The sequence below is a fragment of the Rhinatrema bivittatum genome, chromosome 4 (assembly GCF_901001135.1).
Source record: "Rhinatrema bivittatum chromosome 4, aRhiBiv1.1, whole genome shotgun sequence".
NCBI classification, from domain to species: Eukaryota; Metazoa; Chordata; class Amphibia; order Gymnophiona; family Rhinatrematidae; genus Rhinatrema; species Rhinatrema bivittatum.
This window is the reverse complement of record NC_042618.1, coordinates 58,424,128-58,712,485: the sequence shown is the minus strand read 5'-3', so window position 1 is coordinate 58,712,485 and position 288,358 is coordinate 58,424,128. Positions and strand designations below refer to the sequence as shown.

General features: G+C 43.6%; 1 protein-coding gene and 1 long non-coding RNA gene across 3 annotated transcripts; one reads left to right on the top strand and one right to left on the bottom strand.

Annotated features, from left to right (window-relative positions):
* Positions 1-31,123: 31,123 nt before the first annotated feature.
* On the bottom strand, positions 31,124-34,197 carry LOC115089840. Its single transcript, XR_003856250.1, has 3 exons — positions 32,229-34,197; positions 32,033-32,104; positions 31,124-31,848 (listed from the first exon to the last, which is right to left on the bottom strand). It is a non-coding gene; the product is annotated as an uncharacterized LOC115089840 (long non-coding RNA).
* Positions 34,198-53,064: 18,867 nt separating this feature from the next.
* Positions 53,065-257,733, top strand: PPM1A (protein phosphatase, Mg2+/Mn2+ dependent 1A). Of its 2 annotated transcripts, XM_029598180.1 has the most exons (7): positions 53,065-53,681; positions 65,873-65,952; positions 173,431-174,284; positions 180,408-180,525; positions 219,266-219,377; positions 222,851-222,908; positions 254,701-257,733. In XM_029598180.1, exons 3-7 carry the CDS (start codon positions 173,451-173,453, stop codon positions 254,728-254,730), a joined length of 1,152 nt encoding a protein of 383 aa, XP_029454040.1. In that variant the 5' UTR covers positions 53,065-53,681; positions 65,873-65,952; positions 173,431-173,450; the 3' UTR covers positions 254,731-257,733. The 2 variants fall into 2 exon arrangements, with proteins under 2 accessions (XP_029454040.1, XP_029454038.1); XM_029598178.1 differs by lacking the exon at positions 65,873-65,952 and having other exon boundaries at positions 53,066-53,681.
* Positions 257,734-288,358: the final 30,625 nt, after the last annotated feature.

Here is a 288,358-nt window from a genome sequence, read left to right as displayed (position 1 = left end):
AGGATACTGAGGGAGCTCAGAGATGTGCTGGCGGGACCGCTGTGCGACCTGTTCAATAGATCCCTAGAAACAGGAGTGGTGCCGAGTGATTGGAGAAGAGCGGTGGTGGTCCCTCTTCACAAGAGTGGGAACAGAGAGGAGGCTGGTAACTACAGACCAGTTAGCCTCACTTCAGTGGTGGGAAAAGTAATGGAGTCACTGTTGAAAGAGAGAATAGTGAACTATCTACAGTCCGGAGAATTGATGGACCAGAGGCAGCATGGATTCACCAGAGGAAGATCCTGTCAGACAAATCTGATTGACTTTTTTGACTGGGTAACCAAGGAATTGGATAGAGGAAGAGCACTCGATATCATATACTTGGATTTCAGCAAAGCTTTTGATACGGTTCCGCACAGGAGACTGGTGAATAAAACGAGAAGCTTGGGAGTGAGTGCCGAGGTGGTGACCTGGATTGCAAATTGGTTGACGGACAGAAGACAATGTGTGATGGTAAATGGAACCTTCTCTGAAGAGAGAGCGGTTTTAAGTGGTGTACCACAAGGATCGGTGTTGGGACCGGTCCTGTTCAATATCTTCGTGAGCGACATTGCGGACGGGATAGAAGGTAAGGTTTGTCTTTTTGCGGATGACACTAAGATCTGCAACAGAGTGGACACGCCAGAGGAGTGGAGAGAATGAGACGGGATCTAAGGAAACTGGAAGAGTGGTCGAAGATATGGCAGCTGAGATTCAATGCCAAGAAGTGCAAAGTCATGCATATGGGGAGTGGAAATCCGAATGAACTGTATTCAATGGGGGGGGAAATGCTGATGTGCACGGAGCAGGAGAGGGACCTTGGGGTGATGGTGTCTAATGATCTGAAGTCGGCGAAACAATGCGACAAGGCGATAGCTAAAGCCAGAAGAATGCTGGGCTGCATAGAGAGAGGAATATCGAGTAAGAAAAGGGAAGTGATTATTCCCTTGTACAGGTCCTTGGTGAGGCCTCACCTGGAAGTACTGTGTTCAGTTCTGGAGGACCGTACCTTCAAAAAGACAAAAACAAGATGGAGGCGGTACAGAGAAGGGCGACCAGGAAGGTGGAGGATCTTCATCGGATGACGTACGAGGAGAGATTGAAGAATCTAAATATGTACACCCTGGAGGAAAGGAGGAGCAGAGGTGATATGATACAGACTTTCAGATACTTGAAAGGTGTTAATGATCAAAAGACAACGACAAACCTTTTCCGAAGGAAAAAAATCAGCAGAACCAGGGGTCACGATTTGAAGCTCCAGGGAGGAAGATTCAGAACCAATGTCAGGAAGTATTTCTTCACGGAGAGGGTGGTGGATGCCTGGAATGCCCTTCCGGAGGATGTGGTGAAGACCAGAACTGTGAAGGACTTCAAAGGGGCGTGGGATAAACACTGTGGATCCATAAAGTCAAGAGGCTGCCAATGAAGAGTGGGTGACTCGCCAGAATGATGGCTACTGCCTGGAGTCAATACCCTTATTAAATAAACATACACAGGCTTACTGTGACTCCAACATCGCTCTAAGCTTCAACAGCAAGAGGAAATGTGGAAAAAAGGATTCACACTCACAAAGAGGGGAGTAGCTGGCTTGTTACGGCGGTTACTACCCCAAATCAAATAAGCCTGATACTTCACTTTCAATGCATATACAGCAAAGTTCTCTGATTCAACGGCAGGGGAGAAGAAAAACTGATACTTCACACATCCAGCAGAGCTCTCTGCTTCAACAGCAGGGGAGAAGAAAAGAGGGTTCGCACTCACAAAGCGGGGAGTAGCTGGCTTATTACGGCGGTTACTACCCCAAACCAAATGTGCCTGATACTTCACTTTCGATGCACATCCAGCATGGCTCTCTGCTTTCAACGCCATGGGAGAAGACTTATACGTCACGCATATCCAGCATAGCTCCCTGCTTCAACGGCAGGGAGAAGAAAAACAACCAATAAGGGCTAATAACATAGTCTGGGTAAAACAAATAAGCATGGGTGCAGCTTGCTTATTGCGGCGGCTACTACCCCTAACGAATCAAGCTAGATATTTCACTTGGATGCAGCTCCATCACTGCTCTCTACATTAAAGGTGGGGGTGGAAGGGAAATAGAACCAAGAGCTAAGAGAAACAGATAAGTATGAGAGAAAATATGTGTGAAGCTTGCTGGGCAGACTAGATGGGCCATTTGGTCTTCTTCTGCCGTCATTTCTATGTTTCTATCTAGGTGACTCATGAGGTCCACCACCTTCACATCAGGCAGGCAAATTACCAGGCAGTCCTCATGGCCACCAACCACTCAGCTATCTCAATTTCAAATAATCGAATCACCAGTTATGACGTTTGACCTAACCTTTCATTCCTGGGCAGTAGCCCTAGGAGACTCGTCCTTGGTGCAAGAGGACATTGCATGGTCCTTGCTACAGAATCACTTTCTGCTGCACCAAGATGATGCTCTCCAACCAGGAGATCTTCCTCCTCCAAGGCAGCACAAGGGCTGCAAGACTGGAATTGAGACTTGGCTACTATGTCCCGGAAGGTCTCATCTATATACTTTTGTCTGCCTCAGTTCTTCCAGGTCTGCCACTCTAGCCTCCAGAGATTGGACTCATTCTCCGAGAGCCAGAAGCTCTTTGCACTGCACACACACATACAACCACTCACTGAAAGAAATACTGTCCAAGGTTTTATTCTCACAGTGTGAGGCAGCACACGGGTAAAAATTTCATACACTCTATGCAAAGACTGGAAGGCCCCTCATCTTGCTTTTGTACTGCTGCCTTCATCTTAATTTTGTTGAGTTCCTAGTTAAGTTTAGGTTGCTACAGAAGTAGTCATGCATACAATTAGAGTCCTTTAAATTTATTGGTGTATTCAGTATTAAGCTGGTAGTGACCTACAAGGGGATGATTAAACTCTCAATAAGGGCTGGTGTAATAATTTGCTTTAGATAAGATCCTGACTGATATTTTTTTTTTTTAAATAAGAAAGTGTTTCTTGCCTACAAATCAAAGGATAAGCTAGGGATGGGAGGGAGGGAAAGAGATACTAGAATCAAAACTTCCTCTAGCTTGCTTATTTCAGACACACACACACACAAACTCTAAAGAATATACCCCACTATTTTGCCTCTTCCTAAAATTTTTAAAGTCCTAAGATTTTCCAAAGCGATACTTACCAATCCTCTTCAGCCACCAGCTGATAATCTTCCCCTCTTACTGGTCCCACTGGATTGAGAGGTTTGAGTTTCACGTATCACTTCTGCTGCAAGGGGTGAGCTCAGGAAGCTGAGGCTGTGGAGTCTGAAGCGAGCATTCCAGGATGTGATCTCTGGATTCCTATTCCAAGGGCTGCTGGGTAGGATATGTAGATGAGCCTTCTAGTCCTCTTGTGCTGCCTCACACTCGGGCCGATACAGTAAAGTCTGCGGGAGAGCGGGCAAATGCCCGCTCTCCCGGCGCGCGCACCGGCCACTTGCCGGTGTGCGCGATTCAGTATTTAAATTAGGTCCAGCGGTAGATCCGGGTAAAAGGAGGCACTAGGGACACTAGCGCGTCCCTAGCGCCTCCTTTTTGACAGGAGCGGCGGTTGTCAGCGGGTTTGACAGCAGACGCTCAATTTTGCCGGCGTTGGTTCTCGAGCCCGCTGATAGCCATAGGCTCGGAAACCGGACCCTGGAAAAATTGAGCGTCCGGTTTTCGGCCCGACAGCTGCGGGCCGAATTCAAATTTATTTATTTATTTTATTTACTTTTTTTACTCTTCGGGATCTCCGACTTAATATCGCTATGATATTAGGTCGGAGGGTGCACAGAAAAGCAGTTTTTACTGCTTTTCTGTGCACTTTCCTGGTGCTGGAAGAAATTAGCGCCGACCCAAAGGTCGGCGCTAATTTCTGAAAGTAAAATATGCGGCTTGGCTGCACATTTTACTTTCTGTATCCCGCGCGCATACCTAATAGGGCCATCAACAAGCATTTGCATGTTGAGGGCGCTATTAGGTGCCGCAGGTTCGACATGCGTTTTCCTCCCCTTACTGAATAAGGGGTAAGGGAAAACGCGCGTCCAATAGCAGGCTAACAGTGCGCTCCTTTGGAGCGCACTGTACTGTATCAGTCTGACTGTGAGGATAAAACCTTGGACAGACTATGATGTCCTTGGTAAAAACTTTGTATCCAGCCATGAAATGGGTATTGTTCTACTGATGAGCTTTATGAACTTGCAATGAGAATATTCATATCCGGAAAATCAGGCCAATTGTGGACAAGGACACTTGTAAGCTACTGGCAAATCAAAGCAAGGCTGGATGAGGCAAGACTGGAAAATCAAAAATCGCAGGACATTGGCATCAGGAACTCAACGGCAACACGCTGGAGACTCATTGCTAATGTAAAATAGCACTGCGAGGCCCTAGCTTAAGTAGGCTGACAGCCTGATATCGGAGGGTGCCATTCAGTGTTTCCTGCCATGGGGCCTATATAATGTGTGAATGTGCACCTAAGGGATGGCAGCTGGTGGCATTTCTGGCTGCGCTGGGCAGCGTTTGAAGCAGGAAGCTGATCCCAGGTCAAGTCCGGCCATGTTGGGGATGAGGTGGTTCATGGGATCCTCTCATGAGCCGCTGAATATAACATTCAAAAATACCGACTTTGTTAAAATAGGGAGATACATTGAGGAGCTAGAAGACTGGGTGAAGTGGAACAATAGTGAGACAAATTAAAAAGAGCTATAATGATGGCAACAAAACTATGTAAAAAGCATACATAACAGTAAGAGGAAAAGGAAAACAATATGGTTCTCCAAAGAGGTGTCTGAAAAATAAAGGCAAAAAGACCAGCATGCTAAAGTACAAAGAAACTCAAAAAGCGGAATACTATCTGATGACAGGATTGTTGGGAAAGGTTTGTCCTTTTGCCAATACCAAAATATTTAACAGAGTGGATAGACAGGAAGGTGTGGAAACCATGAGGAGGGGGTCTAGCGAAGTTGAAGGAATGGTCCTCAGTAGGGATGTGAATCGTTTTTCAACGATTAAAATTATCGTCCGATAATGTTAATATCGTCTTAAATCGTTATAGAACACAATACAATAGAAATTCTAACGATTTATCGTTAAAAATCGTTAAATCGTGTTAGTGCGCACTAACTCCCGTTAGTGCGCACTAACAGAAAATGATACAAATTGACACTTTCCAGGTCAGTAAAGGTCAGTTAGGAATGAATATGTGTTCCTATTGGCTGGCTGTGCTCTTATCTATAGAAATGACGGCAGAAGAAGACCAAACGGCCCATCCAGTCTGCCCAGCAAGCTTCACATTTTTTTCTCATACTTATCTGTTTCTCTTAGCTCTTTAGTTCTATTTCCCTTCCACCCCCACCATTAATGTAGAGAGCAGTGATGGAGCTGCAACCAAGTGAAATATCAAGCTTGATTAGTTAGGGGTAGTAGGGGTAGTAACCGCCGCAATAAGCAAGCTACACCCATGTTTATTTGTTTTACCCAGACTGTGTTATTCAGCCCTTATTGGTTGTTTTTCTTCTCCCCTGCCGTTGAAGCAGAGAGCTATGCTGGATATGCGTGAAGTATCAGTTTTTCTTCTCCCCTGCCGTTGAAGCAGAGAGCTATGCGTGAAGTATCAGTTTTTCTTCTCCCCTGCCGTTGAAGCAGAGAGCTATGCTGGATATGTATTGAAAGTGAAGTATCAGGCTTATTTGGTTTGGGGTAGTAACCGCCGTAACAGCCAGCTACTCCCCGCTTGTGAGTGCGAATCCTTTTTTCTTCTCCCCTGCCGTTGAAGCAGAGAGCTATGCTGGATATGCGTGAAGTATCAGTTTTTCTTCTCCCCTGCCGTTGAAGCAGAGAGCTATGCGTGAAGTATCAGTTTTTCTTCTCCCCTGCCGTTGAAGCAGAGAGCTATGCTGGATATGTATTGAAAGTGAAGTATCAGGCTTATTTGGTTTGGGGTAGTAACCGCCGTAACAAGCCAGCTACTCCCCACTTTGTGAGTGCGAATCCTTTTTTCCACATTTCCTCTTGCTGTTGTAGCTTAGAGTGATGTTGGAGTCACAGTAACCATGTGTATGTTTATTGAATAAGGGTATTATCTCCAGGCAGTAGCCGTCATTCTGGCGAGCCACCCACTCTTTATTGACGGCCTCTTGATTTTATGGATCCACAGTGTTTATCCCACGCCCCTTTGAAGTCCTTCACAGTTCTGGTCTTCACCACTTCCTTCGGAAGGGCATTCCAGGCATCCACCACCCTCTCCGTGAAGAAATACTTCCTGACATTGGTTCTGAATCTTCCTCCCTGGAGCTTCAAATCGTGACCCCTGGTTCTGCTGATTTTTTTCCTATGGAAAAGGTTTGTCGTTGTCATTGGATCATTAAAACCTTTCAAGTATCTGAAAGTCTGTATCATATCACCTCTGCTCCTCCTTTCCTCCAGGGTGTACATATTTAGATTCTTCAATCTCTCCTCATAAGTCATTTGATGAAGACCTTCCACCTTTTTGGTCACCCTTCTCTGGACCGCCTCCATCTTGTCTCTGTCTCTTCGGAGATACGGTCTCCAGAACTGAACACAATACTCCAGGTGAGGTCTCACCAAGGACCTGTACAAGGGGATAATCACTTCCCTTTTCTTACTCGATATTCCTCTCTCTATGCAGCCCAGCATTCTTCTGGCTTTAGCTATCGCCTTGTCACATTGTTTCGCCGACTTCAGATCATTAGACACCATCACCCCAAGGTCTCTCTCCTGCTCCGTGCACATCAGCCTTTCTCCCCCCATCGAATACAGTTCATTCGGATTTCCACTCCCCATATGCATGACTTTGCACTTCTTGGCATTGAATGTCAGCTGCCATGTCTTCGACCACTCTTCCATCTTCCTTAAATCCCGTCTCATTCTCTCCACTCCTTCCGACGTGTCCACTCTGTTGCAGATCTTAGTGTCATCCGCAAAAAGACATACCTTACCTTCTATCCCTTCCGCAATGTCGCTCACAAAGATATTGAAAAGGACCGGTCCCAACACCGATCCCTGCGGTACACCGCTTAAAACCGCTCTCTCTTCAGAGAGAGTTCCATTTACCATCACACATTGTCTTCTGTCCGTCAACCAGTTTGCAATCCAGGCCACCACCTCGGCACTCACTCCTAAGCTTCTCATTTTATTCACCAGTCTCCTGTGCGGGACAGTGTCAAAAGCTTTGCTGAAATCCAATTGATTTCTATTGATTATCTATTGATTATCTATTGATGTTACCAAGGTTCCCACTGAGGAAATGGTTGGGGGGATGTGAAATGGAAACAGTTGGAAGCTTGACAAAAAAAGTAACGTGATGATCATCACTCATGTGACTAGAACTTGTTTGTTTATTATTTTTGTTATTTTTGTCAGGAAGCTCCCCCCTGTCTGTGAAGCCAGCCTCTCACTAGTAATGCAGGGAAGGAGCTGTCTCACCCTTCACCATCCTCCCCCCCCTCACCCACACACCATTCACTGGCTGGGACATGGGGAGGGGAGGAGTGAGGGTCAGGAAGCTCCCCCCTGTCTGTGAAGCCAGCCTCTCACTAGTAATGCAGGCGGGATAGGGCACTGCATGCAGAAAGATCACAACACTCCTGGTATTAATAGGGATAGGGCACTGTGTGCAGGAAGATCACAACACCCCTGGTGTCAGGGTTAGGGCACTGTGTCCAGGAAGATCACAACACCCCTGGTGTCAGGGTTAGGGCACTGTGTCCAGGAAGATCACAACACTCCTGGTATAGGATAGGGCACTGTGTGCAGGAAGATCACAACACCCCTGGTGCCAGGGTTAGGGCACTGTGTGCAGGAAGATCACAACACCCCTGGTATTAATAGGGATAGGGCACTGTGTGTACATGAAGATCACAACACCCCTGGTGCCAGGGTTAGGGCACTGTGTACAGGAAGATCACAACACTCCTGGTATTAATAGGGATAGGGCACTGTGTGCATGAAGATCACAACACCCCTGGTGCCAGGGTTAGGGCACTGTGTGCAGGAAGATCACAACACTCCTGGTATTAATAGGAATAGGGCACTGTGTGTACATGAAGATCACAACACCCCTGGTGCCAGGGTTAGGGCACTGTGTGCGAGAAGATCACAACACCCCTGGTATCAGGGTTAGGGCACAAGTTCTAGTCACATTGACTGATCACATTACTTTTTTTGTCAAGCTACCAACTGTTTCCATTTCCCATCACCATATACTGTCAGTGGGAACCTTGGTAACATGAATAAATAAGAGGAAAGCCAATAGGAATACATATTCATTCCTAAACTGACCTTCACTGACCTGAAAAGTGTCAAATTGTATCAATTTCTGTTAGTGCGCACTAACTCCCGTTAGTGCGCACTAACTCCCGTTAGTGGGCACTAATCGGAAAAAACGATTTTTAACGATTTTTCAATGAAATAATCGTGCCTAACACGATTTTCTTCTCCTGCCACACGATTTCAATCGTTAAGACGATATGGCACACGATTCACATCCCTAGTCCTCAGTCTGGCAGCTAAGATTTCATACTATAAAATGCAGAGAAATGCATTTAGGATGTAAAAACCTGGAGGAAGAGGTACAGTTTTGGTGGTGAAATTCTTCTAAGCACAAAGGAAGAGCAGAATCTGGGAGTGATTGTATCTGATGATCTTAAGGTGGCCGAACAGGTGGATAAAGTGATGGCAAAAGCCAGAAAGATGCTTGGCTGCACAGGGAGAGGAATAGTCAGCAGAAAAAGGAAGGTGATATTGCTCCTGTATAGGTCCTTGGTGAGACCTCATTTAGAATATTCTGTACAATTCTGGAGACTGCACCTTCAGAAGGATATAAACAGGCTGGAGTTAGTCTAGAAGGTGGCTACTAAAATTATCAGTAGTCTTTGTCCTAAAGCATATGGAGACAGACAAAGATCTAAACATGCACACCCTAGAGGGAAAGCCAAATAGGGGAGATATAATAGAAATATTTAAATATCTCAAAGGCTTCCATACACAGGAGGTGAGCCTCTTTCAACAGAAAGGAGGTTCTAGAATGAGGGGTCATGGGATGAGGTTGAAAGAGGGTAGACTCAGGAGTAATCATAGGAAATATTTCTTTACAGAGAGGGTGGTGGGTGCATAAATTGTATAAATTTAATTGTATAACGCTTATATAACTCTGTTAAATGTTAAACGCTCCGGCGTAAGTTCCTGTTCACTGTACACCAACGTGATATCTTTGATGAGCGGCGGTATATAAAAAACTTTTAAATAAATAAATAAAAATAAATAAAAATAGCCTCCCATTGGAGGTGGCAGAAACAAAATCAATATCTGAATTCCAGAAAGTATGAGAAATATAGGGGATTTCTAAGGAAGTGATGAGAATTACAATGCTAAATTAATTCGGTAGAAGGGTAGACTAGATGGGCCAAATGGTCTTTTTTTTTTTTTTGCCATGTTTCTACACAGCCGAAAGAGATGAGTAAAGAAATCAGGATAAAAGCAGCTCAAGTGGAAGAAAGGATTGCCAAAGAGGAAAAGTGAGGTGAAAACATTTTTGAGATATTTCAAGGAAATGAGGAAGGCCATTGGTTGTACTGTAAGATTTAAAGGAGACAAGGGTCATTCCGTGGAGAAAGATGAGAAACCCACCCCTCCCCCCAAACACCCCAGAAATATTAGATACTTCAGTTCAGTGTTCACTTAAGATCCTTGAGGAAAACCTTTAATGGTTGGCAGTGGTGGAGATACAGCCCCATTTACAGAAGAGAGAGTATTTGGGTGGAATTAGCATAACTGAAAGTGGACAAGGCCATGGGGCCTGATAAGAAAAATCCCAGGATACTAAAGTAGCTCAGAAAGGTGCTAGTGGGTCTGCTTAAAGACTTAATAGATCTCTGGAAACTGGCAGTGGTGGTGCTGCTCCCCAAAAATGGGAGCAAAGAAGAGGTTGGAAACTACAGGCTGGTTAGCCTTACTTTGGTGGTGGGAAAATTTAATGGAGAGGCTGCTGAAAGAAAGGATAATCAACTATTTTCAATCCAATGGATGGCAGAATCCAAGGTAACATGGTTTTACGAGAGGTAAAACGAATTTGATTTTTTTTGATTGAGCAACTAGAGAATTAGATAAAGGATGAGCACTTGCTGTGATTTATCTGGATTTTAGCAAAGCTTTTGACATTGCATCGCATAGGGGGCTCATGAACAAAATGAGAAGCCTGGGAGTGGGTCTCAAGATAGTGAATGAATTACAAATTGGTTGACTGACAGATGACCGCAAGTGTGGTAAATGGAACCTACTCTAAGAAGAGAAGAGTGATGAGAAGAGTGCCTCAAGGATCACTTCTATTCATTATCTTTGTGAGCAACATAGCATAAAAAAAGTTTTTTTTGGAGATGACACTGGCATCACCACCTTGCCTCTCCCCCACCACCACCATCATCATCATCATACTCTAAGCTAAGTTCATGTTTAATGTAAACCGATGTGATACAGTGAATGTCGGTATATAAAAACATTTAAATCAACACTCTTCCATCTCCCCCACCCTCTGTTGTCACCTTCTGTTCCCTTTCCTTCCACCCCTTGGCATCACCTTCCCTCAACCTCACTCCCTGGCAACATTGTCTTCCCTCTCATTCCACTTCTCTTCTTTGAAGCATCTTCCCTCTCCCCCATTTCCTAGCATCATCTTCCCTTCTCTCTCCACCCATACCCAGTGGCACATTCAGCTATCCCTTTCCCCACTCCTTGAACATAAGAATTCTGGGAGCAGGCTTACCCAGTGCTGTTTCTTCCACCTTAGTCAGCTTCCCTCCGCAATCTGAACTGCACAAGGCCAGCAGGTCTTATAAACCTACAGAGTCTCATGCAGTTTCCATTGCAGAGAGCCAGCAGAGGAAAAGCAGGCATAGCTGCTGACAAACGCTACTCTCTGATGCCACTGCTGTTTGGAGGACATTTGCAGGCCCGGAGGGAAAGGCAAAATAAAGACTGCAGCTGTGGCACACCAATTGGGAAATGTTGGTGGTAACCTGTGATAACTGGAATAACCTGCACAGAGTGGTGGTTACTACCCTTCACAAAAAGCACAGGGGTGGGGTAACCTGCATGGAGCGCCATTTACCATCTTTAATAGAAGGCATGGGGATAGCCTGTATGGAGGGCAGTTGCTACACTTAATTGCTGTTTGCTGTGTCCATCAGTGCCCGACGCCCTCTCTCCGACCTCCTTACCTCTCTGGTGCCTCCCTCTCTGTCCGCGGGAAGATTGGCTGTCGCGGCGTTCTCCTGCCACTTGTCCTGGGGCGTTCCCGGACCAGCTCGATGCTGCAACCGCCATGTTTCCTGGAGACCTAGGGGCACGTGTACAGCCCCGATTGAAGTACCGGCATTGGCACGAACCTCGGGGGCGTCCCCTGAAGATGACGTCACCCGCAACAGATATTTAAGGTCTCAGAATTTGCTAACACATTGAGTTAGCAAGGATTGACAACGGACTCTCTTGTCTGTCTAAGCTACTCTGCCTCCTCGGACTTACCAGAGGTACCCGCTCCTCGGGGGCCTCGCTCTCTCTTTGTTTTTTCAGGCGACAGTCTGGAACCGGTACTCGCTCCTCGAGGGCCCTGACCCCAGACTTGCTTTGTATACTCTTCTGCCTGGAAGTCATCACTACCAACTATATCAGCTACATCAGTGAGTTACCATCATTCTCTTTGAGCTTTCCCTGGAACCAGTTACTCGCTCCTCAAGGGCCTATACTTTCCAGCTCCTGGGCTTCATTGGGACGTTGTGTGAGTGTTACCATCTGCATACCCTGCCTACTCACTATATTCTCAGTCTCTCTTCAGCTCAGCATCCAGGGATCGCTGTTCCAGTTTTTGAGGGACTACAGCCCAGCCGGGCTTACCAGCTCACTACAGCCATCTCTGGTGGTTCAGTATACTCTCTAATAAAGAACTAGTGTGTGTTTGTCTCCTAACTCTGAGCCTGACCGGTGGTCCCTCTCGGGATCTTCCCCCGGGGGCGTGGTCATCTGCCACCGGTCCAAGGATCCACCCACTACTCTCCTAAATAAATAACAGAAATTAACAGATTGCTAACTCCTAGCATCAGATCCTGAACACTGTTCCATGCTTATTGTTATCTTTAAAAAAACAAAACAAAAAAAACTTGCACAGATTGGATAGACCATTGGGTTTTTTTTTCCTGCCATCATTTACTATGTTTCCATCTGAAGAAATCACTCTGAATTTGATATTCAGAAAAACTAGGATTTCTCCTAGGACTCTTCCATAGAAACCCTTTCCAATCCTAGAAGCCTGGAGGTAGGCAGTCCTGCCCCTTTGGAGGTGGGGGAAAGAAACCCCAGTATCAGCACCTCTCTGTGAGAAGAAGTATCCCTAAGAACAACCTCTTCCATAGAGAGATAGAGAATACCCTATACTCAAGTGGGCACAGGAATTTTGTTAAATTGCTGACACTTCTCACTGGGGAGTGCAAACCACATACCACTTCTACTCTGACATCCATCTCCATGCAGTGTCTCTTTAGACACTGATTCTACATTCCAGTAAGAGGAAAATTAGGGTCTCTCTTACACATGGTTTAAATCTTTAAGTCTGTCCCCTGTGTATTATGATGAAGATCACCTATTTTAGTAACCGCCCTCTGGACCAAATTCATCTTTTTGAAGGTGTGGTCTCCAGAATTGTACACAGTACATCAAATGAGGTCCCACCAGAGATTATACAGAGGTAATCACCTTTTTTTCTCCTTGTTATTCTTTTCCTCTGCATCCAAGCATCCTTTTGCCATTACCTTATCTACCTGTTTGGCCACCTTAAGATCATCAGATGTGATCATGCCCAGATCCTGCTCTTGTTTTGTGTATAGAAGCACTCCACTTCCTACTGTATTATTTCCTTGATTTTTTTTTTTTTTTACAATCCAAAATGCATGACCTTGCATTTTTTTTTTTTTTTTAGCATCATAGCTGCCAAACTTTAGATCATTCCTGAAGTTTCACTAGATCCCTCATGTTTTTCACACCTTTCAGAAGAATTTCCAATTATAATTTTAACAGCTACTAACAAGTTATCTCTCAAAAACTCTTGATTTGGCTTTTGTGTTTGTGGGAATAGACAAGAGGGTAGAGTTTTTTGGGTTGGTTTTTTTTTTTTTTTTTTTTTTTTTTTTTTTAAGATCCAGAGCTGCAGCTCTGAAGTTATTCTGTTTCACCAGTCTCAGCAGGCAAAATTTGCATTAACTGACAACCAAGCAAGATATCTGTCCTTAGAAAAACAATGAATATTTTTAGCTTGCTTCTAGTTCTCATTTTCTTCCAGTGGAGATTCTTCAACTGATGGCAAAATGCCATTTACCAACATTTTTTGTTGTCAGAAACTGGAGATAAAGTACTGTTTGCTTACATGATCAGTTCAAAGGGTTTTATATTGTATTTATAGCTGTACAGTATTGCATGAAACTATGTTTGTAAAGTGAGGAAATATCTTATTGGGTGATTTATGGAAAAATTCTGTCTTGTTTGGGATACATAAATGTGATAGAAACCAGAAGGACTGAAATCATACTTTGCATTTTCTTTTCATAACATTCCATGTATCCAATTTATATTACAACTGATGATAAATCATTCATGTTTATTCCAAAGCTGCCAAATGACCGAGTTGCTGGAGGGAGACTAAGCCATTTTTGGCTTTTGAGCCTATCTCCCAGTGGATTAAGGTATTTACAGATCCTCTTCGTCCATTTGAAATCAGCACCACAGGTATCAAAATACAATAAGTCGTTTGGAGTGGTATCAAAAAGCCAGGACTGACCTGAAGTCTCCCTTGGTTGTTCTTAACCGAATGAATTAGATAAAATTAAAAAACAAACAAACAAAAAAACATATCTATTCAAAGTTCTTGTATCTGGTTTCCTGTTTAAACTGAATATGAGAACATTGCAACTAGAGCGGTACAGTCAGTTATGCTGTTAGTATTGTATCTCCCTAACCATCCCTAGGGCTGACCTGCATAAATGGCATATAGAGTTGTTTCTTACATCACTCAGGATCAGACTTAAAATTTTCCCACACTCATAAACATGAGTGGGTGTGGGGAGTAGATACAGGGTATCCTGCTGAGAGAGGGCATGGTGGGGTCCCTCTGGAGTGCCCCTACCCTGTTCCCCATGCCCTCTCACCTGAAGGAGGAGATCTTGATTTGGTTGTGGCAGAATGCACTGTAAAAACCCTCAGAACACCTTAAGAGACCGGTGCCAGCAGTCTGGGCCCAGCCCACCTTATCACAGGGCATTCTGGGTACAGGGGTGTCTCCTCTGAGCAGGAATAAAGCTTAGGCTCAGAAGAGAGCAAAAGTAGACTCTTGGAAAGAGGAGGAGATGGCTGCTCTATTTGAGTAATGTTTGGTTGATGTGTTTGGTAAGAAGTGCTGAGGTAAGCTGTTTCTAAGAACCATCTGAGTGTAAAGAATAAAAAAAAAGTTATGCAAGAGAAAACTAGAGTCCATACTGTAATCTGTCCTCCTGCCAGCCATAGACCACTCATGCTATGTGACATATGGTGTCAGAGATGTTCTGCACTAAGCGACTGCACAGGCAGAAGTCCAAGCCTCCTAAAAGTGTTTGAAAAAGGATGAGTTTGTAGAATGTGTCTGCACTGGCAGGAACTCTGTTTCAAAGTGAAGGAAGAGGGATTTTTTTTTTTTTTAAAGTGTTTTGCTCTAAGCAGCACACAGAGGAACATTAGTGCAAAAAAACGCACACAAGAGGAAAAAACCCTGCAGAGGTTTCCGCCCCCCCCCCTTCCCCTCTTTTCCTGGGGCCTCCCACATCCACCCTTGTCACAACAGGCCAAGGGGGCTATCTATCCCTACCTGGAGAGTCAGGGGTCAAGCAGTTAGGCCAGCAAGTTGGGTTTTTTTTGGTTTTGTTTTTCTCTCTCTTTTATCCCTGGAAAGATAGGTGTAGAAGTTGAATTTCCTGTGGAACAAAAGAAGCGCTTAGTAATGTATTTCAGTAATCATGGGAATTCCTTAGTCTCAAGAACCAGGTGAAGAAGAGAACCGGAGGCTTGAGGTTTGGCAGCTGAAGAAGTCAGCCAGTCTAATAGAGATAATACTCCCAAGAGTCCAGATCAGGTAGTGGACCGAATGCCTAGAGTGGCTGGATAAGGGAGGGCCAACAATTTCTGGAGGAGCTAAATGAGTTGCTGGCAGAGTGCTCCCATGAGCTGAGCAAATTGGGGCAACGTGCTGAGAAGACTCTGGATGGGCTGAAAGCAGAGGAAGCGCAGCAACCCTGTGAGATATCTGGTTGGAACTGTACCCTCCCAAAACACAAAGGCTGGGAGTTACAAAAAGGAGAGAAGATCGCCTTGGTCATAGCTGACCTGGGTCATCTCAGAGGCTGGCCTGAAAAATGATACTGCCACAAAGTCTGGCAAAATGATAGTGGAGCCTGTGATAACCAATGCTGACCAAAAGCATATCTGAAAGTGGCCTAAAAGGAGACGCTACAGTGAAGCTAGGGAAGACCAAGCCTAACCAGGATAATCCCAGAGAGTGGTCTAAGGAAGGCACTATAGGGTGCCCTGACAATGGGCCAGAGAACCCAGAAACTACTCTGCTCTACTATCTGTTCCAACGATCCCGGAGGGTGGGGAGGGACAGATCCAGATCCACGACAAGAGAAGAATATAAGACCTGTGAATAGACTCATAAGTGTGGTACACTTATAAGAGAACTTGTGATGGGACCTGGTGGTATGGATTTCCATGCGCTGTTGTGAACAAGTGAACAGCAGCCCTCTAGCATGGCTAACCCACTCACTGAGGGCAGTGTGGCACACGAAGCCAAGCAGATAAAGCCAGAACAAGGAGGACAACATTGAGGCGGTGATAGAAGTTGGAAGAGCGGAGGTCCATCAGATAGAGAAACCAGACCGGTTTTGGAAAAATTGGGCTGCTACCTGTCAACAAGAGAAAAGCAAGTTTACGGTAAGCAAAGTGTGTTTTCCACAGATAGCAGGATGAATTGGCCTTGTTGTCTTGGGTGACATCATTCAACAGCACATGATGCAGAGCTCTAAGTGGCAGAGCTTTGCTGCTCTGCTCATGTGTGGACTTCCCGCATGATCGACTGAAGTAGAGTCTCTTTGTTATTAACTGAGGACTACGGATTATGTCCCATGGAGGGTAGAAACTAACCAGGGAGGGTACACATGGCTAATTCATCCTGCTATTTATGGAAAACACACCATTTACAGTAAGCAACTTGCTTTTTTCTATTGATAAGCAGACTGAATTAGCTATGCTAGCTTGGGACTCCCCAAGACAAGGGTCACAACCACTTTGCTCCTTGCTATGAGTTTGTTTTTTTTTGCAACCCATCTTCTTGGGTGGTAGTCTCTACCCCTTGTGGATAGAACTCAAAACCACTCTTTCCACGGAACTATCCGAGGCTGAGAATTGGTCCAGGCAGTAGGTCGGCTGTAAAAATGTGTACAGATGACCACATTGCAGCTTTGCAAATATCCACAATAAGTACATTTTTAAAGTGCGCTATAGAGGAGGCAGCAGATCTTACTTGATGTGCCTTGACCCTAGTAAACAAAAGGAAGGAAGGCTGAAATATAGCAGAATTGAATCTGTGATCCAGTTTGATAAAGTCCTCTTTGTAATTGCCACTCCTAGGTTTATTAGGGTTGAAAGAAATGAACAGCTCTAAGGCCCTGCGTTCTTTGCTTGTAATAAACTAAAGCCTGTTTACAATCCAATGATTGCAAGGTCTTTCTGCTGGTTTTGGTGCAGCTTGGGGAAGAAAGTTGGCAGTACAATTGACTCATTTATATGAAAGACCAAGACCACAGTTGGGAGGAACTTTGGGTGTGGTCAGAGAACCACTTTGTCATAAAAAAAAACAAAAAACAAAAAACAAAACTGTAGGTAAGGTGACTTGAGTACCAAGGCTTGAAGCTCACTCGTTCATTGTGTGGAAGTGACTGCCACCAAGAATATGACTTTCCATGTTAGGAACTTTTAGCGGGGCTGTCTCTAGTAGTTAAAAGGGCAACTTCATAAAGGGTGCTGAGAGCAATGTTAATATCCTAAGGAACAGGAGATTTTCGAACAGGGGGTGTACTTGAAGTCCCCTCATGAATATTGATATGAGCGGGTGTAATGAAATGGGATAAGCAGCTTGGAATCTGTCTACCCCGTGGGATCCTGCCAGGTACTTATGACCTGGCTTACCCACTGCTGGAAACAGGATACTAGGCTTGATGGACCTTTGGTCTGACCCAGAATGACGAGTCTTATATTCTTTCTCTTGAGAAGGACATGCTGTGATAGCACTTAGATGAACACTGACTGAACATGTCTTTAGACCCCTCTGGTAAAGATGGTATAAGTAGTTGAGTAACTCTTTTGGAGGGCAAGTGAAAGGGTCAAGAGTGCGTGGCACACCAATCGGAGTAGCGTTTCCATTTTGAAAGAATAGTGCCTGGTGGAAAGCAGGATGTCTTGTATAGGTAGTGGCAACAGTAATGGTTCTAAGACCTCACACTCACATCCCTGCCATGAGGTGCAGAGAGGAGTGGATGGAGCAGGGTTCCTTCCTCCTGTGTCGGAAAGTTTGGGTAAATCTCTAGGAGTCTTGGAGGTTGTACTGACAATTGAACTAGATAGGCATACCAAAATTGTCTAGGCCAGGCTGGGGCTAGCTGAATAATCTCTGCCTTGTCCTGGATACATTTCTGTATTGTATGTGTGATGAGGGGAATCTGAGGAAAAGCCTATAGAAGACATGCATCTTGCGAGACTGTTGTGGCATGGTAGCAATGAGCAAAAACGCTCCAGTTTCTTATTGTGTTCTGTCATGAAGAGGTCTAAGGTGTGCTCCAGTGGTAGAAGATGTCATTTGTTAGTCCAGAGACCATTCGTGTGGATGAAAAATTCTGCTGTCAGCCTGCTTGGACATTTGCCACACTGGGCAATTTCATTGCCTGAAGGTTGATGGTGCGACTGACTGCCCAGTCCCATATCAGAACTGCCTCTTTTCACAGCATTAGAGAACAGGACCCTTCTTGCTTATTTATGCAAAACATAGCTGCTTGGTTATCTGAGTGTATCATTACAGTTTTGACTTTGAGTAAGTGCTTGAACGCCACAAGGGCATAGTGAATTGCTCAGAGTTCTACAAGTTGATTTGCAACATTGTCTCCTGCCTTGACCACTGGCCTTGAGTCTTCTATTGGAGGAGGTGAGCCCCTCAACTCTGAGAGGATACATCAGTCATGAGGATCAGTTGATGTGAGGGCAGCCGCAGAGGTGCTCTGATCTGCAAGACTTCAGGACTCATCCACCGAGAAAGGTTTCATTTCATTGAAGCAGTGAGGAGGATTCTGACAAAGTGGCTGTCTGAACTGCGACCATTGAGCTTTCAGGCCCCACTGCAGTTGAAGCATATGTAGTCAAGTATGGGAGTCTACTTGGATGGCTGCTGTCATATGGCCCAGGTGACCAATAGCTTGTAAACTGTAGGTGAGACTTGAGCATTCTGTTGTGAGTCAAGATAGTGGAGATGTTCTCCTCTGTCTCAAGGGAGGAATACTTTTGACTGGATGGCATCTATTGTTGCTCCTATAAACTGCAAGACCTGTATCGGGTTTAGAATTGACTTTTCACAATTTATTAGGAAGCCCAAGTCCTCCAGGCATTGTATTGTGCTTTGAAGGTATGTTTGTAGAGCTATGAGCCAGCCATCCAGGTAGGGAAGTATGTCAATTCTGGCTCGTCGGAGGTGAGCCACTCCGTTGCTAAACATTTCATGAAGATTCTCAGGGCAAATGAGAGCCCAAAGGGGAGCACCTTGTATTGGTAGTGAATATCTTTTATAGTATTTCCAATAAGAAGGATGGATGAGAATGTGTGTGTATGCGCCCTTCAGATAGAGTGTTATGGCTGCAGCAAGCTGTGACCGGGGCCAACCGTCATGGCCGCAGCAGTCAGCGGCCGGGACCAGATACTCACCCGCGACATCGGGTGGGCCCGGAGGCTCCTGCAGGAGCAGGAAGCCTCCTCCGGCGTTCTTCCCGCGGCCTTGGCCGCTGCCCAGGCCGGCCACGGAGCCCAGCGGGGCCGAGCTGACTCCTCCCTCTTCCTGGCTGCATAGAGCCACACACGCGGCTGAAGAATAGATTTAAAGGGGCCATGACAGGAAGTGTCGTGGCTCTCTCTTTCCAGATATTTAAGGCAAGGTCTGCTCCTCAGACCTTGCCTTGGTATTGAGGTTCTGGTCCTGGATCCTGTGCTGGCGTTCCTGATCTTCGTCCCGCTTCTGTTCTCCTTCCTCGTTGGACTGATTCTTGGCTCCTGACCTTTGGACCGGCTTTCGTTCTTCTCTCAGCTTGACCTTGGACTGGCTGCGGACCCTTCTCCTGGTTTACTTCTAGACTGGCTGCGGACCCTTCTTATGGCTTCGACCCTCGGAACAGTCTTAGACTACTCTTCACCTTTTACTCCTGGACTGGCTCGACCTGCTGGAGGCGCCAGCCATCTGGAATCTACGACTTGCAGGAGGCGCCTACATCCAGACCAATCTTCAGTCTTGAGGGAGTCTCCTAAGTCCCAGCGGCCGGGTTCCTACGGGCTTCTCCTGGGGGAACCGCGAGCTTCCAGGGCAAAGTCTTTACTTGATGGGTGAACGTTCAAGCCATGCCCTCCGACGGTAGGGACTAGAGAGGGTTAACTCCCTCTTTGGCAGTGCTAACCTTACCTCGGAACAGGGGTCCACCTCCGGATCCATAACATAGAGGACAATATGGATTTGAGAGATGTTATTTTGAATTCTCTTTGAATAGCTCTGTTGAGAAATTGGAGATCTAAGATGGGATGAAGACTCCCTGAACATTTTAGGATGAGGAAAGACTGGGAGTAGAAGCCCATATTGATATGTTTTGGTAGAAGCTGAATGGCCTTCTGTGCTAGCAGCTTCCAGTTGTAAGATGGGAATCTGGGAACGGTCTCTTGTCAATTAGGTGAGATGTGGAAGGGTGGGGCATCTGATGAAATCTAGGCGGAAACCCCTCTTTTTAAATCTGAAGGACTCATTGGTCTGTCATAATCCGGGACCCGGGCAAGTAGAACCCTGCCCTCTACTGGAGTGGTTGGCTGTGGCTTGTTCCAATTAAAAGAATGCTGCTGCCTGTTGCTGTTTTTGTGGCCTGTGGTCGTGCTGACGGCCCCTTGGTTGTGCCAGTGGAGCTTGCGACCAAGGTTGTTGGTAAAATGGCATGAGGTACTGTGAATTTTGCCTGTAGGGTTTTCTTTGAAAGTATGGTTTCTTGTACTGAGAGAAGAACCATTTGGTCAGATGCTGTACTGCAACAATCTGCTCCATAATCTGGGCAACTGTTTCTTTGAGTTTGTCCCCAAATAGGTTGTCTCCCAGGCATGGAAGGTCAGCAAGCTTATCATACAAATCTCATTTTGCGCTCGCTCTGAGCCATGCTATCTGATGAGCTGCAATTGAGGACCCCGACATACGAGCTGTCTCGAAAGCTTCATGCCCAGAGCACAATAAGTGTTTCAGGCTCTCCTCTAAATCTTGAAGAGGTTGTGGTGTTATGTACTCCTCAGTTTCAGTCCGCACGAATGGCTTCAATTGTTGAAGGCACTCATAAGTATTGTGCCATGTAAAATTGGTGCTGCTCAATACGGGAGGTGAGTATGGAGTACTGGAAGACCTTCCGACTGAAATCATCCAAAATTTTATCTTTCCCAGATGGAGTATTGGAGTGGAGCTTTGACTTTTGCTTTTTTCATAGATTCCACCATTAACGAAGCGCGAGGTAAGTGGACGACTCCATAACCCTGGTCCTTCTGCAAGCCGAATGTTAGATCTAGTTTCCTGGAAACTGGAAGATTTGAGTGTAGGGACTTCCAGGACTTGAGTAAAACTGAGTCCAAGATGACATGAAATAGCAATGCTGTTCTTTAAGATACCAAAAACCTCAGAACGGGGGCCTGGAATATTTTGGACCTCTACCTGTAAGGTGTTGCCCATTTCCTCCACAAATCTGGAGTAAGTGAGATCCTCTGGGGGGAGATGAGGGTTCTGGCAGTTCCTCCAGAAAGTCTGATGGTAGACCTGTGTATAATGCTGGAGATGGAATGGGAGATCCTTCCAATCACGGAGATGCTAGGGAAATGAGTTCTTCTCTTGGAGCAGGTTTCACGTGATGGCTTCATGGAGAAGAGTGTGCAGGACTGACTTCCCTAAGCGATGCTTAATTCCCTTCTCACCCTTCCACAGGGTGAGAAGGGAATTAAGGAGGTTGTGTATCTGGATGCAGAGACACAAACAGGCCTGTAATGATGGAGGTGATCTGTTGCATAGTCTGCTATGATCAAGACCCTGGAGATAGAGGAGGGTCTTGCTGTATCCCTGGGAGGCTATAGAGGTAGAGAAAATAAAGGACGCCTGTGGCCCCTGGTTGTAACGGCCGCTAAGGTAATGTCAGAGGCTGGGGAATAACTGATGCGAGAACAAATGGGCTCCTCCCAGCAAGACTTGTTGTGTGGGAGCAGCTCTGCCTGAAGAGGAGGTTGATGCTGCCTCCTGAGCGACTCCATGGAAAGATCTGAATAGACTATCATTCAGATGAGAAGAGACCAAAGAACTTACTGAGAGTGGTCTGTGGGGGGTCACTCATGGCTTTTCATAGAAGGTATGTACAATAGGCTCCACTTAGTGTTCTATGCAAGATGGCCCTGCACCTTCTGATTTCTTTTTCTTCAAAGAGTACTGATGTGTTGCATCTCCTGTTAGTCATGAATGCTTTTGGAAACCTCGTGTGTCACACTCTTCAGCTTGGGAGCCGGCGTAGCAGGGTGTTGCGCCGTATGCTTTGACTTGGTATGCACGGATCATGTATCCTGCGACAGATGATGTGCCATGTGTCAATTGCTTCAGACGTGTGTGTGCATAGATTGTGAAGGTGAATTTGATAGATGTGTGTCGCAAGAGATCACTGCTTGTGAAGGCAACACTATGATACGGTTCTTGCATCGTACGAGGGTTTTGATGCACCTCTGTGATGTGTCAACATGGGACATGGTGTTGATGATGCAGTTTGTTCTTCCATGCACCTTAGAGCCAGACACTGAAGTCTTCCCCATTGTAGACAGGGGTAGTGCTTCAGCAAGTTCCTAGGTTTTCTTTTAAACTCCCGAGGGCTTGTTTCATGGCTCTATAGATGCCGCACGTCATTGCTTTCGGTGGTGCCGCGATTTTGGGCCCCAGAGACAAATATGTTGAGAGTCAGGGCAATGGGGCACAACTGCCCTTTGCTGAAGGAACACATTCTTCCTCCCGGAGCAAGGCAATCTTTTGATCCCATTGGCATCTGGCACGAGGAGACAAGTGGCTGCAATCCCTGCAGTTGGCCTGGTTGTGGTCCAGGCCCAAGCAGATGTAGCTGTAATTATGCCTGTCTAGGGTATGTTTTATGTGCCTGTACCGGCAGTATTTAAACCCCAATTGTCTTAGACATGTTTAGCACTGAAAATTGCTGTTGTGTGGATTGCAGATGCGAAAAAATCTCAGAAAAGTTTAGAGTAAGAGCGAGAGGCTCCTTCCATCCATGCAAAAAAAAAAAAACCAACTGTGGAGACTTAATTTTAGTCGATTGCGCAGGAACTGCCGTGCAGGAGCAGGGTTGAAAAGCTCTGCATTGTGCGCAGTCAGATGATGTCACCCAAAACAGCATGGCTAATTCAGCCTACTTATCAACGGAAAGAGACTGAGAAAGCCAGGACTGGAGAGAAAATGGAGTTTTTGGAGATCCAGCCCAGAGAGGACAAGCTGCACTTAGACTTGTGAACTGGACATTCTGGGGAACTGGACTCTGGGGCTAACCAGGGTGGGTCATCCAGAGAACCAAGAGGGCTTGAAGTGGTATAAGGGAGCATCATCTAAAAATCCAAAACATTGGAGGAAGGATACTTCGGTAGAGGAGGAAGCTACCCTAGATAAAACAGAATCCTCGGTGGGTAAAGGGCCAGGCATTCCCTGTACCTTAAGGCAGGTGGGGATCAAGATGGGAGAGGTTGTCTCAAGTTGATTCAGGACCCAAGGGCAAGCATCGCGGGGTCCTACTGTGGGACATTGGTAGGGGCATCCACTCAATTGGGTAAGATTGAGCAGAGGGGGGGAGAGTATGTTGTAGACTGCACTGTAAAAACCCTCAGAACACCTTAAAAAAAACTGGTCCCAGCAATCTGGGCTCAGTCCATCTTAAAACACATTTTGGCTGAAGGGTGTCTGCTCTAAGCAGGAATGAAGTTTAGGTTAAGAGGAAAGCAAAGCAGGCCCTGGGGAAGAAGAGGAGATGGTAGCTCCATTTGAATACTGCTTGGTTGATGTGTTTGGGAAAAAGTATTGCTGAGGTAAGCCGCTTCTATGTACCATTTGAGTGTATAGAATAGAGTGTTGCAAGAGAAACTGGAGTCCAGACTAATCTGTCCTGCAGCCAACCATAGACTGCTCGTGCTCTGTGACATTGGTTCCACAGCAGCAACAAAATAAAAAGCATGGGGCCTGTAAGCCTGCCTGTTCTCACAGGCCTTGCAGCAGCCATATTCCCTCTTTCTATGTGGGCTTCCTAATACGAAGGAAATCCATAAGAGAGGAGGGGCTACCACCGAGCCCAAGCTTTTTAGTTTTTTTTGTTGCTACTGAGGTGCCTGTTCAAGAGTACAGCCTGCTGTTTTTATTCCTGCATTATGTCAGTAGCAGGCTGGGATGTTGGAATAGCATCTTCAAAATTGTTGTAGGTAACTACCTAGGCCAAAATTTGGTTTGATATCAGTTGGCTCTTTATCATCTACATCAGACTCATTTATCCCAGATGTATCTGAAATACATATCTATTTTAGACTGTGAAGAGGTAACCCTATGGCCACTTTTGGGAGCATCTTCAGACTCCGTTCTTCCAGGCTTGTCTCTATGCTTGGATAGCCTGTGTCTGTTTGGTATCTTCCTGCTGGGTCAGTGGTTTCCAAATTTTAGTCCATTGACTTCCAGCTGCACTGCTTGGGCCTTCATCTGATCTAGCTCCCTTTAGTCTGTCAGACAGCATTCTGCTGCTTCATAGCTTCCTATCCTTCTCAGCAAGCCCATCTCTCTCTTTCATTCACTGGCCTTCTCTTTCACCATCCTGGCATTTCTAGGCCATGGACTCTCCTCCATGCGCCCGATTCTCTTATTTTCTCTCTGCCAAGGTTTATTGATAAGCTTTATTTTTGTATTTAGCTTGCTTATTTTCCCTGTTCTGTGTCTGCCTAGACCAAAAGGTTAAACGTCCAGATCCTTAAGTACCGCCAGTCTGGTTTTCAGGATATCCACAATGATATGCATTTGCATACAAAGGAGGCAGTGCATGAAATCTGTCATACATATTTGTTTTGGATATTGTGAAACATTGACTGGTTATGGAATACTTGAGGACTGGATTGAAAACTCCTGGCCTATGTATATTACCTCATCACATTTGTTTTTGTTTTTTGCAAATATCTGATATTCCACCTTTTTCCTAAAGTAGTCTCAAGTTGTATTGCAATCAAAGTTAAAATCCAAATCACATCAATTAAGTCAAACAACATTAAACCTGAGGTTACAGCATTTATACAGAAATGGTTAAGGACATAAGGTAGGTTATAACAGATCCAGAAGAAAATAAGACACTACCCTCTTTGTACTCCTTTTTTGCAGGCTGTTAATTGTACGTGTTCTGGGTCAGGCAGACATCTGAGTCTGCCATCCAGGCAGCTAAACTTTCTTTTCAATCAGTCTTCAAGACAAAGATTCTTTAAGTTTGAAATTATTTATTGTACAGGTAAATTCTACTTACAATTGTTGCATCTCAAACGTAAGCCCCAAGGCAAAGATCTTTGGTAACTGGAGACAGGGTAGCAGGAGGGAGGAGATCTCTTGTGTTGCAGGAGTTAGTTTATGGTAGAGGTAGGAAGCTTGAGGGATATGAGGCTGATTTAGTCTTCAGAAGGCGGCAGTAAGAAAGAATGTACAAACCCGATCATTTCACAGGGTTTTACAGAGCGCTGCTGGCTCAGAAGCAAGCATGGGCAAGACTGAACTCTCGTCGAGAGCTGCTAAAGGAAACGCCTCCACAAGCTGGGGGGGGCAGGGGGGCAAGGTCCAATGGCAGCGAGCCTAAGAACCATGTTATACAGGGGGAGCACGAAGGGCAGTCCCTTGAGCCTGTAAGGCACCTTGGAAAACTCAAGTTAGATTGAGGGGCATTCAAGCTCTTCCGATAGTGAGAGAAAGTGGAGGGGGGAGGGAGCTTCTCTTAAGGGCAAAGGCTCACAGACTTTTATCATGGGTTACAAATAATGTTTCAGTATTAAGAATCCTCAGAAGGGAGGACTGCACTAAACACAGTTAAACTACAGCATATACAGATACAAACATGTACCCACTGCTGGGGACAGAACAGTACGAGATGGACAGGGAATGCATTTCAGCTATGGTTAAATGACCAACCCCTTCTCTACAAACATAGCGATACTGTCCCTTTAAAAAAAAAAAAAGTGACAAGAAATTACTCCAGAATAGGACTTTTTGTAACTTTCTTGAGACTTGTTTTCTCACTTCCCTTTGTTTTTGATTTACCAGTATAAAAAATTAAAGAAACATCAAAACAAAACATGATACATGTCCACTTCAACACAGTATTTTACAGGCAACTACCTCCCCTACTATGTACAATCATAGAAATGTTGTCCCAAAACAATTTTGTAATGTTTTCTTCCACCCACTCCCCTCCTAACATTCTTACAAGAAACTCATGAAAAAAACAAACAAAAGGTTTACGGGCCAATCCAAAATTGTACAGACACCCAATAACTTGCAGCACAGAACCACAACACATTCACACAGAGACATGACTGACTACTTATAGTATACAATAACCCTATTCACAACACCAGTTCCAAATCCCCTTCTATTATCCTAAGTCTCAGTTCTTTTTAATGGAAATGGACAGAGCAAAACAGGATATCTCAGGTTGTTTCCCCATGATTTTCCATGGGAGAATTAGAGCTTAATCCTGCTTTAAGCCAGAGTACATCTATTTGGGGGTAAAGGCCTCAGGAAGGTCAATAAAAACAAACAAACAAACCCCCCCCCCCCCCCCCCCCCAAAACACACATCTAGATGGTTGAATAACCCTTTAAGGCAGAGAGGAACATGATAATAGAAAAATATAAGCTACCTGTTCCTCCTAGTCATTCCAAATATCTTTCAGTAACTGAACATCCCCCTTTAGCGACAGTTGATAATCAAGGAAATCTGATATTCATTAGCTATTTGGTTTCTGGAGGCCCAACCCTCGTCTTTATTTGTGGTCTGTTCAGGTGTAGTAGACTGGAGCTGTCACCCCGCCTCACTGGTCTCCTGCACTGGGCGGTGCCACCCTGTGTTGGCCCGGGCTGGAGTGCCTGCAGGGAGTATCTTCAAGAAACAGCCTTTATTCTCTATGTACCTCCTGCCTTCACGGGGTGCTAGCCTTTCAATCCGATCAGCAGCAGTTTAAACCCCTTCAGGAGCAGTGCTTGCAGTTTGAAATATACTGTCCCAGGGCAGCTGCTTAACCCCAGCTTTACCAGCTCTGCTTGGGGACCCTCCCCCTCCCAGCCTGGAAGGGAAAAACCGAGGGACCGTTGCAGCTCTAATTAGCAACCTTGCAGCTCCAGTTAGCAAAGCTCTGCTTGTTACAGCTTTCAGTCCAAAGGCAGACAGGAAATAAGAACAAAAAAAAAACCCCAAACCTGCCAGTAGCCAGGTCACTGCACACTCACCACAGCTGCAATTAGCAACCCCCAGGTAATTGTTGTCCCTCTCTGTCTCTGGGGTAAAAACAACAGAGTCCAAGTCAAGCAACCCCAAAATAAAGTGCCTGTTAAGGCCTTCCCAACACGTTGTGAGGTTGCCAGCAGTTTTCTCTTTTTTTTTTTTTTTTTCAGTTTCTCTGTAATCACCACCAACTTCTCTCCAGTAGAAGAACTCATTCACCAGTCTCAGACACTGCCCATCAGCAGTATAATGCTAGTGGAGATTTCAACCTCCCTCTCCTCCCACTGAAATCCGCTGGGTGACCAGTCCTCAGCAATTACCTGTACATTCTCTGCACCCAAAAAGGAAATCTTTTTATCCTGACTCCCCACCTAGGAGTCTAGCTCTTCTGGGCTAATCTGATGTATCCATGAGCTCGGCATTGTCTTGGGACGCCTCTGCTTCTTGAAACTTCATGAACTCTGGGACCAGGTCAGCTGTTTCCTCCTCCCAAGAGAGTTTTCCTTCTGGTATTTGAGAGGAAGCCCCACCCTCTTCCTGCAACGTGCACTCCCAATCAAACCGAGCTTCGCACCTCCCCCCTGGTTTTTCCAGATCCCAGGGCCTTTGGGCTTGACCCCCCAGCACTGGAGAACCTGGGACTTGTAGTATGAGAGGCCTGTTCCAGATTCCTAGGTTTTCTCTGTCTGTCTGTGCCTAGCTTTGTCTTTGCGCCCATGGCGGAGTAGGGACTGCCAGACTTCCACCACATCAGGATAGTGGTCTTCACTATTTGGTAAGGGGGAGGGGTCACTTTGGATCCAATGGGGCTCAAGCAAAGCTGGTTGGGGAGGGGACTATTTTAAGACCAGTGGACCGCCTCCTTAAAGCAAAAAAGAGAGGGAAAAAAAAGCAACAATAAAGAATCTCCTTTCTCCTGCGCCTCCTAGTGAGGGCGAGGAGACTAATTAGAAATAAAGGGGGGGGGGGGGGCCTTAAACCATTGGCCACAGGAATCCTGTGACCAACCATCCTCTCATGCCACTTACCTACTGCCTTGGCGCTCACGGTTGGGGAGGCTGACCTGTAGCACCCAGTGCAAACTCCGGGCCCACAGTCAGCACACGAACCTCCTAGAGAGGGGGGGGGGGGGGTGGTTCACTCCAGCTGTGTCCAGAACACCGACCTGGGCTACGGCTGCAACGGGAAAGGGAGGGACGAATCCACAGTCCCGTCTTCTCACCTGCTACTGTGGAACCTATTCCTGGTGTGGTTAACCTGAAACACCAGGTGTGCACTGTCATCTGCTGTACCACACTGCTGGGGAGGGAGCTCCTTTCCCGCTGGAACTAGGACCACCGATGTGGACCACAGCCGCAACGAGAAAAAACAGGGGGGGGGGGGGGGTCCGACAACCTCAGGGTTAGGGGGCCCGCAGTATGCCGCCATAGGGGCGGGGAGTTGCCGACCAAAATCAGGGGAGGGAAGATCCCTGTTGGGACCTGGGGGGGACGGAACCCCTCCCATGTCACCGCTGATCAGGAAGGATCCCCTTCATAACCCTGCATTGGTCATTAGCAACTTCTTTGTCTCTCTCTTCCTGCTGCTCTTTCAGCCAGCACTGATATGTATGTATGTATGGATGCGTATGAGAGTAGTTTATACTGCTGTTGCCATGATGTACCTTTTTTAAATGTATTTATTTATTAATGTTTAAAGTCTGCTACATGCATAATATTGTTCAGAACAGATTCCAGTATTCACATACATACATAAAATTCTGGCTTAATTATAAAATATTAATACACAAACATGCAAAACATTCAGTAAACCAAATAAAATCTACTTAAGCAATGATGAACATTTCAGCAACTGTTTCATTACCGCTCCACTTCCAGCACTCCTCCTTGGTTTCCCCCTGTCTCTCCTTGCCACCAGCTAAGATTCTGAAAAAGTGGGAACTTCAGGCGCTGATGTCATTCTGAGCAGAAGTCCATAAGGTCTGCTCCCTTGGAGCCCATGGAGTATCAGTATTAAATTTACATTCCGAGATGCTGAAAGCTCTAAAATCGTGTGCAAATGCGATCGCAGAATTCTTTGGGTATCTTTGCGATTAAGAAAAATACTGATAACCATGAGCAGAGCTAAAAGCAAGGTGCTGCAAAAACTTCAACAGCAGAGGACAAAATGGTGGCGGAGATGACTGCCATGATGCAGAGCCCACTGAGCCTATGATTAGAAAACTACCTCGTGCAGTATCTGCAGCCATAACTGACCGACTACAAAAGCTTCAGTCCTCAGTAGACGAACTGTGGAATAAGGCTGATAATTTTAACACTACAGTAACCACTGTCTCAATCAGTATCTGTTCACAAGGAGCTTTTCGAATCGCTAACCACCAGGGTGGACCAGCTGCATACCAAAAATGAGAACCTGGTAAGTAAACTTAATGAACTGGAAAACAAGAGTCTGCGCAACAGCCTTCGAATTGTGGGGGTGCCAGAGGTGATTCAGGGAGAACTGCTAAAATGTATGGCTTCCTGAGGCTTTAAGAGACAGCTCTAAAGGATCAACCTATCCTGGTAGAAAGAGCACACCAACTTGGGGCGGGTAAGTTACAGTAAAGTATTTGAACTTTGACAAAACTAAAATTATCACCACATTCCGTAGCACTCAATTGAAATATGAAAGTTGCTGTTTTTTGCTGATTTTTCTACCAAAGTAGTGGTGTCTCATAAAGAGATGATGCCATATTGTACCAAGATACATAATAAAGGTATCAAGTTTTCATTACAGTTTCCGGCAAAGCTCAAGGTGTTTCACAACGGAGAAACAAGAGTTTTCACAGAGAGCAAGGAAGCCAAAGCTTATATTGCTCAACTCTGATTTTTTCTGGGTTCCCTTTGTTTACAGCCCATTTCATGTCAGTGCAGACTGCAAACTGTGTAGCCAGCTTCTGGAGACTATCAGGAAAGGGCAACGAGACTCGATTTAACACTGATGCAGAAATTTCACACTCTATCGCTGCATGGTTGGTTATTTGCTGGCTGCCATATCTTGCAGGCATCAAGAAAGCAGGACACACCAGTTTGATCAAGAACAGTGTGCCAACCTTTATGCTTGGCCTTATTTAATAAGGCAAAGTTTTTCATGCTGGGAAAAGGATCTATGCAACAATATACATAGCCGTTTTACACAAAGTTCTAACTCTTGATTTTCCAGGGTTATGGATTTTACTTCATTTGCTGCTTTTCTCTGTGGGCTCTGGGAGACCCTCATCGGTGAAGGGATCCGCCGGTATTTCATATGATGAGGATGGAAGCAAAGAAAATACCTCTTTGTGACAACAGGGAATCTCTTCATTGTAAGGGGAAAGACTTTTTCAGAGATGTTGGGGTTCAGGTTGGCATTAATGTGGGTTGTGAGTGCTGGGATGAATAGTGGGTTGTAGCAAAACTGGGAGGGAAAGATATGCTGTGCAAAGTGTGGTGTGCATTGATTGGAAAGATAATGCCGGATGGATATATTTCTCAGACATGGATTTGTATGAGCCTATTAATTAGTGGAGGGTGGGTCCTGGTTGGGACCCCCTCCCCCCCTCATTATCTCAACTTGTAAGATCTGTGAGATTATTTGTTGTAAAATTAGATGGTGGATATATGATGGCCTTCATTTCCCTATAAAAAGAAAAAAATGCTTATATTTCTTCGCAAGAGTTAAAAAACCCCTGTATAAGCAGAAACTTTGAAAAAATCAATAAATAAGAAATTCTGCTACTTATGGCTCATGTGATATCATATATAGAAGGTGTGGATGACCATCATATGTGTCTTGTCACTGGCTGTATTAATAAAACCTATATTGACACTAAGACCTGGTATTTATGGTGCAACGGGCTAGAAACGATATAGCCTTAAAGCACAATATCCAGATTAATCATCGGTCATTCCTCACCACTGTCTTTGTACAGGCTCTAAAACGCTTTGGCTGTGGTCAACATGAGATAGTGCACAGAACAACATTTAATGTGCACTTATCTGAGTCCTGAAGTTAATCCTCCGACTCTGCAGGGTTTTGGAGTGAGTTACACTCCTTCTTCAGGGAGCGAAGGAGTGTAACTCTCTTCTCCTCCAAGATGTGGGCTGGAATACAATTATATTTTCTTTAAAAGTTGTGATGTATGAAAATATGTAATACCTGATTATATCATTTCATTGTAAATGTTATAATTTGAAAAATATAAAAAAAAAAAAAAAGTCGCATGCAATCGATTGTGAAAAGGAAACGAATCAACTTTTTCAATTCCAAAAAATATATGTACTTGAAAATAAAATTTAACTGTTTACAAAAATATATTTACCTGGGTGGGCGTTGGGGAAAAAAGGGGACGGAGCATGCCATGGGGGAGGAGGAGGAGCATCGTCATTGACGGTCCTCAGGCGGTGCCGGTCCTGCAGGAGCCCGCACCAAGACGAGAAGGGACTGAGCTCCTGCGATTGCTCGCAGGAGCTCAATCATCTCCAGCTGGCCAAGGCGCAGGTCGTGCAGGATCGTCACTGCCTGCACTGCCATTCCCTCCAGGGTGTCCAGGCGGCTAGTGATCTGCGCCAGGAAGTACAGCATCGAGTCCAGGCGCCCCTCAATACTGCCCTCCGGCGGAACACCAGCCCCGGACAGCCCTGGAGAGGCAGGGCCGACAACGTCAACGACGCTGCCCTCCTCATCTCCCCATGGCAGGCGGGGCGGGTGGGGCAGGAGAGAATTGGACCGGAAAATTAGGGGGGGGGGGGGGCATGATATATGGGGACTGGCAAAATTACGGAGAGGCGATCCAAAATGGGGGTGGGTGTGAAAAACTGGGACGGGAAGGATCACAGGGGGGACGCTCCATAATGGGGGGGGGCAGGATTAAAGGGTGGGGCTCCATCTCTCCGTCTGATGTATCTGAAAAGAGAAAAAAATTAAAGCGTTAACCCCTTCCCACATGAATTCATGCACAACAGCGTAAGAAACAGAACCTAGCAACATTTTAACCGGGAACATAACCTGTACCATTACAAACATCTACATGTGCAAATTTCATCGGCGCGACAAATGGCAAAGTATGCTGATGCTATTAAAGGCTCACCGTGGCGTTGTTCCGGCGGAGCATATTCTTCATCACTGCCACCATCACTGCCGCCATCATTCGTGCTGCTCTCTGAAAACAGAAATATTTAAATTGTCACAGCTGCGCATGCAAAGATCGAGAATAGTACAATAGTACTATTCTCGATCACTTTATCGCTTTCAGGTCAACCGTTAAATCTATTAACTGCACCTACTGTCCTCTCCTCTGTGGGCCCGCAGGGCCCTCTGGTATTCTGGCTCCTTCTTCCGGATCCTGCGCGCCCGTTTCTTCAATGCCTCAACCTGTCAGTTATACAATAGCAAAAGGAAACGGAAGTTGAACTACAACTTTTAGAGTAAAAAATAAATTCAAACCCAACAAGTCTAACAAGTGAAGTGTCATTTTTACATTTGTCATCCCCATCCCAATACAAAAGTAGTACCCAAATACTTCAACCACCCAAATACTTCAACCACCCAAATAAATGTTAATTGCTTGGTTCTAACAAGTCAAGTGTCAGTTTCCAACTGTCACACACAGCAATACAAACAAACCCACAAATCTAAGATGTTTAACTTGTAGTTTCCCATGTGCGTTACAACAGAACAAGAAACAGAGGCCTATGAACTTACCTCCCTCGGAAACTAAGCTTGGGCGTTGAATCGTGCCCTGAGCGCCCGCCAGGACTCGTCGGCCCTGTCCTGGTCCCACGGGCGCCCAGGGCGGAAGAAGAGGTGCTACTCATCTGCGGCCACCAGTTCGGCCAGCAGCTTTACATCCCTGTCACAAAAATTTGGCAACCGCCCTCTTGGCATTCTGAAAACCTTTTAGAAAATGGCCGTCTGGACGTGTCATTGCACGTGCGAGCGCCGTGCCACCTGCTTCCGGCCCCTTTGCTCCGCCATGTTACTAAAGCAGAACTTTACAGACGTTCCTACGGCGGAACTTATGAGACGCTGAAGCCTAGACTTAGGCGTCCCTTTAGTTCCGCCACGGGAATATTGCTACGAACTGTTCAGGCGCCGAAATTGGGCGTGCATTCGGTTCGCCATGTTCCTACGGCCTGCATGGAATACAACAGAGGAAAACACACAAATTCAAATTAATAGATGAACACATATAAATCCTTTAACAACTCATACATGCTTACATCTGCCACACTGTAGGCTCTCTGGTGCACAGCTGGAATGGCAGCACACAAAAATTATGTTACAGATCAATGTGGCGAGAGAGAAAGGGAAAGATAAACCTCCATGACTGTTCAGAGTAAACTACAGCAAAGTATTTTTTAAATTGTTTTCAATGCAGATATAGCTGACACACAATCTGTCACATTAAGAAAAACAGGAAATATATACAGATTGAAAAAAGAAGCATGGACATGGGTTAGGGGGAGATGAACATACATGGATCAGCAACACTGTTTGTATTCCTTTGTGCGTTCTGATCTCAGCGTCTAATACAGCCTTATTCCAGACGCAGGAGGAAGCCTCCGTATAGCCAATCATATAGGCGCCCGTAGAGGAACCGGAGCCTCAGGATCCCTAGCGGATGCCCATCTTTCCGGCGTTCGTAGAGACGTTCCTGTCTCTGCCTTTACGGACGCCTATGTTTATGGGCGCCCATCTTTCTGGCGTCCATAGAGGCGTTCCTGTCTCGGCCTTTATGGACGCCTATGTTCATGGGTGCACATCTCTTTGGGCGCCCATCTCTCTGGGCGCCCATCTCTCTGGGCGCCCGTAGAGGCGGTCCTGTCTCCGCCTTTACGGACGCCTATGTTTACGGGCGCACATCTCTTTGGGCACCCATCTTTCTGGGCGCCCATCTTTCCGGCGTCCGTAGAGGCGGTACTGTCTCCGCCTTTACGGACGCCTATGTTTAAGGGTGCACATCTCTTTGGGTGCCCATCTTTCCGGCGTCCGTAGAGGCGTTCCTGTCTCCGCCTTTACGGACGCCTATGTTTACGGGCGCACATCTCTTTGGGCGCCCATATCTCTGGGTGCCCATCTTTCCGGCGTCAGTAGAGGCGGTCCTGTCTCCGGAGCTGCAGAGAGGCCCAGGCATGGACGTATGGATGGTACAGTTAAACCGAAACATATACATACCTCCTCCGGTCTTGCTGCTGGGTTCTCCGGTCGGATGGGTTCTCCTTGCTGCCGGCCCCCCCCCTGTTCACCTCTCCAATCTGCCGAGCATTTCCAGCGTTTCTCAGCCGGCGGTAAATTTGCAGGATAAAGACGCGGCAAAATATCAGGTTAAAAAGGAGATAATCGGAGTGCACGTTACTGTATCGGAGGGAATAGCTAATCCGAACATTAACATATCATATACATGCCGCGGGCGGAAAGGCATTCGCGCCGATTTCAAGAAGCGGTAAGGACGCGTAAAACCGGATACTGAATCGCGGGTTCGCCTTACGCATCCAAATTGTGCGCCCAAAGCGGGTTAGAAACGGGGTAACTGCGGCCGCGCTTTACTGTATCGGCCTGATTGTGAGGTAACAATTAGGATACCTAGCCAGTGATTTAAGGGAGTTTTACAATAATATACTACATAATAAGAAAACTGGCTTAACGCTTGTGTCTATTTATATTCTCATGATTGTCTTATTAGCCTTCTTCGATGGTATTAGTCACACACCTGGCATACAAAAAGGACTTAAGTTGTTCTACAATTGTGAATACAAAGCTCTCATATTTATGGCCAACAAGGCATCGTCAGGGATATCTAAGTACAAAAGTATAACCTAAAGCCAATACTTGTGGCCTCATACTTAAAATCTCCCTTCTTCTAACTTGTGTTGATCTGGATAAATCCGGAAAGATTTTTACAACCTGTCATAAAATTCTACACCCATATTTAGAAAATAATTTTGCATTACTTTACTAACGTCTCTTTCTATGACGAAAGAGGCTAGCAGAGTTCCTCTATCTAAAATTTCTACCGCAGAGCTTTCAATAAACTGAGTTAAGTTTTCCATGGCTTCCAAACGATTTCCTCCTGTTCTTTTCATCGATCTATTCAGGAAATAAGCTTTGTTAATCATAGGTATTTGAGAATCTTCAAACTTCAAACATTCACAAAGAAACTTTTTCAATGTGCTTTGGATATTCTCACCCAAAGCTCTGGGAAAATTAAGGAACCTCAAATTCAAATGTAACTTTATCAGGTTCACATTTACAGTTTGGACTTGAGAAACTTTCTGTTGAATATCTGATATCTTATTTCCCATTTCATTTATTTGTCCTCCCAGGTTCTGATTAAGGGATTGCATCTCTATTTCCATCTTGGAGTATTTGCTTTCACAAACGTTGACTAATTTCCCCAAACTGGCCATTAAGTCCCATAAAGTGTCCAGGGTGACTAATGCCGGTTTTGGGGGTATTTCAAATAACTCATCCCCTGCCTGGGCAGTTGATAATCCTCCTGGTTCCAATGTTTGGACTTCCCGCATCCTGCGTTCCTCTTCTACTGGATCAACTGGGGATAATGATGAATCCAATCCCACCAGTCCTCCAGGCCACGTTGTTTCCATCAGACTAGAGAAGAGCCGCAATGCAGGCACTGTTTCACTCTCTCGGCGTCCCCCTCCCTTCGGGCAGGTGACCTCATCTCCCTGCGCCGCTTCGAGAGGCTTCGCCAAAGTCGCTGGAGCCGGAGGCGGCCTGCAATCAGGGGAACTGAGCGTAGTCTCCCCAGGCGGTAAAGGAGCTCCCTCTCCACTCACTGCAGTGGGGCTATTGTCCCCCTTCATATCCAACATCGGAGCTGCATAGGATATGATCGTCTTTTTGCCGCTAGGTGAAACGGGTTCAGGGGGGTACACCCGTAGTTTACCTTTCCGTTTTGCAGACATTTTGAAAAGAAAAGTTTTGTTCAGAAAGGAGCAGCTTCACCATGCAACCTCTCACGTCGCCATCTTGGCTAGGTCTAAATATATTTTTAAATAAAATACCTTTCCCTCTGTTAACTGATAAACAGAAAAGGGGTCCTGAGGTTCCAATACACGAGGAGGAAATACAGTTGACACTGGCTAAGTCATCTGACCCAGATGGGTTTGGAGGGGAGTTTTACAAAATTATTGGTAGTGAAATCCTGATGCTGTTGAAAGAAATGTTCCATTTAGCACAATCCATGGGTAGGTTTGAAAAGGGACAAAATTTAATGACAATTGTGTTGCTATTAAAACCTCACAAGGATAATTCCCTTCAGGAATCATATAAACCAATATTGCTCCTGAATCAAGATATAAAAATTCTTCCATCTATCTTGCCATCTAAATTAAATAATATAATACAAGCACTAATGAATACTGATCAGTCTGGTTTTATAAATTGTTGCTCTAATCTATTGAAGGTATTACTGGCTCTTCAAGGAAATAAGGGAAGGAGGGATGAGAGTTTGTTAGTCTAGATTCCAAAAAGGTTTTGACAGAATGGAGTGGCCTTATCTATAGAAAGATTTAAAGTGATATCATTTTGGGGATAACTTTAAAAAATGGGTAAAAGCTTTTCATAACAATCCTATAGCCCAAATTCTGGAATATGGTTCTTTGCCTGATCAACATATTTTAGGTAGGGGTACTCGTCAGGGATATTCTATGTCACCTTTACAATACATTATAGTGCTGGAACCACTAGCTATTTGCCTGTGAAGTTTGGATTTATTTCAAGGTATTAACACAGGCAGAAAATGAGTCTCTTCGCTGATGACATGCTGTTTTTTGTTAGTAATCCAAGTGTCAGTCTAAAAGAAATAGTCACAGAAATTGAAGATTTTGGATCTTTTTTGGTTTTAAAGATTAATTACACCAAATCTGAGGCCTTCCCTTTAGATGCGTCATTAAAGGAGAGGTGGAAGGGAACCATTTTGCTGGAGTGGACACTAAATAACTTTCATTATTTGGGTATTCAAGTGCCAAGGACCATGAAGGAAATATATCAATTTCATGGCTGTTTTGGACAAGATTAAGTGTATGCTGACCAACTGGATGTCTTTTTCACTTTCACTGACGGGCAGTTGTCAACATGTTAATTTTGACGAAGTTGTTATACAGCATGCAAATGCTTCCAATCTGGATTAGAAGTACAGATATTAAATTACTTAATTCCTTTATTTCTAATTTTATTTGGCATACTAAAAGGGCAAGGATAAAACTGATAGTGCTGGAATACAAGAAAGGAAACCTGACTCTCCAAAAATATCAGATACTAAAACCGTAGGCCTGCCTCCTTTGCTATATTCAAGATTGGGTTTCCCTACAAACTAAATTTGATATTGAAGATCTACTGCCAGCACACATATATCCCTATCTACCCATTAATTTACTTCATCTCACTGGAAGACAGTTGACGTCTTTAAGGCTGTCCAATTTTTGGGTAAGGGCTTTTCATAAAGGCTGGAGATGGTGGAGGAAGCATTCCCATAGAATGATCTCAACATCTCATTTCTGGCTTTTATTGGGAATATTAATTTTTCACATTTGCTTGGTAGTTCTGTTTTCGGTGTTGGTCTCAAAAGGGTTTATCTAGTGTGGAATAACTGGTTGATCCTGAATCACAAAATATTTATTTGTTTCAGCAGATCAAGGAGCTATATTCTATCCCAGATTCTTAATTTTGTGCTTTTCTTCAGGCAAGACATTATTGTACAAATCTCGCAAAATGTAAATCTCACTAATATTTCATTTACTTGAAGAGGAGGAAGGTTTTCAGGAAAATATTCCCACATTTAACCAGATTGGCATTTTGTATCTACTGCTCAAGAAAAGCTAATCAAAGAGGCATTTGCTGAGGTTGACTGAATTGTGGAATCGTGATCTGGGTGAAGAAGAAATAAATAGTGCTTGTGCCTCAATATATTGACTTTTGCTTCCAGCAAACCTAAGGGAGATTCAGTTTAATTATATTTGTTGTACATATATTGCTAGGGACAAAGGTGTCAAAATGAAGCTTTGGGAGTCTGATTTGTGTATTAAAAGCAATTGCCGGAGAGGCTGGTGACGACATCAGTAGAGATGGAAGCCTAACTGGAGAGCTCCCGCTCCTCATCCACTGAATCCATTGTCCAGCCTAGCCATCAGTGCATTTTTCTGAGCACTTCAGCTGTTATATGCTTCACTTTTTTTTTTTTTTAATCAATGGCTGCAAAACAGAAAACAGAAGATCTGAGGCAATTTTTGTCATGGACCCTGCCCGCGGAGTTGTTCCCCGTGAGCAGGCACTCTCTTACCCTTGCTGCCTCTCCCCGATGTGGCCAGAGCCGCGGACTGTGCTTCTCCTTGCTGCCTGGAGGCCGCCCCTAGTGTCCAGCCTTGCCGCGGCACGGTGCCGCCGAAGTCGGGCCTTCACCACGGCTGGAGCCACGGACTTTCCCACACTGCCTACCTTCTTTGCGGCTCGAAGCCGCCACCGATGTCGCTGACATCTTCGCGGCACGGAGGCCGCATCCCCGGGTTTGATTAGTGGCTGGAGCCATCCTGGGGCCTCCTGCAGCGGCTGGAGCCGCTGCCATCATTGGGGCCTGTGTTCAGGCCCAGCCCTGCTGCTACGCTTCAGACGTCGGTGCAGGAGCGCTATCCATGGTCCTGCACAGCCTTGCTTCCTTCCTAGGTGCGCGGCCGCGCCTCTCTCTAGGATTTAAAGGGCCAGATATAGGAGGTGTGCTGGCCCCACCTAAGGACTGATTTCCTGCCTAGCCCTATTAAAGGGCTGTCTTCGCATTATGTCTTGGCCTTGCATTGGAGTTACTTTGTCTCTGGAAGCTCCTGCTGTCCAGCGCTCCGACAGGTCCTTTTGTCTTCTCCGTGGAGCTCCTTGTCTCGTCACGTCTGTGTCTTGCCAAGTCTTCGTGCCTGAGGTCCCCGTCCAGGTGTCCTGGTGTCTCGTCTTCGGACGTCCTGCTTCCTCATGTTCCTGGTTCCTTGGTGTCCTGCTCCTGTGTCTTCAGCGCTCCTGAGCCTTCTGGTCCTGTCAGGCCTTGGCCCCTCGAATGATGTCTTTCCCGAGCGGGGAGTGGCCTGAAGGTGGAATTCGTTCCTGTGCTCCTGAGCCGTCTTGTCCTGCCAGCCTTTGTGGAGCTATGGACAACTCATGGCTCCGTCGTCAAAGTTCTGCCTCAGCTGGATTCTTCCCTGCGCTCGTCCCGTTCTCAGCGTGGTCCGTGACCAGCCTTCTCGGGCTGAGTAGGGCGCGCAGTGGGACAGGGTAGTCCGAGACCAGCCCATTGGGTCCGCCTGTGAAGGTGGGCTGAGTAGGGCGCCCTGAGAGATAGTGCCAATGTCCCCTTGCCCAGCTTCTCATCTCGTCTGGACTTCCTTCCAAGTTATTCGTCTTGTCTCTGATGCCATCGCATCAGCCTTGGTGTCACGCCTTCTCTTCAGCCTTGGTGTCACGTCTTTATGTCAAGGCCTCCGTCTGCCCTCATCCTCAGGCCAGGCCTGCTGCTCCATGCAGTTCCAAGCAGCAGGACCGAAAGGGCTCGGAATGGTCGGAGGACCATTCACATTCCAACATCTTCCTGTTGGCCTTGGGAGCTTGCAGGCCTGGCAGAGGGTAAGACCATCTGCCATGCTGGAACACGCCGTCAACCCTCGGTTCGGCTCTGGATTTGTCTGGGGTCGGGCTGAGGCCCAAGGGCACACTAACCACCCCTTACATAGCAATTTTCCTTTACAAAACATGCCTCCGAGGACGGGGGAGAAGATGGTGTGCAGGCCGTGGCCAGTAAAGAACTGGATACAGAACCATGCTCCTTACCTTGTGGACCGGGGTCTTCTGAGCTTCCCACGAGAGAAGAAATGCGTAGCTGGTTTACGGAACTGCGTGCTGACATGAAGTAGCACAAAAATTATTTTCTGGCATCCATTTCTGAAGTGCGGGACGACATGGCTGCACTCGGCACCTGTGTGGATAACATAAAACTCGCCTGGATGGCCAGAGCGATTCCTTGAAAAATCTATTGGAGCAACAGAGAGCCCTACAAAACTGAGCATGATTCCCTGGAAGACCTGGAGAATCGCTCCAGTTGGAATTTGCGTATAAGAGATGTACCTGAACTGCTGGTGTTTGCAAACGCTAGATCAGTGGCAGTGAAGATTTGTGAATTTCTACTGGCTACAGCCAATGGTGGTGCAGAGGCAGAACTTATCCAATCCTTTTTTAAACACAGCTATACTAACTGCACTAACCACATCTTCTGGCAACAAATTCCAGAGTTTAATTGTGCGTTGAGTGAAGAAGAACTTTTTCCGATTAGTTTTAAATGTGCCACATGCTAACTTCATGGAGTACCCCTAGTCTTTCTATTATCCGAAAGAGTAAAAAACCGATTCACATCTACCTGTTCTGGACCTCTCATGATTTTAAACACCTCTATCATATCCCCCCTCAGCCGTCTCTTCTCCAAGCTGAAAAGTCCTAACCTCTTTACTCTTTCCTCATAGGGGAGCTGTTCCATTCCCTTTATCATTTTGGTCGCCCTTCTCTGTACCTTCTCCATCGCAATTATATCTTTTTCATTTATTTATTTGTTCAATTTTATATACAGTCATTCGGTGCAGCCATCATAACGATTTACAAAAATCAAACAGAAAAAAAACATCTTTTTTGAGATGCGGCGACCAGAATTGTACAAAGTATTCAAGGTGCGGTCTCACCATGGAGCGATACAGAGGCATTATGACATTTTCCATTTCCTTTCTAATAATTCCCAACATTCTGTTTGCTTTTTTGACTGCTGCAGCACACTGAACTGACGATTTCAATGTGTTATCCACTATGACGCCTAGATCTCTTTCTTGGGTAGTAGCACCTAATATGGAACCTAACATTGTGTAACTATAGCATGGGTTATTTTTCCCTATATGCATCACCTTGCACTTGTCCACATTAAATTTCATCTGCCATTTTGATGCCCAATTTTCCAGTCTCACAAGGTCTTCCTGCAATTTATCACAATCTGCTTGTGATTTAACTACTCTGAACAATTTTATATTATCTGCAAATTTGATTACCTCACTTGTCGTATTTCTTTCCAGATCATTTATAAATATATTGAAAAGTAAGGGTCCCAATACAGATCCCTGAGGCACTCCACTGCCCACACCCTTCCACTTAGAAAATTGTCCATTTAATCCTACTCTGTTTCCTGTCTTTTAGCCAGTTTGTAATCCACGAAAGGACATCGCCACCTATCCCATGACTTTTTATTTTTCCAAGAAGCCTCTCATGAGGAACTTTGTCAAACGCCTTCTGAAAATCCAAGTACACTACATCTACAGGTTCACCTTTATCCACATGTTTATTAACTCCTTCAAAAAAGTGAAGCAGATTTGTGAGGCAAGACTTGCCTTGGGTAAAGCCATACTGACTTTGTTCCATTAAACCATGTCTTTCTATATGTTCTGTGATTTTGATGTTTAGAATACTTTCCACTATTTTTCCTGGCACTGAAGTCAGGCTAACTGATCTGTAGTTTCCCGGATCGCCCCTGGAGCCCTTTTTAAGTATGGGGGTTACATTAGCTATCCTCCAGTCTTCAGGTACAATGGATGATTTTAATGACAGGTTACAAATTTTTACTAATAGGTCTGAAATTTCATTTTTTTAGTTCCTTCAGAACTCTGGGGTGTATACCATCTGGTCCAGGTGATTTACTACTCTTAAGTTTGTCAATCAGGTCTACCACCTCTTCTAGGTTCACCGTGATTTGGTTCAGTCTATCTGAATCATTACCCATGAAAACCTTCTCCAGTATGGGTACCTCCCCAACATCCTCTTCAGTAAACACCGAAGAAAAGAAATCATTTATTCCTCACCTCACAACTCTTACTCTCACATTGATTATTTTTTAGTTGACAAGCTTTTTCAGAATAGAGTGATGTGCGCTGACACAGGCAATATTACATGGTTCGATCCACGGCCCTGTCTGGGTTGATATTTATCTCCAAGACATAGACACTGGTCATAAATTTTGGCATCTGAATGCATCCTTGCTGAAAGACAAATCTTTTTGTAGCTTTTTACAAGAGCAGTTGCAAGAATATTTTTATCTCAATTCATCTGAGTCCACACCAGTGGGTATGATCTGGGATTGTTCCAAAGCTGTTATGCAGGGTTTATTTATGTCTCGTCCTGCCTTTTGCAAATGGGAGAGAGAGAAACAGTGGAATTGTCTACTGGTTAAAATTACTGAATTATCTTGCCAGCATATGCAAACTCAGTCCACCTCTATTTTTAGGCAACTGACATTGGTGAGATCAGAGCATCAGTCCCTGGAGGATGATAATATTGTTCACCAACTACAGCTTTCCAAACAAGCTTATTTTGAAGGAGGCTTTAAAGCTGGGCAATATTTAGCTAAGAGATTGAAGGCCCTGCGTGCTCAAGGCTCCATAGTTAAAATCAAGAATTCTCAAAATGAAATCTGTACCTCGGCAATGGATATTAGACAGTGTTTCTCTCAGTTTTATTCCTCTCTACACGAAAAGGATATGAGCATAGATGAAGTGACTATAGACTTATTTATCTGTGGTTCCTTTGCCATCTCTTTCCTGTGAGCAAAGGCATCTTTTGGACAGCTTGATTAGTGCTCCAGAGGACTTACAGGTTATAAAAACCCTGAAATCGGGCAAATCACCAGGCCTTGCTGGTTTTTCCAGTGCCTATTATAAGAAGTATGCCCATATCTTACTAGCTCCTCTAACGGAGCTGTTTAACTATATAAGACATGGGGGATCCATTTTGAATGCTTCCAATGTTGCTGGCATATCAGTCATTGCGAAACATGGCTGGGATCCAACTTTGTGTGGCTCTTATCGGCCAATTTCGCTAATTAATCTTGATCTCAAAATCTTGGCTAGGGTTCTGGCTGAGAGTTGAATCAGGTTATGCCTTACTTGGTTCACACAGACCAGGCTGGATTTATTCCAAACCGTATGGCAGCTGACAACGTCTGCAAAATTGTTGAATTTTGGTGGGTCCATAGAGAGCATGTTCCTTCCCTGCTGCTATATCTCGACGCTGAAAAAGCGATAGGGTGCATTGGTCATTCCTTTCTAAACTATTGGCGAAGGTATGTTTTGGGCCCTTCTTTCTACACTGGATGATGAGTCTTTATGACACACCACAGGCATGTGTGAAAGTAAATGGGGGATATGGTGAATGTTTTGAGGTCGGGAGAGGTACGAGGCAAGGTTTCCCTCTGTCCCTATTACTCTTTGCTTTGTTACTCAAACCTTTTGCTGTTAAAGTGTGCCTATTCTTCCAGATTGAAGGGGTGAGAGTAGGGGGATCTACAATATAAGCTATCCTTATTCACTGATGATATCATGGGCACCCTAACCAATCCAGGACATGCACTAGCTGACATAGTTGCCGAATTAGATCAATTTAGTGCAGTTTCTGACTTCAAGATTAATTATGTCAGAAATTTGAAATGTTAATTTTCCAGTTCCACAAGCCCGTTTTGTTGAGGAAAAATTCCCCTTTAAGCAGGCCAAGACTTCCCATAAATATTTAGGAGTTCATATTGGCCCCTGCATATCGGACTTATTTTCTTAATATCCCCTTATTAAAGGAAATTGACAGAGATTTAGATAGATGGCATAGAGAGAGATTCTCCTGGTTGGGGTGTAGTGCAATCATAAAAATGAATATACTACCTCGTTTTATTACATTTTTTCACAACACTGCCAATTTATATCTCGGCGGCTATCCTGCACACCTGGCAGAAAAAGGTGTATGATTTTATTTGGAAACGTCAACCTCCGAGAGTGTCGAGATTGGTGTGCGGGGGATTGGGGGTCCCTTATATACACTGGTATTTTGATGCTTCCCAAATTAGAGCTGCACTACATATTTCCAGGAAGAACTCTATAAAACAATGGGTGACAATTGAGCAATCGATGGTTGGCCTAATGCCCTTTCTGCTCTGCCGTGGCAACCTAGATTTACTTGGAGGCCACTACAGTGTTTCCCCTTTACTTTATTTAACACCATGAGGGACTGGGCTCAATGGAATTCCAAATTGGTGGGTGCAGAGAGTTATTTCCACTTGTCTCATCTTTTTCGTGTTACTTTCCCTGCAGATTTAGTAGGTGGTCCTTTCAAGCCGTGGAAGTTACGTGGTGTTACTTGTTTCAGAACAACTTCTTTTTAAGAGAAGCATTATATCACAGGGCATTTTTGATGATAAATATAATCTAAACTCTAGGAACTTCTTAGCTTTTGCCCAAGCGCAACACTTTGTATCCTCCCAGTTTCTGACTTCTGCACTAGGGAAGAGTAAATCTCTGTCTGAACATTATTGTGATACTGTGGACAAATTGCAGGGTTTGGTTTCTAAAATTTATAACTTGCTCAATAAGGAACCTACCCTTTAAACATATTCTTGCCTGGGAGACAGATTTAGGGGCAGCTTTAAGTATAGATGAATGTGATTTAGCTTTTTTTATATGCAAGTAAATGCTCTCTCTCAGCCTCATTACAGGAGAACTGTTATAAGCTACTGTTTCGCTGGTATTTTGACTCCAGCTAAATTGCATGCTATGTACCCCTTTGCGAAGGATAGATGTTGGAGAAAGTGTGGGCAAGCTGGTAATTTCTCTTTCACATTTGGTGGAAATGCACATCTGTCTTTGATTTTTGGAAACAAGTCACAGACTGGATTACAAAGATTGTGAGTGAGAAAGTTGCACTAGATACCTGCCATGTTTTGTTTAATATCCCAATTAGGGAACTGGATAAATATCAGCAAAGATTTTGCACCAAGTATATAGAGTCTCCTCTGTTTTGGATGTTATTCATAGATTAAGCACCCATTATCGAATGGCGTTCCTTACGGCTTCTCGTCACAATCAAATGTCTTCTTTTTGGAATTTGGAAGCCTTATGGAAACTGGCGGGCATCCCAGTCTCCAACCTGGTCAACTCTTTCATAACCTATCCTGGCTTTAGTAAAAATTTTTTCTTCTTCTGTAAATTTTAGCTCACCTAAGGTTTTCTGATCCTGAATGGGTGTTGAAGCTATTGCTTTGTACTTTGGATCATTGCATTCTTTGTTCCTTTGCTTGTAGTATTCCACTACCTGTTTTTTTTAAATTTGGGATGCGGAGGGGGTCGCAGTTGGACATGTTATGCTTGTCTTATTCCTGTGTATGTCTGGGTTTATTATAATTGGGGGGGGGGGGGGAATTCTTTTCTTTTTGAAAATCATAGTTGAATGTATGATAAGCTTTTATTGTACTTGTATTTTGCTGTACCATTCAATAAAATTTTATTTTAGAAAAAAATAAAATGTAATAGTAAAACCATACATTAAAAAAACCCCAAATATTTAAAAGCAACTGATGAATAGAATATCCAATAAATAAAAACTCTAATTTAAAAACAATTGCCAATCAGGTACATTTTGCTATGTTTATTGGATGCAATAAATTATGGTCATACTGGAGGCAAATTATGTGGTCTGAAATAATAATCCATTTACTCTTATTTGAAAGGTTAAGATTACCTAGTAGAGGGAAAAAAATTTGTAAGCATTGCTGTTTAGCAAAGAAGCTGTTTTGATGCACTGGAATAGTGATAATGCACCAACTTTTTCACTATTGGAAGAAATTAATGAAGGACTATGCTGCTGTACAGTTATTAAGGTGAAAAGTCTTTATTACACAAAAACAAATCTTGACATTAGGGGGCTACTTTAATTTATGGGAAAAGGTTGCTAAATCTGGTTTAAGATCCAATGTACAAGGGAATGTTTAATTACAATTTTTGTATGGTCTTTTGCAAAAAAGTAACATTCAAATGATAGCATCTGGAATATGAATGTTGTGAATGTGGCATGCATGAGATTTTGGGGGAGGGTTCCTTTGGAAAATAGTGAGTATCATGGATTGTATAAATATACTTGCTGAAAACATTACTAGAATGTTGATTTCTATACTATTAATGTATATGTTATTACATGCTGTTCACTAATAAACATTATTAAAAAAAAAAAGATACTGAAGAAGTGTACTCAGTCTGCAGTTCTATGCCTCTACTCATCCCTCTGCTGTGCTCTTCCTGCTGCTGGCTATGCTGGGGCTTACTCTCTCCCCCAGAAATGTGCTCTTCCTTCTGCTGGCTACATGGGATGGATCTCCCAGTCTGCAAATCTGTGCTTCCACTCCTCTTTCTGGTGCTATGTGTGACGAGGTGAATGCCTTGGGGCCACACCGGTACAGTGGTTTTAGGCTGCTAGCTGCCTCACTATTAGATGCAGGCCATGCTGTAGCCAGGCAAACTGACAATCCAAAGACGTTGCAGGGCTATTGCGGCCTTAACTGACTCTCCCTCAAAGGAACATGCATACCTCCCAATGCCCTGCCGAATCCCTGCAGTGCTCCCCTTTGGTTAGGAGTTGCCCCTACAGCTTCTTTCACCAGATCCTTTCCCTTATGTCAGCCCCCCTAAGAATTCCCTAGCAACTTCTCAGTACCCCCTAATCAATGTTTTGAAACAAATAGGCTCCAATGGCTCTGACTTCCCTGGCATTAGTCAGGATATCAGCCTTCGTCTCTGCTCTCTGTACCCTGACTAGATTTAGTAGCCAAGATGGTGATTCTTCCACTGTAAGTGGCTGCCATTTAACCTGCAGACGCTTTACAAGCATGGACAGCTGAAAACCTCCAGACTCCTTTAATTGGTTTTATTTCCAAGTTCCACATGTATACCCTCACTGTGCATTTATTACAGTTTGAATCTTCAGGGTAACAACAATCTTTCATGAAACAAAGTCCATACTCCAATTCGAAAGACAAAACACAAAGGGGCTGATGCAATAAATATGCGCAGAAAGCGGGCGCTGAACAGTCAGCGCCCTCTTTCTTAACAGGCGCCATGCAATATTTAAATTAGGGGGTCGCGTTAGCAAGGAGGCACATGGATCACTTGCGCGCCCCTAGTGCCTCCTTGCTAACAAGAACCCGATCGGCATCGGCCGTCCGCCGGTTAGGAAAACAGACGTCAAGTTTATCGGCGTCTGTTTCCCTAAATGCCGCACAACCAGGGGGTTCAGGAAAGGGACGCTTGTCAGTTGAACATCCATTTTCCTGCACCCGACTGCTGGTGTTTTTTCTTTTTTTTTTTACTATTTTGTTTTGTTTTTCCTCCTACTTAATATCACAACAATTTTAAGTAGGAGGCAGTACAGAAAAGCAGTTTTTTCTGCTTTTCTGTACTAGTTTTAAGAGCGCACAGCTATTAACGCACATTTTTTTTGGCATAGGGAGTGAATGACTAATAGCCTCAATCACATGCATTTGCAAGTGATGAGGGCTATTAGATTACAACGTGCCTCCAACGCGGGTGAGAGGCGCTAATCCCCTAATTGCATAAGGGGATTAATTAGCGCCTATACAACCCGCGTCCAACTGTGGGTTATACAGTGCGCTCGGCTGAGCGCACTGTATTGCATTGGCCCCAAGGACTGTTGCAGTTTCCCGGATTGGTTCCGTTCCACACACATAATACTTCTGTTTCTTTGCAACATTGCTTCCAGGGAACTTCCCTCTATTCCGACACAGCTCTAATTTGGGCCCGCCTCTTCTGGGTGATTACAGCCTCCCAAATCCTATTACCATTGAAGGGCCCCCTCTCCTATCTTTTCATCCCTCCTCCAGAAACTTCACAGCTTCTTCCCAGCCAGTTAAATTTTTCCCTCTGTCAATGTGCTAATTAAGGAAAGTCATTCCTCCTGCGCACTGGATGAATGTAGCTGGCTAACCATAAGTAAATTCAAGAGGATACAGTCAAATGTCTTCCTCCCATTTCTTCCTGGTTAACACAAAAGTTCTTATTACAAAAAAATCCTTCCAAACTTCTTCCCTGAGAATTTTCCTAAACACCTCTGCAAACTTTCCTTTCTACTTACTCAAAAACCAGCAGTTTAGTATGACCTTTTCTACTCTGAGCTTGAAAGGAAAAATACATTTATCTTAGTGACTGAGTCCAGTAAATACTGCTTCTGATTCATCCTCCTCCTCCTCATCTGTCTCCGTAGCCACCTGTCCCGCTGTTTTCTGGCCCCGTGTCTCTCGGCTCCCTTTTTCTTTGTCTGACCTCCCTTCCTTCCCCTGCTCAGCTCCTTCACACACCTCTTATACCCCTCCCCCACATCTGAGAGGTGGTGATAATCATTCCACCCAATCCTGAGGCAGGTGTGCTGACCACTGGCCCACAGACTAGGCAGAGGCACTATGGGAAACGTAGTTCCCCCACACAATTCCTTTTGCTTTTTTTCTTTTACCCAATCTAGTACTGCTTTCAAAGATTCAACCAAAGATTCCTGCGCAGGGACTTAACCAACTGGTGTATCACCACAGCATGCCAGGTTTCCTACTCATCTAGTATTGGAAGGAGGGGGCACAGTGGTCTGCCTCTCCTGCTCCTCTTTAATTCACTGCCGACCAGGCTGAGCTGAAGGTGGTGCTCTTTGTTGCCACGGTCTGCCTCTTCTTTTCCGCTACAGTGGACTGCTGGGCCAGAAGCAGCGGCTGGGCTCTTCTCGGTCCCCCTGCTTTCTCCAGCGATGCAGAGAATGGAGAGTCTTTCAACTGTGTATGGATTATGCAGAGGGTGTATTCTTTTTTCCCAGTGACAGTGGACGAATTGGGGGCCATGGGAGCCACCACTGGGCCCTGGGCCTTATCTTGAAACATACTGGTTTAGGATAACATGATCTACTTAATATGGACTTCGTGTATTTTCCCTAGTATATCTGAGCTTGAGCAGAAGGTAAGTTTGTTATGATCTGTATGCAGACTGCATAATAAAGCTCCCAAAACAATATCACATCACATTTTTGCTTCAGCAACATTTAAAAAGAGCACCATTGAGATTGGTGTAATGAAAAGGAGAAAATGCGAAAATATGGATCTTAGCTAATATTTTACTGATCTTGTGTATTTTTTTTTATATCTTGCATTCTATAGCTTCTTCCTGTTACATTGAGCTTCCAGTTTAATCAGAGCCTTTCCCAAATGAGATTATGGTTCTAGGAGCCTTCACTCATAACTACCTAGAGATTTTTTCCATTTTTATTCTTTCTTCTCTCTCTTTCTCGGCTAGAAATTACAATAGACTTTTAAGCTGAGAAATAAAAAACACAGGTCCCTTAAAATTTCATCCAAGTCTGCTCTTCGACCAGCCCATATGTGCCATCCTTGAATGATGACTGAATACTGTCTCTATAGCAAGAGTACCCAAACTTTTCAAGGGAAGGGCCACATAGGAAATTTAAAATTGCCAGGAGGGCTGAGCAGGATCCCTTGGAGCTTGCAGAGTGGGAGGGAGGGGAGTGGGGTTGGGGATGACAGTGTCTGGACCTTGGGATGATTTGAGATGCTGGGAAAAGCAGGGAACAGGGTTCCCTGGGGTGTAGCAGATAAACGTGCCAGTAATATTTTTAGATTTCTTAGACGTTGGCAACTCTGCCAAACCACCAGCACTCTGCTCCTTGGCTTCCCCTTCCCCTGCATCTGCCCCCCTAAGGTGCATGCATAATGCATGTTGTGCATCCTTCCTCTCCATCTCTATTTACCTCTCTTCACTCTCACCTCTCTCATTCTCTCCCTCTCCCACTCTTTCCCCTCCTTTCACTCCACTCCCTTCCATCCCAATTCCCCCTCCATCTCATTCACACCCTTCACCTCACTCACTATTTACTCCTTTAACCCTCCATTCTTACTCGCCTGCACCCCTCATTTGTCTTCTCTCATTCCCTCTCCTCCTTTTACATGACTTGCCCCCTTCCTTTCCCCCTCCTGCTCCTACCCTTCCTCTCATTACACTCTTTCCCTTCCCATTCTTCTCACCCCCTCCCTACTCACCCAGCCCAACAGTATCCTTCAGCAGCAGGACCTGGCTGCATCTTCTCCCACTGGTGGGGTCCGGCCTCCCGCCACCGGCTCTCATCAGCACTGCGGGTCCCACCTCTTCATCTTTTGCTGATGGGGCCTGGCCTCCCTGTCAGCGGTGACTCAAAAAACATTTTGTCGGCAGGCTGGATCTGGCCTCACCAAAGCATAGTAGGCTAGCAAAATTAGCTTGGAGGACTAGATTTGGCCTGTGAGTCTAGTTTGGGGACTCCTGCTCTATCATGTCCTCATCCTCTGTTGGCACCAGGCACAGAAGTTGGGTTCAGGCATCCCACACAGCAGTGCACAGGTCCAAGCCCTTTTCTTTGCTTTTTGATATATTTGAAGAGTTAAGAGCCTTAACAATGGCTGATATTTATTTATCTATACAGATGTATCAAGGCCAAAGAGAAAAGTAAACCAAAACATCTCGCAAAAGTGAACCAAACACTAAAATTCTGAATTACAAATAAGTGTTAAATATATTTATATGCAAATTAAACTTCTGTGTATCTTGAGAGTAAAACATACTGCTTTATGCCCCTGATTCACATATATTCAAGCTGACACTGTGGTGCAGCAGCAAAATAACAGTAGTATTTTACTGATATTAAACGGAATTTTACTGATATTAAACGGAAACCCTCCTTATTTCACTTACAGACCATATTATTATGGGGTTAGACAAAGGACACTCCTTTTTATTAGTCCTGTTAGAACATCTCGGCGGCATTTGACACGTCAACCATTCCATCCTGCTGGATCACCTAGCAGATATCGGCATCTCTGGATCTGCCCACAACTGGTTCAAGTCCTTCCTCAGCAATAGGACTTTTAAAGTCAAAATCAACAATAAAGAGTCACCCCTAACAAAATCAACCCTTGGTGTTCCACAAGGATCCTCCTTATCTCCAACCCTCTTTAACATATACCTTCTCCCCCTCTGCCAACTGTTAACAGATCTCAACCTAATTCATTATCTGTACGCTGACGACGTGCAGATTCTAATCCCTATAACAGAATCAATCTCAAAAGCGCTCAAACATTGGAATAACTGCCTTTTATCCATCACTAATCTACTCAACAGTTTAAACTTGGTACTCAACACCTCCAAGACAGAGCTTCTCTACATCTCCTCAAATGATAACAATATCTCCCCACCATCACCTCACAATTCTCTCATTACCTGTAAGCAGGTTAGAGACCTTGGGGTAATTCTAGACAATCGACTAAACCTAAAGAAAATGGTCAATACAACCTCCAAAGACTGCTTCTACAGACTACAGGTTCTAAAACGACTTAAACCACTATTATTCTTCCATGACTTCAGGACAGTCCTCCAAGCGCTTCTGTTCGCCAAAATAGACTACTGCAGTGCCCTTTTCCTAGGCCTCCCCAATCCACTACCAAACCTCTGCAGATGATTCAAAATGCGGCAGCGAGATTGCTGACCAGTACCAGCCGCGGCGAACACATCTCACCCATCCTCAGGAACCTACATTGGTTACCAGTGAACTTCAGAATTCTATACAAATCAATCACCTTAATTCACAAAACCATACATCATCAACTCCCAACTCGACCTGGATATCCCATTCAAACTCCACTCCTCTAACAGACCAACTAGAGATATTCACAAAGGGCACTCTGAAATACCCCCCCACTAAAGCCTCACGCCTCGCTACAACCAAAGACAGAGCTTTTTCGATAGCAGGCCCATCTATCTGGAATAGCATCCCATCAAATCTCAGACTGGAGCCATGCCTTTTAACTTTCAGAAAAAGACTTAAAACCTGGCTCTTTCACCAAGCCTTCACTGAACCACCAGACAATCATTAGTTGTCCTTCACTCCAACCCGGTCTAGCATTTATACCCTCGAACAATGGACTCTGACACTTCCAGGTTAAAGCACCTTTAACCTTTAACCCGTACGCTCTACGGTAACACATTATTTATTTCCTGCCTTATCTTCTTTCCAGCTTGTCGCAAGCTTCCAAGTTCTCTTTCCCTGTTGATTGTAACTTTTTCGACCTTTTTCCTACCTACTGTTATCTTTCGTTTTTTACTTAAATTGTTACTCCAGTTTTACCCTTGTTAAATGTAAACCGATCCGATATGGTTACTTACTATGAAGGTCGGTATAAAAAAACTGTTAAATAAATAAATAAATAGTATTTATCTTGCTGTTGGATTCATCTTGTCTATTGATTTTAGTTTGTGTAATTCTGCTCCTGCACCACCATTGTAAAGAAATATTAGTCATTTCCATTATACCAAAACCAACAATTTTCTATAGTAACATAGTAAATGATAGTATATAAAGACCACAATAGTCCATCCAATCTGCCTAGTAAGTTACTTAGAGTAGTAACTGCCTCTCTGTGCAGGTTATGCTAACTCTCTTAACAGAAGGCAATGGGCGTATCTCTCTCCCCCCCCCCCCAAAGTGTTAAATGATCCCTGATCATATATCCACTCTAAGCTATTCTACCTTGCTTCCTGATGGTCTTAATTTTTCCCTATTGTCTATTTAGCTATGGCTAGCACAGATGGTGTGGAGCCACTTTCCTATCATAACTAGCTTGCTAATGTAAAGCATGCACAACAAATTTAAACAAAAAAGAAATTAAGGAAAAGGATTTAAAAAGGCAATAAAATGGCCAGCCCTATAAAGAAGATGTCATGTCAAAATGAAAAAAAAAATGAATTGCAACTAAAAATAAAGCCTATAGAACCTAAAAGTCTGACTTAAACTTAAATTTTTACAGGACATATGGTACAATATTTAGTTTCAAATATGAGACACTGCAAAAAGTTAAAACTGAAAACAATGGAAACACCAACGGTATTTACAGCACTTTACTTCAGGCTACCAGAACATGTTAGACCAGAAACAAGAAATACCCACATCAGGCATGTAGCTAACTACAGCATCCGAAAAACACAAAACTCGAAAGAGACAATCAAAACAACAGAGGTTCTGTTTGCATACATAGGTAAATATGAGTCTACTCGTTTCCACTGAAAAGTTTTAATAATAAAAATGTATTTATGTGTTTCCATAAAATGCTGATGGCAGCTACGTCAAAGCTTACCATTAAACAACAGCTCTCCCTCCTCCCCCCACAAATAGGAAGAGATCTTGTAACCTCCATTTCTTTGGGCAGCACAGTGCAGGCCGCGCACCCTGTGCCGAGGACAGAGAGTGATGTAATACTTTTAACCTGCCTGCTTTTCCTCACTGCAGTCCCTACGCACATCCGGGGCCTTGGCGCTCTCTACAGCTTGCTCTCTACTGCCGGGGTGGCTGCCGGCGAGGGCCTGCACGGTGGAGTTTGGGGGCAGGGGGAGGGAAGGTCAGCGGTGGATGGGGGGAAGAAGGAAAAGAAGAAGCAGCAGCGTCGTCGTCGTCGGAGCTAGTGGACGGCGGCAGCAGCGCGTGCCCTCCCTTCAGCCCCCTGTGCGCGCGTGAGGAGCAGTCGAGTGAACGCGCGAGCCCGACCAGCGAGAGAGAGACGAGCGAGTGGGGGTCTCGGTTTTTTTTTTCCCCTCTGCGTGGAGCGAGCTCTCACGGACTCGGCTGATTTTTTTTTTTTTTCTTGTTGTTGTTGAACCAAAGTGGGGGAGGGGGAAGTGATGAATTCTTGGTCCCCCCTCGACCCAGAGCCGCTCTCCACCGCCGCCTGAATGAACTGAAACAGCCGCGGGTCCGACGTTCGTGCTCTGACGGCGTGTTTCGGAGCAGCTGCTCGAGTTGTTGTTCACTTGGTAAGTTGTCAGTGATGCTGCGCATTGCGGGCTGGAGTTGAAAGGCGGGCGGATGGGGTGCGCCGACGGGCGGGCAGAGCCGCGTACTGGAGGCCGCCGAGGGCCGCGCAGGGCCCAAGGCCTGGTCGGGAGTGCGCTGGAAACAGTAAACAGCAGAGACGGACGGGCGGGAGAGCTGGAAAAGGAGCAGCGTCGGAGGGCTGGAGCTTTTGAAAAATAGAAACGCGGCCACCAGTTACCTTTCTAAATTATCCCTGGAGGGAATTTTGAGAGCTGTTGAAATTACACTGTGAATCATGTAGTAAAGATGCTAAACTTGACAGGGCGTATGCGAATTTACAAATAATGTTAAAAATGTAACACTAATCCTACTATAGAGTCTTGCGACTTTTTTTGTTCACAATAAATAACAGAGGTCATTTTATTTTCTATTGCTTTTTAACATTTTAATCAGATAAATTGGCGTTAGATTTAGAAGGGTGTTGATTTTGTGTGTGTGCAGAAAATAAATGTGGAGAGCATTTCGTCAGTTGGTTATGTTTACAGCTCTATCATGATGTTTTTAAATCTGCCTTCTTATTGATCTGGGGTAAAACTTTAGACGGAAAAATAGAACACCCAAACATGAGTAGCGCTGTTTTAAAGTGAGTAAGGTTGGGTTGAACCATTTATGGTATCATTAGTAAAAAAAAAATGTTGCTCGAATGAAATGCTTCATGAAGCCAGATACGACTGAATGACAGCTGCTCTAAAGTTTGGATAGCATGGTTATAAATTGGTTTGACAGAAATAATATCTAGGTGTTGAGCAAAGTCTTTCATATCAGGATATAAAATCTATGTGGTTAAGAGCAACTTAATTTTATTAAAATTAGTTCAATACCCATTTCGAGTTGTAGATCAGCAGTCATAGGATAATGTGACTTTAGAGGGACAGAATGTTCGTTGTGACATTTGTTGGAAAATATGCTATTTATTGAGTTTTAAAACTCAATGTCATACAGAGGATTCATTCTGCAGGTCACACGTATCTGAAGGGAGAGATCGACTTCTATTTTACTCTTGTACTTGTATACTTGGAAGACAGAATCAAAAGCTCTTTTGAGATGGTGGGATTATGGAAATGCTGAAGAAGTCGGGCTGTACTGTGAAATTGCTGTGAGAAACTTGAGGAAGGGTAGGTGTTGAAGCTATTGAAAAGGAAGAGTTGGCCCACACTAAATTGTGACTACTAGAAATGTGAAAGGACATTTAATTTTACCAAATTTAGGTGAGTCTCTGCTTATAGTTGTCTTTAACTTTTAAAATAATAGTTTTGTCTGAAGCTTTCTATAGTTGATCATTTTTTGGAGTAGTAGATTGATCTTTTTCCCTCTATAGTGTTAGTTTCTTCTCCTTGCTATCTATCATGCTTCCTTGTTTCTCCTTTTCCATCTGTGTATCATTCCATGTCTGTGGGGCCTGCCAGGCATTGTTAGTACGGTTTTTTGTTTACATTGCTAGAAATAACATGCTAAAGTTTGATGTAAAAAGATTTTTGCTTATGAGAAGAAAGTTCTTGTATTCGTACATGAGATCTCTTCCTGCTGACACCCAAAAAAAAAAAAAGAGGCATGGTTATGGGAGTAAGAAGTAAAGTGAACTTTTTTTTTTTACAGTAGCCCGTCTGCATGATCATCTTAATATCAGAACTAAAGGTTTCATGTGCTGTTGTCTATTGCACATGCTGAGAGTTGCCTACCCCTGAACGAACAGGTCTACACATGTAATACACATTGGATAACTTAATGACATTACAGTAGCTTCTTGTACATTTTTTTTCTATCACATCAAGCTGAATCTTGCTGAACTATGTTCAAGTTTGAACAACTTTTAGAATTACTTTTGTGTAAAATTATTTGCTGTGAACCTATCATTTTATCTTAAAAAAAAATTACAAAGCAATCTTTTTACTTATATTCAAATGAAATATGACTTCCCTAAAGTATTTTTAAGGCTATATTTTATTGACATGAGTGTTCTATTATAAGATGTTTTATAGTAGCATAGTAAATGACAGCAGAAAAAGGCCAATTGACCCATCTGTTTTGCCCATTTATTCTGGTCTATATTGCTAAGCGCATCCCAGCAGCCAGTCACAAAAACTTGACTGCTTGCTCCTTATCCAAATCAGTTTTTGGTTCTCTACCTTTCCAGGCAGTTGAGTATACAACTCAGGCATTTGCATTTATAGTAATAATGTAAAAGAGTATCTTAGGTGATTTTATAGCTTATGTTTTTATGTTTAATTTTTTTGTTTAAATGTTTTGTCTTAGGAAAGAGTATTGGATGTTCATTTTATTTGAATTTTAAGTAAGTAATTTTTGTATATTCATCGCTTTATCTATTAGGTATTTATTAATTAATAAACTAAACTAAATGTAACTAAATTTCAAGTTTCCATACCCAATCTAGAATCCCTTCAGCCCCTTTTTAACACCCCCTCCCAAACCCTGCAACAATAAAAACTTCCATCAAAACTGATGAGGCAACTTCCCAAATACCAGGCTGACTAGGTCCCCTTGGCCAGTTGATTTCAGGGAATTTGTGATCTGCTAGTACCAGCCTGGCTCTCCCATGGCCTGTTGTCATTAAGGTCACTCATAATTTCAACCCTATTCCTGCCACTGCCTTCCAATTCTGATCCAGATGCCATTACTAATGCTGGCCTTCACTAGTTGGCTTTTTTAGGCTTTATCATTTCATCTTTGATTCTTATATACTTAATTCAACAATCAGACCCTCTTTCATTTCTTCCCATCATTTTGTCATATTCATTCGACTAGCAAGGCCACTGTTCAAAAATATCATCTCCACCTACTCATTGATATTTGGGTTTTAACCATGGTCTGTCCTTGAAGATTACCCCCAGCTTTCTTGGAAGCCTGATGCAGTTGTACTGATACTGTTAGGGTTGTAACTGCCATTTCGTATAGGTTACACCCTGACAGCCCAATGCAGCCCTACCACTGTTGTTGGATTTTAATCAAGCCTGATGCAGTTGTATCTCCACTTTGACAACTGACCTCTATTTTTCTGTCTTTGATCCTCCAAATTTCATATGCTTGATCATATATTCAAGCATTCTCCTTCATTTTTCCGCCCGTCACCCCTCACCCATGTGAGATGATATCTGCCCTTTGCACTGTATTCTGTTTCAAACATATTTAAAGTATGTCAAGGTTTTGGTTGCTACTTCCTCTCCCTGTAGGCTATTCCAGGCATCCAACACCTGCTTGACAAAGAAGTATTTTCCTGTATTTCCTTTGTACTTTCCTTCCTGCAACCTTCCTATTATGACCCCTTGGTCCTTGAATTTCCATTTTTATGGAAGATTTCCACTTCCTGAATTTTATTAAAAGCCTTTCAGGTGAAGCCCCAAGATGGCATCGTGAGAGGACACTCTAAATTTTGCTCTGTATTTGCCTCTGTTATGTTGTCTCTCTCTTTTTTTTTTTTTGGTGGTTTTTTTTGTTACCTGTATGGTGAAATGCAAAGGGAAAACTACTAGGGCTTCCCCCTAGGGCTTCCCCCTACTCAGCCCCAGCCACTTCTGATGCATCAAGTGGCAATATGCAAGGTTTTTTAGCTTTCTACATTTTTGAGGGCAGGCCCCATTGTCACTGAGGATGAGGAAGCAGTGCGGCAACTAGGGGTGGATGCGGAGGTGTCCTGGAATTCTCAGAATTGTCACTGGCTAGCATCAAGGTTCTTGTTAACAGTGCCCCGGATTATGATGCAGGTGAGTCAGTTTAGACCGATGGAATGGCTTCAGAGGCTGCCAATTTGATAGGCTCCAGGAACAGGCAGCAAGAAGCTTGTGGAGGCAAGGTTCTGGAGAGTACAGGAGCAGGACTTCTATCTGGGGCTGTTGTTTCTCAGCCCTTGGTGACTATGGCCTTTGTATTGCCTCAAGATATGACTGCTGCAGTTCCTGTGATAAGATCATGTATACCCAAGCCCCCTCCTATCACTTTGGATAGCATATGGACTGTCCTATCTTTTGTGAAACAAAAATTCTCTTCTTTAACAGTTATTGCTAATAATATTTATGGCCAAATTCAACCTTGGGAGGCTTCTTTGTTGTCTCACTCTGAACGGATTCAAATTTTGCAACTGACAAAATTTATCTTCTGTTCAGATTTCTTTTGTTCAGGATAAGAATGTTCATTGTAGATTAGAAAACCTGGAAAACTTTGTTAGAATGTTGAATTTGTGTATATGTTTCAGTGGTATCTATGGTATCTTCTGAGTTTTATTTAAAATTTATATGCGGGATGTACTTGGTTTTTCTCAGGGGGTTTTGCCTACTGTTCAAAAGGCTTTTATCTCTGGTAGCCATGGAACTGAGACAAGATACCAGTCATTTTGTGGTTAACCAAAAAGTAGTTTCCTTGGATATTTCAGGAATATTGGAGTCAACTGTAGTGGATGAGCACGTATTAGTGTTCTTTAATTGTTTGCAAGATCATGATCTTTTTCTTAGATTGTATTTCTGTTGTGCTTGTATATTGTTCATGAGGTTCAAAGTTTGGATTTTTCCAGATTTTTGTAGAGCAACTCAAGAGAAGGAAAATAAATTCTTGTTATGCGGAATGAGGTTGTGGTTATGGAAGCTCTTTATCTTTTATGTTTTCATACAATTGTTTGATTATATTGCCTACAGAGAAGTTTTGACTTTTTTTTGAACCCTCTCAACTTTGTTCTTTTATTGATTGAAGGGTCTTAAGAACATAAGAAATTGCCATGCTGGGTCAGACCAAGGGTCCATTAAGCCCAGCATCCTGTTTCCAACAGAGGCCAAACCAGGCCACAAGAACCTGATGCAATTAATAGCAGTGGCTATTCCCTAAGTATAATTGATTAATAGCCATTAATGGACTTTTCCTCCAAGAACTTACCAAACCTTTTTTGAACCCATCTACACTAACTGCATTAACCACATCCTTTGGCAACAAATTCCAGAGCTTTATTGTACGTTGAGTGAAAAAGAATTTTCTCCGACTAGTCTTAAATGTGTTACTTGCTAACTTCATGGAATGCCCCCTAGTCCTTCTATTATTCGAAAGTGTAAATAACCGATTCACATCTACTCGTTCAAGACCTCTCATGATCTTAAAGACCTCTATCATATCCCCCCTCAGCCGTCTCTTCTCCAAGCTGAACAGCCCTAACCTCTTCAGCCTTTCCTCATAGGGGAGCTGTTCCATCCCCTTTATCATTTCGGTTGCCCTTCTCTGTACCTTCTCCATCGCAACTATATCTTTTTTTGAGATGCGGCGACCAGAATTGTACACATTATTCAAGGTACAGTCTCACCATGGAGCGATATAGAGGCATTATGACATTTTCTGTTTTATTGACCATTCCCTTCCTAATAATTCCTAACAAGCGGATTGTGATACATTACAGAGGACCTTGCAAGACTGGAAGATTGGGCGTCCAAATGGCAGATGAAATTTAATGTGGACAAGTGCAAGGTGTTGCATATAGGGAAAAATAACCCTTGCTGTAGTTACACAATGTTAGGTTCCATATTAGGAACTACCACCCAGGAAAAAGATCTAGGCATCATAGTGGATAATACTATAAAATCGTCGGCTCAATGTGCTGCAGCAGTCAAAAAAGCAAACAGAATGATTTAACTACTCTGAATAATTTTGTATCATCCGCAAATTTGATGACCTCACTCGTCGAATTCCATTCCAGATCATTTATATATATATATATATATATATATATATTGAAAAGCACCGGTCCAAGTACAGATCCCTGAGGCACTCCACTGTTTACCCTTTTCTACTGAGAAAATTGACCATTTAATCCTACTCTCTGTTTCCTGTCTTTTAACCAGTTTGTAATCCACGAAAGGACATCGCCTCCTATCCCATGACTTTTTAGTTTTCGTAGAAGCCTCTCATGAGGGACTTTGTCAAACGCCTTCTGAAAATCCAAATATACTATTATCTACCGGTTCACCTTTATCCACATGTTTATTAACCCCTTCAAAAAAAGAAGCAGATTTGTTAGGGAAGACTTCCCTTGGGTAAATCCATGTTGACTGTGTTCCATTAAACCATGTCTTTCTATATGCTCTACGATTTTGATCTTGAGAATAGTTTCCACTATTTTTCCCAGCACTGAAGTCAGGCTCACTGGTCTATAGTTACCCGGATCGCCCCTGGTGCCTTTTTTAAATATTGGGGTTACATTGGCTCCCCTCCAATTTTCAGGTACAATGGATGATTTTAATGATAGGTTACAAATTTTAACTAATAGATCAGAAATTTCATTTTTGAGTTCCTTCAGTACTCTAGGATGCATACCATCCCGTCCAGGTGATTTACCACTCTTTAGTTTGTCAATCTGGCCTACTACATCTTCCAGGTTCACAGTGATTTCATTCAGTTTGTCTGACTCATCACCCCTGAAAACCATCTCCAGAACTAGTATCTCCCCAACATCCTCATTAGTAAACACGGAAGCAAAGAATTCATTTAGTCTTTCTGAAATGGCCTTATCTTCCCTAAGAGCCCCTTTAAACCCTCGGTCATCTAATAGTCCAACCGACTCCCTCATAGGTTTCTTGCTTCGGATATATTTAAAAAAGTTTTTTTATTATGAGTTTTTGCCTCTATGGCCAACTTCATTTCAAATTCTCTCTTCGCCTGTCTTATCAATGTTTTACACTTAACTTGGCAATGCTTATGTTTTATCCTATTTTCTTCCTGATGATTGATGTGTAGGGTTGAAATGGGTTTTGGGGTTATATTCTGGTTATTAATATTATGATGTTATGTCCTCTTGGAAGAAGTTTCCTATTTTTTAATTTCCTTTTTCATCTACTTGTGTTTCTGGGCCACATAAGTTGCCATACTGGGTTAGAGCAAGTGTCCATCAAGCTCAATATCCTGCTTCCAGCAGTAGCTAATCCAGGTCACAAGTACTTGGCAAGATTGCAAACAGTAAACAACTAATGCGCAGTGATGAGTAGTGGCTATTCCCCAAGTCTGCTTGGTTAGTAACATTTTATAAACATCTCCTCCAGGAACTTGTTTAAACCCAGCTTCACTAATGACCTTAACCACATCCTCCAACAATAAATTCCAGTGCGTAATTATGCGCAGAGTGAAGGAGAATTGTTTACGATTTGTTGTAAATGTGCTAATTAATTACATCAGGGAGTGTCCCCAAGTCTGTATTTTTTGAAAGAGTAAATTTACAGATTTACATTTATTCATTCTTTTCCACTCATGATTTTATAGACATCTATCATATCGTCTCAGATTTGTTCACCTCATTCATTCCCCTTTCCAAATCATTTATAAATATATTAAAAAGCACCGGACCCAGCACACTCCACTGAGGCACTCCACTCATATATGTATTCATTTAACTGTAGCAATAAGCTCAATTGTGATCGTTTATTTTTTCCTCTGAATTTTGATACCTATTGATAAAAATTGATACCTATTTGATACCTTTACAAGTGTATACTTAATTATGATAAATGTATAAAAAAAAGTAAAAAAAAAAAAAAAGCCTTTCCAATATTTAAAATTTTCGATTATGTCACCCCATCCCTATTTTCCTCTAGCAAGTACATTTTAAACATCTTAAGTCTTTGTAGGTTTGTGTTACAGGCCCCATATCATTTTAGTATCTCTTCTCTGAACCATCTCTGTCCTCTCAGTGTTCTTATGAAGGTACAGCATCCAGAACTGAAAGCAAGATGAGGCTTACAATTGACCTCTACAAAGGCAGGATTACCTACTTTTTCTTGATGTTAATGTTCTACTTGTGCAACTAATCATACTGTTAGCTTTTCCAGTTGTTTTATTACATTGATTACCTTGAGGTCATCTGAAATGATTATTCCATGAGCTTTCATTTTTGACAGTCTCCAATTTTTGTTGTTCTAACTGATATGTTGTTTGGAGTTTTGTGCCCCAAATGCATGATCTTCCACATTTTTTTTTTTTTGCAGTAAAGCTCATTTTCCAAACTGTTGTCCATACTTCTAGTTCTTTTTAATTTTTTCCCTTCTTTGCTTGGATGTGTACTCTTACAGATTTTAGTATCATCTGCAAATATATTTTCCCCTCAGGTTCCTCAGCAATCTTAATTGAAATTAACTGGCCCTAGTATCAAGTCCTAGGGACCTCCACTGGTCACTTTGCTTTCTCAAAAGTGAACTTCATTTACCACCACTCTCTGCTGTGGTGCTCAACTAGTTACTCCTGGGGGAATTCTGCGCAAAAAAATTTAAAATTCTGCGCACAAACACTTAAAATTCTGCAAACTTTATATTGGTCAAAATAACACAATTTACATGACAGTCTTTAAGTAATTACATTTTAAATTAATACAGAAAAAATTATTACTTAAAGATGCAGAATTTTAAATATTTTGAGTAGAATTTCCCTAGAAATTCACTGTAAGAGTGTCCCTTCCACGCGCTCTCCCTACTCCCCTGGCCACTTTTCCCTCTCAGGCCCCAACTCCTCCACCTGCCAGTATCTCTCCCTTCTACTTCTAGGCTCAATCCCTTCCACTCTATTGCCAGTCCCAGAGTTTGACCCCGTTCTCTATACTGCCCCTCACCCAGGCTCCCTCTGTCCCTCTCTCACACATATGCTCCCTCTCTCTAATACACATACACACACCCTCATACAGGCTCTCTCACCCTCTCGCACACACACACACATCCCCTCATACAGGGCCCTCTTTCTTGCATACACAACCACATAAGCTCTCTTTCTCTCTCACATATACATCCTCACACAGGCTACCTATGTCTCTTTCTCACGCACCCCTTCACACAGGCTTTGTCTCACACACACACAATCCCTTCACACGGGCTAGCACCCTCACATACACACGATCCCTTTTTCATACACACGAGCTCCCAATCTCTCACACACATACACACTCCTTCACAATCTCCTCATATAGGCTCCCTCTCTCTGAAACCCACACTCAAGCATCCCCCCCGCTCTCTTACCTCCCATGCTCTGTCTCACACCCTCCTGCTCTCTCACCCTCCCCTCTCCCTTACCCCCTCCCTTCATATAGGCTCCCTCTCTGAAACCCATATTCAAGATCCCGCCCCTCTCTTACCTCCCATGCTCTCTCTCTCCCTTCCGTCCTCCACACCTCCTCCCCTCATATAGGCTCCCTCTCTCTGAAACCCACACTCAAGCATTCCCCACCCCCTGCTCTCTTATCTCTCATGCTCTCTCACACTCTTCCCGCTCTCTCCCCCTCTCCTCTCTCTCTCTCTCACACACACACACTCTGTTTGCGGCACACAGGGGCCTTCCATTTTCACCGTGAGTGGACCGCCAGAACTTTCATCTTCGCCGTGAACGGAGCGCGTCACGCCAGGGTCTCCTCTGCTATTTTCTGTGCAGCATTTGCCAATTCTGCGCAGGGGGGGAATTCTGCGCAAATTCTGCGCCCCGCAGTAGCGCAGAATTCCCCCAGGATTAACTAGTTCCTCACCCAATTTACACCTTTCTAGTTTACTCCCATGCTATCCGGATCGCTTGCCAGTCTTCTGTACAAAACTGTGTCAAAAGCCTTACTGAAGTCCAGGTAGGCAACATTTTACCACACCTCCCTAATCTACCATGTTTTTCATTCCATTGAAGAAAGCAATCAAGTTTGCCTGACAGGATCTCTCCTTTATGAAATCTGGTTATTCAAGGTGCTGCACTACTTTTTTTTCTTTAGTAATGTTTCTGTGGCTTTGCCTACTACTGTTGCCATTTTTGCAGAGTGAGGCTACATCTGTTACCCTCCTGTCTCTTCCAATCTCCCTGTCTGTAAAGACAAGTTGCACAGAGTTATTAGGGGTGCAGTCAGCACTTTCAGTATAAACTATAAAAGTACAAATAGCTTATTTTAAACACTTCCTACGAACAACAATATTCAAACTAATATGGGGTATTAGCGTCTATTAGACTCTGTTGTCCTGCACCAACAAGCTAGATATTCACTATACTTTAGGCAGTAATCATGGGTTTATGTGCTGTTTTAATATGAAGTTTCCTTTAATCCCTTGAATTTTGTTTTTATGTTTTTATATGCAACATTGTGTAACTACAGTACGGGTTATTTTTCCCTATGTGCATCACTTGTATTTGTCCATATTAATTGTCATCTGCCATTTGACTGCCCAGTCTTCTGGTCTTGCAAAGTCCTCCTGCAATTTTTCATAGTCTCCTTGTGAGTTAACAACTCAGAATAATTTTGTATCGCCTCAGATTTGATCATTTCAAAAAGATGGCAGCTACATAAATGAGGGAAAGGCAATGTAATGACCCAAGTAAGAGAGCGAGCTCTGTCTCTAGCAGGTCCCATATTATGGAACTCCATGCCCCTTGACCTTAGACTCCAGAGCAATCATAAACTTTTCAAAACACAGCTCAAAACCTGGCTTTACATACAAGCCTTCAAGAAAGAAAACCGATGCGGGCAGTGAAGTAAAAAGTTATGCGACATAAAGCACCGAATGCTTAATTTCATAAACCCTTACTGAATTATTTCAACATTTTTTTAACTGTAGGCAACCTTCAGGACATATTGCTATGAAACACTTAATCCCCCTAATAAACGCCTTATTGTTACCGAATACTACTAGCACCACCTATGTAAAGTATAACCCATATTTTTTACTGGTGCCCTATTGTAAACCGTTATGATGGTGAATAACTTAATGACGGTATATAAAAACTCTTAAATAAATGTAAATTCACAACTGTGTGCCAAACCAATTGCATTCACTTTTTATATGTTTATTTTTTATTAATTATTTTAGATCTAGAGAACTATAATATAGTTTATCAAGTACCGCATCAGCAAGCCTGTCGGCGTGTCACTGTATGTATTTAAGAGTCCGCCCAGTCTATTCAATCTCTCTCCCCCTCCCCTCTCTCTCTCTCTCACACACCCTCCAGCTCTCTCTTACCCCCTTACCCTCCTCTCCCCCTCTCCTCTATCTCAGTATGAGAGTGAAAAAGTCTTTTTGGACATTTTCATGAATTATCCTTGTGGAGTTTGATAAAAAATACTTTCTAAATGATTTTTTGAGTTCAAGATATGGTTACAAGGAGGCAAGTCTAATTTTGAAAACAGACCGCAAATGATTGAATAGACCGGGCGGTCTCTTAAATACATACAGAGACACGCTGACAGGCTTGCTGATGCGGTACTTGATAAACTATATTATAGTTCTCTAGATCTAAATAAAATAATCAAAAAATAAATAACATATAGAAAGTGAATGCAATTGGTTTGGCACACATTTGTGAATTTACATTGCCTTTCCCTTTTTTTGTGACAATTTGTATAACGTGGGAATTTTCTGGTTCTTTTTGCGATTTTGGCTACATAAATGAAGCATGTTGATACATACTCTCTGTCTCTAGCCCCTGACACAGACAATCCGTCGAAATGCTGGCGGTGTCGGGCATTGGGAACGGAGCAGAACATTATTAATAAAGAAGAATACGCAGAAGCATCTCTTTTAGTCGTATATAAGTGGTTATTAATTTTGTCCTGCCAAGAGTTTCTCAACATTATGAGAGAGTATCACATGATTGGACAGTGATCAGTTTGAGTTTTTCAAGTGTCATTTGCATCAAAAAAAATACCAAAAAAAGTAGTTTTACTTGCATATAAAAACACAAAAGCAAAATTCAAGGGGTAAATGGAAACTTAATATTAAAACAGCACACAAGTAAACCCATGATTACAGCCTAATGTATGGTGAATATCTTATCTAGCTGTTTTTGGTACTGGTCATCAGAGAGAACCTAATAAGCACTTTCAGTATTCCAGGGTGAACACCATCAGGCTTGTGGCCTCAATTAGTCTCATTTGTGTAGGCACTTCAGGTACTTCCTCCTCCTCTGTAAATAGGTTTGTTATCATTTCATATTTTAGGTATATTGCTTTATCCTTCTAAATACTAAACAAGTTTATTTGGCATGTTCTTCCATTTGTGAAACCATGTTGTCTGGAATCCCATGCTGTTCTAAGGATCTGCATTATCTTTTTCTTTAATAGCATTTTCATAGTTTTGCCCGCTACTGACAGACTGATGGGCTTGTATCTTTCCACCTTCTCCTCTCTCTCATTTCTATGTAGTATGATCACAGCCACTCTCTTCATGTCCTCCAGAATCTCCCGTCTTCAAGGACAAGTTAAATAGCGCCACAAGGTGTGCTGTAAGTATATTCTTGAGTTTCCATATTGTAGGACAATATGTCTCATGCTGAGCCTGGAGTACCCCCTAGCCATTTGCTTTTCAGGATTTTCACAATGAATATGCATGAGAGAGATCTGCATGCACTACCTTCTTTGTATACCAGTCTGTCTCATGCATATTAATAGTGAATATTCTGAAGACTAGACTTGCTAGACTAGAGTTACTCCAGGACTGACTTTAGAAATATTGTTCTTTGCTGTATGCCATTGGGTCCTATGGCCTTATTCATTCTCATTTTTGTAAGTATTTTATGTACCGCCTCCTAAGTAATTTGATTTATAATTATTTCACATTTATCAGTGCTATTCTTCATCTTAGATCCATAGCTTTCCCTTTCTGTAATCACCAAGCAAAATTACATATTTAAGAGATCTGCCTTTTGCTGGCCTTTTTCTTCATGAATCCCACTTTCTCCTTTAGATATTTTACCTTTTTCCTAAGGATTACTCCTCTTTTTTTTTTTTGTTAGTTGAACACAGGCCCAAATGAAGGAGAATATTGCCTCCTTTTGTTTTTCTTGAGAATTCAACCTGTCCTTTTCTGCCTGGGTGTGTGTTTTTTTTTTAAAGGTAGCCTCTTTGCTTTTACCCTTTTTCATGTAGATAAGCAGCTGAATTAGCCATGGTGTATGGGTACGTCCTCCGTGCCACTGGGTGGCAAAGCTCTCAAAGTCTATTAAAGACTTTTAGCTAGGTACTCCCTCCTTCCTGATTCCTGACAGGATTACCTCAGGCTCCTCAGTCTGAATTTTTCCACGCAACAGTGTGTGCGGAGCTTTTTTCTTCTCCTCTCTTCACATTACAAAACTATAAAAATCTATTTATTTACTCTATTCATCAAAGAAGAAAGGAAACATGGAAAAGAAGTTAAAAAAAAAAAATCTATCTCAGCAGCCTGCCCATACAAGATAGTTTCCAACATCTCAGGGCATTCCCTCCCCTCCCGGATGATGATCTCCTCAGTTGACCCCCCGATTCATAGGGCTGGCACTGAGTAGAGGCAGGGGGAGGGCTACAAACAATCTATTTCTATAAGCTGCTAACGGAGACTGGGGGCATGTCCTTACCACTCTCCCGACTGCAAGGCCGCAGTATCCGGCGCTCTGTGACTCCAGACTGTTTCAGAAGCAAGCCTCAATTAAAAAATAAAAAATGAATTCCACACTCTGGCGCCGATGCACGGCCACGAGTGCTGGCACACCACGATGCCAAAACGGGCGCCAATGTGTAGACGCTAGTACCAGCGCGCCATTATGTCGACACAGATACAAAGCATCCACTCAAGCGCCGGTGCACCGAGACAAGCGGTCGCCGACGCATCGATGCGTCGATTGGCTGCCAGCATGCTGATGCACCGATGTGGCCACTGGTGCACGCGGCCACGGGTACATTGATGCAGCCGCTGGGTGTGGTTTCCCTTTAAGGGCATAGAGCATGCTCAGTGGGATGCTGTGGCTTTCAAGCAGTCATGCTTAAGGGCAGTTCCTCTACCCAGTAGTTCAAGTAGCTACGCCGGGAAATAGCTGCCCAGAGCCACCAGGAGATTGAGGTAAGGTTTTTCCTCATTTCTGCTCAGACCTAACAAACTCAGCAGACCTGTGCTACCAAAAAAAAAAATGTAGCTGTGCACCAAAGGCCAATGAACTCTGAACAGGATGCAGTCCTCGAGCAGTGAATTTTTTTATTACATTACAAAAGGACAGAGGTGCGCAGGACTCGACAAGCACAATGGTGCATTGCCACACACGCTAACAAGGCCAAGTCGGTGCGGCTGCAACCTGTCAGCACACTATTGGGCTTACCATTAAGAAGTGTTTAAAAAAAAAAAAAAAAAAAAAATGAGGGGAACCAACTCACAACCAAATTGAGTACAGGATTCTACAAACATGCTAAATTATTGCTACGAGCGCTAGTCTAATCACAGTTACTCCGCAAGTGCTGTGCGTACTCACGCACCAATGCCGCCGTTGCCTACCAACACCAAGGCGTATATAAAAAAAAAAAAAAAAGACTATTATAAACACCAGTTGCATCCCACTTCCACGCATGTGGCTGCGGGGCATCTTAGAGATGGGAAGGTTCCTGTTGAACCAATAACCTACCTCAACTCCCAATGCACTGAATTGAGAAAAAATAAAACAACAAAACTCCCTTGTTGGATCCTCCAACATTTTTCTAGCATCGACTAGAGGTTCGACTGGAAAATTCGTTTTATTTTTCCACACTAACGTTCCCCTTCCATCTCGCTCCAGGGTAGATGATGCAAACGTCGCGTGCTACAGGATTCGTTCCAATAATTTGCCAACTGAGAATACATCAGTGGATGATTTTGCAAAAAAAAAAAAAAAAATATATATATATATATAGATAGAAACAAAAAGGGTAAAGTATTTCTTCGAAAGGGCTCACAACCCCCCATGCTAACCACAAACAGCATGTCTTGATACTCGACAGGCTCAAAGAACCGCATTTTCTAACAAGCCTCGCCTCTATACCTTAACCTCAAGTAAAGGTGAAAGCACTTCCTGAATTCCATTTGTTCTTTTTTTCCGTAACTTGGAAATCTCGTTAAGACTTCAGCAAATACCTTGGCAGCTAACCACCTTTCATGGTTAAGATTGGGCGCCATAACGGAAAAGGTGTAATGACAACTGACCATATTACCAGATCGTCCAGTCAAAATTTTTAGAAGATCACTTAATCGATAACGGTCAAACGTCCATCTTCTCATATCAATATTCAACCTCTGCCCTCTACAGAGGATTAATAAAAAAAAAAAAAAAAAAAAAAAGGGAAAGGTAAATAACCTTCAAGCTTACTTCCCTTGTGAGTGCCGTCTTATCGGCCATCGAGGGAGCAAGCTAATCATCTACAAGCACCTCATCTGCGTCCTAGCATGCCATGCCAGCCTTGACATTCTACGGATCCTTCACCTCCAAAGCCCAGTTGGGTCTTTACAAATAATAAAGCTGCCCTCATTGCCTTGGGGGAGCAAAATTACCCACTTATTTACCAATGTGAACTCACATTATATTAACTCGTGGTGTTAAAAAAAAAAATAAATTAATAATAATAATAGATATGGACTGCTTCTCTCAGAACCATTCTTCAGTCCTTCACCTCGGGGATCACACTGCCTGTGCAGCATATCGATACACGCCAGTAGCTGATGCTACCTGGTTTTTCCACAGAGGTAACCATTCGGCCATACAAGATTCTTCTATACGGCCTTACTTTTCCCACAAAGTTTCACCAAAGGCTGGGACCTGATGTTGCTGCACCATTCGTCGTTAGACGAAATATTATTCCTCCTATCTAACGATAGTTTCCTTGTGCCATCCATTTCAATACTATCAAGCGGAGGACTTTGCGGGCAATTCTTGCCTAGGCAATCTAGGACTTCTAATCCACTTAAAAAAAAAAAAAAATTTTTTTTAAAGAAATCAACATTGCAGTCTATTCAAACTGCAATTCATAAGAGCCTACATTGCAACCTTCAGGACAAGGTGTTTCTACCTCGCCTAACAGTATTAACTCTCTCATCAGATTTGAACTCTACCTCATAGTGTTACACGAACAACCCGCCAGACCATAACTGTTCTGGGACATCTACAGCAGCCACCTCAATGGTTCCGCATACGCGCTTGCATATCCGCCACGTCCAGTGCGGACTCGGACACGAATGGGCTCCTTTTTCTCTACATTCATTGGCCACTCACATCCTTGGCCTGCGAAAAAAAAAAAAAAAGGTGATGAACTCACAAGGGTTGCTACTTCCGTTGACATTTCACCAGGAGTCGCCTCTACCTTCCATGTGACATCAAATACTACTTACCACAGCATTTGAACGATTTCAGACACAGGCTCTATCGTCTTCCTACAATCACATACTGCATGTAATCCTTCAGGATTCCCTACAAAAAAAAAAAAATAGCCAGGGCTCACACAGAGTCTGACTTCCATTGTTTAAAAAAAAAAAAAAAAAAAAGAAGGGTTTCCGACTCCTCGATCCTCTACGATAAGGCAGTGCAGAGACTGGATCAACCTCATTGAACATCCATCTCACTTCATTCGATTACCTGCCCAGTAGCTCTCTGCTTCAACAGCAGGGGAGAAGAAAAAAGGATTCGCACTCACAAAGCGGGGAGTAGCTGGCTTGTTACGGCGGTTACTACCCCAAACCAAATAAGCCTGATACTTCACTTTCAATGCATATCCTGCTTCAACGGCAGGGGAGAAGAAAAACTGATACTTCACGCATATCCAGCATAGCTCTCTGCTTCAACGGCAGGGGAGAAGAAAAACTGATACAAGCATATCCAGCATAGCTCCCTGCTTCAACAGCAGGGGAGAAGAAAAACAACCAATAAGGGCTGAACAACACAGTCTGGGTAAAACAAATAAGCATGGGTGTAGCTTGCTTATTGCGGCGGTTACTTCCCCTACTACCCATAACTAATCAAGCTTGATATTTCACTTGGTTGCAGCTCCATCACTGCTCTCTACATTAATGGTGGGGGTGGAAGGGAAATAGAACCAAAGAGCTAAGAGAAACAGATAAGTATGAGAAAAAAATGTGAAGCTTGCTGGGCAGACTGGATGGGCCGTTTGGTCTTCTTCTGCCGTCATTTCTATGTTTCTATGTTTCAGTACTGGCGACTACAGACCAGACAAACGCCATATTGCTTCGCTCCCACAAGGGAAAACAAATAGCAAATGTAACTTAAGACATACTCTCACTAAGGCATCTCACTACAGTGTATCTCTTGCAACACCGTACAACGGGAAAAGGAAGAACTTTATTCGTTTTCTCTGCGCTCACTTGGACTTCTGGCATCTTTTCTTACCGATGGGTCTCAATGCATATTTATACATTCCCTCCGATGCCATTCATCTCTCGAACTCCAGAGATGCATAGAAGGCCGAACGAATCGACCTTATCGCAGATATGTATAACAAGCGCATCTGTTTATTATCGCGCCAACACGTCTAGGGTACAGTTTACCTACGACGGCTTTCGATCCGCAACCCAATTCTCCTGGACGCAGCTCATAGCTTCTCCCCTAGGACGAGAAATCCTCCTCTCCACACCTTCCTGCACCTTATGGCATGGAGTTTGACGAGCACATTTCTCTACGTTTTTTTCTCCCATCCTCAAGACAACTCTCCATCACATTCCAGTAACAGGAAGGTTGTCCTGCTGGGCTTCTGAGTGTTCATCAACAGGTATAGCCCCTTAACTGGCCACCTGGCTGACTTTTGTCCTACCTCCAGCTGCAAGGCAGCAAGGGCATAATAACTCCTCGCTACAAATTCCTGTAACCATCATTATGGCTTATCACCTACATTTAGAGGAAGAACCTCTTTCATGTTATTCCTTGGTATACATATTCATGTAGGACCTGTTGCACCTACGTTCACCTTGCACACCACAAATGCGTAGCGCATTACCATGGATCTTGAACAGCTAATGCTTTCTTCCTGTACATCTCTACATACTTGTCACCTTCGATATCTCTCATAGAAGGTGCTTTTCCTGGTCGATTTAACTCCTACAAGAAGACCAAGTAAATTGCAAGCATTGGTTCACTATCTATTTTTCTTCAATTTCACCACGACAGGGTGACCTTGCGCACTTACACAAATTTTTCTATTAACGGTAATATGCAGTTCTGCATTAACCAAATCATCACTTTACCCATGTTTCATCCAAGCCTATTGCAATTATCAATAAGGCAAGGTGACATACCTTTGAAATACACGTGCGCTGGTATACTACAAAAAAATGCACTTTTATCACCCAATCGACCCTGCCATTTATTTCTTCGTCAATCCAAAACTCACAAGGGCGCACAACTTTATCCAAAGAGATATACAATTATTTCCTTTTTCAGCGATGATAAAACATCGCACACGTTATCTGCGACCCTAAGGGCACATCATGTGCATGAGGTGATAACCTCGATTGCCTCTCTCTCCAACAACTGCCTCTTATGTCCATCTGTGAAGCGGCGACATGATCATCGCTACACATTTTTTACATCCCACCAGTGTCTGCACAATCAGACAGTGGATGATCCTTTGCGGTGGACTCTCCTACAGAAGTGCAAAAATTCCAAACAAATACAGCCTTCATAGGAACTGTCCTCCACTATTTTCGTATTGAGCAAAAAAAAAAAAAAATTTTTTTAAATGACACTGACTGCTCAATACATAAGTTGGGGACTTCCATACAGCATGGCTAATTCTGCTGCTTATCTACGTGAAAAGAGCAAGTTTGCGTACCGTAAATGGTGTTTTCTGTAGATAGCAGATGAATTAGCCATGCTGACCCGCCCGCCTCCCTGGATAGTTCTAGCACACCTACCTTGCTTCAGTACTAACTGAGGAGCCTGAGGTAATCCTGTCAGGATACAGGAGGGAGGGAGTACCTAGCTAAAAGTCTGTAATAGACTTTGAGAGCTCTGCCACCTAGTGGCATGGAGGACATACCCATACAGCATGGCTAATTCATCTGCTATCTCACACAGTTTTCGGTAAGCAAACTTGCTTTTCTGTTACATCTTTAGAAAACCATATTGGCTCTCATGTTTCTTTTGTTAACTTATCAAACACAGAGATTTGTTGCCTTCTCAATGCACCCTTCTATTGCCAACCAAAGTTCCTTTGTACCCTTCAGCTCATGGAATCCCTGTAGAGCCTTTTCAGCGTTATCACTTATTCTCTTGAAGTTAGCTTTCCTGATATCAGTTCAGGTGGCCAAATCATAACTGTTCAGAGAAAATCTGAATTTTAAAATAATTTTTATAAACATTATCCTTACAGATAATGTTTACAAATATACATTTTACTAAACTTGAGGTGAAGAAGGGTATGTTCAACCACCTAGCAAATCTCTTGTTGCACTTAATACATTTCAGTATTGTGTGTCTATATTTCTGTATGTTACTTTTAACTTAAAAGTAATCTAGAATTTGGTGTTGGATAATTTCAATTGCAAAAATGTTTAATGGAAAATCTGTATGAAACTTATATGTATGTTAAATGTAAGCTCAGTAGACTTTACATAAAGAGCTTTTATTTGAACAAAAATGAGCAGCCGTGCATTTGGGATGCAGAAACGTAGGGGGGCATTCCATAGGGGCCATCAGACAGGTAGATCATATTTGACTACCAGAAGAGAGACAAACAATGTGATAAGCAGTCGTGAGAGCCAGTGGATTGTAGTAGTGCATAAACTGAGGTGTAAACATAGGAAAAGGAGGTAATCATTGCCTGTAAGAAAAAAGTGGCAAGACATATTGGGGGTAATTTTATAACAGGCTGCCAAAATTAGGTAGCAAAATCATGTGTAAGTTACACTAATTTTCAGCGTGCCTTAACGCACATGCAGTGGCTATAGAAAGTCTGTCACCTTCCAAAATGTTCCCTTTTTGTTATAGCCTGGAAATAAGATGCATTAAACTAGTGTTAGTTGTGGGGTAGGATGTGTGGATGCATGCAACAGTCATGTGAAAATTATATTCAAGAATTCCTTAGAAAATGAAATAGAAATAAAAAAACAAACAGGGAATAGCTTGGTTGGATAAATGTCTCTTCCCCCCCCCCCCCCCCCCCCCCCCCTTGTAGCAATCCTAAATACTTAAAGCTGGGTAATGCATTTTTCAAAGCAAAGCCCAACCATGAGTATTGCGTGTGCTGGCTGCAACAGGCCCCCTGCTCAGCCCTCTCACCTTCCTTTGCCAAATCCAGCGTCGAGTTCCATGTCTATGGCGGCGGTGGGCTGCTGGGTCCGTCCTTGGGCCACCCCTGATGCTCCGGCTACTGCAACAGGCCTCTGTGCTCTGCGGCGGGTCTCTCCGAGTGGCCCATGGAGAGACGCCGCCAATCAGCGCCGTGCTCCTCCCTAGGCATGCATGCGAGCATCGCACCTGTTTATGAAGGGCCGGCGGTGGGAACTTGGCTGTGGCCCCGGATGATGATGTCGCTGAAGCTCTGGTATATAAGGCCGGGCTCAGCTCCTGATAGTCGCTTTTGCAACAGGTCTCCACTCTGGTCATGTACTTCGTTGTCTCCTGGTGATTCTCCTGCGTTCCTGATCCCTGCGAGTTCCTGTTCTCCTTCGTTCCTGACTCCTTGCTTTCCTTCGGATTGACTTCCTGGACCCGACCTCTGCTTCGTCTGACCGCACCATTGATCTTCTCCCGGACCTGAACTCTGCTTCGTCTGACCACGCCATTGATCTTCTCCCGGATCCGACCTCTGCTTTGCCTGACTATGCTTTTGACCTTCTCCTAGCTCAGACTTCAGCCTTGCCTTGCCACTGCTCCTTGATTGCCGCCGGCCCTGACTCCAGCTTGCTCTACGATGCCTCTACAGTCTACGTCCTGGACTTGGCTTATTCGGGCTTCGGCCTGTTCTTGCTCGGGGGGCCCCCCTGTCTGACTTCGGTTCTATTGGTGCCTGGGTCTCCGGGACTCCGCCTCGTCCAGTACAGGCTTCCTAGCTTTGTTGTTGCTGCCTCTGGGCTGAGCTCTCTACTCTTCCATCGACAACGACATACGGAGGCCCACCTAAGCCCAGCCGGCCCCGGTACCTAAAGGCTCAGCCCGCAGGAAACGAGGGCTGATATTGGTGAAGCGCCAGCTGGCCTCCGTCAGCCCACGTCAGCCTCCGTCAGCCCACGCCGCCTGCTGACCGTGGGAACCCGTAGGATCCTTCTTAGGGTAGCGTCAACTCCACTTGGTCCAAGGGTCCACCTCCGGTGCAACAATGAGCGCCAAGGAACTGTCAAAAGAACTCTGGGTCAGAGTCATGGAAAGGCACAGATCTGGGGCTAGGTGGTCAAAGAATTGCAAAGTTCTTGAATATCCCTCAGAGCACAGTCAAGATAACATGTGGAAGGTGTATGGTATTACCAAGATTCTGCCTAGATCAGGCTGTTCCTCCAAACTGGATGACAAAGCAAAAAGGAGACAGATTCAGGGAGCAATGGCAACTTTGAAAGAGCTACAAGCTTACATGGCTAAGATTGGTCAAAGTGTGCATGTGATAATGGTATTGCAAGCACTCCACAAATCTGGCCTGTATGGAAGGGTGGCAAAAAGGAAGCCTAACTTGAATCCCATTTGATGTAAGCAAAGAAACACAAGAGGGATGTTTTATTTTCTCCCAGGACAAGAAGATGGTCATCCTCGCACTACTCCTGGGGGAATTCTGCGCAAAAAAATTAAAATTCTGCAAACTTTATATTGGTCAAAATAACACAATTTACATGACAGTCTTTAAGTAATTACATTTTAAATTAAAACAGAAAAAAGTTATTATCCCAGGACAAGCAGGATGCTAGTCCTCACATATGGGTGAAATTAGTAATGGAGCCCTATGTACGGAAAACTTCTGTAAAAGTTTCTATGAAACTTTTGACTGGCACCAGAGTGCCTACTGAGCATGCCCAGCATGCCATGATATTCCCTGCCACAGGGGTCTCCCTTTAGTCTTCTTTTTTCCGCGAAGCAGTTAGCCTCGCGGATCTTAGGAGTCCTGTGGGATTCTCCACAATATTTTCCTTACGGGAAACTTAGAAAAACTTAGCCGCATAGGGTCTCCCTTCAGTAGTCATTGGGGTAAGTTTTTCGTTTGATTCACGGTTCCGTTCCGTTCCGTTTTTCATAAAAAATTTTTGTACCTGAGTCAAGGCTGTCGACGGCTGTCCGGCCACAAAATGGCTACAGGATTCAAAAAATGTCCAAAATGCGCAAGAAATATGTCGATCACAGACCCTCATCAGGACTGTGTCCTCTGCCTTGGAGAAGGCCATGACGTGAGAGATTGTTCCCTTTGCGCTACGATGACCTCGAAAGGTCGACGTCTTAGGCTCGACAAGATGGAACAATTGTTTAAAATACAGCTAGTTACTGTTCCATCTACTTCCACACAATCTTCTCCGGCTGGGTCGATTAGGAAGGTCGTCCTAAAAAAACGTCAGTCTAAGGAATCAGGAGACGCTCCATTCTCCTCCCCCTCTCCATCGTCTAGAGCGTCCACATCGAGCAGCGAAAAAGGGCGCGAAAAAGATAAACATCGCCATCGGCATCGCAGGCTGCACACAGCAACCACCGCCCCGATACCCGGCGAGCCATCGGCAGAGGACGGGACACCGATTAAGAAAGCCCGGCTCCAAAGTAAGGCTTCTGAGCCACCAACAGGCCAACCCTCGCCGATTCCGGCGGAAGGAATCGTACCTCCTCAGGGCCCTGAGGTTGTACTACTATCGCCGCCACCGCCTCCCCCCATGGGTGCTCTGTTCACATCATCCATGCGGGCGGAACTTGACAGTTACATACGTCAAGCGGTTAAGGATGCCTTTATCGAGGCGATGCCACGGCCTTCCACTCCGGTTCTGCCATCGACACCGGTCATAGGAGGATCTCCGGTCCCATCACCGATACCTTCAATACCGATGCCGAGGAAATCACCGCTCTCCTCGATGGCGCCGATTCCATCACCGGTTCTACCTAGGCCGCAACCACCGGTTCCAGCACTGCCGATTCCCCGGTTACCATCGATTCCACCACGGCCATCGACCCCGATGGCACCGTCGATGCCTTCTCAAGAATCCATTTTTCAACCATTAATGGACAAGCTGGACTCACTGATCCATTGCTTCTCATCTTTACCACAACCTATAGATGTAGATGAGAATCAAGAGCCATTACCAGGTCCCTCGGGTGTCATGCCACCCCTTAGACCTCAGACTCCACTATCCGAAATTCCAGCTAAGCCTACTAGGCCGTTGGAGCACCCTCTGGAGGATAGTGACCAAGAATTCTCCTCGGATGAAGATCTCCTTTCTGAGCCTTCTCCGCCAAAAGATAGAAGAAAGTCACCGCCAGAGGATCTGTCTTTCTCCAACTTTATTAAAGAAATGTCTCAAACAATTCCTTTCTCCCTCATTTCTGAAGTAGACAGCAGGCAAAAAACCTTGGAGGTGCTTCAATTCGTGGATCCTCCCAAGGAAATTCTTGCTATTCCTGTTCACGAAGTATTACAAGAACTTATGTACAGGATATGGGAACACCCTGGGTCGGTGGCAGCTGTTAATAAGCGGGCGGATGCCACTTATCTAGTGCAACCCATCCCGGGGTTCCAAAAAACTCAACTACCACACCAATCAGTGGTGGTTGAGTCGGCTCAAAAGAAAGCCAAAAGATTAAAGCAACACGCCTCCATACCTCCTGGAAAGGATAACAGGTTCTTGGACAATCTTGGCCGGAAGATCTTCCAAGCTGCTATGCTGGTATCTAGGATAAATTCATACCAGCTTTTTATGAATCAATACCAGCGTGACCTATGGAAACAAGTTGAATCCCTGTCTCATCAGTTACCTGACCATCTTCAGGAAGGATTTCAAAACCTCGTACATAAAGGCCTAGAGGCAGGAAAACACGAGGTTCGGGCCACGTATGATTCATTTGAGACAGCATCCAGATTGTCTGCATCCGGAATAACAGCTAGAAGATGGGCCTGGCTTAAATCTTCAGAGCTGAGACCAGAGGTACAGGAGCGCTTGGCGGACCTGCCTTGTTTAGGGGAAAACCTCTTTGGCGATAAAGTCAAGGAGGCGGTGGCCACCATCAAAGACCACACAGAAACCCTCGAACAGCTTTCTCAGCTGCCCCAAGAGGTACATCAACCTTCAAGGAGGCCTCCAAGAAGGGAACAAAGAAAGCCATATTACCGCCCTAGGCGGTATTATCCACCAGTAGCCAGGCCCAGACAACAAAGACCTGCTCAACGGTCTCAGCCTCGCCAAAGAACTGTTAGGCCTCAGCAGCCTCCGCCTGCGGCGTCCACTTCCGGATTTTGAAGTACAACCAGAGGGCATGAGTCATTCCCAAAATCCTTATCCACAAGTACCTGTCGGAGGCCGAGTTGCTCACCATCTTCAAACTTGGACCTCCATCACTACAGACCAATGGGTACTCTCAATCATATCTCAAGGGTACCACTTGGACTTCCTCACTGTGCCAAGAGACAATCCCCCTATTCCGTCTTGGACAGTGTCTCATCATTACACAATCCTGCAAGCAGAATTATCTACCCTCCTGACTGCCAGGGCCATCGAAAGAGTTCCCAGGCCTCAGTGGGGCAGAGGATTCTACTCCCGATATTTCCTCATTCCAAAGAAAACCGGGGGTCTGCGTCCTATCCTGGACCTCAGAAATCTCAACAAATTTTTAAAGAAGGAAAAATTCAGGATGGTGTCCTTAGGCACCATGCTACCTCTTCTTCAAAAAGGAGATTGGCTCTGCTCTCTGGATCTTCAAGACGCTTACGCTCACATTCCCATTTTTCCACCTCATCGACAGTACCTGCGATTTCTGGTACAAGGTCAACACTTCCAATACAGGGTGCTACCATTCGGCCTTGCATCAGCACCTCGAGTATTCACAAAATGTCTAGCAGTAGCGGTGGCACATCTTCACAAGCAAAAAGTGCATGTGTTCCCCTACTTAGACGATTGGCTCATCAAGAGTCATACACAGAGCGGAGTTGTCACTTCTCTCCATCTCACAATAAGATTGCTTCACTCCTTGGGATTTCTCATCAATTACGACAAATCCCATCTCACACCATCTCACCAGTTGCAGTTCATAGGTGCAGATCTCAACACCATCACAGCAAAGGCCTTTCTTCCGAAAGACCGGGCTCAAACACTCGTTCTCCTGGCACACTCTATTTGCAATCAATATACAGTCACAGCTCATCAGTGCCTCATCCTACTCGGACACATGGCCTCAACAGTTCACGTCACTCCCATGGCCAGACTGACCATGCGACTAATGCAATGGACACTCAAATCTCAATGGATTCAAGCCACTCAGCCACTGTCCACTCACATTCAGATAACACCAGATCTGAAGTTTTCCCTTCTCTGGTGGACATCACCGATCAACTTGCTCAAAGGCCTACCTTTCCAGCAGCCAGTTCCACAAGTGACTTTAACTACAGATGCGTCCACCTTGGGATGGGGAGCGCACATTGCTCATCTGAAAACACAGGGCAAGTGGACAAAGCAAGAAGCCTCTTTTCAGATAAATTTCCTGGAGCTTCGAGCTATACGCTATGCTCTATATGCATTCAAGGACTGCCTTTCACACAAGACTGTTCTGATCCAAACGGACAACACAGTAGCCATGTGGTACATCAACAAGCAGGGGGGTACGGGCTCGTACCTCCTTTGTCAGGAAGCAGCCCAAATATGGGACTGGGCCCTAGCACACTCAATTCTACTACGGGCAACCTACCTAGCAGGCATCCACAACACAGTAGCGGATCGCCTCAGTCGTCACTTCCAACCACACGAGTGGTCTCTAGACCCGACACTGGCAGCCAAGATCTTCCAACGCTGGGGTCAACCATCAATAGATCTATTTGCATCCCATCTGAACTACAAAGTGAGCAATTACTGCTCTCTCCTCTCGCAGCAGAACAGCTTACCAAGAGACGCGTTTGCCCGCCATTGGAATTCAGGCCTGTTATACGCGTATCCACCAATACCGCTAATAACCAAAACACTAGTGAAGCTGCAACAGGACAAGGGGACCATGATACTCATAGCCCCATATTGGCCTCGACAAGTATGGTTCCCCACACTGCTAGATCTCTCAGTCAGGGACCCGATTCGCCTGGGAGTAGCTCCCAATCTCATAACTCAGGAACAGGGTCAGTTGCGCCATCCCAACCTTCAATCCCTGTCCCTGACAGCATGGATGTTGAAAACTTGATCTTACAGCCATTCAACCTCCCATCCTCTATATCTCAAGTACTTATAGCTTCACGTAAACCTTCCACTAGAAAGAATTATTCCTACAAATGGAAACGGTTTACATTGTGGTGCACTAACAAAGATTTAGATCCTTTCACTTGCCCCACTACCTCACTACTAGATTACCTTTACCATCTCTCAGACTCTGGTCTTAAGACGTCATCGGTAAGGGTACACTTAAGTGCAATCTCAGCTTACCATAACAAGCTGGAAGATGCACCTGTCTCCACACAGCCTCTCGTCAGTAAATTCATGAGAGGCCTAACTCACATTAAACCTCCAGTTCATTCCCCAAGCATACAATGGGATCTGAACGTAGTGCTCACTAGACTTATGCGTTCTCCCTTTGAACCCATAAATACTTGTGACCTTAAATTCCTCACTTGGAAAACGGTATTTCTCATAGCCATTACATCAGCTAGAAGGGTCAGTGAACTGCAGGCACTAGTAACTTACGAACCCTTCACGAAGTTCCTTCATGACAGAGTAGTCCTCCGTACACATCCAAAATTCCTTCCTAAGGTTGTCACGGAATTTCATTTAAACCAAACCATAGTTTTGCCTACATTCTTTCCTAGGCCTCACTCTCACCAGGGAGAGAGAGCCTTACACACTTTGGACTGTAAACGTGCGTTATCTTTCTATTTAAACCGCACTGCAGCCCAAAGAAAATCAAATCAGCTGTTTGTGTCCTATGATCCAAACAAACCGGGTAAAGCAGTGGGTAAGCATACTCTGTCAAACTGGCTAGCAGATTGCATACAATTTTGTTATGAAAAAGCAGGCCTTACTCTCCAAGGGCGAGTAAAAGCACATTCAGTCAGAGCAATGTCAACCTCAGTAGCACACCTTCGCTCTGTACCTATTCTGGACATTTGTAAAGCAGCAACATGGAGTTCTCTTCACACCTTTGCAGCTCACTACTGTCTAGACAAAGAGGGAAGACAAGATTCAGCATATGGACAATCCGTCTTAAAGAACTTGTTTCCAGTTTAATCCCAACTCCTTCTACATCCAACCTGCTGTGATTTCGGCTGATTCATTTCATCGTCAATACCTTACTGTTGCTTCAGCACAAAATGACTCAGCCTCTAGCTTGCTAATCACCCATATGTGAGGACTAGCATCCTGCTTGTCCTGGGATAAAGCAAAATTGCTTACCTTGTAATAGGTGTTATCCCAGGACAGCAGGATGTAGTCCTCACGAAACCCACCCGCCACCCCGCGGAGTTGGGTCCGATACGTTTTATTATTTTATTTTTGGCTAACGCTATTTGCTACAAACAAAGACTAAAGGGAGACCCCTGTGGCAGGGAATATCATGGCATGCTGGGCATGCTCAGTAGGCACTCTGGTGCCAGTCAAAAGTTTCATAGAAACTTTTACAGAAGTTTTCCGTACATAGGGCTCCATTACTAATTTCACCCATATGTGAGGACTACATCCTGCTGTCCTGGGATAACACCTATTACAAGGTAAGCAATTTTGCTTTACTTAAGGATGCAGAATTTCCCTAGAAATTCACTGTAAGAGTTTCCCTTCCACTTGCTCTCCCTACTCCCCTGGCCACTTTGCTCTCTCAGGCCCCAACTCCTCCACCTGCCAGTATCACTCCCCTCTACCTCTAGGCTCAATCCTTTCCACTCTATTGCAAGTCCCAGAGTTTGACCCCGTTCTCAGTACTGCCCCACACACAGGCTCCCTCCGTCCCTCCCTCCCTCACACACATGCTCCCTCTCTCTAATACACATACTCACTCCCTCATACAGGCTCCCTCACTCTCTCGCACACATTCGCATCCCCTCATACAGGGAGGGCCCTCTCTCATTCACACCCACAGAAGCTCCCTTTCTCTTTCACACAGGCTACCTAAGTCTCTCATGCACCTCTTCACACAGGCTCTCTCACACATACACAATCCCTTAACACAGACGAGCATCCTCATATACACACAATCGCTTTTTCATACACACGAGCTCCCAATCTCTCTCACACACATACACACACTCCTTCACAATCTTCTCATATAGGCTCCCTCTCTCTGAAACCCACACTCAAGTATCCCCCACGCCCCTCCCCTCATAAAGGCTCCCTCACTGAAACCAACACTCAAGCATCCCCCCCTTACCAACCATGCTCTCTCACACCCTCCTGCTCTCTCACCCTCTCACACACACATTCTCTCACTGGCATGCTGCGAACGGAGCATATCCTGCGTGTGCCGCAGGACGCACTCCTTTCGTGGCAAAGATGAAGGCCCGGGCGCGCTGTTTGCAACACACGGAGGCCTTCCATCTTCGCCGTGAGTGGAACACACTCCATTCACGGCACACCGGGGCCTTCCCTTTTTGCCACGAATCTTCGCCGCGAATGGAACGCGTCCCGCGGCATGCCAGGGTCTCCTCAACTATTTTCTGCGCAGGGGGGGAATTCTGTGCTTTGCAGTAGCGCAGACTTCCCCCAGGACTATCACACATGGGTGACATCATTAGATGGAGCCTGGGACGGAAAACATATGTCAAAGTTTCTAGAAGCTTTGACTGGCAAACTGAGCATGCCACTGTCCATGTGGGGTTCCTCTTCAGTCTCTTTTTTTTCCTCGGAACTTTCTTCTCGCGGTTGTGGAGCTCTGCTCTTTTGCATCATATTTTTCATTATTTTTTTTCCTGGTCGATTATTGACTTCCTGCACCGGGGTCCCTCTTCTTCCCAGTTGGTGCCTTAGTAGGATGGCACGGTAAGTTTTTCCTCCTTCCTTGCAGTCGATTCCCAGTAAAGTCACTTATTGGTGGCTGCAGGTTATTGATCGCTTGCTGGCTCTTTTTAATGGCGTCTTCCGGTTTTCGCTGATGCTCGTGGACTGTTGGTCACGGATCCGCACGAGGTCTATATTCTCTGCCTGGGAGCATCAAACGATGTCTGGGGATGCTGTTTTTGCGATCAGATAACCCCCAAAGGCCATCGTGCCCATCTGGATAAGGTGGAGAAACTTTTTGGGTCCAAAAAATCGGATCTGTCGACTCCATCGTTGGAGGCATTGATGCCTAAAAGCTGCGGGGAACCGATGGACACGGAACTTTCGTTGTACACTTCTTGACTGAGGCCCTCTCGGGACAGAGGTGCCGGGGGTAGGCCGTCGTCAGTGTCATCACACTTCTGGACATCAGGATCTTCATTATCTTTCTCTGCCCTGGGGAAAGACCAGGCCGAACACCGAGGGGAAATCTTGGAAGCATCGCCACCGGTCATAGTTGTCGTATGGCGCCAGGCTTGGGTTGGCATCGGCGGCCACCGTGATGCCCCCAAAGCGAACCTGCCGAGAGGAGGCATCGACCTTTATTGAACTTGGGAGTCCCAGGCATTCCACTCTGATACCGGTGCTGGGCACTGATCTTCCTCTGGGCTCTGAGGGAGTTTTGGTGATGCCACCTTCTCCTCATCCTCTAGCCGTTCTGTCTTCGGTAGACTTTCAGGAGGAGCTGGACTGCATAGTGTAACTGGCGGTGATCTGAGCCCTGCAGGGCATCGAACCATTGGCTCCACCGGTACTTCCACCAGTGCCGGAGCAGGCTTCTGCAGTGTTGGCATCACTGCTGGAGGGTCTTGATGTCCTTCTGGGCATCTTGCCTATGCAGCAACTGCTGGTGCTTGGGGTCCATTGGTACCCCGGTGGCCACCAGTGCCTCTGTCCAGGGTGATTTCCATAGTGGGTTCCTCCGAGGAGGATGAGTTGTTGCGGCCCGCAGCACTATCTGGGTATTTGGTACTGCGTCCAATATTGCCCGGTCTGGTTCCCGGTCCCTTGGGGACCTCGGTGCCTAAACCGAGTTGTCTGGGAGGGGCCCGCTAGAGGGATCCCCAGGGGACTTTAGTGAGGAGGATGCCCCCTATGACTAATAGGGCAATGACACTTCAGAGTCTTCCTTTGATAGCTCGCAGGATCTTCCCTCAGACCTGTCCCTTCCAGAGGAGAGGCGCCGGTCCCCGACAGAGGACCTGACCTTTGCGGGCTTTGTACGGGCCATGGTGGAAGCCATTCCTTTTCAACTCCTAACGGAGGAAGATGCCTGACATAAGATGCTGGATGTCCTCCAGTTTTTGATGTCCCAAAGGAGGTGGTGGCTATTCCCGTCCATGATATATTTAAGGAGTTACTCCTTCGAATCTGGGAGCACCCCATATCTGTTCCTCCGGTAAATTGGAAAGCAGATGCGATCTACTTAGTACAGCAGGCCTCCATGAAATTCTTGACATGGAAAGTGGTGTTCCTAGTAGTGATAACTTCAGCAAGGTGAGTTAGTGAACTTCAGGTGCTAGTCTGTTATCCATCTTATTTACAGTTCTACCATGACAAGGTCACCTTGTGAACCCATCCATCCTTTCTCTCAAAAGTGGTCTCTGCATTTCATCTGAATCAGATAATTACTTTACTAACCTTCTTTCCAAAACCACATTCAACCGACAGGGAAAGAATTCTTCATACTGTGTATTGCAAGAGAGCCCTAGCATACTACAAACAGAGGACTCATTTGCCTAACCGACATTCTCAACTCTTTGTCTCCTTCATCCTGAATGCTACAGGGTTGCCAGTCGCCAAAAGAACATTAACCAATTGGTTATCCCAATGTATTCATTTCTGGTACTCATCTTAACGAAAACACCTCAAATCCTAAGGCAGCTCAGAGCCACAGCAACTTCTGTAGCCCATCTTTGTGACGTGCCATTTCAAGAAATATGTAAAGTGGTGACTTGGACCTCGTACATACCTTCACATTTCATTACTTCCTCCAGCAACAAATAAGATCAGATACAGCTATGGGGCAGGCGATACTATACTATGCCACTGGCACATAGAGCTGTCCATTAATGAGACAGGTTTTTCTCACACTGAACATCTGCAGCATGTCAACAGGAAGAAATGTCACCTTCTGACATAGTCAACAGTGTGCTTAATCTACCCTTAGCTGGGGACTCCCAGACAGCATGGCTAATTCAGCTACTTATTGATGGGGAATAAAGCAATTTTGTGTTGTGCCCATCGGTCACAGACGGCTGCGACCTTTGCTGCTCAACTCATTTTGCCCTATAGCTCTGATTCTAGCAAAGATGGCCACCACTTCCTCTGCACGCCGACCTCCCTGGCGTTCCCGGGACGGCGTGGGTGACCCGGTCGCCATCTTGAATCTGGTGTAACTTAGGGCACACGTGTGTGTGCTTGCCTCCGTCTTATCCACGTCATGGCGGGAACCTCGGGGGCGTCCCCTCTGCATGACGTCACTGCCTATGTGTACTTAAGCCTACCGGACTTTCCTACCAGTGAGTTAGCATGGATTCCATCTTGCTCAATTCCTTTCTCAGAGACGCTTTGCCTTGCTGTTCCTGCGTTTCAGACTGAGTGACTCAGGTACCCGTTCCTCGGGGGCCTTGCTGCACTCAGGGCTATCCACTCCTCGGAGAGCGTTCTCTGCGAATCTCACCTTCACCAGCTTAGTGAGTACCTCTTGCTATTGCTACAGATGACCCTTCAGTGTTCCTGCTCTGGGTCTCTGCTGCTGCTACAACGATACCTCTACTGCAACACCACGGAGTGAGTACAAGACCTGATCTCAACTCTGCTTCTCTCTTGCTGTGCGGATCCTCTGGTTACCTCGCTCTGCAGACCACTACCAGATCTACGCTGTCTTGTGCCTGCTGCCAACATCTATCTCTGGCCTACCCCGCTCTGTGGACCACTACTGGAGAATCCATCTCAGGTCTTCCTATTCAAGGACTGAGTTTACAAACCTGCTCCTCAGGTTTCTCTTTGCCGTATAATAAATATATCTCTGACTCCTGTGTCCATCACTGTTGAGACCCCGCCTGTTGTGGAGAGTCCCCACAGGGCTCCTCCCTGTGCGTGGAGTCATCTCTCTCCACGACACAAGGGCTCACAAACCAAATTCAAGTATAACAGTTTGTTTACTGTAAACTGTTTTCTGTAGATAGGTTGAATTAGCCATGCGTTTCGCAATTCTTCCTGGACAGTCTCTTATCCTTTCTAACTGATCTTACCTATTTTTCTGTTCGCTGCTTGCCCATGCTTTCTTAATAACTGAGGGCAGTGGGGCAGTTGCGCGGGAACCGGTGCACAGAGCAAAGCTCTGTATATCTGGAGAGAAGTTTTTGGCTTGAGCTGCCTGGAGGGACTTCCCAGACAGCATGGCTAATTCATCCTGCTGTCTACGGAAAGCACTGTTTATGGTAAGCAAACTTGCTTGTTTGGTGAAAACCAAATACTGCACATCAGCCAGAGAACCCCATCCCGACTGTGAAACATGATGGTGGCAGCATCAAGTTATAGGGATGTTTCTCATTGGCAGGGACTGATGCACTTATCAGGGTAGAAGGGGCAATGAATGGTGAAAAGTCCTTTTGGAAAACTTGCTATCCTCTGCAAGAAAGCTGAAACTGGGATGGAAATTACCTTTCAGCATTACAGTGACTCAAAGCACATAGCCAAAGCCATGCTGTAGTGCGGGAGTTCCCAACCTTTTTGGCAGCGTGGACCCTTTTCAATCTCCAAATTTTTCATGGACCCCCATAAGCTTCTTTTTCATTTTTACCTGCGGTTATATGCTGTGTATAGAAAAATTAATGTAATAAAAATATTTATATGCACCCCAGACTCGTATATAATATATAACATTTATTAAATGCTTGCTAATATAAATGGAATTCATATAATCATAAAGCACAGCAGTAAATGTGCAAGAAAGTATTCATATTCAGTAACTTATGTAGTGTAACTACAGGCAGCTACACAGCTGGATCTGTCTGGAATTGGAGCAACTGGGGGAATGGACTAGTGGAAGGATAGAGGGAGAGAGACTGGTGGGGTGGGGGAGAGAGGCATACTGGCAGAGATGGACTGGTGGAGGGAGAGAGAGAGACTGACCAGGAAAGACTGGTGGAGGGCGAGAGAGACAGACAGAGGCTTGGGAGTAATCTGCATGGAGTGGCAGTCACTACCATAAGAAACTTGTTTGACAGACTGGATGGACCATTTGATCTTTTTCTGCCGTCATTACTATGTTCTCCTAGGACAAGCAGGATGGTAGTCCTCATACATGGGTGACATCATTGGATGGAGCCTGGCACAGAAAGCTTAAGTCAAAGTTTTTAGAAACTTTGACTGGCACACTGAGAATGCCCAGCATGCCACTATCCATGTGACCATGCAGGGTCACTCTTCAGTCTCATCTTTTCAGTGGAACTTTCGTCTCGGGGTTGTGGAACTCTGCTCTTTTTATCATATCTTTCATTGTTTTTCCTGGTCGATTAGTCTTCCTGCGCCAGGGTCCCTCTTCTCCTGGTCGGTGCCTTGGTAGGGCAGCATGGTAAGATTTTCTCCTTCCTTGTGGTCGATTTCTGGCTGTGTTGCTCCTCGGTTCATCGACCGCTCACTAGCTCTTTTTATGGTGTCATATGGGTTTTGCAGATGTCTCCAGTACCCGCGGACCTTGTCTATCATGGATCTGCACAAGGTCTGTATCCTCTGCCTGGGGGTATCGCACGACGTCCGAGGGTGGTGTTTTTGTGTTCAAAATGACCCCCAAGGGCCATCGTGGCCATCTGGATAAGATGGAGAAAATTTTTGGATCCAAAAAATCTGATCCATTGACTCTGGCGTCAACACCTAAAGGCTGTGGGGAACCACTGGACTCTGAATTCTCACTGTCCACTCCGCTACTCAGGCTATCTCGGGAGAGAGGTGCTGAAGATAGCCCATCATCTGTGTCGTCGCACTCCAGGAAGTCAGGATCATCTCCCATCTTCCTCGACCCGGGGAAAGATGGGCCAAATACTGAGGGAAGTCCCGCAGGCGTTGCTGTCATCGTACGGCACCAAGCTCGGGTCGGCACCGGCGGCTGCCGTAATGCCCCCGAAGCAACCCCACAGAGAGGAAGCATCGATCTCCATCGAACCCGGGAGTCCCAGGTATTCCCCACCGATACCGGTGCCAGGCACTGATCTCCTTCCGGGCTCTAAGAGAGTTTTGGTGACACCTTTTCCTCCTCCTCCATCTGTTCTGTCTTTGGCAGATTTTCAGGAGGGGCTGGACCGTAGAGTGCAATTGGCGATGATCAGAACCCTGCAGGGCATCAAACTCCGGCTCCACTGGTGTCCCCACTGGTGCCGGAGCAGGTACCTTCAATGTTGGCATGGCTGCTGCAGCGCCTGGATATCCTCCTGGGTTTCTTGTCTATGCAGCAGCTGCTGGTGCCTGGGGGTCCATTGATACTCCATCATCCACCGGTGCTGCCTCCGTCCAGGGCAATTCCCATCGTGGGTTCCTCCGTCGAGGATGAGTTGTCTTGTCCCATAAGTTTTGTAATTCTATGTTATGAGACTGAAGAGGGACTCCGCATTGATGCGTGGATAGTGGCATGCTGGACATGCCCAGTGTGCCATAGTTTCTAGAAACTTTGACATAAGTTTTCTGTGCTGGGTTCCATCCGATGATGTCATCCATGTGTGAGGACTAGCATCCTGCTGTCCTGGGAGAACACCTCTTAAAGGTAAGCAACTCTGTTTTATGTGGGCCGAGCCCAAGTAAATCTTATTTTAAAAACATAAAATCATGTATGTATATGTGCGCAACAGAATGCGCAAAATAAGGTGTGGATTTACGGCAGTCGGGGAACATTTGTGTGCCTAAAATCCAATTTTAAAATTGGCAAACACAGCGCGCATTGGGCTATTACCTATGCATATTTACTTCTACTTTTTTTCAGGTGAAAGTAAGAATAAAACTCGTTATAGCCAAAAACTGACTAGGCTGAGGGGTTTGGGTAAATCGGAGGCTGCAGGCTGAAGAACCAGAGGGGTCTGGTGAATGGGCAAACTGGTGGACTAAGTGGTCAAACTGGTTATTTCCTTCATGCGTGCATGTTTTAAAATTTGCCCACTTGCGTGTGTAAGGTGGAAGGAAGGCCAAATGATTGCTGATATGGTTAAAAGGTGATGTGATCTTCCTGCAGAAATTGGAAGAAGGATCCATCTGAAGAAAATAGGAAAAAGCATAAGCTTTGGAAAGTTAAATGTAAAACATTGCTAAGACAGGCTAAAAGAGAATTCAAAAAGAAGTTGGCTGTAAGGCAAAAACTTATAATAAAAACTTTTAACAACATATCCGAAGTAGGAAACCTGCGAGGGAATCTGTGGCACCATTAGATAATCAAGAGCTTAAAGGTGCACTTAGGAAAGATAAGGCCATCGCGGAAAGACTAAATTAATTCTTTGCTTCGGTGTTTACTGAGGAAGATGTTAGGGAGATACCTGTTCCGGAGACTGTTTTCAAGGGTTTCGATGCAGGTGAACTGACCTAAATCACGGTGAACCTGGAAGATGTAGTACCGTGTTTCCCCGATAGTAAGACACCCCTGATAGTAAGACGTAGTGGGAATTTTAGGGGGGTCGGCTAATGTAAGACATCCCCCGAAAGTAAGACGTAGTGTTCAAAAAAAAATAAAATTTTTTAAATACCTGTCGGAGGGCCGCGTGGGTCCAGGCGGCCGGCGGCGGGAGCCGGGTGGTCGCGTGTTAAATCTAGGCCGCGGGCGGGTGGGCGCTTGTTCCCGGGGGGGGGGGGCCGGGTGGACGCGCGTTAGTTCGAGACGGCCGGCGGGCGGCGGGTGGTCGCGTGTTACATCTAGGCCGGGTCGCACAGGCGCGCATTCATTCACTGCCGGTGGGGGCTGCCTCGGCAGCCCCCACCGGCAGTGAATGAATGCGCGCTGCCTCGGCAGCCCCCGGCAGCCCCCACCGGCAGTGAATGAATGCGCGCACAGGCCCACAGCGCCTGTGCGACCCCTGCGATTCGGCGCTGGGGGCTGCTGGTGGGGGCTGCCGGTGGGGGCTGCTTGAGCGCCGAAAGCAGCCCCCACCGGCAGCCCCCAGCGCCGAATCGCAGGGGTCGCACAGGCGCTGTGGGCCTGTGCGCGCATTCATTCACTGCCGGTGGGGGCTGCCGGGGGCTGCCGAGGCAGCCCCCACCGGCAGTGAATGAATGCGCGCCTGTGCGACCCGGCCTAGATGTAACACGCGACCACCCGCCGCCCGCCGGCCGTCTCGAACTAACGCGCGTCCACCCGGCCCCCCCCCCCCCCCCCCCCGGGAACAAGCGCCCTACCCGCCCGCGGCCTAGATTTAACACGCGACCACCCGGCTCCCGCCGCCGGCCGCCTGGACCCACGCGGCCCTCCGACAGGTATTTAAAAAATTTTATTTTTTTTTGAACACTACGTCTTACTTTCGGGGGATGTCTTACAGGTTTTTTCCAATATAAGACATACCCTGAAAGTAAGACATAGTGGGACTTTTTGGGGTAAAAAGAAAGTAAGACGCTGTCTTACTTTCGGGGAAACACGGTAGACCAGATTGACAAACTGAAGAGTACCAAATCACCTGGACCTAATGGTATACATCCTAGGGTTCTGAAAGAACTAAAAAATGAAATTTCAGACCTATTACATTAAAGTTATCCGTTGTACCTGAAGACTCGAAAGTGGCCAGTGTAACACCAGTTATTTAAAAAGGGCTTCAGAGGTGATCAAGGAAACTGTAGACCGGTGAGCCTGACTTCAGTGCTGGGAAAAATTGTGGAAACTATTATAAAGAATACAATCACATAACATATAGCTAGACATGATTTAATGGCACACAGCCAGCATGGATTTACCCAAGGGAAGTTTCACAAATGTGCTACATTTTTTTGAAGGGGTGAATAAGCACGTGGATAAAGGTGAATCTGTAGATGTGGTGTATTTGGATTTTCAGAAGGTGTTTTGACAAAGGCCCTCATGAGAGCCTTCTAAGAAAATTAGAAAACCATGGGATAGGAGGCATTGTCCTTTTGTGGATTGCAAACTGGTTAAAAGACAAACGGCGAATAGAATTAAATGCTCAGTTTTCTCAGTGAAAAAAGGTAAACAGTAGAGTGCCTCAGGGATCTGTACTCGGACCGATGCTTTTTAATATAAAAGAGCTGGAAAAGGGGTATTGTCAACTATAAGGTATTCACAAAAAAACATTTTAAATTTTGCAATATCCACACAAAATCAGTACCAGCATAGAATTAGAGAGACTATCATAACACCTGGCAGCAAATAGACTTACATTTGTCCATAAGCTCATGCATGAGGTCTGTTTAATGTCTGGGTGTTTGCCAGGTATTTGTGATCTGAATTGGCCACTGTTGGAAACAGGCTCTGGGCTTGATGGTCTGATCCATTAGGGCAACATCTTATGTTGTTAAGGGTAAATCAAGCCCTAAGACTGCCAAGGGTTCACATGGAATCACTGGGAGCAGTAAGAACAGCGATCAGGAGATATAAGTTCCTGTCCTCCATAGACCTGGAGGAGTCATACCTACATATCCCAGTCAGGGAAGAGTTCCGGTGGTTTATGCATTTTGTGATAGCTGGACAATATTTTCAGTTGTCCTTTGGCCTGGCAACAGCACCAAGGACATTCACAAAGGTGATGGTGGTAATTGCAGCCTTCTTGGACATGGAGGGCATATGGTGCACCCGTACCTGGATGATTGGCTATAGAAAAAGTGATGCAGGTAATAGAGAGTTTAGGTTGGGTAGCGAATAAGGCCAAGAGTCAACTTCTTCAGTCCCAGATATTGGTGTACAATTCAGTACAAGGTTAGGAGGCTGTACCCAACCAAAGACCGGAAAGACAATTTGCACCAACAGATAAGGGATCTTATGAGCAATCCATACCCACAGGCATAGTCATATTGAAGGTATTGGGTCAGTGGTGACTTCAGTCAAATTGGTCCCATGGGCAAAGGAGCACATGAGACTGCTACAGAGGATCCTGTTGTCCAATTGGTCCCCGCAGAACCAGAACGTTGATGAAAGGGTTTGCCTGTCAGCACAAGCCAGAAGCAGCCTGCAGTGGTGGCTCACCAATGCCAACTTGGATATAGGCACTAGCCTAGAATTCCCATAGTGGAGATCTGTGACAGTGGACCCAAGTAATTTATTTATTTATTTATTTTTAATTTTTCTATACCGAAGTTCCTGTACAAGTACAAATCACACCGGTTTACAATATAACTAAAAAATTCCGTAAGGAGCGTTACATAGAACAGTGAAGGGAATTGAATATTGGATGTGTTATAACTTGAACATATAGTACATGTAACTTATCAAAGCGTATAATTTAACATATCGTAACCAGTCTTAACCAAAACTAACATGTATTATAACTCAACATATCGTGATACAGGTATCTCAGGAGAGCGTTTAGGACAAATTGTGGATGGGGGGGTGCACTGGGAGGAACTGGGGACTCAAGGCACAAGATCACAGAGGCAAGTACTGTATTTGAAAAATCATTTGTTCATCGCTCAGGCCGGTTCCATGTTGAGCGATTAAGAAATACAATAAATGTAAATGAGTTTTATCAGGAATGCCACAGTGGTGGCATATATTAAAAGACAAGGAGAGGTAAAAAACAGGGAGGATAATGGACATGGCAGAGAAATATCTACAGAATATTTCAGTGGCCCACATAGCAGAGGCTGACAATACCCAGGTCTACTTCCTCTGCTCCAGACACTGGATCCAGGAGAATGGGAGCTGGCAGGAAAGGCTTTCAACCAGGAAGAGGCCACTGGGGGGATGTCCCAATGGGACCTGATGGCTACACGAGCAAACACCAAGGCAGCAAAATTCTTAAGTCCTGAGAAGAGGGAACCCGAGGAATAGATGTGCTGTCCCAATGGTGGCCCACAGACGAACATAAGAAATTGCCGTGCTGGGTCAGACCAAGTGTCCATCAAGCCCAGCATCCTGTTTCCAAAAGAGGCCAAACCAGGCCACAAGAACCTGGCAAGTATCCAGTCACCAAGAAGATCCCATGCTACTGATGCCAGTAATAGCAGAGGCTCTTCCCTAAGTCAACTTGATTAATAGCAGTTAATGGATTTCTCCAAGAACTTATCCAAACCTTTATTAAACCCAGCTACACTAACTGCACTAACCACATCCTCTGGCAACAAATTCCAGAGATTAATTGTGTGTTGAGTGAAAAAGAATTTTCTCCGATTAGTCCTAAATATGCTATTTGCTAACTACATGGCGTGCCCCCTAGTCCTTCTATTATCCGAAAGGGTAAATAACCGATTCACATCTACTCGTTCAAGACCTCTCATGATTTTAAATTCTTCTCATAGGGGAGCTGTTCCACCCCCTTCATCATTTTGGTTGCCCTTCTCTGTACCTTCTCCATCTCAACTATATCTTTTTTGAGATGCGGCGACCAGAATTGTACACAATATTCAAGGTGCGATATAGAGGCATTATGACATTTTCTGTTTTATTAACCATTCCCTTCCTAATAATTCCTAACATTCTGTTTGCTTTTTTGACTGCTGCAGCACACTGAGCTGACAATTTCAAAGTATTATCCACTATGATGCCTAAATCTTTTTCCTGGGTGGTGGAACCTAACATCATGTAACTACAGCAAGGGTTATTTTTCCCTATATGCAACCCCTTGTACTTGTCCACATTAAATTTAATTTGCCATTTGGATGCCCAATCTTTCAGTCTCGCAAGGTCCTTCATTGCAGTATCATAATCTGCTTGTGATTTAACTACTCTGAATAATTTTGTATCATCCGTAAAGTCGTATTCCTTTCAGAGCATTTATAAAAATATTGAAAAGCACTGGTCCAAGTACAGATCCCTGAGGCACTCCACTGTTTTACCCTTTTCCACTGAGAAAATTGACCATTGAATCCTACTCACTGTTTCCTTCTTTTAACCAATTTGTAATCCTTGAAAGGACGTCGCCTCCTATCCCATGACTTTTTAATTTTCTTAGAAGCCTTTCATGAAGGACTTTGTCAAATGCCTTTTGAAAATCCAAATATACTACATTTACCGGTTCACCTTTATCCACATGTTTATTAACCCCTTCAAAAAAAAGAAGCAGATTTGTTACGCAAGACTTCCCTTGGGTAAATCCATGTTGACTGTGTTTCATTAAATCATGTCTTTCTATATGCTGTATGATTTTGATCTTTAGAATAGTTTCCACTATTTTTCCCGGCACTGAAGTCAGGCTCTCACTGGTCTATAGTTTCCCGGATTGCCCCCGGACCCCTTTTTAAATATTGGGTTTACATTGGTCACCCTCCAGTCTTCAGGTACAATGGATAATTTTAATGATAGGTTACAAATTTTAACTAATAGATCAGAAATTTCATTTTTGAGTTCCTTCAGTACTCTAGGATGCATACCATCCTGTCCGGGTGGTTTGCTACTCTTTATTTTGTCAATCTGGCCTATTACATCTTCCAGGTTCACAGTAATTTGGTTCAGTTCATCTGACTCATCACCCTTGAAAACCATCTCCGAAACTGGTATCTCCCCAATATCCTCATTAGTAAACACAGAAGCAAAGAATTAATTTAGTCTTTCTGCAATGGCCTTATCTTCCCTAAGAGCCCCTTTAACCCCTGGGTCATCTAACGGTCCAACCGACTCCCTCACAAGTTTCTTGCTTCGAATATATTTTTAAAAGTTTTATTAAAGAGTTTTTGCCTCTACGACCAACTTCATTTCAAATTCTTTCTTTGCCTGTCTTATCAATGTTTTCACTTAACTTGCCAATGCTTATAGTTTTTCCTATTTTCTTCTGATGGATTCTTCTTCCAATTTTTGAAGGATGTTTTTTTGGCTAAAATAGCCTCTTTCACCTCACCTTTGACCATACTGTTAATCATTTTGCCTTCCTTCCACCTTTCTTAATGCATGGAATACATCTGGACTGCGCCACTAGGATTGTATTTTTAAACAATGTCCATACTTGTTGAACACTTTTTAACCTTTGCAGCTACACCTTTCGTTTTTTTTCTGTGTTCCTCATTTTATCAGTTTTCCTTTTGAAAATTGTGTTAGAGTTGTAGATTTACTTATTGTCCCCGTTCCAATTATTAGTTTAAATTTTATCATGTCCCCACCTCTGTTACCTCTCTCACCAAATCTTGTGTTCCACTAAGAATTAAATTTAAAATAGCTCCCTCTCTCTTGGTTCCTGAAGCAATTGCTCCATGAATCAGTTGTTTATTGCATCCAGGAATTTTGTCTCTAGCAAGTCCTTTTACCCAGTCAATATTGGGGTAATTGAAATCTCCCATTAGTACTGCACTGCCAAATTGGTTAGCTTCCCTGGTTTCTCTTATTGTACATTTTCCCTCCCTTGGCCATTGGTGGGGAGAGTGCTCAGAAGAATAGCACATCATCCAGGACCAATGATATTAAATGCCCCAGACTGACTGACTGAGTCGACCCTGGTATGGCAGAACTGATCAGACTGAAGGTGGGGGAACCCCATCAGTCTCAAGGGGGTAAAGGACCACCTGAGACAAGGTCCGATAGAATAGAAGGAAAATTAAAAAAATTTTTTGTAAATTAAGAATCAAAAATTGAAAAGGAAAAGAGGTGCTTATTACATGTCAGCCAGGTAGAAATTGGGAGGTTGAAATCCCACTCTTTCTATCACTCTATACAGTCAAAGCATTTATATTCGGTTTGAATCCTTTAAATAATGAGAGATTAAAAGCATTAAGCAATAAAAAATCATAAAAACAAGTGATGGAAATGCTAGTCAAAAAATGGAGTATTAAAGTGCATGTAGGAATTTATGGGATAACCATAAATTAATTTATGATTTTTTATTGCTTAATGTTTTTAATCTCTCATTATTTAAAGGATTCAAACCGAATATAAATGCTTTGACAGAGTGGAAATTCAACCTTCCAATTTCTACCTGACTGACATGTAATAAGCAGCCTCTTTTCCTTTTCAATTTTTGATTCTTAATTTACCAAAAATTTTTTTAATTTTCCTTTTATTCTTAATTCCTTTCGTAGTTTAGTCACCATTTTATTTTATTTTTAATTTAGTTAGCTTTTAATCTAGTTAATTTTACTTTTTAACTATTTTATTATTTTATCTATTTACCTATTGTTCTGTTGATATGCTCCGCACTAACACCAAGTTGTATTTTTAACAATTTTGTTATTCACACATCACTGTTCATCTCAATGTATTTAAACAATATGGCTCCATATAGACACTTATGATCTTTGTATCTGCTTATAAATCCCTTCGCCTTTTTGTTTGATTTTTTGTCTCTTGTTCCTGTTATATGCCATTATGATGTCTTCACACACATATATGTTTTTGTGAGTCATGGTTTATCTGTATATTATTTTAATTGTTTAATTTAATTTTTTTATATTTTCAGTTGTCTTTAATGTTTACACACTTATGTATGTTTTTTGACCTTGTTCTTATATATGTGTGTTTTAATTTGGATTTAATTTTCATTTGAATTTTAGTAGCCCCTGAGGCAGCTCTTCAGAAAAGAGCAAAACTCGGCCACAGTCGGGTTTGAATCTTGTCAGAATAAAGTTTTCCATACACCAACCTTGTTTCTTTTGTCTAGGTATAAGCAATTTCCTGCTATAAAGGCTTACTAAAAGGCAAGTCCAGAGCAGTACATCCAGATGTGGCTTGATTTTTAAAAGAGACAAAGCATATACAGCTGCCATTCAAGCCCTTGGTACCACCAAATAGACTGAAACCTGGTTCTGAAGATGCTAACTGGGGACCTGTTTGAACCCCTCAGCAGGAGCTTGGTAAAATTCCTGACATTAAAGACAGTTCTGTTGACAGCATTTGCTCAGCGAAGAGAATTTCAAAGCTACAGGCTCTTTTAAGCAGGGATCCATACCTGTCATTTTCAAAGGAAAAAGTGACCATCAAGCCAGTTTCCTCCTTCCTGCCCAAAGTAGTATCAGCCTTTCACCTTAAATCAGACAATCTTGCTGCCAGGGTTTAGGAAGGCAGAATATGTAGAGAGAAGAAAGGAGTTAAAGGCTTTTGGATGTGCGGAGAGCATTCCTGAGATACTTGGTTGTAACAAATGAATTCCGGAAATCAGACAAGTTGTTTGTCCTGTTGACAGAGAAAAAGGAGAGGCGAGGCAGTATCTATTGCTGGATGTATCAAGGATGTATGGTATAGGCATATATGTTGAGAAATAGACCTGTGCCTCACTCTACAAGGGTGCAGACAGCATCCTGGGCAGAATACAGAGCAATAGCCCCAGTGGACTTTGCAGGGCAGCCACATGGGCGTCAGTGCACACATTTGTGAAACGCTATAGGCTAGACATTCATGAGAGAAAGGAGACAAGCTTTGCCACAGGAGTTCTGGAAGCAGTTCTGGGCTGCTTCTGCCTGGGATGTGGTCAGGTCTGGTACATTTCACTGGTATGGACTGGGCTGGCAGGATGAAGAGGAAGGTACCGTTAGACTTACCTGATGATTTTCTTTCCTTGAATTCTGACAGCTCAGTCCAGAAGCCCCCAAAATATAAAGGTCCTTGTGTTGACAATTTGTTGTTAGTTTGATATTTTCTTTTTGATGTTACATAGAAACATAGAAATGACGGCAGAAAAAAACTAATCAGCCCATCCAGTCTGCCCAGCAAGCTCCCACACTTATTTTCCCATACTTATCTGTTTCATCTACCAGCAAGTTCAGGGCCCTTGTTGGTAACTGATTCAAATTTCCTGCCATCCCCTGACATTGATGCAGCTGAGATTCAATGCCAAGAAATGCAGTCATTCATATAGGATGTGGAAATCCAAAAGAACTGTATTTGATGGGGGGTGAAGGGCTGATGTGCACGGAGCAGGAGAGAGACCTTGGGGGATAGTGTCTAATGATCTGAAGTCGGCGAGTGATTGGAGAAGTGCGGTGGTGGTCCCGCTTCACAAGAGTGGGAGCAGAGAGGAGGCTGGAAACTACAGGCCGGTTAGCCTCACCTCGGTGGTAGGAAAAGTAATGCAGTCGCTGCTGAAAGAAAGAATAGTGAACCATCTACAGTCAGAAGAATTGCTGGACTAGAGGCAGCATGGATTCACCAAGGGAAGGTCCTGTCAGACAAATCTGATTGACGTTTTTGATTGGGTGACAAGGGAATTAGATCAAGGAAGAGCACTCAATGTCATCTTCTTGGGGAAAAAAATGTATATATAGGGAAGAATGAAAAGCAATGCTGGAGAGATTCTCCCGGAGGAAGAAAATAGTGGACCCAGAGACATTTAGAGGGGCTGCCTTTATTTTGAAAGTATGCAAAACTTATCATCCGAGAAGTGATTCTTGCTTTCTTTTTTTGGGGGTCCCGGTGGGGGGGCGGCATGATGACAGGCAATTAAGTTTAAAAGAAAAAAAAAAGGCAGCCATGCAAGAGTCAGAAAACAAGCTTTCTCCTAGGACAAGCAAGCTCATCAGGAGCACCATGCAGGAGGGTGCTCTACGCTCCCTCCATTTGATGGCCAAGGTGCTACAGTTGCTGGGGTTCGTAATCAAATCTCTTCTGTGCCCGTCCAAGCAGCTGTCATTCATTGGGGCTCTCTTGGACACAACTCTGGCCAGAGTGTTCCTCCTGAGGGACTGCACTCAGACCCTGGTGTCACTGGCACACTCCATCCAATGGCATGGGATGGTCACTGCCCTTGTTGTGCTCCACTTGCTGGGCCACCTGGCAACATCGGTTCATGTCACTCCACTAGCCTAGCTAGCCATTCGGGTGGTGCAGTGGACATGCCGCACTCAGTGGCTCCAAGCCATCCCGGACCTCTCAACGCCAGTACAGGTCACCTCGCCCCTTAGAGACTCCCTTGCCTGGTGGGAGGGACTAGCCACCTTGGAAAGGGGCCTCCCCTTCCAAGCACCATCCCCCCAGGTGGTACTGACCACCTATGCCTCCACCTTGGGCTAGGGAGCACATGTGGGCAATGTCCACACACAAAGCATGTGGTTGGAGCAGTAGGCAAGTTGTCAAATAAATTTCCTAGAACTGCACGCGATCCGGTACGCCTGGCCTGCAAAGTGGTTTTGATCCAGACAGACACCCAAGTCGCGATGTGGTACATAAACAGGCAGGGAGGCACAGACTCCTTCCTGCTTTGCCTGGAGGCGGTACAGATTTGGGCTTCGGATGGAGAGTGTAGTGGTGGACCGCCTGAGTCTGACATTAACCCCCATGAGTGGTCACTTAGTCTGACAGTTGCAGACAGAATCTTCTGCCTGTGGGGCATTCCGGACGTGGCTCTTTTTTTTTCTCCCCCCCCCAAATTACAAAGTGATCCACTTCTCCCTGTACAGGGAAGACAGGAACCAGCCTCAGATGCCTTTGCACGGTCTTGGGGCAAGGGCCTGCTGTATGCGTATCCTCCGCTCCCGGTGGTGGGGAAGACTATTGTGAAGCTCCAGCAGGACAGGGGCACCATGATCCTGGTTACCCCATACTGGCCACAACAAGTCTGGTTCCTGATCCTGCGTGACCTGTTGATCCGGAAGCTCATACGTTTGGGCACCTCTCCTGACTTGATCACGCAGGATCAGGACAGATTGTGCCACCCAAACTTCCGGTCGTTGGCCCTCACTGCCTGGATGTTGAAAGGGTAGTCCTGCAGTCCCTCGATCTCTCTGATGTTGTGTCGCAGGTACTGGTGGCTTCCCAAAAGCCTTCCACCAAGAAGTCTTACCGGTTGAAGATAGATTAAGTTCTCCATCTGGTGTGAGGTGGAAAGCCTAGACCCTTTCTCCTGCCCCACTTTGTGATTATTGGACTATCTGTGGTCCCTCTTGGAGTCTGGGCTACAGACCACCTTGATCAGAGTTCACCTGAGTGCTATCAGCACTTCACTAGAGGATAACTGGTACGCCCATTTCGGTACAGCCGTTGATGGGCCGCTTTTTGAGGGGCCTGTTGCAACTAAAGCCCTCCCTGCATCCTCCTGTTGTGTCCTGGGACCTCAACGTAGTACTAGCGTGGCTCATGCAGTCTCCTTTCAAGCCTGTGTGTTCCTGCTAGCTTAAACATCTCACCTGGAAAGTCATTTTTCTGGTTGCGGTCACCTCCGCTCGCAGGGTCAGTGAGCTTCAAGCGTTAGTGACATGTCTGCCTTATATGAAGTTCTTTCATGTCAGGATGGTTCTATGCACTCACCCTAAATTTCTGCCTAAGATGGTGATTGATTTCCATCTCAACCAGTCTATCGTTTTGCCCACCTTCTTTCCGAGGCCTCATTCCCACCAGCGTGAACGGGCTCTGCCAGTCTGGACTAGAAGCGCGCTCTTGCTTTTTATCTTGAGCGCACGGCAGCCCATAGTTAGTCAATGCAACTCTTTGTCTCCTTTGTTAAGAACAGACTTGGCGTTGCGGTGGGCAAGCAGACCCTGTCCAACTGGTTGGCGGACTGTATATCTTTCTGCTACAAGCAGGCGGGCCTTCCACTTGGAGGCTGCAACAAGGTGCATTCAGATAGGGCCATGGCAGCATTGGAGGCGCACTTTCGTGCGGTTCCCATTGCTGAGATCTGTAAGGTTGTGACGTGGAGCTCCCTGCACATGTTCGCCACTCATTACCATTTGGACAAGGATGGGCGACATAACAGTACCTTTGGCCAGTCTATCCTTCGTAATCTGTTCCAAGCATAAGAACCCAACTCTCCCTACCCTAGGGCCCAGTGTCTGGTTTGTGCTACCTCCTGTTCTCTCCCTCAGCACTTCTGTTGTTGTGCCTGTTGGCACCTGGTTAAATGCTGTAGGTTCTGTTACTTCCGGGGGCAGCCGATAGCTTGGTATTCACCCATCTGTGAGAATTACTACCCTACTTGTTCTTGGAGAAAGCAGAGTAGCTTACCTGTAACAGGTGTTCTCCTAGGACAGCATGATGTTAATCCTCAGGAAACCCGCCCGCCACCCCGCAGAGTTGGGTTCTCCATCGGTTTGTTTTTTATTTTTTTCGCTTGTCTTTTTGCGCTAAGAGGGACCCCACATGGCCATGTGGGTAGTGGCATGCTGTTTTCTGTGCCGGGCTCCATCTGATGATATCACCCATCTGTGAGGACTAACATCCTGCTGTCCTAGGAGAACACCTGTAACAGGTAAGCAACTCTGCTTTGTCAATAGACTACTGACTTCTTCCCTGCTGAGCTAGCCTGTATAGGGGACATTGGAGCAGGGTTTTTGCATTCTGCCTCCATCTGCTGGTAGGAGGGAAAATCCCACTGGTATGGACTGGGTTGTCAGGACTCGAAAGAAAATTAGCAGGTAAGTCTAATTGTACCATAATATCCAAACCCCCAGAAGGCAGTGCACTTGAACAAATTCTATCATGTCAGGAAAAAAGTGAGGAGGGGATCTTGTCAGCTTTGGCAGGGGCAGCAGTAAAAAAAAAAAAAAAAAAAAAAAAAAGTCTTGCACTGAAATTGTAGGGGACTTTTATAGGTTTCGAATAGCAGAAAAAGGAGGCAGCTCAACACAGAAGAAATTGAAATCTGGAGAGCATGTGCCATCGTCGCCTGTACCTCTCCCTCTTGTTTTGGAACAAAGGGAAAGATGGGAGATTCATCCAAGACTGGCATTAGCAGGGTAGGGGTAGCAGAAGTGCAGTGCCCAAAACTAGCACAATGCTTCTCTTTAGTTCCTCCTTCTGAGACAGTGAAGGCAGTATTCGTATTAACTAATTGCAAGGAAGAATCTTGTCTGGGATTCTCTGAATCAGAAGATATTGAAGAGCTAGTAGTCAAAGAGAATTTGGGACGATTAGTCAGTAGCATCTTCACCTCCAGTTCATTGATAGGGAAGAGAGATGATACCGACAATATTGAGATCAACATCTAGGAAGAGCAGATAGTGCAAGTAGAGAGCGTGTGTGTTGCCCCTGGCATTTTTCCTAAGGGTTCACACTGTACCTCAACTCCAGTGCCAACATTAGTCTCCAAGGACGTAGAGAAGGGATCGTGGAAGAAATCCCTGATCTGGAGGCACTTTAAAGTGAGGGAGAACATGTGCTTTGCTCAAAGTATTCAGTGCAAGAAGGGCATCTGACAAACATTGGTATGCAGCACTAGCTTGGGACTCCTTCTGCCACTCCAAGTAAAACTAGAGGAAAGGGGTTGGAAATTGGAAGATGTTTCCCCAAGATGATCCTAGGGCCCCTTTCAGCTGGCAGGCCAGGAGTCCCCAATCATGCATCTGAAGCGGGAACATGCCATAGAGGAAATGGGGTGGAATTCCATAGCACTGTCCCTTGGCAAGAGGCAGGCAGCATCTGAAATAGTAGTAAGGAGTATCAGGGAATTGATTGCCCTTGATGACCATCCTCTGCATTTAATGGAGAAAGTAGGCTTTAAGCATCTGCTGCATGTATTAGGCACCAATTACAAAGTTTGTTTGTTTATTCGGTATTTTGATTAATTGCATCTTATTGCAAAGGGTAAACCAGAACAATGTACGATAAAAATATAATTCTTATATCAAATAGGCTAAAATCAACAAAACAAAATACATAATAAAATAAAATAAAAAGATTAAAATTGGAAAACTTACAACTCAAGAGCTTAAATAATTAAAATTAAAAGTGCTCTTCAGAATCTACCTTATAAATGGCCTGTGACCGACGGCCCGCAAATGCGCAGTAGAGCGCAGCTCTACTGCGCATGTGCGGGCAAGGATGTCGATCAGAAAAAAAAAATGGCGGTGGGGCCGCAGGAGCGGGAGGAGAAGCAGCGGCGCCACGCACGGTGCCGCTGCTTCTCCTCCCCAGATTCTGCCGGCAGATCTCGGGGGGGGGGTGTCACTCCCCGCGCCCCCCCCACCGAGATCTGCCGGCAGATCTCGGGGGGGGGTGTCACTCCCGCGCCCCCCCCCCCCCCCCCGAGATCTGCCGGCAGGAGCGGGAGGAGAAGTAGCGGCACCGCGCCGCTACTTCTCCTCCCCAGATCTGCCGGCAGATCTCGGGGGGGTCACTGCCGCCGCGCGCGGGAGTGACCCCCCCCGAGATCTGCCGGCAGGAGCGGGAGGAGTTAATGGAGCCGGGTGAGGGTTGCGGGAAGTCGCGCTTACGGCGCCGGGAGGAAATGGAGGTGGGTGAAGGGAGGGAGAGGGGGAGTGAGTGGGAGGGAGGGGAGGGAGATGGGGGACTGAGTGAGAGGGAGGGAGAGGGGGGACTGAGTGGTGAGGGAGAGGGGTGTACTTAGTGAGAGGAGAGGGAGGGTGGAGAGGAGTGGGTGGGGGAGGGGGGGTGGTGAAGAGTGAGGGGAGAGAGAATGAGGGGGAGGTGAGAGACAGAGGGATGTAGCCCGTTTTAACGGGCTTTACGGCTTGTTACATTTAGTAGGAAGGTCATTCCCACTTTGTACAACCAGTGCCTTAGTTGCATACAGGTGCAGCTGGCTAAGGCAGAGAGGAGTAGCCTGCATTTCATCAGCGATATCTGAACCAGCATGAACACTATTCACACTTACCTCTTACTGGTGGGACCTGGCTGATTCAGGGACTGGCATCTGCTAGCTATAGCAGGGACGGGGCATGGGGGCGAAGGTGGTCTTTGCTGCATAGCCCCTATACCTTGTGCAGTATTCTGTTAGTCATAAGGAAGATGCTGGAGGGTTGGTTGCTAGACCAGAGAGGCAGGAGTCTTTGGGAAGTTTTCTTCATGGCGGATTGAGGTGTAAATTTGTTAAAGACAATAGAGGATGGGGGCTTTAAGGATATCTGTTTCTTTGCACACCTGCTGCACCTTGGAGTAAGGAATGCCCTAGGGCTGGGCCCAACAATGATGGGAATCCATTCCTGAAGAACCTGATAGAGAGATGCAGAAAATATCAGGGCATTTCCATTGAAATGTGAAGACAGGACAACTACTCTTTGAGAATTTCACCTACATCATGTTGTAGAGGTAAATGGAGCAGCAGATACCCTTCCATGATCTCTTTCTAGAAACATAGCTAAGTGTGCATTGTCCTCTGGGGCATCATGATTGGGTAGGGATGGGCAGTTGGTACACTTCCTGAAGCCTTTCAAGGATGCTACAGAGGATATGAGTTCCAGAAGTGCCACCCTTGTGGGGGTCATTCCTATAGTGAATATTCTGGAAGAAAAGTTGGAATGGAAGCAGAGGTATTGCAGTTTGTGGACTTCTTGCAGGAGAAGTTGCAAGACAGCTTGAAACCTTTCACATGCAACAATGCATACATGCCTACTATACTTTGTGATCCACTGGTGAAAGGGAGTCTAGACCTCCAGTCCCAGCGTCTCACATTCATAAAGGAGATACTGGTTAGTAGGGTATGTGAACAAAAGTGCCAGAGACTGAGGCACAGTGATGATATAGCACAGAAAGAGTGGCTACTTCAGAGAGTAGTGCAAGCAAGAGCAGCACCTTGTCAGTTCTACTTCCTCCTTTACCTTGCAGTTGATACAAAATTGTTTCTATGTTGTTCTCCGGACCAGTTTAGACGAATGGGTTTTTCTCTCCTATCAGCAGGTAGAGACGGAAGAAAAGCTTTACTGTACTATTGGTACATAAGTTACTGTGTCAACTGTTGGCACTCAGTATTGCCTGTCTCCAGCAGATAGTAGAGATGTCCAACCTACAGTCGATCTTGCATTCCAAATTGCTCCCAGGGATATTAGGCCCTGGTTCTGGCCATACTCCTGGTAGAGTAGGGGTGAGCAGGGGGTTGGTGGCCCTTGTATGATTTTGTGCCCTGTTCTAAATGGGGGTTTGACAGCCTGTGGTTCTAGCTTCCTTCTGTCTATCCTCTCTGGCTGATTCCTCCTGGCCCTCCTAGGAGGACTTCATTCAGAAACTTATTACCTTCTTTTCTGGGAGGGGTGTAATGACTTGGAAGGGCTCAGTCTCTTTTATAAACTGGAAAAAAAAGTGACAACAGGAAAGCCGATGGAGTGAGTGGCTGGAAGCCTCTGTTTCCTGGCAGCAGAGGAGTTTCAGAGAGAGTCCTGTCCGTGATGCGGGCCGACTTAAGGATCGATTGTTGACCACGGTAAGAGGAGGGTCAACCTGCAGAAGTTGCTGAGCTATTTCAGCACAGTGCTGGAAAAATGGCTGCTCCTACTGAGTGTGAGAAGTGGTATATAGCACTGGGGACTGCAGGGCTACATTTCAGACCTCTGGTCTGTGTGCAGGCTGCATGGGTGAAGAAGACTGCTTCTCGGGAACCCCTTTTTCTGCCACAGAGGTAAAAAAAAAAAAGTTTGCCAGGAAGAAACAGCAGTTCTGGTGCTCGGAAGCTGGCAGTGCAGGAGTGGCAGCCATCTTGACTTTCTTCCCCCATGGTTCATGGGAACATAGGGTAAGGTTCTACTGATCCTCCACATTTGTCCCCTGTAGTGTGGGGGGGGGGAGGTTTTCAAGTATTCCAAGAGGCAATGCAGGGGAAGTTTCTGGGTTGCCTAATGTGGATCTGGAGTCTGAATAGCTTTTTTCATTTGAACTTGTTTTGCTTATGCATAAGGCCTTTTTGATTCAGAATGGTGCTGATTCGAAAGAGCTACCTCTCAGGGGCTGGGGGTGGGTGGCATGAGCATTTGCTCATGTGAGAACACTGCAGTAACTTCTTTTCTTACGTTGGAGTCCTCAGTCGCAGGACTTTGAGTTCAAATAGCCCTTGTTTGGGGAATCCAGATTGTCTTTCTTGGTGGCTCTTGCAGGACAATTTGTCCAAAGGTACGGAATTGGGATATTCCAGTTTGGGTAACAGTGACCACGTATGCCAATTTGAGCAGCTTGGGAGTTATTTGTCAGGGACAGATAGCACAGGGCTATCTGTCCCCATAGGCCTCCTGGTCCATCAGTCATTTAGAGACAAGAGTGGTCAGGAAAGCTGTAATATTCATTCAATCATTAGTCAGAGACATGGCAGTGAGAGTGTTGTCGGGCAATGCAATGGCAGTGGTAGATAAACAGAGATGGGGGAACCAAAAACACTGCAGTTTCCTTAAAAGTGGGGATATTGTTTCGTTGAGCAAATGGCATCTGAAGGTGGGGTTGGCGATCACATGGCTGGGGTGAAGAAGATGCAAATGGATTATCTGAGCAGATATACTGTAGACCCTGGGAAGTGGGAGTTGGTGGCAGAAGCTATATATTTCATTAGAGCTGCATGGGGCAGGGGCAGTTTTATAATGAGGTGGCAAGATTTCGAGGTTGCAGAATTGCCCCCTGAAATGTACCTGCCACAACTGCCTCACCCTTCATGTAGGCAAACTCTGGTGGCAGGACTGGCAGCATAGAACAGCGACATGCTGGCAGTGATTCTCCCTGCTAGCAAAAGATAGGTCCCGGTGTCACGTGTTGCGTTTCTCCCTGCCAGTAAAAGAAAAGGTCCCGCGGCAATGCCTGCAAACAGTGCAGCATGGTGGAAAGAAAGCGGTAAAGTGTGGTGGCTGCAGCCCAGAGTCCTGGGGATTGAGGTGGGGAGGGGGTGTATATGAGGGTGGGGTGGGTGTGTGTGTGTGTGTGTATATGAGAGGGTGTTTGTGTGTGCATATGTGTATGAGATTACCTGTATATATGTGTGTGAGAGTGGTTAAAGTTTGTGCACCCTCCTCCAATCTATGGAAGTCTAAAATTCTCAGGTATGGAGAGTGGGAGATTTTTTTTTTCTCCCAGGACAAACAGGATGGTAATCCTCACATATTGGGTGACGTCATTAGGTGGAGCCCTATTATGGCACACTGAGCATGCCCAGCATGCCATGATCCCTGTGTCCACAGGGGTCTCCCTTCAGTCTCTCTTATTCTGTGCTGCAGTTGCCTCGCGTTTAGGAACTCTGTGAGATTTTTTCTCACAACTTTTCCTCACAGAAAAACTTGAAGTTTTACTTCACAAATAATTTCCCTACACAGGTCTCCCTTCGTGTACATTTTCATTGACGCTCGATGAGTACTATTCTGTGTTCTCCGCTCGGTTCCTGTCACCTCACTGTCGGTTCCCCCAGGTTACCAACCATTTTGCGGCCCTCTTTTTTTCCTCTCCCTATGTCTATCACACTTGGTCCTCGCCACAATGCCCGCGGGTGTCCTTGCTGCAATCTTTTGGGTCTGTCGGGGCGTCCACAGTTCCCATTGATGCCATGGAGGCTGCCATCAATCCAGTCGAGGTCGCCGTTGATATCAGGGCCGCTGTCGATTCCGTCGATGCCGCGTCGATCCATCGGGTCACCAGCGATGGCGCCGATGGTGCCATCGACATTGTCGGTGCCATCGATACTGTCGAAGCCGCCATCAATACCTCCATCGATGCCTCAGTGTCCTCGACAAACAAAAATGCTCCATACTTCGGGACCTCAACCAGAGCCCCCGTGTAATCCTTAGGTGAAAAACAATGCCAGGAGCAGTAGAGGCACGGTGACTGTCCATCACCGATGCCATCCTGGACTTTGGCGGCAGCTTCCTCGGTGCTGGAGAATGGCCAGGCTGAGCACAGAGGGAAACATCGCCGGCACCGACAGGGTTCCACGTTCGGTGCCGGCACCGATACCGCATCGGCATCGTTGTCCATCGAGCCAGTTTCGAAGCGGGACCGGGTACAAGAGTCTCCATGCTCCTCTGCACCCAAGGCACCGAGGCATTCCCCACCGACACTGGTGCCGGGTACTGAGCCACCACAGATCCATGTGGAAGTGCCAGTAACGCCTAGCCTGCCTCCCCCTGTAGCTGTGTTACTTATACCAACTCCAGGGAGGAGCTGGACGTCCTTGTCTGCCATGCTGTCCTCGATGCCTTCCGGAATCTACAACCTCAATTAATGCCGGCCCCCATACCGGCACCAACACCGGAACTATCGATATTCGCACCATTGTGGCACCACCTTGCTGCCCTACTAACGACAGCCTAAGTCATCGACGCCGATTCGTCCTTCTGAGCCTCCACGGGCCCCTATACCTATCCCAGGATCCTCGAAGGGTGATGGGGACTCTAATCCTGCTTCGGCACCAATCCCATCGAGACCTAAACCAACCTTCTCTCGGAGCCTTCTCCACCAGAAGAGTGGAAACGATACCTCCAAATGACATCACTTTCGACCTAGTCACTAAACAGGACCAGAAGCTTTCGGGAGGGTCTAGGTTGTAAAATCTTCCGTGGATCCATGTTGGTGTCACATATTGCTGTTTAACAGGCTATGTTTGACACAACACCAAGGAAACCTCACTGCCATCAACATGAAGTTTGACCAACATATAAAAGCACAAAATAAAGAAAGAAAGAAAGAAAGAAACATGTGATTGCTTTGAAACGTCCTCCAGTTGCTAGCAACAGAATTCAGTGCTAGATGGTGAACCTGGCTTACGGCCCCTGATTTACAGCCCCAAGTCCAAGATATAAACTAGCTGATCTGCCATGCACCACAGATCATCTCTTCGTGCACAAGGTCCAGCAGACAGTGGCTCAATTGCAAGACCACTGCGAGACCCTGAGACAGCTCTCTACATTTCTTGCAAATCCTCCCTCCCTTGGCTAGAAAACCAGTGAAGAAGGATGCTAGAAGGACCTTTTACCGCTTACATGAGTATTATCCAGCTCCTGCATGAGACCAACCAGTCCACTTCAAAAAGCATGTACACGACAACAACTGATATCCAGATCACACCAGTTCCGCCAGTCTGGCAGGCTTTTGGATTTTGAAACCTTGCCAGAGAACAGAACAGTCCATCCTACTGAGGACTAGGGCTTGGGACACCGTTCCCCAGACACAGCAAGACAGAGGATTTTAATCCAGCTATTTCCTACTTCCAAGGAAAACAGGCGACCTCTGCCCATACTGGATCTCAGAAATCTCAACAAATTTCTTCAGAAAGAAAAGTTCAAAATAGTGTCTCTCGGCACCATGCTTCCCAACTACAACAAGGAGGTTGACTCTATTCTCATGACCTTCAATACGCTTCCTAGTGAGTCAACAGCATTTTCAATACCAAGTTCTGCCATTCGAACTAGCTTTGATACCTCGTGTATTACACCAAATGCCTAGCAGTGATTGCCGCTTATCTATGAAAAAACAGCATTCACGTGTTTCCTTACCTGGACGACTGTCTAATAAGGAGTCAATCCAAACAAGGAGCTCTAAATTCTCTAAGACTCACTATAAATCTACTAAATTTGCTGAGATTTCTGATCAACTACCATAAATCCCATATGGATCCGTCTCACCTTCTTGACTCCATCGGAGCATATCTGAGCACTACAGTCCAAAAGGCCTTCCTGCTCAACAACCGCGCAGTCATCCTATCAAACTGTCCACATCTCTGCGCACATACAACATAGCCTCAGCCCATCAATTCTTCCCATTGCTGGGTGACATGGCTTCCACGGTCCATGTCACTCCTATGGCCAGACTAGCCATAGGAGTGACATGGTTTAGAGCCACTTTAAAATTCAGTGGCTCTAAACCGTTTAACTGCTTTTGTCCCTGATCCATGTCACCGATCCAGTAACCAATTCCTCAGGTGACCTTGGCCACGGTCGCATCCAGCTTGGGTTGGGGAGCTCGTATTATCAACCTCCAAACCCAAGATGTGTAGACTCCAGTTGATGAACAGTCTCACATCAACTTCCTAGAGCTTCGAGCCATACATTATGCCCTTTATGCCTTCAAACACTGCCTCTCACACAAAACTGTGTGGATACAGACAGACAACATAGTGGCAATGTGGTACTCGAACAAGCAGGGATGCACAGGCTCTTATCTGCTCTGCCAGGAAGCCGCACAGATCTGGGCCTGGGCCTTGCACACTCCATGCATCTCCGGGCCACTTATCTAACAGGCATACCGAACGTACTAGCAGACCATCTCAATCGATGTCTCCATCCCCACGAGTGGTCTCTGAATCCATGTGTAGCAAGCAAAATCTTCTAGCACTGAGGTCAACCAACCATCGACCTCTTTGCATCCGAATTGAACCACAAAGTGGACAGATTCTGCTCCCTACACAGGCAACAACACGTATTAGCCATGGACGCCTTTGCTCGCCCCTGGAACAAAGGCCTCCTATATATGTCTCCTCCAATACCGCTCATAGCCAAAAAACTCTCGTGAAGCTACAGCAGGACAGGGGTTTAATGATTCTCATACCCCTTTACTGACCTCGACAAGTATGCTTCCCCCTACTTCTCGACCTATCAAACCAGGAACCAATTCACCTGTTCACAGCTCAAGCTCATTACACACAAGTACGACAATTTATACATCCGAATCTTCAAATCTTTTCACTAATGTTTTTCAGGTACTTGTAGCTTCATGAAAACCTTCCACACATAAATCTTACCATTCGAAATGGACCGGATTTACCAAATAGTGTACACAAAAAGGTATTGGCCCCTTTTCCTGCCCTCCTCCATCTTTATTAGGCTATATAGGGTACCTTTTGGATTCTGGTCTCCAGACATCCTCTGCACAGGTACACCTCAGTGCCATTTCAACATACCACCAGGGAGTAGGAGATGCCCTGATAACGGCTCAACCCATTATGAGTTGGCTTATGATGGGCTTTCTACAACTTAAGCCTCCTCTACTATCACCGGTTACGGAATAGGACCTAAATGTAGTGCTCACAAGGCTCATGCGTTCCCCGTTTGAGCCTTTGCATTCCTATGACATTAAAAATTCTAACATGGAAAATTATTTTCCTCGTAGCCATTACATCTGCTTAAAGGGTCAGTGAGTTACAAGCCCTTGTTGCATACTCACCTTACACTAGGTTCCTCCGTGACCGAGTGGTCCTCCGTACTCACCCTAGACATTTTCCTAAGGTGGACACAGTCTCTCCCCTTATAGTCTGCCCACTCTTTTCCCAAGTCCTCACTCTCACTAGGGTGAGAGGTTTTTGCACACCTTGGACTGTACGCGTGCACTTGCATTCTATCTAGACCCAATTCTTTGTTTCTTTTGACAAAAACAAGCTGGGAGTTCCAGTGGGCAAACAAACTCTCTCCAACTGGCTAGTAGACTGTATCGAATTCTGCTATGAAAAAGCAGGCCTTTCTCTCCAGGGGTGAGTGAAGGCACATTTTGTAACGGCCATGGCAACGTCGGTAGTACACTATCGTTCAGTACTAATTGCCGACATCTGCTAGGCCGCGACATGGAGCTCTCTTCACACATTCGCAGCCCACTACTGCTTAGATAAGGACGGCTGTCAAGACTCTGCCTTTGGACTATGTGTCTTGAAAAATGTGTTTTTTCCAGTATAATGCCTAACTCCTTCCACAACCACCTGCTGTGATTTCAGGCTGCCTCATCATTGCCAATAGCACCCCAATTATTGTGCCTGTTGCACGAGTTGTCTGCTATTGGCCTGTTGTAATATGAGTCATCCTGAAGCTTGGTAATCACCCATATGTGAAGACTACCATCCTGCTTGTCCTGGGAGAAAGCAGAGTTGCTTACTTGTAACAGGTGTTCTCCCAGGACAGCAGGATGTAGTCCTCACGAAACCCACCTGCCACCCCGCGGAATTGGGTCCGCTTACATTTTGTTGTTTTATTTTTTGCGCGCACTTTTTTGCTACAAATGAGACTGAAGGGAGACCCCTGTGGACACAGGGATCATGGCATGCTGGGTATGCTAGGTGTGCCAGACAACAGTGTTCCGTAATAGGGCTCCGCCTAATAACGTCACCCATAAATATGTGAGGACTACATCCTGCTGTCCTGGGAGAACATCTGTTACAGGTAAGCAAATCTGCTATCCTTGTTTTAATTATTGGATGTGATGTATCTGCTGTTTTGAAATATTTTATTAATATTTGGTAATATTTTAAACATTTTTATACGTGTTTTTAATTGGCTGAATTTATCAGCAGATTTGACATTCTTTTTAATGGTATATTTAATGTTTTATATTTTTTGATTGTGTTTGCATTGCTTGCAGAGTTTGGCTTCTTGTGATTTCCAGTTCAGTTTTTGTCTGCATGTTTCCATTTATATTTTATGATCTCTTTATTCTGTATTTGGTGAGAGTCTATCTGTGTTCTGCTTGTGTGACTGAGGCTTTAGGTGTTCTGCTAGCATGTAGTTTCAGTGTAGTGATTTACAAAAACCAGGCTTTAATCTGTTTTCCTAATAGGAGGTGTATTGGTGTTTAGGACCTGATGTATGGCTTTTTCATAGGTTGAAAGCTGGCAATTATGATATGGAAGGCTTACTATATTGAAATTATAGTTCAGTTTATTTCTGGCTTTCTGTGGGCCAAGTCCTCACCCAGTGCATAGGCCTAATAACATATGGAATCCAGTAAACCGCCTTGATTACTATGAGAAAGGTATTTTATTAAGTCTATTAAACTATTATTATTGAAAGTGTGGTTTGTTTGTTTTTTTGCAATGTATGCTTATATAATATGTATGTTGTATGTGATATTTTTACTTCAGAAGATGGTACTTTGTCTATTTTCCATATGCAATCTGCCTTTTTAGGTTGGGGAAGTTAATACATTTTAAAATGGAAAAGAGTGCATAAGTTTTAAATATGTGGGGAGGGGAGGAAAAGGGGAGTGAAGAGCTCTAAGGCTTGTCTAGGGCAGTGGTTCTCAACCTTTTTTCTGTTGGGACACACCTGACAGATGGTTCTCACACATGTGACATACTGAACTCATGATAGTCATGGGGCTAGATGTAAACATATACTCTGTATCTACAGGAACTGCCCTGACCCCCCAACAATGGGTGCAGAACAGATCTAGGACATTCCCTTTTCAATTTACCATACAAAAAAGATATTTCTGGAGTCATCTCAGTAACAGCAAAATAAACACACTCTCCTACCAGGTGTAATAGCCCTCCTTATGAAAAAAACAATAATTTACCACCAATACATGTCCTGTTGAGAAAACACAACAAATAATATTGATACAAATGCTGATATGCTTATAAAATACCTCACCTCGGTCACACATAGAATAGACCAGATACAGAAAGACCATAAATTACAAATATGGAGACAGAAACTGGAATGGAAACCGAAAAAAGCCACTCTGCATTCAGAGCAAAACTGAAGAAATGGAAACAGAAATATAGCACCTAACAGACTCCCAGGATCTGCAATAATGTACACAAACTAATGCTCAAAAAGTTATACCTGCATTATGGAACTAATTCAAATAGTAACAACCCTACCTATGAAAAGGCAATACTACAAATATTTAACCAGGCCCTAAACACCAGTACACCTCCTATTAGGAAAACAGAACTAGCCAAGATCCCTACACAAAAAAACTAGAAGCTTGCAGAATACCATTACCTGGGTCACACTTTCAGAACACAGACAGACCTTGACCAAATACAGAATAAAGTGACCATCAAGTTAATGTTTTTGTTTTTCCATTGTTGCACTGCATACACTCAGTTTGGTTTCTTGCTGTTTCCAATTCAGTTTTTGTTTCTACATTTCTATTTATATATTTCTCAAGTAATATAAAATAATAATTCTAAAACTAGAATAAATATAAATATTTAAAAACAACTGATAAATAGAATAACATCCAATCATCAAAAGCTTAACAAAATTATTAAAAATCCTCTAAACACCAATAAAATATTTCAAACAGCAGACTCTTCACACAATACCTGAATGTAATCTGCTTTGAAGTGCTGAAAAAGTGCAAAAAGTGGAATAAAAAATCTAAATACAAATTTAAAAAAACCCCCCAATAATTAAAATGGTAGTCAATCAAGGAAGATAAACTTAAAAAGCCACCTTTACTTACCCTCTCCAGCAACTCTCTACTCCTTTCCCTTGTAGGCCAATAGCATGCACCAGAAGCAACAATGGCTGTTTTGAAGCTCTGTCCTCACGCTTCTCTTCCTTAGGGCCCATGACAGTCTGTCTCACTCTCTCACACACACACACACACACACGCTTTCTGTCTTTCACACACCAGTCATCTTTTCCCTTTCTCTCTGACATATATCAGTCACTTCCCTGACCAATTTCTTTTTCTCCCAAACACCGCCTGTCACCTCCTTGACCAAGCTCTTTCTCTCACACACACACACCAGTCACCTCCCTGACCACTCTCTTGCTGTCACACATGCTTTCTCTCACTTACACAGTCTCAATCACATACATTCTCTCACACACTAACACATGCTGGCTCGCGTTCTCTGTCTCACTCACGCACCCCCACCCGCAGCACACATGGCAGCTACAGCACAAAGCAGCTGGTAGGCTGCTATTAAAGAAGAGTCTTGACAAGTTGGGAACTGCAGCAGGAGTGAATACCCCTGGCCTCACAGGGGTAAGAAGGCAGCACTCGCAGTACAGAACAGACTGCTGAGAATGTGGCTGCGGGGAATTCCTACTGCGCGGCTGTTTAGGAAATCCATCGATTAGCTGCCCCGGGTCTGCGGCGGTGAAGGACTTATTCAGAAAGGAGACTCACATTGTAAGCCTTCTGGGAAGGAAAAATATCTGTCAACAGCCATACCTGAAATGTCACTTGCCTTGTACTTGGAAAGGCATGTAAATCCAAAACCACATTCAAGCATACCTAGTGGGAAGTTCCTGTTTGCTATCTTATTATTGGATGTATTTATTCTCCTCGACTATTTGCTTAACTGTTCAACAGTTATAGTCCTTCTCCTGTAACATGTAATATCTACCCCTGTGATTATTAGTTTATTGACTATTTGTTCTTCAGTTATAGATGTCCTCCGGTATATGTAATATTTACAATTTTGATTACTGTTTAACTATTTATGTGCTATAGATGATCCTTGTAATTAACAAAAGGAAACACTTGTTTTCCTGCACCACTCAGTTCTCTGTAAACCGATGTGACATGTAAAATCGAACACTGGCATATAAAAACAAACAAACTAAATAAATAAATGTTTTTTCCACCCACATCTTGGAATTTTGGGGTGATGTCACAGCTGAATATGTCACTTCACTGACTTTTGTTTTTTAATAAATCTGTTTAGACAAGGTATTTTTTGCCTTGAACAATTTTCAAGAGCTCTTTAAGGGAGTAAATAGACATTTCCATGTGTAAATGGTTATTTGCAAATTGCCCACCCCTTTAGCCAGGGATCAAGAACTCATGTACTATCTGCATCATGAGTAGACATTCCGGGGGGGGGGGGATTAGGTCTAATGGGGCCTTGATTGCCCTTTCAGAACTCTAAGCATTATTTCCGGCAGAAGAAAAGCAGCTGCAATTCTCTACAGGCACTTCCCCCCAGGGGACTTGCACTTTCCCTTTGAAAACTGGCACAATGCTCGCAGGTATAAGTAACCGTGGAGTTTGCATTGTTAGGGGCACTTTTGTAAATTTCCCCAATAAACTGCACTAACAACACCAGCATAAGTTAAAAGCTACAAAAATATCTTTTTAGATAGGTTTAGATAGAACTGTGGGTTGTAATTACGTGAAGATTGTTTACACACTTTCTCCTTTTTGAGACAGTCCGTCACTGTTGCAGACGTGGGGCAGCTAATCGAAGGACTTCCCAACAGCTGCACACAGTAGGAAATCCCCGCAGCCACATTCTCAGCTGCCTTCTTACCGCTGCGGGGAGCCTTGAGACATGATTTCTGCAGCAGCAGTAGCAGCATGGCCCTTTCTTCTTCTTGCTGAACATCAGTTCCTCTTCTGGGCCACAGGGGTGGGAAGAAGAAAAGGCCATGTTGATGTTGCTGGCTTCCACGAATACTGCTGCCATTCCTCTCTGGGCTTGAATGTGCTGATAGCCCGGGCAGGAACGGGAGTAATGTTTGAAGAATTGTGTGCATCTCATTGGGGTGAGGAGAGGGAGGGAAGAGCAGCGGGAAACCAGGAAGTACGCGACACACCTGTTGGTGCTTGGAGACACACAGGTTGAGAACCCCATTTTATCCTTCGCCTCAGGCAGCAGATTGCCTTGAGCTGCCCCTGGCATGAGGGAACCTCCAGTTGGATTTGATGGTGACAAAATGGAATGCTAAGGCTATGCAGTTCTTCAGTTGAAGAAGGGAAGGTGGAGTCTGAGGGTCTCAATGCCCTTTCTCAGTCATGGCCTAAGGGGATCCTGCTTTGTCTCTTTCCTCCTTGGCCTCTGATAGGCAGGGTAGTCAAGTGCATAGAAAGACAAGAAGAGTGATTCTGGTGGCTCCAGAGTGGCCCAGGCATCCATGGTTTGCTGACTTGGAGGATTCCTTATGACTAGGTCATATTCCTAGCCTGCTGGGTCGACTTCCGATTTTCTTGGAGGAGGCGGATTGCTTTTATCTCACGGCCTGGCTTTTGAGAGGAGAATGTTGATAATAAAGGGCTGTCAGAGGAGTTTATTACAAGCTTGCTTCAAGCTAGAAAGGCTTTGACTTCCCTGGCGTATGTGCATATTTGAAAGGTATTGGAGTCCAGATGTCAAGAGTTGGGGGTTTCCCCGCTTCAGGACTCATTTCCGCTGATCCTATCTTTTTTTGCAGGAATGTTTGCAGAAGGGCTTAGCTTTAAACTCTCTTAAGGTGCAAGTTGCACGGTTGTCCTGTAACAGAGGGAAAGATCATAATTCCTCTTTAGCTTTCTACCTGGATGTGGTAAGATTTCTGAGGAAGGTATAGCATTTGCTTACCTCAGTTCGGTGTTTGGTTCTAATATGGAATCTTAATTTGATTTTGAAGGTCTTTTGTAAGCCTCCTTTTGAACAAATAAGAAGAACATCTTTGAAGGATCTTAAGCTGAAAGCAGTTTTGTTGGAAGCTCTTTGTTTGCTGAGTCTTATTTCGAAGTTGTAGGCTCTGTTGTGCAGTGTTCTTTTTCTTCATTTTTCAGAGGATGGGGTTCCTATTCATATGGTACCATATTTTTTACCAAAGGTAGTTTCTTCCTTACATTTAAGACAGTCCATAGAGTTGTCTGCATTTAGACAGTCAGATTCTTTTTTGTCCGGGTGTTCTAGAGAACTTCATGTCTTGGCAGTATGTAGGTCCCATCTGAGATATTTGAAAGCCACAAATCACTCTTTTTGTGTTACTCAGTGGTTGCAACAAGGGGGACAAGGCGTTGAAGGCATCTATTGCTAGATGGATTAAGAAGGCAATAACATGTGCCTACATTTGCAAGGGTCTGCAGGTTCTGATAGGCCTTCAAGCTCATTCTGCTAGGGTGCAAGCTGCATCTTGAGCAGAATGCCCGTGTTGCCACAGAAGATTTGCAAGGCGGCAACTTAGTCTTCTTTACACACTCTTTTCAAGTATTTTAGGCTGAACGTTTGGGCTCCGGACACCATGATATATAGTGAAAGCATACTGCAAATGGGTCTTTCAGGTTCCTGCCCAATTTAGAGAAGCTTGGGTACATCCCAATAGTCTGGGCTGATCGGGAGGGCAATAAGGAAGATAAAAATTGGTTCTTGCTGGCTAATTTTCTTTCCTTAATTCCCACCAGACATTATAGAAATCCTGCCTTTGGTTTCTGAAGACTGTTCCTTCCATGTGTGTGTATATATACTCAGAGATTTTTTGATGTTCATATCCTCTCATGTGAGGAGTTTTCAAGTTTAACTTTGAGCTTTTACTGATTAGTTTTTTCTTTCCCCTGCTCGAGGATAAGGGGATTCATTTTTTCTTAGCTTGACTACAGATTATACACTTGCATGCGGCCCATTTGTTTTAAAGTTAAAAAAAAAAAATGTACGATGAACAGAAGCTCCGCCCCCAACACCACCCCTTAAATAATCAAAATAAAGCCCATCCCCCTAAATCCCTCCCCCTTGTTGTAAAAATGGCACCGTTGATCAAGTGGACCACTCCCTCCTGGACTCCCCCCATTACAGAAAAACCCTATATGAAGCTCTAGTGGCTGCTCACTCTCTAGACACCCTCTTACTTTTAAAGTTTTCATCAGTGGTGCAGTGGGGGCCTGGAATGCTCCAGGCTGTGTCCATTTTGCAAATTGGCACCGCCCAGCCTTTGACCCATATAACGTGATAGTTAAACACCAAATTTGGAAAACTTACTCCAAGCTTTAAATTTAGTGATTAAAACATTATCAGATAAAATTCTATAGATCTCTGCCTGAGCCATTTGAAGCTATAACATTTTGGATATGAAGAAATAGTCTATTCTAGTATGTTTATTGAGAAAAGGAGAACAATATAATTTCTCTCTATAAGATATAAGATTCTCCATAAGTCTGAAAGCTCTCTCCCTCATTAAAGATTTAGTGATCTTCAGATATTTAGTAAGTTTACTTCTACATTTAAATTGTGTATCTAACAAATACCAGATCTCATGGTTAATTGACGCTCCCTCTTAGTGGGACTGATGTAATTGAACCTGTGCTAAATTTTAGCATAGATTTTACTTTGCTCAACCTGTAGAAACCCATGGTACCATGGAATGCAAAATGAGCAGGAGTTAAAAAAAAAAAAAAATAAATAAATAAAAAAGTGTGCTAAATGTAAAAAGTGGTAAAACTTGTGAGTTAACCTGAAAATTCACACTAACGCAGAAAAGTGCTTTAAAAACAGGCATAGGAAGGTAGGTGCTAGAAGTTGGAAGGAGTGTAACTAAAATGGCCTTGCTTATAAGACTAGTGCTGTGCATCCCAGCTTGGACACACAAGAATGCAAACTGTTTGGCCGTATGTGCCTACACAAGAGAATTTACTCTTTCATTTCACTTGGCATGCCTTGCCAAAATGGCCTTGCATGTGCGATTATGCCCAAGATGGGATGCACAGTGCCAGTCTTGCATGCAAGGCCATTTTGGTCACACACTTTCCAGCTTCCAGCACCAGCCTTTATGAGTAGCACCTATGGCTGAACAGTATGCATGTGCACTGAGCATCCTGTCTTGGGGTACAGTCTTGCATGCAAGGCCACTTTGGCACAGGAATTGAAGGAAAGGGCAAGGGAAGAGGGGGTGTGGATGAGAGAGGGGTAGGGTAAAATAGAGGAAAGTAGAGAGGGAGAAAAATTGGGGTAGCAGGTGAGAGTGCATCTTGCACAGAGCTCCCAACTATTCACCCATCTTCTACTTCTGCAGGAGGCAGATGCTGGACAGTTGGGAGGCATGTGGTAAGGTTGGCAGCTCCCTAGAAATATTATCACGGACATCAATCTGCCACTGCTTGGAAAGGTTTCCTTTTCTTATTTTAGAAAGGAACACATGTAAATTTTATATTTCCTGGCGTGTAGCCAGATGGACTCAGAACAAATGGGATAGTATCCGCGTGCTAGCAGTTGGAGACGGATCTGACGTCAGCACGGGGGTGTATATATCCCCACAGGAAGCGTAGCTATTCAGTAATTTCCGTCTCCAAAGCAGTTTGGAGTGCCTGCATGCTAGTTGAGCGTGCTTTCCAAGACTACTTTAATTTTTCTCTTTTCTTCTCATTCTAGATTCTACTTTGTTTTCCTGTCTATTCGACTTTAGAGCCCCGCGCTCCTGCGGTAGATACCCTAGGGTTCCTCCCCCAGTTGAGCTCCCGGGGTGATTACCGTGTTCCCCCGGCGGTGGAAGTCCTCGGTCCTGCCGAAGCGCGGCAGTGACACAGCTCCCGGGCGACGTTCGGGTGAGGTATACGAGGCCCTCGGTCCTGGCGTGGACGAGGTAGCGGGTGCATATCCTCAATTGCGGCGGTGAGGTGGTCCCTTCCCCCGCAGCTGGAGACCGCCTGTGTTCCAGCCGGGAAGCGCTGAAGCTGGTAAGGAGTACGTCTCTTCCTACGGGTCTCCGAAGCACAGAGGATCGGCGGCGTGGCACGCCGTGGAGGACGCCATTGTGGGGCCTTGCTCAGGTACTCCGCGCCCGTAATAGGCGCGGCTTTCTTCCTCCTTGGGCGTATGTGGCTTTGTTTCGGTGACTTGCTGAGTGCCTATTGAATGCCACTGAGCGTATATCGCTAGCAGCCTATTGCTGGGAGCCTATTGCATGCGATTTGAGCGTATATGGCTAACCGCTTATTGTTGAAAGCCTGTTGACTGCACATTCAGCGTATATTGCTGACCACTTATTGCTGAAAGCCTATTGAATGCAAATTGAGCGTATATTGCTGACCGCTTGTTACTGAAAACCTATTGACTGCACATTGAGCGTATATTGCTGATTGCTTATTGCTGAAAGCCTATTGAATGCAAATTGTGCGTATATTGCTGTTCGCTTATTGCTGAAAGCCTATTGATTGCATATTGAGCATATATTGCTGATCGCTTATTGCTGAATGCCCATTGAATGCAAATTGAGCGCATATTGCTGACCGCTTATTACTGAAAGCCTATTGAATGCCAATTGAGAACATATTGCTGACCGCTTATTACTGAATGCCTATTGAATGCACATTAAGCGCATATTGCTGACCGCTTATTGCTGAACGCCTATTGAAGGCCATTGAGTGTATATTGCTAACTGCATATTGCTGTGTGCCTATTGCATACCATTGAGCTGTATTCAGCGCCTTTTGCTGCCGCCTGTTATTATTGAGCGCCTGTTGTATTTAGCGCCTATTGCTGCCGCATATTACTATTGAGCGCCTGTTGTATTAAGCGCCTATTGCTGCCGCTTATTATTCTTGAGCGCCTGTTGTATTAAGCGCCTATTGCTACCGCATATTATTGTTGGGCGCCTGTTGTATTAAGCGCCGGTCGCTGCCGCATCCTTTTATTGAGCAGCGCATATTGTTCAATGGATCAGAACACTGCAGAGTCTTCAGCGACGGCGCCGCCTGCTTCAGGCATTGCAGCCCTTGGCCTCTGCTCTGCATGCCACCTTAGGGCCACGCGCAGTGATGAGCCAGATTCTCTGTGTGCCCAATGTGAGGGGGCTGTGCGACCCTCGGGCCAGGACCAGTCTCAACCACGATTTGTGGACAGTTCCCCAGGGGCTACCCCGGAGTTAGGGGGCAGTCTCGACCAATCAGGAATCCCGGGGAAGCAGCCTCTAATCCCGGCGATTAGAGGCTGCTTCAATTTCCTGGGTGGATCTCTTTAAGGGAATTCATGCTTTTGTACAAATGCAAACGGCTGCCCATCCAGGCCCTGCGGTTCCTGCTGTTCCTGTGGTTCCTGCGGTGGCTGCGCCTGTGGCGGCTGCTGCGGTAGCGGCTCCTGCGGATCCGGTTCCTGGACCCTCACAACCTTATCGCGAGCGGAACTTCCCACCGATGGATAGTCCGGATCAGTCAGACCAGGTGGTCTCACAGGACGAGTCCGAACTCCCAGACGAGGGGGACCTTCCTCCAGGGACTGAGCCATATAGAACCATGAGGCGGTTCTTCCCTAAAGAGGATCTCTCTGACCTGGTGTCCCAGTGTCTGGCAGAATTAGATATTACAGGTCCCAGCGCTTCGGTACCCTCTGCGCAGAACCCCCTGCTGGAAGGTCTTCGTCCTACGGCCCGCCATTTTCCATTCTTACAAGCGGTGCAACAACTGATCGATTTGGAATGGGCGGCACAAGCGGCTGCCTTCAAAGGGGGTCGGGCTCTGAAGAGCATGTGCCCATTGGCACCGGCTATCCAGGACCTGCTGGCGTGCCCTCAGGTGGACGCCTTGATTAACGCTGTGGTCAAGCGCACTACCATTCCGGTTGAAGGGGGGACGGCCCTCAGGGAGCCGCATGAACGGCGACTGGACGCCATTCTACGTCAGGCCTTTGAGGTGGCAGCTTTATCTTTACGGATCGCCACCTGCTGCATGGTGGTGACGCGTGCCTGTTTGTCACAGGTTAGAAACAACGCTCCAGCGGCAGACATGGAATCCGCTCTTTCGTTCCTTACAGATGCGGCATCTGACCTGGTCTGGACAACAGCTAAAGGGATTTCATCCTCCGTAGCCGCCAGGAGGCAGCTCTGGATCCGAAGATGGTCGGCTGATGCGCCTTCTAAGACACGCCTCACCAGATTGCCCTTCAAGGGCTCTTTTTTATTTGGCAGCGACCTTGATAAACTGGCCAGTGCATGGGGTGCCTCTCCAGTGCCCAGATTGCCGGAAGATCGGTTCAGAAGGGGCCAGCGCGCCTTTCCAAGGCCCTCCAGGGGCAGGAGTTCCCAGCGTTTCGTTCTTTACAGGGGTCGCTACCAAGCACCACGTCCTCCGGCCAGGAATCAGTCCTTTCGGACCAAGCAGCACAAGAGGGGAGCGGGCCCGGGCTCGGGTCCCGGCCGCGCCTCCCAATGAGAATCCGCCGATTCATCTGGGGGACGGAGCCATAGGGGGCAGGTTATCCCTCTTCTACCCCAGATGGGTCGAGATTACATCAGACCAGTGGGTCCTCGCCGTTATCCGGGAGGGATATTATCTGGACTTTCATCATCTCCCTCCGGACAAGTTTGTGGAATCTTCATGTCCCTTACACAAGAAGGCAGCATTGGAAGCTACCCTGGCGAGGCTCCTGTCCTTGAAAGCCATCATCCCAGTACCTGCCTGGGAAGTGAATTCTGGACATTATTCCATTTATTTCATGGTACCCAAGAAAGGGGGTACCTTTCGGCCTGTCCTGGACCTCAAGTCGGTCAATCAATACTTACGGGTACCGAGGTTTCGCATGGAAACTCTACGCTCCATCAAGGCCGCGGTACAGCCAGGAGAATTCCTCACGGCATTAGACCTATCAGAGGCATACCTGCATATCCCGATCCATCCGGATCATCAGCGCTACCTACGCTTCAAGGTTCTAGGCCGCCATTTCCAGTTTCGGGCTCTGCCCTTCGGGTTGGCAACGTCACCACGGACATTCACCAAGGTGGTAGTAGTGGTAGCGGCGGCACTCAGGCGGGAAGGAATTCTGGTCCATCCCTACCTAGACGACTGGCTGATCAGGGCGAAATCACGAGAGGAGAGCCTTCGGACCACCGACAGAGTGATTGCCCTTCTGGAAAGCCTGGGCTGGGTAATCAACCTCACCAAGAGCTGCCTACAGCCTTCCCAGTCACTGGAATACCTGGGAGTGCAGTTCGACACCCGGGCAGACACAGTCAGTCTCACAACCAAGAGAAAGTTGAAACTTCAGCAGCATATCCAGTATTTGATGGGAGCCAGTCAGCCCACAGCCTGGGATTATCTGCAGGTTCTTGGTCTCATGGCATCCACCCTGGAAGTGGTACCTTGGGCGAGGGCCCATATAAGACCTCTACAACACGCCCTGCTCTCTCACTGGAGCCCCCGTTTACGGAACTACTCCACGCACCTACCTCTACCAGCCAGAGTGCGGACCCTGTTACGGTGGTGGTTGCAGTCCAACCACATGAGCCGGGGGTCGAAGATGTCCTCACCCACGTGGATCTTGCTCACCACAGATGCCAGCCTGAGCGGCTGGGGAGCACACTGCGAAGAACTCACCGCACAAGGGAGGTGGAACATCAACCGTCTAGAGGCTCGGGCAGTCCGATTGGCATGCCTTCGATTTGCTCACAGACTGAAGAACAGAGCAGTCAGAGTGATGTCCGACAACGCCACCACGGTGGCATACATCAACCGTCAGGGCGGAACCAGAAGCCGACAGGTATCCCTGGAGATCGCCCCTCTGATGGCTTGGGCAGAGGTGAATCTTCAGGACATCTCCGCCGTCCACATTGCCGGGAAGGACAATACCACAGCAGACTTCCTCAGCAGAGAAAGCCTAAATCCGGGAGAGTGGCAGCTCTCACCCACGGCCTTCCAGATGATTGTGGATCATTGGGGGATTCCGGACATAGATTTACTGGCGGACAAGTCCAATGCTCAAGTACCCAGATACTTCAGCCGCAAGCGCGACCAGTTCTCACACAGAATCGATGCCCTGGTTCAGCCATGGCCTCCAGGGACTCTACTGTACGCCTTTCCTCCGTGGCCTCTGCTAGGCGCTATCATCCGCAAGATTCAGAGACACCGGGGCCTAGTTCTTCTAGTGGCACCAGACTGGCCAAGAAGACCCTGGTACGTGGACATGAGAAGACTGCTGGCAGGGGAGCCCCTTCCCCTGCCTCCTCTCCGGGACTTTCTACATCAAGGTCCCATTCTTCACGAGGATCCGGCTCAATTCTCTCTTACGGTATGGCCCTTGAGAGGGCTCGATTGAGGAAGAGGGGTTACTCGGAGCCCGTGATTGATACCCTCCTTCGAGCTCGCAAGTTTTCCACATCCCTCACATACATCCGGATCTGGAGAGTATTTGAAGCATGGTGTGACACTCACGGCACCAATCCACATGCACCCACAATCCCTTTTGTGTTGGATTTCCTGCAGGAAGGTCTTCAGAAGGGTCTGTCCCTCAGCTCCATCAAGGTTCAGGTGGCTGCGCTGTCTTGCTATGGTCCCAGGAGGGATGGCAAGACCATCGCCAAGCACCCAGATGTTTCTCGCTTCCTGCAAGGAGTCAAGCATATTCGTCCGCCACTGAAGTGGCCTGTGCCTTTGTGGAACCTCAACCTTGTTTTGGATTTCCTCGCCGGATCCACCTTCCGACCCCCTTCGGGGCCTGTCTCTTCGTTCTCTAACCTTGAAGATGGTGTTCTTGCTGGCTGTATGTTCAGCCCGCTGCATCTCAGAGCTACAAGCATTGTCCTGCCGTGATCCCTTTCTCAGAATCACTCCGGAAGCTATCCATCTTCGTACGGTTCCCTCCTTTTTGCCTAAGGTGGTTTCACAGTTTCATCTTAATCAAACCATATCCTTGCCTACCACGGCGGGTCTGAAGAAATCTGAAGAAGGGCGTTTATTACGCCATCTCGACATTGGCAGACTGCTGCCCAGATATTTGGAACTCACACAAGACTTACGAAAGACGGACCATCTGTTTGTCCTGCACAGCGGGAAGAAGCAAAGTGAAGCGGCCTCGCGGCCCACTATCGCCCGCTGGATTAAAGAAGTTGTCAAAGCAGCGTACGTAGAGGCTGGGAAGTCTCCGCCTCTACAGGTCAAGGCTCATTCTACCAGAGCACAAGCGGCATCTTGGGCAGAATCCAGGATTCTATCGCCTGCGGAAATCTGTAAAGCGGCGACGTGGTCCTCCCTCCATACCTTCTCCAGGTTCTACCGTCTGGATGTCCAGGCCAGGGAGGACTCAGCATTTGCAAGGGCGGTACTACATGGGCCTCAGGCAGCCTCCCACCCAGGCTGGGAGTAAAGCTTTTGTACATCCCATTTGTTCTGAGTCCATCTGGCTACACGCCAGGAAATGTTGAGATTACTACCTGATAATCTCCTTTTTCTTAGTGTAGACAGATGGACTCAGCATCCCGCCCAGCTGCCTGCGTACATGGGTTTCACCGATTCCAGGTAAGCCATGTCATCTGTTTCCATAAGAGCGTACACTCTATCAGGTGTCCACGCCTTCCGGTTGGGAATGCTGGCGGTCTCCAGCCACTGTCAATCGGTCAGGGGAATCTTGTTTCACTTTTCACTGAGCGTCAGTACACACATCTATAACAGCTTTTGCAAGGAAGATTACTGAATAGCTACGCTTCCTGTGGGGATATATACACCCCCGTGCTGACGTCAGATCCGTCTCCAACTGCTAGCACGCGGATACTATCCCATTTGTTCTGAGTCCATCTGTCTACACTAAGGAAAAGGAGATTATCAGGTAGTAATCTCAACAATAAAACATCTGACAGGTTCTCTAAATCAGTGGTTCTCAACCTTTTTTTGGCCGGGACACACCTGACAGATGGTTCTCACATGCGTGACACACTGAGCATGTGACCGTCACGGGGCTAAATGTAAACATGCACTCTGCATCCACAGGAATCCCCTCAACCCCCCGCAATGAGTGCAGAGCAGATCTAGGGCATTACCCTGTACAACTCGCCATACAAAAAAAGATATTCTGGTTCTGATGACATCTCAGTAAAAAGCAAAACAAACTCCCTTTACTACCAGGCACAATAGCCCTTCTTATGAAAAGACAGTAATTTACCACTATGCAAATTCTATTGAGAAAACACAAACAAATAAGATTGATACAAAAGCCTACATGCTAGTAAAATATCTCACCTCTGTCACACACCCAGAACTGACCTTCACCAAGTACAGAAAGACCACACATTATAAATATGGAGACAGAAACTGGAATGGAAAACCAAAAAAGCCACTCTGCATGCAGTGCAAACCTAGAGAAATGGAAAGAGAAATATAGCACCTAACATAGTCCCAGGATCTGCAATAATGCACACAAACTAACCCGCACAAAGATACACCTGTATTATGGAACACACTCAACCAGTAACAACCCTATCTAAGGAATACAACTATTAAACCAGGCCCTAAACACTAATGCATTTCCTATTGGGAAAACAGAATAAGCCAAGCTGCTATAGCGCCCCACACGAAATAATTGTAAAGCTTTACTAAAAATGTTACAAAACAGCTGCTGAACAGAATATCCAACAATTAAAAACTCATAAAAATTATTAAAACATGTCCAAATATCAATAAAATATTTCAAAACAGCAGACATCGCATAATACCCAATAATTAAAATGGCAATCAAGAAAAATAAATTTAAAAAGCCACCTTTTCTTACCCTCTCCAGCAACTCTCCTACTCCTTTCCCTTCCAGGCCATAGCACTCACAGGAAGCAGCAAGGGCTGCTGAAGCTCTGTCCTCACAGTCCTCTTCCTTAGCGCCCACAACCAGTCACTCACACACATAACTCCAATTAGACCCCACGAACAGTCTCGGTCCTCTCTCACCTCCCTGACCAGTCTCTCTCTCAATCACTCATGGTCTCTTATATACAAGCTCTCAATCACACACAAATGCTCTCACACCCACACCAGCTCTCACCCAGGCTTCCATTCACACCCACCACACACCACTCTCACCCAAGCACCATTCACACCCCACACACACCCACCTCTCACCCAAGCACCATTCACACCCACACACACCAGCTCTCACCCAGGCTCTCATTCACACACAGACACCCCAGCTCTCACCCAGGCACTCATTCACCCACAGACACACCAGCTCTCACCCGGCACCCATTCACACCAGTTCTCACCCAGGCTTCCATCACACCAGCTCTCAACCAAGGCCACCCATTCACACCAGCTCTCAACCAGGCACCCATTCACACACAGAGACAACCAGCTCTCCACCCAGGCAACCATTCACACACAGACACACCAGTTCTCACCCAGGCACCCATTCACACCAGTTCTCACCCAGGCTTCCATTCACACCAGTTCTCAACCAGGCACCCATTCACACACAAGACACACCAGCTCTCACCCAGCACCCATATCACACACAGACAACACCCGCTGCTCACCCAGGCACCCATTCACACCCACACACACCACCTCTCACCCAGGCCCCATTCACACCCACACACACCACCTCTCACCCAGGCACCCATTCACACCCACACCACACCACCCTCTCACCCAGGCACCCATTCACACCAGCTTTCAGCCAGGCACCTCATTCACACACAGACGCACCGGCTCTCACCCAGGCACTCATTCACACACACAGACGCACCCGCTCTCACCCAGGCACTCATTCACGCACACAGTCGCACCCGCTCTCACCCAGGCACTCATCCACGCACAGACCGCACCCGCTCTCACCCAGGCACTCATCCACACACAACAGACGCACCCGCTCTCACCCAGGCACTCATCCACGCACAGACGCAACCCGCTCTCACCAAAAAACTTCTTCTTCCTTCGCTGCAGGGATGGGCTCCAGTTCCCCGCCGCGGCTTTACTCCGGCGGCATCTTTTTTTCGCCACCCGCGGGCAATGGGCTCCCGTGGTGGCCTCGGTCGGGTTTCCTCTTCGCCGCCACAGGCTGTGGCGGCCTTGCTTTGTCGGGGTCAGGTCTCCTCTTCGCCGCCATGGGAATGGGCTCCCATGGCGGCTTTGCTTCGTCGGGGGTCGGGTTTCCTCTTCATTGCGCGATCTTTTTTTTTTTTTTTTTTTATTATTTTTATATACCGACATTCATCTCAATTGGATAGCACATAGCCGGTTACATTCAGGTACTGTAGGTATATCTCTTGCTGTCGTCAGAGTTCAAAATTCCTCCCTGCCTGCCTCACCGGCCAATCAAAGGCTTCCTCCCTTCTTCCTACTCCCACTGGTAGGGAGGAGGCTTCCGATTGGCCTGCGCGGGGGCAGGCAGCAGAATGAAGGAGGCTTCCCATTGTGTAATGGGGGTAGGAAGAAACGAAGGCTTCCAATTGGCCCGCGTGTGCTGGAAAAAGGCAAAAGGAAAGTAGAACGGGGTAGTGGGACACCGGGAGACGCGACACACCTGGCGGGTGTTTGGCGACACAACCTAGTGTGGTCGCGACACACCGGTTGAGAAGCGCTGCTCTAAATGATAGTGGGGGAGTGAGAATATGCTTAAACAAGATTGGAAACAGTACATCTTTTCCATTGATACTAGAAATAGTTATCTTCATGTAATTCTTGTGTTGACCCTATAAAAGTATTATAATTTGCAAAGAGCCCAGTTTTCTCCAGGATCAGTACAGATACTGGAACTCTGAACTATGAAAAACAGATTTTCTTATGTGCCATAATTTACAAAATGGGAAGTAACTCCTTGCAGCACCTGGCGTAGGAATCACAAGCTTATGTATCATCCTGCTACATCAGTCCAGACCAGTGGGTTAACTTCATCTACTAGTAGATAAAGACAAAGGATAAAGCCTTCCCATAACACTCGTCCTTGCCTCATCCTCCACGGACCTTCTCTTCCTAAGCTCAGATGCCTAAGCACTTTTTCTTCCGCTGCCTAAGCTATTTAATATATGTATATTAGTTTCATTAAATCTATGGTAACCCTCCGCTACCCTCCCCCCCACCCCCTTACAATCCCTCATTCCTATCCCCTCCCTCGGAATACCTTGTTACCCCAAAAAGCCAACTCTTATCAGTTCTTACCAGTTTTGACACGTTATTCCCCATGCTTAAGCTGTATCCTAGTTTTTCTCTCCCCTGTTCTATGTAAGACAACTTTGTCACTGTTTTATGGTTGCAATGTAAACTGGAGTGATAATTAACTCTGTTATTTGAACTTCGGTATAGAAAAGTTATAAATAAATAAATAAATAAACCCTTTTTCAGTGACATCATCACTTGGTGCAGTAGGATTTCTCTGCTCCCAAGACTCTTGCCTGGTGGAGCAGAAACTCAGCTCCTAGGGCAATAATCTTTGTGAGTATTCTCCTAGTGGAGCAAGCCTGGATCGAAGCTCTCAGGGTTCTCCTTGGGGTCTGGTTGAGCAAGGCCTGGATCATGGTTCTTGGGATCCCTTTGTAGCCTGGTTGAGCAGCATCTTGTTAGGTGACTCCTGGTTCTTGTTAGGGCCTAGTTGAGTAGCTTCTGGAAAGTGACTCTCTTCGTCATACAGACTAGTCCAAACAGGTGGGATGCGCCCCCTGGCCAGCATATGGAGGCAGACACAAAAATTCAAGAGCTGACTTCACTCCCTATAAAAGGCCTGGTCCTGCCTCAGCTCCTCAGTATGTTTCTGCCTTGGCAGATGTGAGGACTGGAGCTGTAACTGATAGATGGATTCTTAGTAACTTATTCCTATGGTGTCTTTAGCAGCAGGAGCTGCAATGCAGGCTTCCAGGAAAATAGTCAAGAGTCCTGAAAAATCCTGGTAGAAGCAAAAAGACCAGGGAAACAGTCAAAGATCCCTAAATATAGCAGAAGCCCAGGAGATGGGACCTGGTGGAAGTAAGCTCCCAGGTAACAGGCAAAGGTCCTGAATGTCCTGGTAAACACAGACTCCCAGGATGGCAGGCATAGGGTCTGATTTGTGCCTGGTATGAGGAATTGAAGAAGAAGAAGACACCACAGGTAAGGCTGAGGAAAATCAGGAAATCAGCTTGAATGGGAGAATGTTGGTATGTTTTAGTTGGGGATCCAAGGACAGCAAGCATAGGGCCTGATTTGTCCCTGCTATGAGCAGGAATCGAAGAAGAAGAGGACACCACTGGTAAGGCTGAGGAAATCAGGATGTCTGCTTGAATAAGAGAATGTTGGTATGTTTTACTTGGGCTATTGTACCCATTTAGCTTTGGGAGCCAGCTTCAGGTAAAGATAGCTATGCTCTGTAATTGAAGTAAGAGGTTCTCAGCTGTGAGAAATTCCTGTGAGGGTGTTTTACCAACAGGCAGACAAGGCCAATTAGGAGTTGCAGAAGTCTAATGAGCTGGCTATGCAGCTGACTGCAGTTGGCTGATTACCTCCCTGGAACTCTAGTAACCTCCTGGGCTGGACTTAGATGCAGAGCTGGAACCTGGTTGTGAGATCAGAGTTCCAGTGTCCTTTCTTATTCCAGCTCCTGGCCAGGTTTTGGTTTTTAAAAAGTTCAGTACCTTGTTAAAAAAAAACAAACAAACCAAAAAACCAAAACCTCTTAGAGCCTATAGAAGGTTCTAATGGAGTAAGAGGAAGACAGAACCTCTGGAAAGGCGGTGGTACCCAGTCTTGAGGCAGGCTTAAAGGCTTCACTCACCTGCAGCTTGTGCCAAAACAAATGTGTGGGTCAGTTTTCATAAAGAAATGTACCTATTTATATGTAGTCATATATTAGTGAAGAGTATGTATATTAAGGCAAGTGAAGAGTATGTATATTATATATTAAGGCAAGCAAGCAAGCCCTTTGCGGGGAAGAAGGCTACCTAGAGAAGTTGGTAAAACCAAATTAAGCTGAAGACAATGGCAGACCCATTATAAAAGAGGTCCTAGAAAAAATATTTTATAAGACTGTTCAAAGCATTGGTCTGCCTAGAAATAAATAAATAAAACTCAGGGTTTGCAATTCAAAGGTATTCCTGCACATTTTCTCCAAGCTCTGTGATCAAATATTGATCAAACAATAATGAGGCTTCCCCCCCCCCCCCCCCCCCCCCCCCCCCCCCCAAAAAAAAAACAACTTGGTTAGCAGGAGCTCTGGATACTTGATGGGGCAAGGAGTAATAAGCCTCCCTGATACAGGGAGGGAAACTGGCCCTTCCTTTTAAGCAAACTGCTTAGTGGTGGACTGAAGGGTAACCCTATATCAACATATACTGCTTTTAGATAGCCTTCATTTTTATTTTTTTTCCCCCAGTCTTTTGTATGGGGAGGCCTTCATACTTACCTCTAAGGGGGAACAGATCTTTACTATCCCTCAGAGAGATGGAAAGTAAAACATAGAGATTGAGAGGAGAGTGAGGTCAGAACCAGCAGAAACTGGATGGAGAACCAAAGTGACTGGGTCCAGGTAGATGACAAAGGCCAGCTGGCTAAAATTCCAAATATTTGGTTGCAAATTAGGCATTCTAAGAATCAGGATATCCAGACTTGGGAAGAGATATCAGCTAGAAGCCCGCACAGTTCCTGTACTTAGCCTGGGGGTGGGGCATGCAGGGTTTTTTCCCCCCTCATTTTAGGCAAATAATTCTTACCAAAAAGTGTGATATTCTCTGGCTACATAGAGAGGATAGGTAAGGTTGTAAGATTAGGACCACTGGTAAGGCAGAAGCAGTCCATGTATCATGCCTTAGAGTCGGGAGAAATACAGTATTCTGGTGGAAGAGTCCAGGCTCTCAATCAGTCCTTCCACTAAGGGATACTGGGAGGAAGGCCAGTCGGACAAGGCCCACAAAAGGGCAAAGTCACTATGGGTAGAGTTGAACATTCAACTACATTTCTTTCTGAAAACCTTAGTGACTGAGTGTGTGAAAATGTTTCCCATAGAGGCGGGGAGTGGAAGAGTAGCAGTGGCCTTTGAACCATGGACACCAAGGTTCAAATCCCTGTGCTGCTGCTTGTGACTTTTCATTGCCTTAGGTACAAACTTAGATTCTGAGCCCTCTGGGGACAGAGAAATGACTACAATACCACAGTGTAATCCGCTTTGAAGTGCCGAAAAGAGGAATATAAAAAAAAAATAAATGTGGGCTTGTTGCAAGGAACAGAGAAAGGAAACCTACCTAATCTTGCTTGCACGTTAAGATGCAATTCCTGTACATACCCAGATCAGTCCAGACCAGTGGGTTATGCACTCCCACCAGTAGATGGAGTCAGAGCAAAGCTTCGAGGCACTGGTATCCCAAGTGTGCCACCTGCAGCTCATCAGTATTTCTCTGACTCCAGCAGATGGTGGTCTTGTATACCTGCAGCTGTGTGAGATGGATTTTTCTTGCTCCCTGAGGTGCTAGATTCAGCCCAGACACCGGAACCACATGGGCTAGCACTCTGGCGGTGCTAACCCATGTGGTTCCGGGTCCCCTGATAGCCAGCGGACTGGCTCCCTCAGCGACCCGAAGGCTCCCCTCAGTGTCTGCGGTACAGGGAAGGTAGCCCCTTTGGGGATTTCTTTCTATTATTTTTAGCTTAGGTTCTATTTTTTTTCTGTTGCTGGAAGTTAAAGGTTTTGTTTAAAAAAAACAAAACAGCAGCTCCAAGTTCCCTGTTCACCACGGCTCCCGGGGTAAATCAGTCTGCCCAGTGGTGCAGAGCCAGGCAGACCCCTGAAGAGGAGGGGAGAGTGTTTCAGCCCTGGTAAGAACCTCCGAGGATGTTTTTAAGCTCCCTGCCTCATTTTTACCGCCGGCTCCGGAGCTAATTTTTTGACTTCCCACACGGCTCCCTAGCATTCCTGGGGCCGATTTTCACAGTGTTTTTGGTGGGAGTCACCAGGGCTGGGTGGCAGAATCTGTTTTCTTCCGGGGGGGGGGGGGGGGGAATTATATGCCCCTTTTTGCAGGAGGAACATGGCAGAAACTCATCTGGTGGAACTCTGTAAGGCTTGCGGGGTATGGTCAGCTTATTTAGACCCCTCTGTCACTATGCACGGACTGTGCACTGGGTGGGGAAGGGGCCTCAGACAGGACCAAACCTAAATTGTCTGCAAGAAGGTCAAGCTTGGCGGCTGGGTCTAATGGAAGGAGCCCAACCCCAACTGTGCACCCTGTGGAAAAGGTCTCCCATGATGACACCCCCCCCCCCCCCCCCCCCCAGCTGTCGTGGACTCCGAGACCGGAGGAATTGAGAGACACTGATTCTAGCAGTGCCGAGACGGAACCGGGGGTATTTTCACTGGAATTTGTGTTGCTCATACATGAAGCATTTTTGGCTCGGAAGCTCGTGAAGCGCAGAGCCCAGGATGGGAGCATGGGAGTTCCCAAGTGTCCCCATCTGCGACTTGATGGTCGCCTGTCCCGGGCAACTTTGGCTCGGGAGGATCTAGTGGGTGCAGTCGACCAGCAGGGGAATAACTCCACTCCGCCCCCGAGGGACACCGCTGAGGATCAGGGTGAGGTCCCTCTAGACATAGATATGGGTAATGACGAACAGGATCCAGTAGAACCTAGTGCGGAGGGGGACGACCCCTGCGTAGTCCGGCTGTTTAAGAGGGTGGAATTGCGCCCCCTTATTCCCCAGGTGCTTGAGGAATTGGGGGTAAGACCCTCGCTGAAAGATTCCGACAGCGAGGGAGTGAACCCAGTCCTGGACAGTCTCTGGGGTCCACCTAATGCTTTTCCCATTCCGAAGAAGATTCAAAAGCTCATCAGCCGGGAGTGGGAATCCCCAGAGGCGGGGCTTAAGGTCATCCGGGTGATGCAAAAACTCTACCCGCTAACGGAGGAACATTTAGAACGCCTCAAGTTATCTAAGGTGGTTGTGGCTGTATCAGCGGTGACCAAGAAGATGACCATTCCAGTGGCGGGAGCGGCTGCTCTCAGAGATGTGTAGGACCGCAAGCTGGAGCTGCATCTGAAGTGGGTGTTCGAGGTCTCCTACTTAGGACTTCGAGCGGCGATGTGTGCCAGCATGATGCAAAGAGCGGGTTTATGTTGGATTAAAAAACCACAGGACCCATCTTCTTCTGGGACTTTGTCAGCTTCTCAGGCGGCTCGTCTGGAGGCGGCGGTAGCATATGTGGTGGATGCCTTATATGATTTGGTGCGTTCGGTGACCCAGACTATGGTCTCCTTGGTGGTGGCTCGGCGACTCCTATGGCTCCGCAGTTGGGCAGCGGATGCTTCCTCCAAGTCGCAACTGTGCAGTCTGCCTTTTCGAGGGATGTTGCTGTTTGGACAGGATTTGGATCAGCTGATGAAATCTCTGGGGGATTCAAAGGGCAATAAACTGCCGGAAGATAGAAAGCCCTACAGGAAATCATTCGGTCCTCGATCTTGTTTTCGGGATTTCCGAAAAAGCAGGTCGTGGAGGACTGTTCCACCCTCTGGTTCCAGACAGCCCTCTTTCTGTACACAGTCCTTTCGCGGCTCCAGTCGTCCTGCCAGAGGTGGTTTGGTCAGGGAATCGGAACTGGTAAGCCTGCCTAATGAAATCAGGCACGCCCACTCCTAGGACGGGATGATCGGGGGCAGGTTGTCCCAATTTTATGAGGAGTGGGCCAGGATCACCTCCGATCATTGGGTTGTGTGAGGTGGTAAAAGAAGGTTACGCCTTAGAATTTTCTTGGCCTCTCATGTCGGCCTTTGTGGAATCTTGATGCGTTTCCCGCAACAAGTGATCCACGGTAGAAGACGCTCTACAAAGATTGCTGGCCCTGAAGGCGATCGTCTCTGAGCTTCCAAGGAATGGGGGAGGGGATGGTACTCAATTTATTTCGTGGTTCCTAAAAAGGAGGGCACTTTCCAACCCATCCTGGACCTAAAGAAGGTGAATTGCTGCTTGAAGGTGCCCCATTTTCGAATGGAAACACTTCGAACAGTCATCGCAGCGGTTCGAAAGGGAGAGTTCCGCGCCTCCTTGGATCTCACCGAGGCTTATCTACAAATCCCGATTCGCAGCGCTCACCAGAGATTCCTACGATTCAAGATCCTGGGTCAGCATTTTCAGTTCCAGGTGCTGCCGCTCGGACTGGCGACAGACCCACGCAACTTTACCAAGGTGATGGTCTTGGTGGCGGCGATCCTCTGGAAGGAAGGGATAATGGTCCATCCTTACCTCGATGATTGGCTGATTCGAGCCAAGTCGGAAGAGGAGGGTGAGCGGACGGTTCTTCATGTGATCCATTGTCCCTGGTCCCTAGGCTGGGTAATCAACGAAGTGAAAAGTCTTCTGACTCTGTCACAGTGTCTGGAGTATTTGGGAGCTCGTTTCGACACCCTCCAGGGCAGGGTGTTTCTCACGAATGACAGGATGTACAAATTGCAGCAACAAGTGCGTCTCTTGTTACAGCTTCCAATCCCCAGAGTGTGGGAATACCCACAAGTTCTGGGGTTCATGGCTTCGATGTTGGAATTGGTTCCTTGGGCCTTCGTTCACCTGAGACCGTTGCAGAGAGATCTACTATCGCGGTGGGACCCAGTGTCGGAGCAATACCAGTTGCCCCTGCCTTTGTCACAGCGAATCAAGTCCAGCCTACAATGTGACTGTCAGAAGACAATTTACAGAAGGGGATGCCCCTCGAAGTCCCAGATTGGATGATCGTGACAATGGATGTGAGCCTTCAAGACTGGGGAGCAGTGAGCCTCGGTCATGCAGCGCAGGGAACTTGGTCCTTACCCAAATGTCATGGTCTATCAATCGCCTAGAGAGAAGGGCAGTCCACAAAGCGTTGTTGGCATTCCAGTCCCTGATGCAGGGGAGAATGGTTAGAGTCTTCTCGGACAACGCCTCCACAGTGGCATATCTCAGTCGCCAGGGAGGAACCAGGAGTCCGGCCGTGGCACAGGAAACACACCTCCTCTTCGCTTGAGCCGAGCTTCATCTGGAAGGTATCGCGGCCTCTCACATGGCAGGCGTGGACAACGTGCCAGCGGTCTTCCTCAGTCGTCAACTGCTGGATCCCGGGGAGTGGGAACTATCCCAGGAGGATTGGAATTACATTTGTGCCCGTTGGGGAGTTCCCCAACTGGACCTCATGGCGACCCGTGTCAACCCCTAGACGGACCGGTTCTTCAGCCGAAAGAAGGAAATCGGAGCGTAGGAGTAGACGCCCTAGTCTGCAAGTGGCCAACTGGAATCCTCATGTATGCCTTTCCTCCATAGCCCCATGATCAGGTGCTCTCTGCGGTGCATAGAGGACGATCCTGGTTCGGTAATTCTGGTGGCACCGGAGTGGCTGCGGCGGCCGTGGTTTGCGGACCTGGTACGGTTGGCGACAGACGGCCTGCTACACCTAGCTCATCTGCCGAACCTCCTGCGACAAGGGCCAATTTTTTCGGATCAGGAGGATCACTTCTCTCTCGCAGCTTGGTGTTTGAGAGGCGGCAGTTATGGATGAAAGGGTATTCAGAACAGGTGATTTCCACCCTGCTTCAGTCCAGGCGGCCCTCGATGTCTATGGCATACGCTCTAGTGTGGAAGGTGTTTGAAGTCTGGTGTGACCAGCAGGGTGTAGTGCCGTTGTCTGTGACCATTCCTCAGGGCTTGGGGTTTTTGCAGCAGGGATTATCTAAAGGGTTGGCTTATAGTTCCCTGCGTGTTCAGGATGTCTCCTAGGGCGGGTAGGTGGTAGGCCTCTAGCCAGCCACTCTGACATTGTCCATTTCCTGAAAGGGGTGAAGTACCTTCGTCGACCTCTTCAAAAGTTATGCCCGGAGTGGAATCTCATTCTGGCGTTGAGAGCGTTTCGTGATCCCCTTTTGAGCCTCTGGGGCACACTTCCTTAAAGGACCTCACCTTGAAGACAGTTTTCTTGGTGGTCATCTGTTCCATGAAGCGTATTTCAGAATTGCAGGTTCTTTCCTGTAGGGATCCCTTCCTCCGCATCTCGGCTGATAGGGTGTCCCTGCACACAGTCCCTTCCTTTTTGCTGAAAGTGGTGTCTGCCTTTCATGTTAATCAATCCGTGGAGTTACTCGGATTCCCTGATTGGGCTCGTGACCCCGCTATGGGAAGAGATCTTCTTCTGTTAGATGTCTGCTGGGTTCTCCTTCGGTATTTGAAGGTCACTAACTCTTTTCGAAAATCTGATCTCCTTTTTGTGTTCTTTGGAGGTCCGAAGAAGGGTGAAAAGGCATCTAAGGCATCCTTGGCTTGCTGGCTGAAGGAAACAATTTGCTTTGCCTACATCGGGAAGGGTCGGGCGGAGTGTCAGTTGTTGTCTGGTCTTCCCTGCATACCTTCACAAGGCATTATCATCTGGATGTCTGGGATCCAGACCAAGCACTTTTTGGGGAGCGGGTCTTTCGGGTTCCCGCCCAGTGTAATGTGGCTTTGGTACATCCCACTGGTCCGGACTGATCTGGGTATGTACAGGAAAGGAAAATTTTCGTTCCTGTAATACCACAGATCAGTCCAGGATCCTGCTAATTTTCATTCCTGTAATACCACAGATCAGTCCAGGATCCTGCTAATTTTCGATCCTGTAATACCACAGATCAGTCCAGGATCCTGCCCGGGTGCTACTGCCGAAAGACTGATTTACCTAATGGTTAGCTGCTGTACATAGGGAATCTATCAGAATGATTCTATAATATTTTGGTTTTTGTTATGAACCATGGTTCAAACCTGATTTTCCAGGTATTGGGGTCATTTGTTTTGGACCCTTGAGGGAGTTTTTTCCTGTTCGCCCCTTTTTTGGAAATTAGATGTTTTTTTGTCAATTATACTTGGGTATTGATAAATACTGATGAGCTGCAGGTGGCACACTTGGGATACCAGTACCTCGCAGCTTTGCTCTCTGACTCCATCTGCTGGTGGGAGTGCATAACCCACTGGTCTGGACTGATCTGTGGTAGAGTGGCTAGAGTGGCAGACAGAGAGGTATATAGATGAGACCTTCAGGGATATAGTAGCCAAGTCCCAACTTCAGACTGGCAGCCCTGGTGCTTCCTTGGAGGAAGAAGGTCTCATGATTGGAGAGCATCAACCTGGTGCAGCAGGAAAAGATCCTGTAGTAAGGACCTGCTCTCCAGGTGATGCATTGTCCTTTTGCACAGAGGATATCTCCCCAAGGCCTACTGCCCAGGAGGGAAGGGTTAGGTCGGCCGTCATAGTTGGTGATTCGATTATTAGGAATGTAGACGGCTGGGTGGCTGGTGGGCATGAGGATCGCCTGCTAACATGCCTACCTGGTGCGAAGGTGGTGGACCTCATGGGAGTCGGCTGTCATGGTACATGTGGGCACCAAAGACATAGGAAAATGTGGGAGGGAGGTTCTGGAAGCCAAATTTAGGCTCTTAGGTAGAAAGCTTAAATCCAGAACCTCCAGGGTAGCATTCTCTGAAATGCACCCTGTTCCACGCGCAGGTCACCAGAGGCAGGCAGAGCTCCGGAGTCTCAATGCGTGGATGAGACGATGGTGCAAGGAAGAGGGACTCAGTTTTGTTAGGAACTGGGGAACCTTTTGGGGAAGGGGGAGTTTCTTCCGAAGGGATGGGCTCCACCTTAACCAGGGTGGAACCAGACTGCTGGCGCTAACCTTTAAAAAGGAGATAGAGCAGCTTTTAATCAAGAACAAAGGGGAAAGCCAACAGTCGCTCAGCAGCGCATGGTTCTGAGAGAGGTATCTTCAAAGGATACTAATGATGCAGTAGAATTAGGGCATCCCAACAGTGAGGTTCCAATAATTAGAAAAATAGTCCAAGTGCCTGTAACTAAAAACTCACCTGAGCTAAAAAATTCTAACTTATCCCTATCAATTAAAAAGCAGAATGAAAATACAAACAAAAAACAAACTTTGAAATGTTTGTATGCTAATGCCAGAAGTCTAAGAAGTAAGATGGGAGAATTAGAATGTATAGCAGTGAATGATGACATAGACTTAATTGGCATCTCAGAGACATGGTGGAAAGAGGATAACCAATGGGACAGTGCTATACCGGGGTACAAATTATATCGCAATGACAGAGAGGAGCACCCGGGAGGAGGTGTGGTGCTTTATGTCCGGGATGGCATAGAGTCCAACAGGATAAACATCCTGCATGAGACTAAATACAAAATTGAATCTTTATGGGTAGAAATCCCTTGTGTGTCGGGGAAGACTATAGTGATAGGAGTATACTACCGTCCACCTGGTCAAGATGGTGAGATGGACAGTGAAATGCTAAGAGAAATTAGGGAAGCTAACCAAATTGGTAGTGCTATAATAATGGGAGACTTCAATTACCCCAATATTGACTGGGTAAATGTATCATCGGGACACGCTAGAGAGATAACGTTCCTGGATGGAATAAATGATAGCTTTATGGAGCAATTGGTTCAGGAACCAACGAGAGAGAGAGCAATTTTAGATCTAATTCTCAGTGGAGCACAGGACTTGGTGAGAGAGGTAACTGTGGTGGGGCCGCTTGGCAATAGTGATCATAATATGATAAAATTTGATTTAATGACTGGAAGAGGAACAGTGTGCAAATCCAAGGCTCTTGTGCTAAACTTTCAAAAGGGAAACTATGAGAAAATGAGAAAAATTGTTAGAAAAAAACTGAAAGGAACAGCTACAAAAGCAAAAAATGTCCAAGAGGCATGGTCATTACTAAAATATACCATTCTAGAAGCACAGTCTAGATGTATTCCACACATTAAGAAAGGTGGAAAGAAGGCAAAATGATTACTGGCATGGTTAAAAGGGGAGGTGAAAGAAGCTATTTTAGCCAAAAGATCTTCATTCAAAAATTGGAAGAAGGATCTAACAGAAGAAAATAGGATAAAGCATAAACGTTGGCAAATTAAATGTAAGACATTGATAAGACAGGCTAAGAGAGAATTTGAAAAGAAGTTGGCTATAGAGGCAAAACCTCAGTGTAAAAACTTTTTAAAATGTATCCGAAGCAGAAAGCCTGTGAGGGAGTCAGTTGGACCGTTAGATGATCGAGGGGTTAAAGGGGCACTTAGAGAAGATAAGGCCATTGCGGAAAGATTAAATGATTTCTTTGCTTCGGTGTTTACTGAAGAGGATGTTGGGGAGGTACCTCTAATGGAGAAGGTTTTCATGGGTAATGATTCAGATGGACTGAATCAAATCACTGTGAACCTAGAAGATGTGGTAGGCCTGACTGATAAACTGAAGAGTAGTAAATCACCTGGACCGGATGGTATACACCCCAGAGTTCTGAAGGAACTAAAAAATGAAATTTCAGAATTATTAGTAAAAATTTGTAACCTATCATTAAAATCATCCATTGTGGGGCAGGGGGGGGCAAGATGGCGGCATAAATGGACGCATAAACGCTGAGCTCCGTGGATTGAAAAATTTCTTGCAAAGATGCCGGCGAAACGAAAGGGCAAGCTCCGTACTTTTCCCTCAGATACGGAGATGATGGCCGCTCAGCGCTTAATTACTACCTACGCGTCCTTGAAGGTACATGAAGAAGGGGGAGCAGACTCCATTGAGGGTGCCATCGAGGAAGCGCTGGCCTCTCCAGGAGATGTGACTCTTAGCCCCCCAGTTCCCAGAAAACCTGAGCTTGCCTTCTCCCCGACCCGTCCGGAGACCGCCGAGTCGCAGGCACATGACGTGGTGCCGGAGAGCTCGGCGCAGGGAGGTCAGAGGGCGGTGGATGCCGAGACACCGAAACAGGATTCAGAAGTCCCCGGAACATCAGGGGCAGAAAATTTGGCTATGCCCCCCGTATCGACTCAGATTGGAAATGAGGACAAAGAAAACTTGATAGAAGCTGCTTCGACACCATTAAGGGAGATTCAACTGGTTGGAATATCACCGGTATTACAAACGGGTGAGTTTTTGAGACCCCGTTTTCAAATGCCTAATAAACCAGAGAAAATAACTTTAGAAGCTATCTGGGACATAATGGCTGCGCTGGTGAATGCGATTGGAAACTATCAGGAGAATATGGAAAACGTAGAACAGAAAGTAGAACTGTGTGAAAATCAAATAGAAGAAATTAAGCCGAAACTTGTAACTATGGAGGTTGAATTAAAGAAAAATCAGGAATGCAACGTTAAGATTATAAAGGATATCACTACTATTTCCAGGAAGTTGGAATTTATGGAAAATTTCTCCAGACATTTAAATTTGAGGTTTTTAAACTTCCCAAAAATAGTTGGTGAACTTCCATTTATTACCTTGAAAAAATATTTTGTTGAGAATTTAAAATTCCAAGAAGGAGAAATTCCGCTGATTAAATAAATTATATTACTTGCCTACCTCAAATAGAAACAGAAATTTCTTGCAAAATGTAAATGTTAATGAAGGGAATTTAACAAGATTTTTGGAGGATTCTACAATGGAATATTATGAAACTGCTACATTAATGGTATCCTTTGTTGTTGAAAAAGATTTAAATGAGATAATGAAAAGTTACTTTAGGAATATTCAGAGTCAGTTTCGAGGGGCACCGATAAGAGTGTTCCCAGATTATGCACCTATTACACAGACTAGGAGTCGTGAGTTTTTGGTAATGAGACCGCAAGTAATAGAAATGGGTTTCTCCTATGTATTAAAATACCCATGCAAATGTGTTGTTAAATCTGCGAAAGATGTATACGCTTTCCAATATCCTGAGAAGTTAAAATCCTTTCTCAACGCTAGGAGGGTAATAGTTCCCTCCTAAAGCCTTAAACTGGGACAAGTAAAGTATAGGTACCTTGATACGTTAGGCTTGTTACATGCAAGTATGTTTATGTAATTGTGCACTTCCCTAGTTTTCTGTCCCCCATGTTATAATTTCTTAATGGAGGAATGCAATATGTAACTTGAGAAGTTTAATATGGTCAGTTTGTTTCTTTTTTCTGCATTGGAAAATGGAGATCTTCTTATCTTTGTTAACATATTGTATTTCATTTTTCTGAAAGTAAGATAACACTTGCTGTATTTTGAAAATTGGAAAATAAAAATAAATTAAAAAAAATTAAAAAAAAAAAATCATCCATTGTACCTGAAGACTGGAGGATAGCAAATGTAACCCCAATATTTAAAAAAGGCTCCAGGGGCAATCCGGGAAACTACAGACCGGTTAGCCTGACTTCAGTGCCAGGAAACATATTGGAAAGTGTTCTAAACATCAAAATCACAGAACATATAGAAAGACATGGTTTAATGGAACAAAGTCAGCATGGCTTTACCCAGGGCAAGTCTTGCCTCACAAATCTGCTTCACTTTTTTGAAGGAGTTAATAAAAAAGTGACTAAAGGTGAACCGGTAGATGTAGTATACTTGGATTTTCAGAAGGCGTTTGACAAAGTACCTCATGAGAGGCTACTAAAAAGTCATGGGATAGGCGGCGATGTCCTTTCGTGGATTACAAACTGGCTAAAAGACAGGAAACAGAAAGTAGGATTAAATGGTCAATTTTCTCAGGGGAAGGGAGTGGGCAGTGGATTGCCTCAGGGATCTGTATTGGGACCCTTCAATATATTTATAAATGATCTGGAAAGAAATATGACGAGTGATACAAATTTGCAGATAACACAAAATTGTTCAGAGTAGTTAAATCACAAGCAGATTGTGATAAATTGCAGGAAGACCTTGAGAGGCTGGAAAATTGGGCATGAAATGGCAGATGAGATTTAATGTGGACAAGTGCAAGGTGATGCATATAGGGAAAAATAACCCATGCTATAGTTACACATTGTTAGGTTCCATATTAGGTGCTACCACCCAAGAAAGAGATATAGGCGTCATAGTGGATAACACATTGAAATCAACGGTTCAGTGTGCTGCGGCAGTCAAGAAAGCAAACAGAATGTTGTGAATTATTAGAACGGGAATGGTGAATAAAACGGAAAATGTCATAATGCCTCTGTATCGCTCCATGATGAGACCGCACCTTGAATACTGTGTACCATTCTGGTCGCCGCATCTCAAAAAAGATATAATTACGATGGAGAAGGTACAGAGAAGGGTGACCAAAATGATAAGGGGAATGGAACAGCTCCCCTATGAGGAAAGACTAAAGAGGTTAGGACTTTATAGCTTGGAGAAGAGATGGCTGAGGGGGGATATGATAGAGGTGTTTAAAATCATGAGAGGTCTAGAATGGGTAGATGTGAATCAGTTATTTAGTCTTTCAGATAATAGAAAGACTAGGGGACACTCCATGAAGTTAACATGTGGCACATTTAAAACTAATTGGAGAAAGTTCTTCACTCAACGCACAATTAAACTCTTAGAATGTGTTGCCAGAGGATGTGGTTAGTGCAGTTAGTATAGCTGTGTTTAAAAAAGGATTGGATAAGTTCTTGGAGAAGAAGTCCATTACCTGCTTTAGAAAATAGCCATGCTATTACTAGCAACAGTAATGTGGAATAGACAGTTTTTGGGTACTTGCTAAGTTCTTATGGCTTGAATTGGCCACTGTTGGAAACAGGATGCTGGGCTTGATGGACCCTTGGTCTGACCCAGCATGGCATATTCTTATGTTCTTAGGAACGAAAATTAGCAGGTAAGAACCAATTTTCCTTTCTTTTGAGGAGTCAAGATCACAAGTTTTCCACTTCCTTTCAAGCACTGTAGAGGAGCATCTCATGGACATGTTGGAAGTTCGTCTTCTGGGTGTTTTTGAGTAATCCTTAAAAAAAAAAAAAAAAAAAAAATCATGGTGCCCAATTTGGCCCCCTGTTGTTTTGACAATAATGGGACATCTCATTCAAGGTTTTGTTTTGGTTTGGGTTAGTGCTGAATAAAATTTATGAAACTTCCATCCTTCCTCTTAAAAAATTTTTCAAAATTAATTGAGAATAAGTTTGAGTTGGACAACAACACATGTTTAAGTAGATGGGTGTTTCAGGTAATATTTAATGATAGATTGAGGACAACCTGAACTGATTATCTCCATTTAGATATAGTATTGATACCAGGGTAGGCAGAGGCTTCCTGACTCAGGTGAGTCAGTAAATGGTTAGATGTTAGATCAATTGTGAGACTTATCCCACGGAGGTCCCCCAGAGTGTTGGAGCATCTCTGGCTCCTGGATTCTAATTCCCTGCAGCCAGGGCTTGCCTGTGGCTTCAGATGTCTCTGTTATTCTGCTATCCCCCACAGTCAAAGTACCACGGGTTGTGCTCCCTCTTCCGCTCTATCAGGGATGGCCTGACTTGGGGAATGGGGTGGGCAAATACCATGATCTATCAAAAGGAATGGATCTGGATCCTCCCAGATTGGTTGTGGACACATCAGATGTAAGCCTAGTACTCTGGAGTGTGTTCTATCACCCCACCTGCAGAGTCCAAGAAATCTGGCTCAAAGAAGAAGATGAAGTGCGTGTTTTATTTATTTATTTATAAAATTCTTATATGCCATTGTTCAGACAGGCCATCACAACAGTTTCCAAACATAATATGCAAATAAAAGTTTAAATTCATATAAAACACATCTACTAAATTATTATAAAAATAATAAAAATAAACACAATTAAAATAATCGGATAATATAAAATCACCCCATTGAAATAAATTAAATTAATCAAGAAATAAAACATAATAAAATATGTTCATGATATAAACCAGTGCAAGGTAATCTAAAATTCATAGTATTTAAGTAAGTTTTGAGTCTTGTACTCTAGTTGCTTAGAAAGTATATAAAATATGATAATTAAAACAGTTCTCATTCACTCTATATAAAAGACCAGAAACCAAGGCTATCAGGCCGTCCTGGATGCATTTCCCACACTTAATGGTTGGTGTTAGGAATTGGCAAGGGGATGCTTGGAGACCATTGATAGCTCAGTAAGCAAATAGGTTATTCTGGTGGGTGGAGCAGAACTTACTTTGGTTTAGCAGATCACTTTAAATAAAATGCAGCATATGTTTAAACTGACTTCCTCAACAGGAATAAGTTTGTCCCCAGAGTGTGTGAGCTCAGATTGGAAGTTTTCCTGAGCAGAATAGTTTATGGGGATCCCCCACAATTGGATCTGATGGCAAATTGCAAGTTTCCAAGGCCAACAGATACTTCAGCCACTGGGGGGGGGGGGGGGGTGTGAAAGTTCAGCGATTGCTCGCGGCCTTTTATGCTAGGAGCTGACTTTGTTTTTTTTGTCTTATGAGCCTAACCCTTAAAGAGTTGTTAGCTCAAGAGAGTTGTTAGCAGGTATAGTTCCCTTGCTGATCTTCCTGCAAAATGGTTTTTGATAAAAGATGAGCTCTTAATAATCAGGGGTCCCCACTGCAGCTATTTCATGGTGCAGTCATCAGATTCAGAGAGTTCAGTGTTGAGCGTACATACCTCCCCTTGAGGTTCTGATGCTCCGATGGGATCTGGATCTAGTTCTTAGAACTCATTTCCTCCTTTTGAGGATTTTAGTCACACATTCTTGAAGGATATTCCTTAAAGGTGGAATCCCTAGTGTCCTATGTCCAGAATTATGGACCTTAATTGGTAGTGATCCCTTCTAAGGGCCGATGCAATAAAGTGCGCCCAGCCTACTGCACGGGTTTACACGCGGTTGGGTATGCATTTTGGGTGCACAAGACTAGTGCCCAATGCATTAAGGAGATTAGCGCGTCCAAAATACCTGCCCTAACAAATGCAAATCTGATAGCGCCCGATGCATGCAAATTCCATTTAGATGAGGACATTCACTATTAGTGCCTGATGCAGGAAATTTCTGGGTGACCAATGCCTATTTTTCAGTGCAGGGAATTTAACTCCTGCTTTGGAGGTAGAGTAAAGTTAACTCGCAGTCAAAGACTCATGAGAAATGTTACAAAATAAGGTTGTCTGTGTTACTATAAATGTGTCCTTCTCCTTGAATTTACTGCTTGCGGTGGCAAAAAATACATGTATATTGATTTGCTAAAAAAGAAGTGCATGTTTCTTATGACCGCACAATTTAGATGCCTGTAGCAATGGGTACCTGATATAATAAACTGCAGCATTGAAATTGGCACCTCAGCAAAATTACCAGAAGAAGCATGATCAAAGTGGGTGCTCGTATTGAGTGCCTGTTGCAGTTGTGTGCACCTGATGCAATAACCTCTCGAGCGCCATAGATGCATATTCTCCCATATCAGATCCTTTTTTATGCTTTCTCTCATTTAAATACTGGATCGGGGTGCATTTTAGGAAAGTGGAAGTCTTAGTTTTAACTAGTGTCATCCTTCTTATCCAAAGTCATTTTTTCCTTCAATTAAACAGTCTGAATCTCTTCCAATGTCCCATAAAGGGGAATGTGATGGTAAGGGTAGTCTCTCCCCTTAAAAAAGTTCTTTGAAAACCATCCTCAGGCATTCAAAAGATGGTAATCCCTTTCATCAAACCAATAAGCCTTATATTTGGCACACTTCACGGGGAGAGGAACTTTCAGAATCCTTTTTGTCCATGTTAATCAAAGCAGATGGTCTCCTCAGGCTTTTGTTGAAGGATCAGTCATTCCAAAAGTGCTTTCTGCTCATTGTACGAGGGCTCAGTCTTCTTCTTGAGCAGAGTCTACAGAGTCTGCTCTTGAGAACATCTGTCAAGCAGCTACTTGTTCTTTATATTCTCATAGACATTACAGATTTAGATGTACAAGTATGGGAGATACTGCCTTGAGATAGGCATTCTCGTAGCAACCCTGTCATCTTCTCATCCGAGTTAGAATGGGATTGGGTATGTCCCACTAGTTTGGATTGGTGTACAGGATGATAAAGAAGGTGAAATTTGTTTTTGCCTATTAATTTCCTTTGCTTGAGTCCTGCTACACCTGTCCAAGACCCTCCCGGGAAGTCAGGATCTGCACTGTTATCCTTAGCATCAGACCGAGGGTTTAGCAGAACATTTTATTTTTCTTTTGAAGTGCACCCGAGGCTGCCTCTTCTATGCTACTTCTCTCTCCAGTGGTGCTGCTTGGCGTCTGCAGTGCTGTACAGAGATATGATCCCTGTTCAGTTGAGTTTGCTTTCTAAGCAGGACAGCAGGTACACAAGTTTCTTCTGGCTCTCCTGTGTATGAAGTCTATTTATTGTTTTTAAAGTTGTGGTTTAGGGGCAGTTGATATTTTCCATCTCTTGACATAAGAATGTTGGCTCTTGCTGACGCAGCACCAGCCTGTATACCAAGTGATGATGCCACTGATAAAAGGGCATGTCCTCTGTCTCCATCTGCTAAAAGGTGCCGATAACCACTAATCTGGACTGCTGTAGCAGGACTCATGGAAAGGAAATTAACAGAACAATTTCACCATAGTGCCTGCTCTTCTTCTTCTTTTTTTTTTTTACAGTACACATTCTCTTTATTAGTGGAGGTGCCAGAATCTTAAGGTTACATGTTTATGAGGACCTGAAACTTTAGATTCCAAACTGATTTATTTTTACATCTGAAAACTGTGTGACCCTACCCTTACTTGAGAATACCTGATCTGACTAAACTGCAAACAATATATTAAATATACTTTCTTATATTTCCATGTTGAAACACATACTTCTGAGCAATATCATAAACATTTAGGGGCAGCTGACAACACAAGTCATTACTCTTAATTGATAATTAATTTTCTAATTTTGAACTGTTTTAATATAGAATTATTTTGGAACATCAACCCCTGAGTGTAATATCTCGTTGGTGCTATATCATCTAAACACGTTGAGTCCCAAAGATGATAATTCTTTCTGGAGGAGCCATGCCAGGATTTTGCAGAACTGAGTTGGAACTAAGTTCTGGTATCAAGTGTGGGTGGAACCCCTCTCCTCCCCTCCACCCAGTTTAAAGGTGTACAAGGATTTTGTGTGTGTCGGGGGGGCTACATAGAGATATATCTATCCTGAAAATCTGGTTTATATAGGTTGTATGGTTTGGGAGATAATGTATACAGACAGACAAGAATGCAAATATTTAAGCAATGTCATTTTTTTCATTAAAAAAATCGCTAAAAAGGTTTAAGGTCTTTCAGGGGAAAAATACAACAGGTACTGAGATTTCGTAAAGGGTTTCTTTTCTTGCTGTTATACCCTCCTTGATCCTCTCACTCCTTTTCCTGGAGTTTAAGGTTCCCTTGGATAGATGTTGAGATCCTTGACTTCCAGTGACCTTTTTTGGTACCTGATTTTCCATACTCTAATCTTTCCTTTTATATTTTTCTCCTTCCTCCTCTAGACTTTGGATCAGTGTACCAGATGGGCAACGCTCTCATTTTTCCTCTTCCTTTCCACACTATTGGGTACCTAGCAATCATTTCTTACTCCTCCTGTGTTTGTTGTTTACAACTCAGCTCTGATCAGGGTCATCTTCCCTCCATAGAAAGACAGACCCAGGGTGAGAGATTTACTCCTTTGGAGTGGGGGTGCTATTCAAATCAAATTAGAAAAAGCTATTTTTAGGTCAGTATCAGAAACACCACCATAGGGACTTTTCTGTGTAGCCCTCTATACCTACTATGGGACACAAGGGATAGAAGGCAGGCTTTTCTCCTTCCCTCAAACTCCTACAGATAATGAGGGACTGGACTTCTCTCTCTCTCTCTTTCGGCTCCAAACCCTCTGACCAGAATATTTTCAGGCTTCGCCAAACAAACTCAGGACTGTACCATTCTGACCACTTATAAAAGGGAGTGCCATAGCAAATGGTTCCGTTCACTCACTGTTCTGACAACTTCAGTATGTCCTTTGTGGGAGAAGCATAGACCTTAGTTAAGGGACCATAGGCCCCTTTGTACGCTCCCCTCAAAAATTTGGTGTACAATCACATATTTTTCACACACACAATAATACACAAGCAAGATGAAACATTTTGGAATATGTGCCATTTTGTGTGTAACTGCATTTTATTTTCCATCCATCTACCAGTGGAGTTCATTCCTCAGTAGAGTCTGTTACCAGCACAGTTCATGGAAGCAATAAATAATTTTCTAAATGGCATATTACTACTTATTTATTACACTAGCAGCATTGAGATAGATTTACACACAGACATTGATAACAGCATTGGAAGGAATATTCAGGAATTGCTTCACAGGTAGAAGAAAAACAAACAATAGAAGTCCTGCTTATCACCCCATTCCCTGAACACTTGTAGGTATCCTCTCTAGCTCAAAAGATAGGGTTCTGGATTAGACAAATACAATGGACAGAATGCTAAGTGCATATCCACATGGTGGGAAATACCCACCAGACTGTTCCAGAGGCTATAAGGTCTAGCTCAAAACACAAACCCATGCCCTAAATACACCAAATACATAATACATAATTGTTTGCAGTGGTTCCTTCTTTCAGATACTATGCACTTCCATATCTCAGATGACAAAATACACCAAAAATATAGAAATTCACCACTACACACACAAAATACGATTACAGCATTTATCCACCCACAATTGATATTCAGGATCCTCCTTATGGCAAGGAAAATTGCTTACTCAATGTTCCTTAGTAGGCAACCATTAAGATTTGTGAAAAGCTATTCCAGATTAAGCATGGAGTAGGTACAGTAGGGGGAATGATGAAAAGATCTCTGCTTCAACGGCAGGGGGAATGAAGTAAAAATGATTTATATTCGGACAACAACCAACAAGGACTGAGTTGCACAGGACAAACCTTTCTTGACAATCCTTCAGCAATTTGCTCATGAAAATGTTGAAAAGAATTTGTCGAAGGACCAATCCCTGAGGCAGAATGCTAGTAATGCCCCCCCCAAAATCCTCGGAGCAAACTCCATTTACCACTTCCCTTTGTTGCCTCCCACTCTAACCCATTCAGTCACTTTAGGGCACATATCAAGGGGGCTCAATTTATTTATGTCACCTATGCAGAACAGTGTCAAAGACCTTACTGAAATCTGAATACCCTACATCTAGTACTGTCCCCTGATACATCTCTCTGGTCACCCAATCAAAGAAATTGATCAGATTCATCTGACAAGACTTACCTCTGATAAAACCATGCTGCTTCAGATCTTGCAATCCATCAGATTTCAGAAACTGCATGTTCCACTGTTTTCGTGGTGATTCTATTAATTTTCTCACCACAGAGGACAGACCAACTGGCCTGTAGTTCCTGGCCTCCTCCTTAATTGCACTTTTGTGAATTGGAACCACATCCACCCATCTCCAGTCTTACAGAATTACTCCTGACTTTAAAGAAGTATGAAAAAGGTCATCCAGCAGAGCAGCCAGAAGTTTTCTAAATTCCCTTAATACCTTCGGATGTATCCCACCTGGCCGTATTGCTTTAAGTTTAGTTAGCTCCTCACGAATACACTTTTTTGAAAATCAATTGAGGTTTACTCATTTCCAGTCTTGTTTATTTTGTGGTCCTGCTCCTGGCCCTTCTACAGTGAAGCAATTTTGCTTTTCCCTCCTCATCTTCTAGATATTCCTCTTCTAAACCTCTGAGTCTCACAATGCCACTTCTTTACTTCCTTCTATCACTAGCATATCGTAAAAAAAAAAAAAAGTCTTGTCCCACTGTTTTACCATATTTGCTATTTTTTCTTCCATTTGAATGTTTGTATTTCTGACTATTTTTCCAGCCTCTTTTAGCTTTTCTCGATATTGTTACCTGTCTTTCTCTTTATGAACATTACTTTTTTCCTTACCTTTTCAGCTGTTACTTTTTAAAATTCCTTTTTATTTAATTTTTTATAATAAACAAGTGAAACAATACATAATGACAACAAGAACAAGACAATCCACCCTCCATCCACACCTGCATGACTCTTCAGTGAAGACATCTAAAATGCCCCACACCTAATGCAATCCTTTCAGTAGGTAACTCTGTAAATATTAGTTGGATAGTAACAACTAGGAATTAAACACCAAGCTCCTTGCCTGGCGTAATAGTGTCATCAAGTGGGGAGAAAGGGGGAAATGGATTCAGAGGGCGACCAGCATGGGGCCTGACTTTTTTATGGTCTGGGGTACTGATAGGTAGAAATAGGGGAGGGGGCACAGGACTGCTTCTGCGATCAGGAGCAGGGCACATCGATCAACATTGTTTGGATTTTTGGAAGGGCTCCTCACCCAGTAAAAATGTTGCATTGTTAATATATAGGGCTTTGGGGGTAACCTGTACGGAGTGGCAGTTGTTGCCATTGACAAGAGGCATAGGAGTAGTCTGCTCAGAGTGGCAGTTACTGCCATGGGAGGCTTGCTGGGCAGACTGGATGGACCATTTGGTCTTTTTCTGTCATCAATACTATGTTACTATGTAAATATTCACGCCAAATATTCAATGTAAGGTCATATTTCTTTCTTGATGAAACGTTTGCAGTTAAAAATACAAAAATCAAAAGTTTTATGAAGTCTTAATTTCCATTGAGTAATTATTGGACAATCTGGTACAGTACAACAGGCCAAAATTGTCTCTATAGCCAATAAAAAAGTTTTCCACAAAAAGTTTATGCTTGCTTTTTAAATTGAGATTCAACTCAAAAATACCAAATAGACATGTAATGACATTGGGAATTTATAAATTAGAAGCTTTTCCAAATATAACAATAGTTCAAACCAGAATGGAACAATTTGGGGGCAGCTCCAAAAATTATGTAGATAGGAGCCCCTGTTTACAAATCCTCGAGTGACAGATGCTTATAATTGCATGAGCACTAGAGTTTGGGTTTGAAACTGTTGCGCCCGTCGGTTGCAGATGGCTGCGACCTTTGCTGCTCACCTCATTTTTCCCAGTAGCCTCGATTCTGGCCAAGATGGCAGCCTCTGCACGCCGACCTCCTTGGCATTCCCGGGACGGTGAGTGCGATCCTGGTCACCATCTTGAACCCGGAGTGACCTTGGGCACACGCACGCCTGCCTCCTCCTTGTGCACGTCATGACGGGAACCTCGGGTGCATCCCCTCCGTATGACGTCACTGTCTACGTGTATTTAAGCTAACCGGACTTTCCTAACTACGAGTTAGCAAGGATTCCATCTTGCTATTCCTTTCTCTGAGATGCTTCACATCGCTGTACCGGTGTTCCTGGCTGAGTGACTCAGGTACCCGCTCCTCGGGGGCCTTGCTGCATTCAGGGCTATCCGCTCCTCTGAGAGCCTCTCCTGCCTATCTCACCTCCTTCAGCTGAGTGAGTTCTCCTGCATCGGATCTCCGCTGCTGCTACTACGAATTGTCTACTGCATTGTGAGTACAAGACCTACTCTTCGTTACTTCATCTGTCCTGCTGTGTGGGATCCTCTGGTTACCCCGCTCTGCGGACCACTACCGGATCCACGCTGTCTTGTGCCAGTTGCCAACACCTACCTCTGGCGTACCTCGCGCTATGGACCACTACCAGAGTTACAACACACAAGCTATATCTGAAGCAAGTACTTTCCGGTTACCCTGCCCTCCGGACCATTACCGGATTTATGCTGTCTTGTATCAGTTACTCACATCTGCCTCCAGCCTACCTTGCACGGCGGAACACTACCGGAGCTACTACGCCCGAGATTATCAAGAAGCAAGGATTCCCTGGGTTACCCTGCTCCGCGGACCACTACCGGAGAATCCATTCCAGGACTGAGTTTATAACCCGCTCCTCAGGTTTCTCTTTGCTGTATAATAAATATTCTCTGACTCCTGTGTCCATCACTACTGAGACCCCACCTGTCGTGGAGAGTCCCCACAGGGCTCCTCCCTATGGGTGGAGTCAGCTCTCTCCATGACCCAAGGGCCCACAAACCAAGTTAAAACATAACAGAAACACAAACCTCAAACCCAGTGTCATATGAAGGTCACAATAAGAAAAAATACATAATTTTAGCAGGAATTTTCCTTGATTTTCATTCTGTGAATAGAAGTGAGATTGTTTGATAGGATATCAATTCTTGCACTTTTGGGTTCAATTTGTATAGTAGGGCCCAGCTTCACAGCATCTTGGCTACTTCTGATATTGATGGTATGTTGCTGCCAATGGTGTGCCCTGCTTCCTGATAACGTCACTGCTGCTTCTTTTCCATAGTGTCAAGAATATATATATATATATATATTTTTAATTGCATTTTTATTTTCATATTCAAACATGACAAACGAATAGCTAGAGCTCAATAAGTAATTACAACAAGCATATAACATACTCAGGCAAGCAAGTTGAACATGATTCCTCCTGCCGCCATAATATGTTGATTACCATCAGTGGGATTCTGCAAGCTACAGAAAATCCTGCCTCCCTCAGTAAGTCCTAAACAAAATTTCCATCATTCTAAATGCCCATTGCTTCCCAGAACAAACTTATAGACAATAAACAGACTTTTCCATTTATAGAATGCGTCCCATATCTTAAGAAATTTAAGCAGACAAGAATTCATAATTGCTGTCAGTTTATACATAAAACACATTTTGTGAAGCCTAGTTAACACATTTTGTATGGTGGGTATCTCACTAGATTTCCAATAAAATGCCAACTCACAATGAGCAGCAATTATAATTTGATGTACTAAAGCCCATTTATGTTCTGGCATATCAAATGGTAAATTTAGCATTGCCTGTAAGGGAGTTATTAATAGAGTTGTGCATTGTTTTTTTTATCGTCTCGGGGATCCCCCACGTGAAATTTCATTTTTCCCTACGGTTTGGGGGTTTTTTCAGGGGGGGGGGGCGCCCCCGATTTTCAGGTTAGTGCGTGCTAACTCCCGATAGTGTGCACTAACATGAAAAACAAATTTTTCTGAAATTTCGGAAAAATTTCATTCGTTTTTCGGTTCCCCCGAACCATACTGAATTAGGAAATTTTGTTGAAATTGCCTAATTTGGAAAAAACAAATGCACATCTCTAGTTATTAATAAGCTTTGCCCAAGCACCTGCTCCATGATCATATGTATCTCTTTTCTCCGCATTGCTTCCAACATAAGTCATTTTTATTGGGATAAAATCGGTGTATTTGAACTGGGGTAAGATACCACCTCATTAATATCTTATAACTATTTTCAGTCAAGCTCGCTGAAATGGAGCTCCATTTGGTGCTTATGTAAATCAGATCCCACTCCTTTCTGGTCAAATGTTTCCCCAAATCTTTTTCCCAATCTCTTACATATGTTGCTGGGGTTAGCTAAGAATTACCAAGAAACCCATAAAGATTAGAGATCATACCACCTCAATTTTCCTCAGGTATGCACCAATGTTAAAATGGCGTTTTTCCCTTTCACAAATCCTCATCTACTTTTTCCGCAATCATAAAATGTCGCAATTTTGAATAGAAAAATATATTCTTGTCTCGCAGACTGTATTTCTCTTGCAATTCATCCAAAGAAAGAGGTTTCTGTTGTCCCCATGTCTTTCCAAAACTTGCAATACCCTTAACAATCCAGCCTTCAGAGTAATGCTGAAGCAGCCCAGGTACAAATTTAGTATTATGATGAAATGCAGTATTAAAAACAATCTATGACTGCTGACAAAATTCACTGTCCATCGCTTCAATAACAATAAAGTATACTGGGTGGTTGGGGGAAGTGTTATTACTCGTCTCCGGGTGGCTTTTGACCCAGGGTAGCATATGACCCACTAAAGCTTGTTCCACTTTAACCCAATTTTTTGTGTCATGCCGACTATGCCATTCTATGATAGCTCTCAACTGTGCTGCCACAAAATACCATTTAATATTTGGCATGCCTAGTCTCCCCTGAAGCTTATGTTGGTATATCATGGATCACGGTATCCTCGGTGGTTTACTTTTCCATATAAATGAAAAAAGACGGCGCTGCCAACATTTAAGCATAGAATCTGGTATCCATATAGGAAGGGATTGAAATAAATAATTCAATCTAGGGAGCATGTTCATTTTAACTGAGGCAATACGCCCCAGCCAAGACAAAGTATAGGGGGCCCAATTATCAAGATCTTTGCTAATTACTTGCCACAGTGGTGTATAATTAAGAGAAAGCAAATCATCAAAGCAATTGCTAATCCAAACTCCAAGATATTTTATTTTGTTCTTAACCCATTTGAAAGGAAAGGTTCTTTCAATTTTGGCAATTGTGCTTCATTTACCGTTAAGGACCTCCAACTTGTTACGGTTCAACTTGAAGCGAGACATCCGGCTAAATCTCTTTAATGCTCTTATAGCTACCTTCAAGGACACTTCAGGGGATGTTTGTGTAAATAAAATATCATCTGCGAAAAGTGAGATCTTGTGCTCCTCTGCCTCTACTCGGACTCCTTGTATCTCCATAGTAGCTCCAAAAATAAAGCAAATAGAAGAAGCGACAATGGACATCCTTGCCGTGTTCCTCGCAGGATTTGCAAAGGGTCTAAGTAAATACCATTTACTTTTACCTCCGCAGATGGATTAGAATAGAGCTGTCATAACGTGAGAGGAAGGATAGTCCAAAGTTCATTTTTTCTAGAGTACGAAACAAAAATGGCCAGTGTACCATGTTGAATGCCTTTTTCCTATCATGTAGCAGATGGACTCAGGACCAATGGGTATAGTGTACTCCTGATAGCAGATGGGAGACAGAGTCAGATTTCAACGCTGACGTCAGCCTACATATACCCGTGCAGGAAATTTAGCACTTCAGTATTTCTCCATCTCCTAAGCAGATAAGGACACATCCACACACTACAATAGTGTTAGCAATTCTAAAACAAAGAAGAAAGAAAATTTACCTCAACAAGAGCCCTGCTCTCCTGCGGTGATACCTAAGGGTCCCTCCCCCAGTAGAGAATTCCTGAGGTGATTTCCGAGATCCCTCAGAGGTAAGCCTCGGTCCGGTAGCCGGCTCCTGGCGTGGACTTAGCCCCTAGGGTGGCTTAGAGGCAGCGGGTGTTGAACCGAGTAGAGGCAGCGGGTGTTGAACCGAGCACGGCGGTGAAGGTAATTTCCTCTCCCCCCGCAGCCAGAGACCACCCGGAACGAGACCGGGAAGCGCAGAGACCAGGAAGGTAGAAAACGTTTTCTAAGTCTCTGGTCTCCGAGGCTTGAATTGACGCACAGATTGTCCCTTCTGGCGTCTGTAAAATCGGGTTGAGCAGCCCCGTCTGGGCTAGACCCCGATCTGGCGTGAGGGTCTACACACGTGGAGATCCTCGGGGGGGGGGGGGGGGGGGGTCGCCATCTTGCCCGCGTGGTCGCCGGCGCCATTCCCCCCCCCCTTGATCGCTGTATTGTCCGTACAACTGAGCTGTGTGCTCAACGGTTCCGGGCGCACAGCAGCCCGCATAAACGTCCCGAGCGCATAAATAGGTCCATGCGCACAACTTGGTAGCCTGCGCGCGCAACCTGCACGCACATCGCCGGCGCAACTGGAACGCACAACTAAGCCTGCCGGTACATGCACCTACAGGCACAGACTATTTTGAGCTACTCCACGCGCACAAATCATGTCACCACCGGCCAAGAAAGCCAAGGGACAAGCCCTCTGCCCAGCCTGCCACCTGAGAGCTGCACAACCTGAAGTGCCCTCCACCCTAGGCCTGCAGTGCGAAGAGGCTCAGGGGGAACCTAAGCAAGGCCCCCCATTGCCAGTAGAGGGATCCAGATCCACCAATGATAGTATCCCAGACCTCTGCATCTCCAACTGTGCCTACTCAGGGGGGTTACCTCGGGGGCCTCCACTGGATTCAATATGGACCCAGGGACCTTTTCCTGGGTGGAAATCTTCAAAGGGCTTGCACACCTTTGTCCAGGTACATTTGGTACCACCTGCGACACAGACCCAGTCTCCACCAGAAGCACAAGACCTTCCAAGCGCCTCTCACACCTACCCAGATGCGCTTCATCCAGGCAAAAGCCTCCCCTTAGGGGACACAGATACCTCGGGGGAAGAGTCTGACTCCTTGGAGAAAGGGGAAATCCCTCCAGGGATGGAACCATACCGAACCATGATGCGATTCTTCTCCAAAGACGAGTTACCAGCTCTCGTGAATCTGACCCAGAAGACGCTGGCCATTCCAGCCACAAGTACTACAGCGGAGCCAAAGACGTACCCAATTTTGGTCGGTCTCCGTCAGGCCTCATGCTATTTCCCAATGCTGCAGGCCGTACAACAACTGATTGACCTGGAATGGAATGCTCCGGAAGCCAGCTTCAAAGGAGGACGGGCCTTAGAAGCCCTATACCCCCTGGAACCCACGGCCAAAGAACTCCTACGGTTCCCAAAAGTGGATGCCATGGTCTGCGTAATCTCAAATCGCACGACCATCCCAGTCGAAGGAGGTGCGGCACTCAAGGATGCCCAGGACAGACGTCAGGAATCCATCCTTAAACAGTCATTTGATGTTGCAGCAATGACCCTGCAGATCGCTTCCTGATGCGCCGTGGTGACACGTGCCTGCTTGCTTCTCTCCAGAGACGCAACCACCTCCGCCGAAACATTAGAACCGGTGATATCCTTCCTCACGGATGTGACCTCAGACCTGGTACACACCTCAGCCAGGGGTGTCTCTTCCATAGTGGCAACCAGAAGACAACTATGGCTCCGAAATTGGTCAGCCGATGCGACCTCCAAAACGAACCTCACAAGAATGCCTTTTAAAGGATCTCTCCTGTTCAGGAGTGAATTGGAGAAGTTAGCCAACAAATGGAGTGAATCTCCAGTGCCTCATTTACTGGAGGAGAGGAACAAGAGAAATCAGCGCTCCTTCCCCCGAAGAACCAAGGGCAGAGGAACCCAGTGCTTCAGACCGTACAAGAACACATACTACCAAGCACCTCGCCTCGCAGGCAGGAGCCAGTCCTTTCGGAACAGACACAACAAGAGGGGAGCAGGTTCTGGTACAGGCCCCAGTCGCACCCCACAATGAAAATCAACAGACCCATCCACAGGAAGAAGCCATAGAGGGCAGACTTACCCTCTTCTACCAAAGATGGGTCGAGATAATGTCGGACAAGTAGGTCCTAACCATCATTCGGGAGGGATACTACCTGGACTTACAAAACATTCCTCCAGTCAAATTCATGAGATCACCGTGCCACTCCCTCTCCAATAGAACATCTATGGAAACCACACTGACAAAACTACTCAGCCTAAAGGCGATAACCACAGTGCCCAAGCACCAACAAAATACTGGTCACTATTCCATCTATTTTATCGTCCTCAAGAAGGAGGGGACGTTCAGGCCCATCCTGGACCTAAAGACCATCAATCGCTACCTGAGGGTACCACACTTCCGCATGGAAACTCTACGTTCAGTCATAAGGGCACTACAACCGGGGGAATTCCTGACCTCACTGGATCTATCCAAAGCCTGTCTCCGCATCCCGGTCCATCACGACCATCAGCGCTTCCTACACTTTGCGATACTGGACCATCATTACCAGTTCCGGGTGCTACCCTTCGGATTAGCTACTGCTCCTCGGACGTTCACCAACATCATGGACGTAGTGGCGGTGACACTGAGGAAAGAAGGAATCCTCGTACATCCGTATCTGGACGATTGGCTGATCAGGGCAAAATCTCCAGAGGAAAGTTACCAGGCGACCACCAGAGTCAAGAATCTACTGCAGAATTTCGGGTGGGTTGTCAACACAGCCAAGAGCTGCCTGCAGCCCTCCCAATTGCTACACAAGACAAGGTTGTTCTTCCCCCTACAAGGAGAAGGAAACTGATGGGCCAGCTGCGAAAACTGTTGAACTACGCTCACCCCAAGGTATGGGACTACCTTCCAGTCCTCAGTCTCATGACATCAACCCTAGACCCGACTCAATTTTCTCTTACGGTCTGGCCAATGGGAGGACTCGCCTGAAGAAGAGCAGATACTCTAAGGTAGTGATTGGCACCTTGCTCCGAGCACACAAGTTCTCCATGTCTCTAGCTTACATACGAATATGGAGAGTATTCGAAGCCTGGTGTGAGGACCGCAAGATCCTTCTGCGGACAGTCAAAATCCCCATGATCCTGGAATTTCTGCAGGACGGCTTGAAGGGGTTGTCTCTCAACTCCCTCAAGGTTCAGGTGGCCGCGCTGGCCTGTTTTAGAGCCGTAGTGGACGGCATCAGTCCAGCAGCCCATCCAGATGTTTCCCGCTTCCTGAGGGGTCAAACAAATCTGACCACCATTAAGGTGGCCGGTGCCACTATGGAATCTCAGTCTAGTTTTAGACTTCCTAGCGGGAGCTTCCTTCAGACCTTCACGTGGTCTGTCACTACGGCTCCTGACCTTGAAGACTGCATTCCTAGTGGCAATATGTTCAGCCCATCGCATCTCCGAACTTCAAGCACTATCCTGCCGGGAACTGTTCCTCAGGTTCACACCGGGATCCATACAGCTACGCACTGTCCCTTCCTTTCTCCCGAAGGTGGTTTCTCAATTTCACCTAAACCAAACCATCTTGCTGCCATCCCCAGACGAACATAAGGACTTGGAAGAATCACGCCGCCTTCGCCATCTAAACGTCGGCAGATTCCTAGTTCGATACCTGGAAAGGTCGGAATCTGTATGAAAGAAGGACCACCTATTCGTCCTTCACAGTGGGAAGAAACAGGGGGAAGCGGCCTCGCGGGCAACCATAGCCCACTGGATCAAAGAAGTAATCAAGGCAGCCTACGTAGAGGCAGTTCTTGTCCATTTGAAAAGTCTCAGTTCTTTTGATCCAGGAAGCCTCTGAAGAATGCGGGCTGCAGGAGAGGAGCACCTCATCTGTCTTTCCTTTATCAGAACCGGAACTGGATCATGTTGGTCCAGTGGGTCCTGGAAGTGTTAAAGGCTATGCTCTGGAGTTTTCTTTGCATTCCTCCGAATGCCTTGTGTCTCTCCTTGCTACTTCCTACAGAGGAGAGTGACAGTGGAGACTTCCTTAAGGAGGCTATTGGATTTGAAGGCTGTAATTCCTGTTCTTGAATCGCAAGAAAATTCGGGACGCTGTTCCATAAGTGGCATTGGTCCCAAGAAACAAACCGGTAGCCGATCCAAGATGGCTGATAGCAATAAACACAAGGAGTTGGATCGGTAAAATAGGACTTTATTAAATCTTGGGCAAGATTTAATAAAGCCCTATTTTACCGATCCAACTCCTTGTGTTTATTGCTATCAGCCATAAGTGGCATTTGCAAGTGATTTTTCCATATGAAAACTGTGCGTGCCGTAATAATGGCAGTACAATCGGGGGAACTCTCCCATCTCTAGATCTGATAGAGGCATTTCTGTGTATTACCAATTGTCGGGAACATCAATGGTTCCTGCAGTGTGCTCTTCTGGGATGTCCTTATCAGTTCAAGGCTCTGCCCTTGTGACTGGCCACTGTGTCCAGGAGCTTCTCTAAGGTCATAGTGGTGATAGCATCGTCCTTCCGCAGGGGCAGCATCTTGATTCCTTGTATCTGCATTGGAAGAGAGTCACCTGGCTTCTCACATGTCAGGAGCTAGGCTGAGTGTTAAATTTGGCCGAGTACCTTATAGCTTTCTCAGATGCTAGAGTATCTTGGCGTCCTTGTTGTTTCCAAGCATGGCTGACTGTTTCGGCCAGGGAGTTGCATTCAGAAGTTGATTGCTCCAGTTTAGATCCTGGGAAAGGCTATTTGCCCAACAGTGTGACATTATTTACAGGTCCTGGTTCAATGGCAGCCACATTAAGGGTTTCCCCTGGGCGAGGGCGCACATGCGCAACATCTTGGTGGGGTTCACAGTCTCAGGACTACATGATGAGGCTTCTCTTGGAGGTGAGTGTCCACTTGCAGTGGCAGTTGCAAGTGGATCTTAGAAAGGGAGTTTCCTTGGAGACGTCAGCTTAATAGTGCAGATCGCTGGAGCTACAGTTAATTGGAAACACGTGCAGTTTGGCTAGGGTGCTTATGATTCGTCGAACTTCTAGAGGCTCGGATGGTCGGGATAATGTCGGAAAATGCACGCATAGTGGCGTACATTTTTCCTCAAGCTGGAACTGAGAAATCTCGGGCATGAGAGCAACATCTTCTGGACTTATCAGTTTTCTACATTGCCAGAAAGGACAATGTAAGGTCCATCTTTTTCAGTGGTTGGAGCTTGATCCCCGGAGAGTGGGAGTTGTTGGCCGAGGCCTTTCCACTCATGGTGGTACGCTGGGGTCAGCCTTCTGGATTGGTTGTTGACTTCAGCCAACGCGAGGTTCCAAGGTTCTTCAGTCGCAGGCAGGATCTGAAGCTTTACGTATTGATGCTCTCTTTCCATTGGGACGGGGAGCTATATTCCTTCCCACCATGGTCGCTATTAGCCAGGGTTATGCGGAAGATCGCAAGACAGACCTAAACGTGTTTTCTGGTAGCTCCGGCTTGGCCCGAAAGCTGTGGTATGCTGATCTGTGGAGGCTAATGGTGAGCGGTCCTCTCAAGTGGTTGCCTTGGCCGGATCTATTGCGCAAGGACCATTCTACATGGTGATCCAGGTTGATTTTGTCCTTCAGTTATTGAAACATGATTATTCCACCTTGCGCTGGCAGGAACATTTTTTTCTACGTCTTTGGCTTATGTTGACGGTTGGAGTGTTTTCGAGGCCTGGTGCGAGGTTCTCAGCCTCTCAAAGTGGAAATTCCATTAATCTTTGGAAGTTTCAAGTGACAGCTCTCGCTGCTTATAGGGGGAAAGTCAATGGCGGATCTTGGTCTTCCCCTCCGGATGTACGTCAGTTCTTGAAGGGAGTTAAGAATCTTTGTCCTCCTAGTTGCTATCTAGTGCTCTTATGGAACCTTAATCTGGTTCTGGATTCTTGACTGGTTCTGCCTTTCGACCACTGCGTAGCTTCACCTTGAAGCTACTTTCCTTGAGGATAGTTTTTTCTATGCGTGAGTCTGGGGGCAATGCAATTGCGGAATATACCTTCTGTTGCCAAAAATGGATTCAAAATTTCTTTTGAATCAGTCTGTCTGCTGGGCAGGAATAGAGATGAGTGATTATTGTATCTTGATGCCTTGGATGTCAAGTGGCATCTGAGGTTATGTTTGGAGTCTACTTAACATGTCAGGAAGTTTGATAGATTGTTTCTGCTCCATGATGGAGGTAAGCAAGGGGAACTGGCAACACGGGCAACTTTGGAAAAAGAATGTCCTCTAAGGAAGGCAGGCAAATCCCCGACCCACACTCAGATGCTGATTTATAACTTTGCTTCGCTCTTTAGGTGTGGACATTGCAGGGTGGTGTTCTTGCTGTTCGTTAGAGAACTGATAAGTGTTTTAACTGGTCTCTCAGTTTAGTGAACATTAATTCTTTGATCTGCACTCAGTGTTCTGTATTGGTTGGAAGCACGAGTGATTGTTAATCATCGTTTTCAAGTATAATCAGTTTGTTCACAGTTTGGCTTTTCCAGAGAATACTGGCGGGCTGATGTCTGGGCAGAGCTATATTTCCGTGATGTCAGCTTTTACTCTGTCTCTATCTGCTGGTAGAGGTACATAACCCACTTGTGGGGATTGTCCAGCCTTTCTTAGAGTAAAGGAAATTATCAGGTGAATAGTAATTTCTCACAGGACAAGCAATGGTAGTCCTCACATATGGGTGACATCATTAGGATGGAGTCCAATCACAGAAAACTTCTGTCAAAGTTTCCAGAACTTTGACTAGCCCCTACTGGGCATGCCCAGCATGGCACTAACCCTGCAGCCAGCAGGGGTCCCCCTTCAGTCTTCTTTTTTCCGCGCAGCAGTAGCCTCGCGGTTTAGGAGCTCTGAAGAGATTCCTGACAGGAATTTTCCTCACGGAGTTAATTAAACTTAAATTGCCCCACAGGGGGACCCTCCTCTAACTTTTCTCAGGCCGCGGTACTCTGGTAAGTTTTTGACCGTCTTTCGTCAATTACCGTCGAGTTTGGCCCTCGCGGCCTACTGGCCGTCGACCATACCGCAGCTCGGATTTTTTTCTATGGCCATGGTGTCGGGGTTTCGTCGGTGCCCTGACCGTACTCGTACCGTGTCTATCACAGACCCTCATGGAGTCTGTGTAATGTGTTTAGGCCGTGAGCATGATGTCCTGACTTGCACCAAATGTGCCCTCATGACACCAAAAGATCGCAAAGCCAGAATGGAGAAGATGGAACTCCTCTTCTGTGCTCACACCCCGACCCCGTCCATCGCATCAACGTCATTGGAACCGGCACCGTCGCACCAGCATCGACCTCCTTCTGGTGACCGTCTGCCATCGACTTCTTCACGGCCATCAACTCCTGTTACTCCCCCTCAAGATCGAGGAGATCGTAGGAAGAAACATCGCCATCGGCATGTAAGTCTCGGACCGTCGAGGGAGCGAAATCATCGACCTCACCACTGTCCGAGCCACCATCGAAGAAGCCCCGTCCAGAAATGGCACCGACCATTCCTGCGACCAGGACATCAAGGCCACCCTCACCCAATTGGGGTTTGGGAGTCGCGATTCCGCCTGTAAAGGTGGTCCCTCTGACTGTGCCTCCGCCTCCCTCTTCCGTCACGGAGCCGGGGCTGCTTGCTCCAGGTCTCTGTGAAGAACTGGATCGGCTGGTCCAGGAGGCCATCGACAAGGCGATGCAACGACTCCAGCTTCCTCCGACACCGAGAGTGGAACCGATCACCGACCCGATGACAGAAGCGCTGGCACCGCTGCTATCCCGGATGGAGGCGCTCATGACCGCCCTTCCACCGGTGATTCCCGGGTCTCCGATGGCTCCGGTGCGCTCCCCGTTGACAGCTTCATCAGGAGGAGAAACACCCTTCCGCATTCCTCCTTCGGTAGTATTGCCTCAGCCATTGATGCCAATTCGTCCCTCGCCACCGATTCATTCATCGGGAGCGATATGCACATCGGCGCCATCGGTTCCTTCGATACCGGCACTGATGCCTTCCAGGCCATCCACGGTGCCCCCGGCGATTCCTTCAATTTTCTCGGAGCCTCATCCAGGGCCTTCGGGTATCCAACCCCCTTCTCTTCCTCGTCCTACAGGTCAGCCTGCTGATCCTTATGACACCTGGAGTGATTATACTTCCACAGACACCGATGACTTACGTTCACCTCCTCCTCCTACTGAAAGTAGAAAGCGTTCTCCTCCAGAGGACCTTTCTTTCATTAATTTTGTGAAGGAAATGTCTGAGTTGGTCCCTTTTCAGCTTCAGACGGAGCAGGATGATAGGCACCAGATGATGGAGCTCCTCCAATTCCTGGATGCCCCTAAAGTGATCACTTCCATTCCCGTTCATCAAGTTCTTCTTGACCTCCTCAAAAAGAACTGGGAAAACCCAGGATCCATTGCCCCAGTCCATAGAAAAGCTGACACTACCTATTTAGTACAGTCAGCCCTCGGCTTTCAAAAATCTCAGCTCGACCACCACTCAGTTGTGGTGGAATCGGCTCAAAAGAAAGCAAAAAGGGCGAAACCTCACTCATCTACCCCTCCTGTTAAAGAACACAAGTTCCTAGACAATATTGGTCGACGAGTGTTCCAAGGGGCCATGCTCATCTCTAGAATTGCTGCTTACCAGCTGTATATGACCCAATACAATAGGGTCATTTTCAAGCAGATACAGGACTTCTCTGAAAACCTGCCTGACCAATTCCAGCAACATCTTCAAATCCTTGTCAACAAAGGGTTTGAGGCAGGCAAGCATGAGATAAGAACAGCTTACGATATCTTCGACACCTCTACTAGAGTGTCTGCAGCTGCCATTTCGGCAAGACATTGGGCCTGGCTCAAATCTTCTGACTTTCGGCCAGAAGTACAAGACAGGCTATCTGACCTACTGTGTGTAGGAGACAATCTATTCGGTGAACAGATCCAGCAAATAGTGGCTGAATTAAAGGACCATCATGAGACCCTTAAGCAGCTCTCATCGATACCTTCCGACTTCCCCTTAAGACAGCCCTTTAGGAAGGACTCTAAGAAGTCTTTCTTCCGTCCAAGGAATTTCTATCCTCCACCAGCAAGGTCCCGAGCTACGAGGCCTTCCCAAAAACCTCAGCCTCGCCAGGCCCGGAAGCAAAAGCCGCAAGCAGCTCCCCAGCCGGGGCCTGCTTCAGGTTTTTGACTTTCACTTGGAGAGCAGCAGCCTGATTCCTCTGCCAAGCATACCAGTGGGAGGTCAATTGTGCCACTTTCACGGCATGTGGCAATCAATCACAACCGAGTGGGTACTAGCAATCATTGCTCAGGGTTACCACCTAAACTTTCTTGCTCTTCCACCAGACTCACCACTTCTGCAAGCATGGAGAGTATCCGACCATTCTGTCCTTCTGGAGTAGGAGGTTTCCCTTCTTCTCCAGTTAAGAGCAATAGAACCCGTCCCTCTCTCGCAGCAAGGCCTAGGGTTCTATTCCCAGTACTTTTTGATCCCCAAAAAATTCGGGGGGCTTCGTCCAATTCTGGACCTACGTGCCCTCAACAAGTACCTCCAGCAGGAAAAGTTCAAGATGGTAACCTTGGGCTCGCTTCTACCTCTTCTGCAAAGAGGAGACTGGCTCTGCTCTCTGGACCTCCAGGACGCATGCACACACATTGCGATAACTCCAGCTCATCGCAAGTACTTCAGGTTTTTAATAGGCCCAAAGCACTATCAATACCACGTGCTTCCGTTCGGCCTAGCATCGGCACCACGAGTCTTTACCAAATGTCTCGTGGTTGTCGCAGCCTTTCTCAGGAAAGAAGGTGTTCACGTCTACCCCTATCTGGACGACTGGTTAATCAGGGCTCCAACCCAGCAAGCCGCTTGGTCGGCCCTCGATTTGACCCTACACACTCTAATTTCTCTAGGATTTCTCGTCAATTACGAAAAATCCTATTTAGTCCCATCTCAAACCTTGTCGTCCATTGGGGCAGACTTGGACACCTTGCAGGCAAAAGCCTTTTTACCTCAACAACGAGCGCTAACCCTCGTGTCTCTCGCTCACCAGTTGCAGTCTCAGCATACAGCAACGGCTCGCCAATTCCTCGTCCTTTTAGGACACATGGCATCCTCAGTCCATGTCACACCAATGGCCCGCCTGGCCATGAGGCTCATGCATTGGACTCTGAGGTCACAATGGATTCAAGCTGTTCAGCCTCTGTCGACCATTGTCCACATCACCGACTCACTCCGTCTGTCTCTCTCGCCTGGTGGAAAGATCACAACAATCTCCTCCAGGGACTGCCCTTTCAAGTGCCAGATCCTCAATTCATTCTCACCACCGATGCTTCCAACCTCTGCTGGGGAGCCCACGTGGACAATTTACAGACACAAGGGTCTTGGTCTCCAGGGGAAGCCAAACATCAAATAAATTTCCTAGAACTTCGAGCAATGCAATATGCTCTCAGGGCTTTTCAGGAACGCCTGTCAAATCACGTCATCCTGATTCAGACGGACAACCAGGTGGCCATGTGGTACATCAACAAGCAGGGAGGCACAGGCTCCTTCCTTCTGTGTCAGGAAGCTGTGCAGATTTGGGCAGAAGCGCTCTCCCACTCGATGTACCTCAGGGCCACCTACTTTGCCGGGAGTGGACAATGTCTTGGCAGACAAACTGAGTCGTGTCTTCCAACCGCACGAGTGGTCTCTCAACCCCTCGGTATCAAACTTCATCTTCCAACAATGGGGTTATCCCCTGACAGACCTCTTTGCGTCCCCTCAGAACCACAAAGTCGACAATTTCTGCTCCTTCATTCGGAGCGACCGCTGTCCGCCCAGAGATGCATTCTCCCTCTCGTGGGCAACCGGTCTGCTCTATGCATTCCCTCCACTTCCTCTTCTCTCAAAGACTCTTGTGAAGTTGCGTCAGGACAAGGGAACCATGATCCTGATAGCACCTCACTGGCCACACCAAGTGTGGTTTCCCATACTCCAGGATCTCTCCATCCGCAGGCACATTTCCTTGGGAACGGACCCGCATCTGATCACTCAAAACAACGGATGCCTACGCCATCCCAATCTTCAGGCCTTGTCTCTGACGGCATGGATGTTGAAAGGTTAATCCTTCAACCACTTAACCTTTCAGATTCGGTTTCTCGTGTCCTGATTGCTTCCCGAAAGCCTTCCACAAGAAAATCTTATTCCTATAAATGGAAAAGGTACACATCATGGTGCACTTCGCAGTCCCTTGATCCCTTTTCCTGTCCAATCCCAAGGTTTTTGGACTATCTCTGGCATTTGTCAGTCAGGTTTAAAGACCTCTTCAATCAGAATGCATGTCAGTGCGGTAGCTGCCTTCCATAATGGTGTCGGGGATGTCCCTATATCAGTACAACCCCTCATAACGCGATTTTTAAAGGGCTTGCTCCATATCAAGCCACCTTTATGTCCTCCGGTCCCTTCTTGGGACCTTAACCTGGTTCTTGGTCGGCTCATGAAACCACCATTCGAGCCTCTTCACTCCTGTGACCTAAAATATCTCACATGGAAAGTGATTTTCCTTTTAGCTATCACTTCAGCTCGCAGGGTTAGTGAGTTACAGGCCCTAGTTACCTATCCGCCTTACACTAAGCTCCTGCAGGACCGGGCGGTACTCCGCACTTACCCTAAGTTTTAACCCAAGGTAGTTTCTGAGTTTCATATTAATCAATCCATCATACTACCTACCTTTTTTCCCAGGCCCCATTCCAATCCAGCGGAACAGGCTCTGCATACCCTTGACTGTAAACGAGCTCTAGCTTTCTATCTAGACTGTACACTTGCCCACAGGAAGAGCACTCAGTTATTAGTCTCTTTCCATCCCAACAAATTAGGGCAACCTGTGGGTAAGCGGACTCTCTCCTCCTGGTTGGCGGACTGCATATCTTCTTGCTATCAGCAAACAGGCATTCCCTTTCAAGCCCGTGTTAAAGCACACTCTGTCAGGGCCATGGCGACTTCAGTAGCACACCTAAGATCGGTGCCGCTTCCTGACATTTGCAGGGCTGCCACCTGGAGCTCTCCCCATACCTTCGCAGCCCACCATTGCTTGGACAAAGCCGGAAGACAAGATTCCATCTTCGGTCAGTCTGTCTTGCGCAACCTTTTTGCAACGTGACGTACCAACACCCTTTCCGCCTGCCCGGTGGGGTTCAGGATGCCCTCTACCAAATTCCACCCCAGTTGTTGTGCCTGTTGCACGCCGTTGGGTACATTTGGTGCATGTTCGGACATCCTCAGCTCGGTACTCACCCATATGTGAGGACTACCATCCTGCTTGTCCTGTGAGAAAGCAAATGTTGGTTACCTGTAACAGGTGTTCTCACAGGACAGCAGGATATTAGTACTCAATAAACCTGCCTGCCACCCCGCGGTGTTGAGTTCGTAATGTTTTCTTGTTTTATTTTTTCGGCACTGTCTGTAGCTATCAAATAAGACTGAAGGGGGACCCCTGCTGGCTGCAAGGTTAGTGCCATGCTGGGCATGCCCAGTAGGGGCCAGTCAAAGTTTTGGAAACTTTGACAGAAGTTTTCCATGATTGGGCTCCATCCTAATGATGTCACCCATATGTGAGGACTAACATCCTGCTGTCCTGTGAGAACACCTGTTACAGGTAAGCAACATTTGCTTTCTCCTTTTTGAGCTATTTTTCAGTGCTTTTTGCAAGTACTTTATAGTCCTTCCTTTCTCGTGTTCCTCACGCAGTTGATATGGGGTCTCCCTGGTTGGCCCCGTTAGCATCCTAAATGGGGCAAGGGTCTCCTGTATGCGTATCCTCTAGCTCCACTGATTGTGAAGACTCTCTTGAAGCTTCGCAAACACAAAGGGACTATGATCCTCATAACCCCTCATTGGCCGAAACAGGTCTGGATTCCACTCCTGTTGGAAATGACCATATGGAAATCAATCAGGCTGGGGACTTACCCAGATCTCATCACCCAGGATCGAGACGGGTTGCGCCATCCAAACCTCCAGGCCTTGAAACTCAGTCTGGATGTTGAGAGGCTAATATTACAACCACTTAATCTCTTGAAAGATGTGTCTCGGATCCTGGTGGCTTCCAAAACGCCTTCCACTAGAAAGGCCTATGGACTGAAATGTAGGAGATTTTCCATGTGGTGTGAGCAGAATGCACTAGATCCATTTTCCTGCTCCCCACAAAAAATACTTGACTATCTGCTACACCTTTTGGAAGCTGGTTTGAAGACCAACTCTGTTAACAGTTCATCTGAGTGCAGTTGGTGCATATCACCGTGTTGTAGATGGTGCACCCATCTCTGTACGTTTTATGCGAGATCTTTTTCAGCTGAAGTCTCCCCTAAGGCCTCCCGCTGTGTCTTGGGACCTCAACATGATGTTAACTCAGCTCATGAAAGCTCCCTTTGAGACTCTGCGCTCCTGTGGCCTGAAGTACCTGACGTGCAAGATCATGTCTTTTTGTAGCATCCACTTCAGCACGCAAGGTCAGTGAGCTCCAGGCCTTAGTGACTTATCCACTTTAAGTTTTTTCATGACAGAGTGGTCTTACATACTCACCGTAAGTTCCTGCCTAAGATGGTGTCTGACTTCCATCTTAACCAGTCCATCGATCTGCCAACTTTATTTCCCAGGCCTCGAACACACCAAGGCAACAAATTAGAATTTACAAATGTTACCTCCAAATAGCCAGCACAATACAGTCATTCCCTTTGAGTAGTAATTCATTTTTTGTATTACATTTGAACTATTATTCAAAGATGCAGAATTCCCCCAGATGTGTGGTAAAATTATATCAGGCTTGAAACCAGGGCAGGATTTAGGCACAGGCAACAATAGGCATGTGCCTTGTACAACAAATTCTGAAGGTACCCAGAAACTGGGACTCCCTCTGCTGCTGTCTGATTTCTGAGGGTAAAATCTCCCACCTCCTGGTTCTGCCTATGGACACCATAATTTTAAATCCAGCCCTGCTTACATCCCTCCCCTCCCAACATTTCTTTTCCCCAGGCTCAAACTCAACTCACTCTTCCTCCTCCACCTTGACTCCCAACTTACTCCCCCCCCCATTCCCAGGCTCAACCCCTCCCTCTCTTAGCTCAATGCCCTACCCAGTTTGCTCTCTGCCACCCCTCTCCCTCCCTTTCAGTACCCTGTCCAGTTTGCTTCCTGCCCTCAGTGCTCTGCCCAGTTTGCTCCCTGCCCTGTGCCCTTCCTCAATGCCCTGCCCAGTTTGCTTCCTGCCCAGTTTGCTTCCTGCCTCGTGCCCCTCCCTCAATGCTCTGCCCAGTTTTTACTGCCTCGTGCCCTTCCTTCAATGCGCTGCCCAGTTTGCTTCCTGCACCATGCCCCTCCCTCAGTGCCCTGCCTAGTTTGTTTTCCTCCCTCCACACCTGCCCAGTTTGCTCCCTCCCTCTCTCCCTCAATGCCCTGCCCAGTTTGCTTCCTGCCCCGTGTCTCCTCCATCAATGCCCTGCCCAGTTTGCTTCCTGCACATACCTCTCCTTCAATGCTCTGCCCAGTTTGTTTACCACCTTGTGCCCCCTCCTTCAATGCTCTGCCCAGTTTGTGTTCCTCCCTCAATGCCTTGCCATTTGTTTCCTGCCCTGTGCCCCTCCCTCCCTCAATGTCCTGCCCAATATGTTCTTCCCTGCCTCCTCCCTCAGTTCAAATGAGTGAACTGTCCAGTTTGTTTCCTGCCCCATGCCCCCTCACTGTAGTTCAATGTTTTGCCCAGTTAGTTTGCTCCTTGCAGCTTGCCCCCTTCCACCCTCTGCTCAATAACCAGTTTGTGTAGCTTACCTTTTCCAGTTCTACCCTCCAACAGGATGATCGCTGACATTGTCCTCTGCTCTGCTGCCTTCCTCCTCTTTGCCACAATCCCCCAGGCTGAAATTTACTTCCTGCTGACCATCTCCTACCAGCCTGGAAGTTTCTGCTATTGCTCCTCCTCCTCCTCCTTTATTTCTGCCATCCTCCACATAGATAAGGTGGCAGACTAGATAGCAGAATAGCCATTGGCTCATTCTTTGCCTGTGAGGTTAGCAATGGGGTCAGGTGAGACGGCCCTTGGCGCAGGTGCAAAGCAGCAGGATGAAGGAGCAGAGATTTAAAAAAATAAAATAAAATTCTGGCTGTTGCTGTGTAGGATCATGCGCCGCCTCCTCCATGCCATCAGTGCCGGCCCTTCTCCTGTTAAGCTGTGATGCTGTGGATTTTTCTCTTGCTGGTTTGCTGCCACCCGCTGCTCATCAGAGTAGATGAGAAGGCAGCAGTTTTTTGTTGTGCCGGCGCAGCGCAGCATTGACCAATGTCATGGGAAGTCCCACCCCGATCCCCCTGCTCTGGGCCCAGATCAATTTTTTACTGTACGACTGCTTGTCAGCTCCTTTCCACTCCACCAGGTCACTCACCAGCTGAAAAGGGAGGAAAGAATATCTGACTGCTGCAGCTGCGGAGCAGCTGCCCCCCTAAGTGTGCCGCCCTGTGCAAATGCACGGTACGTACACCCTGTCACACTGGGCCTGATTCATAAGACCGTAAGAACATGCCATACTGGGTCAGACCAAGGGTCCATCAAGCCCAGCATCTTGTTTCCAACAAGTACCTGGCAAGTACCCAAAAACTAAGTATATCCCATGCTTCTGATGCTAGTAATAGCAGTGGCTATTTTCCAAGTCAACTTAATTAATAGCAGGTAATGGACTTCTCCTCCAAGAACTTATCCAACCCTTTTTTAAACCCAGCTACACTAATTGCATTAACCACATCCTCTGGCAACAAATTCTAGAGTTCAATTGTGTAGTTGAGTGAAAAAGAACTTTCTCCGATTAGTTTTAAAAGTGCTACATGCTAAAATGGAGTGCCCCCTAGTCCTTCTATTATCCATAAGAGTAAATAACAGATTCACAGTTACCTGTTCTAGACCTCTCATGATTTTAAACATCTCTATCATATCCCCCCTCAGCCATCTCTTCTCCAAGCTGAACAGCCCTAACCTCTTTAGTCTTTCCTCATAGGGGAGCTGTTCCATCCCCTTTATCATTTTGGTTGCCCTTCTCTGTACCTTCTCCATCGCAACTATATCTTTTTTGAGATGCGGCGACCAGAATTGTACACAGTATTCAAGGTACAGTCTCACCATGGAGCGATATAGAGGCATTATGACATTTTCCGTTTTATTAACCATTTCCTTCCTAATAATTCCTAACATTGTTTGCTTTTTTGACTGCTGTAGCACACTAAGTGTTTATAAAGTTTTTTCCAGTTCTAAGCATTTGGCATTACCACTTACGGTATATTATAGGACTTTGGAAGTATTAGAAACTGAGATGGCGACCCTCCTTTTCTTATTTAATTACCCCTAAAATGGTACTTGATGTATCAGATTTTTATCAAAACTGAGGGTAAAGGCCTGCTTGGTGGCTCAGTGGCAATGCATGCTACCATGATTCCTAGATTGGGTCCTCTGCATCCCAAGTTGACCAAGGCTGGGATTGCAGCTGAGGCACCATACTCAGCCCGTGGTTTGGAATGGGGTGGGGGAGGGGGCGAGGCGGGAAGGAGTCATAGTCATTGGTGGGCAGATTTAGAGCCCATTATGCAGTATTCTAGAAGGAACCTTGGTATATGGTGGTTGGCCTCCGGTTTGTTGCTCAAGGACCAGCCTAGACATAATGGGAAGATGGGTATTAAAAAAAAAAAAAAAAAAGGAAAAAATCTCTCTGTGGTTGTGAATGAAGGCTCATGACTTGAGGATTCTAGTACTGTCTGTGACTAAGCTGTAAGAAACAGGAAGAACTACTGCCTCCTCCCCCCCAAAATAAAGAGCGAGCAGGTAAAGCTTTTTAATGCGATAGTTTGTAATTCTATTAAACTATGTGTACATTGTCATACTTCAGTTGATTTTGAAGTCTCTTCACAGGTACTATAATTGTTATAGACTAGCCTTCAGTTTTGCATGTATAAACTTTTATTTTTTTATTTTTTTAAAGATAGACCTTGATTTGAATGGACATTTGGCAGATTAGGTAAAGTGGGAATTGCTGCTATTTGTTTGTAGCAACAAGTACCTCCTCACCTGCAACTGAATCACAAATCTGAGGCTACTGGCAATACTGAGCAAAAAAGAACATGAGGCAAATTGACAACTAACCATCTGCACAAAAATGCTGACAGCAAAGTGAAAATGGGAAAAGTAAATAAAAAATACTTTTATGGAAGACAATCATAATAGGTTAAGAGCATGGACATATGACATTTCATGGAGTTATATGTTGTAGTCTGTCTTCAGCAAAAGTGTATTTGGCTGGCACTGTTTTTACTATTCTATTTTTGAAATTGAAAATTTTATTAACACAACACCACTTCCAACAGTATAATCATACACTTGTAAGACAATCTGCACAATAATGATATAACTCTACAAGATAAACAAATGAGTAATCAGCTCTACATCCTTTCTTCCCTCCCCCCCAACAACCTAAGTCCCAAATCCTCCTCTTAAAGCCCTCCCTCCCAAATGATCACCAGAATTATCCATATATCAATTTCCCCAGTACTTCCCTCTCAACATTTGAATCAACCCATAATTACACAACCCGTCTCCCTTCCTCCCCATATCATCAGATTTCCACTTTACAAACTGCTGCCAGTTTCTCACATTTAACATTTTGTTTCCTCTTGATAGCAGTGAGTTTACTCAGTAATAAACATTATCGAATCTTCGAATAATTCCTTGAAGTGATGAAGTTTTAGACTTTGTTTTCACTATTCTATAATAACTTTTTGTGCTCTTTGCCATTGGTTTCATGCAAAGTTAAGATATAGGATTGGCTTATCTTGCTGAATAACATTAATCTAAATCTGTCAGTATTTGTCAGATATTGCAGTATAGCTCACAAAGGCTCTACTTTATTCAAATTTGTATACAAATAATGGGGAAAAATGAGTAAAATGTAATTTATTTATTTAAATGTATATTCTGCTTTTCAGTACTTCAAAACAGATTAAATGCTATACTTCCATTCATTTTTATTTCATTTCTGTTTCCCGTTATATTAGTCCCGATGGTTTCTTTCTAAACCAAACATTCTCAACTTCAGCATTTGAGAGCCACAAAAGTCTGCTTTTCAGAATATCCCTGATTGAATATTCATCAGATATATTTGCGTAGATTTGGCCCAAGAACAAGGCTACTGTGAAAACCAGACCTGTTGCGACCCTCAAGGACAGGACTTTTGAGAACCCCAGATTCAGACAAAATTATTAGTATTTGTTCTCAGCAATATAATTATAGCTGCTTTTTTTTTCTTCCACAGAACTGAAGAAGCAAGACAAAATGGGAGCATTTCTAGACAAGCCAAAGATGGAGAAGCATAATGCCCAAGGGCAGGGTAATGGGCTGCATTATGGGTTAAGTAGTATGCAAGGCTGGCGAGTGGAAATGGAAGATGCACATACGGCTGTGATTGGTCTGCCAAATGGACTTGAAGGATGGTCATTCTTTGCTGTATATGATGGGCATGCTGGGTCCCAGGTGGCCAAATATTGCTGCGAGCATTTGCTAGACCACATCACAAGTAACCAGGATTTTAAAGGATCTGATGGACAGCCCAATGTGGAAAGTGTAAAGAGTGGAATCAGAACAGGTTTTCTGCAAATTGATGAACACATGAGAGTAATTTCAGAGAAGAAACATGGTGCAGACAGAAGTGGGTCAACAGCTGTTGGTGTCATGATTTCTCCCCAACACATTTATTTTATCAACTGTGGAGACTCAAGAGGTTTACTCTGTAGGAGCAAAAAAGTTCATTTCTTTACCCAGGATCACAAGCCAAGCAATCCACTGGAGAAAGAACGTATACAAAATGCAGGTGGTTCTGTAATGATTCAGCGTGTTAATGGCTCGCTTGCTGTGTCAAGGGCACTTGGTGACTTTGATTATAAATGTGTCCATGGGAAAGGTCCTACAGAGCAGCTTGTTTCACCAGAGCCTGAAGTTTATGAAATAGAAAGATCAGAAGAGGATGATCAGTTCATCATCCTGGCCTGTGATGGTATCTGGGATGTTATGGGTAATGAAGAGCTGTGTGATTTTGTAAGATCCAGACTTGAAGTCACTGATGACCTTGAGAAAGTTTGCAATGAGATAGTCGACACATGCCTGTATAAGGTAGATTCAAATTTTGTTCTAAAGTTTTTAAATTTTTTCTTTCAAATTTTTGGATTTTTGTTACTAAGAAAATGAGAACAAATGAGTTTAGGAAGTTTGTTTAGGAAGCTGTTTTATTACATTCATTAGGGATCCCAAACAGTCCTCGAGGTCTGCAACCCAGTCAGGTTTTCAGGATCTCCACAATGAATGAGCATGAGATCTGTTTGTCTACAATGGAGGCAGTGCATGCAGATAAATCTCATGCATATTCATTGTGAAAAACTTAAAACCCTTGGTTGTAGCCCTCAAGGGTCGAGTTTGAAGACCCCTGACAAAAAGTGTTCAGTTTACAGAGTATTGAAGAATATTTGGGTTTGAGTTAAATTAATTGGTTCTCTGGATGCAATAATAGTGTCTAACAAATCAGAAGTATTTTTTCTAACCAGAATCTACAACAGTTGAAATAAGTTGTGTAAAAAAAAAAAAAAGTACCATGGAGTAAATTGCCCATCTCACGGTGGTTGCAAAAGAAGATTATATTGGGACAGATAAAATAACATGCAATAAAAATACAGTGCTGGATCATTTAATTTTATTTATTGCTTGATTGTGTTTGTGTATACAATACATATATGTTCATGTGTAAACAATATGTAATAATAAAATGCAAAAAAAACAACTATATCTGAAAATCCGAATGTTTAAAATGTTAATTGATTGACACACTGTAATAACAAGCAAATAATATACAAAAAATATTTTTACAAGACTGCTGTGTAGTATTCCTTGTGGCTCTAAATGCAAAAATGACTTTTGCATTATGTTGTATTGCATTGCCCACATATAATCATAGATCCCTTGCATCAGTTTTCTTTTTAAACTTGGAATTTCATTGCAAATAAAACTGGAACCAATAATTGAAATAATAAATCTAACATCTTGAAAATGATGAAACTGCTGAAATTCACACTGTATCCCCTTCTTCACAGTCTGTTTTTCAGAAACCATTTCTTCCTGTTTTGGGGGATCTATTCTTGACATTTTTTTAGCATGGTGTTACTTACTTCTGGTGTTTTCCAGGGCCATGCTGAAAATGTCAAGGACGGGTTACCCTGAAGCAGGATGAGGAGGTTTCCAAAACACGGATTGTGTTGGGGATATAATGACTGGGGGGATACATATAATTATATGTAACGCAATACAATGCAATGTAAAAGTCATTTTTGCTTTTAGAGCCATAAGACAATGCATATAACCTATTGGCATGAAGCTCTTCATGTCACAATATTTTTTGCTTGTTGTTTATAGTATGTTTCTATCAGTTAACATAATTTTAAACATTTGAGTTTTCAGAGGGAGGTTGGGGTTTTTTTGTTTTTGTTTTACTTTTTGTTTAATATACACTCTTTATTGGACTACATTAGTCAGCAGTTTTGCTACAATATTTAATATACATACATAACACCCCTACATACATATCTGAGAGGAAGCCAAAAATGCTTTTGTAATCTGCAGTTATAGCCTCTGTGGTAATTTATATATAGGTTTTCCAATGACTTATATTTGCCTAAACCATGAACTAGTAGCAGATTTTTCTTTTTCTTACCCACTTCTCTTGCTTTTTTCTTTCTTGTCATGTAGCTCTTAAATGCACATTAAGTATATTTTGTGCTTTTTTTTTTTGACCCGGCAATTTGCTTTTGCTCCTTTGGGCTTTCAGCTCAGTTTGAGTCAGCTCTGGGGACTGGAGCTTTCATTTGAAACTACCTGGGGATTTTCCTCCTATTTTATAACCCCTTTCAACCTTAGTCCAGCATTGATGATCCTCAAGTCAGGGGCTTTATTCATCAAGGCTCTTTCTGGACCCTATAATCATGGATTCTAAATCTGGCCACTAGATGTCACCATTGTGCTATGTTTGACTCCCTTTCCAAGGGCTCTGAATGATGCTCTGCAGCATTCCCTGGCTGACACGGTGAATGAAAGACTTGAGCCAAGCTCCTGAGCACTATTACTGAGCCCATCAGGCTGGCCTGATATGTATTTTATTTAATATTTTTAAACAGTTCCCTGTGGTCCTCTTCACATTCCCCTCATACCTATCTCATCTCGGTGGCATTTTATTTCCATTTTTATAAACTTACTACTTTGAAGTATCTCATTTATTGAACCTTAATTCTCTCCTATTGTGTGTAAGTTAGTAAAACTTCTGCTTTGGACTCTTTCAGAGGCTGCCTCCTGCACCCCACTATCCTGCCTTCCTCCTTCATTCCACTGTCCTCACTACTGAGTGTACATTGCTAGACCAATGCTACTGTTGCCTTTTGTATTTATTTATTAGTTGTTGCCAATGCTGTTACCATCACCCATTTGGTAGTCAGCACAGCAAACAGCCACCCAGCTCTCCATTTCCTGTATGAGTGGTGTGTCACTAAATCTTAACTCAGTGACTGCCAGTAGCTTATTGCACACATAGGAAATACAGAGAAGTAAGGTGTCCCCATAATAAGTGAGGGGAGGGGATGGAGTTGCAAGGATTTACTAGGTCATAGGCAGGAAGGATGGAACAACAGTGAGACAAAGAATGATAAGAGAGTCTCTCCTTTCTCTTCGTTGGAGAGAGATAAAAGGAGAAAATCTTGTTTGGGAGGGGGGAAGTTGTACAGAGGGGAGGGGAAAAAAATAAACGTGAATGAAAAAAAGGAGAAAACTGAAATGGAAAAAGATAATGAAGCACAAAGTCTAAAATTAAGCCAGACATACCAGATAAAGGGCCTGAATCATCAAGGTATTTTCCTATAGACACACAACGGGAGAAAAGCCTTAATGGATCAGGTAGAAAGATTGCAAAATATTTATAAATGTAATTTTAAAATGTACAATAAAAAGTTTAGCTTTATATGTAATAAATAATGTAAAAGATTATGCAGATTTAGGTAAATATGGTACAATTTTAAAACTTTGCTGCAGAATCTGCCTTTGTACTGCTGATTTCTCCTTACTGAAATATGTTCCAAAGGTGATGTAACAGGAACACAGTTTCCTGTAACAACTCTGCTATCCACTCCATAACTTACATATCATCAGCTGTTCCACTATTAAATTATGTTGCCTAGAGCAGTGGTTCTCAACCTTTTTCCCATCGTGACACACCTGACAGACCACGCTCACGTGTGACACACTGCTCATTACAATTCACGGCAGAAATAAAAAATAAAGGTCCAGTATTATTTTTATTGTTAAGAATGACACAAGGAACAGATACGTATTCTGTCTGAACAGAAATTGTATAAATAGTAAACATCCCATACCAAAGCAGCACCAATTTCTAGTACTCAGTCAACACCTTACCTAAGAAAAGGCAGCACTGAAAATATTACACCAGGCCTTAAGACACCAATACACCTCCTATTAGGAAAACGGAACAAGTCAGGCTACTATAGAGCCCTACACATAAACTACACGCCAGCAGAAAACCTCACCTGAATCACATGTGCTGACCCTCACCTAACAAAGAATAAAGAGACCAAAACGCATAACTAGAAGCATGCAGACAAAAACTGAATTGGAAACCGCAATAAGCCAGAGTCTCTGTATGCAGTATAACAAAGAAAAAAAAGAAACACCACCAGTCCTTATAAAACAAATCAAGAAATGTAAAATCAATAGCAACAAAACCATACTAACAAAAAGAACAGATTATTTCAAAACAGCTGATGAATGGAATATCCAATAATTAAAGACTCATATCAAAACTTTCTAGATACCAATATTTCAAAATAGCAGACACAAAGGCCCAATAATGAAAAATAATAAGGATACAAAAACTGTTTTGCTCTGCATACCTGGGAACGTTTGATATCCAGGCACCCTGAGATTGTTTTGAATTAGCAGGAGGAGGGATGCTGGCTTGCAACTTTCTCCTCTATCTCTCTCACACTGGCTCTCAATCGCTCACATATACACATGCTTTTTCTCTCTCACTTATATAGGCTCTTAATTACACATTTACACACATGCTGTCTATCTTTTCACGCTTATAGACACAGGCTTTCAATCACACACATTTATGCTGTATTTTTCTCTCACACACAGACTCTCATTCACATGCTTACAAACATGCTCTCTCTCTTTCTCTCATTTGCACACAGGCTCTCAATCACAAACTCACATGCTCCCTCACCTAAACCAGCTCTCAACCACACACACATGCTCGTGCTCTCTCTCTTTCTCTTATTTACACACAGGCTCTCAATCACATACTCACATGCTCTCTCACCTACACTGGCTCTCAGTCACACACAGACACACATGCTCTTTCTCTCATTTACACACAGGCTCTCAATCATACATGCACATGATCTATTTCACACACAAAGGATCTCAATCACACACACATACTCTTTCACACAAACAGGTTTTCAATCACAAACTTACACATACAGGTTCTCAATCATACACATACTCTCTTTCACATATACAGCTCTCAATCATTCACATATATGCTATCTCACTCACACACACACATGATCTCAAACACATGCTTGCTCATTAACTCACTCCCTCCTCCCCCGAACTAGCGGTAGTAGCAGCTTCCTCCCAACCATAAAGGCAGCAGCAACCGCTTTCATTTTCAGCCCTCGCGGAGAAAGGAGTCCCATCAGCCACGGGGGTTGACATTTCTCATTTTACTCCGAGCTGTGCTGCTCGTCCTTCAGGCCGCGTGCCTCTTCTTTTCTTCGGGCCGATGCTGCCCGCACTAGCATGGTCTCTTCTTCCCGCGCACGCAACTGCTGCTCACTACTTCCTCTTCCGGGGTGCAGGAAAAAGAGAGCACGCCGGTGCCGCTGACTCCAGCTCTCCTGCCGCGTTCCGCCCGGGCTCTTAGCATTTTAAGCCCGGGCAGGAGACCTATTTCGCTTGGGTAGGGGGAGCAACTGGGTCAATGGGGGACTGGGAAGTGTGGTGACACAGTGGTGTGTTGCAACACACCCGTTGAGAACCGCTGACCTAGAGAGTTCAGATATCTGATAGCTGATTACACATTTACTGCTGTCAGTTTGTCCGTATGAAAATTAAAACGTTACTTGTTACAGTCAAATAAGATGCTACTTGTAGTATTCAGGACTGTTGCTGCAGTGAACAGATTCAAAACAGTGCGATAGTCTATTAAAATAGGGGAAAAAGCACCAGGTGGTTGTGAATGAAGGCTCATTGTGTCAGGATCTAGGCACTGGTTCCAATTGAGCTGGAAGGAGAAAGGAGGAGCTACTTGGCCAAAACAAACTATTCAGAAAGAGGTAGAAAAATCCTGGATACCAAGTTGTCTGAGTGACTAAAATGTTATTGTTGGCACTTGCTTGCCACACCTCTTGCTGGGCAATGTTGAGAATATGTAGACATGGGGCTGCTGGGGGAGGATAGCATACTGGTATGGCACATTGTGGAGCTGCTGGAGGAGGACAGTCTGACCTTATGGTCCCTTTCTGGGCTGCCAGAGCAAGAGATGCGGCTGAGGGGCGCAGTGCATGCCCTTAGGACTGCCAAAGTCAAAGATATGTTTAATTGAGATGGGTTGAGACTTTAGTTTAGTGGCTTAGAGATATGGGGAGGGAAGGAAAAAGAAGTTAAATAGGGAAAAAAGAAAGAGCAAAAGGCTGGAAGAATGGGGTAAATAAAAGCAAAAAAAAAAAAATCAGTCCCCAAAAATGAACAAAAAAAGCAAAATATGCTTAGAGATGCCAGAAATTGAGTTAAAGAGCAAAAAAAAGTAATAAATGAACATCCATTTTAAAGAAAAGAAATAATGCATTCCCTGACTCTTAACAGTTTTGGCTGGTGCCTAACTTTTCTTAAAAAAAAAAAAAAAAAATTCACTCATATCTATGTAATAGCAATTAAAAAAAACTGTGCAAAATTGTAAAGCATAGTCATAAATTTAATTTTTAATGTACAGTACTATCAGAAGGATGCTGCTGTGACTTTCTACATTAATATTGTATCACAGCATATTTGTAGAATATTATTTTGCTGACATCTGTGTTCTGAGAACTGAATTTAAAATATAGAAATGAAGCAGATGGATGTTGTTTTGTAGATATTGGAAAACAATTATTTTTAATTTTTATTTTCTTCCTACAGGGAAGCCGAGACAACATGAGTGTCATATTGATCTGTTTTCCAAGTGCACCAAAAGTATTGCCAGATGCAGTGAAGAGAGAGGCAGAATTGGACAAGTACCTGGAAAGCAGAGTAGAAGGTGGATCATTTAAAAAAAAATAAGTAACATTATTTAAAAGCCTTCACTGTTTTACATATTGGTTTTTATTAAACCTTTAAGTGCCCTTGTTTATGTATAGTGTACATCCTGTGGCTAAAGCACTTCTGTAGCACTGTGGATGTAGGCTGTATAACCATGTAAAAAACTTGAAAGAGACTGTAGCGACCTGAGCATTTTGTTCTATATGACAGTGGAAAAAATCTGGCAGATTAGTTCTGATGATGATCTAAGTGCCATTGTTCTATAAAGGTGCGACATATACATAGATATCAATATATCTGTCTGTGTGTGTGTGTATATATTTATATGGTTGAGCTGCCCAAAGATAATGTATAATAACATGAAAGTTTGTTGCTTTGTTGCTATACGTTTCAGCTAAAGGCACTCTCTAAAATATTTACAATCGTACTATATCTTATTGTTTGTAATTACTATTTAAATGCAAGATAATAAATGGTGATATAATCTATAATTTATAGAACTGCATGGCATTGTTGCCTAGGAAGTAACTTGACTTCCTGAGTTGCTGACATCTTGAATAAATTATAATTAGCAGAATTATAGAATCTCATTTAATTTTGCTTGAAAAAATGTGGCATCTAGATATAAAGAATTTTAAATACATAAGTGTAGAGTTTAAAAAATATATTACAAAAGCTTAGAATTAAGGTTTAATGATTTTAAGTAACATTTCTTTAAGACACAGTATGTTGCGCATTCAGGTAATGATTCAGACCTTTTGCTTGACTGTTACATGTCTGTTGTTTCATCAGACAGTGCTCAGTCATCCATTCATATTGATCAGTTTGATCTCCAGTGAAAAATGCCTGGAGCTTGATTCTTCCAAATTTGTGACTTTAAAAGAATTTACCATACAGCAAGTCTGAATAAAAATAATTCCACTCTTTTAAATAGGGCTACAGAGCTGTTTTTCTCTCAAAAAGCACATAAACTCTTGCTCATCCAGTTTTTAAACCAAATGCCACCCCTTTCCCTGAGTCTTATCACAATATGCATGAACCATAGCATCCTTTATCGGATATACAGAATCATTTGTTTGATGTCAGCAACATCTGGAATCGGGGTGGATGAAGTACCTTAAGCATGTTCGTACTGTGATGATAGCTTGAACTAAGGACATGAAGCCAAAAATATGTGCTCATTTTTCAATTGTCACACTGCCTCATTTAACTATGCTCAAAACCATTTATAAATTTAGTGGAGAGAAGAAATCTAAAATATTGATACTATGATTAAATCTTTTATATTTATGATGTCTGAAGTTTTTCTTCATATAAGAAAAATAGACAAAATTCAAATCGCATCCCCATTGCATGCTTTACTCTGCCTTAAGTCATTGTGACTAATACTATACATCGAAGACCAATCCCTTCCTGTGCAAGACTTCAGAACTTTGTACAAGTGGGAAGCTTAATTTTCTACTATTTTAGTATACTGTGGCCTGACAATTGTAAATGTAACAATACAAAACAAACTATCCAAAAGAGGGAGATGGGAGAGAAAGATGGAATGGATAGGATTTTTGGGATAGTGACCATCTGGCTAGGACAAAACATTTTCAGACAAGTATTGAAGAAGTGATCTTTCTCATAAAATGCCCAGTAACAACTATTGTTTGTCATATACGGTACAGTCATAACAGAAGTACTAGGCAATCATAATATTCATAAAGAAATGGACACGTCTAAACACAGAGCACCAGTATTGAAGAAACCATTATGTGTTGATAAACAGGAGTATCACTTTCAGACTAACACAAAACCATATTAGAACAAGCGTGTATTTAGTGATATCTTAAATTTCCCAATCCACACCATTTCCTAAACCTTTCAGAAATTGCCAGAGGATTAACTTTTTTTTCCTGTAAATTAAAAATTATATAATTCTAGTGTGCAATGTCAATTCCTGTGTGAGCTGCTTTCTGTTGTGATGTACATATACTAGAAGATTTCCGTGTGTATTTGTAAACATGTACAGTGTGAGGGATGGATGTGTGGGAATTGTATGCAGTAAGTTGTATATCACCACATATAGTAATCCTGTGTAATGAGTAATCAGTGTGGGTAAGTCGTGAGCAGTATGACAATACTGTATGTGTTCTAATCTGCATACTTTGTGTATCTAAGTGATATGAATTTAAGGAAAATGTTTAGATTAGAAAAAGAGTATATGATTTAGATGAGTCGTTACAGTAAACCGATGTCCTTTTCAAAAGGCAAGCACTGTAATTCCTAGCAGGGAAAGCAGCATTGGCCATTTAAAAGTGGCTTTTGCATGGGAAATTTTAGCCAGTGTTAAAAATAGCAATGTTAATACAAAGTGTAGGATAGAAGGATTGGGCACTGTTTCCATTCATGTTCTCTCACTCCAGTTTTGAATGTTGATTATATTGTACAGAACTTTTAATAAAAAGAAATATAAATAAAATAGTATAATTTTGCTAACACAGTTTTGAGATATTCTATGCCAGATTTAAGAGAAAAAGGATTGTTGCAGGTAAAATTCCTGTTTTTCCCTCTGTAAAAAAAAAAGGTTTTGAAATTTTGAAAACTACTCTTGTAGGAAATAATGGGAGCCACTTAAGTGCAGTAAAACTCCAGTATAGGCTTACCGTAAACTCCAGCAGTAGTAAATGTATTTGTGCCTGGACTTTGGAAGGTAGATAAAAGGCATTGATGCATTAGGGTGAATAGATGTTGTTAGTGGGTGGCATGGAGGGTTTAACTGGAAAATCTATGGTGACATCTCTTGCACATGCCAAATATTTTTTTTTCTACAGTTCATTTTGGATATCTTATTTTAGTGCTAAATGCATTATGCTATCTCTTTTTATGATGTCTGAGTTCAGCAAAACTCAGATATTTCCCACCATTGAGCTTCCAGAAGCCAAAATGAATTTGAGTGAATCAAACTCTGATGTTAGGCCACATTCTGTCATGTAAAAGGTTTGAATTGGCACCTTTGTGATATTTAATGAACAAAAATAATCACTTTGCTTGAGATTTCTGTGAACTTTTTGGGAGTAATTTTTGTGACAGCCTGCATTAGAAAGTTGAGAAATATACCAGTTTTCAAAGCAAATTTACGTGCATATATTAGTTTAAAAATTACCTTGCCCCATATAGTGGATCCTGTTTTACTGCAGAGCTAGAGTGTTAAAAGATAACTTTGTAAAACTGGATCATATTGTTACCTGTATGAGACTATTTCATGAGTACAGGGCATGACCGTGCAGTTACTTCTTAAATATAGTGCCAGATTTAGGTCCCATGATTGTTGGTTTCCAGAAAGACCCTTGGCAAAGGACCATCACTGTAATGATCAGACTAAGGGCCAGATTTTAAAAGCCCTACGCGCGTAAATCCAGAGGATTTATGTGTGTAGGGGGGGGGGGGGGGTTTACATTCGCCGGGCCTAAGTCCTGGGGCTTGCAAAAAGGGGCAGGGGCGAGGCCAGCAGCCATGGCATGCACAACCTGTGCCTGCCTGCAGGCAAGACGCAAAAGGTCAGATAAAAATTTGGGGGGGGGGGGAGGAAAGGTTAGGGGAAGGGGAGGGAAGGTTAGGGGGAAGGGAATGGGGGAAGCCCTTGGGCGTCGAGGCGCGCATGGTGCACTTCTATTAAAATCTACCCCTATGTGTATGGTGGAGCAATGTTAAAATATGACTTCCCAAACCTGTTCTTGTGATCCCTTAGCCCAGGGATTGCCAACTCTGATCCTCACGAGCCAGAAATGGACCAGGTTTTCAGGATATTCACAGTAAATATGCATGAGATTGATTTGCATGCACTATCTCCATTGTTTGTAAATACATCTCATGCATATTCATTATGGATATCCTGAAAATCAGACCTGTTTGTGACTCTTTCAGGACTGGAATTGGCAACCTCAGCCACAGTTGGTCAGGTTTTTAGTATACCTACGAGTATTCATTAGATCAGTTTGCATGGATTGGAGGTCTAGTGCATGTTTATTTCATGCATATTCATTGTGGACATCCTGGAAAACTGGCTTTGAGTTTACAGTCTTGAAATAGGGGAAAGAAAAAACCCCAGGTAGTTGCAAATGAAGGCTCATGGTGTAACATCTATTAAATGTTATCTGTTCAATGTTCTAGTTGAGCTGAAGTCAAAGGAGCAAAAGGAAACATAAAAACTTAAAAAAAAAAGTTGTACATCTAAATTTTTCCCTAAGTCCCTTTAATTTTTATATTTTAAGGTTAAAAGGAGACCATCTAATAGGAAGAGGGACAAGTAAGATGTCAGATACCTGGTTTTCAGGTTAACCAAACTATGCAAATTAACTTTGTTCTATGTTCAAGAGGCCTATTTAGTAGGCATTTGTATAGGGGAGACAAAATGGGAAAATCATTTTAATACATGAGGCTCCAAATATATAAAAACACATCTGATGAATATTTTATATATCCTGAAAATGAAATTGGTTTGCAGCCTTTGAAGACCAAATTTGGGAACATGTGGTCTAGTCTGAAGATCTGTTTGGATATTTTTAAACTGACATTTAAAAGTTGCAGTATATTTAGTTGTGTTGTACCAGTATTGTACAATAAAATTAAATCTGTATTATAAAATGAGTGTCTGACATTTATATACAATTGTGGTGCTGCAACCAGTATATGCAGACTGAAGCAACAGAATCTGCTGTAGCTCAGCAGGAACTGCCAGAATCATCCAAGCCTGTTTCTCGAATTTGCATTCCTTTTGTTAGTGTATCACAGAATAAAAATTAAAACGGGCATGAAATGCTAAAATAGTTTTTTCCCCAAATTTTATTTCATTTATCATTATTGGAAGCTTTTTCGCTTTCTTTCTCTGGTTCTGCAGTAAAGATGGGCAAATTCAAGTAGTAAAATTGGATCTTGTTGCTGAGCTCCACTAATATTCCAAAATATTAAACAAATGTCATGCACTGCAGGATGACACATGAGGATCTAACCCTTTCAGATGTATTTGAAATAGGATGAAAAAATAGCATAAAAGAGAAATATGAAACATCACTTGAAAAGGTTTTGAAAAAATTAACAGTATAATACCAGTGTCCTTCTTTTCAAATATTGATCTTTTACCATTCTACCAGCCCTGTATCTGTGTAAAAGTATTGGCTAATACAATATATTTCTGAATGTCCATTAATGTAAAAATGAAGAAAATAATCAGTGCTCATTCCAAAATGCGAATACAGAGATTTAATATTTTATATTAATACATTCATGATACTAAATATGTTACCATTATTTCCTTTTTAAATGACTATTTGCTGTTTGGAAACTGTTTATTATAGCCTTTACACCTTAAGTAGTAAAACTATCGACTTGCAACATCCACAGGCCAGAGAAAGCTTTTATACCTTCTCGCAGCTAGGATATCCTTCCAGCTCCCACATCTATCTTTGCTTTTACTTAAGTGCATGTGGACACCCAAAATAGAGGAAACTTTCTATGAATAGGGACAATTCTCCTTAATGACACTGTCAGTCTTTACTGGCATGAAAAACATTATTCTACTGGAAAAATATTAAAGTTTATTCTCTGTCCAAACCATAGGGCTCATTTATCAACTGAGCATTATTCATGGCAATGCTAGCCTACAATAGCCCTGTACTGTGTTGCATTGGCCCAAATCATTTGTCAATAGATGAATTCATCAACCAGCATTGAAAGTGATGAGGCATCACGCAGTTTGGAAATAGAAGCTAAACTAGCATGTGATAGCTCCATCCCAAGTCTCTGTGATTTCAGAGAATTCTATGTTGAATTATTAATTATTTATGCCTTCGATATTTAAATAGGAACTATATCCATCCTCAGAATTAGCAGAGTTAGTAGGTGACCAGTATCAGTTTTTAGTGTTGGAATCATTTTCAGCGAATTTTACGTGGTGAAGTTTGCTATTTATAGGATTGCACATTTAAAACTGTTATAATGTATTAGATCTACAAGAACAGCTTTGGTTAAAAGTCCAGGCTTCCCTTTTGTTTCTTGTATGTTGCTTTAATTTGTTACTGCATTCAAACTTCTGTAAGACTTTCATCAAGGCATAAATACACATAGGCTCTATTTTAGATGATTTGACAAAATTTTCAGCAGATTTAATGAAGTAGATAGGGATAATTTATTTTTAGTTTTCCTGGAGGTAATTTATGAAATTTACTGAAAAAGCATAAAAACAAATTTCCAGATATATATGCCACTGTTCTGTATGTGGTAATGTTTTTGAATCTGCATATAAATAGATAAAACCGGATGAGGATTTCTCCCATATTTGTATAAGTAAGGAAAACATGGTTAGGACATCTGGCCCTGCAATATGCAGTCATTACACTATTTGTATCTTATTGAATAATCTAATGTTGGGATTTTCTTTCACACTATACAGTAGTCATCTGAAGGCTATCCATTTGGTGGCTTCTTTTAATATAAGTCATAACTTTCAAGAACCTTGTTCTCAACAAGATTTTGCAGAGCATTTTACTGATTAAAAAAGTTAATATAGCGGTAGAACTGCTCACAAATAAAACAGCATTATTAGCTGAGATGAATTCAAATTTTGTTTTATATTTTTTAATTGGTGGTCACTGCTGTTAATACTTCTTTTTAATGTTTAAAAGTATTTGCAGAAATCAGATTGTACCCCCTCCCCTCTCCCCAGTTATACTTTGCATTTTCTCCAGGGTCTGGAATAGGATTTATATGAAAACCAGGGAAAGTTAGTCTCAATGTGGGCAGACTGAGTGGGCCAGTTTGTACTTTTATGCCAGCATTTACTGTGTTACTGTATATATATAATAAATCAAGGATTAAATCTGGGTTGGAGCAGCACAGATCATAGAACTCAAACCTCAAGGCATAGGGCTCAGATAAGATGAAGAAGGGACCTGTGTCATATTCAGAGCTCATGTATTACAGCATATATATTTTTTGCAAGTCCCTTACAGGGTCTCTCAACCTATTAAGTCTTGAATTTTCTGCAGAACCAATATGGCTATTGGAACTATAAAATCAGCACAGACCCCTACACTACTACCTAACCTCGAGTTACTAGGTGGACTGCCCATAGAGATATAAATACCTATTTAGTGTGAGGGCATTATGGCTAGTGTCTCTCTCTCTCTCTCTCTCTCTCACTCTCTCACTCTCTCATCGCTCGGCTGGCTCTCTGGGAGCGGCAAAACAACTAAAACCGGCATGGGCAAAAACATCGCAATGTGCAATAAAGCCCTAACGCAACCTATCGCACGGCCTAACGCTAATGAAAAAGGTGTAGTTAAACAGCATTAAAGCCGTGTGATAGGGCTTCGCAAAACTGTGAGCCCAGCCCACTCCCGCCCCAACTCCTCCTCTTTTTCAGATTTGCATCGCACCATGCGTTATGGCGCAATCGCAGGCGTTAAAGACATTTTCGCATGCATTAAGGGGTTTCCGCATGCGTTAAAGGCGCTTAACGCATGCAAAAACGCCATAACGCGATTTGATAAATGACCCCCTTATCCTATGTAACTTAATTTACACACAATTATCTTACATTATGACACAATTATAAGATAGGTTTAGAGCTGTTTCATGGCAATTTAAGATTTTTCCTGAGTAATTGCCTCAGAACTTGGGGCTTGCACTAACCTTACATAAAATAGTCCCTCTTTCTATATTTAAAGTTTCTGGTTGTACCTGAAATCTATAGTTCCAACAAAATGTTTTTTTTTTAAAGAATTCAGAATCAGATTAACATAAGAACAATTGATGTCTTCTGTTTTGTTCAAATTTGCATTTAATTCCTGAGATTATAGTGTTGAGTTTTTGAATTCTGTTTAGTTATAAGTAAATTGGAGTGTTTTTGTAATGATGCTTATCAGGACCCCATGCAAACATAACACTGATGCATCATAAATATTAATATAGCATGACCAAAGATGTGGACTCAGGAAGGGAGAGGTTTTAGTAGGGGGATATGAAAAATAGTGTGAAAATGTAAGGTATAAGATTTATTTATTTATTTTATTTATTTAGCATTTTTCTATACCGAACTTCATGGTTAAATACCATATCAGATCAGTTTACATCAAACGGGGGATAGAGAACTTGTAACAGAAATGGAACAGTACAATATAATCAGAGGAGAGCAGTAAGTTACATTAAACAAGGACTATAAACTTGGAGGCTTTACAGCTTGGAAGTAAGTAGAATAAAAAGGCCCGAGAAGGGCAATAACTTAAACACAAAAGTTGTAATGGATTCAGATTAAACAGGAAAGAATATTATCTGAGGTATTAGGATAATCATAATAATAGGCAACATAAATAGTAGCATGGTTCCGTAGCTCGTGAATAGGTTGTTTGTCTATTGTGAATCTATTGTGATAAAAGAGAAAGCAGACATTGGAATAAGAAATAAAACCAAGAAACAAGCTAATTGATATTTTGAAGAAAAGGTAAAATTGTTTTACGTAGAAATGTATTCCTAGAAGCAATGAACACCGTATTGTATCAGATTTTAATAACTCATATGTTAATGTCTATAGGTAATATATAAATATAAAATTATTAGCTTAATGTATGAAGCAAGCATTAACAATCAATATATTAGTTGCCTACATTTTAGACATTATAGTTTGAATTTTAAAATGGCTGCGTGCTTAAAAATCGGCACTTATGTGTGTGGCCGGGCGCATTTACAAAAGGGCCCGGCCACACGCTTAAGTGCTGATAAGCGCACAAGTGCCAGGCAGGATGGAAGCAGGCCGAGACAGCAACTATTAGCTGCTGTCCCAGGGAAGCGCGCAATGACAGTTGGCTGGCGCGTGCAAACTACTTCTGCTCCAGGGGAGCAAAAGTAGTAATAAAAAAAAACCGTAAGTTGCTGGGGTGGGTTTAGGGGGTGGGGAGGAGAGGGGAAAAGGGAGGGAGTTTAGGTAGGGGGGTAGGGAAATTTCCTCCCAATCCACTCTTTAATTGGAGCGGCTGGAAGGGAACTGGGGAAGCCTGATTGTGTTGCCGCACATAATTTAGTAAATTTTGCCGCCCGCACTTGCGTACGACCCACGGATTTTAAAACATGCACGCGCCGGTGTGCGCATGTTATAAAATCCGCGCGTTCATATGCGTGCGCCGGGAACCATGCACACCTTTTAAAATGTACCCCTCTGTGAACAACAGAACTCCAGCTCTCAGCATCTCTAAGGTCAAAGAAATAAAGCAAACTAAGTAGGTGCTAAAAACCCCAGTGCACTGATTTCAAAATATGCAAGCAATACTCTCAACATAGGTAAAAAGGCTGGTAATCATTGGATGGTAATCCCATGCTGGTACAGGATTTGAAGATTTGTCAAGTCAACCGTTTATTCCCTCCCTATGGTTTTCATTGTAGCAAATGAAAACAAACACAGTGAGCTTAAATATCTTAAGCCGAGGGTTCTCAGTGCCATTTCTCAAGAGTATTAACAGATATGGTGTTCCTAATAACCAAAATATGAAAATAACCCAGTTATTGAACAAGGTGTATGCTGATTAATCTGAACGTTCAAAGGTCGATTTTTAAACCCGCGTGCAGGCATCATTGTACGTGTGGTTCTCAATGTGCGCACATGGACACGCCAGTTTTATAATATGCATGCGTAGACACGCGCATGTTATAAAATCCGCTACCTGTGTGCACGATTTTAGATCGGCATGTGCGCAAGATTACCCAATTGCGCGTGTAAAGGGGGGGGGGTGTTTCAGTAGATGTGCACAATGACACGATAGACCCTTTCCCCGGTTCCTGCCCAGTCCACTCCACTAGCTAATCTGCCTCCCTTTTCCCCTATCCGCCCTGACCCCTAAAATCCTGCTAACCACCCTTCTTTTATTTTGTTGCACAACTTACCTGCTCTCCGGAGCAGCAGTAACTTGTGTGGGCCAGTTGGCTCCCAGCGCACGTTTCAGCGCCGGCCCGCCCCTTTTTCATAAACTCATTCTTCAGCGCGTACCAGGAGATGCGAGCGTAGGTGCGGGCCATCTAAAATCTGCACGGCGTGCACACGGCCCAGCCACGCGCGTATCTCCTGGAATCGCTGCGCACAGGACTTTTAAAATTAGCCCCTCATTGTATACATCCTGAAAACAATACTTTTGCAGCTATCAGGAGCTGCTGTTGAACATATCTGCGTTAAACTAGCCATTTAAAGATGAATTTTCAAAAGCTGTGCATGTAAAAATGAGCATTTACATGTGTAAAATAGCATATATTCAAGTATTTGATGTTTTAGAAACCTCAACATACACGTGTAAATGAGGATGCATGAGTAAATTTGCACATGTAAAAAAAAAAGCTATTTTATAATGAATTTACACATGTAAATTTGGCGGCTTACTTGCGTATGTTTACTCAATATCTGGAGCAAGTATTTGTAAATACCTTAAAAGTGATATACTGATTAGGTGGGGATCTGGGTGAAATGGGGGAACTTCAGGCTGAAGAGCCAGGAGGGTCTCGATGACCTACAGATGGACTGGGCAAAGTAGTAGACTAATTGGTAAAGCTGGTTATTTCATTGGAATATACAATGAAAAATCTCCTGACTTGCACATATAAAAGCCAACTTGAGAGGTAAATGTATCTAATTTATGCATGTTAAATCTACTCGTATCATTTTCAAATTAGACGCAAAAATTTGTGGCTATACCAGTTGAGTACACAGTTATCCAGCTAGATTCTGACTTATCTAGCTAAATAATGTTATTTTTTCACTAATCCGGATAAGTTCAGTTATCCAGCTAAGTAGTAGCACTTCTCCGAGGACAAGCAAGATGGCAGTCCTCACATATGGGTGGCATCATACGATGGACCCTGACACAAAAAACATATGACAAAGTTTGTACAACTTTAACTGAGCCTCTCTTGAGCATGCATTATACCATGCATCCACGTGAGGGTCCCCTCAATCTCTTTTCCGCAGAGCTTCATGTGTCACAGCAAATTGAGTCTCTCTGAACTTCTTAGGAGGTTAATCTTTTTCATCGCTGCTTTTTTTTTTTAATAGTACTTCTCTGGTACTTTTTTCGCGTATCACACAATCTATGTGGGGTCCCTCTCTGGGTCCCTATTGGCACTAGCTAGGTTTCTCAACATTTTTGGGTAAGTTTTATTTCACAGTCGATCCTTGGGGCAGCGATGCACTAGGTGCACGCCAACCGTCAACTGCTGCTGTCATTGATTTCGTCATAGCTTCCCTTTTATTTTGAGATGCTTTCCAATTTGCTAGCAAACTGCATTTCCTTCTCTTATACCATGGCAGCATCGGTGGTCTACTTGTGAGCAGTTCCCATGACATGGAGTTCTGGCCGCTCATTCATATCTCATTACTCTCTGGATAGGGATGACCAATGTGACAGCAGGTTTGGCCAATCTGTACTTTGGAACTTGTTTAAGGTGAAAAACCCAACTCTGTTCCCTCCTTAGGGCCTGTTATTTCTGTTCAGACTGCCCCCCCCCCCCATTTCAAACAAAACATTCTTGTGCCCATTGGCACTTGTTTTGTCGGTCCCCTTTTTTGAGGGGGGGGGCTGCCTATAGCTAGGGATTCATCCATGTGTGAGGACTACCATCTTCTTTTCCTCAGAGAAAGCAGAATTGCTTACCTGTAACAGGTGCTCTTCAAGGACAGTAGGATGTCAGTCATCACGAAACCTCACCGCCACCCTCGAAATTGGGTTTCCACTTCATGGATTTTGTTCTTATTTTATTTATTTTAATCCTCAATTCTATGTTATAAGACCGAGGGGACCCTGCATGGATGCATGGTGTACTGCATGCGTGAGCGTGCTTATTAAGGCTCTATCAGATGATGTCACCTATGTGTGAGGACTGATATCCTGCTATCCTCCAAACACCTGTTACAGGTAAGTTGCTACTTAGCCAGATAAGTCTTAAAACACTACCTGTCTGGCTAATTCAGATAGCCGGATAAATTTTTAAAAAGTGCTACTTATCCGGCTATCTGATTTAGGCAGATAAGTAGCGCTTTTTTTTACTTATCCGGCTATCTGACATAGTTGAATAAGTAATATTTCTAACCCTTGTCCAGATGAGTAGCTACTTTGTTGCTACCTGGCTGGATAAATCAGTACTTGTCCAGATAAGTGCTACTTAGCTTTGCTGCTACTTAGCGGGATAAATTGGTACTTATTCAGAAAACTCAGAATTTATCCAGATAAATGCAAAAATGTATTTGTGCATTTTTTTACACATGCATATATGTTTCTGGGTACCTGCATGAGTATTTTATAGCCTGTGTATATTCCATATGCACAGGTTATAAAATACTGAAGTAGTTTTGCGGGCATCCATATATACACGCAAATGGGCGCATGTTTTAAAGTTATACTACCAGTATCTCACATGTTCCAAAACCACAAATGTAGCAGCAAATGCCATGGACGATTTCATAGAAATGACAAAATACACTTGCTGGTCGATTTTAAAAGCCCTACGCTCGTCAAAGGTGGGAGATACGCACGTGACTCAGCCTGGTGCGCACCACACAGATTTTAAAACCAGCGTGGGCATGCGCGTATCTCACGGTGTGTGCATAAAACTTTTTCTCACCAAAAGGGGCGGGGCATGGGTGGGCTGGATCTGGAGCATGAATCCAGCATGTATTTATATGCACAAATGTGCGCCAGGGTCCCCTACCATGTAACTTTACTTCTGTAATGGATGACGTGTAAGTCATGTAGCAAAAAGTAGTCAGCGGGGTTTTAAGGGTCAAGGGTAATAGGGTGAAAGGGAGGCAAGTTAGCTACGGGGTTTAGGAAGTCCTCTCCTTTACTGGGGCGAACTGGGAAAAAGGCCTATTTCCTAGCGTGTAGCAGATGGACTCAGGACCAATGGGTATAGTGTGCTCCTGATAGCAGTTGGAGACAGATCAGATTTCAGTCTGACGTCAGTCTTAGTACATATACCCCTGCAGGACGCCATGCTCTTCAGTATTTTCCGTCTCCATAGCAGTTCGGGACTCTATACACGCTTGCACAGTGTTAAGAGTATTCTAACCAAAGAAATCCAAAACAAAGAAGAAACTTACCTCTACAGATGAGCCCCGCTCTCCTGCGGTGATACCTGCGGGTCCCTCCCCCAGTCGAGATTCCTGAGGTGATTTCCGCGATCCCTCAGAGGTAGGCCTCGGTCCAGCAGCCGGCCCCTGGCGTGGACTTAGCCCCCAGCACCGGGTGCAGCTGAGAGGCAGTGGGTGCAAATTAGAGCGTGGTGGTGAAGGTACTTTTCTCTCTCCCCCTGCAGCCGGAGCCCGCTCGGAACGAGACCGGGAAACGCTGAGACACAAGGTAAGGTAGAAAACTTCTTTAAAAGTCTCTGGTCTCCGAGGCTTGAATAGCCACACAGATCGCCAGCCGGTGTCAGTGCTACCGGGTTGATCAGCCCTACCCGGGCTAGATCTCAGTTCGATACGAGGGTCCTCCCATGTGGAGACCCTCAGTGGTGGTTACCATATTGTTCACGGTCGCCATTTCCATTTGATCGCCGCCCTGTTTGCCGATTCATTCTGTGCGCGCAGAGGCGAGCCGTGCGCACAAAATCACGTGTGCGCACACCGGCGCACGCATAAGTGCCGTGCGCACAGCGACGCCCACAAGGGCGCCGGGCGCACAGCGACATGCTTAACTGTGCCGGGCACATAAGTAAACCCCGTGCGCCCAGCGGCGCACGCATCTTTTTGAGAGCACATCCAACCTACACGCACAACTTCGGCGCACCCGGAGCGCATAATTCAGCCTCCCGGCGTACGCTTGAACGCACAAACTGGAGTTTTTCGAACTGAGGAAAAAGACCTATTTCCTAGCGTGTAGCAGATGGATTCAGGACACAAACTATGGCACCAACCATGGCACCACCATGGCACCAACACAAACCATGGCACCACCGGACCAAGAAGCTTAAGGCCCAGCGCCTCAGCCCAGCATGCCACATTAGAGCTGCGCAGCACAAAGAGGCCACGGCCTTGTGTATACAGTGCAAGGAGGCCCTGGGTGATCCACCCCAAGGTCCTACCCAGTCGGTACTGGGATCCGGATCCACCGACAGTATACCGGACCTCGCTACCCCCAGCAGGAGTCTTCTTCAAATGGGGCTCCCCGGGGACGCAGCGCCTCTCAATTTAGACCCAGCATCTTTCTCCTGGGTAGAATTCTTCAAAGACCTACATACCTTTGTCCACATGCAACCGGCGCCCTCGATGACACAGCCACAGCCTCCCCCAGAGGACTCTAACATCCCGGGACCCTCTAAACCCAGAGAAGTGCCTCACCCGCCCAAAAGCCCTAGCATTGGGGACACGGACACCTTAGACGAGGATCAAGACTCCCTGGAGGAAGGAGAAATCCCTCCAGGAACAGAACCTTACCGAACCATGAGGCGGTTCTTTGCCAAAGACCAGCTTTAAGACCTTGTGGCGCACAGCTTGAAAGAGCTCACTATCCCAGGCACAAATGCCACAGGGGAACCTAAGACGAACCCCCTCCTAGAGGGACTCCACCAAACCTCCCGCCATTTTCCTTTGCTACAAGTCATCCAACAGCTGATTGACCTGGAATGGGAGTTTCCGGAGGCCACGTTCAAAGGGGGGCGGACCCTGGCAGCCATATACTCCCTGGACCCCGCTGCCAAAGATCTCCTGGCATTCCCCAAAGTAGATGCCATGGTGTGCGCGGTCGCAAAGCGCACTACCATCCCAGTCGAGGGAGGAGCAGCACTCAAGGATGCCCAGGACAGACGTCTGGAATCCATCCTCAAACAGTCATTCGACGTTTCAGCTATGCCACTACAGATCGCGGCCTGCTGTGCCGTGGTGACACGCGCCTGCTTATCTAAGACCAGGAACCCCACCTCGCCCATCAAAGCACTAGAACCAGCAGTATCATTCCTCATGGATGCGACCTCCAACCTGGTACGCACTGCAGCCAGGGGCGTTTCGTCCATTGTGGCAGCCAGAAGACAACTCTGGCTCCGAAGCTGGTCAGCTGACGCGATGTCCAAGGCGAGAATGTCCTTTTAAGGGAACCCTCCTGTTCGGAAGCGAACTGGAGAAATTAGACGACAAATGAGGGAATCTCCACTACCGTGGCTACCGGAGGACAAGAACAAGAGAAGCCAGCGCCCCTCTCCCCGAACATCTAAGGGCAGGGGATCACAGCGCTTCAAACCGTACAAGAGTACATATCAAGCATCTCGCCCCGCAGGCAGGGGCCAGTCCTTTCAGAACAAGCACAACAAAAGGGGAGCTGGCTCTGGTCCAGGCCCCAGCTGCACCCCACAATGAAAATCAACCGGCCCATCCACAGGAAGAATCCATAGGGGGCAGACTTACCCTATTCTACCAAAGATGGGTCGAGATAACTACGGACAAGTGGGTCCTAACCATTATCAGAGAGGGATATTATCTGGACTTTCACAGCATCCCTCCGGACAAATTTGTGAAATCTCCCTGCCACGACCCCTCCAAGCGGACGGCAGTGGAAACCACGCTGACCAAATTGCTTGCCTTAAAGGCCATAACGCTGGTACCCACGCAACAACAAAATACTAGGCACTATTCCATTTATTTTATCATTCCCAAGAAAGAGGGTACGTTCCGACCGGGACCTCAAGTCCGTCAACCGTCACCTGATGGTCCCACTCTCTTCCGCATGGAAACCCTACGCTTGGTCATAAGGGCAATACAGCTGGGAGAATTCTTCACATCCCGGATCTGTCAGAAGCCTACCTGCACATCCCGGTCCACCACGAGCATCAGCATTTTCTGCACTTCGCGATCCTGGACCACCACTACCAGTTCCGGGCACTACCCTTCGGGCTAGCCACAGTGCCCCGAACATTCACCAAAATCATGGTGGTAGTGACGGCGATGCTGAGGAAAGAAGGAATCCTCGTACACCCATATCTGGATGATTGGCTGATCAGGGCAAACTCCCCAGAGGAAAGTCATCAGGCGACCACCAGAGTCAAAACTCTATTGGAGAATCTCGGGTGGGTGGTCAACACGAACAAGAGCTGTCTGCAGCCCTCCCAGTCTCTGGAATACCTGGGAGTCTGGTTCGACACCAGACAAGACAAGGTCATCCTAACTCCTACAAGGAGAACAAAACTGATGAACCAATTGCGAAACCTGTTAAGCAGTCTTCGCCCCAAGGTGTGGGACTACTTCCAAGTCCTCGGCCTCGTGTCATCCACACTGAAAGTGATCCCATGGGCAAGAGCTCACATGCGGCCCCTACAGCGTTCCCTACTGTCATGATGGAATCCGATGTCCCAGAACTACTCCGTCCGCCTCCGGCACCCGGAGGAAGTTCAATCCCAGCTACAATGGTGGCTACAAGAAGACCATCTGAGCAAGGGAGTAAGGCTATCCCAGCCGACCTGGACCCTTCTCGCCACGGATGCGAGCCTACTTAAACCACTGGGGAACACCAGCCATGGACCTCCTGGCAACCCGGTCCAACATACAAGTTCCCAACTTCTTCAGTCTCAGACGGGAACCACAATCCCAAGGGATCGATGCCCTCGTCCAGGCCTGGCCACAGGAAATTCTGCCATACACCTTCCCTCCATGGCCGCTACTGGGCGGGATCATCCACAAGATAGAACACCACAGGAGACCAGTACTTCTAGTGGCCCCAGACTGGCCAAGAAGGCTGTGGTACACAAACATGTGAAGACTACTGAGAGGGAGCCCTCTCCCTCTACCTCCACACAGGGATCTGCTCCAACAAGGCCCGATCCTCCACGAAGACCCAATTCTATTCTCTCTTACAGTCTGGCCATTGAGAGGACACGCCTGAAGAAGAGCAGATACTCGGGGGCGGTGATTGACACTTTGCTCCAAGCACGCAAGTTTTCCACATCTCTAACCTACATACGAATATGGAGAATATTCGAAGTCTGGTGTGAAGACTGCGACATCCTCCTGCGGACAGTCGAAATTCCCACGATTCTGGAATTCCTGCAGAACGGCTTACAGAAGGGGTTGTCTCTCAACTCCATCAAGGTGCAGGTGGCTGCGTTGGCCTGCTACAGAGCCAAGGTGGGGGGTGGCAGCCTAGCCTCTCATCCAGACGTTTCCTGAAAGGGTCAAACAGATCCGACCACCCCTGAAGTGGCCGGTACCTTTATGGAATCTCAGTCTAGTCCTAGACTTCCTAGCAGGAAGACTCCTTCAGTCCCACCCGTGGTCTGTCCCTCCGACTACTAACACTGAAGACTGCATTCCTAGTGGCAGTCTGCTCGGCCCGTTGCATCTCCGAGCTTCAAGCACTGTCCTGTCGAGAACCCTTCCTCAGGTTCACACCGGGATCCATACAGCTACGCATGATCCCTTCCTTCCTCCCAAAAGTGGTTTCTCACTTCCATCTAAACCAAACCATCTCGCTGCCATTGCCAGACGATCATAAGGACTCAGAAGAATCTCGCCGCCATAGTCATCTTAACGTCGGCAGACTCCTCCTCCAATATCTGGAAAGGTCAGAATCTGTACGAAAGACCGACCACTTCTTCGTCCTTCACAGCAGGAAGAAACAAGGGGAAGCGGCCTCACAGGCAACCATAGCCTGCTGGATCAAAGAAGTTATCAAGGCGGCCTACATAGAGGCAGGCAAGCCTCCACCTCTACAAGTCAAGGCCCATTCCACTAGAGCCCAGGCAGTGTCCTGGGCGGAAACCAAGATGTTGTCACCTGCCGAGATCTGTCGGGCGGCGACATGGTCCTCCATTCATACCTTCTCTAGGTTCTATCGCCTGGATGTTCAAGCTCGGGAGCACACAGCATTCGCAAGGGCAGTACTAAGTGGGCCACGGGCAGCCTCCCACCCGGTTCGGGAGTAGCTTTTGTACATCCCATTGGTCCTGAGTCTGCTACAAGCTACGAAATGCAGAAATTACTTACCTGATAATTTCATTTTCCTTAGTGTAGACAGATGGACTCAGCATCCCGCCCACGGCTGCCGACAATCACGTAAACCTCGGGGGACAATCCTCGAGAGCAAGACAAACACGGGTAAGCCAAGCTTCCCTCAAATTAAGACACCCATACCTACTGGGTGTCGGCGTTTCTCAGTTGAGTGCACTGGCGGTCTCCAGCTATAACCATTTCAACCAGTTCAGGTTAATCAAGTTAACCAAGTTATGCAAGTTAATCAAGTTATTCAGTCATGCATATATCCACAATTGCTTTTCGAAGAGAATACTGAAGAGCATGGCGACCTGCAGGGGTATATGTACTAGGGCTGACGTCAGATTGAAATCTGATCTGTCTCCAACTGCTATCAGGAGCACACTATGCCCATTGGTCCTGAATCCATCTGTCTACACTAAGGAAAACAAAATTATCAGGTAAGTAATTTCTCCATTACGTTGCCATGCATACCTACTAAAATTCCCTCCACTTGCGTGCTGAAGACTATATTTGCATGCACATACGCGTCAATATAAAATCGTGCACGTATGTACTGAGGATAGATGATTTTATAACACGCGCACATGTTATAAAATCTGTGCATGCACCAGCCTTAAATTTTACTTCTTGGTAAGTAACTGTTATCTTTAATATTTAAGTCACTGGTTTGGTAGTGGAGTTTACTGTATTTATATACATTGCCATTTTTGTGTAACTGCCAACAACTGTTGCTGCAGCATTCATCACTTTTATCATGACTTTACAATAATTTTGGAACATTGAAGAATTGTCATAGCTAAAGGGATGTAAGCTCATTAGTTTTTTATTTAAAAGCTTTTATAATTCACCCATCCAGAAACTAGTTCTTAGCATAATACAAATTAATCATTTTCCTAATGAAATCCTACAGCATAAATGAAATGATTTGTCTTCATGTTTGTAAGAACTGTACTACTTGTAGATTGTTGGCTCCTTTTTCTGTAGTATGAACCAGATTTTTTGTCATTAAAAAAAAACACTGCAATTCAGTTTGCTATGCAATGTTGAAATACCACATCTTTTAGAAACAAGATGGCAGAAAAAGACCCTATGGCCCATATAGTCTGCCCATTCACCCAATTAATATAACTTTATAATTGCCATCACTTCCTTAGAGATCCCCTGTATTTAACTCATACTTTCTTGAATTCAGATACTTTTTTTTTTTTTGTCTCTACCACCTCCACTTGGAAGCTGTTCCATGCATCCACCCCCCTCTCTGTGAAGAAACAATTCCTAATATTACTCCTGAATCTACCTCCTTTCACTCTCATTCCATGACCCTTCTTTATCCCAGGACAAGCAGGATGCTAGTCCTCACATATGGGTGACATCGGTAATGAAGCCCTATACGGAAAAACTTCTGTCAAAGTTTCTATGAAACTTTTGACTGGCACCCAGAGTGCCTACTGAGCATGCCCAGCATGCCATGATATTCCTGGCCACAGGGGTCTCCCTTCAGTCTTCTTTTTTCCGTGGAGCCGTTAGCCTCGCGGTTAAACTGGAGTCCTGTGGTGATTTTTCACTACAACTTAAAACTTTTCCAAAAAAGTTAGAAAAACTTCCTAATGCAAGGGTCTCCCTTCCTTACCATTGCGGTAAGTTATTCTATTTCTTTTTTGTCGGTTCCGTACCATTTTTCGCACCATAGTCGTCGACGGCTGTCCGGCTAAAATGGCCTCAGGTTTTAAAAAATGCCCAAATTGTACCAGAAACATGTCCATAACAGACCCGCACCAGGAATGTGTGCTCTGCCTCGGCGAAAAACACGATGTTAGGTCCTGTAATCTCTGCGCCGAGATGACATCGAAGGGACGTCGACTCCGGATGGAGAAGATGGAGCACCTCTTCAATATTCAATTGCTCCCAGTAGCATTGACGTCAGCCCAGTCGTCACCTACTGGATCGATCCAGCAAGTAATCCTTAAAAAACGACTTCCAGGTGAGGCCGGAGATGCTTCCAATCCCTCCCGCTTGACATCGTCGAAGGCGTCCACATCGGGCAGTGAGAAGTCCAAGGAGAAGCATCGGCATCGGCGCGCGCACGCCATCGACCCGGTGCCCGCAACCTCATCGAAGGAATCTGCCTCCTCCGCTAAGGATCCTCGGCTGAGTGCGGAGTCTCTGAGGCCTACGATTCCAGGGCGATCCCCACCGACACCGGTGCAGGGTACCGTACCTGCTCAGGGCTCTGAGGAGGTACCGGCATCGCCATCAACGCCTCTCCCCATAGCTGCTCTGATTCCATCAGCTATGCGGGCGGAACTTGATGGATATATCCGTCAAGCGGTGCGACAAGCACTCATCGATACGATGCCATCGCAGCCATCAGCACCGACTTTACCATCGGCACCAGCTCCGGTGCCATCGGAACCCGTACCATCGATGCCGATGTCACCATCGATTCCGCCACCGATGCCATCGGTGCTGCCCTCGATTCCGGCATCAATTCCGCCGATGACTCCATCGATGCCACCCTCAGAAGTATCTATTTTCCAACCTCTGATGCAGAAACTGGACATTTTAATCAATGCCATGTCCAGAAAACCGCAAGACATCGATGAAGAGCCCATACCAGGCCCATCAGGAGTTCCTAGGCCTCACCAGCCACAGTCTCCTCCTTTGCCAATAAATCCAAAGGGTCCACCATCGATGCCTACAAGGCCACCGCCTGTGTTTCAACCAAGAGATACTGCCACAGATACTGACACAGATATCTCTTCAGACAAAGATATGCTTTCAGAACCATCTCCTCCTGAGGACCGCAGAAAGTCTCCTCCAGAAGACTTATCTTTTTCCAACTTTAAGGATATGGGGGAGACTATCCCTTTCCAATTAAAGTCTGAGATAGATGCCAGACAAAAAACACTGGAGGTCCTACAATTCGTAGATCCTCCAAAGGAAATTTTGGCTGTCCCAGTACATGAAGTACTACAAGAACTCATGTACCGAATATGGGAACATCCTGGATCACTAGCTTCAGTCAACAAGAGAGCAGATGCTACGTACCTGGTCCAACCCATTCCTGGATTCCAGAAGGCTCAGCTACCTCACCAATTGGTGGTAGTTGAGTCCGCACAGAAAAAAGCTAAAAGAGTGAAAACTCACTCCTCTATGCCACCAGGAAAGGACAACAGATTCCTTGATAACTTAGGACGTAAGATATTTCAGGGATCTATGTTGGTGTCTCGGATTGCAGCTTACCAACTCTTTATGAACCAGTACCAACGCAATCTCTGGAAGCAGGTCCAAGAGCTCACGCAGACACTCCCTGATCAGTATCAGGAAGCCTTCTCCCAACTGGTTTATAAAGGCCTAGAAGCGAGCAAGCATGAGGTTAGGGCGACTTATGACAGTTTCGAAACTGCATCTCGTCTGTCAGCTTCTGGTATTACAGCTTGTCGATGGGCCTGGCTCAAAGCATCTGACTTGAGGCCAGAAGTACAAGAGAGACTAGCCGACCTCCCTTGTCTTGGTGACAATCTTTTTGGGGACAAGGTGAAAGAAACAGTTGCCACATTAAAAGAGCATACTGAAACTCTAAAGCAGCTCTCTTTAATACCTCAGGAGTCTCAACCCCCTTCTAGGAGGCTTCCCAGACGGGATACCAGGCGTCCCTATTACCGTCAACGACGCTACTATCCTCCTACCAGCCGTGCAAGACCATCTCGCCCAACTCAGCGACCTCAGTCTCAGCAAAGACCCTCTAGGCCTCAACCCCCTCCTCAGACTGCATCAACATCGGGGTTTTGAAATGTACTCAGAGAGCAGAACTGCCAATCCACTCCCACACCTACCAGTAGGAGGTCGCATAGCCTTTTTTCATCAAGCATGGACCTCCATAACTACAGACCACTGGGTACTTTCCATTGTAGCTCAGGGTTACAGATTGGATTTCCTCACTACCAAAAGACACTCCACCAATCTCTTCTTGGACAGTGCACCATCACTCCAAACTTCTAAAAGCAGAATTATCCACCCTTCTGAGAGCCAGGGCCTCAGCAGGGCAGAGGATTCTACTCCCGATATTTCCTCATTCCAAAGAAAACAGGAGGCCTACGTCCTATCCTAGACCTCAGAAATCTCAACAAATTTCTCAAAAGAGAAAAATTCAGGATGGTGTCATTAGGCACCATGTTACCTCTCCTTCAAAGAGGGGATTGACTCTGCTCTCTGGATCTTCAAGACGCCTACGCTCACTTCCCATCTTTCCTCCTCATCGCCAATACTTGCGATTTCTGGTCGAAGGACAACATTTTCAATACCGAGTGCTCCCATTCGGCCTAGCCTCAGCACCTTGAGTATTCACAAAGTGTCTGGCGGTGGCAGTGGCACACCTCCACAAACAGAAGGTACATGTATTCCCTTATCTAGACGATTGGCTCATCAGGAGTCAGACAAAAGAAGGAGCTCTCAATTCCCTCAAGCTCACAGTCAACTTGCTTCACTCCTTGGGATTTCTCATCAACTACCAGAAATCCCTTTTCACACCATCTCACCTTCTACAATTCATCGGTGCAGATTTAAACACCATCATAGCAAGAGCTTTTCTTCCAAGAGACCGTGCCCACACACTCATGCACCTGGCACACTCTCTCCGAAATCAATGTCAAGTCACAGCTCATCAGTGTCTCACCCTACTCGGTCACATGGCCTCCACAGTTCACGTCACTCCCATGGCCAGATTAACCATGCGGCTAATGCAATGGACACTAAAAACACAATAGATTCAAGCCATTCAACCGTTGTCCTCTCAAATTCACATAACTCAGGAACTGCGCTCTTCCCTCCTTTGGTGGACATCAATGAACAATTTGCTCAAAGGCCTACCTTTCCGGCAACCAGTTCCACAAGTAACAATGACTACAGATGCGTCCACTTTAGGTTGGAGAGCGCACATTGGTCATCTGAAGACCCAGGGGACGTGGACAAAAACCGAAGCCTCTTTTCAAATAAACTTCCTAGAGCTTCGAGCTATACGTTATGCGCTACATGAGTTCAAGGACTGCCTTTCACACAAGACTGTTCTGATTCAGACGGACAACACAGTAGCCATGTGGTACATCAACAAACAAGGGGGAACAGGTTCCTACCTCCTTTGCCAAGAAGCAGCACAGATTTGGGACTGGGCCCTAGCACACTCAATTCACCTACGGGCCACTTACCTAGCAGGCATCCGCAACATAATAGCCGATCGCCTCAGTCGTCAGTTCCAACCACACGAATGGTCCTTGGATCCAACGATAGCAACCAAGATCTTTCATCGCTGAGGTCAACCAACAATAGATCTCTTTGCGTCCCATCTGAACTACAAAGTGAACAAATATTGCTCCCTGCTACAGCAGGAGAACAGCCTACCAAAGGACGCCTTTGCTCGCCACTGGAACTCGTATCCACCGATACCGCTCATAACCAAAACTCTAGTGAAGCTGCAACAGGACAAAGGGACCATGATACTCATAGCCCCATACTGGCCTCGACAAGTATGGTTTCCTACACTGCTAGACCTCTCAGTCAGGAATCCCATTCGCCTGGGAGTAGCTCCCAATCTCATAACTCAGGATCAGGGTCGGTTGCGCCATCCCAACCTTCAATCCCTGCCCCTGACGGCATAGATGTTGAAAGCTTGATTTTACAACCACTCAACCTCCCAACCACTATATCTCAAGTGCTTATAGCGTCACGTAAACCTTCCACTAGGAAGAATTATTCTTACAAATGGAAACGGTTTACTTTGTGGTGCACTCAGAAATCTATTGATCCTTTCACATGCCCCACTACCTCACTACTAGATTACCTATACCATCTTTCAGACTCTGGTCTTCAGACTTCATCTGTAAGAGTACATTTGAGTGCAATCTCAGCTTACCATAACAAGCTGGGAGACGCACCTATCTCTACACAGCCTCTCGTCAGTAGATTTATGAAAGGTTTAACTCACCTTAAACCTCCTTTTCATCCCCCAAGCATACAATGGGACCTAAACGTAGTATTAACCAGGCTCATGCGTTCCCCATTCGAACCCATAGATACCTGTGACCTAAAATTTCTTACATGGAAAACGGTCTTCCTCATAGCCATTACATCAGCTAGAAGGATCAGTGAACTGCAAGCACTTGTCACATACGAATCTTTTACAAAGTTCCTACATGACAGAGTGGTCCTCCGTACTCATCCCAAATTCCTTCCTAAGGTAGTCACGGAATTCCACTTGAACCAATCCATAGTTTTACCAACATTCTTTCCAAGGCCTCATTCACACCAGGGAGAAAGAGCCTTACATACCTTGGACTGTAAACGTGCACTGTCTTTCTACTTAAACCGCACTGCAGTCCAAAGAAAATCCAATCAACTTTTTGTATCTTATGATCCAAACAAACCAGGTAAAGCAGTGGGTAAACATACTTTGTCAAACTGGATAGCAGATTGCATACAGTTTTGTTATGAGAAAGCAGGCCTTACTCTCCAAGGGCGAGTAAAAGCACATTCGGTCAGAGCAATGTCAACCTCTGTAGCACACCTTCGCTCTGTGCCTATTCTTGACATATGTAAAGCAGCAACATGGAGTTCTCTTCACACCTTTGCAGCTCACTACTGTTTAGAAAAAGGACGACGACAAGATTCAGCCTATGGACAATCTGTCTTAAAGAACTTGTTTCCAACTTAATCCCAACTCCTACTACATCCAACCTGCTGTGATTTTCGGCTGACTCATTTCCATCAACAAGACTGCAACTTTGCTTAATTACAAAATGACTCAGCCCCTAGCTTTGCTAATCACCCATATGTGAGGACTAGCATCCTGCTTGTCCTGGGATAAAGCAAAATTGCTTACCTTGTAATAGGTGTTATCCCAGGACAGCAGGATGTAGTCCTCACGAAACCCACCCGCCACCCCGCGGAGTTGGGTACGATACGTTTCATTATTTTATTTTTTGGCTAACGCTAATTGCTACAAAACAGACTGAAGGGAGACCCCTGTGGCCAGAAATATCATGGCATGCTGGGCATGCTCAGTTGGCACTCTGGGTACCAGTCAAAAGTTTCATAGAAACTTTGACAGACGTTTTTCCGTATAGGGCTCCATTACCGATGTCACCCATATGTGAGGACTACATCCTGCTGTCCTGGGATAACACCTATTACAAGGTAAGCAAGTTTGCTTTTTAGAGCTTCCTTTCCACAGAAAGAAGCTTATGTCCTGTGCATGGAAACCAATGAGATATTTAAATGTCTTTATCGTATCTCTCCTATCTCGTCTTTTCTCTAGGGTATACATGTTTACATTTTTGTCTATCCTTATAAGCTTTAGAACGATGGCCATTGACCATTTTATTAGCCACCCTGTGGACTGACTCTATCCTATTTATATTGTTTTGAAGGAGCGGTCTCCAGAATTGCACACAGTATTTCAAATGAGGTCTCACCAGGGACCTATACAGGAGCAATATCGCCTCCCTTGACCATTCCTCTCTCTCTTTGCAGCCAGTCATATTTCTGGCTTTTGCTTTATCCATCTGTTTGGTAATCTAAGATCTAAGGATTTTATTTCCTGCAAATTCTAGAAGAGAAAAAAATTCCTCAGAGAAATTTATGCAAGAAAAATGCTAAAACCTTTACTGAAATGTACTAGATTTAAGAATCAGAATACATTCTATCATTTTTGCACAAACAAAAATAATATATGTGGGATATTTTTCCTTCCTGAAATTACATGAAATTAAATCCTAGTTTTAAAAAAAATGTTATTTCAAACTAATGCAAGTCATGTGGCTTGTAAACATTTTGCACTTTCTTTGCCCTATTTGTACCTGAAATTTAAATTAGGTTTTAAGTATCTCCTATTTCAGCACTTTTTGTTAAATTTTGTGAGGTGGGGAACAGTTATACCTCTCACCCTTTCTCTACTTCTAATATTCCTTATTCAACTGTGAACACTTCCATTCTGAGAGTATACTGATTTATTTCCCCACAACATAGCTGGGTCAGTTGAGAGAGGAGCAGTCGATTATCAATTGGCCAGAGAATGGTGATGGGGTTAAGGTGGTCTTGTTCCAGCACATCATACATGGACACCCCCCCCCCCCCCCCCCCCGAGAGTTTCTTTTTCTTCACTATCTGTCCATCTCTGTATTTTCAGGTCTTAGTAAGTAAGATATAATTGGAGATATGCCTGGTTCTCATCAGATCAATACCTAGTAGCCTTTTCTCTCCAGGCTGTTATTTCATTAGTATGTTTAGCCATAGCTGGCTTGAGGTTGAAGGATGAGAATTTGGAATCAAATTTAAGTGTTCCTCATAAAGTATCTGAAAAAACTGCTACTTTGGTGAATATATTTTTCTAGATCAACCACCTATGAGGTTGATTGATCATCCTATTCTCTTTTCCACCAAACTTTGCTTAAACCAGATGTAATGCAAAATAGATGTAAAATCCCTGTAGCGTTTATCTTTTTCTACACTATTAATGGTAACCATAAATACAAGACCAATTTTACTTATTTTTATGAAGTTATGTAAATCATAACAATATATGAAATGTCATGTTAGATCAGTGGTACACTGAGCTCAGTTTTCTTTCTCCCACAGTGGTCAGTATGGGCCACTTGAAAGTACCTGGGATCCGAATAGGAAAGTGCTTGCCATATTTCCTTCTTCCAGAAGTAAGCAGTAGAGAAACCAAGTCTGTCTGGCTAATAATTATTTATGCATCTGTCCTCCAGATACTTGTCTAAACCTTTTTTAAACTCAACTATACTACTAGCTTTGATCACATTCTCAGGCATCAAATTTCATAACTTAATTGTGAATTTATTTGAGTGTTTTATATGCCGTCGTTCCATGTGAGAATCACTAGTTCACAATGGTGTACAGGGTTGACGCTCACAAACATAAGATGAATTTCAAATTTGTTTTAAATCTGTTACCAGTTAGTTTCATGAAGGGTCCTGTATCCCAATACTGTTTAATAGAATAAATAATTCCTTATTAACTCGTTCTACACCACACACAATTTTATAAACCTTTGTCATTTCTTTACCATGCTGAAGAGCCCCAGCCTTTCTTCATAAGAGAGCCGTTCCATCCTCTCTATCCCTTTTCTATACTTTTTTAATTTTGCTATATTATATTTGAGATATGGTGAACAGAATGCATATAATATTCAAGGTGCAAGCACACCCTTAATTGATCCATAGATCGATTAAGGGTTTTATTTTTTGTTCCTTTCTGAGTAATTCCTAGCATTGTTTGCCTTTTTTTGACCATCAATGCACATCGAGCTGGGAATTTCAGTGTATTCTCTACAACAGTGTTTCCCAACCCTCTTCTAGAGGTACACCTAAGTAGTCAAGTTTTCAGGATATCTATAATGAATATGCATGAGATAGCCTAGCATACATTGGAGACCCAGGGTGTGCAAATTTATCTCATGCATATTCATTGTGGTAATCCTGAAAACTCGACTTCTTAGGTGTGCCTCCAGGAGAGAGTTGGGAAATGCTGACCTAAAAAGACTCCCAAGATCCTTTTGCTGGATGGTAATTCCTAATATGGAATCCAGCATTGTGTATATGCAAGAATATTTTTCCCCATATTCATGACTTTAATACATTCAGATTAAATTTTATTTTCTATTTAGGTGGCCAGAGCTTCTGTTTTGCAGTGTTAAATGCTACTTTTTGTGGTATTAACTGGATAAACTTAACTTGGTATACACCCTTCCAATTTTTGTGCTCTTGGAGAGCTGCTGTGTACATTGTGCTTGGAAGGCTACTGTGGAAGCATTGGATAAGTTTGATAATATTCATTTGAAATTCTTTTGCTGGGTTGCTTAGCTTGCTTATGCTAGATACGTTTTCTTGCTGGTTAAATTTCTGCTGTCTTTCAGTAGCCACATATAATTTAACTGCATATAATTTTCCTTTTTCCTAATTAAAATTCTACTGAGCTTTAGAAACTTGCTCAGCTAAAACATTTTTTCCTTTTTTTCCTTTTCTTTTTTAATTTGCCAGAGATAGCTGGTTATTTTTTAAATGCCTCTAGGAATTTGAATCTTACTCTTAATCCCACCCACCCCATCTCATTTTTCCACAAACTCATAGTGGACAGGCCTTCCTTATCTCTAAGGATCCTCATTGGCAGAAGTTAAATTGTGATTAATTTATCCTTCCCATCTAGCAGTCCGATGCAGTACAGTACATTCAGCCGAGCGCACTGTTTAACCCGTGGTTGGACACGGGTTTTGGACGTGTATACACAACTCCTTATTCTATAAGGGGATTAACACATCCAAAACGCTCATCCAACCCCCCCCTCCCCCCCCGCAAAACTAATAGCGCTTATCACATGCAAATGCATATTGATGAGGCTATTAGCTATTCTCCCCCAATTCAAAAATAAAATGTTTGCTTGAGGCACACATTTTTACCCTCAGAAATTAACGCCTGCCCAGATTTAATTTCTGAGCAGCCCAAAAAGTGTACAGAAAAGCACTCAGGTTAGGAAAAGGGACACTCAATTAACGAACGTCCATTTTCCTAATGCGTGGCTGTGCACAGATTAGGAAAATGGACGCTTGTAAAATTGAGTGTCCGTTTTCCTAACCCACTGACAGCCACCTTTCCTGGGCACCTGCTGCTAAGGATGTACTAGGGGCGCACATTTGTCCCTAGCGCCTACTTGGCAGCACGACCCCTCATTTAAATATTCGATCATGCGCCCAGCAGAAGTGTCTGGGTGCGGTTTAGGAAAACGGGCACTCAACACTGAGCGCCCGTTTTCCACTCTGATTTATTGAATTGGCCTGTCATAATTTATTAACCTCTTCTGTATGAGTTTAGACTGAAGTCCATCCCATCCCATGCTGGGAAATTTCTCATCCCAGAGTTCAAAAATAAATAAAAACATGCAGACAAAAGTCCAGTAGAGAAATCAAGCTATCCAGTCTTTTGCGGTGAGTGCCACATCTATGATTATCTTCCTGTTGGGGAGAGATTGTATATGCACACCCGGTGCAAGAGGCACTCAGGGAATGAGTACAGTATCTACAAGCTAGAGTGGCTGACTTGGAGGAACTGAGACAGAGAAGTGCCTTCAGGGACATAGAGTAGTCCCACCTTCACACTGGCAGCTTCTGTGCTTTGTTAGAGGAGTAAAGTCACAAGGAACTGAGGCAGATAAATATATAAATGAGAACTTCAGGGTAATAGTAGAGCTGTGCCTTCTCCATTCTAGCAACCTTTCTGCTGCTTTGGAGAAGCAAGGTCACCAGAAAAGAGAACCGCACCTTTCAGTGGTAAGAAGTTTTCCTGTAACTGGGGCATGCCTTCCAGAAGTGTTACCCTCTTTCACCTGCCTCATCTGCCTCAGGGATTTTACATCTATTTTGCATTACATCTGGTTTAAGCAAAGTTTGGTGGAAAAGAGAATAGGATGATCAATCAACCTCATAGGTGGTTGATCTAGAAAAATATATTCAGCAAAGTAGCAGTTTTTTTCAGATACTTTATGAGGGACACTTAAATTTGATTCCAAATTCTCATCCTTCAACCTCAAGTCGGCCGCCATTAGTGATTTGATCATTAGGAATATAGATAGCTGGGTGACTGGCAGCTGGGAGGATCTCTTGGAAACTTGCTTGCCTGGTGCAAAGGTAGCAGACCTCATGCTGGTTTTACAGTTTATTGGCTACTGATTCTTGTCCTTGAGTGAATGCCCTCCTGCAAATTTATAATCCTGCAAGGGCATTATGCTCTTCACAGAGAGGGCTGTTGGAAATTCTGTCTGTTCATCAGGCTTGACTGACAGATGAGAGAATGTGCATTCTCTGTAGATTCTCTGGTCTTCTGGAACACATACTGTTATGAATTGAGAGTAATGAGCTGTGTGAAGCATTTAAAATGAACTTAAAAACTCATCTGTTTCGCCTGGCATATTCTTTGAGCTGAGTTTCTTAAGTTATGGAGCCTCAAGTTTTGTTTATTCTAGCAGCTGTATGGCATTTGTTCTGTCTGGATTTATCTGTTTTTTATTATATATATTCAACCTGTTCACTGCCTTGGGCTATGCATTGGTGGTATATACGCTTTAATACAATAAATAAATAGGATTTTAGAGTGTGCTGGGGAGGAACTGACTATCATGGTCCATGAGGGTACCAGTGACATCGGAGGATACAGGAGGGAAGTACTGGAGGCTACATTTAGGCTTCTAGGTAGCATTCTTGGAAATGCTACTAGTTCCACGTGCAAGATCCCAGAAGCAGGTAGAGCTCCAGAATTTCAGTGCATGGAAGAGACAATGGTGCAGGGAAGAGGGCTTTAAATTCATTAGATATTGGGGAACATTTTGGGAAAGGAAGAAACTTTTCCGGTGGGATGAGCTTCATCTTAACCAAAGTGAAATCCAACTTTTAAACTAACCTATTGAGGAAAGCCAACAGTCATTCAGGAGCACATGGTTCGGCATGTGATATCCACAAAGGATATCTTTCAACAAGGAAAAATAGATTGTCATAGGTATGAAGAAGTGGACAAAACTGATTCCAAATTATTAGTCATCTCCTTGCAAGAGGGATGTGGAAAAGAAAATTTTGAGATGTCTGTATGCAAAAGCCAGTGGTCCGAAAAATAAGATGAAGAGTTAGAGTATATGCACTAGAGGAAGACCATGATGTTATAGACATCTCAGACCTGGTAGAAAAAGGACAACCACTGGAACATGGTGATGATACAAGGATACAAAATATATGGAAATAACAGCAGAAGGAAGTGGTTGTGGTGTGGCACTATATGTCAAGGATTCCCTAGAATCAAGCAAAATATAGAGTCTGCAAGAAACAAACTTTCATTTCATTTTTTAATGTATTGAAATTTATTAATCGCCTACCACAAAGAGGCCTAGGCGATTTACATCATCAACACACATAATAAAAACATAAAATTAACATATACAATAACACACAATTTTCATTTGTTTCACAGAAACAATAAAAAATTATCATATAGAAAAAAAATAGACAATCAGACGCTCAAAATTGTATATCATAATCCTCATATCTTTGAGGAGAATTTGTTCTGTTAACACCACTCTAAAATATATTGTAAGCACGTTGAAGTAAATACTCTTTCAATAACTGTCTAAATTTTTTTGCATCATCCACGGATCTAAGTTCAAATGGAATAAGATTCCATTGTACGGGTGCAGCAATGGAAAAGGAGGTCTCACGAGTACTGTATAAATGTGCTTGTTGAACAGATGGAATTTCTAAAAGATTCAATTGAGATGATCTTAAACATTTTACGGGTTTGTAGATGCGTAATAAAGCATTTGGCCAGTAAGAGGAATCTGAAGCTAAAAGCTTAAAGACAACCATAACTATTTTATATATGATATGTTCAGTTACAACCTGGAATCTTTATGGATAGAAATTCCATGCATGACAAGGAAGAACATAGCACTGGGGGTTTACTATCGCTCACCCAACTAGGATGGTGACACACACGATGGAATGCTAGGAGAGATTATTCACGCAACTAAGCATGGAATAGTGGGAGACTTCAATTACCCTAACATAATTGGATAAATGTCTCATCCGAACATGTTTACCCATCTGAGCATAACAAGAAGATTGTGGACACCTTAAATGACTGCCTCATGAAGCAACTGCTTATAGAACCAACAAGAGGAGGGGCTACTTTAAGCTAGCTCTTACTGGACTGCAGGATCCGGTGCAAGAGGTAACAGTAGTTGAGCTGCTTGTCAACAGTAATAATAATGCAATCAAATTTAAGATAGTCACTGGAGGAAAAAACCAAAAACATAAAACTACAACAATGTATAACTATGATAAGATATGGAAACTGGTTATAAGATAACTAAAAGGAATGGTTACAAGGGTTAAAATTCTGCATGAGGCATGGAGGCTATTTAAAAAAATACTGTTTTGGAAGTCCAGATGAAATGTGTTCCACAAATTTAGAAAAGGTCAAATGAAAAAGAAACATAAGTACCTTCCAAAATGGCTAAATGGTGCTGTAAAAGAGACCATCAAAGATAAAAAAAGCATCCTTTAAAAAATGGAAAGCAGAGAGAAGCAAGATGGCGGCATAGAGAGGCCGTTGAACACAGGCTGCCCTAAAAATCTCGGTTTCCTGATCTATTTTCTTCCATCAATGCCGTCTAAGAGAAAGGGGAAGTTCAGGATTTTCCCCCCAGAACCCATACCTTCTCCAGGTCAGCTAGATATCCTGTGTTTCATGAGCCAGCCGGTGCACGAGGGAGCCGGTGAATTCGATGAGAGTCTCGGCGGGGGAGAGCGGGGCTCTCCGGCGGACGAGGCATCCATCAGCCCTGACCTCCGTCCGCCTCCAGCGCAATGTGACCTCGGCAAAGACGCTCCTCAGTCGCAGACCAATGACACTGTAGGAGCGACTGGGGTGGAGGGAGCGCTTCCTTATCTCGTGCTGGAAGCAGAGAGTTCTTCTTCTGCTGGAGTGGAACAAATCTCCAGCATTTGAGGCTCGGAGGCAGACTGGCCTGGGGATTCTCCAAGGAGGGGAGTTGAGGCTCCTGCAGCTAGTAGCCAAGGATTGACATCGACCAGCGAGTTTGGTGTGTCCTTGCAAGACCAGAGGCGTTGACCCTTGAGGTAGTGTTGGACTTAGTGGCAGGCTACGGGTTATCTTTGAGACGCTTAGAGACAAAATGGACACTCACCTATAATTTTCAACAAAACATTCTTGGGATTCAAGAACAGGCCAGTATGACTTCTAATAGGATCTTGGAGGCTGAAAATAAAATTCAGTCCATTCAAGTATCAAATGTGGTCACTATTAAAGAACAAATGGCCTGTTCTAGACATTTGGAAATCTTAGAGAATAATATTAGACATTTGAATTTACGGATCCTGAATTTTCCCAAAATTGCTGGTGAAATTCCCTTTACAACACTGAAGCGGTTCCTGGTAGAAGCTCTCGGTTTCTCTGAAGAAAATATACCTTCAATCAATTTTTGTCATTTCCTGAATAGTAGAGTTTCTTCTATAGGAGTACCCACTGCTGTTAGTATTCCTGTTAATTTGACTAACATTTTAGAAAATTCAAATATGGATGTAATGGATAGAAATACTTTATTAGTATCTTTTATCTTTGTCCAAGACCTAAATAATGTGATGTGAAATTTCTTTAGGAAATTTCCAGTTATGTATTATGGTCAAGCAGTAAAGATTTATCCAGACTTAGCTCAAGTGACACAAATTAGAAGAAGGGAGTTTCTTTCTTTAAGGCAAAATGTTACTTCTTTAGGCTTTTCCTTCTCCTTAAGCTATCCATGCAAATGTGTCCTTAAGAGGGGTGATGAGTGTTTCATATTTTTTCAACTAGACCAACTTCGCCAATTTATAGATGCCCATAGGCCAGGTGTAGGCAATTCCAGTTCTCGAGGGCTGCAAACCAGTCGGGTTTTCAGGATATCCTTAATGAATATGCATGAGAGAGACCTGCATACACACTGCCTCAGTTGTATACAAATCTATTTCATGCATATTCATTAGGGGTATCCTGAAAACCCGACTGGTTTGCAGCCCTCGAGGACCGGACTTGCCCACCCCTGCCATAGGCCAACCACTTCTTGGCAACTTAAGCAAGGGGAGGTCAATTTTTGCTATAGTACCGGTGGAGAATTCTATATTAAAGCCTTGAATGTAAAGTCGAATTTCCTAATAATTCTCCCTCATAGTTTTCCATTGCCCATTTTCCTTTTTTTCATTCTTGTTTCTTTTTGACATACAGATTGGATAAAATTAGGTAAAATTTCCTTTGTTAAAGCTACTTGTAATGTTTTATATATATATATTCCAACTGTAATGTGCTAATATTCTTTTTTGTTTGTTATATGAAAATGTTACATAAAGAATTAAAAAAAAAAATGGAAAGCAGACCCTAATGAGGAAAATAGAAAGGCACATAAGCACTGTCAATGTATATGTAAAATACTAATAAAGCACGTCATGAGGGAATTTGAGGAGAGACTTGCCAAAGAGGCAAAAACTAATTCAAAAAAAACAAAAAAAAACTTTCAAGTACACAAGGGAATCAGTTGTGCCATTAGTTGAATGGGAGGTAAAAGGGGCAATTAGGGAGGATAAGGCCCAGCAGAAAAAATAAATAATTCTTTGCTTCAGTTTTACAGAGCAAGATGATGGGGAGATACCCACATCTGAACTGTTTTTTTTCTAAATAATGACTGAGGAACTAAATCACATCAGTGTGAATCTGGAAGAAATGCTAAAGTAAATTGACAAATAGTAGCAAATCATTGGGACCTGATGGTATTCATCACAAAGTTCTAATGGAACTCAAATTTGAAATTGCAGACCTAATACTGGCAACCCGGAACCTATCATTCAAATCTGTCTCTATACTTGAGGACTGGAGGGGTAGCAAATGTAACACCAATTTTCAAAATGGGCTCTAGGGGCGACCCGAGCAACTACAGACCAGTTAGTCTGATGTCTGTGCCTGGTAAAATTGTACAAACTATAATTAAGAACATATTATATGGAAAACATGGTTTAATGGGAAAGAGCTAGCATGGATTTAGGAAAAGTAAATCGTGCCTTGCTAACCTATTAGAATTATTTGAAGGTGTAAACAAGCATGTGGATAAAGGAGAGCTGATTGAAAGTGTATTTGGATCTCCAGAAGGTGTTTGACAAGAGTCCCTCAAGAGATTCCTTGATAAACTAAAAAGTCATGGAATTGTTGTTGTCTCAGTGTTGATTAGTAACTGGTTAAAAGAAAGGAAACAAAGAATTGGACTAAGTGGTCAGTTTTACCAGTGGAGAAAAGTGAATAGTGGAATGCCCGAAGGATCTGTCCTGGGACCAGTGTTATTCAACTTATTCATTAATGATCTAGAATGGGGATCAACATATGAAGTGATCACATTTGCAGATGACACTAAAATGTTCTCGGCAGTTAAAAATAGATAAATAAATAAAACCCCAAAACGCAAGCAGATTGTGAGAAACTACAAAAGGACCTTGCGAAACTGGAAAACTGAGCATCTAAATGGCAGCTGAAATTTAATGTGGACAAGTGCAAAGTGATGCATATAGGGAAAATAACTCTAATTTTAGATACACAGTACTATGTTCCAAATTAAGAGTAACCACCCATGAAAAGGAACTAGGAGTTATTGTCAACAGTATGTTGAAATCCTCAGCGCAGTGAACGGCAGCAGCCAAGAAAGGAAACAGAAAGCTAGGAATTATTAGGAAAGCAAGGGCGAATAAAGCAGAGGACATTATAATACCTCCATATTGATCAATGGTACAGCCATACGTTGAGTACTGTGTGCATTTCAAAAAGGATATAGTAGAGTTAGAAAAGGTACAGAATAGGCAAAAATAGTTAAGGGGTTGGAATAACTCCCTTGTGAAGAAAGGCTGAATAAGTCCAGCGCTCCAGCTTGGAGAAGAGATAATTGAGGGGGGGGGGGGGGGGGGAGGATAAGATTGAGGTCTACAAAATCATGAGTGGAGTAGAACAGGTTAATAGGGAATGGGTATTTATCCTTTCAGATAATACAAGGACTAGGGAACACTCCTTTAAGTTAACAGGTAATAGATTTAAAAGAAAATTGGAGAAAGTATTTTTTCACTAAATGCACAATCAAGCTGTGAAATTCATTGCTGGAGGATGTGATCAAGGCAACTATACGGGCCGGGCCGATACAGTAAAAATGCGGGAGAGCAGGCGAACACCCACTGAATAAGGGGTAAAGCTAGCGCGTCCAAAACGCGCGTCCAAATGCTGGCTAACGGTGCGCTCCGTCGGAGCGCACTGTACTGTATCGGCCCATTAGCTAGGTTTAAAAAGGTGTTTGACAAGTTCTTGGAAGAAAAGTCTATAATCAGTTATTAACCAGTTGACTCAGCACTTGTCATAATGAATGAGCAGCAAAAAACGGAATCTATTTTTAGGGATTGTCCATTGTCAGCAGGGCTGGCGTGTCCAAATAGGTGAACTAGGCAGTCACCTAGGGTGCCAGCCATTAGGGGGTGGTAAAGAGCAGTCATATGGGGCAGAGAGTGGAACCCATCCCACTCACAGCCGAGAGGAGTAGAAACTCTATGGGCCGCGAGCAGCACCCGTCCTGCTTGCAGCGGAGAGAAGCAGTGTCTCGATGGACCATGAGTGCTGCCTCTGTGTTTGTGTGTGTGTGTGTGAGAAGGATTGTGTGTGTACAAAAGAGCAATGGTGTTAGTGAGAGAGAGGAAGGGAGTGTGGGTATCCTGCGTGTGTGAATGAGACAAGGAACCTAAGTGTTGTACGAGAGGGGGCCCGTTTGAGTAAATGAGGTCAGGGCCGGAGCCGTGGCCTGGACCCAGGGGTGGGGCAAAGCAGAAGATTTGCCTATGGTGCCTAGTACCCTTGTACCGGCCCTGACTTTTCTAGACCGCCTTCCTCTTTGCTTTTTGTCAGAGATAGGATGCCTGGCTCAGTGGACCTTTGGTCTGACCCAGCATGGCACTATTTATGTTCTTATGTTTCACTGTTATTTAATTGAAGAGATTAATCTCATGTGTCAGTATTTGAAATAACATATGAATAACATATATGATCTGAAGCAGGTTTTTGAGATGGTTTATTGGGATAAATACTTGTTAGTGTCCTTATTTAGGACTACCAGTTGATATCTGATTCTGTGTTCTAAATATAACTAGATATTTACCTTTAGCCAATGTACTGAACTGTTCATGGTACCAGAAAGGTTAATGTGAGTTAAATGCCTGTGTGTAAACTAGCTTGTGTTAGCATTAATGCAAAAACTATGCTAGTGAGCTAATGAGATGCAAAAGTATGCTAAATAGCTCATTAATCTGTTAGCATGGTGAAACACATGGTAACACAGAGACACATTAATGCAAAAAACCCCCCATAAATACTAGAACTTTTTGCATCTGTCCACATTAACCCAGCTCTTTACAAACCGTACTGTATCATCTGTAATAAAGTGTGCCTTGTTTACAAATCATTAACATGCATGCATTAAATACTGTGTTAACAGCCAATTTTAATGCAGTTTAGTACATTGGACCCTTATTTAGTATTTTTGTTTGAGATCATGTTGTGAAGAAAAAAAATGAATTTGCTGCAACTTTGTTACAAAAAATGTTTATTTTTTTATGGACGAGGTGTTATTTTTAAAATTTGAAAAAGCCAGAAGAACTATCTGTCATAGCAGTAGACCTTGAAAAAAAACTCCGTTAGGAGGCTCCATCCAGTTGTATTCTCTGCCCTTCCTTTTATTGTATTGCTCTCCAATTCTAGTATCTATCCATACTTAAGCCTTTTAGAGCCCACTGAGCTGGCAGCAGGTTTTGATTTTATTTGACATGTTCAAAATGCAAATATTTAATTTCATTACACTATGGAAATGTGTTCAGACCATGAATACTTTACATTCAAGACCACCTACATTATTTGGTAGAGCTTTGTTAATTTCTTTGTATCACTTCATTTTTTTGTAGAAAAGCATTTCAAGACTTAAGTATATTTTTAAAAAGTCTTTCTGAAGCAGGAAGATGCTAATATTCAAATATGCAAAGTCCTTAGTTTATTTAGGATTGTAACAGTATCTTAATGTACATTCTAAAAATCTGTTATAAGCCAAGGGTTAGATTGAAGAGGAGAACTGCCAAATTGCAATGGAACAAGGAAGATACAAAAGTGTTTTTAAAATACTGCAAGAATGAGTACTACCATTACTTTTTGTTGGTGTTCATTTAGATGTATTGATAGTTCCATCCAAATATTAATGTATTGGTTTAGTATGTTAAATGTACTGTGGCTGTAGGTTGTTATATGTGTAGGTTAGACAAAAAGTATAAATCCCTTTATTTTTGTACAGCAGAACTTTTAGCATTAGAACATGTAGAATATACTAGATGTTAAAGATTACATAATAAAGGAATTTGGAAAACTAAATCTGAGACCTTGCTTTTTATTCAGATCTAAGTGTTAAAAGGTAAAATGTGAGTTTGAGCAATAGTCTCTCACAAAACATATGATTGAACAACTTTGTTTCAGATAATACTGGTGTATTTACCTAATCTTTTACTTCATCTGGTCTATCTAAAGCTGCATTTCTATTTAAAGTTTCAATGCAGCATGAAATACAATTAAAATGTTCATTGTTGAATATGATTGAGATGTGAATATTTGACAACTGTTAAATTATCTCTGAAACATTCAGCATATCCTATTACTGGTGTAAACCTAAATTTATCAATTTCAGATAACAGTAATGACAAAATCATGTCAGCCCTCTCCAGTGCAAATTGTTTCACTGACTTAATTTTGTAAATCTTAATTGAGGAACCTGTGTACATATGTACACTTGAAGATTCCTGTTGGTAGTTTAACATTTTGACTTAATTTTAAATTTGTCATTTTGTACTTCACAAGTATCTTTAGAACTCTGTTAAAAAAAAAATCAGAATTTTGTCAGCTTATGTATTATTTTGTGTAGAACTAAAGACTAGCATATAGTAGTAGCAAAGAAGTGTAAAAGGCAATATTTGAACATGATACATGCCTCCTGTAAAGTAATGTTGTCTACTTGTTGATGAAATTGTTTCAATCTTTTCAAGTTAAATTTGGACAGCACTTACAAAAAAAGTACTTCTGATTCCCAGAGATCATAAAGAAGCAGGGTGAAGAAGGCGCACCAGACTTAGTCCATGTGATGCGTACGTTAGCAACTGAGAGCATCCCTAATCTCCCACCAGGGGGTGAATTGGCAAGCAAGTGAGTTTACATAGTGTAAATGTACTTTTGATCTATAGTAAAGGGGCTATTGGTAATGCCACCTGTTTGTTTAAAACAGAAAGTGTGTATGTAATCTTAAATAGGCAAATTTGAGAATGGAAATAAATGTATATGCATGCATACACCTGTGCAAGAAGAAAACTTAAAGAAAGGGGTGTTCTCTGTTAGATAAGTACAACTTTTATTAGAGATTTCTGTATGCCCGCATATAGCACTTGGTTAAGGGCGATACTCTAGCAAAGTAATAAATGATGTGAAATTGTGTGCTCCCTTAATGATACTATTTACCCACTGCAGGCAAGAGACCACAGATTATTAAAAACACTTTGAAGTCAGGTACCACTTTTGTTAAATTAGTAAGTACTGGTTGCACCTTTTCCTTTAGGTCCTTTTTTGATAAAAATAATAGTTTGAGAACACAAACATTGGTTGTGACAGAGTATTTTACAATTTTTTATAATAGAACATTTGTATGGCTTAATATTGGAAAGTACCCACAAAAGAGGAGTGGAGATAAGCAGGCACACACTATACATGTCAATAGCAAATGCAAGGAGTGTCTGATAAAGGTCGGCGATCCCACTCTGGCTCCTTTTTTGGCACACTTTTTCCTCCCTTTTAAAATACCAACCCAGTAGGCATTCAGTAACTTTTGAAAGCTGTTATTTGCTATTGAGCTTAAAAGTTACTTGTGGAAACAGTGGGGCAGATTTTCAGAGCCCTGCTCGCGTAAATCCGCCCAAAACCGGGCGGATTTACGCGAGCAGGGCCCTGCGCGCCGGTGAGCCTATTTTACATAGGCTCACCGGCGCGCGCAGAACCCCGGGACTCGCGTAAGTCCCGGGGTTTTCGGAGTGGGCGTGTCGGGAGGCGTGTCGGGGGCGGGGCCGGAGCGCGCGGCGTTGCGGGGGCGTGTCGGCAGCGTTTTGGGGGCGGGTACGGGGGGCGTGGCTACGGCCCGGGGGCGTGGCCGCGCCCTCCGTACCCGCCCCCAGGTCGCGGCCCGGCGCGCAGGAGGCCCGCTGGCGCGCGGGGATTTACGCCTCCCTCCGGGAGGCGTAAATCCCCCGACAAAGGTAGGATGGGGGTTTAGACAGGGCAGGGCGGGTGGGTTAGGGAGGGGAAGGTGAGGGGAGGGCAAAGGAAAGTTCCCTTCTAGGCCGCTCCGATTTCGGAGCGGCCTAGGAGGGAACGAGGGTAGGCTGCGCGGCTCGGCGCGCGCAGGCTATACGAAATCGATAGCCTTGCGCGCGCCGATCCAGGATTTTAGCTGATACGCGCGACTACGCTCGTATCTACTAAAATCCAGCGTACTTTTGTTTGCGCCTGGAGCGCAGACAAAAGTAGGCTGTTCGCGCTCGTCTGAAAATCTACCCCAGTATGTGTCAGATTCTAATTTTGTCTGTTTTTGCTGCTATTGTCCTGTTAATTTGGTCCACCTCATTGTATATTATTTTCTCTGATTAACCAAAATTTGTTTTCTTGATTTAACCTGTCCATCCTGATGCAGCTTTGGCAAAACATGGTCTGTATCAGGGGACTGAGTTTCAACTACTACTGCATATAAGTACGTATTTCAAGCATATTCATTATTGCATGGATGTTGATTTAAACCAACATGACTTGAAAGGTCTGTGGTTTTTGTTATTTGAAAGAGTCTGATTGCCTACCTTTAGCAGACACACTTTGCATTTGCTATTAAAACTGGAAAATAACATAGATGCAGTTTCATGAAAAATGTTGCTTCCTTGTCTAGAAAGTCCTTTTAATGAAAATTATTTGATGTTTTAAAGATAATTTTGAAATCCCTTTTTAAATGCGAAATCAGTAAAAGTATGCCACTAAACCTGGGTCCCTTGGCCCCTTAAAAAGGAAAAAGATATCTCAAGCTGGTGACATCATTGTTGTATGAAAGCAAGTGCATAAAAACAAGGATGCCATCAGCCTCACAACACTTTGTTCCATTATGGTAGAATGAAGGTTTGAGCTAAAGAAATATTTATATGCCTTCCAAATTGCTTTCTCTTCATTAAAAAAAAAAAAAAAAAAAAGATTGCTTCAGCATTTTGGATTAACTTGCCATAATGCATGAAGCAAAAAAGTTTTGAAAATACCTGAGCAGAGATTTGCAGATCACTTAATATGCTGACATTTATGTTGCACTCCATATCACAGGGGAGTAAACAGCAAAAGCTGCCAATAGGGATTTTATTCTCATTTATATAATGAGAATTCTCAAAAAAAGATATTCCTGTGGTTGCTTGTCTTTTGTCTTATTTTAAAGCAGCAAGATCTAGATTTCTTAAAATATTGACTTTTTTTTTTAGTCTTACTGGATTTTTAAATCTTATTTTCATGTTTCCATTCTCTTTTGTCTTAATGTTTCATGTTACATTTTTATGCTTTTGCAAGACAAAAAAATTGTTTACCTTTTTTAGCACTACTTTTAAAATTTCCCTGGAGTCCTCTGTTAAATGATTTGCGCTGTGCTGATGTTGTACATTTACAGTGGTACTTGCATGGAGGATGATGAGGAGCAGCACAGCAGCACTTTGGTTTACTTGGATTCATAATAGTGGAATTGTTAATAGGAGCTTTAAAAAAAAAACTTTTACCAGTGTTTCTTTAGAAATTAAATGAAAATTTAAAAAATGAGAGGGAAAGCTCTGATGATGCATGCATTTAGCTGCAAGCTAAATTATATCAGTTTTCTGCCAATACTGCTGCTTTATATGCAGAAACATCTTGATAATTAATCAAATGTCCTATTTTTATCTGCTTGTTTATTAATATGTTGAACTGTCTAAAACACAGAAAACAAAAGTAAAGTGAGGAAATATATCAACCTAACAAAAGGGTTTTTAAAGGCATGCTCACTAAGTGGGGGGGAGTATTACAGAGAGACTTGGTAACACGTTTGCATTTAGTATATTGTAGTATACTAAATGCTGCTCTGCTGTAAAAGCAGTTCTGTGCTTTTTCTTAGGATGATGAATACTCTCACCTTGTGTGTTTTGTCACTTTATTTAGAAGAAATTGCTACTCTTGTAGAATTTTTTAATTTGTGATAACTAACTTATACAGCAGAGCTAAAATTGGTCTGTTTTGCTCACTTCATTGCAGACCTGTAACAGTTTTCTTGGTTTTAGTCATTTTTTAGCATAATCACATTTGTTTTGTCTCTTCATTCTTGTCTTCCTCCTTCAGTTTGTTTTTTTTTAAACAAGGAGTCATCTCTGAAGACTGCATCGAAATGTTCTAAAATAGAACTCAGTTGTAACCATTAAATAGAATATTCAAGGGAACAGAAACATTATGCTATATCATTAGTCATTCTACAATTTTAAGTGTTTCCATGTTAAATGGCTAAACCTAATAATAACCAAAAGCTGTTTTAGAACCAGAAATATTAGTTGCAGATCTTTAACATTTTGTCTTACCCTTTAATTTAGACGGAGTGTGATTGAAGCAGTTTACAACAGACTGAATCCCTATAGAAATGATGACACTGTAAGTATAACATGTATTTTTATTTTGATGATTTCTTTGTTTCCTTCTCTTTTTTACCCTTTAAATCTGTATCTTCCTTCCCTTGCCTGACAATAACTATTGAAATCCTTTGAAGGGAGAAAGTCATCCTGCCATGATGGCTGTTTGATATTTCATGGATTAACCACTCAAGTACACCATAAGTAGTGTAACCCTATATATCTTGACCTACCATCAGACCAGTGCTTTTAAGTTTCCCTTCACGGTAGGAAATGTGATATATCAAACATGGTAGGTGTGAATAATAGTGCACTTTAGTCACTAGTCCCTTTCATAAAAATGTTTCATCTTTGTCACACTGTATTTTAACTTCTCCTAGGACAAGCAGGATGGTAGTCTTCACATATGGGTGACATCATCAGATGGAGCCCGGCATGGAAAACTTCTGTCAAAGTTTCTAGAACTTTGACTAGGCACACTAAGCATGTGCAGCATGCCACGCGTCCACGCAGGGTCCCTCTTTAGTCTCTTCTCTTCCATGGAGCTGTTTGCCTTGCAGGTTTTTGGAGTTCTTCTCTTTAGAGTCTTTATCTCGGTACTATTCTGCGCTGGGTCCCCCTTCCCCCATTGGTGATTCAGGGCGGTGTGGTAAGTTTTTTCAACCTTCTTTGTGGTCGATTCCCAACTGTGCCATTCTCTGTATCCACTGGTCATCGACCACTCGCCAGCTGTTTTTTATGGCGTCAGGATTTCACAAATGCCCCCAGTGCCCGCGGACCATGTCTATCACGGATCCGCATGACGTTTGCATCCTCTGCCTGGGGGAGTCATCTTTGCGACCAAATAACCCCCAATGGACATCTGGCTTGTCTTGATAAAATGGAAAAACGCTTTGGGACTAAAAAGCTCCATGATCGTGATATCAGCTTTGCTTATTCCCTCACAGCTACTTCTGTGACAATTCTGGAGCTGCAGCAGCTGGTTTTTCTAAAAGGCCTTTATGTTTTCTTTTTTTCCTTTTATACCTTATCGCATTTATTTATATATTTATTTATTTATTTATTTAGAGTTTTTATATACTGTTCGCACATCATATCGCTTTACATATAACTTGTAACTTTTCGGCAGTGCCTTTACATAGAACAGTAACTATGCGTACAGAAACTAACAAAATAACCTGGAAACTGAGTAACTATTTACAGGATTCAATGGTAAATCGTCCATAAACTGGTAAGAGGTAGAGTCCATTTTATTTTATTTTCTCCTTTTCTCCTGTTTCAAGCCTCTCTGCCAGCCGCATGGCGGGCCTTGTGCACTGTGCAGCCTGGCAGAGGTTGTTCTTTTCTCCTTAATAAATAATGCTGCATCTGCAGCTTTTTGTGTTGACCTCTCCTTTAATTTGTCTGCTTTTTGCCTTTTTCAGGTGCCTCATGGGACTTGGCAGTATGCAGTCTGTGTGGTCCGAATAGGCCTCTGGCCTGGAGACTTGCATGAGTTCTCATCCAAGCAGGACTTCCAGGAAGTTTCCTCTGACCACTAGGCATCAGTGGAAGCTCAGACAGTGAAGGAGTCCAAGACCCCGGACCATTCCCATGGGGCGGAGAGCTCATCTTCCCACAACTCTTGGGAATTAAGCTCCAAGGACCCAAGTTAATATTCACTCTTGTGCGCTGGATGATGTAACCTCCTCTCTTGTATGTTAGCTTGCTCTGGCAATGCAACTCCTTGGGAGAGAGGGTGAGCATGAGCCTGGACATTCAGCTTTGCTGCTGCACCATTGATTACATGCCTGTAATTGATTGCCCATGCATATTGTGCCAGAGTACTAATGGTCAGACACTGGAGTGTGAAACACCAGGGACGCTGTCGAGCGCCATGGACTCCCTTGACTCTGTCAAGCAACATGGTTTACGTTCAGCATCATGACTGTTATCGAGGGTGGTGGGTGATGTTAAGTGCTATAGTCATCCTGGGCACTGTTGACCGCCATGGATGCCATCGAGTGCCATGGGTGGTATGGAGCACCATGGATACAGTTGCCCATGGGCACCATTGAGCGCCAGGTTCAGCATTGAGCGCTGTGGATGCTCTTGTTGCCATCAAGCACCGGGGATGCCATAGAATGCCATGGGCACCGTAGATCACCATGGATGCCAACAAGCACTGTGGATGCTGTCAATGCCATAGAGCACAATGGATGCCATTGAGTGCCATCAGTTTCATCAAGTGCTGTGATGCCCTCAATTCCGTTGAGCACCATGGACACTAATGCACTGTCAAGCACCATAGATGCCTTTGAGGGCTATGGTGCCATTGTATCTATGCTGGGAGTACCATCGACTCTGTCAAGTGCCATGGACACTATTGAGAACTGTCAATGCCATGGGAGCAGCGATGCCATCGCACACCATGTGCCATCAGGACACCAAGGGCACTTGTCAACGTCAAGTGCTGTGAATGCTGCTGTCTCCATGAGAAGTTATAGAGACAGTGGACGTGGTTGACACCGGGAGTTGTCTAGACCTTCAAGTGCCATGGGTGCCGCTGGTCACCAACAATACTGTTGGCACTGTGGAGTGCCTGGATGTCATAGGTCTGCGACTGTGCCCCACTTTCATATGGCTTGTAGGGGCGATTGGGACAACCTGGTTACTGTTATACTCTCCCTCTCCTTTGGAGATTTGGCTATTGGAATTTGAGAAGTGATCTTATAGGTTCATTCTTGGCTTGTTTTTACTCCCCTTTCTCCAAGTGGGCTTTGCCTTTGTGTGGCGGCCACTCTCTGTTCCTTATTGGAACTGGGAGCCCCTTGGACAGAAGCACTTACTCTGCCATTGCACTACTGCGCAATGGAGATGCTTTGTGGCAGGAAGGGAGCTCTCACAGACTTTGGGCCCCTCGCCGTGATAGGGGTTCCCTATCTTGGAAATCCACTCCCCTGCAACAGATGAGGATTTCTCCCATGTGGGGGGGGGAGTATCTCCCTTGTTACCTTCTGGACACAATGTCCATGTTCACTTTGTGACTGCTTTTGCCCATCAGTGTTGTGTTTGAGTGGTACTCTGTCTAAGAAGGGGGTTTTATCTCCTCTGTAATCCAAATGGCATGTATATCTTCAGACAACTTACCATGCACATAGCTGCATGTATTAGGGGATGGAGGATCTTGCAAAAGAGGTCCCGCTCCCTTGTTGCAGTCAAAGGTTGTCGTTTCTTCTTTCAAGAGGTAAACCTGTCAGTGAGAGCATTCGTAGGCTGACAAGGCGGTTCTTGTCCGTACAGATGCTCTTTCCACTTCGTATGCCATGAGGTTATTAGATGGAAGAACAAATTATTTTGGGCAATATAGTTTTTAATACCTATGCCCAATTGGTGAGCAATTTGTTCTGCTATGCTGAACCTGATCTGGTACCCTCGGGATTCCCAGGTCAGTGAAGCAGTCTGGTTTCTACAGAGGCTGGCTCTTACAGCATTCCTGTTTTTGTATTCTCAGGAGAAAGGTTTCCGGATTTCTTCTTCAGAATGTTTTCACCCTTGTCTCTCAGTGTTATTCCTGTCTACTGAGAGGAGATGTGCCCTGTGAACTGTCAGTCTCGGTAACAACTTGCTGATGGAATCAGCAGAGGGTTAGTATAGTTGGGGTGTTGCCCATAATTGATTTCTATGGCCTAGAGGCTATTTCTTTCTAAACCTGCAGTCTAAGGGTCTCCCTTCTTATATTCTTCACTTGTTCTTTCAGTAAGAATGTCAAGGGAGAAGCCATGATACAATTTAGAGTATCTTAGCATATAACTTCAGGGACTGGACACCATCCTTTCAGTGTTGTTGACTTTTTAGGCTTTCACTGGCCAAGATGCTTTCCTTTCGCCTGAGCTTCCTGCCAGGTGCTTGGATTCTATTCCTGTTGTTCTGATGATGTTGAAAACATGGATCCTTGGATCGGCTGATCAATATGAATTGAATAGCCGAGAGGTGGTTCAAGACAGGAAACAGTTTAAATACTGTAACTTGTATTTAATAGTACTTGGGAACAAATCTGAAGACAGAACAGCCAAGCAAAGTTCAAGTGACGAGATAAATCAGAAATCCAAACAGCAGTGTGTCAGATGAGGACAGGAAACAGTTAATTTCTGAACAGGCAATTTACACAAGTACTCAAACAGTGTAAACTGAGGAATCCAGTAATATAATTATTTAAACACTAAATCATTAATTAACTAAACTGAGACTGTATAAAAATATAGAAGAAAATAATAAAGATAACAGACTGACAGAGCATAAAAGTCGATACAAGCCTCTTACAGTTGGTTTCGGTTGCCAAGGCAACGTGGAAGCCTCGCTGGGACTTCTGTATAGACCTCTGGTCATGATGTGCAGCTCGAGCTGCACCTTGATGGGATCTCCCGTCTCCTGCCAGAGTCCCTCCCCAACATGCGCCATGCACAACGCTCGCAACCCTAAATATAAAATCCAATCCACCGGCCTGTGAGCGATGACGTCGCACATGCGCACACACCTCGACGTCACGCTCTGTGACCCGACCGGCGCGCACCCCAGCAACGCCAAAATCCCAGCAATCGAGAACGACCCGGCCTACCAAACCGAGCCACCCCGAGAGGCAAAAACCCCAATTGAGGAACCTTAACAGATGAGATAAACATCGTGATATCTATGCAAATGCAATTTGTACTTCTTCAGATGCTAGTGAACTACAGTTTTCTTTCTAGAGGCTCTCTAGCCCAGATTGTCTTGTGATACCAAAGAAAACCTATGTGGTCTTTGTCCAAGAGCTTTTTCTCTTGATTGATGATTTGTGCTCTTGCCTGTACAGGAGGACCTAGGCCTTCTGGTGTTTGTCAGAGTTAGCAGTATGGAATCTTGGATTGCTTTAATTTTTGTGCAATGAAGGACTTCTTGCCCTGAGTTCACATCACAGCCCTGCCTTAGGTGCCTATGTTGTGCATCGAGGTTTTTGTCTCTGTCTGTCCCATGGGTCTCTTTGAAGTGTAAAACCCAACTCTTTCCCTCCTAGAGCCCATTATGGGTCAGCTGCCTCACAAACAATAAGGGGAAAGGTGGTACCTTCCACATTATGGGGTTTCCCTGCCTTTCTCTTGTTTTTGGTCAGTCTGTAGCTTGGGATTCATCCATGTGTGAGGACTGCCATCCTGCTTGTCCTCAGAGAAAACAGAGTTGTTTACCAGTAACAAGTGTTCTCAGAGGACAGCAGGATTTCACTCCTCGGAATTACCTCTGCTTCCCCTGGGAGTTGGGTTCTCCATGTATAAGTTATATCATGGACTAAAGGGCTCTGCCTAGGGGGCAGGAGGTGATTACAGCTTCACATGGATTGTAGAGCATACTGAAAGTTCTAGAATCTTTGAGATCAAGGTTCCACACCGGGCTCCATCGAAAAATGTCACCCATGTGTGAGTACTGACATCCTGCTGTCCTCGGAAAGCACTTGTTTCAGGTAAGCAACTCTGCTTTAGCTTTGCTCAGTTTTGAAGTTAGAAGAGTTTCTATTCACAGTAGCATGAATTAACAATAGTGTATGAACTAGTGCATCACTACTGGCAATTTCTGAGTACTGGGATACCACATATTGGCTGCAAAATTTGTAAGCAGGCTCATCGCTGGGCCAAGTGGCACCCCTGGGCAGTTTGGTGGGTAGGACAAATTCCCCTCTATTAACGCAGCCACATAGGAGCTCTAGAGAGTTTCTGCTTGGTTTGGAGCACTGGCACCCCACTCCCTAAGGAGGTGTGTTGGTGCTCCAGGTGTTCGACTGCCTTATCCCTTCTGATGGCCCTGATTTTTATCCTTCAATTACTGCAAAGAAAGTAGTAGAACAATATGAAGCATGTGTAAATTAAAAAGAAAAAAATTACCTTGTGGAAGCATTGTCGGAGAGGAAATGGAAATTTTGGAAAAACTGGAATGTTTGCAGTGGTTACCTCCTAACCAAAACTAATCTTATTTATGCCAAGAATAAAAAATATACAATATTTAGTTAGAAGTATTGTTAGATATTTTTATTAAATAAGTTTATACAGTTTAGTTTTTATTAAAATGAGACTAGCCCCTATTGACAGTATCTGAATATCAGCCAGTGGCTTTCTGGGGTAATGACTTGTGTGTGATTTTAGAAGGGGCTGGAAGACGAAAGATTACTTATGTTTATGTCCCAGAGAGCCAGTTGAATGTATATTTATAATTTATTACTGTTCACTTGTATTAGATAAGACTGTGCCTATGTTTGCCAGTTGTTTAAATTAAGAGTTACAAAAAATAATGAAACTATATGTAGTGTACATATAACAGTTTTTTCTGTTTTTCCCAAAATTTCATTTTTCTCATTGCAACTTGGGTAAAATATTTTCTGCGTATTTTTTTTCCTGCATCGGATTGTTAACTTGTTTTTTTGTTATGAGGATGGAATAATTAATTTTTATATGTCCTGTCTGAGCATGTACATTATAATTTGGACAACATAACACACACACATACACACACACGATTAATTTAGAGTTAAATTACTAGGAGATGTTTTCATGTATTGTTGAGTATTTCCTACTTTAAGCTTTCAGCGAGGATTTATAAGTGATCATTTTTTTCTCTGAAGACAGAATGACTGTCCTCATATGTGGGTATCAACATCCAATGGAGCCCAACCTGGAACTTTTATGTTAAGGTTTCTAGAACTTTGACTGTGCCTCACTGGGCATGCCATTATACCATGTTTTCATGCAGAGGCCCTTTCAGTCTCTTCTTTTCCACAGAGCCCACTGGTTGTGGTTCTTCATTCTCTTGCTCTTTGTGTCCTCTCTTGGCATTAAAATTTGCAGGATCATTTGTCTCAGGGCTTCACAGTCTTGTTCCTCTCCATTGTATTTCTTTAGGTAGGTTTTTCAGTCATTTCTCTAAGTTTCTGTTCCATCTCTGTGCCCAGTCAGTGCATCATTGGTGCCCTGCAGGCATCGATTACCTCCCAGCCATCGAGTTTGATTTCACTTCCCTTGTTTTCCAGCCAACCATAGACAAGCAGACCAGTGACTTCCCAACAGTGCCCTCTGTGTTCCAGGGTTACATCTATCACAGATCCCCATGATAGATATATTCTGTGCCTGGGGCCATCGCATGACATCCAGAAGTATTGCCTGTGCATGACCATGACCTCAAAAGGATGACAGTTCTGACTGAAGCAGAGATGCATTTTGGGTACTAGAAGACCAATCCATCTGCATCAGGGTATCAACATCAGTGGAGCCAAGAGTTGCATTTGACGCTGCTGATGCCTCAACATCAAGGGGTCATGCCATTTCCTCGACATTGAGCACCTGCAGGGATCTGTGACACAAGCCATCACCTGTCTCTTTCTGTTCAAAGAAGGTGTCTGGTTCCGCTTCTTCTACACTGACTTCAAGGAGTTCCAATGCTGGACACCGAGCAAAGGCAAAGAAGCACCGGCATTGATCTTCATTGGTGTGTGATGCTGGGCGTGGGAAATCTGGGGATGCTCTGGAGGTGATCAAGAACGCCTCCCCCAAAGTGGCCCCATGGAGAGAAGAGCTCATCCTCACTGAAGAACCGGGACCCCTACCAGTCTCTGGGGTCCTGATGTTAGCCACCAATATACGTCTTGGTTCCAAAGTTGGCCATCCTTCCTGCCTTTGAGTCGGTGTTGGCTTTGGCTGACTTTGAGGAAAAGCTGGACAAAAAGATACAGCAGTCCTTGGACAAGGCACTGTGAGGCCTTGTTGCTCCAGCATTAAGGGCATCGGGACCAGCACAAGCCAGTGTGTTACCACTGTTCAAGTCCCTATAGCTGCCCAGAGGCCTTGCACTGGTGCCAGTTCCCAATGGGAATCAGGGTCGATGGTAGTTGCCCCAATGGTGATCTCCAGTACAACAGGGGAGGAAGCTTCCCTGAGGTGCCAAAGTTCCTTGGGTTCCAGGAACTTTCTGCAGGACCGGCACATTATTGGTCTTCACTACTGACCTACCAGGGTCGGACAACAAACGTTCTTAGGAAGTGGCTATAGATGCAGTGATGCCTCTCATGAAGAGGGATTGATGGGTCTCTCCTCCCCCAGAGAGAAGGAAGTTCCTCCTGAAGATGAATGATGAAGGCCATGTTCTTTTCTTTGCTGCTGGAGGATCAGACCAGGAACAAGATGCTGGACATCCTTCATTTCATGGAGCTCCCTAAGGAGGTCATGGTAATTCCAGTTCATGAAATCCTTCAAGAGGAATAGAGGAGGATATGGGAGAAATCTTCTCTGTGGCTGCGGTCAGCAAGAAGGCAGACATAATTTATCTCATCCAGAAGGCTCCTGGATTTGAAAAGTTAGCTACCGACCAATCTGTGGTGGCCGAAACTATTCTCAAGAGAACCAAAAGGTCTAGGATCTCTGTGCCCTTGGGGGAAGGATTGTAGAACCCTGGGTATTCTTAGCAGGAAGGTGTTTCTGGAAGCTGTACTAAATACCCACATAACCTTCTACCAGCTCTTTTTATGGGCCAGTACTTGCAGGACCTATTAAAGCAGATACAGATAGTGGCTGAGTGGCTTCCTCAGAAGCAACATGACTCCCTCCAATCACTGGTAGGAAAGGGAATGGTATGCAGAAAATACATGGCCCACTTGACCTTTGATGTTTTCAAAATTGCATACAGAGTTTCTGTTGTGGGGACTGGTGCCCAAAGACTTGCCTGGCTGCAGGCATCTGACCTGAGGTTCAGGAAAGACTCACAGATGTGCTGTGCATTGGAAAGAATCTCTCAGAGATAGGGTTAGGAAGTGGTAGCACAGATATGTGAAATTTGCAACACTTCATCATCTCTCCATAGCCACTTCCTCTGTGTCAGTCTTCCTCTTCCAGGAAGTAGCCAAAAACAGGGCAAAGGAGGTGCTTTTTCCAGCCAAGAATGTGCTACTCGCCAACCCATGCTCAGCAGGTCCCTGGTGCCTGTCTGAGGCAACAGCGTGCCCTTAAGCCACATCCAGCACCCTAGTCAACACCTGCATTCCCATACCCATGCCAGATGACCATCCCATCAGAGGAAGGCTGAGGTTTTACTTATACCATTGTACCAGTGTAACTTAAGACATGTGAGTCCTCAGCATCATAAGAAGAAGGTGCAAATTATATCTATTGGTATTCTGCCAAATTCCCACTCTAGACACCAGTTGGGGTGTCTCAATGCATCAGGAATTGCTTCAAAAAGATCTCTCTTCCCTCTTAAAACTAATGCGTTTGAGCCTGTTCAATTACAGGAAAGAGGGCAGGAATTCTCCTTGATTCTAAAGAAAACATGATTTTGTTCCATCCTAGACCTAAAGGCATTGCAGTGGCTTAACAAGGGTCTCCTGCACCAGAGGACCAATGCATTTGTGCACCTCCCTCATGCACCCCGTCCCACCTCCATCCTTCTTATAATTAATGCTTAAGGTTACAGAAAGTCACACCAAAACAAACCCCAAAAATGAAATTAACCAAATCTGTTATGAACAGCCTATGGGGAGAAAGCTTCTCTGTACCAGCATTAGTGTTTTGTGGGCCTGGCCAAAATGCTGAAGATCTTCAGCAGCTTAGCAGCTAGAAAACTTGGTAGGGCCAGGTCATGTAGTTCACCCCATTCCGATGCATATTCCCTCCCCTCTCCCTAGGCTAAGCCCAGCAGCATTGCATTCCCCACCCAGTACCACAAACCAAGACCAAAACAGTCACCTGAGGCACAGAAAGACAGTCTCACCTCACTTCTGTTGAACTTAAGTACATGATCAGTAACTCCACTGCTGCTCAGTGGTATTGCCAGAACTGAATTTATTTTTTTGGGGGGTGGAGTCCAAGGTTAACATGGGTGGGCAGTAGGCATACAGTTGTACTCTTATTAATTAAATAATACCTTAGAGTGCACCTGACAATGGATTTCTAAGTAGCATGCAATGACTATCATGCATAATGACTGATGCTTTAAAATATTTAAATTAAATTATTTCAAGCACTTACCTAAATTAAAAATCCTATTAAACTGTATTAATTTATTATAGTTTATAAATACACAATATCATGTACAAAATAAGCAAAGAACACTTAATAGAAACATCAAATCTAATCCCATAATAAAACAAATATGAATGTATTCTTTTATGAATCCTCTTTCCCAAAAAAAGAGAATATCATAACTACAATAAATCAGCAATAATCATAATAATCATAAGAACTTAAGATTTGCAACAGATGCAGAATAGAACTAGGACATGCAAATAAAATATATTCAAATTCTGATGTCATTTCAGTAACAGCAAACAAACTCCCTCTATTGCCAAACACTTTATAAAATAACACAGACCTCGTACAAAAAAGACAAAACAAAAAAACACCTGAAACCTTGCCATACCATGCCATAACAGCAGTAACTCAGGACTCAAACAGCAGCAATCTTATCTATGAAAAGACAGCAATGCAAATACTCAACAAGCCCTAAAACACTAATACACACCTATGAAAAGGCAACAGTGCAAATATTCACCAGGCCCTAAAATACTTGTATACCACCTAGTGGTCAAACAACAAGCTGAACTGCTACAAATCCCTACCGAGATACTACACGCTAGCCAAAATACTGCACCTCAGTCACATATGCAGAACATATATTGACTCTTAGTTAATACAGAATATGGAGCTACAAATTAGAAACAGAAACATGCAGAACAACCTGAAATAGTTTTAGAAACCAGAGACTCTATGAACAATGGAATACTGAAAAAAAAAGGCAAAATTCCCATTCCCAAAGATAGCATGTTCTAATCGCTGAAAATCAAAATAATTTTTTTTTCCTTTGTTGTCTGATCTTATTTTTCTAATTGGTTGGTCCCAGTGTCTTTTTTTCCTCATCTGTCTTTTTTTCCTCATCTGTCTTTTTTTCCTCATCTGTCTTTTTCTAATTCCTTTCTCAGTGGCCTCTCTTATTCTTTCTGTGTTTGCTTTCCCCTTCTGTCTTCCTTCCTTCCTACCTTCCTCATACATACACCATGTTCTCTCTCACATGCATTCTCTTATACACACGCTTTCTGTCACATTGGCTCCTACTCTCACATGCTCTCACCCACTCACACTCACACATAGGTTCCCACTCCTACACACAGGCTTTCACTTTCACATGCTCTTACACACAGGCTCCTATTCTCACATGCTTTCACACGCAGGCTCCTATTCTCTCTCTCTCTTCATACACACACACACAGGCTCTTGCTCTCATTCTCATATGCCCTTTCACACGCAGGCTCCCACTCACACATGCGCTCTCTCACATATACACACACACACTTTTTTAGGACCTCTCTTCTGGGTCTCCTTGCTGGGATGAGCTCCATGACAGCCCTGCGATAGTCATCTTTTCTCGGGCTGCCTCAGGATGAGCTCTGCAGCAGTCCTGCAGCATGGCCTCCTATCTCACATACACAGGCATGTTTGTGAGAGCCTATATCTGACACACAAACTCTCACAGGCACACACACTTACAGACACATACACACAGGATGTCACAGACTGGAGCATACAGATTCTCACACACACATATACAGGCTCTCACACAGAAATACACATGCATCCAGGCTCTCACACATATACCCGTATCAATACAGGCTCTCACACAGACACATACATAAACACAGACCCTCACATACATTTGCCATCTCCTGATTTGGGGCTGTGGTAGGATGAGCTCTACCACGGTCCGCTGGCCTTCCTGAACTAGGAGACAAGAATAGGGGAAGCTTTGCGTGCCCACGCACAGCTTCTGCTTTCCCGCCCCACAGATAAAAGGGAACATGATGGCCTCTTCATGTTTTTGGCTGCTAGTGGGTTGGGCTCTGCCAGCGACCCTTCGTCCTCTTGCTGCCACTGTCCCCCCAAGATGAAGCTGCTGCGCCTCCCCACTCCTCTCCTCTCCTCGCTATGCCACTGAGGCCTTAAGTAAGTTTTAAAAAAAAAAAAGAAAAATTCAAGATGGTTTCCTTGGGTATCTTGATTCCCTTTTTTCAAAAAGGGGACTTGCTATGTTCTCTTGATCTCAAGAATGCTTACATTCACTCAGACATTTTTCCCTATTACAGGAAATATCTCAGATTTATTTTGGGAGATCATCATCTCCAGTATTGCATGCTGCTTTTTGGCCTAGCATCAGCCCCATGTGTCTTCATCAAATATCTTGCCATTATGGTGGCACACCTGTGCAAACTGGGAGTGCACATGTATACCTGTTTGAACGATTCACTGGTCAAGAGCTCATTGCTGGCAGGTGTTGGAGTTACTAGAGTTTGTAGTTAACTACCTCAAGTCCCACTTAAGCCCGTCATTTCACTTGGCGATTATTGTAGCTCTGCTAGACACTATTCAGGTAAAGGCCTTCCTTTTGCAACAGAGGGCTATCACCTTGATATCCACAGTGAAAAGGATCTAAAGGAGTCAGCAGATACCAGCATAGGACATGTTGTTGGGCCTTTTGGCATCAACTGTACATGTCACTCCCTTGGCATGTCTGTACATAAGGCAAACTCAGTGGCCTCTCAGATCAAAGTGGCTACAAGACGCTTGGGATCTGTATGACTGCATTCATGTCACGCAACCACTCAGGGACTATTTCCAATCTACTGAAATTGTTCTCACTATGGATGCATCAAACCTGGGTGAAGAGCTCATGTAGAGGGACTCTACATCCAAAGTTTCTGGTCTGTTCAGGAAAAATTTAATCAGATAAACTTCCTGGAGCAGATGGCAATTTTGTTTGCTTTAAAGGCTTTTAGAGATCAATTATCCAACAAAGAGGTCCTAGTTCAGAAGGGTTGCAGGAAAGTACAGAATCGTTCCTCCTGTGTCAGGAGATTGTCCAGTTGTGGGACTGGGCTATTTTCCAAAGGGTGGTTCTCAGGGCCATGTATCTGCAGGTGTGGATAATTTCCTGACAGATAGATTGTCGGATCCTGGAACCACATGAATGGTCCCTAGACTGAGGGATAGCAAACCAGATATTTTTCAAATATGGCATGCCCACCGTGGAATTGATTGCATCCTCTCTGAACAGGAAGGTTCTCTCTTGTTTCAGGAAAAGAGCATAGGGAAAACTAGCCTAAGACGCCTTTCCCCTAGAATGGAGCAAGGGCCTTCTGTACGCATATCCTCCAATACAACTAGTCACGAAGACTGTTGAAGCTGAAAGAAGATCAGGGGACCATGATTCTCATAGCTCTCATTTGGCTGAGTGAGATTTGGTTCCCACTCCTCAGGGAGATGTCCATTGGGGAATGAGACAGGCTGGGGAATTCCCCAGATCTCATCATGCAAGATCAGAGCAGGTTGCATCATCCCTATATCAAATCCCTGGCTCTCACTGCCTAGATGTTGAAAGGCTGACCTTGCAACCTCTTCATCTGTCAAAGGATGTGTGTCTCATTATTTTAGCTTCAAGAAAGGATTCCAGTAGAAAGTGTTATGGGCTGAAATGAAGAAGGTTTGCATTGTGGTGTGACTAAAAGGCCCTAGTTCCTTTCTCCTGCTCTACACAAAAACTGCTTGATTACCTTCTACATTTATCCAAGTCATGTCTCAAGCCCGACTTAGTAAGTGTTCATATCAGTGCAGTTGATGCATATCATCAGCATGTAGAAGGTAGACCCATCCCTGTACGGCCTTTGGTTGCCCGATTCATGCGGGGCCTGCTTTGCTTGAAGCCTCCGTTCAGGTTGTAGGACCTCAGCGTGATTCTGTCCCATCCGATAAAAGCTTCCCTTGAGTCACTGCGCTACTGTGACCTGAAGAACCTGACCTAAAAGGTTGTATTTTTGGTGGAGGTCACTTCAGCACACAGAGTCAGTGTGCTCTAGGCTCTAGTAAATTATCCACTTTATACCAAATTTCATCATGATAGGGTGGTTCTGCGTGCCCATCCAAAGTTCCTGCCTATGGTGATGCTGGAATTCCATCTTAACCAGTCAGTTCTTCCAACATTTTTTCCCAGGCCACATGTCCACCAAGATGAGCAACACTGCATAGTTTGGACTGCAAGAGAGCCTTGGCTGCCTACCTGGAGAAGATTGAAGCTCATAGAGAGTCCACCTAGCTTTTTGTTTCTTTGTCATCAAACTGGGATTGCCATTGCTAAAAAGGCATTATTTAATTGGTTAGGCAGTTATGCCTAGGCGGGACTGAATCTGGTAGGTCATGTCAAGGCTCACTCTGTCCAAGCCATGGCAGCATTAGTAGCTCATCTAAGATCAGTCTGTATGGAGAATATTCACATCTCTCAACTATTTGAACAGGGACTTCCGATGTGACAGAAGTTTGGCCAGTCTCGTGCGGAAACTGTTTTGAGATATAGAACCCAACTACACTCCCTTCTAGAGCCCATTGTTTTGTTCCAGGCTGCCTTTCATAGCATAGGTTATAAGATAGAAAAAGGCTTGTTACCAACAAAAAGTTTATGCCCATTGGCACTTGTTGATATATTCCTCTTTTTTCATTCAGAGCAGTCTGTAGTTAGAGATTCCTCACTTGGGAGAACTGCCATTCCTGCTTGTCCTCGGAGAAAGAGTTGCTAATGTGTAACAAGTGTTCTTTGGGGACTGCAGAATGTCAAGCCTCTCAAAAACTGCCTATCTTCCCTTGGAGTTAGCGTTTCCTTATGATGTTAAGGAACAATACTGAAGGGGGCCAATGCATGATGTAGTGGCATGCTGGTCATGCCCAATGAGGCACAAAGTTGTCCAAACTTTGACATAAAAGTTCCAAGCTGGGCTCCTTTGGATGATGTCACCTACCTGCTGTCCTCTGAGAACGCCTGTTACAGATTAACAATTCTGCTTTATTAAAGGTGCTGGGTTTTATTTTCAATAATCTCTTCCATTGAACAGAACCCATATAGCCCATTCAGACTTGGAAATGCTAAATTTGTTAATCTCTCTACCTAAATTCACTCTGTTTAGGAAATATGTCAGCTTGCATAATTTGAATTTAGTGCCCACTTTGTTTATAAATATGGGAAAGTAATAGTGCAATGAAAATGATCCTTTTTTTTTTAGTTGGAATGGAAATTCCTTTTCTGCTCATGAAAACTTTAGCTTAATTAGCATTTAACAAAATATTTAGTTTTGTAGTATTTGAGGGAGAGAAATGTTTGTAATAGAGAAGCATATATAGGATCCTGGGGAAAGGTGAAGGCTGATGGGTAACAGAGAAGCCAATAGTATGAAAAAATCAACAAATGTGGAGCATTTATGTCTTAATATCTCAGAATTAAATCAGTTTAACATTGATTTATCAATTTCACAGCCAGAATGGAAGTTGAGGTAAACAGCTTTTTGGGCCACTAACAAATAAAAGAAAGTAAAGTGCAGGATATGACAGCAGATAAGGACAATAAGGCCCATGATCTGTCCAGTTTAATCCTGTTGTATTGCTATGGGCCCTTAGTTGATCTCTGGCTTTCCTTTCTCTCTTTGAATGGTTGGTATCAAAAGCTGGAATGGGGACTGTGCAGTAGACTAAATAAGGTAAAAATAAGCATATAATAAAACATTTCAGGCCTGCCCAGCTTCAAACTGCAGAATGCATTAGCTGCTTTATTTCTTTATGCATGCACCTGACTTTTCCTTTTTGGACATACAGAGTCAGTCGTGACATCTCTCTCTTACAGAAAAAGGCAAGGGAAACCATGCTGAACATGCTCAGACCTTATTTGTGCAATCTAAAAGCAAGAAGTTGCAAACATCTGCCCAGTCCATACTTAATCACTACACCACCCTATTTGTATACTTCCTGAAACACTTATTTGCCTCAACTTCTATTAGGTTGGGGGCCCCTGAAAACATAAGCTATGCTCTTCAACAGTTCCAAACAGAGTTTTGTTCTTGTAAGCACCTAACATAAAGCATAAATGTCCTGGCGTTCACTTTGCAAGAATAAACAGATAGTACCGGCTCTCTTTCCTCAGTGACAATCAGTAGTTAAGATTCAAACAGTTTAAACCACTTAAGCATTCAAGTACCATAATCTGGTCCAGGTTAAGTTATCCAGTTATACCACACTTCAGCATTTCACAACAGGCACAGACATACTTGCATATTAAAAAAAAAAATCATGGGTTTGGCTCTCTAGCCCTCAAATTGTTGGGAGTGCTTTTGTGGTATCCCAGCAAAACTTTTGAAGCTCCAAGGATCAATCTGGTCCTCAGAGGACAGTGTTGCTAGTCTTGGTTTTAAACTGCCAGAAAGCCTTATTGCCTTGCTTGTCTTCAGTTGTCCAGAGCCAGTCCTTGGATTCAAGGGCAAAACGTTAGCATCTTTCACCAGCAATCCACTGTTCAAAGTCAGCCAGAGCTTATTTGTCCTAGCATTCATAGGAATCAATGGGGAACCCTTCTCATGTACACATGCTTAATACAAAGTGCCAATGCCATAGCAAGATGCAGAGCAAGAGGAACTGCTGGCACACAGGGCCAACGTGTATCCAAATGTAAACAAAATCACTTGTTCCCAGCTTTATTCTGCATCCTTCACTCATAATTATCTTCTCCATGAAGGCTTGGCATTCACAGGACTCTAAGCACATTTCTTTATACATACCATGTAGTCCCCAATTTTTGAATTGTCTAAGCCTCACAATTTTGCAGCCTCCTTCCCACAGGCCAGCAAGACTAGGGCATTGGTCACTGGAGCCTGTTTGTCATATAGAAGGGCTATTCTGTATCCTCATCAGTTGTACTATGTTACAGGAGATTCTGCCTTCCTATATTATTCGCACCTGCAAGCACCCTACGACACATCCATCATACATATTGGCTGACAAGCATTCTAGACTAGGATGCTCTGCATCCTTCTTGCTAGCAGTGCTTAGAACAGCGATGCTTATCGGAACTCATGGAGGTAACTATACATGTACTAGGATTAGGGGAATGCCTTTTTGGTTGGAGGAGCCAATCAAGCTCTTCCCTGGCTCCCCCCCCCCCCCCCCCCCCATTGCCAATTTCTTACTTTTACAATCTTTTTTTTACATATAATCTTTGCATAAATCATAGATTAGAATTATTCATTCCCAGACCTACCAATAAAATACTTGATGCTGGAAAACCGGTAGAGTCTTCTTTCTGCCTGCGGGCAGGGATGGCCTCCCCCTGAAAAAAACACAATTACTAACAGAAGTGTAAGTACTAAGCGAACCCCAGGGTTCTGAAGGAACTCAAAAATGAAATTTCAGACCTATTAGTAAAAATTTGTAACCTATCATTAAAATCACCCATTGTACCTGAAGACTGGAGGATAGCTAATGTACCCCAATATTTAAAAAGGGCTCCAGGGGTGATCCGGGAAACTAAAGAGGGTTAGCCTGACTTCAGTGCCAGGAAAAATAGTGGAAAGTGTTCTAAGCATCAAAATCACAGAACATATAGAAAGACATGGTTTAATGGAACAAAGTCAGCATGGCTTTACCCAAGGCAAGCCTTGCCTCACAAATCTGCTTCACTTTTTTGAAGGAGTTAATAAACATGTGGATAAAGGTGAACCAGTAGATGTAGTGTACTTGGATTTTCAGAAGGCGTTTGATAAAGTTCCTCATGAGAGGCTTCTAGGAAAAGTAAAAAGTCATGGTATAGGTGGCGATGTCCTTTCGTGGCTTACAAACTGGCTAAAAGACAGGAAACAGAGTAGGATTAAATGGACAATTTTCTCAGTGGAAGGGAGTGGGCAGTGGAGTGCTTCAGGGATCTGTATTGGGACCCTTACTTTTCAATATATTTATAAATGATCTGGAAAGAAATACGAGTGAGGTAATCAAATTTGCAGATGATACAAAATTGTTCAAAGTAGTTAAATCACAAGCAGATTGTGATAAATTGCAGGAAGGCCTTGTGAGACTGGAAAATTGGGCATCGAAATGGCAGATGAAATTTAATGTGGATAAGTACAAGGTGATGCATATAGGGAAAAATAACCCATGCTATAGTTACACAATGTTAGGTTCCATACTAGGTGCTACCTACCACCCAAGAAAGAGATGTAGGCGTCATAGTGGATAACACATTGAAATTGTCGGTTCAGTGTGCTACGTCAGTCAAAAAAGCAAACAGAATGTTGGGAATTATTAGGAAGGGAATGGTGAATAAAACGGAAAATGTCATAATGCCTCTGTATCACTCCATGGTGAGACCCCACTTTGAATACTGTGTACAATTCTGGTCGCCTCATCTCAAAAAAGATATAATTGCGATAGAGAAGGTACAGAGAAGGGCGACCAAAATGATAAGGGGAATGGAACAGCTCCCCTATGAGGAAAGACTAAAGAGGTTAGGACTTTTCAGTTTGGAGAAGAGACGGCTGAGGGGGGGATATGATAGAGGTGTTTAAAATCATGAGAGGTCTACAACGGGTAGATGTGAATCGGTTATTTATTCTTTCAGATAATACAAAGACTAGGGGGCACTCCATGAAGTTAGCTTGTGGCACATTTAAAACTAATCAGAGAAAGTTCTTCTTCACTCAACGCACAATTAAACTCTGGAATTTGTTGCCAGGGGATGTGGTTAGTGCAGTTAGTATAGCTGTGTTTAAAAAAGGATTGGATAAGTTCTTGGAGGAGAAGTCCATTACCTGCTATTAATTAAGTTGACTTAGAAAATAGCCACTGTTATTACTAGCAACGGTAACATGAAATAGCTAATCGAGTTAGCAAAGGGATTCCTTACGGATGTGATTCGCTCTCCGTACAGAGAAGGGCTAGAAAAATGATAAGGGGAATGGAACAGCTCCCCTATGAGGAAAGACTAAAGAAGTTAGGACTTTTCAGCTTGGAGAAGAGACGGCTGAGGGGGGATATGATAGAGGTCTTTAAGATCATGAGATGTCTTGAACGAGTAGATGTGACTCGGTTATTTACACTTTAGAATAATAGAAGGACTAGGGGGCATTCCATGAAGTTAGCAAGTAGCACATTTAAGACTAATCGGAGAAAATTATTTTTCATTCAACGCACAATAAAGCTCTGGAATTTGTTGCCAGAGGATGTGGTTAGTGCAGTTAGTGTAGCTGGGTTCAAAAAAGATTTGGATAAGTTCTTGGAGGAGCAGTCCATTAACGGCTATTAATCAAGTTTACTTAGGGAATAGCCACTGCTATTGGTTGCATCAGTAGCATGGGATCTTCTTGGTGTTTGGATAATTGCCAGGTTCTTGTGGCCTGGTTTGGCCTCTGTTGGAGACAGGATGCTGGGCTTGATGGACCCTTGGTCTGACCCAGCATGGCAATTTCTTATGTTTTTATGGGTAAATGGAGAGGACTTGCTTGTGGCAAACTCTCTCAGGCTTGGTGCAAGAGTATTAGGTACTCTAGATGAATCTTTCAGCCTTGTGCCCCCTATGCCTTCAATGTACACAATTAATAATTATGCACTTATTATAGATTTTACACAAACATAAGAAGTTGTGATACTGGGGCAGACCGAGGGTCCAAGAAGCCCAGCAACCTATTTCCAGTAGTGGCCAATCCAGGTACAAGGACCTGGCAAGTACTCAAACATTTAATAGATCCCATGCCATTAATGCCAGCAATAGCAGTGGCTATTCCCTAAGTCATCTTGATTAATAAGAGTTTATGGACTTCTCTTCAAGGAACTTATCCAAACCTTTTTTAAATCCAGCTACGTTAACTGCCCTAACCACATTCTCCAACAACAAATTCCAGAGATTGTGTGTTGAGCGAAAATGAATTTTCTCTGATTTGTTTTAAATGTGCTACTTGCTAAAGTCAAGAGGTGTTCTCTATTCCTTCTACTATCTGAAAGAGTAAATAACTGATTCATATTTACCTGCTCAAGAAAAGAACATTTCAAAGTACAGCCTTCTGAGGTAAAATTATCACTTATAACATGCATATTATATCTATATATACTGCTGTGATGCCAATGATGAAACACTGCAAAAGAAACTTGGAACCCATGTGGTATCAGGCCTGTTGTAAAATGTGTTGGGTTTGGCGCTTGACACTCAGAAAGCCATAATTAGACTGAACTACATTGACAATATACTAAACCTCCCATACTAAAACAATATTAACTGCCAGCATTCAAACAGTAAGAACCCTACCCATGAAAATACTAGAATACAAACATTACTCCAGGCCCTAAAACACCAATACATATCCTGTTAGAAAATTAGAACAAGTCAGGTATCTATAGATAGTTACACAGAAACTACACAGTAGCAGAATACCTCACCTCGGTCACACATGCAGAGCACAGACAGACCCTCACCAAATACAGAATAAAGAGAAGAATAAACAAAAACATGTAGACAAAAATTGAACTGGAAACTGCAACAAGCCAGACTCTGGTGTGCAACAATGAAAAAACAGAAACATCACCAATCCTCATAAAACCTCAAACAATGCGATTAAGAAAAATGTCACATTAATCATAATAGTAAAACCATGGTCATAAAAAGATTCAGTTCAGTATTTCAAAACAGCTAACATTGAATAACAGTCTACAATTAGTCATTTAAATGTTAAGAGTTCACAAAAATCAATAGAAATATTTTAAAACACCCAATAATTAAAACTCACAAGGAAAACAAATTCCCCACTTTCCATATCTGGGAAGTTTTGATTTCCAGTCACTCAGAGATTGTTCTGGATTATTGAAGGGAGGAAGCTGCACAAAAATTTTGTCCACTCTTTCATATATATATATATATATATATATATATAACAGACATGAGGAACACCATAATTATATTATAATCTATCAATCATATTTGGTTACAGTGTTTCATTGTATCAAGTGGGTTAATTTGTTTAATGAATCAGTTGGGGCATTTGGGTATGGAATATGAATGAGAAGTCTATTGTCTTTTGTGAGTGTTTGGGAGGTATTTAGTATAAATGAGATTTCAATGACACAGTATAGTCTGCTTTCTTGTTTTCACTTGACATTCACATAGTTCATTATCTCATGTTGTATGAATTTTTTGAACACAGTATACAGTTTACCGATTGAAGGTTATGCACATATTGGAAAACAGTATAGTATAGGGTATATTATATATGAAAACAATATTTAATGTTGTTTAATTCATTTAATATTTTGTAATAAAAAATTTTTGTAAAGATCTTTTTCTTCATTTAGTGATTTTTTTTTTTTGTTTGATTATAGTGAAAGTGCTTTTATCCCACTCTGTTTAGAGTGTTTTTGTTTTAGCCGGCATTTGGACGCGCTAGCTTTACCCCTTATTCGGTAAGGGGTAATAGCGCATCCAAAACGCATGTCCAACACCCCCCGCACCCGCAACATGCAAATGCATGTTGATGGCCCTATTAGGTATTCCCGTGCGATTCAGAAAGCAAAATGTGCAGCCAAGCCACACATTTTACTTTCAGAAATTAGCACCTACCCAAAGGTAGGTGCTAATTTCTCCGGGCACCGGGAAAGTGCACAGAAAAGCAATATTAAGTATGGCGATATTAAGTTGGAGGTCCCGAAAGTTTAAAAAAGTAAAAATTTAAAAATAAAAATTTTTAAATGGACCCGTGGCTGGCGGGTCGAAAACCGGACGCTCAAACCCGCTCAAACCCGCTGACAGCCGCCGCCTCTTTACTGCCGGGCCTAATTTAAATAAATTAAAATACTGTATCGCGCGACAGCAAATAAGATAAGTTATAGAACCATTTGAGAACTAAAAGAAGATTTATATTGTGAAAATAATTCTAACACGGTGAATAGAGATAAAGTTGTCTGAGAGGATTAAGAGAATTACAGTAGGATATTTTTAACAGGGTGTTTGAAAAGGGTAAAGTTTCACTTATATAAAAAAAGAAAAAACACTGAACGGGAAGAGGTAAATGACGTAAAAGAGAGTGCAAACAGAGGAGAGGAGTTGTAGCCCTTTGCGGCAAGAGCCCATGAGACTGCAGCACTGAGCATTCTGATACCAATTCCCGGGGTTTTAAGAGTGTTGTGAATATAGGTATTACTGTAGCGTACAGTTTTCCCTCATTTTTTGCTTTTAAGTTTATCAATGTCATGAAAAAACTGTTATTTTTTAATAGCAGCCAAAAGAAGTATCCATTATTTTTCTTTCTAAATGTGCATCCTATTTCTTCCTAATAACAAGTGCAAATGTGAGTTCAAACCCAACAATTATCTTTTTCATAAGATTGCAGCTCAGTGTTCAGGCATGCCTTCAGCTTCCATTTTAATGCAGTGTCCAGCCACATCCAATTGTTTGTGTCAGAGAACAACTGGAAAATTGAGAGTTTCTGCTCCGTTTTTCCAAGCAAGTCCAGATTTGTACCAGACACTTTTCTACTCGAATGGGATGTCTATCTACTGTATGCATTTCCTCTTCTACTGTTAGTGGTCAGGACAATTCAAAAGGTTATACAAGATTGAATGGAAATTATCCTCATTGCTCCAGTCTGGCCCAGACAAATGCAGTTTTACCTGGTTCAATTCTCGGTACATCTTCCAATGCAGTTGAGGAACTCACTGTTGCTGCTCACTACCAGCTACATCATCCCAAACTTTCTCACTCATCCTGAGCACTTATTAATCTGTCTGTGAGCCTGACCCAACGTGATGGAGGGTATTGTGGTTTCTACAAGGAAGCCATGAACCAGAAAGTAATATGCTTTTAAGTGGAAGAGATTTCTCATTTCGTGCCAGTCAACATCTCTAGATGTATCTGCTTGCTACCCTAAGTGTCTTTTTCGATACTTATTCTTCCTGTTTTCCTCAGGTATTTGTGCATCTCCTGTGAAGATTTACCTTAGTGCATAAACAAGAATCCAATCTCCATTCATCCATTAATCTCAAAGTTCATTAGAATATATGGCATACTAAACCCTCAGTCTTGAAGCCAGTAACTCCATGGGATCTTAATGTCATACTTATACAGTGGACAAAACACCCGTTTGAGCCATTGGACTCTATTCCACTAAAGCTACTCACCTGGAAAGTGGTATTTTTAGTGGCAATCTTTTCAGCAAAAGGGGTCAGCAAAAAGCTGTAGTTCTTCCACAATAGGGTGGTGTTAGGTACTCTACCAAAAGTTGTCTCTGCATTACCAAATACACACAGGAGTGATAAAAGCCTTTCATTCATTGGCCTGCAAGAGGGCTATAGCCTACTATCTGCAAAGAGCTGGAGCATCCAATTCTTTGTCTCCTATAATCAACAGAATGGGAAAGGCAGGTGCTAAATGGATTCTGTCAAATTGACTGGTGGACTACATCACGCATTGCTATACACTGGCTGGCCTCCACATCACAAACTCTGTCAAAGCCTTTCAAGTGAGGGTCATGGCGACTTCCTTTGCTCACCTTAAAGCTGTCTCCATTGAAGACATCTGAAAAGCTGCTATTCTGTCATTTGTACACACCTTCATGACCCATTACTATCTGAACAGTCTTTCAAAAAGGGACAGTAAATTTGGGTAGGCAGTTTTGCATAATCTATTCTCCTAGTAGTCTGCTGTTTATGGGGGAGCCGGGTTGTTCTTTCAGTGAATGCTCCGCTATGCAGTCCTCAGCTTGGGTGTCCCCACATGTCATGGCTAATTCAGCCGTGCTTGCCAATAGAAAAAAGTTTTCTTACTGTAAACAGAGTTCTTCATAGACAGCAGGGTGAATTAGCTATGTTTCATATCCACCTGCCTCCCTGGAGAGTTGACTACCAAGCTAAACCTAAGCTCTGCAATTGACTGAGGAGCTCATAAGGCAGCATTCGCATGGGAACTCCTACACATGTTCAGTGGAACAAAAGCTCTGCTGATCTGAGAGAGAGAGAGGGAAGCAATTTATGCTGTTGGATAGTACCACCCATGTGTTATATCTAATTAATCTTGCTGTCTAAAGAGAACCCCATTTACTGTAAGCAAACTCGCTTTCTCTTACATTTCCCAATTCTCCCTTACATCTGATCCTCTCTCACCCTATAGCCAACTCTCTCTCTCATCCCTCCTGCCCCCTCCAGGCTCATCACCTTTTGCTCACCTCCTTTCTCTCATCCTTTCTCCGCTCACATCTCTTTTTCATTGCACCCCCACAACCATTTCTTGATTACAATAGGGGTTTGGCATCCCCAGTATAACACCTCCCTCCACAAGCACAATAGTGGCTCAGTGGCCCCAACCTAATGTTCCTCTCCCTTCCTTCCTCCATGTTAACAATGACAGGGGCTTGGCAGTCCCAACATAATACCTCTTCCTTCACCATATCCCCATTTTCCCCATGCCTCCTTTTTACTCCTGCCCATGTCTGCCTCTCCCTCCCTCCCTCTGATAGTCCTGTTTCCTCTCAACCTTCTCTTCATGACAGTTATGATGCACTCTCCTTCCTTGTGAAAGCCACAATGCCTTCTCTCCACCTCCTTCCTTCCCTTGATACTTAGCCATGATACTCTCCCCATCCCCCTGACAAAAGCCAACTATGTCCCTTTTCCCCATCTCCACCTGAAAAGCAGGAGTTGGTGAGCAGGGATCAGCTCCAACTCACCTCAGACTTTGTTGTGCAGACACAGTTACTACATGCTCTAAAGCTCTGACACCTTTTTTTCTGTGGCTGTACTGATAGCCTAGCTTATGGTATCTCTTGTCAGTTGTAGAATTAATATGCCTTTTCTTTTTGCCTAAGGAACATTCATGCACCCCCATCTGGGGTTATGACCCATAATTTGAGAGCTGCTGACTTACAAAACCTACATTAATTCGGTGATCAATTAAAAAAAAAAAAAAAAAAGGAACATAACAGATGTGACATGTTGGGTCAGACCAAAGGTCCATCATGATGCCAGTCTGTGTCAGTAGGAAGTATCTGGCAGATCCCAAAGACCAGATTCATTCCTTGTGGTTCACTCCCAGGGATAAGCAGTGGCTTTTTCAAGCCTACTTGGACTTTTCCTCAAGGAACTTGTCCAAACCTCTTTTAAATCCAGATATGCTAGATGCTTGACCACATCTTCCAGTAACAAATTCCATATTTAATTATGTGTTGAATAAAAAAATTGTTTCCAATTTGTTTTAAATCTGCTGCTAGTTTCATAGAGTGTTCCCTAGTATTAGCATTTTTTGAAATGGTAAATTATTCCCCATATTTCTGTTCCACCGCACTATTGATTTTATAAACCTCTATCAAAGAGGTTTATAAACACCCCCCCCCCCCCCCCGGTCATCTCTTCTCCAAGCTAAAGAACTCTATCCTCATAAGAAAGCCATACATTCAGCTTTATCATTTTTGTTGCCCTTCTCTGTAGCTTTTCTAGTTCTGCTCTACCTTTTTAGAGGTGAGGTGACCAGAACTTCACACAGTATTCTAGGTGTGTTCACAGCATGGATCGATACAGAGGTATTATGATATTCTCAATTATATTCTCCATTCCTTTCCAGATAATTCCTAACTTCCTATTTGCTTTTTTGATCTCCATTGCATGTTGAGTATTTTCAACATATTATCCATAATAACCCCAATATCCTTTTTCTGGGTAGTGACTCCTAATAGTGAACCCTGCATAATGTACCTCTAGTTAGGATTATTTTTCGCTTTGTGCATCATTTTGCACTTGTCGACATTAAATTTCATCTGTCACTTAGATGCCAGTTCACCAGTCTGGCAGTTTTCTGCAATTCTTCACAATCTACTCATGTTTTAACAAACTTGAATAATTTTGTGTCATCTGCAGTTTTCACCACCTCATGCATAGCTCCCTTTTCCACATCATTTATGTAAATGTTAAACCACCGGTCTCAGTACATGTCTGTGGGGCAATCCACTGTTCTCTCTCCATTGGAAATACTGACCATTTGATCCAGCTCGGTTTTTTATCTTTTAACCAGTTACTTAACCCACTTTGTCATTGTCTACTACTTAGTGGCTTTTTAACTTTGAGGAGTGTCTCATGGGAGACATTGTCAAATGCCTTCTGAAAATCCAGATACACTATCAACTGACTCTCCCTTAATTACATGTTCGTTTACACGTTCAAAAAGTTTGGTAAGACAATACTTCCCTTTGCTGAATCCATGTTGTCTCTTCCCCCATTAAGCCATGTCTATCCATATGATCAGTAATTCTGTTCTTAATAATAGCATCTTTTGATTTGCCCAGCACCAATGCTGGTCTAACTGGTTCATAGTTTCCTGGATCATCTCCGTAGCCCTTTTAAAATTTTGTGTTTTATTGACCACTCTCCAGTCTTCAAAAACAGTGGCTGATTTTAATGATATTTTACAGTTTTCTAGAAAAGGTCTGCAATTTCATATGTACATTCTTGTAGAACTTTGGGCAGAATATTATCCAAGCTTGGTGATTTGTTAATCTTTAGTTGTCAAGCTGCATCTTCCTGTTTCAGTTATTTAGAAATATAGAACATGATGGCAGATAAAGATCATACAGTTTATTATGTCTGCCCATCCACATCTCCTTCTCAGCTCTAAAATTCCTTCTTTTCCCTCAGAGCTCATATATGGCTTGTCCCTTGTTTTCATGAATTTTGATAGTCCTTGTCACCACTACTTTCATACTGGCCGATACAGTAAAGTCCGCAGGAGAGCGGGCAATGGCTCGCTCTCCCAGCACGTGCACAGGCCACTCTTCTGTGCGCGCGATTCACTGTTCAAATTAGGCCCGGCGGTAAGAACAGGCAAAAGGAGGCGCTAGGGACACTAGCGGGTCCCTAGCACCTCCTTTTGGACCGGAGCGGCGGCTGTCAGCTGGTTTGACAGCCGACGCTCAATTTTGCCGGCGTCTGTTCTCGAGCCCGCTGACAGCCACGGGCTCAGAAACCGGACGCCGGCAAAATTGAGCGTCCGGTTTTTGACCCGACAGCCGTGGGCTGACTTAAAAATGTTTTTATTTTATTTTTTTACTTTTGGAAACTTTCGGGACCTCCAGCTTAATATCACCATGATATTAAGTCGGAGGGTGCACAGAAAAGCAGTTTTTACTGCTTTTCTGTGCACTTTCCCGGTGCCCGAAGAAATTAGAGCCTACCTTTGGGTAAGCGCTAATTTCTGAAAGCAAAATGTGCGGCTTGGCTGCACATTTTGTTTTCTGAATTGCGTGGGAATACCTAATAGGGCCATCAACATGCATTTGCATGCTGTGGGTGCTATTAGGTTCGGGGGGTTGGACGCGCGTTTTCGGCCCCTTACTTGAATAAGGGGTAACGCTAGCGTGTCAAAAACATGCGTCCAATAGAGAGTTAACAGTGCGTTCCCTCGGAGCATACTGTACTGTATCGGCCCGATAGGGAGGTTGTTCATGTATCCATCACCCTTTCTGTAAAGAAATAATTCCACGGACAACTGCTGTCTACCCTCTTTCATTCTCATCCCTTGACCTCTCGTTCCAGAGCCTCCTTTCTGTTAAAAGAGGCTTGCATACTGTGTAATTATTGCTTGGATGTATTTAAATTTGTCCATTATATCTCCCCTTCCTTCAGGGTATACAAGTTTAGATCTTTAAGTCTTTTTTCAGTTTTTAATTTTATTTTACAAAAAATGAAGAGAAATAATGAATTATGACTTTGAAAATTTACTTTGAGCAAACTGGTTTGCAATAAACATATTGGGGTAGATTTTAAAAAGGTGCATGCGCTACCCGGCGTGCGCACATGTACACCTGATTTTATAACTTGCACGCGCAAGTTATAAAATCAGGGATCGGTGTGCGCAAGGGGGTGCACAATTGTGCACCTTGCGCACGCCGAGCCGCACTGCCTTCCCCCTTTCCCTCCCCCCTAACTTGACCTTCCCACCCCTTCCCCTAACCTTTCCTCCCCCTAGCCCTACTCTAACCCCCCCCCCCCAAAAAAAATTTTTATTTTACCTTTTGCGCCTGCTGGCATGCTGCCAACACACAGTCCTTCGACACAGTGGCAATGGCCACGCCCCCAGACCGCCCCTTTAGTAAAGCCCCGGGACTTGCACGCGTCCCAGGGCTTTACGCGTGTCGCCGGGCCTTTTTAAAATAGGCCCAGCACGCGTAACCTTTTTAAAATCTGGCCCATTGTGTGGAACAATGTGGTTAAGTGTCATTTGTAATCCACCCAAATCTGAGATTTTAGTGGGTCGAATACTATTGTAAGCCACTGTATCAATACATAAAAACAACATAGCAGTACCTCAAGAAAAGTTTATAATTCTGCAATATTAGCACTTACTGAAATATATTTACCTATTACAGTAACAGTAAGATCTGAGCCCAGATTGTGCTCAGGCCAGTCAGATGAGGATGCTGTGGAAAGTGCTGGAGAAGTCCTAAATATAGTGCAGTGACAGCATCCTGTGAACAGACCTAATGTATGTGTATATGTTTTCACAGAGAGCCTATATTTGTGGCTCCTGGAATAGGACTGTTGCTGAGATGGCTGAGCTAAACAAGAGATGGGGAGAAGGATAAAAATAGGAGATAAAACCCAACTCGTGAATGAAAAGGTATCAGCAGAGGCCAGTTCTGATAGAGCTGAAAGCCTAAAGGAGCAGGAGGAAACTACCAGGCAAAATACTGAAGAACTGTTGTCACAAAAAGAAAAAGGCAGCAATAAGACCTGCCAGACCATTTATTTTCCAAGAATTGGTCCCAATAAAAGAAAAAAGTGCTTTAAATGTGTGTGCCAAGGAAATGGTTGTCAGACCATTGGTCTTCCTCCCTCTTAACACAGTAATATAGTAAATGACAGCAAGAAAAGACCAGATTGGCCCATCCAGTCTGTCCAGTCAGAATTCCTTTACTTTTGGTAAATGAACATATAAATTCCCATAGTCAATCCACCAACTCCCCCCCCCCCCCCCCCCGCCCATGTCTTTTACATGAAATTTCAACTCCTTTCCTACCACTGCCCCTCTATATCAGTCCCAAGCATGCCCAGAATCTGTTAAAGTGCTTGCCTTCACCATCTCCACTGGTAGTCCATTTGGCACCTTATCATCTTTCCATATGATTCTTACAAGATCAATACTTAATCCAAGACCCAGGTCCCCTTCCATATCTTATTATCTAGTTTTCTGTTTAGCCACACAGATACTGAAACTAGCAAAGCCATTTCCAAAATGTCTAGCCTCCTTATACGCATTGAAGTTTGAATTTTAACCATGCTTACTTCATGCAGATTACCCCAGTGCCTTCTTTGAAGCCTGATACAGCAATACCACTGCTGTTTGTGTTGTATCTGCCACTCCATATAGATTGCTACAATGCCATTCTTTAAATCTCAGTATAGTCTTGCCACTGAAGTTAAAGTTGCAACTGCCACTCCAGGCTTCCCCCATGGTCTTTGGTTCCACTAGGGTCATATTTCTGCTATCCCTTCACTTTTTGCAAGTAAAGAATTCTATGTGTTTATACCATAACTTATTAAAGTCCGTTACCATTTTAGCTTCTACAACCTGCTCTGGGAAGGCATTCCAGCCATCTAAAAATGCCAGCAACACGGAGCACACACTTAACGCAAATAAGAGACCACATGTTTTCTATAGCAGGCCCCAGGTTATGGAACAGGCCTTCCCCTAACCCAGACATACACCAGCTAAGCCATATCAGCCTTGCCTTAGATCATGTACTAAAGCCTATATTCAATGCAAACCATCTCAGACATTGTAACTGATCATGGCACGCCATGTCAAACTCTGTAAATAATTGCTATAACTACCAAGTTTCCTATCTACTACAGCTTCCTCTTCTTCCGAGTTCCATCACCCTTGTTTTATTGTAACTTTTTACCTCTTCGCTGTGGTTAATGTCAATGTTATGGTTAATGTTAAATCCCCCTGTTCCCTGTAAACCAATATGATATGATCTGTATCATGAATGTCGGTATAAAAAAATACTAAATAAATTAAATAAAAAACTCTCTCCCAGAGCTACTACGTCTGATAACAGAAAGAAAGAGTTCCCAACGAGAACTGAAATCATGGCTCTTTACAAAAGCTTATAATCTAACATAGAGATTATAAACATAACATAAACACAACATCACTACCAGATCTTTAAAAATATTTGTAAATTGAGTAAAAAGAATTGAACAATATAAAAATGTAAAAGACCTCATTATGATTATGGCACATAGGATAATGAAATGGAATAGCACCTTAATTAACGCATACTCGATGATGATGTATTGACTTAGAATTAGTATTTAGAAATGAAAGAAACTAGATAATGCTTGAATATGACCTCGACTATGTATTAGCTGTTTGTACTAACCCAGAATATGAGTGCTGACCTAAATTTTATTTATTTATTTGTTCAGTTTTATATACCGTCATTCGGTGCAGCCATCATAACGGTTTACAAAAATCAAACAGAGAATAAACAATTAAAACATAGTTGCATAAATTAACAGTGGGAGAGATGAAGGGATGGGGGAGAGGTTGGCCATGAGAACCATGAGAATGTTGACCCAGAAACCTAATGATGACTTTGTAAACCATTGTGATCTTATCTTGGAATGACGATATATAAAACTCGATAAATAAATAAAATCTACCAGCCTTTTCATGAAAAAATATTTCCTGATGTTCCTGAGTCTATCCCCTTGGAACTTCCATATCATGACTGCTAGTTCTGCAAGTTCCTGTCCATTGAAAAGGTTCACTACTTGTGTATTATTTATATCTTTCCAATATTTAAATTACTTTTCATATCCCCTCGCTCTCTTCCTTCTTTTCTCACTCTAGCCTTGTCCCTGAGTGCCACTTCTCTTTCTCAATGGGTGGTTAAAGGGGGCATGACTAGGCAAGGAAGGATTGCAAAATAGAAGCCTGCTGATTGTTTTCTCAACTCCCAGGCTTTTTTTTTTTGGCTGTTGAGTGGTTGGTGGTTTGGGTTTTTTGGGTTTTTTTAAGGAAGGGTTTAGAATAATCGTCTGGGTATTTTTGCTTCCCTTCTACATCAAAATAATTTGCTTAGTTATAGGGAAATATGTGAAGCTTAAGTGCAATTGCTGTTGCTCTAAAGACACATGTAGTGTAAATAGCAAACCACAATCTACATTCCTGGGAAAGTAACTTATAGTGTTTCAGATTAGGTACAATACAGTACCAGCACATTTATTTTCTTTTATCCCTCTTGTTTCTGTGGGTGCTTAAACATAACTTCAGTGCATTCAGTTTGTGATCTGTTCAAGCTTGAAGAAAGAAGCACTATTTGTATTTATAAATTTTTAGGCAATTTTTTGTTTAAAAAGTTTTTTTTCCTAAACTACAAAATAAGGGGCGGATTTTAAATGCCCTGCACGCCGGCACGCCTATTTTGCATAGGCCGCCGGCACGCGCAGAGCCCTGGGATGCGCGTAAGTCCCGGGGCTTCGTAAAAGGGGCGTGTCGGGGGCATGTCAGGGGGCGTTGCGGAATGACGCGGCGTTTCGGGGGCGTGACGTGGTGTTTTGGGGATGGGCCCGGGGGCGTGGCGCCGGCCCGGGGGCGTGGTCGAGGCCTCCGGACCATCCCCCGGGTTGGGTGATGGCGCGCCAGCAGTACGCTGGCGCGCGCAGATTTACATCTGCTTTTAGCAGGCGTAAATCTGCCAACAAAGGTAAGGGGGGGTTTTAGATAGGGCCGGGGGGTGGGTTAGGTAGGGGAAGGGAGGGAAAGGTTGGGGGGAGGGCGAAGGAAAGTTCCTTCCGAGGCCGCTCCGATTTTGTTGTAAAGTACAGACTATATTTAAGGGGAAATAGACTCCTTTTTTTTTTTTCTCTTTGCTTAAGATTCTCTAGAAAATGAGTACAATAGATTTTAAAGCATTCCTCTTTTTTTATTGATTTCTAAAGGACTCTGCATCAGCTGATGATATGTGGTAAATTTGCCCATCAGACATGGAGTTTATATTCATCTTCCGAATGAACTCAACCTCAGTGAACCTTCTAAGCGTCCATCCTCAACCTTATTTAAAGGGAATGTAATATGGGTGAGAATGATGAAATCAGAATTATCCCAGCAGTATGACGACTGGCCCAGGAACTGAAGTTTTTTTTGTAAAATGGAGACTTCTGTAAACGTGCTTTCAAACCATAATTCATATTGTAAATCAAACTTCAGCAATTTATGTTGTATGATTTTGTTTTTGTAAAGTGCAATTGTCTTTGTGCAGAATGCTCATATTTAATTATGAACTGCTTTAAATCACTATAAAGGTTATAAGAAGTGTCTGACTTGCGTGATACAACAAATATATTACCCATTAAATTCATGTGGTGGTTTTGAATTGAAAAATAGCAGAAACCTAGCATCTGGATGCCCAATAACAGTTGTACAAAATTGTAAGATTTTTTTTATTATTTTATCATTTATAAAGCTGAATATCTTGGCAGTTTGTCCCAAATGTAAAATAAAATTGCTTGGCGATGAAAGAAACCTGATCAATACAGGATATAAATGTTCCACAGTTGATTTCTTTTTTATGAAGTCACTTTCCAGTTATTCGCCGTAAAAAAAATAATAAATAAATAAAAAATAAAAAAACAAAAAAAACAAAAAATCAAGAAACTATGGTTTCATGAGAATACCAGCCTTGGGGGTTGAGTGCCTCGATTCCCGTGCCTCGTCTGTCTGCCCCTTAGATCAGTTTCACATGTACTAAAAGCAGTAGAGGTCTGCAGCATTTTTAAATCCTCACTCACTGGGTCCGCTGCTACACGTAAAATATCCTGACTTCCATTTTATCAATAAAGCTTGATTTAACAAATGAAATTTAATTATATATGTGTAATTCCTCTTTCTCTGCCTTTTAAAATTTTGTGCCATTATAAATGAAAGATGTCCTCTTTGAAAAGATGTTTTTGTTCTAGATTGGAAACCCATTTTTAAAATGGGAGTACATTTTCTGCCCAAGGCATAGACCAGTTTTTCAAATTAGACAATATAGTTTATTTAAATAGTTTTTACTCCTTCAGTATGGATTCACTTAGGTTTTTCAAGCTGCTTATTTTTCATTAAGACATGCATTGACTTGGATTTTGCCTACTGTATAATGAAAATGTTTGTTAAAGCCTGACAATCTAACACTTTATATTATGGTATGTGTGCTTTCAGTTGACCCACTTGTTTAGAAAGAAAACTAGTGGTTAAACAGTATTTGTGATTTGAAATAGCATGTTGACAATATTTTATTGTTGGTCGTAAAGTTAAACTTTAATTAAAATAACAGATGTAGGTAATGGATAAAAACTAAAATTTGTTTCTACAGTTCAATCTACAATTGAAGATACAAAGTAAGATTTCAGATCAGCTATGTGTTAGCGAAACTACTGATTGTGCACTTTGTATTCTTGTCTCTTTAGGCTGAGAATGATGGTGGTGGTGGTGGTGGTGGTGGTGCTGGTGATCTACAGTTTAACCATTCAAGGCTCTCTTTAGCAGGGTTTTATGTATAGGAGACATGTCCGTTTACCCATTCCATAGGAATTGCTGTGGAATAGACATGTAAGACACTGCTGAAAAGAGCTTTCAGTAGGCAGATTCCCTTTCCCGCTTGTTAGACCTTTTCCCCCTTTCCTCCCTGCTTCCCCTTCTTCTCCCCCAGGAATGGGGGAAAAAACAATATGTAAGTAGGTAATACTGACTGTGACTAAAGAAAACAAAAGAAAGGAAAATGTGGTATAAAATTACTTTCATAGGAAAATGTAGTGCAATTCATTCTGCTTTATTTCTCTTTTCCCCTCAAAATATACATATTTGTATATATAGCCTTAAAACTAATGTAAGGTTAGGGAATATTAAAACAGTGGGAAAGTAACTTATAGTGTTTCAGATTAGGTACAATACAGTACCAGCAAATTTATTTTCTTTTATCCCTCTTGTTTCTGTGGGTGCTTAAACATAACTTCAGTGTATTCAGTTTGTGATCTGTTCAAGCTTGAAGAAAGAAAGCACTATTTGTATTTATAAATTTTTAGGCAATTTTTGGTTAAAAAAGTTTCTTTCCTAAACTACAAAATAAATGCTTAAATGTCTAATTTTGTTGTAGAGTGCAGACTGTACTGTCATAAATTATGGCTTTTCAGATTCATAATTGCTGGTTCACAAAAGTGTGCATTTTAATATCACATGCTATACCAGTATAGAAAGTGAACTTGTTTTGGACAAAGCACAAGCAAGATCTGCGGTTTGCATATGTACATGCTTTTAGGTTAGAGCTGACTTTTGCAAGCTACAAAATCTTTAATGTAATTTAAGTGAAAAAAAAAAAAAAAAAAAAAAGGAAAACTGAAATTGAAAGCCATGATTCAAAATGTGATCAATTAAGCTATGTCATAATGACATACTTTTGAAACTTTATTATTATTTTTTTTTTTTGTGAGGCCCTTTCAAAAAAACCATACAAAGAATATGATGCTTTTGCCACCCGTGCTGTAACTAGGTTTGGTAGTAAGAGAAGGATGTCACACGTAGTCCTTTCTTTTATGCCTTACATTCAGCACCCAAGTTGTGGTCATAAAGCACCGAGTCGAGCACACAGACATTAAATACGCCATTCTTTGTGAGTTTGGTTAGAATAATGCATGCATTAAATATATAGACACATGTTCTAAACAGAGGACTAGGTGTTCACTACCATGCAAAAAAAATCTCTTAAAGGCACTTTTGCACCTTTGTTGTGCACTTTTTTTCCACCAGTTCAAAATTTCTTTCTTTTCTTCTTTTTTAAATGCTAAACACATTAACACCTCAGGGGTAATGCAAGAAAATGTTATAAATTTTCCATTTAGGTTTAAAATGCTGCTGAAAGTTTTGAATTATTGTGTGCTATTGTTCCTTCTTGAAATAAGATTCCTGTGTAACAAAATAAAAATAGCTATCATGTGTTTCAGTGCTTTTTTGGATCCCGTTTAAATAGAGTCCCCATTTACTTTCTGAAATAGGAAATAGCATAATCAATTTAATATGCTATGCATGGTTCTGTGTTTTTCCTATTGCAGCATAACAGGTTTATCCATTGCTGTGAATATTATTTCTGTAGTTGGATTAAATGTTTTACTGGTATAGTAATTTTGAAAGTACTTGTATTGCTTCAAAAAATTGTCATAGCTTTAAACAATAATCCAGTGCTTTCCTCACTAATTAAGCATTGAGTAATATTTAGTTCTGACAGGTTTTTGTGCTAATAAATTTAATTTTAAATTTAAAGGCATATTTTATATATGGCACTCTTGTTTAATTTTAGAAGTTGGTATTGGTTACGATATGCTCTTTGTTTCTCCTAAGTGGGTACTGTACTTTTGTTAAGCATAGGTTTGGATAATGAAAGATATTTTGGTGAGTATAGTAAAAACTATCTGCATTAAAGATTTTTTTTTTTAAATTCCATATGTAGCTTGGTGGTCTTCATATTGCAGATGCTCAGATGCTACACTTAGGCTTGAACAGGAATCACTAGTATCTAATTTTATTAAATTTGTTGTAACTGGGAAACCTTATAAATTAAAAAAATAACTAGGTAAAGTACCTTTTTCCCCTGAAAGTGAGCTAAATTAGCTGGAAGCAGTAAACAGTTACTACTGAATGTTGGTGATTCCTATTTAACTACACTAGGTGAGGCAGTACCTAGAAATATGTTAGGTCAAACCTTTTAAGAAGGAAAAGGGTAGCAGCACTATGGAAACCAGATAAATCATTCCTAAGAAAAATAAAATCAGGTAATTTTTCTATAATTACTGTAGAAATGTTCCTTTCCCTTCACAAAACTAAGTCTCATCATAATTAATAAAAGTAACCTTCCCTGTTGCCATTTTTTTTGTTGCTTTCACATTTCATCCTTGAACAGCAGACTTGAGGACCAGAAATGATTATTTGTATCTCCTTCTGACTAAAGTGTGCTTAATTATTTTATTGCAGGTAGATGTCTGAAGAACATTGGCTTGTGATGGAATAATTCATACCTCCTTTTTTATATCCCTTTTTAGCCAAGCGTAGTAATAATGCCTGTAGGCTCTGGCGAGTGAGTTTTCAAGTACTGGTTTAGTTAGCATCAGCAAAGCAGATCTCTTTAGGCATTATTTAAGGTCCATAATGTTAATGTTGGAATAACTGTAGTAATGATTTAAATTTATTCTACAGGATGGAGTATAAAATTTTCTAGCCATTTTTGTTGACTGTACAGAGTTTATTTTAAATATTAGGCAGATCAATATGTTCAGCAAAAAGTTTTCTCTAAACATCTGTGCAGATCAATAGGATAATTTTCTGTTGTATTTTATGGGCAGTTTCTCCCAAATAAAAGAAGCAAAACAATTCACATGGTGTCTCCTGATACAAATGCTACAGCACTGAAAATGGGCATGGGGCAGTTTTTCTTGTAAAATGGAAAAATTGATATATTTATTCTTTAAGCATTGACATGTGATATGATGGCTAATTTGTGGAGTCTTTTTTTTTTTCACTTGAGCAAATGTAGAATGAGTGAATGGTAGAAAAACATTAAAGCAGTACTTCACACAGCCATCCTAAAAGTTGGCTGCTGAAATGTGTGTACATAGGTTGGAAGTTGAAAAAAAATTAAAATAAAGAAGGGTAAAACATCAGGAAATGTGTATTTTCTCAGACTTTTGCAGGGTTTATCTGGTGTCCCAGGCTCCACAAGCTGCTGTCTGATAGGACTGACCAAGGACCAGAGACCAACCATAAACCCTGTTCTTGGAAATGGCTCCCAATACTTACAGCAGTGAATATATTTTAATTAAGATTTTTACCTTTCAAGTGTAAAGCATTTCAAAATAACTGACTTCCAGGTTAGAAATGCTGAAGTGCTGCTTTAAAATAATAGAAGGTGAGATACAAATCAATTATAGCAGATAAGCTAAAGTATACAAATTTTTAACACAGATCTTCATATGCCAGAATATTGCTTTCATTATGACATCACAACCAGTATTTTAATACAGTAGATTGCTTGACTGTCGTGCAGTTTTGTTGGGTTTTTTTTCCAAATTAATTTATATTTTTTCTTTAAATCTTTCTTCAAAATATTCTGTTTTCGCTTAGATATAGCCATGTCATAGACAAGTTCTGAGAGCATAGACTTTTGAAAATCATAGGTACCTTGACTGTCCAATAGCTAGTTTTGAGTTAAGGGTATTCAAGGAATCTGTAATGTCATTCTTTCTGCCTGTTCATGACCTACAGCACTTATGGTCCATGGTTCTAAGATCTTTTAACAAGGAATCATATCTTTCATTTAATCTGCAGTTTTGTGCTCTAGCCATAAATGCTATTTGAGTAGATGACCTTAAAATGATTATAGATAACGAAATGTCTTTATAATTTCCTTGAAGACTTTCAAGACTAGATCAAATGAGTAACACTCCATGTTCATACAAAATGTTATTTTTGCATGACTGCCTATAGTTTATTTTATTCTGTATAAAGTTTCTTTTAAAAACCATGGGGCTGATGCAAAAAGCTGAGCATTAAAACTGTGCACTGAAATTCAGCACTAGCCAATTTTTTTTTTAAACTCTTCATTCAAAAAGCTAATGGTATACTCATTCATTCAGGGGTAGATTTTAAAATGTGCGTGCGCTACCCAGCACGCACACATGTATGTCCGATTTTATAACATGCACGCGCATGTTATAAAATCGGGGGTCGGCGCGCGTGCAAGGGGGGGTGCACAATTGTGCACCTAGTGCGCACTGAGCCCGCACCAGGTCTTGCTGCTTCCCCCCATTCCCTCCCCCTCCCCACCCCACCTTCCCTTCCCTACCTCCCCCGTCCTTTCCCCCCTACCTTTTTTGGGGGGTTTTTTCTTGTTTTAAAACTTACTTCAGCCCTGGGGCTGAAGTAAGTTGCACGTGCCAGCCGAGTGCCAGTGCGCGATCCTCAGTACAGCAGCAAATGGCCAATGTGCATGGAGCCTCTGGCCATGCCCCTGCCCCAGACAACCACGCCCCCTCCCTGCCCCTTTTTGCAAGCCCCGGGACTTAGCGCGTCGCCGGGCCTCTTTTGAAAATGGGCCTGGCGCGTGTAAGATCAGTTACGCGCGTAAATCCTCCGGAAATCCGGCCCTCAGTTTAAAAAATGCACAAACTAGAAAAAGTGCAAAGAAAAGGCTTAGCGCAGAAAAATGTATGTATAAATCATATTTTTTGCATAGAAAACATGATTTATGTTCACAAATTGTTTTCCGTGTATAAAATGTTATGAACATTTTTTCAGCACAGAAGGCATTTTTTCTGCATAAATCAAATTTTGTCTGTGGCTAATATGCTTTGGGTGCATAAAGCATGTTTTCTGCACATAAAATACAGACTTTAGCTCCTAGCATCAGAACTCCAGTTTCTGTCTGTATATTGATAGCTGTGGAAACTTTACTCAACCTCAGACTGAGTCAATTTTCCAGTGCTAAGAAAACACAAGGTAAACCAGCGCACCTCTCTGCATTGGGGAGTTATGCCATCTTAAGCATGGAATTTCCATGCGAGGACATGAACTTGGACGCACATTGTTGTGCACACGACTGCTTGGTACATCGATAGTAAAGTTTGCACAACTGAGGATTAAACTGTGCTTTGTGCCGAGCATACCTTATATTACATTGGTCTGCATATTAGACCAAATAGCTAATATAAATTTTAGGATTTGTATTTTTGATGGTTTCAAAACTATACCTGCTGAAAATTCAGCTATCATATATTGCTCTTTAAAATCTTGGTAAGATTGAGGCACAAATGCAGTGGCTCCCATCCTTCACCAGTAGGTGGCCATGTAACCATAAAGCTTCAGAGAGAACTGTGGGAAACCAGTCCATGGCTGCCTAGATGGTTGCAATTATAAACAATTTAACTGCACGTTTTCGTTTACAGGTAGCCAAATGACCACAAGGCTTCAGAGGTTTTCTGTTCCCGTGTTTCACAATGCTCTAACCTACACTAATGTTTTAGTGGAAAGATTTCAGTCTGTGACTAGTATGCTTGTGAGTTGCATCTTGGGATAGATAATTCATCTGCTAATTGTCAGCACAGTTGACAAAGCTGAGTTGTTTTGGGGTGATTGTTGTATAAATAAACCTTAATGCTGTAAGTAGCTTTGTATGGTGCTATTTTGTTCTGTTCTTTATTTTCAAATGGTTAAAAATATCAAGCTGAAAAGGTGTGCCTGAAACTACCAGTTCATAGAGGTTTCTGTATGAACTAATTTCTTTTTTATTTGCTGTTTTTAAAAATGTATTTGGAGAAATATTAAAAATAAAACTTCTGCACTGTGAAGAAAAATGGAACCTCTGTGGCCCAATAGCTTATTACAATATGAATGCATAACACATTTACCAGGTACCTGTTACAGAATTCTCATGCTGAAATTGACTATTCACCAGACAGTTATAAAATAATACTCTAATTTTAAATATAATTACATTTGCACCACCACACCCTAGATGCTCCAGACAGGAATAGATTGTTGTTTATATAACGTTTGTGATTGTTTGAATTGTGTGATAGCTAATACGAAAAGTAGTGTCATGAGCCATGCAACTTTTTATGTCATGTTTGTAGGGCGTTAGTTCAGCACCTACAAGGCATCTTGCCTTACTCCTTCCCAGCATATCGCTACACAGAGCCATTACACAGTACTTTAAAGTTTTGATTTAAGAATTTATCCCAAACAAAAGCCAAGTTGTGCGGTGGGGCTGGAGCAAACATCAAAGTGCAGCTCCTTCAAGAGTAGCTTTCAGCTGTGCTCTGATTGGGTCCTGGGTGTTGCTTTTAAGAGCAGTACTTGACTTGGCCTTAGCTTTCAGCAACTATGAGTGCTAACCACAGGGCTATTGATCTGGCCATGTATAAAAGTATCTCTCTTTTTGGCACATAGCCACACTAATACTTGTAGCACCTGCGAAGTGCATTGAAATCAATCAATACACATCCTGGACTATGGTGTTGTTAAAATGCTCTGAAAGCAGATAGTCTGTGCTTTTTAAGCAGTATTTCAGCCTTCCAAACCCAGAAACAGATGTATAATATGTTAAAATATAGCTCCACATATGTTATGGAGAAAAACATTATAAACATTTTTACTATAATTTGCAGATTAACATATATATATATATATATTGAGAAATCTCTCTTCCCTTTTTTATGGCACTCTACTTTCCTGTGGCTTTTGGGTACTTATTGCCTCAGAAGTGTTTTGCTGATAGGTCCAGCAGAGTGAGAAGGCTATTGGGAGCACCGCATCTGTGAGAGAGCACCAAAATTATGGAGGTGAAAGATTGCATTTAAAAAATGTTCTTCAATAAAGAACAGGAAGGCCTTAATTTTAACATTGTATACTTCTGAAGAAGCATTTCAGGTTGGCTGAAATGTTGGTTCTGAAATTAAAAAAAAAAAATAAAAATTCCATTTTAAACTCCATTCAACTATTACAGTTGAAATTTCAAAGCAATAGAATAATATCTGTCAGTGTGCATTATGTAAACTTCTATCTTGCTACCAATTTCTTTTTCATGATTAAAGCTCCCAGTTTTCTATTTTTACATGCAAATATAAACAGCTGAAGTTTCATTTAATCTGTATTTTTTATTCCGAAAATAGGTGTGCATGACCACAAGTGAAGGAAACAAATGTGAGCAGAGAAGAAGTATTAAAGTGAACAAATTTTTTCCTTATTTTATGAGACATATGGATTGCACTACATTGTGTGCATCCTGAATATATCCTAATGTTTTTCCTATGCAGTTTTATTAGTTGGTATTTATTCTGAGTTCACTACTTATGTTAGTATTTCAGTTTACCTAATAATAAATAGAAAAATGAGAAGTTGAGCATTTTAAACTGAAGATCTGATTTAAAGAATAAAGCTTTGATTCAGCTGCCCCTTTTTACTTTATAGAAATAATATAAAGCATAAAGATCAATAGTCATATTTTTGCTATTTATAATCATATGGCTCAGTAAACTTGATAATTATCATTGTCTGACTGTATATTTTCTTGGTTTTTGTAAAAATGGAAAAGTCCAACTGTCCATAAAGTGTTAGTGCATATCAAAAAGATTCCACATAATGAGTCTCTATTATGAAAAGTTCCCTGATAAATTTAAAACATGAAGAAATCAATTATACTCTTCTTTCCACAACATTATCCTGACAGGTGCCAAGTTTCAGCAGTATGTGCCTGCTTCAGTGGAATTTGTTTATGTAGAACAGATTAATGATAACAGTTCAACGGTAAGACATATTTTGATGAAAGGATCTATAAATATGACCTTCAAATGCACAGTTGAGGACTATATAATATACTTATTTTCTTTTGGATTACTGCACATTTCCTCAAATAGATGATAAAATTACATTTCATTAGCTTTTATAGAGTCTTCATGAATTGTCCAAAAAACTGCTTTTTTTGATAACTTTATTATCCTCATAGATTGTTCAATAAATGAGGTGTCTTAACAGGCATTCAGGTGAATTTTCAAAGGAATTAATGCATGTAAAAGTAACAGCAATTTTGAAATGCCATTTATCCATGTGATGGGATAAATTTTAAAAGGGACGCACCGATTTTATAACATGCATGTGCTGATGCGCGCATGTCATAAAATCTGATGGCTGTGTGCACATGCACGCCGGATTTTAAAATCCGCATGCACGTGGAGGCAGCCCATGACTCATGCTCGTGGGGGGGGTTATAACCTACATGTGGCGACGCAATCAGCCAGTCCTCAGTTCCCTCCCAGTCTGCTCCAATTATGGAGCCGACTGGGAGGGAACTTTCCTATCCCTAACCCTAACCCTTCTCTTCCCCTTTCCACCTGACTCCTAAATCTATCCCAGCTAACCCTTTTTTTGTTTTGCAACTTACTTCATACTCTGAGTTGAAGTAAGTTGCGCACCGGCTGGTGAACGAGTCATCGGGACAGTACAAAATGGAGCTGTCCCGGCCTGCCCCCACCCCCCAGCTCGCCCCTTTTGCAGGGCCTGGCACTTGCGCATAATGGGCTGGATTTTAAAAGGGATACGCGCGTAATCCTTTTTAAACCACCCTGCGCGAGCCCTGGGGCTTGCAAAAAAGGGGCAGTTGGGGCGTGGCCAGGGGGTGCGGTTTTGGATCGGGGGCGTGTGGGTGGTCCGGAGGCATGGCCTAGTGCCCCGACACAGCGGCCTGTGTCGGAGCCTGCCACACCGGCGTGCGTAAGTTACTACTGCCCAGAGGCAGTAGTAACTTTTCTGATAAAGGTGGGGGGGGGTTAGACAGGGGAAGGGAACGGGCAGCACGCACAAGTTGCCCAAATGTGCACCCCCTTTTGTACTTTTGTACGTGCTCTCTTTTAAAATGTACCCCAGTGGTTACGCGCGGGACCCATTCTAAAATGCACACTGCTCGCGCAAGGCCCGGCCATGCGTGTAACCCTTTTCAAATTGGGCTATAAGTGTGCTTAATGCAGTTATAAAAACTTAATGGCATATATTGTAGCAATTTTCAAAAGTTAACTTATGGATAATGTGCATTTGCATCTGTAAAATCCAGTTTTAAGCATGTAAATGCTTTTGAAAATTAGGCTTATTTTGAAGATATTGTGACTCAAGTAGGTCTCTCACTAAAGATTGAAATGTGAGAGATCAGATGGTCCATTTTCCACTGGAAATGACTAGACATTTATTTCATGTTATATCATGATCATTGCACCTGCTTGAGCCACAATATTGATTTGATTTCTCTATTTTCATTTACCTGGGCACTTTTCCATGAGATTTGATAGATTGACAATGGAAAGACTTTGATGTGCACTTTCAGTTTATGAATGCTTGTAGTCATCACTTGGTCTTTATACAAGCTGTCAAAAAGTGATTTAAGTTTTTATTGGGATGTATTATTATAGATAGCAAAAGATATCTATGACTATATTGATCTTCATATGTTATATAATTTTCCCTAGAAAATTAAAAGGGGAATGGCTGATGTGCAGTGTTGTGTTCTTAAATTAGATCCTCAATTTTATTTAACATTTTTCAATTGTTCTTCATTTTTCCATGGTCTTGTTATTGCTGTATATTTCCTAATAAAAAAAAAAGAGCAGTGGACTATGAACCAGGAGACCAGGGTTCAAGTCCTGCTGTCGCTCCTTGTGACCTTGGGCAAGTCACTTTTACCCTCCATTGCCTCAGGTACAAAAACTTAGATTGTAAGCCCTCTGGGGATAGAGAAATACCTACAGTACCTGAATGTAAACCGGTGTGATATCTCGATTGAGATCGAATGTCGGTATATAAAAAAAAAAAAAAAAAGTATCTCAATATAGTATATTAGTATGCACATACTGGAATACAATTTGTACATAAAAAAAGGAAAATCTACATAATCCAGAATATGAAATCATTAAAAGAACATACAAAAATAATTGTTAATGTAGACTATACTGTAAATTGTGTTATAGCTATTGTTTAAATAGATATAGTCAAGAATCTTCTTTGGCAGATATTTATGTAACTCCTCTGCTCCAGGTTTTCCAACATGTACTTCATTGTGGGCAATGAGCTGCATTTAAATCCTAAATTCCATAGGGTTAATATTGAGGTTATGAACACATGAAATATAGCTGTCAGCTATACACCTTGGTATCTTAGTAAAAAGCCACTAATTCCCCTTGGTAAGTTCCATTTGAAACTGCACTTGTACTTTGAATACAGAAATCTCCGCCAGTGCTTACAAATTAATCTTAGTTTGTTTTTTATCAGACAAATTACTTGTTTATTCTGTCACTTAAATATCAGTGTGAAGTCTCTGGTTGAGTTCTAGAGTTGGCTGTTCATAAATTATTTGGGACCATGGTGGTTGCAGCAGGTTTGAGGTCATGTACAGCTTTGGAGAAAACAAAAACTTGGCTGTCCACCTTATCAAACTGACTCCAGTTTGTATTATAAAGCTAAGAAATAACTCATATGTAGGGTCATGCTGGGCATGTCTTTTAGAAAGCTCCTATAACCTACAGTTTATGTACATAACTTTTGTGAATGTAATTTTTTTTTCCATTTATTGTTAAATAGGTGTAATGGTTTTTATGTGTTGCAGATGGTTAGGTTAAGCCTGAAAAGAAAGTTTTTTGCATAGTGCACATCTTCATCATTACGAGATTTATAAATTTAACAAACAACAAAGCAGAACTATTTTCCTTATGTAGATTGTATAACAGTATATAATAAATTATTCTTTATAATGATGAATCCATGATTTAAGTTACACCTAATTAAAATTGTTTTCAAAGAAATTCAATAATTGTGTACTTTGTATTCTGTACCAATCCCTAGTCCCAAAGAAAATTTGTAAATTTGATTACTTACTTTTGAAATTGTATTTGGTTCAAAATTGTTTGAACAAATTAAATTCAGCCTGTGATTGCTTGTAAATTGTATTTGGGAGATGGGAGATAGAAATATACATTTCTAGTTTTCATTGTGGTACTACTAAATAAACAGGTAACTGCAAAAATTGTGTATTTACATGACTGCTTGGTACATTATCATAGTACTATACGTTTTGGAAACAAATTAGGCATTAAGGGGTAGATGTTAAAAGGAGCGTGTGTCCATGTGTGCGCGGTTCCTGGCGTGCGCACGTGACACACCGCTTTTATAACATGCGCTCGCACCTTATAAAATCGGATAGCCACGCGCTGGATTTTAAAATCCACACGTGCATATGGGGGGGGAGGGGGGGCGGCTAATTTTTGCTAACTACGGACGGCGATGCAATCGAGCCTCCTCCAGTTCCCATCCAGTCCGCTCCAATTAAGAGAGCGGATTGGGAGGGAACTTCCCTACCTAAATTCCTTCCCTCTTTCTTGTTCCTCCCCACCTCCTAAACCCTTCCCAACAACTTAGAGTTGTTTTTTTTTTTATTTTACTACTTACTGCTCCGTTGAAGCAGAAGTAGTTTGTGCGTGCCGGCCAGCTGCCGGTGTGCGTTTCCCTGGGACAGTGGCTAATGGCCGCTGTCCCGGCTGGCCTCCGCCCAGACCATGGCCCCCCCCCCCCCAGCTCGCCCCTTTTTCTGGGCCCAACACACGTGTGTGTATCGGATGGGCCCTTTTGAAAATGCACATGCGGCTTGGCCACGCGCAAAAGTGCCGATTTTTTTCACGTGCGGCCGTTTTAAAATTCGGCCTATAATGTTTAAATGACAAATGTTCATTTGGATATATGATTATGTAAGAAAATGGATATTTCTTATTTGTATATGGGGATCTTGAAAATTTAACTAGAAGGAATTCCAAAAATATATTATAGATTGACTGTGCAATATTGTTACTTGTTTTTGCTGAGAGCAGGAAATCACTGTTGTGACCCAAGCTTATAGCTTAGCACACACTTTTTGTTGTGCATCAAAAAAAGATTCACACTTACTCATCTCCATTTGGTACATAAATGTGGAGGTGCACCAAAATCTTTTAGAATATAAGCCATTACTATTGGGTAGATTTTAAAAGGTGCACGCATGCGTCTCCGCGGTTCCCAGCACGTGCACATGAACGCAATCATTTTATAATATGCGCATCAACGCGCACATGTTATAAAATGCGATGTCTGCACACACATGCACACTGGATTTTAACACCTGTGCACGCATGTGCAGGCAGCCTGTGACTTGCGTGTGCAGGGGAGGTATTTACACGCAGTGATGCAATTTTGTTTTTTCCCAGTTCGCTCCAATAAAGGAGTGGACTGGGAAGGAACTTCCCTAACCCTGTTCTTCCTCCCTCTTACCCTCTCCTCCCCAACCCCTAAATCTATCTTAACTATCCCCAAATATTTTGTTGTAATACTTACTGCTCCTCTGGAGCAAAAGTATCTTTCTTGCCCTGGCCAGCTGCCTGCACGTGCTTCCTCGGGACAGCATCTAATGCGCTGTCCCAGCCCGTCCCTTTGTTCAGGCCCGGCATTTTGGCGCATTTCAAGGGATATGCGTATGGCCAGGCCCTTAGTAAATGTGTGCAGCCACGCATGCAACTCCCGACTTTTACATGCACAAGGCTTTTAAAATTGGCCCATTATTGAGCAGCTTCAGTGACATACAATAAAAGGAAGATAGAAAAAGTGCAAAAAATTATTCAAATAATAGAACAAGTCAATCTGATCTATAGGGTAGTGGGTTGCTGCTTTGAAAAGTATCTAATGTACCATAACATGTATATAATAGCGAGAGGGGATGGGTAGGGAGGAAGCTGAGATATGAATTGAAATTGCAAGGAAGCAATAAACTTGTGTTCCATTTGAAGACTGCATGGATGTAGTTCAGTGAAGTAGGATTTTAAGATAGAGTGGGGTCTTGAATATAAGAGGAATTCCAGAGATATGGTACATGTACATTTGAGTGGTAGGAAGGCTAAAATCATAAAAGGATGAGTACAAGTTTTTATTTTCAGTAGTTGAAGACTCTTGTTTCTTTTTTTTTTTGACCCAGCAGTTTTCTCCTGTTCTCTTGGGCTGGTATCTGGTGCAGTGAATCTTTATTTGCAACTATGCTGGGATTTATTTTTTTTTTCCTTATTGCAGTGAAAACCTTCAGCTGGGGTTCATGCACCAAGGCTCCTTCCAGAATCTTGCAACTGTGTATATTTTCACTGGTGAAACCTCCTTCCGGTGCCTCTGCAGCATCCCCAGTCCTGGTCAACCAGGAGAAGCCACATTGCCACTGAACCTTGCCAGCCCAGACTGATCCAAGTCCTTGCATTGTGTGATAGAACCAGAACCGGCTCAGCCTGTCCTGCCAAAATGGAGCCGGTTCACTCCAATTCGAAAAATGAGACCAACCCAGTTGACATTAACTACACTTTCCCCAGCCTCAGTTGTAATATATGTTTCTCTTGACTAGATTGTAAGCTCCGTGGAGCAGGGGATGTCTCGTGTGTACCTGTAGAGTGCTGCATCTGTCTAGTAGTGCTTTAGAAAAGTTAAGTATTAGTAGCAGTGCATCTCAGTCAAAAAGGACACTGCATATAAAGTGATTAAAGGAATCCAACATATTGGTTAACTGAGCCAATACTATTCCTTTCTAGATTATGAATTTTGTATATATTATTTTTGTGCCCTGTTGAAAAAGGAAATAGTAACAGTAGATATTAGAAACATACCAACTGGTACATCAGTGTGCCCATTTCCTATCTCTGTTGCCAACTATCTATCCTAGCTACCAGTCATGGAGTGTGACCAGCTGTAAGGTATTGCTCCTTATCCAAGATGCTTTTGTTGTCTTCTTTCTCTGTACTTTGGGGATTTTGTAGGCTCATCCACTATTTAGTTCACAATCAACTCCCCCTCCTCTCCTTTCTGGAAATATTCTGGATACAGTTAAAGCAACTTTATAGAGTATAAGATTTCTGCTAAATAATCTGCCTTAACAAACTGGCTGAATAATCTGGCTAAATAATGTTTTTGAGGAAATTAACATGTTCCTTCCATTTATATAATGGAATGGCATGTCTGATTTCAGGGAAGCACAGAAACCAAAATGTACTTTCTACTTTATGATGGTATAAAATCAATGCCTATAATCCAATTTGTGTTATAAATCATTCTTTTTAGGTTGAGTGAATCTTTCTCTACAGCTGAATGACTTTAAAAAAATATATATTTACAGATGTTTCCTAGTATCTCTTCACCACTATAAAATCTATCACTACTATTAAAAAAAAACAAACAAACAAAAAAACAGTGGATACTGCAAGTACACACAAATCCAAAGAAGTGAAGTAGTGTAAACAAATCATTTATGTCAAGATCTTATAAAACCACTCCGATGTTGTCCAAAATCTTTGGTATAAATATATTTTTTAAAAAGTATGTTGATATATAGGCCAACATCTCAAAAATGATTAGAGATGATGATCTATGGGTTTTTTTGTAATCACTGAATGCAAAAAACACAAATCAGTTTATTTCAAATTGTTTTTGAGTGTGCACATTTACTTTCTCAAAGAAGAAAACTTATCTTAAAGGATGTTTCTCTGTTTACCAGCCCTCCTACAGGGACCGTATTTCACCCTCACAGCTTTTTCAAGGAGGCTTAATATAAGCGGTAGCAATGGATCAATATAGAAAATGGCACGTTTGTCACAAAACTGTAAAAGGTATCCATTATAGAACTGTAATCTTCCATGAATTTAGGTTTCTGCAATTCAGCTGTTGTATGGATGAACAAAACACATTCTGTACAACTGAAGTAGAAGGAAAAATATGTATCTCTAAAATCCTCTTAAAAAATGTGAAACCACATAATCATTTTAAAGAAACTAATTTAAAGAGTATAGATGCTACTCGTGCATGGTCCTGTAATAAGGCCGCAAACAAATCTGAAGGCATTCAGTATATGGATATGTATAACCTCTGGGAGAAACAGAACCATTCCCGGATAACATGGTTGTTTTCTGATTGGAGCATTTGGATCGTCTCTGTTCCTTTAAAAATATTCTAGTTTAAACAGTTGACGTTCCTGTTTGTACCTATGCAGGCTGCTGTAGGAGCAGAGAAAATCTGATGAATATGATAATTTGTCTGTGGCCTTATTACATATATGTAGCATTTATATCAAAGATTTTCACAATCATCAGAGTGATTTATATATATATATATATATATATCACTCCTTTGGATTTATGTGTGATTGCAGTTATAAATGAGAAACTGTACGACTACATTTAGAAAAAGTTTAAATTTGGGTAGCTGCTTAAATAGTGGAGCCATCAACCTGCTGAGCTGTTTACAACTTATGGAGGATGCTCCCTAAATGAGAAATGGGATACAAAATACTCTGCATCACAACTGGCTGATTCCTCAAATACAATGTATAATATAAGTAAAAAATAGAAATGTGTTCAATGCACATAGATTTTTACAACTGATGTCTAATATTTGTGGTGAGAGTACCTTTTTACCTGCAATGTTCATCTCTAATTTTATGATCACATGGGCAGGAAGGCTGTTCCCTTTAAAAGACGATTTTATTTAAATATTTTGTAAACAATGTTAAGACACTACCATTACATTCATGGATTCTCTGGTCTCATTTTTTCTCATAAATAAGCACATCTTTTGAAAGACAAATGTCCACTTATTCTTATCCAACTGAGCATTGTTGAACAATTGTCCTCCCCCAAAATAAGGAAAACTATATAGCATACCATGCAACCATCCTCTTCAGCACATAATATAGCACTTCTCACCAGCTATAGCATGTTTGGAGTTGAGGTAGGCTGCAACTTAACTCAGTACCAGAGAACATGAAATGTGATGCATGATTAAGTTGCTTTTCACTTGTTAATATTAATGGTCAGTAGCAGTCAGTCTTAGATATTTTAGTCAATTTTCATACAGAATTTAAATTACAAAAGTCAGGTTTTTTCCCTTCTGTTTCTAGCAGCAAAGGCATTTCTTGCATTTGAATCTTGAACAGGAGTTACAAACCACAGTGACTGTGGAAGTGTCTGGTGGATGGGAGAATAAGGGGTTGATTTTACAAGGAGTACACGCACATGAACGCACCAATTTTGTAATATGCGTGCGCATGTTATAAAAATCCGATGGCTGCGCGCACATGAGTGCCGGATTTTAAAATCCGTGCATGGGGAGGGAATTTTACAAAGCAACACATGGTGACGCATTCAGGCCACCCCCAATTCCCTCCCAGTCCACTCCAATGAAGGAGTGATTTTATAACATGAGTGCACGTGTGTGGGTGGCACGTGCAGGGGGCGGGCACATTTTTGCTAACCGCACGGCGATGCAACTGAGCCTCCCCCAGTTCCCTTACCCCCTACCTAAACTCCCTCCCTCTTCTCCTCCCCACCCCATCAACCCTTCCTATCGACTTACATTTTCTTTTGTTTTATTACTTACTGCACCCCTGGAGCAGAAGTAGTTTGTGCGCAACGTCTGGCTGCCAGCATGCGCTTCCCCAGGACAGTGACTAATGGCCGGCCTCCATCTCACCTCCCCCACCCTACCCAGACCACACACCCCAGCCCGCCCCTTTTTTTTAGGGTCTGGCACTTGTGTGCATATCAGTGTTTAAGTGCATGCGGTGTGTGCAAGACCCGGCCACACACATAAAGCCCAATTTTTGCATGCGCAGGCCTTTTAAAATCCAGCCTAATCTATAGATGCAATACTATGGAAAATATTATTGACTTTATCTAAACAGGTCATGATAGTCAAAAATAGTCCTTGCCATCCAATCAGATTTAAAATGAACTTGAACCTATTAATATCTAGTAATAGACTGCTGACCAGCAGTGTTTCCTCCTGATTATCAGAACCCAATCATGATATGATAGCAACTCAATCATACCCAATCAGGTATCTGAAAGCCCTGGTCACAATAGGCCAATCAAGTGTCCTTGAATTTGCTAACCAATAAGAGATGCTTATTACTAGATGTCAGCCACTCATTAACCAGATACTTATGATGACAAGCTAAGCGCTGCCCATGATAACCAAATACAAAACTACATGCATGGAGCTCAAACTAGGAAGATTGCAATAGGACGTGTTGAGAGGGTCCTGTCAACACTGAAGTACACCCTGCTAAAGACTCAATTGGCCAATGAATTTTGAAACAAATGAACTTCAGGTGGTTTATACGTCTGTTGAAAGCTCACAGAGAAAGGTAGTGAGCTGTATTCAATTTTGGGTGCTTTCTTATTTGGTTTCCTGGTTAATGTGTGTAGTGTGTTTCTTGGGATAAGGAGTGGGAGAGTGGCAGCCTGGAACTGGAGAGGTCATTCTGAAAAGGGGGCGGGGGGGAGCACATAAATTGCATTACCACTAGCCTTATTCACTAAGGGCTGGATTTTCAAAAGGTTATGCGCGTAAATCCGGAGGAGTTTTGCGCGCCAGGTCTATTTTCAAAAGGCCCAGAAGGCGCATAAGACCCGGGGCTTGCAAAAAGGGGCGGTCCAGGGGGCGGGGTCAGAAGCTCCTGGCACAGTGGCCATTTGCCGCTGTGCCGGGGATCGTGCGCAACTTCAGCCCCAGGCCTGAAGCAAGTTTTACAACAAAAAAAAGGAAAAAGGTAGGGGGGAAAGGGCGAGGGAGGTAGGGGAAGGGAAGCGAAAGTGGGGTGGTGGGGGTAGGGAAGTTCCCTCCCAGGCTGCTCCAATTTTGGAGCAGCCTGGGAGGGAACGGGGTAAGGCAGCGCGGCTTGGTGCGGGCAAGGTTATAAAATCAGGCATACATGTCTGCGTGCTGGGTAGCGCACGCACATGTACGCTCGCACGTACCTCTTAAAATCTAGCCCTAAAGGGGTGATCCAACTATTGTTTAGTTGGAAAGAAGGGAGGGGCATATAGCTACTGGGTAGCCTGATGAAAAATTATTTGCTAAGCAAAGTTGGAGCAGAGACTGTAAAAAAGGCTAAATATATTTAAAATGGGTGTTTACTAATATATTTCAGACCTGCCTTGTTCTGAGCCCTGGAATGCGTTAGTTGTCTGTGCATGAACCTCATTGCCCCTTTTCGGACTGATGGTTGTCCTCTACTGTAAAAAGGCGGGAAAACACACTGAGCATGCTGAGATACTGACTTTGGTGCAATCTAAGGGCAAAATACCAAAAATGCCTGCCCATGCTTCTGTCTCTATAACCCCACCTCATCTGTATATTGTCTGAAATGCTTACTTGCCCAGCTTCATAAATATTCAATGAGAGAAACCACAATAGTTTACCCCACTGGAAAACCCTACAGTAAGAAAACAAAATGCCAATGCCCTTGTAAGCTCTAGGGAAAGAGGAACTGCTGGTGGCCAAGGTTAGCGTATGTCAAAATGACCTCCCCCTGACCCCCCCCCCCCCCCCCCAACACACTTCTTCCCATTTATATAATCCTTTTCTGCATCCTTCACTCACAGTTGTTCTCTACAAAATGGGATGGAATTCACAGGACTCTGGTCACAAACTTTTCCATTAGACACACCATGCAATCCTCAATCTTTGCATTACTGTCATAACTTTTCACAATTCCACAATCCATTTCCACATAGGTCAGCAAAGCTATGGGCACTGGCCACTACAACTTCATATATCGCACACAAGAGCACCATCATTGCACCATAGTAACACAACATAGTAGTTGATGGCAGAAATAAACCAGGGAGCCCATCCAATCTGCCCAATTGTTCCTGTTCACACTTCTAAGCATATATCCCAGCTGCCAGTCAAAAATGATGGCTGCTTGTATGATATCAGTCTTAATTTATGATAGCTTTTGTTGTCTTCTTTCTAACTGCTCTGCTATCTTGGGTAGATGAGAATGTAAGAACCTCTGTTTAGTTCACACCCAACACCTCTTCCTTCCTATGTCCTATTACAAAGATTTTGTAATAGTCTAAATACTTATATGGCTGTTGCCCAAATATCTGGCCTTTAGGTCTCTGTGATCTTCCTACCACCAACAAACTGCTGCATTGACCCAGCTAGTCTTTATTTGATTCGCTTGATATACCACCGTTCTCTATCAAACCAAAGTGATTCACATCAAATAAAAATGAAGTTACAATAATAAATATCTAAAAAAAAACCTTTAAAAAAGCCCAATTACATTAAATGCTTAAAAAAATCACGTCCTCATATTGATAGACATCAAGTTGCAAACAATACAAATACACATGGATATCATAAACACCCGAAATACAAATATCAATATACAATAACTAAAATATAGTAGATTAACCTCTCATTACAAAATGATTCCATAAAAGAAAAGATGGCATGTGACATCTGTATTCTAGATAATCAGGTCTTGAGGAATTGTAGCTTTAATTACATGACTGCAAATTTAGCAATTATTGGTAACCATCATATCAAATGTCATGTTACATGTCTATATATAGTGGTCAGGTTCCCACTCTTATGGTTTATCGTGGTTGATCCTATACAGTCTAAATCTGGTTGGCCAGACAGACCCGGCCAACCCCCTAATTTGTAGCTTGATAGACCAACTTGGCTGCTGTTGCTGTTCTTTTCTTGCTGGTAACAATCTGGTTACTTCCATGGCCTGTGGTAGCACAGGGTCATACTTCCACTGGTTCTTTACTCTTTTTCTGCAACTTAAGACTCCTCTCTGCTTAGCCCATGCCTTCTTGAAATATGATACCGTTTTAGCCTCCATCACCTGCTCTAGGAGGATATTCCTTGAATCCACCACCCTTTCCATGAAAATACGGTATATTTCCTAGATGTTGGTCTTGTAGTTGTCTAACTTACAGTCTTAGCTGTCATGTCATAATAGGGAGGAGTCTGTCTCCATGCATCCCACTCCTGTAAGCACCCTGCCATCTTCTCATCTACACCACAATCATCATACATATGGCCCTATGTCAACCATTACTAGTCAGTATTGACTGATATAGGGCCTTCTAAGATACCCTGCCCCCCCCCCCCCCCCCTCCACCTGTTTTCACTACTCTGAACAGGAATATGTGTCAATACTCATGCAGGTACCCATGCCATGTAAATACAAATGGATACATCTGAAGGCCAAAGTGTTACTGTCGCTTCTCATTCTTCTTGCTTGTTCTCTAAAGCATGCTGTTTAAAATCACAAAAAAGCACAGGAAGCTTCTCAGCTGCTCCTAAGAAGCACAAACAGACCAGAGTGCTTTAAAAAAAAAAATCACAAAATTATGATAATACATGGTCCTAGTGGTGATGCTGGAGACAGTATAATGTGCTCATGATCTTCCTAACTGAAAACCAAATATGGCATCCAGGAGCAGCACTTCTGCCGCCACCCACACACGTTCCTGTGAATGATCCTCTGAGGCCAATACTTATATCCTAGAGAATTGTGTATAGAAAAATTAAAAATTATGTGGCAGAAAACATTATGCACATTTTTATTTTTTATACATTATAAATATGTTTTTCTAACCTGGGTCTTGTATTTTTCTTTTCCATTGATCTCTCCCTGCAGCCATACCCTCCAGTCTCTCTTCCACCTTTATTTATTAATCTCTCTCTCTTGGACTCCTCCCTATGCTAGCCTCTCCCCAGCAGTCTCTCAGTCCCTTTTCCATATCCCACTGTCAGTTTATCACCACATTAGCCATCACCCACTGCCAATTTCTCCCCATTACTGTCACCATATCTCATCCATCATTCTTAATCTCCCATCTCTCTATCCTTGAAATCCTAAACACTTCTCTACAATAAATACACTACCCTGCGTGTTTGTCTTGACTAGATTATAAGCTCACTGGAGAAGGAATTGTCTCCTCTGTGTATCTATACAGTGCTGCGTATGTCTAGTGCGGCTTTAGAAATGATAAATAGCAGTAATGCAGAAAGCAGATTACTTCAAAACAGAAGAGGATCAGCAAGTTAACATGGGACTAATGAAATGCAGGCACTGTCTGGCATTGCTGGTATTGCTCTCCTTCTCCTCTTCCTCCCTCCTCTCTGCCAGACACTGATTGACCCTTTGGATGCTCACCTCCCTCTTCCTTGAGGGCCAATCACTGCCTGGGGCATAAAAGCAGGAGGAGAGGAGCTGCAGATGACTTAATTAGTTCCTGGAGGAGAGGAAGAGAATTGCAGCAGGACTAATCAATGCTTTGCATTCATTGACCTTGCATTGCCCTTCTGATCCTCTTCTGTTTTAAAGTCATCTCTGGAGCTGCTCCCCTTTCTGTTACTCGGCAGCAGGGCTGGGGCCTTTCTTTGCTGGGGGCGGGGGGAGCCAGGAGTGGGAACTTGGACTGTGCAAGTGGAATGATTCTGGTGGTCCTGCTCCAGAAAATTATTCAAATTATCATGATTATGCACATTGTTACAAATTATGTACAATTCCCCTGAGTGTAAATATTAGGATAAGCAGGTCCACCCCTAGTGAGTCCTCCTCTCAGCTCTGCTACAACTGTATTCCGTCTCTGTGTGAGAAGGGTAGTCTCCGTGCACATTGGTGACAGGTCCAAACATGTGCTGCTAAAGTGTGAGTCAGTATTTTCTCTAGACTAATGCTTTATTTTGCACTTATTGGGCTCCGTCCACTAATGAATGCGTTCTTCTCTGGATAGGTTTCAGAGTGACCAATTCCCATGGGATGCTTGCTTTTGGTCCAAGCGTTGAAGCAGAGCACCCCACCTCCTGGTTAGCAACAGGCAGAAGTCATATGAGCTGGAATTCCCTGCTAGTTGTTGGTGGGCCTTCTGAGGTGCAAATAAAATGTATTTTTCCTCTCATAGGACATAATGGAAGTGAGAAAACAAGAGGCCAGTTTGACATCAGCTTTGCAGCAGAATAAGTCTATTCAGGTTAGAGGCCTTGAGCCCAAGAATAAAAATCACTTAACTAGGGTAGGGTGAATAGCCGTTTGTAGGTGGTGGGAGTGGAGCCTGATAATGGCTTTGTCTCTTGCATTCCCTGAATATCTTTTTTCAGGCTCTTAGAAATATCTTTTTGAAAGTTTGAAAACACACTAAAGAGCAAACGAATGTCCCCTTTTTACAACAGTAGATATTTGGGAAAAGCCACTATTCGTCTCCTGGGGATAGATCAACCACTCTGATTTTTGCCTGTGGTACAGAAGTCATAAAGGTCTTGGAGCAAACTGAAGCTACAAGGGATCCTGCTTTTGCTATAAAAAGGGGAGAAATCTCTGAGCAGAGTTACAACTGCGTTATGTAGTCTTCCATGCTAAATTCAACTGGTGCCCTTTATAAATAGTTAAAATAACCAATGCATTATATATTTGTTTTTCCACTGCTAACACATTGACATTTTCTTTAATGTGACACAGGCCTTCTGTCAGTGGAGACCCTGTAATCAATTTTGTACAGTCACCTGGGGCTTGACGCAGGGAGTACTAATACCCTTTGTTAACTGGCTAAATTCTATTTCCCTTCCATTGTGCTGTGCTACTTGTCAATGTAACATTACACCCAGGGTAGAAGACTTTTGCACAAAGAAACTTAAGTGAAAGCTGGCAAATTGCAATTCATGTACTTGTGAATAGTAAAGTCATAAGAGAAGTGTGGAAGCAATGCACCTGGTGTAAATAATTACATGCTTCCAATGGAAAAAAGGCTGCATGCAAGGTGACAAGGCAAGCCAAAGGCCAGAGTGATTGTTTCAGATTAAGAGATTTTTTTTTTTTTGTGATGATTAAGGAACCACTGTGCTGCTGAGAGTTTACATTGAAAGTGTTAATCTTTTCTCTTTTCCTGATTTTCTCCCTTCTCCATTCTATTTGTTCTCTCTGTAGTCTTTGTCCCAGTTCCCACAGCAACACCTGGTGGTAGCAGTGTGCTGGGAGTGAACCCCATGGAGGCGCCTTTCCTCTTAAACCCCGAAGTGGTAGGTTTTAGTGGCTCAGGTTAACATTGGTCAAACTCTCCGACGTTCAACAAAGCAGATCCTGTCCTATGCTAAAATGGTGCTTTTGGGGGTGCGCCCTGTACGGCAGTGGACCTGCAGTTAATTGCTGTGAGTGAATTGGAGTAAGGCTCTTGAAAGTCACAGGCTTTATCGAGCAGTCACCTAATGGGGGGAGTTCCTGTGTGGTAATACTGACTGCAGAATCCAGAAAGTGCACATTCTAAATTCATGTGCTTCACGCCAATCAAAACAATGCCCTTCAGTTTCCCTATTTTTCTTTTTTTTTTTTTAAATAATTCAGCTTTGCAGAGCCTTTCACAGTGTTAAAAAACCGTTATTTCTTGCATGCATTTCAGTTACGGCATTTAAAATTGAACAGCTCAATAAAGAGGAGGAAAATGGATGGTTTAGTAGACAGGCTCTGTAACCCTGCACCATTCTTCCCTGGGTCACCGCTTCAAAGGAGGCTGGGGTTGGTAGTAGCCGAAAGTCATTACCATCCCGAAAACTGCTTTGTGGCTTTCGTACAGCGAGTTAGTGGTTTAGCCTAGTTCTTAACGGACAAGTGTCCACATGACAGAAACATTTAATGCATAAATCAAAGAATCACAGTAGGGTACCCTTGATGGCTGTCTCAGCAGATTCATTGGAGACTGAATTACTATCTCACCCCTAAAATGTGTTCCATTCACCCCATCAGTAGAACTCAGGTATATTGGCAGGGCAGCATAGGGAAGCCAACTGAACTGTACTTCTTCTCTGAATAAATAAAAAAACATTAAATTCACTGAAAAATATATACAGTTTTTGTTAATGGAAATAAAAACAAAAAGGGGAATGTATTTTATCTAAAAAAAAAAATAAATGTTTTTGTTCCTCTTATGCCTGCTGCCTTTTTTTGGCAAGTAGTAAAGCAGGCTAATGCAGCACTACAGCAGCTAGCATGCTTTTCCCTGAGGCTGAGGATCCAATGTCAGTGGGATACAATCCAATTCACATTCAGCTGGATACATTGAAATCTTTCTTTTCTCTCTCTCTCTCTCTCTCTCTTTTTAAACTTGGGTCTTGACAGGAAGGGTTGATCAGCCTGGTATCAAGTGTTCCGAGAGTGCCTCAGTCCATAAAAGCACTAGTGTGCACGGGTTGATACAGAATGATTGCCATTAAACCTCTAGGGCAGTGTTGTCAAGGTCAGTACCACTGATCCTTTTCAACGATGAAATATAGGATTATATCAAAATGACCTTTATAAAGAACCACGGGACTTGCTTTGCATTTCTGAAAAATGTTATTTTTAAAACCCTGTCAAAAGCAGACAGCTTTTCACACTTGTTCATTGCCATAAAATGGAGTAAACAGAATCTAGTTGTAACTATTGAAAGTTATACCCTGTTGCAGTCTGGAGATTAGTTTCACAGGATCAGGATCTGACATACCCAGTCAAAGCCATTAAATTTGACGCTCTGAAACAGATCACCGCTGAGTTGTTCTGAGCACTGGCCAGTTCAAATAAAGAAAAGGCTTTCCTTTGCATGACTGTGCCCTGTTTTCACTACCTAATTTGTAAAATCATTACCCTTCCAGCTTAAATTCTCCTTTCAGGTAGGTGCTATTTGTGAATGAGGCATAGATACACTCTACCACTTCTGTTATTGTAATCTGGGATTTTACTATTTTCAGCTTCCACTCTTCTTACATCTAGCTTTCCAAGGTTGGGTATTGCCTGCCTAGCTCATTAATGACTAAATCTAGTTCATAAGCATGAAGCACTTTGCATAACATTAACTGAAGTAACTATTTTCAAAACTTATGCACTTTAAACCTACACAAATACATAAATTCATGTTCACTGACTACATATTGGAGTGTAATTTAATGAAAAGGCTTTGCTAATGTCACAAACAATGAAAACACAGCCCAAGATATTTATTAATGTCGGTAGGAGCCCATGATCAAATTATAGCTTTGGTGTTCACTTCAGGTTATTCTTTGTTACTTACAATGCATTGAAAACAGATGGATAATTAGGAAGAAATCTCAATATAAATACAGTGTGCTAGTACAAAGCTCCTGCAAAAATCCATTATGTGTTTTGATAGCAGCAACGAGGTACAGAAGGTTTGGGGAAGACCCCAAGCCTTTAACTCCCCCAATTGTGAGAAGGTAAATACATTGCAAGGCTTAAGCCCCCTCAGATGCAGTGGGGATCACTGAAAAGCTGCAGGAATCTGCAGTCAGTTCTGTGAAAAGACAACATACGTAGTTATAAGTCCTCAGACAGGCTTGTATAGAGCTGCTACTTGAAAAGTTTCAAATTACAACTTAATGATCTTTGTGGTTTGTTTGTTTCTGTGGTTTTGTTTTTACAGGTTGGCATTATCAGCCTCTGTATAACCTGTTGTTGTGATCTTCAAGAACATGGTAAATTAAGCTTTCTATTAAATAAGCCCTGAGTTGCCAATAGACTGACAGCTCCAGGTTGGTCATGGCAGGATCTACTTCATTGACAGGTACTTCTTTTGGGTCCTATGACCTGCCACAGCATCCTAGGGTTAGTTATTTCCTATAAGCATTCTGTTTCTTGTTTAACAAAGCCCAAGTTCTTCTTAGGGGTGGATTTATCAAAATGCGGTAAGTACCGCATGCGATAGCAAAAGGGGTGTGTTTTATGCTAATATAGCATTTATTACCTGTGTGAAGAGCTAAGTTAGCACAAATTGCAATACCATTTCAGATTCTGCAATAAGTGCCAGACCTGTTGTATTTCTGTCATTCAACCACCAGGGGACCGAGAGAGAGAGAGAGAGAGAGAGACTGGCCATAATATCATGGCCCATAGGGAGGTATTTGTATCCCTATGGTAGGCCCATCTAGTAACTCTAGGTGGGGTTTAGGTAAGAGTGTAGGGGGTTAGGGGTCACTTTGACATTCTACGTGACAGCTACGAACAGAACAGTGGTCTCTTGTGAAGATTTGCTGGCCTTCGGAGTGAGGAAACTCACTCCAAGATGAGATTTGGGCAAGGTTCTCTCAACCTAGCTTGATGGACTCTATACCTGGGTAACAGGCCCCTAACCCCCTACACTCTTACCTAAACCCCACCTAGAGTTACTAGGTGGGCCCACCATAGGGATACAAATACCTACCTATGGGCCATGATAAATTTGGTCAGTCTCTCTCTCTCTCTCTCTCGACCCGTCAATTCATCAGAAATAGGACTTACAGGAGGCATCGCAAATGGCAATGAAACCTCACGTCATGGCAGCTATCGCACAGCCTAATGCATTTGAAAGAGGTGTAGTTAAAATCGGCGTTATGGCTGTACAATAGCTCTTCGCAGACAGGCTAACCCAGCCCACTCTCCGCCCCTAACTCCTCCTATTTTCTGAATTTGCATCGCACCATACGATATGGTGTGATCGCATGCGTTAAACACGTTTTCGCATGCGAAAACGCCTTATCGCATTTTGATAAATGACCCCCTTGGTTAGCTATAAGTGATACTGAACTATGTACTCGTGGATCTGTAGCCCTAGTTATCCATTTATTCATTTTTTTGGCAAGTGCCAGCTTAATCCTTTCGCCTGTTATAGTGTACCCACTTGTGAATGTAATGGTACCTCTAGCTTATGTCAGTGTGTTTTCTTTTCGCACACCCTCACCCTCAGCATAGCTCCCTGCTTCAACGGCAGGGGAGAAGAAAAACAACCAATAAGAGCTGTATAACATAGTCTGGGTAAAACAAAAAAGCATGGGTGTAGCTTGCTTATTGGCAGGGGAGAAGCTTGCTTATTGGCAGGGGAGAAGAAAAACAACTGATAAGGGCTGTATAACATAGTCTGGGTAAAACAAATAAGCATGGGTGTAGCTTGCTTATTGCGGCGGCTACTACCCTTAACTAATCAAGCTAGATATTTCACTTGGATGCAGCTCCATCACTGCTCTCTACATTAAAGGTGGGGGTGGAAGGGAAATAGAACCAAGAGCTAAGAGAAACAGATAAGTATGAGAGAAAAAATGTGTGAAGCTTGCTGGGCAGACTGGATGGGCCATTTGGTCTTCTTCTGCCGTCATTTCTATGTTTCTATGTTTCTCAACTTCCAGAATACAAATGTTAATAATTCCGCTTTCTTTTTAAACTGTTTTAAAATTTGCAGACAGCACTTATTTGCTCCTTCCTTTCTCCTGTCCTCTTGCCTGTGATTGAATGCTCGTCATACATAGGATTTCCCTTCCCCGAGTTCCTTCTCTTCTTTGTCCTGCTACTGGAATCTTTTAAAAAACATATTTAATTATACTTTTTATGATTTACAAAATGATTTTGTTTCTTGTTTGTTCTGGTTTTCACTCTGCATGAGTGAATTAGTGAGCAGAAGAAACATGATCATGGCAGATGATCTTGGGATCATGGTCGAAAGTTAACTATAAACTGCAGTCACCCTGGGTTAGATAACTTATTTTATTTCTTTATTAAGAAGTACTATGCAGGTTCAGACCGATCTTCCATCGAGCCCAGCATTTGTCTCTGACAGTGGCCAATCTGAGCCATTTGGAAGCATCCAGTAGCAGATCCTAATAGGAAAGTACAATTCTACATTGCATACTCCCTAAGCGAAAGGTCAAAACAACAACTCTTAGGCAGAAAGCTGAGCGTTGAAACTGGGCTCTGAAATTCAGCACACAGTTTCCTATCGCACAAGCTACTTTTTAAAAAAAATTCCTGATGCAGTAAGCTAACGTTAGGCTAATTCATCAGGAGTTAAAATGTGGGCATACCGACTTAAAATGTGCGTTCAACCACTTTAATTCGGGTGAGGGGTTGGGGAAGCATTGGCAGTTGCATTTGGGCTAGAGCTGGATGTGGAAGTGCAGAGGGAAAGAGTCCCAGCTCACCATCGGTGACAGTGCAGTGAAATAAAAACTCACTGCAATCTGAAAAGCAGCCCTGAGGGAGGTAGGTGTGGTCTCAGTGGGAGAAAGAAACTGACATAGAGGGAGAGGGGGAGAGAGCCCCAGAGAGGGAGGTAAACAGGAGCAGGAGTGAAAGAGACAGAGATGGACCCACATTATTGCTAACACCACCTCCTTTGTTAAATTTTAATTTTCAGTGTTGAAAACTTTATTCCATCTCTGACCAGGAGTAAAGTTTCCAGCACTAAGAAAATCTGGCTTAGGCCAGCGCATCTCTCTTCATTAGGGGGTAATGCTTAATGCCCTCATTTGTAAGGGATTTCCATGTGAGGGTGCTAAGCAGAATGCACAGACTTACATGCACATTTTGTGCACATAAATCCCCTTGTGCACCAGCAGTAAGATTTACACACACAAAATGCACACAACCACGGGTAAAACTGTGTGTTCTGCTGAACGCACCTTATTGCATCTGCCTATTTGATAATGGGTGGCTCGCGGGAATGACGGCTACTACCTGGAGATAATACCCTTATTCAGTAAACATACATACATACATACATAATGTGACTCCAACATTGCTCTAAGCTTCAACGGCAAGAGGAAATGTGGAAAAAAGGATTTGCATTCACAAAAAAGCGGGGAGTAGCTTGCTTGTTACGGCGGCTACTACCCCAAACCAAATAAGCCTGATACTTCACTTTCAATGCATATCCAGCATAACTCTCTGCTTCAACAGCAGGGGGAATGAAGAAAGGTGGATCTATATACAGACAACAACCAACAAGGACTGAATTATTTAGTCTGGGTGGGCAGGTGGACGTGGGTGTGGCTTGCTTATTGCGGTGGTTGCTACCCTAACTAATTGGGCTAGATATTTCACTTAGATGCAGTTCCAACACTCCTCTCTCATTAATGGTGGGGATGGAAGGGAAATAGAACCAAAAGGTTACTAAGAGCCAAGAGTAACATAAGTATGAGAAAAAAAAAAAGTGCAAAACTTGCTGGGCAGACTGGATGGACCGTTTGGTCTTCTTCCGTCATTTCTATGTTTCTATATTAATCAACCGGTTCTCCAGAAGCCTGTCCAAATCTTATTTTAAACTCAGCTTTACTATTAGCTTGCTACACTAGTTTCATGGTGCACTCCGTAGTCCTAGGACAATTTCAGAGAGTAAATAACAGTTCCCTATTGATGTGTTCCCACCACACAATTTTATAACCTCTATAATATTCCCTTTGTCAACTCTTCTGCAAGCTGAAGATCCCTAATCTCTTAAGCTTTTCCATGTAAAGGAACCATTCCATCCCCTTTATCATTTTGTCAACTGACCTAACCCTTCCCTCCTGGGCAGCAGGCCTTGGGGAGATATCCTCAGTGCGAAAGGACAATGCATCACCTGGAGAGCAGGTCCTTGCTACAGGATCCTTTCCTGCTGCATCAGGTTGATGCTCTCCAATCATGAGACCTTCTTCCTCCAAGGCAGCACCAGGGCTGCCAGTCTGAAGTTGGAAGTTGGCTACTATGTCCCTGAAGGTCTCATCTATATACCTCTCTGTCTGCCTCAGCTCCTCCAGGTCTGCCACTCTAGCCTCCAGAGATCGGACTCATTCTCTGAGAGCCAGGAGCTCACCGGCGGGTAAAAAATCATACATGTGACACTCGATGCAAAAGACTGGGAAGCCCCCCTCTTGCTGCTGGACTGCTGCCTTCATCTCAAATTTGTTCAGTTCCTATTTAAGTTTTAGGTTGCTATGGGAGTAGGAATGTGTCTAATTAACGTCCTTTAAATGTATTAGTGAAGTCACTATATGTCTAGTAGTGGCCTACACGGGAATGATCAAATTCTCAATAAGGTATTGAGTTGTTTTTTTTAAAGTGGCACCTGCCTATAAATTAAAGAATGAGCTAGGGGTGGGTGGGCGAGGGGTGGGAGGGTTGGGAAATACAAACAGTCTAACTTCAGTTAGTCAGCCAGAGTGACTCAATGCTCTCTTGATTAACAAATGTTGGTACCTAATCAAACCAAATCACACTACCTCAACACCTTTCCAAGGTGAGTAACTGAACTGAACTTTTCAACCTTTTTACTTAAGTATACACTGCTACTAGCTTATTTCTAGCTTCTGGCAACTTTTTGTTTTATTTTTTTTAAATATACATACACTCTAACTTCTGCTTACTAGCTGCCTAACAGACTTTTAAAAATAAACACACTAACTATTGCTTACTAGCTGCCTTACTGACTGACTATTTAAAAATACAAACAGTCTAACTTCTGTTTATTTTCCTGCCTTACTGATATTAAAAGCACAAACATATGAACACACTAAATAATATTACCAAATAGTTAACTTTGCCCCAATACTTTAAAAAAAGACAATGTCCCAAGCAAAAACTTACTGATTCCGTTCAGCCACCAGTAAGGTGATCCTCTCCACTCAGTGCTCCCACTGTTTCCACAGAGGCCAATCTAGATCACAAGTACCTGATAGGATCCCAAAAGGATAAGCAATGGATAATCCTTTCAAGTCCACCTTAGAGATGGTTTATGGATTTTTCTTCCAGGAATTTGTTCAAACCTTTTTTAAACTCAGCTACACTGACAGCTTTTACCACAACACCTGGCAATGAATTCTAGAGTTTAATTATGCATTGAGTAAAAGAATATTTTCTCCTATTTGTCTTAACTGTATTACCTAGTAACTTCATTGTGTGTCTCCTAGTCTTTGTACTTTTTGAAAGAGTAAACAACTGATTCACATTTACCTGTTCCACTCTACTCATTATTTTATGGACCTCCATCATATCTCCCATAATTCATCTCTTCTCCAAACTGGAGTCCTAACCTCTTTAGCCTTGCTTCACAGGGGAATTGTTCCATCCCCATTATCATTTTGGTCACCTTTCTCTGTACCTTTTCTAATGCAGAGATCAGAATTATACACAATACTCAAATACAGTCACATGATGGAACCATACAGAGACATTATGATAATCTCTGTTTTATTCTCCATTCCTTTCCTAATAATCCCTAGCATTCTATTTGCTTTCTTGGCTACTGCTGCACACTGAACAGAGGATTTCAAGATCATATCTCTGATAATGTTGAGATCCTTTTCCTTGTTGGTGACTTCCGTTGTGGAACCTTGCATTGTGTAACTATAATTTGGGTGCTCTTCCCTTCGTGCATCACTTTGCACTTGTCCATATTAAAGGTTAGGTTTTGTGCTATTTGGATGCTCAGTCTCCCAATCTTGCAAGGTGCTCTTGCAGATTCTCACAATCCTTTCATGATTTAACAACTTTGAATAATTTTGTATCATCAACAAATTTGATTACCTCACTCATTGTTCCCATCTCTAGGTCATTTATAAATATGTTAAAAAAACAGAGGTCCCAGTACAGATCCCTGGGGCACTCCATTATTCACCATTCTCCATTGAGAAAATTGACCATTTAGACCTTACTCTCTGTTTTCTATCTTTGAACCAGTTCTCCATCAATAGAACATTGCCTTCTATTCCATGATGTTTTAATTTTCTCAAGAGTCTTTCATGAGGTACTTTATCAAACACGTTCTGAAACTCCAGATACACTGTATCAGCTGGCTCACCTTTATTCACAAGTTTATTCACGCTGTCAAAAAATGTAGAAGATTGGTTAGATAAAACTTCCCTTGGCTAAATCCATGTTAGCTTTATCCTGTTAAACTATGTCTATCTATATGTTCTGAAATTTTGTTCTTTATTATAGTTTCAACCATTTTTCCCAGCACTGATGTCAGCCTTTCCAGTCTCTAGTTTCCTGGGTCACTCTTGGAACCCTTTTTAAAAACTGGCATTACACATTGGTCACCCTCCAATCTTCAGGTGCCACAGCTGATTTTAATGAAAGTTTATAGATTACTAGTAGTAGGTCTTCAATTTAGGGGTAGATTTTTAAAGAAGCGCACGTGCGTCCATGTGCATGTGTTTCCCGGTGCGTGCACATGAACGCGCCGATTTTATAACATGTGGGCGCTTGTGCGCGCATGTTAAAAAATTGTTGGGCATCACGCACATGTGTGCCGGAGTTTGTAATCCGCGCGCATATGTGCAGGCGATGTGCACAAGGGGGGTAGACATATGCAAATTTTGCATGGCGACACATCCCGACTTTCCCCAGTTCCCTCCCAGTCCACTCCAATTAAGGAGTGGATTGGGAGGGAACTTCCATACCCC

Coding starts and splice junctions, on each gene's coding strand:
- PPM1A (XM_029598180.1), top strand. CDS start 173,451: ATGGGAGCATTTCTAGACAAGCCAAAGATGGAGAAGCATAATGCCCAA. Junction 174,285..180,407: donor TCGACACATGCCTGTATAAG/GTAGATTCAAAT, acceptor TTCTTCCTACAG/GGAAGCCGAGACAACATGAG. Junction 219,378..222,850: donor GGGGGTGAATTGGCAAGCAA/GTGAGTTTACAT, acceptor CCTTTAATTTAG/ACGGAGTGTGATTGAAGCAG.